At 37.5% G+C, this 288358-nt stretch overlaps 4 protein-coding genes across 6 annotated transcripts; 3 read left to right on the plus strand and 1 right to left on the minus strand.

The window, feature by feature from the left end:
* The first annotated feature begins 1384 nt into the window (after positions 1-1384).
* On the plus strand, positions 1385-37518 carry LOC139144426 (interphotoreceptor matrix proteoglycan 2-like). The gene is made up of 10 exons (XM_070715128.1): positions 1385-1735; positions 1818-1914; positions 3553-3665; positions 5229-5287; positions 29525-29700; positions 30716-30878; positions 31680-31871; positions 33938-34340; positions 34750-34803; positions 35694-37518. Exons 1-10 carry the CDS (start codon positions 1385-1387, stop codon positions 35715-35717), a joined length of 1632 nt encoding a protein of 543 aa, XP_070571229.1. The 3' UTR covers positions 35718-37518.
* A 1654-nt stretch (positions 37519-39172) lies between these two features.
* LOC139143863 (interphotoreceptor matrix proteoglycan 2-like) lies at positions 39173-61669 on the plus strand. 2 transcript variants are annotated; one of them, XM_070714444.1, is made up of 11 exons: positions 39181-39479; positions 50153-50617; positions 50970-51052; positions 51994-52058; positions 52919-53088; positions 54242-54416; positions 55923-56162; positions 57475-57874; positions 58540-58584; positions 59890-59937; positions 60794-61669. In XM_070714444.1, the coding sequence occupies exons 1-11, from the start codon at positions 39401-39403 to the stop codon at positions 60815-60817; spliced, it is 1794 nt and encodes a 597-aa protein (XP_070570545.1). In that variant the 5' UTR covers positions 39181-39400; the 3' UTR covers positions 60818-61669. The 2 variants fall into 2 exon arrangements, with proteins under 2 accessions (XP_070570546.1, XP_070570545.1); XM_070714445.1 differs by lacking the exon at positions 58540-58584 and having other exon boundaries at positions 39173-39479.
* An 11698-nt stretch (positions 61670-73367) lies between these two features.
* On the minus strand, positions 73368-232344 carry LOC139143864 (uncharacterized). 2 transcript variants are annotated; one of them, XM_070714447.1, is made up of 13 exons: positions 232224-232344; positions 169917-170470; positions 144942-145156; positions 130377-130520; positions 122125-122251; positions 115687-115771; positions 96579-96786; positions 95021-95152; positions 93893-94045; positions 89944-90099; positions 84602-84694; positions 74921-77938; positions 73368-74866 (listed from the first exon to the last, which is right to left on the minus strand). In XM_070714447.1, the coding sequence occupies exons 2-12, from the start codon at positions 170446-170448 to the stop codon at positions 77789-77791; spliced, it is 1995 nt and encodes a 664-aa protein (XP_070570548.1). In that variant the 5' UTR covers positions 170449-170470; positions 232224-232344; the 3' UTR covers positions 73368-74866; positions 74921-77788. The 2 variants fall into 2 exon arrangements, with proteins under 2 accessions (XP_070570548.1, XP_070570547.1); XM_070714446.1 differs by lacking the exon at positions 232224-232344 and adding an exon at positions 215039-215181.
* Positions 232345-253313: 20969 nt separating this feature from the next.
* On the plus strand, positions 253314-266120 carry LOC139144427 (uncharacterized). The gene is made up of 5 exons (XM_070715129.1): positions 253314-253392; positions 254879-254970; positions 260607-260777; positions 261378-261620; positions 265885-266120. The coding sequence occupies exons 2-5, from the start codon at positions 254892-254894 to the stop codon at positions 266118-266120; spliced, it is 729 nt and encodes a 242-aa protein (XP_070571230.1). The 5' UTR covers positions 253314-253392; positions 254879-254891.
* The last annotated feature ends 22238 nt before the right edge of the window (positions 266121-288358 follow it).

Raw genomic sequence — 288358 nt, forward strand, 5'->3', positions numbered from 1 at the left:
ACGGTATTACTAATTTTCATGAACCAGGCTGGATGATGTTGTACGTATGTGCCCATTGTGACAGTTGCCAACCATTTCATACTGTGCTTTTCAATGGAATGTGCATCAAAATGTGTTCAAATGCACTTGACTGTATGATTATTACAAGGTAAGCCCATTGAAGCTTTTAAATATCGTATGTACACTCACTTGAGCCTGCCACATCTAACTAAATGTCAGCAAAGTGTTATTGACGCCATTATAAGGAATCGTTTAAAATTAAAAACAACAAGCAATTTCACTCAACCTTTTTGTCACGTCTTTCAACAAAAAAAGAGACAGAACACCCATATAGCTAGATCTTCATAGGGCAAAATACAGAGGGAATAAATTGCACTAATTCCCAGGAACTAACAGTGAAAGATTTGGATCGTAAAAAACACTTCCCAGTATTTCAAAACCTTAAGTCTGATTCTTTCCGAAGTCACAATGCTAAACAATGAAACCAGTTTAGTTTATTCCAATGTTTAGACCTCTTTAGATGGTTTGAATTGTGACAATGTGTAACTCTCTCTTAAAATTTTAGAGAAACACAGAAATTTACAAATTTAATAATTACCTATAGGTTTCAGTACAGATCTTTGATAAGCCCAGGTTATTTTGATAAGTAAACCAGCAGGTAGTGCATAAGATTGTTTTTTGTCTCCATTTTAAAAATTTGTAAACTTTTCTGTAGTGCCTTAAAATTTATATATTCATACCTTCACTTCTCCCTTGTGTTACAGGCAGTTATAAGCTTATGCTTCTGTTATGCGATTGTTGCGTTGCGTAATAAGGTGGCGATGTTGGTCTAAATCTAAATTTAAAATTGACAATGTTGTCTATCCGAAATTGTTGGCATTGACACCGACAGAAATGTTGTACTGGATCGTTGACGGTGATTTGATAAATTTGTACTATCTGTAAGGAGATATTCATAGTAAAATAGTTTCCTGTATTTTATATATGTATGGAGTTTCTGTCATTGGCATTTCATCTGTTGAATTGCTGGCTTGTACAAGCTGAAAATTCTAAAAGCAAATGTGGCCAGCATGGCTTTGTTTTTATTCGAGAAGATCTGTAGTTTTTATTTATTAATAAATTTTTTCTGATTTTATGGTTATATTTACAACACTACCACTTTTGTAGTTAGATCTTAGGCCCGAAGATCTCAGCTCTGAGGGCCCTTAACTCTTGGGAAAGGGGGGGGGGGCTCTGAAAGTCAACACTTTCGAACAGTGCCAAACAATTCACTCTTTTACAAACCTTATGACTAATCCATTCTGTGAACAAAAGCATTTTCATATTTGATGTTCTTCATTCTCCTTTTTTATTTCTATTTTTATTTGGACAGTAAAATAAAACGATGTCACCTGAAGACGTAGGTGAACAAAAAAGGAAAGACGAAGACACTCTATTAAAAGAATCCAAGATACAAGTGAACTGTAAGCACGCCAATGACGGGTCAGTGTTCCCAAATAACAGACCACGGGCTGAAGATTTAAGTTCAGCGGCAGCAGCCATGGCAGCAAGCACGCCTCATGATGCAAGTACACCTCCAGAAGCCACAACTTTACCGGACACTACTGAAGCTGATACGACTGAAGGCACAGGTACACCATCAGAAACTACAACTTTACCAGACACCACTGGAGCTGACACGACTCACGATGCAGGTACAACGCTGGCAGCCACAACGTCGCCGGACAGTACTAGAGCTAGCACGACTCAAGTTGCACATACATCGCCAGCAGCCACAACGTCACTGTCCACAGCATTTCACAACGTAACAACGACAGCAAGTATTACACTGTTATCACACCACATTGGCCGCCACAACAAGAGATCCAAACATCATCGGAGTTCTTCCTGAAGACACTCCCTTAGAATTGGAAGGTAGGGAGCTTCCTCGTGGAATCAAGTATCATTTATTTCAATCCCACTGGCAAAGCATTACTGTCTGTTTCAAGATACTATTCAAATTACTACAGAAGCGTATTCGTGACATTTTTGTAAGAAAAAAATCTCGTAATTACGCGATTTTAGTTCTTAGCTGTGACCTTGAACACCACAACATTCAGCAACACATTGTTGGCTGAAGTGAAAACTGTCGGCGATGTAGCATGTTCATGTAATTCCTTTCAATTGCAGCTCTTGTCTTTCCATTTGGTAACATTCAAACAACTGCTCAATGATGTCCTTATTCTTAAAATATATGTAATTGTTGATTGACTTTTGACATTTCGCATTGTTGGTGTGATGCAGGACTCGTCCCTTTGTGCTTACTCTTTCATCACATCTCATTACCAGATATGAACTGAAAATGCTCACGTGTTGCAGTTATGTGTAAATTTGAACCTTTGCCACATGTTTGCAACTTCATTGAAAGTGTTATGATCAACATAATGAACAATATTCACCACAGCCTAACTCTGAAGGTCATTAAGTATTCAAATATGTAATTAGCTGAAATAAAAATAATTAATTTCTTTGAGAACTGTCATTGCATCACCACTTTATACAGCAAGTGTAATTGCCTTTGGTCAAGTCCTCCAAGCTATAATTACCAAACTGTGAAGCTTAATAGAAATGCAAATTATACATTAGCTGACATGAAAATGCAAAATGACTTTCAATATTGGTATAACCTGGTATAATCATCAATGTACACAGCATGTTTTGCCAACTTTGATAAAATAAATCCAAATATATACCCCTAATTAGGGAAGTTCATTAAGTATACAAATTAGGAATTGGCTGAAGTAATAATGTTAAATGTATTTCAATAACGTCGTATCATAGTATCTTAATGTACATAGCAAAATCGTCAACTTTGGTCAAGTCAATTGAGATATATATCTCTAATTAGGGAAGTTCATTAAATATGCAAATAAAGAATTGGCTGAAGTAAAATGCTTAATGCCTATCAATAATGTATCTTCTATATACATACCAAGTTTTGTCAATTTTGATCGAGTAAATTTAGATATATATATCCCTAATTAGGAAATTTCATTCAATATGCAAATTAGCAATTATATTTCATGCCACCCCTCATTTAGAGAAAAGCAAATCCACACAAGCCAAGGGCAACTAAAGAATCCTAAGACTTTTATTTACAGATAGTCAGACTTTTATAAGCAGTTATTAACAGTCGTTCACACTCTAAGTAGAGACTAGAGTCTAAATACTTAATTGTCCCTAAAGCGCGCACTTCTGTTTGGCTGATATGACAAATACCATCATTCCTAGTCGCCGAAAGGCAAGGTTAAAACTCAGTGAAGGCAGACAGCGTTTCGCGGCGAAAACTTATAACCTAGGGCGTCGCTGGGGTCAATGTTAGACTTCATAGCCAGTGGCCTCTAGGAAAAGGATTGTGTCCGTAATCTTAAGCTTCACTCATACCAAGATTGCAGAATGATATGTAATCATATCTACCGGACCGGAAAGCGATTCAGTCAAGGCAATGTGCGCCTTGAACACCCTTCTTAATCATTTTCTCATACTGTCTTTTATGTTGTCTTTTTCTTCTAGAAATCGATCACGTTTATGATTTTGCTGTTCAAATAGATCAGGAGTATAGTGCAGACCTGGCTGACGAAAATTCCGACCTTTATAAAGAGGCGTCTTCAAATTTTACAAATACGGTAAAACTCTGATTTTAGGAATTGTCACGCACCACGCAAACAATATTTCTGTAAGCTATTAACGAAAAACGGGAGAAATCATTTTATTTATTTTTGAAGACATATCACTGGGTTGAAACTGTCGTAAAGGATCCAGCTGCTGTAACCTTTGAGGATTTATACACTATGTTTGTTTAAAACGTCAACCAGTTTCTTGTTCTCCTTCCAAAGTATATTGGCATACTTAGTGTCATGATAAAACTCAGCCTGTACATGTGTAAACTCGATTGTTATTGTTGACATGTGAATTCTGGTCCGGACTAGAGTTTATATGTGAAAATAACAATGTATTTTTCAAGCATAGATGCTGTTGTGACCACCTAAATAATATTTATTTCAACATGCCTTGGGTAGCAGAATAAGAACTTGAAATGGGTATACATGGTTGAATAAATTATGAAAAGTTACAGGTAAAGGCCCTTTAAAGGTATACAGTCACCTGTAATCTAAATATGCCCATATACGGTCAAAGGGGCGTTCCTTGGTATTCTTAATGCCCACGTGAGGGCGCTGCTGTTTTTAAAAAGCGGCCACCCGCTTAAAATCTGTGATTGGTTAGATTTCCCCTTTCCATGGTAATTGTGGCAAAATTGGAACAGGTGACAGTATACCTTTAAGAGGCACACGACTTCAGACAATTCAATCGTCGGAAGACACTTGCTCCTGTAACTATTGAACTCAATTGCGTATCATTAACATTTCCACTGGCGGTCATTCATATTCCAAAAGAAGTATCTAGTGCAACCCTTGGTCGAACATATCCAATATTGCAACTTCTCTTCCGGAAAACGTAAAAGATCATTTGACAAAATAGTAGTGTTTGTATGTTTTAGACAAACAACATCAGTCATGCTGGTGGAAGTTGCGTTAAGGTAACGTTGGTTGCTGCATTTCAGCTGCATGGATTAAGAAACTAGCACATGTTTGTGTAATCCTGTTGCGCTATTCATTAAAAATAGAGTAATTGGTGTAAATTCTGTCAAACAGTGAGTGAATGTTGACGTCATACGCTGGTAAAATATCCACATTTTTTCAGCACAAGAAGCAGAGCCGTTAAATCTATTATATCGTTAATTTTCATGTTGATTTAATTTTGCGTTTTTCAATATTCTAGAATATGTTCACTTTATATTGATAATAATGAAGTTTATTTGCACTATAGATCTCCGGCCCTATGTGCTAAAGTCACTACAGAGAAATACATTTCAGTCAAAGGAACAAGTGCAAAATAATAAATATTTCAGTTTGTACAGTATCCATTCGAAGTTCACTTCGTGCTTTGAAAGCAAAAAAAAAAGATACTTTCACTTTGATTTAAAGGTACTCATTTCCCGAAGAATCAATAGGTTTTACTGCCATTCAACATTTTCACTGCGATAAAAATTACAGGATTTAATATACCTGGAAAATGAAGAAATTACAATATTAATAGTTTATAGTGTAACAATTCAGATCGCTCGCTTCCATCAAAATAAAGATTTGTACGTAACGTTTACGGTTAATGTTGTTCTCTTGTACACACAGATGACCCCGTACTACAATGCTACTGCCGGATTCAAGGAAATTAGAAACATTGTTTTTAGGTAGGAGAAATTTAAAGTAACCAACATCAAATTTTATGCTTTAACCTCGCTTTAAATGAAATACTGTGTACGGTGCGTCTCCGACGGACGCTTCCCATTTGCTTTGTTACCATACCAACAAATGACGCTAGCAAACTACAGCCTTAGCATTGAAGTTGTCCTGGGTGACAGTTCGTCGTTTCATCGACCTCGTTTTGATTATAACTCAATGGCAAATCTTTCCTTCATAGAAATGACAGTTTTTGTTCACGAAAACAAGGACATTTCTTCGCCAACTCCAACAGAATAATAATGTTTATACAAAGTATTATTTTATTCACGGCGCACTATTACATGTTTGTTATAATTGTTGACAAACAAATTCTAGTCAGTACCAAAATCAAGTTGCTAACAACGCTTTGTTGACAAGTTAAACACAAGAACTGCGAGGTGATTTTTGGAGCCGATCAAGAAACCTTTTCACAAACAAAAACAAAACTGCAGGAAATATATTTAGTATACTATATTATATTTCTATACTATAAGGAAATACAATACAATATATTAACATATACTATACTCAAAGTTACAGCTAATGGACCTTTAAATTCGACTATCATGGCTTTATTCAAAATTCAGATCTTTGATCCCCCATCTACTCATAATGATAATGAATATATACCAAACTATAGCAGTAAACATTTCCGGTGAGTTGCACTGCCTTTACATTGATGCACGTCTACAAAACCCCAATTCCTTCATATTATGCAGTCCTTTCAATGAAGCTTCTGCGGTCAGATCGGCCGCCATCTCTGGCAGTGGAGAACCCTACCAAAGTTGACTACGAAGTGGTTTACGAATACACGGCGATGGACAACAAAGAGCTTACGTGCGAGGAACTAGCGAGTAACACTTATCCGGCGTTGACGTACGTCGGCGACTGCGGAGGTACGAGTATGCCATCTTTGTCGTGCACAAGTTGACAGCCTCACAATCAGGGTTGATGTGTCTTAGTTCAGTGATGACGACAAATTATAAACAGAACAACAGCTATGATACCTGCAATAATTATAGCCCTTTAGCCGTGTACCGGCTTCTTTTTGCGTTGGAAGAAGCAGAAGAAGAAGCAGGCACACGGCCCGGGAGGGGGAGCAAAAATTGTTGCAGCTAGAACGATGCCAACGTTAGGTGTTTGGATGTGTTCAGTTACCATTTCGTTGTATTGGCGCTGTGAAAATAATCGGGATCTGGAGAGGTTAACTACATCAATTGCTCTTTCTGTTTCATTGCATTCTTTTGTTCAAACGCACAATGAACTTGGCCCAATCGATAGAATCATCGTCAACGGGGTTTTCCTTTTCCTCGTGTTGTCTTCATTTCTTTTTAATATCACCCTGCTTGTTAGGCTGCATTCACAAACACCTCTGGAAGGGGGATTTCAGAGGGGGGACTTGAAAAAATTTACAACGTGCCAGAGGGATCTGATAAAATTGACATTACAAAGTGGGGACTTGAAAATTTATTGAATATCAAATTCCTTTTCAAATACTTTCTGGCACTTTCATTTCCTACCATTTTCGGCGCGCCCTTCGGGCGCAAGTTTTAGGGTATATTAAACAATTTATTGATGATCCAAGCAGCCACCTTGAGGCAAAAGATTAAGGTTGTCATGATTTCTACTTACCCAACCCCTCTGTTGTGCAAAACTGTCCTCTATAATGACTAAAAGTTTCAACTTAACCTTTCAATAACAATTTGGGAGATAACTTATTTGATATCATTATCCCATTGGTCAGTGTCAAACATTCATGCCGCCGTATGTACATTTTTATTTTTTGAGGACTTTGACAGAATACAAACTATTTAGAATAGTGCATAGTGTCATCAATAACAACTGGAAGCTTCAGGTCAAACAACCTTTGAATAACAATTTGGGAAATGATAACCTATGTGTTATTCGTAGTTCCTCATAGCCTACAATGTTTAGTGAATCAACATTTCAGTGAAATGCAAAAATCAAATTTGTTGCACACACATATACCTACAGCCACCTTAGTCTGATAAAGCACATTACTATCAATTATCAAACGTTTATAAAATAACAGATTTAGCTACTTTTGTATTGTAAAAAAATATTCATAGTTTCCTTACAGACTACAATTATATAATAGTGGATCAACATTTCGATGAAATTCCAAAATTAATTTTCATGCACACACACGGACTTGAAACCACCCTAGGCTAATCAAATAAATTAATATCAATAATCAAGCGTACATAATAAATAAATAAACAGATTTACCGAGTTTTGTATTGTCAAAAAAAATATTCATAGTTTCCTCATAGACTACAATGTATGGTGAATCAACATTTTCGGCGAAATTCCAAATCAAATTTCTTGTACACATTTGCACATGTAACCACCTTCTTCTAATCAAGTACATTATGCGAGTTTTAAATTGGGAAAAATATTCACAGTTTTGTCATAGACATTTTCGGCGAAATTCCAAAATTCCAATTCCGATCTAATGTTTGCATGTCTAGAGCTTTAACTCAAACATTCCTGCACTAATTTCTTTCAATCTTTACACAAAGATATCTAAATAATTTCATGTGCATGTGTGAGTGTTTGTAGTTGACAAAAATGTCAAATGTAAAAGTTAACAAATCTGTGGGACCAGATATGATTCGTAATTGGATTTTGAGGGATACCGAGTTTGTTAATGTCCTTGGCAAGCCCATATGCGTTATTTTCAAATGTTCAATTCGTGAAGGTTGTGTACCTACTGTGTGGAAATCTGCAAATGTTTGTTCCATTCCTAAGGTCAACCCACCACGTATTTTGTCTAAAGATCGTCGGCCAATAGCCTTAACACCTGTATCATGTAAAATGCGTGAGTCGTTGGTACATGGCTTCTCGAAGAGGTCACAGATAAAATTGATCCAAAGCAAGTCGGTGCAATTTAAAGCACCTCTGCAACACAATACTTGATTGATATGTTCCACAGTGGTATCTCCCTACAGAACAAGGCAAAACAACACAAATTGTCTTGCTAGATTACTCTAAGGTTTTTTTAACCTTATTGATCACAATATTCTTCAGATTCTTATCAAGAAATGGAAGATATGAAAGTCTGGGCAGTGTCGGCAGTGTTGGTCCAGCACATAGCTGCTTTCCTCAGTGACAGGCAACAACGTGTCATACTTAGACAGGTGTCAGACTATATTAAAGTCCATGGAGTTGTACAAGAGGGTTCATGGCTTGGTCCCTTATTATTTACAAGGCTCGAAATTGGAGTATTCCCGCGTCCACGGACTACCAACGTTACCCCGGGCTACCAAATTCCATGAAATGGTAGCCCATATGGACTACCAAAGCCTGAAACATGAAATTACTTAGTGGCGACATGATGCTGATCACTGCTAGATGACCGACGCTCATACAGTCGACCAAGCTGGACACAGAAAGGCCAGACTATGACTTTGTTATGCAAATTAAAGGGCGACAGTGCAGTCGAATTTGTTGGAATAAACTTTCAATAAAATATCTGAACTGATGTACTTGGATGACAGGCCGAAAATTCATTTTCATAGTTATTTAATCACAATCTATCAGTCCTTGTTGGAAACCGAACATTCAATTTTTCTTCTTTAGAAAGAAGCATAAAACGAGAAATTTCTCGACTATCGTTTCACTCGGCCGCGGACATCTTGTTCACATTCCACTTCGCGCATGCGCAAATGTCGCTTTTGAAGTCGGCTTGCATCATGTTTTGCTCACGTGTTCACACATGTGAGCATATGTGGCAGCGATGTCTGTCTGTCTGTGTGTTTGTCTGTCTGTGTGTCTGTCTGTCTGTCTGTCTGTGTGCTCGGTATCTCAAAAACGCTCATCAGATCAGAATCCAATCTGGTAGGCCTACATAGATACAGTTGCAAATGGCAAGAACTGATTAGTATTTGGTGGTGTGTGACTTGCTTACGTTTTGCTCATTTGCATAATTAATGATTTAGAAAAGACGGATATAAATTGAGAATGACTGAACACAATCTGATGAGATTTGCTACAAATGTTGATCACACCAAAATATATCAGCCGTGAAAGATATTAAGGGTTTACAAGAAAGATAATGACTAATTTGCATAGTTAATGAACTTTAGCCAATTGCTTTTCTGCATATCTAATGAACTTTCTTAAATAGGGGTATTAATCTGTTTTGACTTGACCAAAGTTGACGCAACTTGCTTTGTAAATTAAAGATACTCTGATACGACATTATTGAAAGGAATTAAACATTTCCACTCCAGCCAATTCCTAATTTGCATATTTAATGAGAACTTTTCAGTCAATTCCTAATATTTAATGAACTTTCCTAAACAGAGATATATACTTGGATTTATTTGATCAAAGTTGGCAAAACATGCTATGTACATTGATGACCAGGTTATACCAATATTGAAAGTCAATTCGTATTTTCATGTCAGCTAATTTATAATTTGCATATCCAATGAGTTTTCACAGTTTGGCATATATAGCTTGGAAGGACTTGACCAAAGGCAATTACACTTGCTATATAAAGTGGTGATACAATGACAGCAGTCAAAGAAATTAACCATTTTTATTTCAGCTAATTACATATTTGAATACTTAATGACTTTAGAGTTAATTTGTGGTGAATATTGTTCATTATGTTGATACTAACACATTCAACGAAGGTGCAAACATGTGGCAAAGGTTCAAATTTGCACATAACTGCAATATTTAATGAAACACGTGAGCAGTTTCGGTTCACATCTAGTTTCGGAACTAATGCCTGACAGGCAACAGTTTCGACAAATGATGCCTGATGACATCGTTTATGTAGATTAGCACAAAAGAAGGCATGCCACGTGACTATCAATTGACGAATTAGATCGCAGGTTGCGGATGAGGCATGATCGTGTAGTTTACAGCTTTACAAAAGCATGCATATTCCTTCTTTGGGTGTTACTCCTGACCCAGGTTTTATATGTTTGTAAATCCCATCAAAAATTGCTAATGTGAGTGACCCTATACCATGATATTCAGTGTGGATGAAGAGTTTTCAAGCATCTGAGAAGGGAAAGTCTTCATATTTTGAGCTCGGTCACTAGCAGCATACTGGTAAGAGAACCTATGGGTATGAACAGTGTGTGGAAGTTTTGCAATCGAACATTTATCATGTTCATTTTGCAAAATACGGAAAGCTGAGAACATTTGTCAAGTATTTTACACCTCATTGTGTTCATAGCTATATTTGGCATTTGTTACAGATTATTTTTATAAAATAATTCACAGAAACAGTTGAAAGGGAAGTAAATCAAATTGCTCAAACTATGTTGTTTACAAATAATGGTAAATATAAAGAAACTTGATTGGTCTTGACAATCCAAATGCATGATGATGTAATTTTGACATTGATTTTTGTCTTGGTTCCCTCCACATCAAATATTTTCGTATATCTCAATTGTGGCCCCTTTATTAGAATTTGAAGTCCACCGTCGTCTTACTTCCAACCCCTCCTGTCAAAGCATAGACAGTAGAGGGTTCCCCCTGACTGTCTATGGTCAAAGTAATCCTGCAAAATTGTTTGTTAAGCGCCCTCTATAGCCACTTTTCTTCCCATGTTCCAATATCATCTACTCAAATGAGCACAAGGCAGTTTCATATTTCAACGCTTGTATTTTGACAAACTGTGTACATACACTTGTGACTATTACCCACTACTTTACTAGTGGCTTAAAAGTGCATTTACAATCATGTTCCCACACTTTCACCATATTACATTGACAAAATTTATATTTGGCGGGGACTTTGTCATTGAAAATGACTTGTTTTGAGAGTTTTACCTGTCAGTGTTGCCCGCATAAGATCCGTACCATTAAATGATGACTGAAGGCGACGGTGTATTTGTTCCTTGTTTCTTCGCTCACAGATCCTGAAGCGGTCAACGTTTGCGACTACGCAGTCTCGCCGTGTGGAAGCCGTTTTCAGCAAGTTGAAGTCGACTATCAGTGTTTGTGTCGATCAAAATGCAAACAAGGCTACTGCGAAAACGGCGGGATATGCGAACACAGAGATGAAATAATATGCTGGTGAGTGCGTGCGCCCATACCTTCCCTTTATTTGAATTGATATATCGAGTTTTTTTTTCTGAATGCAAACGTTGGTTATTAGTGACAAGTATAATTACATACGAAGAGACTGCTGTAAGCATGTTTCTATGGTGAAAACCGGATGACGAACTTTGGTAGTTTGCCGGGTGTCTCCTTCTCAAGAGGAAGTCGAAATACTGGGTGTTGGATGTAAGTTGACGGTCCATAGATTCTTTTGCATGTGAGCATGATGCACCAATCTGCTGAGGTATCTTCATGTTTTCATAGTTTGTTTTCGTATCGGAACTTCTCAGTATTTCTCGGAAATGACGCCTATAATCCAGGATTGCTCTTTATTATATTCACGCTGGTGGAAAAAAGAGAGCCGCGAACCCAACCAGACGCAGGCGTACAACCAAATCCATTAAAATTAAGATGATTGTCCTTGTAATACAAAGATATCATTTTTTCACCAGTTAAACCTGATATTCAGTGATATGTAATCAATTGTTTCAGGAAAGTCGCAGGACCTAAAGACGAAGTTTAAAATGAGGTCTCAAACTAACGATAATGAAAGGTGTATCTTTGCAAAATTGCCACAATAAACAGTCCATTTCCGTTTTTATCAAAATATGAGAAGCTAAAAGAAAGTCATATAAAACAATATCACCTTGAACAATCCGTGACACTTTTTGTCAGGGATAAAAGAACATGTGATTTAAATTCTGAGATATGCCTATTTTCGAGTCGACCATTTATAACGCATTTTATCGGCATATTAGTGGGAATGTTTTTTCTTAATATTAAAAAAATAGGATGTAGTAGCGAAAAGTGTAGTTTGGTGCTGACGATCTTGTAAAAAGAAAACTACAACAACATAAAATTGTATCAAGTATAGCTTCATTTGAGTATACCAAAAATATTGGGCTCGTATACAGAGTGCGTTCAATGTCGCAGTTACGATCAGAAATTTACGCGTCTCTGATGTATACAACAAGCAAACAGAAACAGTTGCATTATTTTAAGATTTTCAATCTATTTTCACTCAGGTGTCCGTCTGACAGCAACTATAGCTATGTTGGAGACAAATGTCAGAAGAGACTTAGCAAGAGTATTTTCATTCTCGTCATTTCGCTATCAGCAGCGCTGTACTCAATCATTATCATAATTCTCGTTGTGTGCTTTGTGAAATCGAGGCGACGGAAGGACACCGCGAAATACTCTGACCAGCCGACCAACAGGTGAGTCAATAAGTTCATTTAATAGTCTGGTGTCAGAGAGGAACATAATATTTTGTTTGTTTGTTTGTTTGTTTGTTTGTTTGTTTGTTTGTTTGTTTGTTTGTTTGTTTGTTTGTTTGTTTGTTTGTTTGTTTGATTGTTTGTTGGATGGGCAACGGGGTACGCTACATGAAGGAAGACTGGAACGATCGCTGGAAACTCGCGTACGATTCTGCGTGGAAATCCGAGGGTTTCCGAATGCTACCGACAAAGAAGCGTTCCAAACCACGAACACGAAGGCCAAAAAGTGAGCGCGAAAACTTCAAGGGGAAACAAAAAAATTCACAACGGGTGGCCTCTGACGGAAACACAAGGTCGAGGTCGAGGAAGAAAGAAAATCAGCAAAAGAGAGCCGCAGAAGCCGATGACTGGAGGCAATATTACCCTTTCGGAACAACGGAAAGGCGGAAACGAGACTTTGGGTCTGATCACGACAATGCTGGGTACAACGGTCATGGTGAAATGGAGTTTGTTGTTGGTGATCATGATGAACCAGAGTTTACTGAGTTTATTGAAACGTGTACACTATTTGTATGCGATGGGAACGTTGTAGTCTGCTGGCTCGAACTGAAGATCAAAATGAAATAGAAGCAATCCCTGCCTAACTTTAAACATTGAACATTGTACATATTTTATTCGAAAATCCCCTACGTATTTCATCTCAAAGTCATTTGTGGTTTGCCCGGTGGGTTATTTTGAAGCTGTCATTAACTTCTCAACAGTTTCACTGTTATCTACAACAGCCTAAATTATGAAAACCTCGCGTGGGGTGATATTTAGTGACGAGTTACTGACGGACTGCGAACTGCATTTATTGTAACTTTTTCAAGTAGTTTGCATTTTTGACAGCAACTTGAAAAGTCTTGACTACAAAACCAAATTTAACAACAAGACTTATTCAAATTCCAGTTGGCCGTAATGATAATTTGGGCGCCAGACATCCTCTGCATGGGCTGTATTCTGTATTCAAGGCTATCGATCCATTACACTGTACATGCATGAAGAGTTACAAATACGAAAATTGAGATGTGGCAGATATCTGCATTTGATGGCGTCCTTTAGAGTTATTGAAAATATTCACGTTGTTTTCGTTTGTTCAGTATTTTGATAGCGTCTATCCTCGGTATGCCTGACTTGTCATCTTACTGATGTTCCTAAAATTGATCACATTCTTATTGTTTTTTTCTCTCAAATAAGTGAATTTTGTCATTGTTCTTACTACAAACAGAATAATCACGCCTGAAAAATACATCCTAAGTTACACGCAGCGGAGTTTTCATTATTGTTTTCCGTTTGCCTTTCCACAGCTTCGAAGGATACGACCACTGGCATGCATGTACGGCTATCCATCTGTCACTCCAGGAGGTGAGTCTCACGCCACAATCATAATATAATAATGATAACGTATATAACAGAAAATGTAATATTGGCATAGCATTAAGTATATATAATATTTTCCCCGTTTCTAAAGTTTTGTTTCTGTATTTATTTCAGCTGAGTTTGCGGGAAGACCACTTTGAAAAAACTCTCAGTATCCTGATTATCCGTCAAGCGCAGTCTGAGATGAAAAAAAACTTTATTACGGTCAGGGTTTTGGGGGAAACTTACTCATCAGATGAGGAATTAGCCTGTCACTGTATTTGGCGACCTAAGGTGCTGCTGTGAGAAAATACAAGATTCAAAGCAGACATGTTTAAGCTCTCTGGATTCCGTCGAACTGAGTTCGTGTAAGAGATATCTCGCCTCGGGGTTAATCTCGTATGTTATGTGGATACCGTAATGTTTAGGACAGACTGTACTTTTAGGTATCAGAGGTATACCCTATCGCAAATGTCTGCGACGCAGTAACGAAGTTGCTCCTAACTGCAATTGTGATATACGTGTTTGACAACGGCTGATGCATGACTGCCAAGTAAGCCAACGCTCATACGGATAATAAACTGTGTACAAAGAAAAAATATATTTGTATATATTTTGAAAACTAAATATACCTCTATCACTCATGATCAATCAACATATTTCGATATATATGAACTGACAAGATACACACATATTTAATGTGTCAACATTTAATATATACATCTTACGATTGCAGGATCATCCTTTTAAGTTAAAACGCGCCTCGGGGACAGATATTAGGGCTTTCAAACTTTATCAATTTTACTCTGATCTACCACTTGTGAGGTTTCATTTTAAAGCTCTTGGCGAAAAAAAAATTTTCACCGTCTTATTTTTTCGAAAATCGAAAAATTTATTTTTCTCCATAGAGTTAACACAGGGATGGCGGTGATTTTGAATTTCAAATATCTTTAACTCTTGGTAATTTGTTTCCCTGGTATCAAAATTTGTACGATGACCCCCCCCCCCCTATTTTTTCTTGATTTTGACAGAGAATGGTTTAAAAAATTCATGAGGAAAGTTTGAGCAAAGGTTTAAGTTCACTTTCGAAGCGCATACTACCTTAATATCATTTACTGCTGAACTTCAAATCAATTCAACTTTCCTGCCTAAGGAATAATAAAATAAGTCACGTCAACAATCTCAATCCAAAAACACAAAGAAAGATATATTAAACCCTTGTGGTCGAATGTTTCCCCGTCAAACTTCACAAGAAAAGTTATTTCGAATTGAGACTGAAAAACTTTACAGTCACTCTTCCTGACAAAGGAAATTTCAACATCTCAACTGATATGATATGATATGATATACGTGTTGTTTGTTTCCTTTGTTGTTCTTTTTTTCACGACATATGGAAATTATATATTTAGCATCACATCGAGACCCAGTGCCGCTGCGTCTACGCACAACATCATTCAAATTCAAGTGTCAGGCTCACGTGACATGTTTTATCATCGGTAAATTACTCCACTTCCTTATTGTTCAGAAACAAGGCTACAAAATCTATGTATGCTGAGATGAATGCAGCTGGAGTTTGAAAAGACAATTGTCGACGCCAAGAGTGACAGAAGAGTGTGTCGTCAATTGAAATTAAATCTTTTATTAGTACGGTATTAAAGTACAAGTTTTACAGTAGAAAATGTATCGTTTTTGAGAGAAAAGAGAGAGAGAGACAGAGACAGAGACATACATACAGAGACAGAGAGACAGAGAGACAGACAGACAGACAGACAGAGAGACAGACAGAGACAGGTAGACTGGCAGAGGCCTGAGAGGCACAGTCAGGCAGACAGAGACACCATGACAGAGTGACAGATTATATCATGTTTAGGTGCAATTGATAAAATCGACAGGTAGGAACGTTAAAAATGAGTTGCTGAGTTGCAGATGGCAGTTGAGTTTGAGTTTATTTAGAAGTCTCAAGAAAGACATTGGCCCCAAAGACAACAAGATTTTTTTAAATATATGACTACTTAACCATAGACCTCTGAGAAAAACTTTTCTCGAGGGTCTTTGCTTTAACGTTCAAACTTGCTGTCGACATTGTTCAATAAACTTTGGATAAATTTACTCTTTTTAAGGCGAAAGCACGATCTCAGAGGGCTAGGGAAGTTAAGTTAATTTTGAAAGTTGGTTTTGTGGGGGTGCCATGGTTTGCGGGCGAAGAGTTGGGAAGACATGTCGTCTTCATTAGCTCAATTGATAGTGCCGTCCGACAGGTCATTATTGGCAGGGCGGTTGAACCGACAGCGTGAACAGAGTGTGGTTAGTTTCGGTAAAATTTGCTGGCTGCGTTACAGGCTAGTTACTTCGTGAGCACATGTTGAAATGCTGGGGCAGACAGAGAGAAACAGTGACAATGACAGTTAAGATAATGGACATTTCGATGGAAAATACGATTTAAAAAGCATGATCATTGTGATGGTGTATCGTCTTACTACTTTGAATGATGGGATTGCCGACGCAATATGTTTTATTTTTTATTCTGATTTAAACTTTCTTTCAAATTGTTATTTCTACCGTCGCGCCCTGAGACGGGAAACTCGATTAAATGGTGACACAAACCCACATTGCGTCAATCTCCAATTGGAAAAGCTATTATGTTCTGCATCAGGGACCGAGGTCTGCCTTATTAAAAATGACGGCGTTGCTATCCTTTACTGTCATCTAGTAGAACAAATAAGGAAACAGAAAAAATGAAAAAACACGTTTGTGTACGCCTTCTTCCGCTGACTGGTGGGCCATTTCTGCGACGTCTGGCGTTCAATACCTCAAAGGTGCGTTAAAGATTTGTATAGTGTCAAATATAGGTATTTTGAACCGTACAGCGGGACCCGGAATTCTTTAGATAGAACGTACCTCGAAAACAGATATTCGGACTCTACAGTTTATAAAATACTTGTTTGGCCGACCACTTGAGCGAACTTATTTTGAAGCTCACCGGGGCAATAAAGTTTTCGCCGGTTTATCTTTTTAAAAGTCGAAAATATTTCCCGATAGGATGGCAGCCATTTTGATTTTCAAATATCGCTAAATTAAGTCATTTGTTTCTATGGAAATTGGTATAGCAACCCTTGGTGACTATTGCTTTCGAAAGGGAATGGATAAAGTTCCCTTACGGAAAGTTTGAGCAAAAGTTTATGTCTTTCAATGTTGAGGTGGGTACTACCTTAAACCACTAACACACATCAGCGACTGTGTGCACAACAACTGCCTAAAATCCTGCTTGATCTGTTCCGTGTAGGGGCCCGATCACAACCACTAGCGTTTTTTTGTGTATTCATGCAAGTTGCGCGTAACAATATTTATTAATTTAAAGATACACAAACTTCCCAGAAACGTCACGCACACACCTCGTTTCGGCATATCATTCGTAACGTGTAAATCTTTAATCCTCGTAAACATTTTTGAATACCATATTTAATGCTTTTATGTGTATACGTTCCAAATGTAAGTAAATTCCCCTGAAGAATGTGGCAAATGATCAGTTGTGAGATGTTCGTGGTGTTTGGGTAGACATGAACCGAAGTAAGGGAATCTTAATCTTTCGACATCTGAAAAATAGGGGATTTTCACTTGAATGTCTTTCAGAAGGTCACTTTCTTTTGGTTTAATAAACTTCTGAAGGGCAAGTGGTAAACACCCTGACAAGAGCGGGTGATACCAAGGGACCCTGCACATGGCAGTGCGGAAGAGAAGATAGGTTAAAATTATGAATAATTCATACCTGTAACTACTTTTGTTGGAGAGGAAGTTTGAAGAAACTTTATGTTTACTGCATACTTTGAAATATTTACCCTTATGGATAGCTTCAAGCTGTGGTGATATTTCTTTCAGTAATATTTACGATAAAAAGTAACCTGATAATCACTCAAAGTTAGACAAAAAAACTATCCGGTTTTTCACTATATGCGTTCATTAATATGCATTTTACAGGGAAACTCTCCTCCAAAATTGATTATTTTTTCATTTTTCACGCAAACGAGTTCCATTGACTGACCACTCAAAGGGCTTTTAGGTATGATCAGTATAATTTAGGGCCGGGGTATAGTTTAGTTCAGGAGCGCAACCAACAAAGACGTCCGTGAAACAAGTCTTCGTAAGCGATGTCGTTGAGGGTAGGCTCGGTGTCGGCACCGATGTCGGGGAATGTCATTCTTACGCTCAGCGGGTAATTCGAAAAAGTCCAGCTGACTGGCAGAAAGTATGAGTCCTTTTTCCCCGGTAAGTTGTGCTGAGAGGGAAAGGGGAACAATTATGGGAGGCATGGGAATTTTGCAAATATCTTTTATTTCCCCTCCAAGTGTAATTGTGTTCAAAATGCGTTTTACTTATAATAACGCCCCTAACGACAATTTCCCTTATTCGGCTGGTTGACTGCCAGCGTCAGAAGTTACAAGTAACGGACTGAAGAAAGTTCTCTCTGTCTTGTTTGACCATATTTTTGTGTGCATTTTGGTCACGCATCTCCTGCATCTCGCTCTACAGATACGCTGAACCACTTGACTTGACCATTCTGATGGTCAACTACTGAGCAAGACCACAATCTCTAGTGATTGAAATCCACGACATATCAAAAAAGTCGTGATAGACCGTAAGTTCTGTATGTGTGACCTAGCTAGCTGTCACCCTTGTCTTAATCTCAATGCAAATAAAACAGGTGTGGCAGGTCAGAGTCCTCGCGACCCCTCCCGTGAATAATCGAGACATATTGGCCATATCATAAACAACGAAATCGAGTGCTGTATGTGCGACCTGCGTTGATTGCAATCAGGCGCTATCCATCGTGACGCAATAGCTTTGCACATTATCGGGCTTCAACAATCACAGAAAATGCCAGACACCTGACAGTGTGTGTTTTGCAGAACCGAGTGCGTGTACTACATTCCTCAACCAGTGTTTTCTTTAACTTTTAAGACTTTTTCAAGTCTTTGAGTCAAGTTAGGAATATATTCGTTTATTATGCACACTTTTTTTGTAAAATTTGTTGGAGCCCAAGACACTCCTGAGACTGAGTTGGCGGCGCGTGTCGACTTAGCTTTTAGGAGTTCAGTTGGACCTCTGCCAATACAACAGAGCGGTCTTTGAAAGGAAGTACAGAGTATCCCACTTTTTGACATTCGTGTCAAACTCAAATACAATAAATCATGGCCGAAGTCACGCGCTCTAGATATAAAAAGCCGCTAATGTCGCAATTCTGTCGCATTCTCGATAAGAAAGAAGAAAAAACCCAAATGAAATACAGGTATGAGGGCAATCCATGTTGTGTAGGCTTTGACGACGCCGAAATTCAACAGTCATACTAAATTATTAATAAGAAATGTCCGACTCTGTGTTTGTATATAATTTATCATAACTATTCCAATCATGTCACTTCAGCGACATGGGCGTAAACTGTTTTGAGTTTCAAACTTCACATATTTGCACTAGACATCAAGTATGCTGATTTGAATGAGATACTTTGAAGAACCTGAAACGAGACGAAACCTTCGTTTTTCATTTATTTTCCTTATTTTGGAGCATCTCGTTCCTCTTTTTTCTGCATTTCCGTAACTTCTTTCTCGTCAATACATGCAATAGGCACTTGATTGCCAATTTATTGTCGCCAGTTAGTTATTGCATTCAACGAACGTGCGGTTAATGATTAATGCGGACCGGGTGAAACCATGACCAGTGGTCGCGTACCACACCCTGTCGGTGAGTTATGTTCAAGCGACGGCGCCGTTGGGTGACGTAGATTATGTAATGACGTGTGGAAATTGAGGGAGGATCGGGTCACTTTTCAAGCATCCCTTTACTTGTGACTATCCTTGATACGGACGGACTCGTTTGGGTGCCTAAATTATGGAGAAAGGAAGACACAAACTCGTCCATCGCCGGCTGGCATCGCTGAAACTATGGATCGTAACAATCGCTTTTGCCGCCCTCATAGTTATGGTGGCCGTTGCGTATTTCACACCCGGTAAGTTCAGTATGGTTTCTAGGGTTGTCTGTCTGATCTCATCGCTCCTGAGTGTTTGTCGCTGGCGATATTTTAGACCGATTTCTGGAAAAGAAATAACATAAACGAATGTTCGACCTTGCCGCGTTGTCCTGTTCCAACGCATGTGTAAAAATAATTGAAGGTATGGGAAGCCATTGCAGTTTAACCTTTGACCCCAAAAGTGGCCACTTCAAGCTACGCATGTACCTGATTCCTGTATTAGGTCAGGATAGTGTCATTATACGATAATGCTGTAAGGATAATAGAGAGTTGCTCTTCTTCGCTAGCCGTCTGGCAAGAAAATCATCTCCGACGCGTTTCGTATGTGTCCTGTTTGAGCTCCATGGTGTAAGTTAGGCGCTGACGGTTGGCGACAGTTGGTCTGTGAAATATGCGCAAAAAAACGTCTAACCTCTGTCATTACATTTTGGACTGATGCCTTTGCACATCTGTGATCGCGATTTCCAAAGACTTTGATGTGCTAGAATGAGAACAATTAAACAAGACAAATAATACATGAACAAGAGATCACGTGACAATCGCTGCACATACATATTACTATCACGTGATAAAAGACTCACGACGCAGGGCAATCTTGATCAAATCTATGATAAAAAAGCCATTTATAATTTGACGTATTGGATACAAAGTGCATTGGTCCGTTTCTTTTTCCGATATATATTTGTTACTGGAAACACGTAAGAGCTCGAGTGTAGTACATGTTGGACTACATTTTAATTGCTATGAAAGGGGGAAGAGAAGCCAAATATTCCACTGCATTCCGTTAGATGGCGGAAGTTGAACTGTGAATGAAGCTTCAGACTCGAGATTGAATGGATGACGAGCATAAATTCCAAAAATATTTCGGTTTTTGAACGATTTTCAGCTTTATTGGTTGTAAAGACAGAGTCAGCAATTAGTTCAACATCAAACCGTATGGCGTTTAAATGGTTGAAGGGCCTGGGTGCATTGAAAATGGTCAACCAGCACTCCATCCCCCCCACACACACACACATTTGCGTAGGAAATAGTGAACTTTCCCAAAATTATGCATGAAAACTCATGACCCTAACCCGTCTGTTTTAATTCCAGCACATATATAAAAGTTATAAATGATTATGTTTAAACAAATATTCATCATAAATATCATTATCATTTAACAACTAAAATTGTACGGCTAAATGAAAGTTTACAACAGAATATAAAATTACAATATCAACTTTTCCGCAATGCAGAAAAACAATGATAGCTTGCGACACAAAGTGCAGCAATGCAACAACGCAGTTGTCATGTTTTTGAAAATTATGCTATTTTAAATGGTGTCATTTGATGACATTTTGTAGTGACTGTTCAGACATGTATGGGCCAAGTGTTCAATAACTGTGACAAAATGATTAGCCCTTGTAGCATGTAATACATAAGACATCATCAAATGACAAGATACATGATTTGAATTGATTTTGTGAATAGGGCCTTTTTATAGTTCAAATTTGTCAAAGTGTTAGGTGCCCTTTACCTGAAAGTTTCAACATTACAATAACCCTTTAAAACAAGTGAATTGCAAAAAATAATGTAGTTGAGCTGAAATTTGCTGATTATGCCAACATTACCATAATACCCCATTCTCCCAAATTCGTCTCAATCGTGATAACAGCATTTTCAGGAACGATTCACTAAATAAGAAGGCGTAGCGGGTTACACATTTTGTGTACAGCCCTTTTAATATTCACCTCCACAGCTATGAACGCCCATTTTACATCATTTAGGATTAATTGGAAGGGAGAGACTGTGGAGACTTACGAAACGATATGAATCGAACAAGCGTCTGCTATTTTGGTAAATTTACTCTGTGATATTGTGAGGTTGGCACTGTGCCAGCTACTAATTTGAAAGCACTGTCTATGTATCGGACTTTGCCAAATCGGTAACTTGCCTTTCGTTTATTCAGCTTTGAAATAAAGCATTCACTTTTACACAATTAGCTGTTAATAGCAAAGTGTGGCATGAATACCTTTTCGGAAAGTCGCTGTAACTTCGACAATGTACCATAATTTTTTGTTTACATCGGATAAATAAGCAGTTCAAAGGTCGAACATATCAAGCTCGTTGCCCGTAAAGGTACTTCATGTAGCATACAAATATCGAAAGTTATTGAACACTAGAACACCATAGGTTACAGCAACAGGGGTACAATATTGTATCATGTCGTCGAACCAGTTTGAGTTGACAACCGGCATTGCAGAAAACACAATGAAAGTGACACTTGGCATAGTATCAATGTTTATTGCACTATTATATCACTTGACGAAGCTTTCTAAACTATAGAGAAAGCGATCGACCAAGTCGACACACAAGAGATCATCTTTTGCATTGAATAACAGAAAACCCACATCATTGTCTACAGGACAACAGGTGCAGCCAATGAACTAAAGGGGTCCTTATTATGATAAGATATATCGTGTCGGACAAGTAATGTGAACTGACTAATTTTAAGTCCTGACGGAAGTAAGTCCAGAATTAGCTGTTCATAATTTGCCCTCAAATTGAAAATTTTCTGACTTACCCTCCCGCTCTCAAACTTCATTTTTACACACTCCCCACTTATTTTTGCCTGTTTCCCTTCCCAATTGTGAATTTTTAATTCCCCTGCCCTGTGGCGGAAAAAAAACTTGTCGATTTCCCCTGCCGTGGGAAAAATCTACTACACTCGTAATAGGCATAAGTACTTGCCCTGTGCCCCCCCCCGCTCCCCGGAAGCACCATACCCAATTAACTTCCCCTGTCCCCGATTTAAAAGTAACTTCCCCTCTACTCGTTTTTCACAATCCATATCCCGGTCCTCAGGCCAATCAACCGATATCTGCCCTGCCTGATAAAAAACCTAAATTCTGCTCCCTGCCGGCTAAAAATATATCCCCTGCCAAAGCAAATTTAAAATTTCCCCCTGACCTCAAAAAATGCTTCCGGAATAGCTTTTTCGATAATTAGCTCCGTTGGTTGCACCTTAGACAATATGATTATGTCAGCCTAAATCAGCCTTTGTTAAGGTGATTGACACATGTATGCAGAATGACGAGTTTTAACCATGAGAAAGAAAATTATTTCAAAACACTCTCATGAAAAGTGAAATAATACACAGGGAAGAAACAAAAGCTCACTTGTCAACAATGAGGACAAATCAACTCACTTCATGAATAGACTGGATTAAAACATTTCAACTTAATGAGAGGTAGTCTTTTCAGTAACGTATCTTTAGTCCGTACATTGGAACTAAAGTATTGAAAACAATCGACAAAACGTTGGACTGTTCTTGTAAAAGAACTGAAAACCGTATTTCTGAACCGAGAGATTACAGCTAATAGATAGGATAGACTTTTCAAAGACATATATAAATCAAATCGAACTATCTTTGGAGTTTCTTTCATTGGCATTTCACCTTATTCTTTCACAAGCTGAAAATTGTACAGTCAAATTTGAGCAGAATGGCTTTTTTATGCAAGAAGATTTGTAATTTTTATTTACTAATACTGATTTTTTGCTCACGTGTTGACACACGTGAGCATATGTCGCAGCGATGTCTGTCTGTCTGTCTGTCTGTCTGTCTGTCTGTCTGTCTGTCTGTCTGTCTGTGGGTCTGTCTGTCTGTGGGCTCAATATCTCAAAAACGGCTCATCAGATCAGAATCAAATCTGGTACATAGATTCAGTTGGCAAATGGCAAGAACTGATTAGTTTTTGGTGGGTGTAGCTTGCTTACTTTTTGCTCATTTGCATAATTAATGATTTTAGAAAAAACGGATATACATTGACAACGACTGCAGACAATTTGATGAGATTTGCTACAAATGTTGATCACATCAAGATACATCAGCTGTGAAAGTTATTAAGGGGTGACGTGAAAGATAATTACTAATTTGCATATTTAATGAAATTTCCTAATTAGGCATATATATCTGAATTTACTTGATCAAAATTGACGAAACTTGGTATGCATATTGAGGATACTATGATTTAACATTATTGAAAGTCATTAAGAATTTTTACTTCATCCAAATCCTAATTTGCATATTTAATGACCTTTTGAAAGTAAGGATATATATTTGAATTTACAAGACCAAAATTGATGAAACTTGCTATGTACATTATAGATACTATGATAGAACATTATTAAATGTCATTAAGCATTTTTACTTCAGCCAATGCCTAATTTGCATATTTTATGAACTTTCCTAATTAGGGGTATTTATCTGAATTGACGAGACCAAAGTTGACGAAACTGGCTATGTACATTAAAGATACTATGATAGAACATTATTGAAAGTCATTAAGAATTTGAACTTTAGCCAATTCCTTATTTGCATATTTAATGAACTTTCATAATCAGAGATATTTATCTGTATTGACTAGACCAAAGTTGACGAAACTTGCTATGTACATTAAAGATACTATGATACGACGTTACTGAAAGTCATTGAGCATTTTACTTCATCCAGCTCCTAATTTGAATATTTAATGAAATAATAATTTTTGATAATTTTGAAATTAGGGATATATATTTGAATTTACATGACCAAAATTGATGAAACTTTCTATGTACATTAAAGATACTATTATGTAGGCTAACATTATTGAAAGGCGTTAAGCATTTTTGCTTCAGCCAATTCCTAATTTGTGTATTTAATGAACTTTCCTAATTAGGGATATATACTTGGATTTATTGGATCAAAGTTGGCATAACATGCTATGTATATTGATGATTATACCAGGTTATACCAATAATGAAAGTCATTTCGCACTTAAGTTTTCATGTCAGCTAATTAATAGTTTGCATATGTAATGAGCTTTCAAAGTTTGGAATATATAGTTTGAAGGACTTGACCAAAGGCAATTACACTTGCTATATAAAGTGGTGATACAATGACAGCAGTCAAAGAAATTAATTATTTCTATTTCAGCTAATTGCGTATTTGAATACTTAATGACCTATAGAGTTTAATCTGTGGTGAATATTGTTCATTATGTTGATCATAATACTTTCAATGAAGTTGCAAACATGTGTCAAAGGTTCAAATTTACACATAACTTTAACATACAATGAAACACGTGAGCATTTACAGTTCATATCTGGTATTGTATATTTTAACGCATACTACCAGTCTTGTAGTTATACATTAGGTCTGAGGGTCTCGGCTCTGAAGTGAGGGCCTTTAGCTCTTCAGAGGGGACTCTGAGGCTCTGGAAAATAAATACTTCTTAACAGTGCTTAACTATTCATTATTTTAAAAACCTTCTTCATACCTGATCAATCCTGTGAACTAAAACCTTTCAACCCTTGATATTCTTCATATTCGCCTTTTAATTTTGACAGTAAATAAAACGATGTCACCTAAAGACATAGGTGAACAAATAAGGAAAGAGGAAGAGAGTCTATTGAAAGAAGACAATATGCAAATTAACAACAAGTACGCCAATGATGGGCCAATATTCCCAAATAACAGACAATCGAGTCGAGAAGAAAGTAATGCAGCGGCAGTCTCAGCAGCAGGTACGACTGAAGGTGGAGATACAACACCAGCAGCCACGACTTTACCAGACACCACTGAAGCTGACACGACTGAAGGTACGAGTACACTACCAGAACCAACAACTTTACCAGACACCACTGAAGCTAACTCGACTGAAGATACAGGTACACCATCAGAAGCAACAACTTTACCGGACACCACTGAAGCTAACACGACTGAAGATACGGGCACACCACCACAAGCCACGACTTTACCAGACACCACTGCAGCTAACACGACTGAAGATACGGGCACACCACCACAAGCCACGACTTTACCAGACACCACTGAAGCTAACTCGACTGAAGATACGGGTACACCACCAGAAGCCACGACATTACCAGACACCACTGAAGCTAACTCGACTGAAGATACGGGTACACCACCAGAAGCAACAACTTTACCAGACACCACTGAAGCTAACTCGACTGAAGATACGGGTACACCACCAGAAGCCACGACTTTACCAGACACCACTGAAGCTAACTCGACTGAAGATACAGGTACACCATCAGAAGCAACAACTGTACCAGACACCACTGAAGCTAACTCGACTGACGATACAGGTACACTACCAGAACCAACAACATTACCAGACACCACTGAAGCTAACTCGACTGAAGATACGGGTACACCACCAGAAGCCACGACATTACCAGACACCACTGAAGCTAACTCGACTGAAGATATGGGTACACCATCAGAAGCAACCACTTTATCAGACACCACTGAAGCTAACTCGACTGACGATACAGGTACACCATCAGAAGCAACAACTGTACCAGACACCACTGAAGCTAACTCGACTGACGATACAGGTACACCATCCGAAGCAACAACTTTACCAGACACCACTGAAGCTAACTCGACTGAAGACACAGTTACACCACCCGAAACCGCAACTTTACCAGACACCACTGGAGCTGACACGACTCACGATGCAGGTACAACGCTAGCAGCCACAACTTTGCCGGGTAGTACTAGAGCTAGCACGACTGAAGTTGCACATACATCGCCAGCAGCCACAACGTCTCTGTCTCATAACGTAACAACGACAGCAAGTATTACAACTGTTATCACAACCACATTGGCCGCCACAACAAGAGATCCAAACATCATCGGAGATCTTCCTGAAGACACTGTCTTAGAATTGGAAGGTAGGAGGCTTCCTTGTAGAATTTGAGTATCATTTATTTCAATCTCACTGGCAAAGTATTACTTCCCCAGGCTGTTCCAAGATATTATTTAAGCTCCCTCTAACTTGTTAACCTGTAAATTGTAGATTACGCCTTCATTAGCATATATTGGACATATCGGTGATGATCAGCCACTATGTCCTTGCCTATCGATGGAGAAATATTATGCGGATTCAAATTCTAATTGCTATGTAAACAAGGCCTATATACCCTCATTCCTAGTCGCCCAAAGGCAAGGTTAAAAATCAGTGAAGGCAGACAGCATTTCGCGCCGAAAGCCAGTAATCTAGGGCTTCGCAGCGTCACTTTCGGGATATAGTTCATAGCCAGTAGCCTCTGGGAAAAGGCTTGTCTAGATTGCTGAATGATATTTAACTATAACTACCGCACTGGAAAGCAAATCATTCAAAGAAATGCGCGGGAACATCCTTCTTTATAATTTTCTCAATCTGTCTTTTATGTTTTCTTTTTTCTAGAAATCGATCACGTTTATGAATTTGCTGTTCAAATAGATCAGGAGTATAGTGACGAACTGGCTGACAAAGATTCCAACCTTTATAAAGAGGCGTCTTCAAATTTCACGGAAGAGGTAAAAAACTTATATTAAGGATTGCAATGCACTTCTCTATCAAGATTTCAGTAATTTGTAAAAAAACCCCAGAGAAATCAGGAGTCATTTTATTCATTCTGTAGGATAGCATTGAGTCACTGTTGTGAAACAACGTCCAAGGGCAAGTTGCTGTAACTTTTGAAGATATTTGCACTATTTTTGTTTAAATTAATGTTAACCAGCGCTTCTTGTTCTACTCCAAAGCATGTTGGAATCTACAGTATTAAGCTTGTCAACTCCGTCTGCACATGTGCAGACGGCATTTTTATTATTGGCAAGTGAGTTCTGGTCCGGACTAGAATTCAAATGTAAAACAATGCCAAATTATTTTACAAACATAGATGCTGTGTTGACAAGCTGAACAATATTCATTTCATCATGCTTTGGGGAGCAAAACAAGAACTTGAAATTGGTACACAAAACAATTATGGTGGGGAAAAAAATCATGTAAAGTTGCAGAGAAAAGTCCTTTAATCGGTACACTATTTCCTTAAAAAGACAGTTGATCCTATAATTACATGAACTTAATTGCGCAAGTGTCATTAACATTGTTACTGGCGTTCATCCACATTCCCAAAGACGTATCTAGGGCAACCCTTGGTAAAAAATCTTTCAATATTACATCATCTCTTCCAGAAGATTATTGCACAAAATATTAGTGTCTGTTTGAGACAAAAGAAATCATCGGTGTAATGCGAAAGAGCAACGTTTCGTTGCTGTACTTCACCATCATGGATTTAGAAACAAGCACATGCTACATGGCGACGTCCTGGTTCGACGTTCAAATCTTGTCACACTTCACAGGAAATTTTTGATGTATAAATTAGTGTTAATTGTATTAAAAGTGACCGAGAGTGAGAGAAGTTTGACGTCATACTTTAGTAAAATATCGACACAAAAAGCAGATCTTATACTACAATATCGTTAATTTTGCGTTGATTCAAGCTTGCGTGTGTGTTTTTTTGAATTCGAGATATGTTCACTTTGATTTACAGTTACTAATTTCCCGAATGATCAATAGGTTTTATCGTCATTCAACTTTCTCACGGTGATAAAAATCACAGGATTTCATTTCCCTGGAAAATGAAGAAATTACTTATAGTAAATAGTATATCAATTGAGATCGATGGTTTCTATCAAGAGAAGTAGAAAGTAACGTTTACGATTAATGTTGTTTTCTTGTACACACAGATGACCCCGTACTACAAGTGCTACCGCCGGATTCAAGGAAATTAGAAACATTGTTTTTAGGTAGGAGAAAAGTAACATCAGCCACGATTACACCGCTTTAAATGTCAGTTGTGTATCTTGGACGGACACTTCTCAATTGCTTTGTTAATACTGTATCCATGGATTTCGCGTGCAAAGTTAGCCTATGCCGTTGCGTTTGAAGCGGTCCTGGTTGACCGTTGGTCGTCTCATCGACTTCATCATAATAATTTTTATTCATAAAATCTCAATTTTTGTTCCAGAAAGCAAGGACATTTCTGTCTTCTTGTGTACATGAATGTTATCGTTGACAAATTCTAGTCCTTACCAAGGTCAAGTTACCAACAATACCATCGGACATGACTATATATGCTGTGTTGATAATTAAAATGAGGCCCTACCACGTGACGTTTTCAACCCGATCAAGAAGCTGCATTTACCGAAGCTGCATTTACCAACAGAACAAAACTGCCAGAAATATGTCATTTACTATACTATACTATAGCATATTTCTACACTGCAAGAAATACTATACTCTACTCTACTCTACTCTACTCTACTATACTACACTATGCTTTACTATACTATACTATACTATACTATACTATACTATACTATACTATACTATACTATACTATACTATACTATACTATACTATACTATACTATGCTATACTATGCTATGCTATGCTATGCTATACTATACTAAAGGTTACAGCTCATGGACTTTTAAATTCGGCCATCATGACTTTATTTAAAATTCGGGTCTCTGATGACCCCTCCCCTTCTATTCATAATGCTAATATTTTCCAAACAATAGCACTCAACTTTTCTGATACGAGTCGCCATACCTCCTTTACGTTTGATGTATGTCTGTAACAATTCCAATTCCTTCATATTCTGCAGTCCTTTAAATGAAGCTTCTGCGGTCAGATCGGCCGCCATCTTGGCAGTGGAGAACCCTACCAAAGTTGACTACGAAGTGGTTTACGAATACACGGCGATGGACAACAAAGAGCTTACGTGCGAGGAACTGAAGACGGACAGCGATCCGCCGTTGACGTACGTCGGCGACTGCGGAGGTACGAGCATGCCATCTTTGTCGTGCACAAGTTGACGATAAGGCGCAATCCAGGTTGATGTGTCCTAGTCAGTGATGACGACACATTCGTGAGGAGAGCCACAGAGCCCTCGAGCTGTGCACCGGCTTCATCTGCGTTGGAAGAAGGTGAAGCAGGCACACGGCCCGAGGGCTACAGTTGTTGCAGCTACAGCGATGCCAATTAATGTCATGTTCAGTTACCATTTCGCTGTATTAGCGTCGTTAAAACAATCGCGGGTGGGGGGGGGGTGGGAGGGGTTCACTGCAACAGTTTCACCTTCTGTTTCATTTCACTATTTTATTGAATCACATTGTGAAGTTGGCCTATTGATTGAATCAGCGTCTCTTCAATATCTATTTACGGCGGGGTTTTTCTTTTCTTCGTTTTGTCTTTAATCCTTTTAAAATATCGTTCTGCTTGTTTTGAGAGTTGTACCTGTCAGTGGCGCCCGCGTAAGATCGGTTTTATCAAATTAAGCAATAAAGCACACCCAGCGACGGTATACCACGAGATTTTGACCAGTTCACGACATATATGCACGAGCGATAGCGAGTGCATATGTGTCGTGATCCGGTCAAAATCTCGTGGTATAACCGTCGGTGGCTGTGATTTATTGCTATTATATCATAACAGTATATTGAAATTCTGGTTTGGAACGTCAAAAGTGGACTTTTGCTCAACCTGAGAGCTCGCGCGTATGTCAGCCGTGGTATATCGCCAATATACCACGGTTCTTTTCGCGTCTCGACCAATCAGATCGCTGTATTTGCGCCATCAATACACTGTTATGATATAATAGCAATAAATCACGCCCACCGATGGTATCCCACTCGAGTTTGACCAGTTCACTTCATATATGCACTCACTATCGCTCGTGCATATATGTCGTGAACTGGTCAAAATCTCGTGGTATACCGTCGCTGGGTGTGCTTTATTGCTTAAATATCACACCTGAAGATGACGGTGTGTTTGTTCTTTGTTTCTTTACTTGCAGATCCTGAAGTGGTCAACGTTTGCGACTACGCAGTCGATTCGTCGTGTGAAAGCGGTTTTCAGCAAGTTGAAGTCGACTATCAGTGTGTGTGTCAATCAAAATGCAAACAAGGCTACTGCGAAAACGACGGGAAATGCGAACACACAGATGAAATTAAATGCTGGTGAGTGCGTGCGCCCATACCTTCCCGTTGTTTGAAATCATGATACATCCTCGAGCTTTTCCATTTTTGTAATTTATTGACAAGCAGACGAAGAGACTGCTGTAAGCCTGTTGCTATGGTGAAAACCATGTTTACACAAACCCTAAAATGAGATGACAAACTTCAGTAGTTTTGCCGAGCGGCTCCCGTCTCAAAAGGAAGTCGAAAACATGGGTTTGAATATAAGTTGACGGTCCATAGATTCTTTTACATGTAAGCATGATGCGTCAGTCTGAAATGAGATGTGAAAATAAAGATAATGAAAAACAGTACCTTTGCAAAATGTCCAAAATAAACAGGCCGTTTCTGTTTTTCGACAAAATTTATCAAAACAAAAAAAATAAAGGAACCGTCATATTAAACAATATTACCTCGGACTCCGAGTGACAATTACATGTACTGCTTGTACGGATACCAATATACGTGATACTATGAGAAGAACCGATTTTCGTGGCGACCATTTAACTCATTGGTGACACTTTTATTTTATTGGCATATTGATGGGAATTTCAAAACAAACTGGATGTTGTAGAGATAAGTGTAGTTTGGTGCTGACGATCGGGTAAAGAGTAAAGTACAACAACAAAACTGTAACACGTATGCTCCGCTTGAACATAGTAGAAATATTAATTATTGGTCTTGTAAACAGAGTGATCCCAATGGCACAGGTACGATCACAAATTTACAAGAAATTGTTGCCTTCAAAATACCAAACTGAAACCTTTGCATTATTTTAAGATTTCCAGTCGATTTTTCACTCAGGTGTTCGTCTGATAGCAACTACTTCTACGTTGGCGACAGATGTCAAAGCAAACTGAACAAGACTGCTATGATTGCCGTCATTTCGGTGTCAGCGGCGCTGTTCTTAATCATTATCATTATTCTTGTGGTGTGCCTTGCGAAATCGAGGCGACGGAAAGACACCACGAAATACACTGACCAGCCAAACAACAGGTGAGTCAATTAAGTTCGTTTTATAGTCTGTTGGCAGAGAGGTATATACTATTTTGTTTGTTTGTTTGTTTGTTTGTTTGTCGTTTGAATCGCATTTGTCTCGCACTGCCCTCAAACGACAAGGTTAGATGGATACGTTTGCCTACGAACTTTGCAACATTGTCTGTGGTAGTGGCAGTTGCCAAGACAAAGACAATAAAACATAAAACCTTCATCCTTCTGTAGATGTATAAAGATTGTACTCCTCGGCCCTTGACCAGAAAAATCAAGAAGCAGGGCTTTTAATTAAGATCAATCCAATGTATGAAGTTGTCATGGTGAAAATGTACGAGAGGTTGATCATGGCGTCCGTTGTCTTCCGTCAACTTTACTCTTCTTCCCAGAAGTCATTAGTCATGTTGCTTTCAAATTGTAAAAGATGTAAAATATGCCCCTATCACGGTTACTCTATCCCATCGTGCCCTTTTAAAATGCCGTGAAAATTAGTGAAAAATTGGCATATTGAAATTGATTTTTTGAGAAGTTTCTGTAAGTTTTTGCCTAGATTTTTATCGAAAATCTTCTTCTCTGAAACTCCTCACCCAAAAACCGCCAAATATACTTTGTAGCTCCCAGGGATGACCTCATTCTGTTTTGTTCCAATTCCTCAATATCAATCACGTGATCTAGACATGTGACCCGCGACATTGGCGTTACCAAGTGACGGGCAATGCAATGTCGTCGTCTACACGTTTACGTCGTCTGCTCGGATTGCTTTCAATTTTCTTGTAGCTTTCTAACGATCCCCTCATCAAGTTATATGATAATTAGCGTAATTTATCCATCCATATTATATTTTTTAGAATTTCTTTTGCACAATTTCACGTCCATTTTCCATTCTTTTTCCAGGAAATAGTAGTCTTATAGAAATCCAATATGGTTTACAAGTTCACAGGGATGACCTCAATCAGTTTTACAGAAATGAAATATACTTCAATGTTTCGGACTAATTCTCTCGTATGCCGTTAAAACATTATTTCCTCTCACACTACTGTTCTCACATCTTTTAAATGAAATATGTAGCTTATTATCTATGCCCATATTAATATTTATAAAAATGAGCCTGAAATTCGCATAGTTCAATTTTTCAGAATTTTTCTCAGTTTTTGCTCTTATTCTTTTTTTTATTTTGTCTCTCTGAAACAGTGCTTCCCATAACAATTAACTTTGCTTTGTAAGCTCCAGAAGATGACTTCATTCATTTTAACTTAAATGATGGTTAAATTTGCATGGGCACATTTTTTGGCCAAGTTTCTCATTTATTTGTCAAGAGAGTGTTCCCCTTGATACCACTTTTGTCATACTTTCAAAATACATCATGTAGCTAGGAAGAAATGGCATTATACCCTTATTCTTAATAACTGCCTTAGAATTTTTCAACGGGAATTTGTGCATTTTCGGAGTGCAAACTTCATTACCTCGTATATTCCAACCTAGACAGAATTCTACTTTAATTCCGTTACGGAATGCATATCTGGATGTCCTCAACCCGTCAATGGTTCTGCTATTGTAGATTGTATTCAGCAACAAAACAATAGAGCTACAATGTATGTCGGCTGCTTGTTCAAAGGGACAAAGTCGGCCATTTTTCATGATTTTTTTTTTATGAAAGATACTACTTAAATTGTTTGACATGTTGAAAGATACTGAATGAATGGGTGACCATACATACATTCGACCCTGGTTCTAGATGAATTAAATGAAACCATCGAAATGAATTAACGGTCATGACCATTCATTCACTTTCGCGATGGTTGCATGTATCGTGTCTAAAACCGGGGTCGAATATATGAATAGTCACCCATTCATTTAATATCTTCCAACATGCTAAACAATGTAAGTAGTATTTCGTATCAAACAAAAGTCATGAAAAATGGCCGACTTTGTCCCTTTAATATTCGTTTTATTCTTGATTGACGTTGAACTAGGAGACAAAGACACCTATGTCAGTATTTTATCAATAACCCTGCCTCAGTGAAGTCGACATACTACACCGCTATATTTTGTTTATTATTTTTGTCTTTCAGACAGTCCAGATCGTATCCCGATGGCAGCCATTACTACAACCCACAGATTCCGTCCTACGACAACCAAGGATTTCTGCAGACTCTTGATCATGAGATCGACTCGAGCAACCCCGACGAAATGAATGACACAATTGCCATGGAAACATTCCAGGGTCACAACGGCCACATGTCGGGGGTTCCGGAACACACGGCAAACCCGAGGGGTAACAATTATGAACGTTATGAACCCATGTCGGACGATATGGACGTCTACCCTCATCCCTGGACGTCGGCCACCAACAACGACACCCACGAACCGATGGCGCAGCCAACGAACGTGAACAGGTGGTCGTCGTACGCTGCCAACCCGGCCGCCGGGAACAGGCTGAGTTTCAATTTGGACAACATCGATCCATACAAAGATGTAAGTGCATATACGTAGCTGGTATGCACGTTTCATGTATCTTTTTGGTAACTTGTTGATGGTGATGACGTAGCTTGTCAGCACTGAATTTGTGAAATCATGTATGCACATACATATAGAATGCATATTTTTGACTTAGATTTTACGTTTTAGGGCCGTCCTGTGAGCAACATTCGCAAAAGAAGTAATTGGTCTGAAATCTGTCTCATTATTGATTCTTCTGCTAGATCGAATGATCCATTCCTGATAGAGCGACTACACAACAGACATTGCAAACTTCACCATATTTACTTCCTGATAGAAAGCTGATAAGAATGTCCACCTTGGCCATTTAGCGCATGCAAAATGATTAAATCATGGTCACATAATGTTGATTTAAGAGAATTGAAACTTTTCTCGTTTCTTCCAGGTGAAGATCAGGAGAGCAAAGTTCAACCCAGATCGTTTATCGAAGAATCTCACGGCAAGTATTTATGCATTTTGATGGTCGGTTGGTTGGTTGGTTGGTTGGTTAGTTGGTTAGTTAGTTAGTTAGTTAGTTAGTTAGTTAGTTAGTTAGTTAGTTAGTTAGTTAGTTAGTTAGTTAGTTAGTTAGTTAGTTAGTTAGTTAACTATTTAGTCAACTAGTTGGTTAACTAGCTTGGTTGGTTGTTTCCTTAGTTTGTTAATTAGTCAGTTGGTTAGCTAGTTAGTTAGTTTGTTAGTTACTAGTGGTCAGTTAGTTACTGAGATAGCTAGTTAGTTAGTTAGTTTGTTAGTTTGTTAGTTAGTTAGTTTGTTTGTTTGTTTGTTTGCCATATTTGATTTGCTGGCCGTGAACCGACAACAGGCAGGTGCGGGTGATTTGAGTGCAATGGATTAAAATACTCCAAACGTTGAAGGATAATTGAGAAGTGTACTGTTACACCTCTGACAAGCACTACTACTTCTTTACTGTTTCCATTAAAATATCTTCAAGTAAAAAAAACCAAAACAAAACAAAAAAGAAAATACTGTTCAACGGTTCATATAACTATACGTGTTGCAGAAGCGCAATTTTAACCCTTTGAGCGCCAAAGTCAATTTTGTCGCCTTTATAAAACATAGCCCAGTCATTTTTTATCTTTTTTGCCAAAATTTTGTTAAAAAACTGTAGCTAATAAAATGTGATATCCATTTTGTCCAAAATTATCAAAAATCTAGATGAAAAGTTCATAGAAATTGGTAAAATTTCAATAAAAATTTTGTGGGAAAATTACAGCACTCAAATGAAAATAAGTTGACAAATTTAATATTCGTTCGATCCAAAGCAATGTTCGGCGTTTGCAGTTGAATTGTGCAGAGCAAAGATAACTTTCTCTTTTCCTGTTGCAGGTGGACGTGGAAGCAAATATTTAAAGTTGGATTGTCAGACCAACACTTAGATCTAGCGGACGACAGCCAAGACGGAGTCTTCTCGTTTTGGTCCATGGTTATACCACCAGTACACATTATGATTCATGACGTCACAAACTTGTTGAACGTACAAAATGTACGTTTTATTTTTGCATTGTATGCACCTAATTATCGTACCTTCTATTTTGCCAAGATTTTTAACGACTTTACTCGAGAGGCTGGGATGAGTGTGAGCACCTTGTAGGGTTCGGAGTCGGTGAAATTGATGACGAACGCCAAGTCCGCATTTCCAAGTACGTAAACCGGACACACATATAGTCATGAACTTTTCTACCAATGAAACTAGCTTAAGTAGCCGTGGACTGTGTGATGAGAGTTATCATTACAAATACCATCGCTGAAGTATTCCACGTCAAACGACTTACACATGATTGATCGGATAATGACGTTAATTATCGTCATTTTCTGAAATTAACGCTGATCAAAGGATCTGACTCCATAAATTAAATGTATGTGTGTGCCTTCTTCTGATGAGCAATTTAACAGGTAACGCTTGTCACTACACCGAAAAAATCTCTAAAGCGGTCTGTACAGTATACACCCGTTGTTTGCTAATGAAAGCACAGTGTTTTGCCATGCTTGGATTTATGAACTGAAAACTGTCGCGGCAACAACCCATCATTCGACTGTTCAGCATGGAGACAGTTCATCGATAGAGAAAATATTTCTAAAAAGTTCACAAAACCGTCATATAGTTCTACACGAAGACGATGGTCGCCAGACTACTTGACGTTTTCAATCATTTCCCAATGATCATATTTGTGGCCATCAAAGTTAACCAAGACTCCCAGGTGCCATTCAATGCAATGGTTGACGTTTTAAAATTCATGTACAGCAAGGGACCGTCTCAAATCGTCGCAGCAATTCGAAAAAACGAAATTCATCAAGAGGTGTTTAAGTTCGATTGCATATGCAAACTTCACTTTCGTGCGTGCGTATAGAGGTGATGTGACTGACATTAGTACTTTGAATTTTTGTTTTGAAGATGGTTTTGATCAAAATGAATAAATTTCGTTCGCTGGACTTGTGTTACAAATCTGAGACATTCCCTAACTGTTACACATTTTCCCACATCTTAATTTTGGAAGCCAGTAAATGTCATAACAGCTATATTTATTCGAGAACATGAATTGATACAAAAATATGTCTCTATTTTCAAAAACAAATAATGTGTTATTTTTCTCTCTGTACTTCAGAATCAAATTGCGATTTTGTTCACAGTACAAACACACTAATTTTATCACTTTGAGAAATTGAGTACCGTACTTTCCTCTTAAGATCAATTTGTTGTTAAATAGATTGTTGGCATACGCCGCTTTTGATTTTATGTTTTTGTAAAAAAAACAATATTTTGATGACCATGTAAATATGAATGCCAATTCAAGAATCAAAGCAGAACCTTCTTTTTCAGATCCATAATTTTTGTGACATTCTGCAAGAGTGCAGCCGTTTTAAGTACATTTTACAAAATTTATAAACAAAAATTTGTAAACAGAAAAGCTAGCGGTAAAGTCCAATTCAAATTTACTTGTTTTTAATGAAAATCTTCAAAAACCTACGTGCGAGAGGACATAAAGATTTTTAATTAATTTAGCCTATATGAAAATCAGACAAACACACCGCTAATATGCTAATTATTGGCTTTTACAGCTATTTTCTTCTGTACATAACAATTTGTTTGAATGAGTGTTGATTGAGACTTGCCGATTTGTGTGAAAATAAATACACGCGTGTTGTCTTTTAAGCAGTTTCATGTGTTCATTCTGTCTGACAGACCCATAAGGCGGTTTAAATGATCGCGTATTTCACTCTCTCAAACCATGTGAACACAGAAACGTAGTAGGTTATGGGTACCTCATCCTGTAATTGGGCGTCCGCCTGTTGGATGATTGATTTAAGGTTTCTGATCTAAAGCATTGTAGCCTACCTTGCCGTTGGTGGCGCACCAGCGAGATGCGAAATTTCATTTTGCAGAGCATCCTGAGACCAAAACCAACCGAGTTGTTCTATGGTTGAGCCATAGTTCCTCCACCAGACGGTTAGGTTAAGCCTTGGCCTCCATTGTCCAGCATTGGGTGAGGGGCTTTTGGTTGGATCTGTATCTTGGGTAGGGGATGATTAAGCATGCTTCACTTGTCATTATCTCTTACGTTATTGAAACTACAATAAAAACACTCGAGAGCAGGAAGGGGTTACCATTTATCACCAGAAAATATAGCACTGCCTTCGCACCGAAACAACGTTGAACACTATGGATACAACTTATGCAACACGTACAGCGGAAAGAGCAATGATGTAACAACAGTGTCGCGTTCGAATTCAGCGATATAATATATCACATTTACCTAATACAAGAATTCTATTTGTATAAGACAAGCCGCAATGATGCTAATCGTTATTTGCCATTAATCTACACTTGGGTGGTTAGACACCAGTTGCAGAGGCCATTGTAGCGCAGCACGTATGGAATTCTTCCAGGAAACTGGGTAAAAAGCAGTCATTTCATACCCCAAATACAACAAACATGGTGCAGTTTTGAAATCCGGCGTCATTTCAAATAAAGGGTGACTGTCGGTAGGACAGGAAAAGAGGTCAACGACCGAAGAGCGTACATTCAATCTACTTCTCAGATTAATCAGAGCTTAAATTTTGTGCACATAGCCAGGGTTAAACATTAGCTTTGCGCATGTCAAATATGCACAATAAAACAATTATCATGCAAAATTGTCGTACACCTGATATTCTGGGTACGATGTCAGCTGGATCATATTTCTGACTCCCGAGAAACCCTGAACAAAAAAACCATGGCCTGCCCTGCCACATCAACGGTCTCGTTTTCTTGCACAGAATGCCCATGGCAAGACATAATATTCTCAACAGTCATTAGAATATGTACGTTCGGCCTACATTTTTTGAAAAGAAGTCAAGTATTGCCTTGAGCCAACGAGGAGTCAGTGTAACCTTTGGTGTTTGTTTCCTTTCACTACGTTTATCAGTTTTTCGAAACTACTTCCGAAATCCTGCTGAACTGCATTGTATTCACCTTGTAAACACGGCCTGTGTGGGTCACGTGTCTGCTTGTACTGTTTGCAGGTGAAAAATTCACGCTGAATTTCAATTATCACGATAACATAGCATATTGGACACAGTTTTGTTGCATTTGTATGGTTAATACTTGTACCCATGTCAACAAAAGAAAATGATGTTTGAACGGGCAAAAATAATATTTTCAAATTTTACCGCAATTGTTCCTTAAAGCTACAATAACACAAGAATAACAAGACGGACAATTGTATCGTCTGACATCACGTGAGACAGGCAATTATTATGTCTCACTCGCACCAATCGACCACACCTGAAATTCAACTGAAAACGCTTACATGACACCGGTGTCAAAATGCACTGATGGATTTCAGTGGTTAGACCTTTACCCTGCACAGTTTGTGTGAGAAGGGAGCTTAGTCATTTAACGGTAACTTATTAACCTGTCGGTGTTTCGCTGTACACAGCCGCTACACGGACCTTATCTTAATTGTGCGCCGACCCGGCAAGTCACAGCCTCTGCCGTTCTCTCCTTCAGCGTCTGGATTTTTTAATTGTTTAAACCAAAACAACATATCGTCGAAATGAAGGTACAAAACACCATTTTGCCACTCGCCATGGCAGTCCTGACCCTGATTCTGGTCGATGACGTCACAACACAAAGTGAGTATTCTATGTTTGCTAGATATGTCTCGCTGCCATTCAAAGGCCATCCGTCCCGCTACCGTCTATTTATACGGTGACTGTTTTGATTTCAATTGTTGACTGTTTGCTCACGTATTTCGCGTTAACCTTCTAACCTATTTATGATGTCTTATTTATACTTAGTGTTAGTCTTTTTTTACTCCTTTATCAATTACACATTATGGAAACTGACAAGTAGGCGAGACACGTGACCAACTATAAGCTGTATAGGAAAATACAATGATTATTATGCACAGTAATTGTTTTTCTCAACACGCTAAAGTATTTTCCCCTCTAAAAAGGATAAAACAGGCCAAATTCTGTGAACTGCGACGGTTACGTCAAAACGTGTTCTGTACCAGTCCGTGTTACATTAGCGCATCACGGAAGTACACAGAATGTGGAACCGAGCCTATTTAAGAGCCGGAAGAATTCAAGTTTTACACTGTCACACAAACACGGCGCTCCATATTTAGGGCGAGAGCGACAACGTTTGGCTTACCATTGTGGCTGTTCATACCGCCCTTGCACAAATACGCCTGTTTTCTCCGTCGCTTTTGCTCGAATGCGTCTTCTCCTGGCCATCGTTCTACCATGCATAAAACCTACCCTCATGGATGAGTATGGTATTTCTAAACTTTAATGGTTTTCGCTATGGCTTTGGGGGAAATGGTTTTTGCTTCGTTCCAGTATAAGCCTACACTGTCCATACAGTGCGTAGATAAGAGTCTATAGAGAGTCTCAATTTGGCGTAAGTTACCGCTCAGTATCTCTGCGGTTATTCATTGAGATTAAGTATTTTTACATGTGGGGCACTAAACTTGTGATAGGAAGAAATCTTAACAGTTGAATGGACATTTATGGCGAGTATACAGGTATACATTAACCACCGTTTGATTTAATCTTTGGTCAAAACAGTCCGACATGAACTAATAGCTTCTAGGCTACTTCGTTGATGGCAACTGGACTACTTGGCTTTTGTAAAATCCTGTAAAATTCTACTTTTTTATACCTAAGTCTGCTACTGTAGGGACATGTTTGCATAGCCTCACACGTAACAGCTGTACAAAAACGCCGCTGCCGCCTCTGATGATGATCGGATGACGATAATGTTGACGACAGCGGCGACGACGATGCGTTCCACATTGTTCAAAACGTTGCTGCGAGGAAAAAAATGCGAAAGAAAATAGGTTATTCAGTACAGTATTTCGTGAATACATTTGTGTTACAGTATAAACTGTCAAACTGATAGATTCATACCAACGAATCGTACGAAGATTTACGCCCAGGCAAGGGTCGATTCATGAAAGTTGGTTTCGGAACCTTTAGAGGTGACCTATATTTTGCCTCTGTCGAACAACAAGGACGGACTCATAAATTGAGGTTTATACTTCGTTGTGTACACCCGATTTAGGGAGCGTTCAGTTATTATGGCCGGGGTGGGCCGGCAACTTCTTCCTGCGCATCAGTCAAAATAAGTGAATCCCCTACCCATTGCACCAAAAAATTGATGACCCCCCTTTTAAGATGACAAAAATTTCATGACCCCCCCAATTGCTTTAGTAAACCTTCACACACAAACACCTCGGGGGGGGGACGATAAACCCCCAAAAAGATTCTCAGATATTTGCAAATGATCTCCCTTACAAACTCACAAGGTGTTAATGATCAATTTTCCCCTTCTGACTTGCTATAATTTTGAAATCACCCATCAAAGGGATTGGACAGAAATTACAGGTGGATCGCAATATTTTTACGCAAGCATGTGTGTACAAAATTTTAATATTTTGATTTAATTGATAATCAGCTGTTGATAATGTTGATTCACTATACATGGTAGTCTATGAGAAAACTATGAATAATTTTTTTCCAATACAAAACTAGCTAAATCTGTGTATTTATAGATGTTTGATAATCATTTTAAAGTACTTAGTTAGATTAGGATGGTTAAAAGTTGATATATGTGCAAGAAATTGGATTTTGGAATTTCAACGAAATGTTGATTCACTACATTGGAGTCTATGAGAAAACTATGAATAATTTTTTTTCAATGCTAAACTAACTTAATCTTTGCTTTTATAGGTGTTTGACAATTGATACAAATGTACTTGATTCAAATAGGGTATTTGAAAGTTCAGATGTGGACAACAATTATGATATTGGAATTTCACCTAAAAGTATAATTTCACTTTTCATGGTACTAGTAGTCTACAAATAACTGTTAAATATTTTCTCTGACAAAACTTGCTACATCTCTAATATGTAAGTGATAGGAATTGTTCATTGCCCTCACAGTGAGCTCGATTTAAAATAAGACAAGCCTCAGAGTTGCCAAGGCAAGATGTTCATGTGACAGATAATTATATTTTTGTTTAGGTTAACAGTTAAATGACTTCAGAGAATGAAATCATGCAGCGAATCATTTTTGTCTCCCAGAATATTTCTGAACACTGAAACTGTTTTGACGGGACGGATACTTATGAAAATTAGGTGACCCTGAGCTGTTTGAAAAATACATGCCCCCCTTTGCAGTTTTCATATTTAAGGTGACCCCCCCCCCCTGGATTTTGCTGGCTCACCCCCGGCCATAATAACTGAACGCTCCCTTATTTGAGAGAAGTGCGCGAATGCAAAGCTTGGTATGCCAAATATTGAAGTAATCACGTAAAGCTCTGTATACTGACTTATCAGGAAAATGTAATCCTGATGTAACTTCTACGAGATTCCGACTCATCTATGTATCGTCTTGCAAGGTACATTTGTTGTATTCTGAACGCACACTGTGTATCGTTTGAAAATTACTGGCGGCAAATACAAATATGGAACTCTGCGACTATATCTTGACCGTGCCGTTGACTTTAGGGTCAAAGGTGAAGGTAGGAACCTGAATAATAGTCGTAAATCAGATGAAAGATGAACGTCTATGGTCGATCTCTGTCACCATTGCTGTAGCGTGTCTTTGAGAGCTGCTGTAAACAAAGTCTCCTAGCTTATTTAGACATGTTGAAAATGTTATTCAAAAGTAAACAATAATACACTCTAGTCGACTAAACCTAGCCTTGTTGTCAGGCTTATGTGTCAACTTAGTCGTAGGACTGAGAGCTGTTCACTGTCGGCGGCATGGAGGTACTAGAATCTGATTAAAATCAGATGTAGAGTACGGCGACGTCTACTTACGCGTACGGTACGGGGTATGCTCTTGCTGTCGCCTCTCCTAGTATATGAGTCGCCTCTACATCTGATTTTAATCAGATTGGGAAGTACTACGGAATATTTATTTGTATTCAATAATTTGTTCCACTTGCTGACAGTCCTTAAGTCACATATATTTTGCCACTAAATCTTACAAGTTAGCCTTGGTCACAGTAAGCCTTCGGCAAACCTTGTACGCTGTTTTCGACGGTAGCGATTTTAGGAGTGTGGAGATGGGAGTGCGGTCGAGTATAGGTCTGATCACTGACAAAAGAGACTTCCTTGGGGTTGTGAATTCGAATCCGATAGCAAAGCATCTAAATTTATTTCCATTTTCCTGTATATAAGCACAGTCACTTTTTTTCTAAAATTTTGCTCTGCGCCTAAGCGCCCCATAGACGTGTTTACATATGCACGTCTATGGGGCGCGTAGGAGCAGAGCGGAATTTTAGAAAACAGGTGACTGTGATATAAGGTGCAACTACCTATCAAAGTAAACACAAAGTCTTTGGCCGAGACAGGGTTTAAACTGTTATTCAAGCTGGTACTCTCTATCTTCCTGGCTATAGATTTGTGGGCCCCTTTTACAGATCTTGCGAAAATTATGTCGGTCCGTCCGGATTAATTTCAATCAAGAATTCTTATTCAACGACACACAGAAGACAAACAGGGTGTGCCAGTTTCAAAGTGCGCCTTTCACGAACGTCCACGGGCCAGTGCTCACGTGACAAGTACCTGATAACGTAGATATGTATTGAAATATTTCAGCAAGCGCAAATATATTGTCTCTGCATTTTGGAGAAGAACTTGAGAAGGGTAGGAAAAGTGCCACAATCCTTTGCCCCGCCATTTTTAATTAGGGTGAACCGATCTGTGCAAATGACTACTTCTACAATTAAATTGCTTAAACGATTTTTTGTATCTATATTTGGATGATAACGAAAATAAACAAAATCATTCAGTTGCAGTGCATTATCGAGCTGGCATGAAAGGGTACGACGATAACGGGGAAGAATGGCACCGTTGACTTATAGAAAGCTATGTAAAATGACGCACTGAATGTAAACATTCCAACCTAAACCATTCACTTATCATTCATTTTACTGCTCACTCACTCGCTCACTCACTCACTCACCTACAGTCTCACTCACAATCTCACTCACTGCATCCTTTACTGAATCATTGACCAACAGACGTGTCAATCCATTCATTTATTCATTCGTTCAACAATATCGCCCCGATGAGCACCGGCTACAGAACCGGAGATGCCTTTTCCGTTGAGCCTAGATTGCTTTACCGTCCGCTTGCCTCCGTACTTCCGACGACACACAGAAGTGTGGGGACGGAGGTACGGAGGCAAGCGGACGGTAAAGCAATCTAGGCTACCTTTTCCGTTGAACCCGTATTATTTATTATATATTATTTGTTCATTGCGATCGCTGAATTGATAGCTATCTTGAGTACAAACGTTTCAAGCCAGAAGTTGCTCGACTTCAGCCGACCCTGATGCTAATGTTCCGATCAGGGCCCCTTATCTATCAGGTGGTGTTATCTTGCAGCAGGCTTTCAACGTAAAAAGGTATTCATCATTGATAACAGCAAATTACGAGGGGGGGGGGGGCTTTATTTGATTTGAAAATTCAGTCAGAAGATACTAGAACCAACGCTTCAGGTGTCATATGAGAGAGACGGTATATAAAATCACTTTTCGTGCGGAGATCCATCAGATTTCTCGGCTTGAACTATAGTTGTGTTTGATCGTTCGATGACGCCAGCCAGTGTACTTCCGCAGAATACATTTGCACAGCGGATGTAATCTTGGTCATCTGGTTGGTCATTAATCGGTGAAACCGCGCCTGACAGATTTGCGAGTTAATGGGCTGGTGAAGAGTAAAAATAAAATCGCTGAAAAGGTTGTTTTCACTCGTTAAATAATGCTTGGAAAGGCAAAAGCAAAAAATTTCCAGCAGGAAAATGGTTTAAGAGCGTATTTACTGGAAAAAAAGTGCATTTTCCGAAGCTAAGTCAAATTTTGCCGCGAAAAATCAAACCCGATGTGTGACGTCAATAGGGGGGACAGCCTCTGCATGATCTGTGGTTGCGTGTAATACGATGGCGACTAGAGTAGTCGATTACCACGACCAAAACAGTGTATATTCGTCCTCTGAGGACGAACAAATGTTAGCTAGATTTTGGACTGTACGCGGTAGCTGTAAGTCTCTAGCAAATTGTGTCAGTCGTACAGACAATACGCTCGCTCGTAGTCGTACTGTCCGTATTACGCTCTATGGTATTATTTATGGTAGTCCTTCACTGGCTTCAGAGAGAACGCTCGCTCGCACTGCCCGTATTATCGTACTGTCGTCTCATGTCAGTCCTGACAAGACGATATAGACTATAGGCTACGCTGATAAAGGTTGAAACGGCTAGACTGTCAGGGCCAAATAAATCGGGGTTGTGAAAATTTCCAGCCGAAACCTACTACGTGCCAAAACATCGAGAAACCGGTGGAAAGTGTGTATGATCTGTTGCTAGTGTTCTAGTGTGGCGTTTTCCGAATCCAATCATGTTTACAGCCGAAAACTTTAAATCATTGACATAGCTTTGACATGAGATTCAAAACCCTCAAATTTATGCCCGTATAAAACTTGGAAAATTGTTCTCCATAATCCTATCTCAGTATTTCACTGTACATTTATATTCCCAGCAATCTGTAGATTGACCGACTGTACAGTGTGTCCAAGGTCACGCCCTGCCACGCACAGTTAAACATTCTACCGTTCACGTTTTTAAATATGAATTTCTGATATTTTTCACAGATGAATTTCTTCGATAATTTGAGCTCAGGTGTGTTGTAGTTGTAACTTGTACACTGAATTCGTCGTCGAGTGTGAATGGCATGATCCCGGGCGTATGAGATCATTTAGTGTGCAGTAAATATACGATGTTGCACAACACATGGTTTGGCCACATAGAAATGCTTGGAAAGCAAGCACAGCAGTCATCGTTGTCTTTGGTTACTGAGAACTCGCGAGGTAGAACTACACCACCAAAATGACCTAGCCAATCACTAGTTTTCTTAATATCTTATAAATCAGGGCTTGCCTTCTGGAAAATCCGTGATCGTATCCGTGCGATTGGCAAAACAATCGGCAAGTGTTTGTAATAAACTACGCTCGAGGCTACAGGGGTAAAATTAATCCGCTTTGCTTCCACAAACTTGGTCCATTTTCTGGCCAGATTTTCATCCTTCGGCCATTGAAACAATTTTGATTCTGAATGAGAACGATGCATAGAGACACAACGCTTAGCAGTTCTCTGTCCCTAGCCCTGCCTTACAACTTTTCACAATGGATTTGGAGAATGCGTGCCAAAGCACCATGGCGTGAATAGCTGGCGTCAGCGATCGATGTCCTCGGATGACGTCATACCCGACATTTGCCGAAGATTACCGAAGATTTGTATCTTCGTATCCAAGGGCGTCGCTAGGGCCTTTATTCGGAATTGGGAGGGCAGTTTTGAAAAATTCCAATGCTGATGTTTCTTTGACCATTTAAGTCGTCAAAATGAACAAGCAATAAAATTTTCAGTTTTACTCTTCACCAGCCCTTTAATGGGACGTTTTACGGCAACGCTGAATGATCGTAGATATTCCAGAGAGCAGGAGAACAGTGTTTCTGATATCAATCGTCACTAGGTGCAAATTCCACCAATTAACCAAAAACAACCAATTAGCCCGTCAATGGACCTTATACGTATTACTATTTATCATTTGAAATATATACAGGATTTTCCGCACCATTGCATGTGCCTTGCTTGCTTAATGGGTATTATGAATGCGATGTTGATTAATAATTGCAAAATGACGCCCAAATACTAACACAAAACACGATACGTATATGATGGGTCTCGAATCCCCGAATTCATAGATACCGGCACAATCAACTTAAAAAACGTGACCTCAGCAATTGAATATTTAATTAAGTACAATCGAACCTCAGGCAGTGTTACAAAGTTTGCCATCCCCCACCTTGTAGAATACTTAGTCAGATAAAAAAGGTTTGTGTTTCGATAACCTGACCTACCCTATATTTGAAACCCTCCGACCCTAAACTTTTTTGGCATTTTTAGAAATCACGCATAATTTTGCAAAATGTCGCTGCTTTTGATAGTTCGTACCCGTTAAAATGTAAAATTAAAAAGTCCCCAGCTCTTATGTGATTGATAAGATCGTAGGTCGATCAATTTATACGTCGCTGATTGCTATCCAACATTAAATAAGACTTTAATAAAATGTCTATATGAATGCATGAAAAGGTTTGTGTTTTAAGCCCCCATGCTTACTCACGGGACCTCGGTGATGTCGTGCGGCTATCAGTCCATCCGTCTGTCTGTAAACACGAGTTCTCAACTGACTGCTTGCCAGATGAAACTGGAATGAGATGTTCAGGTGTAGCACGGAAAACTGGATAGAGCCTTTAAGTTAGTTGGCGAGGATTGCATAAGTTTTAGACATCCTGAAAAAAAGTGTTCAGAGCTTAAAATAAGTTTGGGCCGTAGCTTATTAGTACTCAGCTAATGCTAAAATAGATCTAATATACACATTATTTCAGGTTCGAAAAAAGTGTTCAGTGCGGAAGGTATTCTAACACATGCTCATGGTAAAACAAACGAAAAATCAAAGACACAAAATAAAAAATTTACCTACCAATCACATGTTGTAAAGGGCGTGTCATGCCATTTAGGGAGTCGTCATTATTTACAGCTTTGGGGATCGGAGGAATATGAGGGCGGGGGGGGGTGGTTAAAAATATTGCAAACTTCAAGTGGGTTGCTCAAAATGTGGAGAGGAAGAAGTGGGGGTTACTCAATTTTTTTTGTGCTTATTAAATTGAAACACCTCTCAGATTGCACCATTGCACACATAAATTTCTCAAAATTTTCGATGCGAGAGGGGGACACCCCCTCTCGTACTCTCCCGTTCGGCTGTTCTAACAGTTTTTCTTAGTAAAAAAAACAAACAAACTAAAAACACCTCTTATAATGCACCAGAATGCACCATTGCACACATCAATTTCTCAACATTTCCCATGCAAGATAAGGGACAGCCCCCTGATGCTTTCCCCTTCAGCCTCTGGCGTGTTCTCCCCCCCCCCCCGTACTATCAAATTCTGCCTAGTCAGATATCCTAGTGAAAAACCTGTCATGATAACCATCCAAATTAATATGGTTGGATACTGGTTACAGCGTGAGCTTTGATATCTGTAGTTTGTCGTCACTTTGAATTTTCCTTTTGTTGGTTTCACCTTTTTCAACCGTCATGAGATAACCGATGATACTCAAGCAGGGTATACCAGGATTTGAAAGGTCTTTGCTATTGCTGTATTTGTGTCAAATTTACAAATACATGTATTGGTATTTAACTTTTCTAAAAAGGGGTTCAGTAGGGGGGTTACTGAGAGTTTCCGATGAAATTCCTCCGACCACCCCAGGCAGTAAATAATGGCGACTCCGTTAGTCACAGGGTCGTATCCGAGCCGCGGGAAGTGCCCTGAAAATCCACTGACCTGATTTTCGGGGTCACTAAGTCACTTTTTTACAAATTTAAAAATAGAGAGACGGAAGAGTTGGTGCTAAGTCGACAGGTCATCCTCACCGACAGAAGAGGTCAACAGGTCTTTTGTTAAGAATGTCGAAGTGCTACTTTTTTTGTTTTTATACAGGTCTCAATCAGCAATGCCCGACATTTAGTGCAGGGTGTAGTTTTAAATTATGACACTTGTTGCATTTTTAGGTGGGTGGGGTTTTTATTTATGGCACTTGTTGTAATTTTGGTCAAGTCTCTCTGACCCGTTTGATATTCTGATATTGCTGTACCGCGTTCGCGAAGATAAATAACAAATTTCATTGCACTGTTCGCTCTGTAACATTTTCAGCTCCTGTGTACAGTACTGTTATCCGTCTGTCTGTCTGTCTGTCTGTCTGTAAACACGATTTCTCAAAAGTAGATAATCAGTTTCAATTGAAATTCAGTGTACAGGTGTACATACTGTACATACCAAGAATAAAGAACCGGAAAGAGTGTGGTCGGCATATCTATTGATGTGACATATTTGTGCCTACACCCGTGGCCACTTACGGCATAGGCCCTCGAGTTTATTTTTCTCGAGGGTCTATGCTTACAGTAACTGTTGATTAAGCCTACTTGATGCAGTCAGAAATTCTGCTTGTATAAAGACAAAACAGACCCTGCCAAGGGTTATAAATGACAGCTAATGATTGGCACACTGTGTTAAACATTGAGACACAAGATACCACTTCTATTCACTTCTAGTTTATTGAGGCAACATGTTTTTTATGAGATCACTGCTATTAGCGTCACACAAACTTGTGTGTCCCATGCAGACAGTGTGTCTGTGATGATAAAGGAGAAAAATATGCACCAGAAAATTCATATTAGATCTACAGAGAAAATCTGTAAGTTACAACGACACCAGTTTTTTCCTTTGGTTGTGGCGTAGATAGGACAAAGAAGTTGCCTGAACAAGACTTGTACATGGACCAGTGCATGGTAATGTCACAGGCGAACTGGACATTGATAGTCTAAAAATATGATATTATTTTCGTAATTATTAAAAATAATAAATCGTAATTATGAAATATTAATATCACTAAAACCGAATTAGTATTCTATCCGGGTTGAGCTTCCTTTTTGCGGAGCAGCACTCGATAAAATCGCTGTACGTGTATAAGTTGTGTATTACAAAGGCGGCCGGTCAGCCTATCGGGGCGTCCAATATACTGGGAGCATAGAAAAGGGAAAGGAATTTTGTCAGCTTACACAGCCAGTCCTCTCTACATGACTTTGAAAACTGCCTATTTTACTCGCCAGTTTATCAACTATCAGTTATGCAGCGGAGATATAGCGATTTAAATGGTAGGGGCCTGACATACAATACACATGCCTTTACAGTAATGAACACTCTGAATTTATTGCATAAAATTCCAGTAGAAATTAACTGTGATAACAACGGTATTCAAACGTTGTGCCTATCACTCAATTAAAAAAACTGAATGTCAGGATCAAGGTATGCGTTTTTCTTAAACTTCCCGGTTTCATGTGATACCCAGTATTTTGTCTAGATGACAGCCAAATCGTACCAGGTAAACACTTAAGTCAACAAAGTAAAAGGCGCTACTGGTATTGACTTAGGGGGAGAGAGACAGAGAGACAGACATTTCGCCTGAATGACACCCATATCGGTGCACTTGAACTTTGCAAGGACATAAATTGATTGATTGGACGGGTAGACGGTCAACCAGATAAGAAGGCAGACGCATACAGACAAACGACAGACCTATAAAGACAGATTTCGAGAGTAAAAACAACTGCTTTTAACTGAGATATTGTGACCTCTCTATGTCCCTAATAATCACTGCTCCTGTTGTAACAACATCAGGTCCTACTGCTACAACGAGCCAAGCAACAACTACAATGCAAGCAACGTCCATCGATAACACAGAAAATACCAACGGCGCAACAACATCTGACGATCCAGGAACGACAGAAGCGCAACCGTCGTCCAGTGATGCCAACGGTGCAACAACATCTGACAGTACGGCAACGACAGAAGCGCAACCGTCCTCCAGTGATGCCAACGTTGTAACAACAACATCAGACAGTACGGCAACGACAGAAGCGCAACCGTCCTCCAGTGATCCTCAGACTGGTACAGAGGAGAGTACAGATCTAACCTCGGAGAGAACCGACAGCTCCAGTAGCCCCACAACAGCATCGACTACAGGCGCTCAAACCACAGCAGCCCCTCCAGCGCCCACGACCCCTCCCAGCGAACAGGACCCGACAGATGAGCCCCCACCGGGTAACTATCCCAGGGATAAAGATGTGACGGATGAAATAAAAGGTAAGAAAACAGTGGCTGATACCAACATAATGGCATTTGTATTCTACATCCGGGAACTATTAGTCAATTGCGCCGAGGAAAATAATAACACAAATTGAACACATTGTGTATATGATAAAGGTTACGTGAAAAATACGGAAAATTCAGGTCACACTGCATGTAGCTATCTGTATGTATATTCTTTTTGATATTTGATATTTATATAAATAGTAAATGTTCTTTTCTGGATGTTTTGTCAAATGATTCATAAGCTTTATTCTTCCATTATCATTTCTTCTCTTTAAATTATTATGACCCCTGGCCCAGTTTCCATATGTCTCTATTACTGGTCTGCCCTCGCTTCTCTCCGCAGACTATGAAAGAAGTTATGGATTCGAAATCCTAATAGTCAGTGAAACGCTGATAACCTTCAATGAAACCGAGTTCATGATAGAGGTAAGTAAAATATTCAAAGCGTGCCTTCCGTGCGGTCTGGCTCATGCAGACAATAAGCTTATTTTTTCAATGTTTTGTAAAGCATTTGACGGAAACCTGTCACGATTTGTCGACGAATTCACAAACCTGACGACCTCCCTCCGGGGCTTTACAACAAAAAGTATTTTCGCCTCTGAGAAGAGCCAGTTTCTCCGATATGTGTCCGACCATGTTGACAGCAAAACGATTTGAACGTTCACCCAGTGATACTTTTCAAGATACGTCCGTGATATTTACTGCTTGTTCAATTTGGAAATTCTTTCTTGAAAGTTAAATGTCGTCAACAGACTCTCTCTAGAACCTTACAATACCGCTATCATCGGCAACGAGCAATTTAAAACTTCCTTAGTTGTCGAAATTATCGTATTTACCATGATAAGGCCAAAGAAAAAAATGTGCTGTTCCGATAACCCGACCTACCCTATTTTTTGCCTGCCAACCCTAAAATTTTCAGAGCTACGTAAACACGGAAGTAAAAAAAAGAAAGGAAAAAAACCCGTAAAATCACGCGTTCGTTACCAGGCATTTGATTTTTGCTTGAACGAGGATCTCTTTTATATTTTTATTCCATTTATAAGTATGATACATTTTTCTGGAAATGTTACGGCTATTGTTTGATCGCCCTGAACCCCTGAAAAATGCATATTTAAAAATAAAAATATTTTGGAAAAAAAATCCCTGCCGACCTACCGACGCTATTTTTGAAAACAATGTTATCGGAACAGCATAATTGATTTTTTTTGTCCTAAGCATCCTGGCTGTCGGTTTTTCTCTGTCTGTCTGTCTGTCTGTCTGTCTGTCTGTCTGTCTGTCTCTGTCTGTCTGTCTGTTTGTCTTTGTCTCGCTCTCCGCACTCCGCACTCTTAACTCATCCTGCATCAAATTACCTTTTTAACATGTAGATGGAGCCTTTTTACGACAATGAAGATCTACCAGGATTCAAGGAATTCAACATTGTGGATATACGGTAAAATGACAATCCTCTTTTTACATAGTTTACGTCACATAGTACATTCTCTGCGGACTTACTCCAACCTAAGTAGACGTCTAAGCTCTAGCATTATCATTGCCATTGTGGCAGACTGTCCGCGGGCAGTGCAGAACTAATTGACTTGCATGTAGAAATGCACGAAATACATATTTACATCATTGTCATTTTGCTGTAGACTTCACACAAAAGACTTAATAATATCAGTAATATTCATTAGATTAACGTATTGAAATCAGTGGTGTCACAAATTGTTCTCACCAAGATAAAATGAACGAGTATTCCCCTTAAAGATTTTGCTAGAAAATGGCTGACTCGGCAGGTTTTTAATATTTTTGCTTGATAAAGGTCTGATTCCATATCTTTTATCACGTAGCCAGAAACCTGTTTGTATCTTCAATAATTTGAAAGGCACTACTCGTAAAAGGACGTTTCGGAAATCCTTGCCGAAAGAGATTACAGTATTGCAATCTTGCTCAGCTTCCTATTTCTTTTAAGCTGTCCTTTGTCATAAAGTAGTGTGAGCGGCACAGAGAATAAGATGTATTTCCCTAGATTGTATTGAGAAAGTTAGACGGCAACATTTCTTTCTGTTTACGTGACAGAGTCGAAAATAAGATACAAAAAATATTCCAAATCGGGTAAGGATTGCCACAATCTATAAATAACGTACACACAAGAAAAGTAAACATAATTATGGGAAATTTGAATTCAAGGATACTTCAAGGATATCATTTTATACGCCAGGTATACCATAATTTTCAAGCTATCAAAGCTATTTATAGCCAATGTCGGTATTGGTTATAACTGGGTTGACCTTTTCTCTCCGTTCCTTTCAGCACCGGTTCAGTCATAGTAAATTACACGGTAGTTTACACGCAAGTACTTTTGGAGGACTATGCTGGTAGCGACGTCAGCGTTGAATATGTTTACGAGAAAAGTCTACAACGGTATTATGATGATCCCAACGCCAAGTACTCATTGAATGAGACCTTTACTCAGTACGAAGGTAGATCAGACCTTAGTTTCTTAAAAGAAGTGCTGGGTACACTGGAGTTTGAAAGTCCGAATATCTGTCCCCGTGGCGCATCACTGCCTTAAAACTTATCAAAAAGGTAGATTTTGCCCCGGGGACAGTTATTCGAACTCTCAAATTTTTACAGTACTTTTCTGTCCCATCGCTTGTAGGGTATCATTTCGAAGCTCCTGGAAAAAGAAAAAAATTCTCCATCATATTTTTTGAAAAAAAATTTTATTTTCCCCGTTGAATTAACACAAGGATGTTGGCCATTTTGAATTTAAAATATCGGTAAATGCTTGGTAATTTGTTTCTCTAGTACCAAAATTTGCACTGCTATCATTGATTTATATTCTTGATTTGGTAAGACAGCGGTTGAACGTTTCATTGTGGAAAGTTTGAGCAAAAGTTGAAGCCTTTCACTTTCGCGGCGCATACTACCTTAACGAGGATACTGTTGGTGTTGATAGTCTAGGCATTGCTCCCAAGTTGTTTCTCTAGTTTCCCAAAATTTGCACTGCTATCATTGATTTATATTCTTGATTTGGTAAGACAGCGGTTGAACGTTTCATTGTGGAAAGTTTGAGCAAAAGTTGAAGCCTTTCACTTTCGCGGCGCATACTACCTTAACGAGGACACTGTTGGTGTTGATAGTCTAGGCATTGCTCCCAAGATTTAATTCCATCTTCAAATTTAAGTGGCGACAACGACTTGATATCATCGATCCGACAATTCTTCATTTTTCACCGTGACAAAGGGTCTCTCCTCCCTCCGCAACTCTCTCAGATTAAATATCGACCATTTGGTATTTGGACGGGGCGGCCAACAGTGGATAACAATTGACACCCCCCCCCTTCCGACACAAAATAGTCACACGAATGGAAAATAGAAAACGTGTGAAGTCTTGAAAAGAAGTATGCAATCCATGCTCATTCAGCCCTGACAACAAAATGGCAAATTGAGAAACACGAAAAACCTTCATGTCCTCGATCCGCTCACGAGCGATTTCAAGATTTCACGGCCGGTCCCTTTGGAGCACTGTGAATAGTTTAAAGAGTGAAAAATGTACATGAAAATCAATTTTGATGTAGGCAGCAATCGCCATGTTTACCTTTTTTGTGTCTTTATCGTCGTTTTGCTGTAGAATTGGAGTCAGGGAATTTGTGTGAAGTGGAGGCGTATTGTGACGACAACTACGAGTGCACCGTCAGCGATAACCCGTTGAAAGTCCTCTGTGAATCCAGCTCTCAGTGTCTAGAAGGGTACTGTAAAAATGATGGTTATTGCACCCACGATGAAGACAACAATCCCGTTTGTTGGTGAGTACATGGAGGCACGCTACCTCCCTGGTAACTAACAGAACAGCTTGGTCGCCGAATAAATGCAGAATAACAGAAATGTTCCCTTCAACACGTATATTCAAGAGTTACAGACTACAAAATCGCTGTCGAAAATTTCTCAGACAACTCATGTTTCGCTTGAACTTGAAACAGTCGGCGATTATACCATGCGCACTAGGTTAGAAACTGTCTGTTGTTGCTACAGTGGATGGTACATGTACATGTTTTGGCAGAAGGATGGACAAGTAACACCGCCACCTAGCGACTAACAGAAAGTTGATTTTTCGTGTTGAGGACGCTGTGTTACCCCTCTCTCTCTCTCTCTCTCTCTCTCTCTCTCTCTCTCTCTCTCTCTCTCTCTCTCTCTCTCTCTCTCTCGTTTCCTATCCCACTCCTCAAATCATGCCAAAATGTCTAGTGTTCAAATTGTCGAAACAGCTTGGATAATGTGTTATTTCCGATGTTCTTGTTGAACAATTGAATTTCCGTCTGGCATGGCATGTGTTAGCCTAACATTTGTATTTCAAAATACTTTTGGAGGACTGTAAAGAAAATGCATTCGTTCGTCTGAAAAAAGATAATAATTTCATAATCAAAGACTTCAAGATATTGTTCCTTTGAAGTTCTCTATTATCAAAAGGGTTACTCATGTTGTGTCTACTTGTGTGTGTCAACACCCCGTCTGTTCTAAAATGTGTAAGGCTTTCTGTTTGGCAAAGTCTCCACTCCCCCTCCCGTGTCCAGATTGTTTTTCGGTCCTTTAACCCTTTCACCACCATGGTTTTTCCCAAATCCATTGTTTTCTATGGTAAAGTTGGACCTGTACACAGGGAACTGGGGTGAAAGGGTTAAGGTAGAATGCGCTTCTGGGACAGATATTCGGACTCCCAAAAGTTCGCAATTCTTCTGTGGTCTTCCACTTGTGGGAGAGCTCATTTTGAAGGTCTTGGAGCAAACACAATTTTCACCGGCTGAATTTTGTGAAAAGTGAAAATATCATTTTTCCAAAAGTTTTGACACGGGGATGGTGGCCATTTTCAGTGTTTGGAAATATTGGTAACTTATTGCTCTAGTACCAAACTTTGCACGGTGGCCCTAATTTTTTATCGCTGATTTCGAAATGGAGTTTTTAAAAGTTTCCCTAGGGAAAGTTTGAGCAAAAGTTTAAGGCTTTTAATTTTGAGGCGCGTGCTATACCTTAAAGGTATACAGTCACCTGTAATCTAATTATGCCCATATATGGTCAAAGGGTCGTTCCTTGGTATTCAAAATGCCCATGTGAGGGCGCTGTTTTTAAAAAGCGGCCACCCTCTTAAAATCTCTGATTGGTTATATTTTCTCTTTCCATGGTAACTGTGGCAAAATTGGAACTGGTGACGGTATACCTTAATCAGTTATACCAAGTGTGCGTCTGACAGCCACACCCGCTGTCACGCGAGCGTTTATATACATCTGATCACTATCCTTGCCCCCTTCTTTTACCAGGTGTCCGAGTGATTCGCAGTATTGGTACCGAGGAGAAACCTGTGAACACAGAGTGAACAGGGTCTATCTCATATTGGCTATTTCTGGAGGACTACTCCTGCTCGTGATAATATTTTCTTCCGTCGTATGCTGTGTCGCGACGTGTTGCAGAGGCAGCGACGCGGAAGAGGAAACGCAGAAACACGAAGAAGTCACGGCAGCTAGCGACGCTCAACCCGAAGAAAATGAGCATTTCCACAGGTGATATTGGTTTCCCATGAATATACTGATAAAGTCCAACGAAAAAGTCGCTACGATAATTCCCTGCCCCACGTTTAAGCATAGACCAGATGCTACGCAATGTACCGTCAAAGATGTTCTCGTGTTCACCCTTGCAGGATACATCCACTTTTAGCCAATCAAACGAGGTTTTACATATTTAAGCTCGCTACAGTCCATCCATACCTCTCAGGTTGATCAGTGTCCCTATATATGCTCTAACTTTAATGGCCACATTTCTCATCACTGTAATACCGAAGGAATACAGCTTACAGTGACTTGTGTTATGTCCCTACGCAAATGTCGTTTCAGAAATGAGGCGATATTTAGCAACATTGTAATATTGAAATTTTTCAAGGCATCGTATTATCGCAGTTTACATAATTTATGGAACCGTTTTACCGAAAAATCAGAGGGACCACGCCCATCCCTCTACATACACTGAGATGATCACTTGTTCTTGCTCTCCCACAGAGTGACTTGGCCCTACATGCACAAGTATGGCTGACTTTCTGCACGGTAACTTCACTGTAAACCAGTAACATAACACCATAAAGTCTTGGCATCGTACATCCAGGGCCGCAGCTTGCGGGCATGAGGGTGGGGGGGGGGGGTTTCTACAATCAATATGTAGATTTATGTAAATTAAACAAACCCTACCTAAGCTTGGTTCTGCCCCCTTCGGCAATTTGGTCAGCCTGACGATTGCGTTCTCCCGAACTTCTGCAGAAACAAACAATAGCAGCGGATGAAGAGTTCGATAAATTGCGAAGGATGCATACAAGTGGTAGCTGCATGGTCTTGCCTTGTTACCGGTACCTTTGTTCAGAAACTAGTTCATCTTTCTTATATGGGCGGATATTACGTGAAAGTAAAAAGGCTGCAAGAAGAACACTGAATATAAAAAGCGATAATTAGGGTCGAAGTCGCAAGCTGTAGTGTCAGTTTATTTGACTTGGCCCAGTTTGTGTAAAGGGAAACCGTCGTCGGAACTGCACCTGTGCGAGTTTCTTGTTTATAAACAGTGTATTTCGTGCACGATAGATGCACCTCATCATCATAGCTGAAACATTCAAATTATACGATGTAGACTATGGCAGACATGTTTTAACTCTTCATCAATCACCATCTTACCTTGGATACGGTATTTACATTGGTCGTATAGGTCCCATATCACCTTTGAGCTCAGTTCCGACTACTGTATCCCTTTAAGACTGGGATGAAAGTCGCTATATAGATCAAGTATCATATAAGTTTGAGAACAAATTACAACATTTTTCGGTTATCTTTTCAGATTTCTTGAAACATTCCAAATGCCAGAGATGTACCAGCCGAAAACGTCCGATTCGTCAGGGAAAGACGTCGAGGAAACTAAACTCGGGGAGCCGTCGGCAGTTATAGTCGGCGACAAAACGGAAATCCCGAGCACCGAATACGACAAACGTCTCTCCGGCATCAGTGATTCTGCAGCCGTTTATGCCGACGCGTCGAGCTACGCACCAAACAGTAATTACCAGGGGTACATCAAGCCCGTCGCCGACAACAGAAACCCCGGCTTTACCAACCCAGACTTCACGGCAGAGGAGGAGGGGGCGTACTCAACGAATATACCACACAACCCCCGGGAACAGGTGGCACTAGCCTATGAAGCTAAAAATCTCGTGAAACAGAAGAGGATAAGCCGCGAGATAGAGGTAGGCGCGGCCGAGAAATTGGTCTGTCCCATGTTAGAAGTTAACTTCTGAACTCAGGGCGTGGCTAGGCATTTAACAACCTGCCACTCATCCCGCTTGAAAGACAGAACTCTGGGATTTAAGTCGTCATTTTCGGCGACAGATGAAAGCGCTGAATCTAAATGAAAAAATGAAATAATTACAGTTTTGTATCGCTCAACTGGCAAACCATTGAATTTAAATAACAATGGAATACGTCCAAGACAAAATTCAATGCGTTAAATTCCTCTCAATGGAAACTTGATATTTTGCAGTATTTCACTCAGCAAAAGATTCACGAGAATTTTGTAGGAAATACTAATTTTAGAGAGCGTCAAAGTAGTTCTTTTAACGAAGTTTAAGTAACCTCCTCTAAGATCCATGTGGAAACCTTGTACATGTAGTTGTATGAACACACTGCCCCCTCCAAACAGAACAACACTAACGAAAACATACGACAACATAGGCGTCCGTGAGAAAAGTTATGAAACCTTGATGTAGGTGTGCAGGGTACACAGCACACCGTTATTTTGTGTATGAACTCAGCCTCCCTGTTTTGTCAACACAATGAGCATGTTGAAGAGGTCATCATGCTCGTTTTGCATCGCTGTTGTTATATTTGGTTTCCCTCTGGCTTGTACTTTTAGGACTTCCAGAGATACATCCCACCTGCCGATCAAAATACCACAGCGGTAAGATTTGTGCTTAACCCTTTCGGTAGAATGTGCCTCGGGGAACAAAGACGTCCGGACGCTCAAATTTTTACGTATACTTTGCCGGGTTCATGCTTTTGGGACTTTTCGCCCTCATGTTTTCGAGAAAATTGAAAACATAATTTCCCTAGGGACTATTACCACACATAAACGGGCACTTTGAATTTCAATGTCGGTGACTTTTAGGAAATTTGTGTCTCAAGGAGCAAATTTGCAAGGTGACCCCTGATTTTTCCCCTGAACTTTGAAAAGGAATGGTTTAAAGTTTGAGCATAATAACAAAAACGTTGAAAACTTTCAGTCTCGAGGTGCGTACTACCTTAACATTGTTGTGTTTCAAACAGAACGGCGTCCCTGTTAGTCAGAACTAATCTGTAATGCGTCAGTGAGAATCATCACTGATTGAATAAACAAAGTCAAGGCTGCAAGAGAGAACAAATAGCAGTAGATATCGTCTCTCTCGGCCAGTTATCTATTTTTGTTTGGCATTCTTGAATCTAAATGTCTACTTACAAACATACATAAGTATGTGCAGCAAGCATATACACATACACACATACATACATACATACATACATACATACATACATACATACATACATACATACATACATACATACATACATACAGCAGTGTTCGAAATTCGTGGAAAATATCAACCAGTCACCACGACTGGTAACTTCAAAAAGTTGCCTGTCCTGCCAAAAACTTACCAGTCCTGATACTGCGATTAATTTTATGTGCCTAAGTATTTTTGTTATGCGCTGTTGAGTAGGATGAATTTACGGGGAAGAAAACTGTCTTGCCATAAAATTTGTATGGGAGCCCGGAGAAAAAATAGCAGACATAGTTTTAAAGAAGACTCCCCACGCTAAAGTCAACCTGTCCGCCGGACTGGTAACATTTTTATTTTACCAGTCCGGCAGAAAAACAACCAGTCTCGGACTGCCGGACAGGTGTTATTTCGAACACTGCATACAGACATACAGACATACATACATACATACATACATACATACATACATACATACATACATACGTACATACATACATACATACATACATACATACATACATACATACATACATACATACATAATATATTGCTACCTACCCACCTTCCTACCTACCTACCTACCTACCTACCTACGTAATACATACATAGATACATACATACAAGATGTACTTATCCCTTCTTTTCTGCGACCTCAGCTTTTCAGTATTTTTCCTCCGTGTCTTGCTTTGTTGCTCAGTACTTAACACATAATCACTGTATGTTTTCAGGATACCACTGCAAAGTACGCACCCTACGGCTACCCCACAAGTGGAACGGTAAGCAAGTTCCTGTCCTTGAATCTTACCAAATACCTATTGCACAGCCAGTATGTGTAATCAAATGCTACCGCTGGCGACTTAATTTTAGTCCGGACCAGAATTCATTGGTCAACAATAACATTGAATTTTGTATGCAATGCTGTGTGTTAAGATGGCCAATTCTTTGAATATCAACATACTGTATAGAGAATAATAATAAGATAAATGTGTCGGTTTCCTTGAACAAAATTGATTACATAATATTATTAAAATTTACATCTAACATCCGTTTAATGTCGACGAGATCATTATTATTTGTATGATAGTACTAGCACGTCACGTGAGCCTATATAATTCTAAAGACCTAAAGCTATGCTTATTATACACCAAATTTCAAATCGACTAGACTAGGTCATCAGAAGAAGCTTTTTAAATATTTTGGGAAAATCCAATATGGCTGCTAGGTCACATTACCAATCGAAATTTGTATACCTAGGGACATATAGGCTTCTGTCAAAGATAAGTATACTGAAGATTGGAAGAATCGGCTTGCATGGCGCCTGCAGCTGTGTGCCGACGACACTCTCCAATTGGGGTTGGAGGTCACGGAATTCTTCACGTTTCAACTATGGTGGCGCTCTGAGGTTTCGGACATACCTATCGGCAAAACAACACCGCATGAATATTTCCGTCACTCGCTCACAGGTCAAAAAGAGATGCTTTCATTTCAATGTCGTGAAAACTTACTAGCTATTGTCCTTTTTATTTTGCCTCAAACTCTAATTGTGTTTTCGTTGTCTTTCCTTAAAACGGGGTTCCATTAAGATTGCAACTTGCCAATCGTTTTGTTCAACTTATTTCCATACATTCACAGATTCCAGAGGCTGACTACATGTAGGAAGAATCCGAAAATGGTCCTTCGTTAACCAAGAAGGAGAGTTGAAGAATAACAAGGACGTCGGGCCCAGCGAGAAGCAATGCGTTGATAGCTAACAATTTGACTAACAACTGTTTATAATTTACGCCCTAACGTATCCGAGCAGTTTCCAGACACACTCACAGGAAAGTGTAAGCAATTCGAAGGCAGATTGTATGGCGAAATGTCTTTCATTGGAATTAAACTTTTAAGAGAACACAGATGGTATTGCTCAATGAATACACACCGACAAAATAGAACACTAAGTACAAATGTAACAAATTTACTAAAACTGACCTTTCAAATTTCAAATCATTGTCAACAGCTTTTTAGCGGGAACGATTTTTACAAGGCCCACTGATTTTTTTTCCTAATCAAGATAATTATTATAATCTGAAAGTGCTCATATTTGTTTATAATAACCACTTTGTTGTATTTTTTTAGCTCTGAAAATTTCTCGTGACATCTTAGTCTAAAGTGAAGAGAACATTGGCAAAATGCGGTCGCAATCTTCAGTGATCATTCAGCGAAATGCGATTCTAACTTCAGGTTAGGAAGACTGAAGCGGTGACTTAAAATGTCGTTACATCGGCATTTTGAGCTCCGCCGGTAAAGAATTGACGGGTGTTCAGTCGACATTATCTACAACTATATTACCGCTCCTAACGAGCCGCACTGACAACAAATCTTAGATTTTCTTCGAATCATGTACAGAGTTTTGAACATCTGCCGCTATCTTTCTAGGTTTCTTTCGTATTTCGTGTAAGTACCGTCGTTTTCAACAGTTACGTGAGTGAATAAACGAACTTTACAATGGTTGTAATTTACACAAGAGATCTTGCGTGTCGGCAGACAAAAATACCAGAGAGAGAGAGAGAGAGAGAGAGAGAGAGAGAGAGAGAGAGAGAGAGAGAGAGAGAGAGAGAGAGAGAGAGAGAGAGAGAGAGAGAGAGAGAGAGAGAGAGAGAGATTTTTCAATAATGAAGTAAGGTACGGGATCCTTTCGCTGAAAGGAGCGACATATCCGCACCCGTAGCCACTACAAACCAGGTTTATTTTGTAGTGTTGAAAGTAAACATTTCTGATACGGGAATTGTTTGCAGTCGACAGGTCTACGATTGCTTCACAACGCACTCCTGTTGTTGAAATTAGGACAATAGTTGGCCGCCCTCTACTGGCCATCAACGTTGTAGCTATTTACCCTGTCTATCTAACTCGCATATATGTAATCATTAATCTGGTTTGCACGAGTTTGGTCATGTGAATAGTTCTCAAAAAAAACAACAACCCCTACACAAATCAAAACTTCATCCCAGATGTTACTTTTCAGCAGCTGTTACTTGGCGCATATTTGTTCCATTTGTGACTCGGGAATCATCAAGATTACGGAATTGTATGTCTTGCCCATTATACTATACTTTTTTATTTCGGACTACATTCGTCCATGTAAATTACACAAAGGAAATATAGATACTGTGATACAAAAATACAACTGGTGTTGGATATACTATCCATATGTAAATTCATTCACTAACCATGAAAGATCGATTTTCTCCATAGATAACGCAAGTCAGAACTGTAAAACAGTACATCATTAACCATTCTTACAATTGTATTTTCACTGTAAGATATTCTTTTCATCAGACTATACATTTGCTTTCGTAAACGAGCATCAAAACTATCAATCCTATTAGAAACAAACATAGAGCTTGCACTACTGCGTCTCTCATAGCCCAGAAAAATGCGAGATGCATTATTGTAACCAACTTTCACTTTTTTCAAGACACCAGCAGTATAATTAACCCACAGATTACCACCATATAACTGATAACAATATGCTTTGAAAAAATTACACTTTACATTCACAGAACATAAAGAAAATTTCCTCAAGAGCATATTTGCAGCTACATATAATGCTCTCTTTTGACTCTCAATATCTTCATTATCACTAAACTGATCCGTCAACAAATACCCAAGATGCTTTTTCTTTACTACAAATGTAGTTCTGTACCAGATAAGGAGAAACCTTTCTAAAAGAATTGGTACATTTCTAGAGATCAGCTTTTTAAACAGTGTCCAGTGATTAACTCGATTGAATGCTTTAGAAGCATCAAAAACGTAATAATAACATTGCTACCTCGTTTCCTATAATAACTAATGATTTCTTTCAAAACAAATACACACATGTCAGTAGAATGAGAGGGCTTAAAACCAAATGGTAGTGTGATGAATCAATTCAATTCAATTCAATTCAATTCAATTACTTTATTATCCACAATAAATGTAGAAATTTGCCTTCAGGCTCATCATATACAAATTAAAATAGTACAACTAGCAAAAGCATTCTATAAAAAGGGACGCTATTATACATTGAAATGCTTAAAAACACACACAAGGGCGACATAGATACAAAAATTGAAACTCAGACGGATACAACAAAGGACCAACTGGAGGTTTAAAACAACTACATCGAGTTTGAGTTTAAAATTGAAACTGCTGATGGAAGAAATGACTTTTTGAAGAGGTTTTTATTTGCACGAGGAACCCGAAAACGTCTCCTGACGGGAGTTTCTGGAAGTAACCATGGAGAGGGTGATCAGAATCATTGACAATATTCTGCGCTTTCCTTTCACTGCCAGCTGGTAAAGGCTTACAAGGGAATTTTGACGACAGCCAATAATTTTTTCTGCCATCCTCACAATACTTCTGTTTCTGACAGTCAAATTTCCATACCACAAAATGATATTATAGGTTAAAACACTCAAGATAGCAATCAAGATAGCAATCAATATTGCCCAAAATAACAAATTCCATGACTTTCGAAGCAATTGTTGACAATGCAATTGGCCGATAATTGTTTTTGTCAGTAATGTTGCTATTTCTGTCTTTAATGATTGGGACTAAAATAGTAGCAGAGAATCTATGAGGATACAAACCATGCAAAAGCATGGCAGTAAAACACATACTCAAAAGTATATATACATTTTTGCTGGCAAAAATAAAATGCTCAGGCGAGAAGAAATCAGGCCCTGCCGATTTCCCCAATTGTAATTTACTATATAGCATTTTGACATCAGGGGGAGAATCATCCATTTTGCAACCATCAATACTATCAAGAACAAATGATTTTTCTCTTGTTGAATGGACCACATTAAACAGATCACTGAAGTGTTTACTCCACATTTCAGCAATATTGGCATCGCCACTACAACCATGAATTGTACAAGGCAATGAAAGCTGCTGTAAATACTTTTATTTTTACGCTGGCTTTGCTGTCCGAATATGCCTTTAAAATATTTATGCGAAGTCGTAAATGCATTTAATAGGCTTTCGGTTGAAAGACAGATGGCACTCTATATATAATGGTATGATCATTTATAACATGATTTCAACTACTCTGCTCTCGTATATGAAGAGGCCTTACCTTAGGGACCATTAACTCTTTACGGGAAGGGGAGGTCGATGGAATTTAAGCAACAAATGAAATGCAAAAAGCGACCCCCAAAATTAAATTTAAAAAAACTGACCCCAAAATTCATCAATAGTAAAATATGATCCCCCAAAAAAAAGTAATATGATTAATTGCACTTTAAACCCCGGGTGAAAAATAGTGACCCTTCAAAAGTTTTTCCCAGAAAACAGTGACCCTCCCCAATTTTCATGCACAAAACACGATGACCCTCCTTTAGATGTCACAGTCCGTATCAATAATAACACGATTGGAACTAATTTGGGATAATTGGATTCGGCATATTTTTCAAATTTCTCAAAAGTGTTAGGTGCCGTACAGCTGAATGTTGCAATATCGCAAATTACTCATAAAAACAAGTGTGTAATATACAAAGAAAAGCAGATGAGATTACATTTGTAGATTTAATCGACATTACTTCACCATCCAATTATCCCAAATTAGTTCCAATCGTGTTTAATATTTTAAGTGACATACGCAATTTCTCATTTGACCTTTGAACCTTCAAAGAATCCTTTTTGAATTTTACAAATAATCACTTGGGTGCAAATCCAATATCAGTTTGTTGTTCACATCTGCTCTTTCAAACACATTATTCTAATCATGTACATTCATATCAATTGTCAAACATTAAAAAAAAACACAGATTTAGCTAGTTTTGTATCGTAAAAAATGTATTCATAGTTTCCTCGTGGACAACAACGTATAGTGAATCAACAGTTTGCGAAATTCCAAAATCAAATTTCTTCTTTAAATTTATGTAATTCAAAAGTCTAAAAATCTTTGCAAACACTTCATATAACACCATATTTTCAAAAATTTGAGCTATTTTCCCAAGTATTCAAAGTGCTGTAAAAATTATATCGTGAACATGGCATGACACATATTTCTCTTTGTCACCTTGAAAATTTTTAATTTTTATGAACAAAAGTTATCTCGATTTCATACACTTTTTCGGTCAATTCTGTAGTTTTTTTGCCATAACTTCATACAAACCTTAGTAAAATTTGACCCCTCCTCCAGTCATTGATTGTCAAATTTGGGCTCCCCCCTGAAAAACAGTTTTGTAAAAATCAACCTCCCCCTGAATTCCACCGACCTCCTCCCCTCCCCGTAAAAATCGAATGCTCCCTTACTGGTAACAGATGACATGACATGATTTTTACAAAAACTGCTTCAGTAGAGCTTTTAATCCTTTTCGAAACTGTAACAGTTGTCACAGAATTGGAGCAGTGGGGGTGGTTTGAATCATTTAGCATGGTTCTAGATTTAAAACGAAATCTAAAATGTTTCCTCTACTCTATTCCATATGGCCTTTAAAGGTATACTGTCACCTGTTCCAATTTGCCACAGTTACCATGGAAAGAGAAAATCTAACCAATCACAGATTTTAAGCGGGTGGCCGCTTTTTACAAACAGCTCCCTCACATGGGCATTTTGAATACCAAGGAACGCCACTTTGACCATATATGGGTATACTTAGATTGCAAGTGACTGTATACCTTTCATCTTTGCAGGATACAATGACAGCGAAATGACAACTTAAACTTTTTCCGTGTTTCAAGTATCCTGACCCATCCATATAATGCTTTCAACTCCTATTTTTTACCGACAACAATTCAATGTTTTTAAGGTAGTATGCACCTCGAAAGTGCAAGACTTAAACTTTTGCTAAAACTTTCCTCAACGAATATTTCAACCATTCTCTTTCAAAATCAAAAATAAAAATCGGAGGTTTCCGTGCAAATTTTGGAACTAGAGAAACAAATAACTCAAGATTAACGGATATTTTAAATTCAAAATGGCCGCCATCCCTGTGTTAACTCTATGGAGAAAAAAATGAAATTTTCGCTTCTTGGAAAACTAAGCCGGTGAAAAAGTTTTCTTACAATAAGAGCTTGAAAATGAACCCCCGCAAGTGGTAGATCAGAAAAGAATTAAAAAAGTTTGAGAGTCCGCGCTGAAAAGAAAGTCATCAACGCTGTATGTCATTTCCTGAGAACTTCTATCAGGCCGTAATTAGTAAAAATCCTAAGTACCGGAGCAGACGGTACAAAGCACAGTTACGTGTGGTTCGATACATAGCGGCCGCCGCGTGGCCTCTTTTTCTCATGCATACCTCACGTAACTGTGGTACAAAGCTGATTTTCCTTCATATGACAATCAAATTATGCTAACAGTACCTGCCAAGTAAAATCTGCGTTATTTAAAATCCTTTGTCACTCTCCTTGCAACCAATTAACTGTTTCTGCAGTGTTAGCTGCATCGTGCCTCCATATTCGTATGTTTACGGTCTTTCATTCTTTTCTTTTATCATCGATCTTGTGAAATGCTGTTACGACCGTAGAACCAGTTGAAATTGGAATTTTTTCCGGGTATAATACAATTTTTTTCGATTTCATTCAAATATTGTCGGTTACCGACCTAAAACTTGAGTCCCAGCATGATATACAAATAATAGTTGCAGTACATATTTTATTAACATGTGCTTCATCCGGCCAAAAGTGCTTTTAACACTCCATGGCCTTCTTTTTTGTATTTAAGTTGTTTTATTGGTATCATTTTCTGGCTTATGATGAACAACGAAATAGATGCTTTGCGAAATCGCGAAATAACGAAATGACAACATTTCCACAACCCCCAAATTTTTTCTTCAATAAAATCTAATATTTAAATAATGTCCGTGACCGCAGCAGTTGGTTTACTGGGTTTAATGAACGGATTAGGTATGTAATGGAATATTTTGAAGTGACTTCAATCACGGTCGAACTACAAAGTGATACATGGCGAAATCATGGGCCGCCATGAAAATATCAGTATGAACACGTACTCCCACAGTCACTACAGTACCTGTTTAGTCAGGGCAGTTGTGAAGCTTCACAAATCTCTCTCGAAATAAAGCCATAACATTTTGGAATTGAGGTTTTTAATCTTCAAACACTAGTTGTCGAAACGCAGCTATCTGTTGGCGGGTAGCGTGCGTAGCTTTGCGGTGGCAGGGTTGACCTTTGATCCGCAAAGCTCTGCATGCATGGCAGGGCACAGGCAACCCAATAAGTATTACTGAGTTTTTCACACTGTTTTCTCTATCATTTTCTCTTCTTTCTTCATGCTCTGAATGATCGGAATAAATAAAATAAATGGTTTATATAACCTAACCTAGCCTCTGTGACTCTTTATTTATTTTACACTCCATTACAAGGACGTATATCTCTCATACACACATGCTGTAATTAATTAGTCAACACAACTAATTATGCTAATCCGTGGACTTATCAGGGATTTTGAGTTGATCAACATCGCGAAAGATAGGAATGGAATACTAAAACCTATCTTTCCGATGTTGACCAACGTCTGATAAGTCCACGGATTAGCATAATTAGTTGTGTTGACTAATTAATTACAGCATGTGTATATGAGAGATATACGTCCTTGTAATGGAGTGTAAAGTAAATAGTCACAGAGGCTAGGTTAGGTTATGTAAACCATTTATTTTATTTATTCCGATCATTCAGAGCATGAAGAAAGAAGAGAAAATGATAGAGAAACAGTGTGGAAAAACTCAGTAATACTTATTGGGTTGCCTGTGCCCTGCCATGCATGCAGAGCTTTGAGGATCAAAGGTCAACCCTGCCACCGCAAATACGCACGCTACCCGCCAACAGATAGCTGCGTTTCGACAGCTAGTGTTTGAAGATTAAAAACCTCAATTCCAGAATGTTATGGCTTTATTTCGAGAGAGATTTGTGAAGCTTCACAACTGCCCTGACTAAACAGGTACTGTAGTGACTGTGGGAGTACGTGTTCATACTGATATTTTCATGGCGGCCATGATTTCGCCATGTATCACTTGTAGTTCGACCGTGATTGAAGTCACTTCAAAATATTCCATTACATACCTAATCCGTTCATTAAACCCAGTAAACCAACTGCTGCAGTCACGGACATTATTTAAATATTAGATTTTATTGAAGAAAAAATTTGGGGGTTGTGGAAATGTTGTCATTTCGTTATTTCGCGATTTCGCAAAGCATCTATTTCGTTGTTCATCATAAGCACATTTTCTTTAGTAACAGGAACTTAAGTTAAAATGAAGTACAGTGCTTAGTTATCTACAATTGTGTGTAAAACTGAAATCCATTTGCTGCAGTGTCTCTCTAATTTGTCTTTTTCCAGAGCTATTTCGTACTCTAGATGGTAGTTGAATTTCACTTGCAACATAAAAGCTGCAAAGTGTGGTTTATTCTGTTTCATTTTCATGGCATAGATGTGTCTTTTGGCACACAGTAGCAAGTGATTATGAATGTCAGAGTAACTGTCAACACCAAAGAGCATTTCATTTAAGTTGTGTCTCGTGAACAAACTGAGAGGTCCCTAAAAAAAGGCGTGAAACTCATTCCAGAAGGTCTCAGTGAATTTACAGGTGTAGAAAAGATGATCTAGTGTCTCGTTGCTGTTTTGGCAGAATGAACAGAGCGGTGGTTGGTCCATGCCTCTTCTGGAAAGATCCATAGTTTGTGTACAGAATATCAAAAAGAAGTTTGAATTGCAATTCACGTGTTTTTGTGTCTATGGCTACGTTAAATGGTAGGCTATATGTGGGAGACCATGGTCTTCTTTGGTCGACTATTTCTCTATGTACAAACCTGAGAAATGATTGAGAAAGGTCACATTTCTCTCTGTGATTGACATCTTAGGTCTTTCTAAATAAAAAAAATCAGGATTTATGAAACGCCATACACGGTATAAAGTTATGATCAATGGAGAAATCACAACCATTAAAATGAATCTGAATTACCAGATATGAAAACTTCGAGATACACGGTCTTACAACAAATTTGGAGTAACATAATGTTATACATCATAGCGAATTTCGCCATGTCAGTTTCATGTCAGGTACTTGTCGTGACCCGGCATAGTTAAGTTTTTAACTTTTATAATACTCTTAGAGTCTATGATACCGTAATAAGCTTGCAAGCTAATAAATCAGGGTTACTAAAGAAAACGGCTTGTCACTACATTCACATGCTTTTTGGCAGGTGTCATGAAATGATAGATAAGTATGATGTATCACTTAAACAAAATGATTACTTATGGTATCGGTGATATTTGTCTGTAGGTTAATAAGAGCACTTTCTACACGTTCTGCTCCACACGTGGCACCCGCCATATATCAACCTGTAATACATGTATTTTGACTGACAGGTTGATATACGGCGAGTGCTAGGTATGGGGCAGAACGTGCTTAACATTATTCGAAACACCAGACATAATTTCTGTTTTCTTCTATAATTTTGACTTTGTTGTGTATACTGGTAAGCTTACTTATTTGTTGTCTATCTATGCTGTGCCGTTTGTATTTGTTATATCGAGTTTGTCACTATGGAACTTATGATCATAAAATGATGTAGATTATGGCTTGGTTCTATTTTTTTGATACCCTCATCCATTACACTTTCAATATCCAATATTTTTTTTGCAGAATCCCCATGGGAAATTTCAAATGTCACCTAATCCCGAAATAGATATTTTTAAAAAACTAAATTTGATAAACATTTTAAAAATTACATTGTTCATTTCATCGTGTCATCAGCAGTCTGGCAAACTATTTCCATGAAAAAATTCTCTTAACCAAATTTATTGAGCGTAAACAAGAGCACAATTAAAAATACTGCTATGCAATCAAAAAAATACAAAAATACAGCCAATGGCGCTTGGACATATAATGACCGCCTAGTATTATCGGCATTTATCAACAACCCCACTCACTGTGAATTAGACAGACCACGAAGTCAATGAGCAACATATAGCTGAAAGACTATTTTTCACATTGCATTTTAAGCCCATTTTTATGAGAAAAGAGACATGTATATGTATATGGAGAAAAAAGCAGAACACACAGACATATTTGTAAATTGTTTGTTAAGTGACAATCATGTATGCATCTCTTGAAATTTTGTGGTTATAAGGTATAACAGTAGTGTAAGAATAATGAGGTTAGAATAAGTGTAGTAAAGCTAAGTTGACAGTAATTAAGATTACAAAATTACACACTAAGCTAAGGAAATCTGAATGAAATAAATGTTGAAAGTAGTAATTGAAGCTAAGATAGGAATGAACTGAGTTACTGCAAGGGGGCAAGATGATCTAGTAGGGCAGCAAAGTCATGGTCATCTTTTTGTCTATTAAATACCTTGTGTAAGTTCATGAACTTTACATAAATCTTGCTATAGATTTGTTGCTAATAGGCAATAACTGTGTTTCAGATCATTTGAGAGCAATCCATCCATGACAGGTTCTCAAATAATTTTTTCCCTGTAATTCCTGTGAGAACACACGGACAGATGCTCAGGACTCTATGCTGGTGCTAGCTTGATAACTAACCTAAAACTTGTAACATCATTGTCTAACCTGTTCACCCCAATTTCCTGTAGACAGGTCCACACTAACCATTGATAACAATGGGTTTGGGCCATACCATGGTGGTGAAAGACTGTAACATGTGAGGTCGTGGATACTTAATCTCTGGAATGTCAAAGTCTGTATATTGACTCATGGATGTTTACTTAACAAATGCCTAGGGTCATCTCTAAGTGAGAATCTAAACTATGAAATATGTTTTTTTTATTGCTTTTGATGCCCAAAAGAGCATAGAAATCTCTTAGGCCGCATTAAAAAAAAATGGTGAAGGGGGGGGGGGGGGGCTGGAGGAATCGCGATTGAAATCTTACTTTTTTTCAGATCCCCCCCTCAATACCCTAAAAAATTTTCAAGTCCCCCCCTCAATACCCTCAAAAATTTTCAAGTCCCCCCCCCAAATTACCATATAGCCGCATATTTATTAGGAATGCATGCAGAGTAAAAAAAACATGTAATGTGTCGTTCTGCACGCAAATGTTCAACACTACCTCTTATCAGCAGGTTGTAGAGCCATATACCTAGGGCAAGTTCTTAAATTGATTCATTTTTAAATGCATCAGTGAACTTTTTGGATTTCTCAGTCTAAGCCGACTTGAGTTTATCCAACTGTGGCCAGTTCAATGGCACCAGCTGAAAAGCACACAAAATGACAATCATGAGAGAGTATGAAATTGTGTATTCCTAGCTACGTTTAACCAATTTGTGAAAAAATGAGCACAGTGACATACCGAGAATTTTTTTTTCAAAAGTACAAGACATATGTACAACTTAGATGCCACTTATAAAATGTTTTACAAAATTGACAATACTGGAAGGTTAAAATATTCCATGAAATTAATGTTTAATCTCAGAAATTTTGGGTGTAATAATGGCAAATTTGATAAAAAATAAAAGATTCCATTTAGTCACACATTTTTCCATTTAAATTAGAGTCTTTACTGTTCAAAGTTTTACTTTTGTGTTATTGGTACAATGAGATGTGAAAATTTCATTCACTGCATGAACTTGAAATGAATGGTTTTATATATTGATTTTAAGTGATTTTAGAAAAACTGACTTTTCATCGTACATTTGTATAAGATCAAGTATGGTGACCCCATCTTTTTCTCTAATATTTGATTCTTCTCATATGCCAGAATTCAAAATCCATGGTAACTGTTAGTCCCCTAGTCTTCTATGCGTTGCTCTCTGGCTGGATCTTGTGTACTAGTAGATGTATGTTTCACTGTCAATTGAGTGTCCTATGACCGAAACTCTTCTTAAACTACATCAGAGTCAGAGCTACATGTATCACTGTCACTGCCAGTATGTAGTAGCAGTAGTTGTATTACTTTTTATTTTGACAATATTTTTGTTCAGTTTATACAATTGTGTTCTTGTTCTACTCCCTACAGAATGTTGAGCTATCCAGTATTCAGCTTGCCAACACAGCCTACGTGTACCGTGCATTTGCATCATTCAATTATCACCAATATTTAGACAAACGGGCTTTGTTGACAAACTGAATATTGTGTTTTTCAGCAGCATGCTGTAGAGAGACACCAAGAAACTGTGTTTGATACATTGCATAGAAATATTGAAAAATTATCAACAGTTGTAGCTCCTGCCCCATTACAAGGCCAACTTGTTCTACGAAAATTTAATGGCATTCATACATTTTTAGACTTTTTTGAGATTAAAGACATAAAATATGACAAAACGGTTCTAGATTTTGTTTAATTATTACTAACATTAGAACCATTGGACGACATCAAAATGTTGGGAGTCAAAATATTTTCAGGTCCCCCTATAGGCAGAGCAAAACTTTCAAGTCCCCCCTCGACTACCCCAAAAAATTTCGAATCCCCCCCCTGAATTCCTCCAGCCCCCCCTCACCACTTTTTTGAACGCAGCCTTATACTTCGAATCAGCCATCCTGCATATTTCTAACATTCATCAAAACCTCATTTCTGTTCCACAACTCATAAAACAGTCCACAGTGCAGGATTGGTGTACATTCCAAAACTACATATATGAAAGACCCCTAAGAAATTTCCCAAAACTATCTAACCTGCTCAGTTTGGCTCCATTTTTCGGAATCGGAACCAGTCTGAATATCTGTACCAAATATCAATGCAGTCTGTTCAGCGGTTTTTGACTTTTTGTCGTTTACGGAAAATGGACACTGTCCGACATCCCACTCAACCCCATCTTAATAACATAATGACCTACGGTCATTATGTTAAAAATTCTAAGGTAACTACTTATTAAATAGCAGAGCAATGTGGCCAGTTCTTTCAAAGTTCTATAGAGTTTTCACCACATTCAATCTCATTTGCATATTTTAGACACTTGCATTTTTATTTGAACAAGTTCGAACTACAACCCATGATGCATCTGCACACCAAATATTGAATTGTTACACACCCAGTACCTCCAGAGTATTTCAGGTCGGCGGACAGACATACATTCAGACAACAGACACCGAATCAGGCTGATCAAATAAGCTCTCACTGATACGGAGAGCTAAAATTAAGGGTGTTTGCAGATATTTGACAATGTAACACCTAGTAACTCATCCATTTAATACTTCCATGCATTTCGCTGACACATCCACTGCAACATGCATGGCACCAAATCAAAATAGAGACTCGGAGCTTGGTGTCATGTCTAACAATGATTTTATTTTCGAAAAAAAAGAAAGACCTGAATTAACAAATCTCTGAAATAGACCATTGATACAAAATATACAGATAGAATCTCCATTGCTCCCTGATTGCAGCTCTGATAGAAATACATGGTACAGTATAACACCCATTCAAATTTCATTCAAAATACACAGTGAACTGATTAAAGTTCGATCAGCTGTAACTTATGAAGAATTTTTCAGTAATGTTCTGTATGTTGGGGTTGAACACATTCCCGGGGACAGATTTTCGGACTCTGAATCTGTCGCAATACATTTGTCAACAATAGCATGGGATATTGTGCACAATATTGTGTTTACAACGTTATTGCATTCTTCCTACTCTTAAGGTAATATGCGTCTTGAAAGTGAAAGATTTAATCTTTTGCTCAAACTTTCCTTAACCAATCTCTCAACTATTCCTCTCAAAATCAAGGATAAAAATTGGGGATCACCGTGTAAACTTTGGTACTTGAGAAACAAATAACCCAAGATTTACTGATACTCAAACTTCATGATTTTGAAAGAGAGTGGTTGAAAGATTCCTTAAGGAAAGTTTGAGCAAAAGTTTGTCTTTTTACTTTCGAGGCACACACTACCTTAATGAGGTGTGATTAATTTAATAATAATATATTCCTAACATCAGCCATAGTCCACCAACCCCTCTTCTATAACAGACATGGTTGTGATACTTAGTGGGCTTGGAGACAAAAGAATCTGTTCAATTACTGAACATCCCTAATTCATCCTCAAATGCTGATTTGAAGTATGCTCCGTCAAAACCGTCATTGTCTGCTGTGTGTCAGACCGTGTTGACATTTTGGCGAAGTGATGTGAACTAAAACTGAAACCAAAAAGTTGACGTGATGTGGGCCTTGCATTTCACAGTATCCAAATCCAACCAATGGAACGGCAGTAAAGACCAGGCTCATTCTATTGCCACTTGAAAAAAAACCCAAAACTAATAAATCACAATTTCTTGTTCAACATCAACTGCATGATACAAATCTGATACATACAATGAAGGAAGAGAGGAAAGAAACTTTTGGTTAAACATTGCTGAACCTTCTTATCAACAAAAGCGTTGTCTAAATTCTTGTCCTTAAAGGGCCAGTAATGTTGACTTTTGAGGAGTTTTTTCACTATTTTCATTTTGTATGTCAGTGGCAAGTTCTTATTCTGCTCCGCAAAATGCCCACTGTTTAGCTTGTCAACATAAGCATCTATATGTGTAAAATGCACTGTTATTGTTTACATTTGAATTCTAGTCCGGAAGAGAATTCACTTTTCAAAATAACAATGCAGTTTACATATGTACAGGCCGAGTTGACAAGATGAATACATTGTGTATAAACATACTTTGGGGAGTAGAAAAAGAAATTATGATTGACATTAATAACAATTTTGTGAAAAAATCAAAAGTTAGAATTACTGGCCCTTTAATGGTTCATACAAAATTTGGGTGTCCGGATGAAACCTGATGCTGATACAGTATAATGGTTCATACAAAATTTGGGTGTCCGGATGAAACCTGATGCTGATACAGTATATATATATATATATATATATATATATATATATATATATATATATAAGCTTATATTCACACTTGGTCAGGCTCTTAGATTTTCTCATTTAATTAATAAATATGAACGAACAAAATCACAGGTGTATGGAAAATGGAATCCAAACTTGCTGACACGTGTTACCCAGGGTTTAGTGATGCTCTGCTGTTGTAGGCGATTGTTTAGATGTCGCGACCTGTTTGTTGCTTTTCATCACAGTCCCTGTGTGTGGAGGGATTGTGTTTTCATGAAAGTCTACATAGCTCTCACACTGGACACTGTGGACATTCAGTTGCAGTGTCCTGGTTACCAAAAAACAATAACATCAAATGGTCATCCAAGAATGATGGCAAATGTAATGTAAAGACAAAAATTGTCATTAACAGCTTTGCTTTCTCAGGGGTGGGGGTGGGGTTTGAATGAAAGAATGTAACATTGTACATCAGCAGTGCATAAGAGCTCCACTAACCGTCTGAGTGTGTACATGCGTAGGTTTATGTGCATCATTTTTTTTGGCAATATAAAGAGGTGTGGATATTCATGTAAACAGAAACAACATGTCACATTGCTTCTGACTACAGAAGAAAGAAAAACAATTTACTTGAAGACAATCCTTGCATTAATTTAAAATGGGGCTAACGCTATTGATTTCCATTGTTCAACAGAATTATCAATGTGTGACCTTGGTGAAGCCCCATTTTATGGATTTTAAAAGAAAAAATTTGAAATAATTTTGAAAATAGGAAGGTCACGTACACCTGTAATCAGAACATTAAATTGTATTGCATTTGAAAGGAAAACAACAGACTTTCACGCTCTCTCTTCAGCAACATAACTTACACTGATGATCTACTCATGCTAATCGAGTCGAAAACTTGTTTGACGGCCGGTAACACTACTGATGTGCCAAATAAATCATTGCACAACCCAAAGACTGACAAAACCCTAATCTTCAATGTGTATGACAGATATTGGTCATGGAAGGAACATTGGACAAAGTACAGAGTCTGAGAAAGCAGTTTTGCGTCGACATGTTGTGACCTATGTGATTTAATTTTTTTCTGACTGGAGCATAAACAGGAGAGGTGCTTTCAAAGTGATATATCAGTGAATAGACTTTGATGGAAAATAGTTTTAAATGGCCGGTATATATCTGGTCGTTTTAATTTTTACTGGTTATTTGTTTACATGTATTAACTTTATACTCTCAGTTTCTGCCCTGAGTGAGTTGAAATATATGCTATTCAGCCTGTCAGTAAAGCTTGAATATGTGCACGGGATGTGGACAATTATTCTCGACAAATTCATGTTCTGTTCTGACAGTGCATTCAAAACACTCACAAGCATCACTGTCGAGCTGGAAAAGTTTGTATTTATTTCAACAAAGTCAGAGAGTAAGTAAGGAATCTGTTACCAAAGAAAACTGGGCCTAATTTTGATTATTTTGATTATTTTGATTTGTTAAACTACCTTTAACAAATCAACATAATCCTAGGGGGTCCAGCTGCTTGACAAAACCTGCGGGAGGACCCCTGAGAAATCTGATTGTTTTCACTACAGGCATAGGCCCCCCTGAGTTCTTCAGTTGATTCCTGTATTCAATTGAAGGCAAAATAAATTGCCAAAGATAATAACTTCAGGATAACAGAATGGAGCGATCTGTAAACAGTGCGTTTTGTTGTGTCTGACGTTAAAGGTACACGGTTGCTATCTTTTCAAAATTGTTTCATTCATTTTTTGTTTCCTCTGAGAAATTATTTATGTTGTTCTGCTCACGGAAACCTGTTGAACTGTCAATTATCAGAGCTCCCCTCACACCTTGCATGTGCACATAACATGCAAATATGCTGGTGATGTAATTTCTGGTATGTACCATAAATTAACCCTTTCACCACTGAAGTCAATTTTTGCCGCCTTGTAATATATACCCAGGTTTATTTTTCCAGATTTTTGCAAAAATAATTACAAGAAACTGAAGTCGACGAAATGTGATGTCTATTTGGTCCAAAACTATCACAAAAATTACAGAAAAATTCATAAAAATTGGTAAAATGTTGCAATAAAGGTACAGCACTCAAAGGGTTAAGTCATTGAATCAGAAGCATTTATTGTGGTATCTACAAGCAGGGACTACAGATGTGACGACTGACAATTCAGCATGTGTCAGTGAGCACAACAACCAGACAAGCCACTCACGAGAATCGTATTAAGTAACTAAAATAATGTCAAAAGATGACGACTTTCTCCCTTTGTAATAACTGTTTCAATATGTAGAACATACAAAAAAACCAGAGTTGTACTGAAGATACAAAATGAAGAAAAGATACTAAAACCAAGAGCTATTGCCTCTTATGAGTCTAAGAATATTTATAGACTGCACAAGACTATGTACCAGGATTATTCTAGAAAACCCTTATCCCAAATATAATTATATAAATTATAATTCTGACAATGCTTCATTGCTGAAATCAATGAAATATTTCTTTCCAGAGCTCAAAAAATATTATTATGAAACTGTAGGAATGGAATGCAATTTTTGCCTTTCAATAATAAAAATCCTTATTTTTCTTTGATATGGTACATGTGAATTCAAAATTTTACATTGCCATAACACTGCCTAGTACTGGCACGCTATTTAGAGGCTTTTTACAGTTCCAATGGTAGACTATTTGGCATTGGTCAGATGAAATAGGGAGAAAGAGAAAGAAAAAATATAATAGAAGGAATGACGTGTTTTGTCTTTTTGTTTTTGTTTTATTTTTATGCAGCCCCAGTGTTCATGACTGTTGTAGCTAACTATTGGCATTGGACCCTGATGTCTCAATGACAGCCCTCTATGTGACCGGGCAGACACCGTTCTTGGCTCCTTCATGTCCCGCTTTTGCGAGATGGTCGATGAAGACGCCGTTCAGAGCCATGGACATCTGGTAGATGTCCTCGTACTTTGGTAGATCACAGGTTCCAGTCTCGAGCATCTGTTTAACCTGGCAGTGTGGGAAAACAGAACAAGTCAATGACTCGCATGAGTGGCTTTTTGGAAAAAATTGTATGTCAAATCCTGACCACCATAGAATTGCACATACCATGAGAGGCACCTGTCTGTATACAAGTTCACTTTTTAATTTTTGTGTAACATCACTTGAGGTTTGTACTTTACTTCCACAGACAAAATCTTCTACATATTTTCAGATTTTCATCTTTCATGGAATGATATACCCATGTTAATTCTAAAATATATTGTGCATTATGAGTCTACACTCCATACGTACACACAATTGTTTTGCATGCGAATACCTGATTTTATTACATCAGTGTGCCGGTCTCACCAATGTGTCATTTCCATTGGACAACAAGCTCACACTGACCATGGTAAAAAAACTGTTATAGTGCTAAAAGAGGCCCCTCAACAAGCATAGAAGTTTAATGTGAACACCAAAAGCATTTAGATTACAGGAAAACCCAATACTACAACCAGTTCAATGATTAAATACTTCAAGATAATTAAGAGTAGTGATGTTTAGAATCTTGCTTATACTATAGAAAATTTTGGCTTGTGTTTTTGCCAGATCAGTATTGTCACTTTTTGTAGTCTGCATTGCTTCCACTGCCAAAGCCAAGTAATACTAAGCCTGTTATAAATCCTTTGTGTCAACAATGCTTAGTTCAAGGCATTGACTTTCTCTTTGATGACAATTTCTAAATATTTGATTCTGCTTTTCTCCAGTTTTTTCTTGCTAAAACTACAGGCTTAACAGTTCTTAAGGTAGAGCGCACCTCAGGGACAGACATTCGGACTCTCAAACTTTTACAATTCTCTTCTGATATACCACATGTGGGGGTTCATTTTAAAGCTCTTGGTGAAAGAAAACTTTTCCATGGCTTAGTTTTTCGAAATTCGAAAATTTTTATTTTTCTCCATAGAGTTAACACAGGGATGGCGGCCATTTTGAATTTCAAATATCGGTAAATCTTGGGAAATTTGTTTCTCTAGTACCAAAATTTGCACTGTGACCCTCTATTTTATTCTGATTTTGAAAGAGAATGATTGAAAGATTCCTTGAGGAAAGTTAGGGACGATTCAGAATTTACTTCCAGGGGGGGGGGGGGGGGGGGGGTGGAGGATTTTCAGGGGGGGCCCCCATTTTTCCCAAGAAAATTTAGGGGCCAGACAAAAATACCACAATCTTTTAGGGGGGCCAAGGAAAAAAATCATCAATTCAATATTTGCCCAGAATTTCTGATCTCTACAAAAGAGAACCATAGATGCTACCTGGGTGACAGATAAACTCAACGTGTTTAGTTAAACTCCTTTAGCTGCCAAATTCGGTAATATTCACAGTGGTTTGTTTTATGCATCTACTGCAGTATCTTGTTCTCCTCCCTGAAGCGTCATGAAATGTCCAGTATTTAGCATGTCAACAAAACCATACAGTAAACAGTCGGGGTGTTTTGTTGAAAAGAGATCTCGAATCAAGTCCAGGCTAGAATTCATTTATCAACAATAACAATGGTCATTATGTTCACACTGGTATGTTGCTAAATACAGCATTGGGTGTTCTATGTAGTGATAGAATAACAAACAAATGCTGATACACAGAGATGAACATTGAACAAATGCTAAAAATTACAGCAAATATTCAGCATCATCAGGTTGGGTTTACCTTGTAGCTTGTAAAGCAGTGTAAAGTTGCATGATAAAGAAGTGTTAATTTGTGCAAATGTATGCAAATCACCCGATTTCTTGGCTTCTTTTGCCTCCCAATTTCAAAATTTCCGAAGAATATAACTCCACTCCGACTGGGTCAAATTTTCTGAAATTTCACATTATGTTTTTTAAATGCTATATAACAAAACGACTATCAATTGGTTTTGTTTGGCAATAAAGCTCTTACATTTTTAAAAAGAGGCATTTTGAATAAGAGGCATTTTAATTTTGTGATCATGATTTTAATCAATTATTAGAGTGTCAGTCTTTAAACCCCTACAATTTTAAAATGAGGATGGATAATGCCAAATAAAATAGTCGTTTTATTCTACATATACTCTCCTTTCAAGTGAAATATTACATTTCAGAAAATACTGTCTAGTTTTTGACTTAAATTAATTTTTATCATTAATACCAAAATTGAGGTTTTTTACCCCAAATATACACCCACTTCATCCTTTGAGTAACTACTGCTACCATACTAAACTTTAGAGTCTCTGCTTTTGAAAATATATGGTATGAGGGGGTTTCCTTGTCATCTTTGATGAGAAATATTGCTTTGAAAAAAACTGTGTTGGCAACATGCAGCTCCACCTTAATTCAAAACAAAACGACTTGCTACTCTGCCACTTCTAAAGTAACATGGTCACGTTGGTTCTCTGGGATTTCGTCAGTTCAGTGTCTGTGTCACTATTATATTCAGAACCAACACCATCATCATCACTCTCAATGACTCCATTGACAGAGATTTCCAATTCAGAGTCACTGCTATCTGACTCTGACTCATCTGTGACATAAGTTGTTACATCTTTCCCTGACAGTTTTCTTAAATTGAATGAAGGTTGTGCATGTATATGTGCAGTTATAATTTGAACTTTTTCAGCTTTCAATTTTTTTTGTTTTGGTAATTTATGTTTATCAAGGTATTATCTAATTCTTTTACGTTTAAATTTGAAGGTTCCCACTCAAGAGCAACTTTAACCAGTCATAGTCCTGGTATTTTTATCCTCTCTTCTTTTCTGTTCCTTTTTCTATGTTTCTTCTCATCAATTTTACCCTTTCTAAATTTTTTAAATGTTCTACATAACTTTTACAGTGCTTACATCTACTATAAACTTTTTTGAAAATAAATTTATGGCCGTCTCATCTTCAAGTTGCTTTTCAGCGAATAGTTTTTAATGTTGAAAATAAAAATATATGTATTACTGTCAAAAATATATGGTGAAATTTACAAAAAAATTTATAAAAGGGTTGATTTTCCAATAATCCTGTCTCTGCATCAATGCTATGGTGTTGGATTGTTGAAATATTGTGTACACAAGAAATTTGCTGTAGTCCAAGAAGTGATCTCAGTGTGTATGAGGCTAGGAGAAATATGGATAGGCTTACACATTGTGTATTGATGCTAATACTTTTGTGTCCCATTCATTCTGATATGTATAATCAAAGATTTCTCAGTGGCGGCTGGCAGAAAAGGTTTCTGAAAACATGCGCATCATGACTATTTTAAGATTAAAGTTTGTTAAAAAAATTTGAAATATGAATGCTCTGTCAATTTGAAAAATACTGCTGACAAAATGTGAACTTTGACTGACACAGGGTTATCTGCATTTTAAGGATGTACGATCGGAAAAATATTAGCGTACTGCGCCGATTTCCGCGCAGAAATGTATCCATAGTAAGCACGCGCGCATAGTGACGTTTCGAACGTTTACGCGTTGTACCATAGACCCTCGAGTGTTTTTCTCGAGGGTCTATGGTTGTACAAAATGTCGTCTGCAGGTAAAGGAAAATTTCTATCTCGCGGAGAAAAATCGCGACGAGAAAAAAATGTTCAGCGTGCCCTCAAACACGCTGGAAGTACGAGAATTCAGCAAAGAGATAAAAGAATGCAACATGACCGTAGCCTGTACAGCGTATAGTCAGAAGTGTGAGGTCTGATTGTAACAAGAGGAGTCGTGTTATAATCCAATGAAAGTGTCGCTAGTAGACCTACCGGAGAATGGAAGAATGGCCGCTGCATTGTCAATTTGAATGTACTAGCCGAAAAACTTGACACTTGTGTCAGTTGTGGGCTTGGCTTACGATTGATCGTGTATTGGGGAACGATCCACGGCCTCGAGCCTCGGCCTGGCTCCACGTAGTGTGTGACAACTAAGCCTGCAGCGAAGTCAACCTAATCCCCACCGATAAGCGTCATGGCAATAAGTTTATATATAGACTCTAAAAAGTAGAAGAACCTGAAAGTCTTGCTTTGTTCTGTCATTTCCCTCTCATTAAAGTTTACTGGTAGGCTTGAATCATGACCAGGCCTGGAAAAGGCCACTGCAGGTCATTTGAAGAGCGCCCGCGCGCGACGAATTCGGGAGAGCATGGTTTATCGTCAGAACTATAAATCCTGGATACATTTTGCAAAATTGTGAAAAATCGAGCTCGGTGACCTACTGAACAAAATGTGGTTTTGAAAAAAATCACAAAAAGAGCTATTATTTAGCGAAGTTTGAGAAATTTGACATTAGTAGAAACTATCAATAATTAATAAATTACCCTCTCCCATTCCTAAAATTTTGGGCATATTTGTTGCAATTTTGGTTAAAAAATAAATATCGTGACTTTTTAGCTAAATTTTAATGCAAGTAAAATCTTCAAAGTAGCTTAAGTTTATAATTTTTTTTTCTTTTATAGCGTAAACGTGAAAAATGCAATCATGATATAAATATGAAAATGATAACCTGTTTTAGTGATTTTTAGTGATTTTGTGAAAAACCGTGAATTTTTAATGTCATTTTAAGAAAAATAAAGCGCGGTGACCCCGTCTTTTTTTCACAGTTTTGGACTACTGTCATATGTAGGTATTCAAAAAACCCCATTTCAAAAAATTGACATTACTTTTACTTTTTCCGATCGACATCCTTAATATGAACATTGGATTGTTAATGGAATGAGCAGAATAACATGTGAATTCATGTTTTGATAAGGTGTTTTGTTCAAGAAATGATCTAAAATATTCCTCAGCATTGTTGCTTTCCGTGGCAGCTACTTGGTTTTATGACAACCAAATTAGAAAAAAAGAGAAAATTAAAAACAAGTTGGCTTTCACCAATTTTCATTCCTAATGTTTAAAACTTTCACCGTGAGTCTGCATTCAGCATCATCAAATGAAAATGTATGCTGAACTTGTGCATGTACATGTACATCTTACTTTCCAGAAATATCTGGATATCTGCAAATGATGTACAATTAAACTTCTAGATATATATCACTTTGCCAATTATCTGCTCCTCTGATTTCCTCTTCACCATTTCTAACTGACATCTTTGCTTGTCTTTGTGTGCATCATATGTATCAGTGAGACATAACGAAAAACGTATCATATTTAGTAATTAACTTTTCTTCAGAAATTTACAACCAGATATGTTTATTGCTACCCTTTCCAAAAGTGTGCCACTTGCAGTCCCTGCAAATCATTCTTTTTATAGTCACATAACCCTGAAATGATTTGTTATATCATCGATTAAATGTCCACTACAGTTCCTGCAACTTGTTAGACTGGATATGTCTATAGTGGATAAGCATGCATGTATATATTAGGGGGGGGCCATGGAAAAAAAAACACGAAAGATGAGGGGGGGGCATAGATTTTTTCTATAATTTACTAGGGGGGGGGGCCGTGGAAAAAAATCACCCAGAAAATAGAAAATCCTCCACCCCCCCCCCCCCCCCTGGAAGTAAATTCTGAATCGTCCCTTAGAGCAAACGTTTAAGTCTTCACTTTCGAGGTACATACTTAAATACGGCTCGGGCATCATCAATATTTCGATCATGACCACCATCCCTTGGGCAGGCAATAAATCGCGATCTTGCCCTCGCTCTCATGTGTTATATTTTTATTACACCGAACAAACTTCTTCGAGTACAGTTCGCCTTTCTGCATGAGTCCGGACCTCAGCATAAAATGTTGTCAGTGCCAAGTCTAGGGTTGCCGCTGAAAGTTTGCCGATCTCCTCGGTCGCGTATCCAAATTTGTTGCTTGCATAGTCGCTGAACACAGAAATTGCATTCCTTAATTGTTGCCATTTCGTTTGTTTACTGTTTACTTGCATCAAAATATCATCTAACTGTGCCGGTGACAGCTCTGCATGACGTTTCGCAGCGCTAGTAGCAAGTACAAGCGAACGACAATTTTTTGTGCGCAGAAAGGACGCGCAGTAAGTAAAATGACGTCATCCATGTAATATCAAATGCAGAGGGCATCATCAAGTTCGCAGAGGGCATCATCACGTTCTTCACGTTCTTTTACATGTCATGTGAGTCATGTTTAACCAATGGCAGTGCACGCTGAACGAGTGAGGTGTAATAATACCTTAATGCCATACACAGAAGTGTTGATATAACAGCAATAACCCCCTTCACAGATGGGTATCACTTGATTCATTCCATATACCACTCTCTTAACAGCTCATGTATACCTTGCATATTGCAACTCTCGACAATACCCAAGCTGTGACAGGAATTATGGCTTCATTTTATGATGAAAAACAAAGAAACATATTATACTAAACATAATTTTTAACACTTGGCAGATGTTACTTAAAATACTGTATTCTGCTTTTTCTCACACAGATGCAGCTTAAATGAAAACTCTGAAATAATTCTTGTCATGGACGAGTTAAAGGAACAATACCTGTAGCTTTTGATAATTTATTCTCTGTTTTCTTTTGAAAAATGAGTAAATTGGTGGCAAAATAGGCAGCATTGCAGCAAAGACAAAAGAAACGACAGAAAATATATTGAAAGCTAAAATTGATGGAACTTCATACTAAATCTGTCAAAAGGCTTTGACACGAGGGGGCCATATATTTGGATACGGGTTGCTATTGGTGAGTATGACAGGGCAGAAAGGATGCAACTCCATACTTTTTGCTTGAATGAATGTACTTACCATGAGGTGAGTCCACCTGCTGACCATCGGTGAGGGGAAGTCTTTTCTCTCCCATTCCCAATTGTTTGCCGCAAAGCTCCCGAACAGTGTTCCCTGTGGTCAATAGACAGAACAATGGCAAATCAGTGACATATTGGAAGTGCATTCATTTGTTGAACAAAATAGAACTTCGATGGCAACAAGTTATTCTCACTGTTTTGTAAACTCGAGTGCAGCTTTTTCTGTTCAATAGTGATTTTAAATACAATTCGCCATTAGATTTGCAAGTGAAAATTCAAAGAATAAACTAAACTGAAAATTTGATTTCTTTCACAAGGCAATGTATGCCTTGAAAACAAAACCGTAAATGTTTGCCTTAAGAAAACTTTCAACCATTCTCTTTTATGATCAAGAATAAAAGTCATGTGTTACCCTGCGAGGTTTGGAATAGAGGAACAAATAGCCCAAAATTTATCCATATTTGAAATTTAAAAAGACCACTATACACTCTGTTTATAGCTTTCACAGAAGCTCTGCATGGAAAGCATTGTAAAAATTTTAGAGTCCAACATTTGTTTCAGAGGCACATTCTATTGTTATGTAGCTTTATGATGATACATATTTCTTGTGTCATCTTGTGAAAATGGTTGAAGAAATCAAAAATGCTAACAGACTTACCGTAACTCAAATAAAAATAGTGCCAAAGTCCCTGAAGCTACTATAAAAGTGGATACAAAATTAACTATTTCCTGACTGTATGAAATTATCTCACTAAGGTCATCCTAGGGACCTGTAAACCAAATATTAAAGCTGTCTGACCAGCGGTTTTGAAAAAAAAAGTGACCCAACAGTTGACAGAGCTCTGCTGTGTTATGTAGAGAATAACTTTTTGTGACACATGTATTGATGAAGAAGGTGAATATCTTTGATAGCTCATTTCAGGATGGCTAGAACCAAAAATGGCAAAATTGCTGAAAATCACAATTGAAGATTTCATCATAATTTCAATATATTACATTAAGATAAAGCCTAGGAACCTGTATTCAAAGGCATCAGACAGGTAGTTTTTGAGAAACACATTTTTTGACCAAAAATAGCAAAAATTGCACCAAAAATACAAAATTGCAGATTTCATCATATATTCAATATATCATATTAGGTTTATCTGTAGGAACCTGTATACCAAATATCAAAGCTGTCAGATGAGCGATTTGATGAAATATTGACCAAAAATGACCAAAAAATTCCTTAAAAATGTAGATTTGCCTATTTCATCACAATTTGAACAAATCTAAGTTGGGTTGTCCCTAGGGACCTGTATACCAAATAACAAAGCTGTCTGACCAGCGGTTATGAAGAAGATTCTGAAGATTTTACCAAAAACGCATTTTTGGCACTAATTTGCATATTTCAACAATATCAAAACATAGGGCCAAAGTCCCTGAAGCTACTATAGACATGGATACAAAATTAAGTATTTCCTGACGGTATGAAATTATCTCACTAAGGTCATCCTAGGGACATGTAAACCAATATTAAAGCTGTCTGACCAGCGGTTTTGAAAAAACAAGCGACTCAACAGTTGACAGAGCTCTGCTGTGTTATGTAGAGAATAACCTTTTGTGACACATGTATTGATGAAGAAGGTGGATATCTTTGATAGCTCATTTCAGGATGGCCTGACCAAAAATGGAAAAAAATTCCGTAAAAATACAGATTTGCATATTTCATCAGACTATATTAGTCTATAATAGCAATAAACGAGAGTTAATTACATTCTAATTAAAGTAAACAAGACTTGCTTAAATCAAGATTTACGTCATAAAAAAAACAGCATACATGTATCTGTCAGGTTATAAAGAATCTTGAGCTGGTTATCGTTTATTATCAGTATTTTCATCCTATTAACCAAGCACATTTTAACTTTCAAATTAACCCTTAAAGTGCCGCGTCGGTTTATAAACCGACACGGCATTCTCGCTCTCAGCGCCACGTTGGTATATAAACCGACAGTGATTGTGTTCTATGCTTATGCCTAACTTAGCTATGCTTTGCCGAACTCAGCCAGAAGGAGGGTATTCCTGACCCTTTGAACCCAGTTTAGTACCATATAAGGACTAAAATAATGACATCATGCAGCCTAACAATTGAAAATTCCAGTAATTTATGCGAACTTTCTTGAAAAGAGGTCAGCGGTTTTCATGAATATTTAATCAGGTCTGCAGTTTCACCCGTACGCGGATACGGCCACAGTGCATTGAACGAAACACGTACGTACGTTTTGAAAGCTTTACCATGCCGTAGACACGGAAGACGACTATATTATGCCAAGCTAATGCCCTCTGGGTGATAGAAATGATAGATTTACAGTTTTTTTGAGAATATTTTACGGAAAAATGACGCAATTTGGTGACCAAATCGATCGCGATAGTGAACTTCGAACGTATCGGCGGCCAAGATGGCGGCACTGTGTGATGCCTAACTCTTGACATGGAACCCGAGGTTAAGGTTTTTGAAGTCCAAAACATGCAAGATTGAGAAATTTGTAAGGATTTGGTTAAATTGAAGTGTATTTTGTGAATTTTCAAGCGTTTGACTGCCAAAAAGCCCCTTTAAACTGTTGATATTTGACCTCCCGCCGTCCTGAAGCGAGACGGCCATGACAGTCAACCAAGTTTGTAAATGAAATATAGTTGTTCCGAACTGTTGACATTGCGAGACATTTCCTACGTGTTACGCATTTTTTAACTGAAATAAACGGACATGAAACTTTTTTCTCGATACTTAGTGGTTTCTTTCCATTTCGTGGCGGATTTTGTGGCGTGCTTGTCAAAAAATGTGATCAAACTTTGCGAACGGATTGACTAGTATGTATGGTAGTACGAGTCCGTGACTCGATAAGCCACAGATAGTTACACACGCGTACGTGAATTAAACTAATGTAAGTTGGGTCAAACACCAAAATTAATCGATAAAAAGGTTAGTGAAATATGTTTTTTGTCTTCAACTCTTCATTATAATTATACAGGCGGTTCAAACTATACAGAGTCAGTTGAATATGCCCTATAGTTGTGTGCATGTGTTGCACAATAGGTACCCCCTCCATGTACAATATGGAACCTTGTTGTCTCTGTGTATGCAAATTAATTGTTTGTGTTTACAGGCAAACAAGACTATAATTGATTTCTTCTAACTTTGAAGACAAATTTTAAATAACACTAACAAGAAATCATATGATAGATAGTAAACTGATTACAAATTGGATATGTACACTGAATTTTTCTCTGGAAAATCATTTCCACTAGAAGAAATAAAAATATATTAACAAGCAAACAATACAAACAAACAAACAAACAAATACAATAGACAAGTAAACGACAATGCTTGGGCAATGCAATCATGCCGATGCTCCATACACAGTAGTTGTCAATCTACATTTAGTGTACTGCATGTAAAATATTATTTGTATTTTTGTAGAGATGCATTTGCACTGGAAGCATTTGTATTATTTTGAAAGACACTAATTGTTTGTTTGTTTTTGTTTATTATTTACGTATGATGTTACATGATGCTGAAATCGTGTACCTGAATTTGTGTCTTTCCATAACATGAAAATTTTATTCAAGTTTGAAGGCCGATGATGAATTTTTTACATTTTTAGAAACTTTTTATCATTTTCAGTGAATTTTGAACAAAAAACGAGCATTTTAGCCCAATTTTACCCTTCAATGTGTAATTGAAACTTTTCATTGTCATAGAGAGCTTCTTCATATCCTGAGCTTTGGAAATAATAATGGGTTGTTAGGGTTTCTTGTCACAGAAAATGAACTGCACCTGTCTGAAAAAAGGTGTAACATGTTGAGAAGTTGGATTCAAAAAGTCCTTGGCCTGGCAGTTGCATTGCATAGAAAGTCTATGGCACTTTAAGGGTTAACATTGTAAGTAAGTTCTGTTGAATAAGTTGAGACTGTACGTACTCAGAGAAAGCACACTGAAGAGACAAATGTTTGAAACTTAAGAAGTTCAAGGTCATCAAAAGCATTATAAGGAATCATGTTACACTTTCATTGCACTGTTTACACAGATTGCATAATTGCTATAAATAGCACATGAGGAATCTTACAGCCCAGCTTTACCATAAAAACCCTATCACTTTGACCACTCTTTTAATTGACCACTCTATTTTTTCCTCAAAAAGTAATCTTATTTTATCCTTACCAAGTCAACCATAAATGGAAATTAGAACTTTCTCTATCTCTATTTACGGTATTTGACCACCCTATCATGACAAACTATTATGAGCAATTTCTTTTAGATAACATAAATGGTGGTTCAGAATATATCAAAGTTGGGATTCAGGAAAGTTGCCTTTACATGTTTTAATCCTCAATTCACTATGAACTGTCAAAAAAGTTGAACTTTCTGATAATTCCACACTAAAATTATTTTTGCTTTGATGATTTCCTAATTAATTCAATTATTTAAAATCATATTAATTATTTTTTTCTGGGTGAATTGATAGGGTTTATACAGTACAAGAATTACATACAATGTAAGTCAAACTTTGACCAAAAATGACAAAAAAATTCCTTGAAAATACACATTTGCATATTTCATCACAATTTGAACAAATCTAAGTTGGGTTATCCCTAGGGACCTGTGTACCAGCGGTTATGAAGAAGAAGATTTTTTACCAAAAACACCTTTTTTGGCATTAATTTGCCTATTTTCAACAATATCAAAAAATTAAAAAAAAAAGTTTCTCAAAATCATATTTTTCATCTACACAACAAATATCAAATCAGTAAGTACTGCGGTTCTCAAGATATTTGAGTAGACGGACGCCTCACAAACGGACATACATACATACATACATACATACATACATACAGACTGACGACGGACGCCGGACGGATACCCATCCCAATAGCTTCTATAGACTATAGTCTATAGTAGCTAAAAATTGAAAAAAATTGGTTTCTCATAATCATATTTTTCATCTACACAGCAAATATCAAATCAGTAAGTACTGCTGTTCTCAAGATATTTGAGTGGACGGACGCTTCACAAACGGACATACATACATACATGCACACATACTACATACATACAGACTGACAACAGATGCCGGATGGATACCCATCCCAATAGCTTCTATAGACTATAGTCTATAGTAGCTAAAAATGAAAGTAAAAATTTTATGTCTTAATTAAAATACCGGATGTTTAAATCCCCTCCCCGCACAAGATTCAAACCACACATGAGAATTTGAAAAGCAACAAAATTTATATCGTAACCTTCAACAAAATCTGATCATCCTCAGTTTAAAAGAGGAATTCTTTCACTTGTGAAAATTTACTTACAGTCTGTTCATTCCAAAACACGTTGGCGTGTTCATTTGATATCTGCATAATTCTACCTTCTGTCATTGGACCACGAGTGCATACAATTGAGAGATCGGCTGTCCCTCTGTTGGACTTTATCTGGCCTTTCAAGGTTCCGAACACCTCAACAAAACCCTATGAGACAAAAATAATTATGAACAGAATATATTGTTATCATGGACTACTTACTACATGCATAGACTGTAGCAAATTGCGGATGCCATTTTTTGATGGAGTTTTGGTAATTTTCATTATTATAAGGTCTTCTTTCATTTCTTCCCAGTAGATAATGTTTTCTCAGTCAGCACTATGGTATATTACATGCCTCGGTCCTTGGGTCAACTACGTTCACATTTTGACGCTGCCATCTATGGTGTACTACCAAACACGAAGTTTGCAACACACATACAATTAACTTTAAGCACTTTTGGAATAATTTACTGTGACGTCAGCAAATCTTCTGTAATTTGTTGAAAACCAAGTTTTCAATACAATAACTTTCAGACTTTGTTTGTCAGCCAAGTGACTTCATCACAGTCACACATATTTTCATCATGTGACAAAAGATGGCCGCTTCAACTTTGCCCTGTCAAAGGGCCAGTAGCTGTAACTTTAGATCCTTGTTTTGCATGTCAATCACAAGTTTTTTCTACTCCCTAAGGCATGTCTAAACAACCAACTATACAGCTTGTCTATGATATCTTACTTTGAAAAATTACTTTAAATTAGATGAAGCAGACTTTTGGTCTAACAAGTCATTGACAATGACATAGTCCCCACTTGTAATAGGAGTATTAGTCTTGAGGTGGCAGGGAAATGAGGTCATTAAGAAGTATCACTAAAGTGTATATGTTCAGATCTATGGACACATAGGTCTATGTCATTGTTCCCAATTTGAAACAAGAGGCATGTCTAAGTTATGGTTCTAAATCGGGAAAAAAGATCAAACCTCTAGCTGTATTGGCCAGCCAAGAAATACATATGTGCATAGTAAATGAGGTACAAGATGTGACATCTTAAGGTCTATTATCCTATCAAAATTGAAGCGTAAAGAACTTGTGGTTACTGAGTTATGCATATATATGCATATTCAAGGTCATAGGTCATCAAGGTCACGTGACATTTTGAAAAAAAACATTGTATTGTAATTAATCCATATATGCCAAAATTCAGACCTCTAGCTCTATTGGCTTGCCCACAATTATATATGGGCATAATTAACGAGGTAAAGCATGTGTTGTCATAAGGTCTCCCATCCTACTAAATATAAAGGACATAGCACTTGTGGTTACTTATTTATTGACATAATCGTGTATTTTAGGTAAAAGGTTATCGAGGTCACATGACATTTTGTCAAAAAATTTCTATCCTATAGTCTATCCCTATATACTAAAATCATACATTTACCTCTATTGGCTTGCTCAAAATTAGATATGCACATAATTAATGAGGTACAATATGTGGCGTCATAAGGTGTCCCATCATGCCAATATATGAAGGGTGTAGCACTTGTGGTTACTGAGTTATGGACAAATATGTATATTTGAGGTCAAAGGTCACCAAGGTCACGTGACATTTTGTCAAAAAATTGTATTGCTAAGTTATCCCTATATACCAAAAATCAGACCTCTAGCTCTATTCGCTCACTCAAAATTAGATATGTGCATAATTAATGAGGTACAATATGTGGCGTCATAAGGTGTCCCATCATACCAAATATGAAGGGTGTAGCATTAGTGATTACTGAGTTATGGACAAATGTGTATATTTGAGGTTAAAGGTCACCAAGGTCACGTGACATTTTGTCAAAAAAATTGTATTGCTAAGTTATTCCTATATACCAAAAATCAGACCTCCAGCTCTATTGGCTCGCTCAAAATTAGATATGCACATAATTAATGAGGTACAATATGTGGCGTCATAGGGTGTCCCATCATACCATATATGAAAGGTTTACCACTTGTGGTTACTGAGTTATGGACAAATATGTATATTTGAGGTCAAAGGTCACCGAGGTCACATGACATTTTTTCAAAGTGTCTGAGATATCTGCGTGAACGGATGGACTCACATGGATGGACTCACGGACTGACATGACCCAATCTATGAGCCCCTGGACTTTATCTGTGGGGACTAAAAACTGAGTCACTGCATCCTTTTTGCAATATGAATACGATGAGAAACTAAATTTTTATTTTTCTTGGCCTTATACATGGGAGTCTATGGACTGCCTTATACATGGGAGTCTATGGACTGCCTTATACATGGGAGTCTATGGACTGCCTTATACATGGGAGTCTATGGACTGCCTTATACATAGGAGTCTATGGACTGCCTTATACATGGGAGTCTATGGACTGCCTTATACATGGGAGTCTATGGTCTGCCTTATACATGGGAGTCTATGGTCTGCCTTATACATGGGAGTCTATGGTCTGCCTTATACCGGGGTACATGGGAGTCTATGGAGGTGAAAACTAAAAAGTCCTCTACCACGGCCAAATTTGATCGCATTGTGAAACAAATCGACGTGCATCTGTATGAGGTAGTGTACTATCCTTGTACCAAGTTTGAACGAAATCGCTCCAGGCGTCTCTGAGATATCTGCGTGAACGGACGGACGCACAGACGGACGGACGGACGGACGGACGGACGCACGGACATGACCAAACCTATAAGTCCCCCCGGACGGTGTCCGTGGGGACTAAAATAACTCAGCCGTGTGCAATTTCAGTCAAATTTACAAAACCTTTCTCGAGACTGAGTGCTTTCTAGGACCACACTCGAATCATGGTAGTTGATACGGAACGTTTGGTATGTAGCATCCCATTTCTTTCTAGTACACCAAAGGTGATAAACGGTTGGTATAAATTTGTGCAGACAGTGATAAAGCAAATGTTACACTGAAACTGACCGGTGTTTGATTAGGCGGAGTAGTTACTAATCCGAAAACCAGCGATTCTGGACTACCGGTACTGCTTTAAAATGAGCCTATGCACGCAGCAGAGCAACAAAGATTGTAGAAAGTTATACGTCTCCTACACTGAAAGATCCGTCACTTGAGGGCGCTCTCTACACGCCCTCTAGTGACGGATCTTCCAGTCTATTCGTCTCCAAGGTGCATTTACTGATGTTGAATGAACTCTGCCTGGAGACATTCCACATATTGAGAACATACCTTCAAACTTTTCGCATGAAAAACAATGTGCCCCATTCCGTGAAAATCATATTAGCCTCAGTGAGAGCAATATACACTCTCTCTAAAGAGGACCACAAGGCACTATTTATTACATTAACTGTATCTCAGTTTTGCTGATTAAACGCTGTGCAAAGGATGCAACTTTTTAATTTCTACTTTCACACCAGCTGTAACTCTTGAAATCTGTTCACCTCAAAATACCTTCCTATCTCTCCTGGTTTTCTCTGAATTCTACCCTCTATAGGGATATGGGCATTTACTGCATAAGGAAACCATTCTTTTGTGAAACATTTGACATGTAAATCCAAATTTGAAAGGTCATTTTGATTTCCCACCATTTCAAAAATTGGTAACATTACAAAGGAAACCTACAATGTCACAGTAGCAAATATTTACACCCATGCATTACATTGGACTACTCTGTGCGGTTATGTAGAAATTTCAGTGCAGATATGCGAAGTTTTCCGCATGTGGCTGCGATTTAATGTTTGAGCAAGCATTTAACACCAGTGTAATTTTTATCTTGTTCTAAATTTGCATAAACAGTCCCAGAGGGTAGCTTATAATACCGGTAAGTGTATACACATACCTATATTAGTACATTCTCACAAAATTATTTTAGTTTGAAAGTCAAATCATAAAAATAATGCTAAAAGATACAGCTTAATAGTGGGGCTTTAACTGAGGGACAATAACTGACATTAGGGGTTGGATATTTCACAGACTTACCTGTCTTTTGGAGCTCTCAAAACCAGGCTGCAATTGACTGCCATCGAATATGATAGTTTTGCTGTCATTGAGGAAATTAGCCAGGGTTACCATGTGAAGGCCATTGCAGCACATCCCCCAGCCTTGACCATGGACATGAAAATTGACAGGCCCCTGGAAAAAGAATCCAGAAGATTGTTGGAATGTCACTATTGCATGTAGTGTATCCAAGATACAGGTGGGCATGGTTTTTCATGACATAGTTACTGCATAATAACTGAGAGGATGGACCTGATACTGGTGGCAGAGCTACAACTGTCTGTAAAAGATTTGGGCTTACTGGACTAACTTTAACCCTTTCACCACCGTGGTTTGGACCAATCCCATTGTTTTCTATGGTAAAGTTGGACCTCAAGAGAGGGAAATGGAAAAACGCCATTCAATCTTTGGAGAGATATATTGTATTCCCATTATCAAGCAATGCTGTTTTTGAAAATATCACTATTTCAATCCTTATGATGGTTTTGGTCGATTTAATTCAGGCGCTTATGCATATATTTGCAGCGGCTATACTTTAGTTGCAATGCGAAAATTATTTACTTGCTATAAAATCTAAGTTGAGAAAAACATGAATTTTTAACAGAATAAACAAAGAAAATTTAACTTGTCACTTCAATTTAAATATCATATTGAAAAATTTGCAAAAAGATACAACAATGGGCTTTAAAACTGGCATGGATGAGAATTATCATGGATACAGTTTCTGAACACATTCAACAAAAATATCACTGACGCGGTTTTCTGATTAAATGTTTGTAAAGATTAATTTCTTCCCCACTCAAAGATTATATTTACTGCTATATTGCTCTACAGTAGTGCCAGGTCTAAATGTCTTTCATCATTGTCATATGTTCGTATCTTCAATTTTAAGTTCACTTACAGGCTGTCATTAGCAATATCTGAAGAAAGTTTCGTCAAATCTAGTGAGGTTTTATGCTGTGTACATTTGGACTCTGAACTTACAACAACAAGCAGGCATAGAGTATAAATCACGATTAATGCAAAACACAGAACGACAATCGTAAGACAAATTTATGGGATGTAAAGTTGATGTACAATTCAGTCACAAGATTGCGAGATATAACCTACCTGCGGTAGCTTTTCTTTCAAATATTTCCCAAGAGGAAACGTTATCCACTGGCTATTGACGTAACCTTTGACCCCGGCATCGGACAGCAAAGATAGCACCTTCTCATGGTCTTCAGAGGTTTGGAATAGCACCTGTCACAAAATACATAGGATTCATGAGTGTGCATATGGGAGGCTGAACTTCAGTTTTTATCCAGGGTTTACACTGTGCTGCACGTGTTACAAATCTTTTATTATACAGATCAGAATTGACTGTATTTAAAAATCTCGTAATTTCCTCTCTGCAGAACTAGAAAAGACAACTTTCACAAAGTAGGGTTGCTAGATCATTTAAGAAGTTCTATGGTAGATATGGAGCTCTTACATCAAAATATGACAAATCTGTTATTTGGAAGATGAGAGACAGTATTCCTGGCTTTGACTCACAACAAAGTGGCAACTAGCTGAATTACCAAACAACTACTTTGTCACTTTAGTTCAATCTTGACGGGTACAGCAAGCTGCAATAAGGTATGCCTATCCATTCCTGACACCTGGTACCACCACTTAATCAGTGGTTCGAAATTGCACTATTGATTTTGTCAGTGTATTTTTTATCGTTTTGTTGTTTTGATTGTTGTTTCCTGGACCTGGTAATTTACTTGCCTTGAATGACAATGGTCAAGGGATCTGAATTGATTTGATGCCATATTAAAAAGAATGTGACATTTGTATATTTGAATTTGTTCACTATGTGCAAATGTAGATTCGTATGTGTGTATGTATGTATGTACCGGTATGTATTATGTATGTATGTATGTATGTATGTATAAATGTATATGCTTCACTTTTACTTTATTTATTCATTAGTGCAGGGCCTCAGCCCCTCGCACAGAATTTTACAGAGATAAACACAAAAGTGAACTGCTCTGAAACTGTAAGTTTGATGGAAAGTACAAAACTTCAAAGTAAAACGCATGTAACAATATGAAGTCATAAGATAAAATTGTATACAAAATCTAAATTCTCAGTAAATCTGGTAAAATTTATTGGCTTTTTATAGCATTTAATAAATACAATGACAGTTGAGAGATTGTGTATTCATTTTATGAGGACAAAAGTTAAATAAGCTTATTTCTGTTTACATTTAATCTACATTTCAATGGTAAACATGTCTCTCTAATGTCCTGTATGTGTGTATGTATGTATGTATGTATGATTGTCTGTCTGTCGGTCTGTAAATATATATGGCTACTGGAAGCTACGCAAAATTTGGAATAAGAGATACAAATTCTGTAAAATTTACTGTTCTTCACAAATTCCTCTTTTCTCTGTGTTAGCTCTGTTGGATAAAATTAATTTTTTTGATTCTCACAAAACCCAGATAGTGAAAACTTCGCCTTCTACACAGACTTCAAAATGAGATGACACTGAGATGACAGCTGGCCAAAAAAATTGTAAAATATTTGAGTGTCCAAGAACTAACCCAAAGTAAACTTACTTTGAGATATTTTGTCCAGGAGATGTATACACACATATACACAAACAAACACTATGACACACTCTCACACATACCTACCTTCTCAAGAATCATGAATGTCACCTTGCAGTGATCCAGTACACTGGTGACAACTTGGCGTCTGACTGATGATGTAGTGGCAATGATAGCCACATTGAAGAGCCTTCCAGTGTTGACTTCATCCAACGACTCGAGGTAGACCACCTTTGTCCGAGTATTGGCCTTGGCTTCGCCATCATAAATTGCTTTTGCCCGAGCACGGCACGCTCTGAAATTACAGGTTATCATGGACCGCATTAGAAAGTTATCAGAATATGGGCTGGTATGGCAAAATTTGATGCTCAGGAGAGCTTGAAAAGAAAGGTACACGTATGACAAGAAAGAAAAACAAAAAGACTAACTTCAAGAAAATTGACGATGTGGAGCTGCAAGTAGGGCCATTCCTCCCTAATTTGCATAATTCACACTGGTACCCAATTTGCATAAGAAAATAGTAAATTCATTGTTAACTACTCTAAACATATTTTTAACCCTTTCACCACCATGGTTTGGCCCAAACCAATCGTTATCAATGGTGATTGTGGACCTGTATATACAGGGAATTGGGGGTGAACAGGTTAAACTATCGAGTGATATATCAAATGAAAGGTATTTGCATTTACAATGGATAGAGATATTTAAATTAATTTTACTGCAATATTTTCATACCGGTATTTATATTGAAAAAAATATTTTTCCCTTTTGAGTAACAATATTTAAAAATGTTAACACATAGGGCCAAAGTCCCTGAAGCTACTATAGACATGGATACAAAATTAAGTATTTCCTGACTGTATGAAATTATCTCACAAGGTCATCCTAGGGACATGTAAACCAAATATTAAAGCTGTCTGACCAGCGGTTTTGAAAAAACAAGCGACTCAACAGTTGACAGAGCTCTGCTGTGTTATGTAGAAAATAACCTTTTGTGACACATGTATTGATGAAGAAGGTGGATATCTTTGATAGCTCATTTCAGGATGGCCTGACCAAAAATGGAAAAAAATTCCGTAAAAATACAGATTTGCATATTTCATCAGACTATATTAGTCTATAATAGCAAATAAACAAGAGTTAATTACATTCTAATTAAAGTAAACTGGACTTGCTTAAATCAAGATTTACGTCATAATAAAACAGCATATCTGTCAGGTTATAAAGAATCTTGAGCTGGTTATCTTTTAATATCAGCATTTTCATCCTATTAACCAAGCACATTTTAACTTTCAAATTAACATTGTAAGTAAGTTCTGTTGAATAAGTTGAGACTGTACGTACTCAGAGAAAGCACACTGAAGAGATAAATGTTTGTAACTTAAGAAGTTCAAGGTCATCAAAAGCATTATAAGGAATCATGTTACACTTTCATTGCACTGTTTACACAGATTGCATAATTGCTATAAATAGCACGAGGAATCTTACAGCCCAGCTTTACCATAAAAACCCTATCACTTTGACCACTCTTTTAATTGACCACTCTATTATTTTCCCCCAAAAAGTAATTTTATTTTATCCTTACCAAGTCAACCATAAATGGAAATTAGAACTTTCTCTATCTCTATTTATTTGACCACCCTATCATGACAAACTATTATGAGCAATTTCTTTTAGATAACATAAATGGTAGTTCAGAATATATCAAAGTTGGGATTCAGGAAAGTTGCCTTTACATGTTTTAATCCTCCAAGATGGTAAGCATTTCACTATGAACTGTCAAAAAAAATTGAACTTTCTGATAATTCCACACTAAAATTATTTGGCTTTGATGATTTCCTAATTAATTCAATTATTTAAAATCATATTAATTATTTTTTTCTGGGTGAATTGATAGGGTGGTTTATACAGTACAAGAATTACATACAATGTAAGTCAAATTTTGACCAAAAATGACAAAAAAATTCCTTAAAAATACACATTTGCATATTTCATCACAATTTGAACAAATCTAAATTGGGTTATCCCTAGGGACCTGTATACCAAATAACAAAGCTGTCTGACTAGCGGTTATGAGAGAAGAAGAAGATTTTTTACCAAAAACACCTTTTTTGGCATTAATTTGCCTATTTTCAACAATATCAAAAAATTAAAAAAAACAGTTTCTCAAAATCATATTTTTCATCTACGCAACAAATATCAAATCAGTAAGTACTGCGGTTCTCAAGATATTTGAGTGGACGGACGCCTCACAAACGGACATACATACATACATACATACATACATACATACATACATACATACAGACTGACGCCGGACGCCGGACGGATACCCATCCCAATAGCTTCTATAGACTATAGTCTATAGTAGCTAAAAATGTTAACACATACAGCCACATCATACAGCCACATACATCATTTGGAAGCTTATTACCTCTGCTTAACGAAAATATATGATATGCAGCTGCCAAATAGGACCGTAATTCTCTAATTTGCATAATTCATACAGCTACCTAATTTGCATGAATCTGGTATAAAATTATAAAAATCCATTGTTAAGTACTCTAAACTTACTTTAAAACTATCGAGTGATATATAAAATAAAAAACATTTGCATGTAGGATAGAACTATGAAATCCAAACATGTATTCAAATTATTCTAATTGAATATTTTCAATTAAATCATGAATATCTTGACTTATTTTTAATATTCATAATATTGTGTAGTAAATAAGAATAACGCCCATATTATGGAGAATGAATATCTGAACTTTGTTTTACAATTGATTTTTGTTTGTTGAGGACACAAACAATGGAACCTTTCCTTCTAATTCCTACATAGCTGGACAACAAGAACATATAAAACACGAATTCAGGATAAATGGATCTTCATATTTTTTAAATTTCTCAAACGTGTTTGGTGCCCTACCGGTATACAGCTGAGTATTGCAATATCACGAATTACTCTTAAAAACAGGTGAAAAGAAAAGCAGATTAGCTTCTATTTGTGAATAAAACCGACAGTACTTCATCATCCAATTATCCCAAATTAGTTCCAATCGTGCTATAAGTAGCTGTGTGTTGAATAGCCCTTTTGCATTATTGATGTCATTTTAGTTTGAATTTCTCTAGAAATCTTCTTTTGATGGATAATTACTTGTTACCACATCTGTGTTACATTGATCATTTCAGTTCAGTTATGTGGAACATGTTGACGGAAGACACCATATTTCATTTTATCATATTTATTGGTATGTAATAAAGGGAAAGTGACTCAACACATTGTTTATATCTTCATTGTATGCATTTTGTGTATGATATTGTATATATTGTCAGTGTACATTATGTTTGGCTGTTTTATATAAAGTGTTAATTAGCCATGGTGAGTTTTCCAATTAATAGTAAAATACTAATGCCACTTTAAAGTTGGTACCTTCTGCCAAAAATACACAAAATGATGCCCACCAGGAAATAACTTCGTAGGACACCCGAACATAAGTGGATGATGCAGTCCAACCTTTCACATATCAGAATTCATTGACTACTTTCTCAAACAAACCATGAAGAAACAACCAACATACGTCAAAGATACAAAAGACTTTTTACAATGAAAATGTGACAATTAAAGTTCCGGCCAATGCGACATTGGTAACGCTAGACAATGTACACTAATACCAGTACACTGCACAATGAAGCAATGGAATCAGTCGGCAGGAAAGATCATCAAACGATCATCAAACGATTACATAATCAAACAGCCAACAACAAGATACATGATAGCTATGCTGAAAATAATCTTGAAAAATAACACGTTTCAATTCAACAGTTAATTTAAAAAGACAAAGTCGGCCATTTTTCATGAATTTTGTTTGATACGAGGTACTACTTACGTGTATTCGACCTCAATTTTAGACACAATTAAATGAAACCATCGCATAAATGATTAATGATAATGACCATTAATTCATTATTGCGATGGTTTCATTTAATTGTGTATAAAACCGGGGTCGAATACGGTACACGCAGAGTCACCCATTCATTCAGTATCAACATGTCAAACAATATAAGTAGTATCTTGCATCAAACAAAATTCATGTAAAATGGCCGAATTTGTCCCTTTAACCGTCAGATATTTGGGTGCAGTATGGGCTCTCCAGCTTTGCCAGAAATTCCCGACATTACATTTCACGAGACAAAATGGGAATAATTCAGTTACACACAGAAAAAATATTGCTCTGACTGAGATTCAGAGATGATGTATGATTTTCATTGGATCTCAACACTAGCTTAATGAATTCATATCAAACATAAAAAATTGCATCCTACTCTTAACTCTTCTCAAGAAATCATATCTTTAGACCTCATTATCTATAATGTCATCGATGCAACAAATAGAACATTCTTGACTTCAGAACACACACAAAAGCAACAGATACATTCCAGTTCATGCAACCAAACGACAACTTTCAATGGCCTTGTTAAAGGTGAAACATTACCATACATGAGAACAATCATGCAACAACAAGATCATGCAAAATACAAACTTTTTTCGAGATAAAAGTAATAAAAGTAATGAAATGTGACAAAAGGATTCTAGACCTTGTTTAATTATAACTAACTTTATAAAAATCGGTTGACATTTAAATGTTATTCAATTTTCATTGAATTACCTTTGAAACCTTGGAATTGTAAAAAGTAAAAGGGAACCAAACATTTTCAGGTACCCTATAGGCAGATCAAAACTTTCAAGCGCCCCACTATTATCCCCCAACATTTTCGAATCCACCCAGAATTCCTCCATCCCTCACCGTTACATAGCCTAATCACATACATAAGGAACAGAAATATAAGCATTACACCTATGCCAATCTTCACAAAACTTACAACAGCTCGATCTCCGATTCACATGAGCCTACACAAACACAACCAGACAGAACGGTAGACATTCTAGCTTCCCTACTTGAACAAACTGAACTTCAGTGCAACAACACGATAACACATTCAATCAGTCAATCAGTGCATGTTTCACCAACCGAAAATGAATTTTGAGCGACTGATGAAGACAACTCTGTTCTCAAAATGTAGCATCAAAGGATTGCAGTTGTCACTTTAGTCTTTCCACCCCATTGTGGTTCAGGGCAGGACACGTAAATAAGGGGTACGTCTCACCATGGCAAATCAACACTTTACATAAAACAGCCAAACATAACATGCACTTACAATATACACAATATCATACACAAAATTCAAACAAGGAGTCATCACTGATGACACAGTCCCCACTCACACCATTAATTGACATGAACATGCACACTACAATATAATGTCTGTGTGCCAAGGTGGAACAAAATCTGTTAAGGGACAGTTGAGTTATGGTTCAAAAACATTAAAAAGTACCGCAATTATACGGTGTCGCTCAAATTTGATCAGAATTGGTATATACCAGTATGGGTTACCAATGATCAACAATAAATGTTGTTTCTATCTGTTCAGTGGAGGAAAATTCTATGTTGATGTTATGACAATGATTTCTGCACAGTACAACCAGAAAAACAACAAGAAGTATTTAAACCAGAAAAACAGGAATGACAAAAGAAATTAAGGTCTGAAACTTTAGGTACTGGAGGTCAACTTTAGCAACATGCACAGCAAAAACAAGCCCCTCTTAGTTTGAGTATAGATGGTCTTCGCCCCCTCTACTGTCTATGGTTTCATCAGGTCTGTTAATATGTAACAGTTCATAAACAATGACAGAAAATGATTCAAGATCAGTGGAGTTGGCCTGTTTCTTACTGGCCTGCACATTTGCAGGATTTCACTTTTTCTTACCTCATTTGCACATTTTTGACACTTGTTATGTAGGTCATTTACCCCACACTCATCATGACCTAAGTTCAATTAGTCTAGAACATTCTCAAGGTCACTGCCCTTAGTGACCTCACAACCTTGAATTCAATTAGTCATGTTTGGAATGTTCTAGAAAGTTTAATTAGTTGTGTAAGAGAGATAATTTTAGAACAGTAATTAGCATGTCAATAAAAGTTCTAGATTGTTCTTATATGCCTTTATAAAAGGGACGTGCACAGCTTCCAGTCAGACTTTTGGGATCGTGTCTCTTGTGTGTTACTAAACTCCAGCAGTAGTCATTCTCAAGACTTTTCAAGACCTTCACTGCCAACGCTGGATTTATACTGTGGACTTTGTGCAACTACAAGCCTGCAAGCCGAAGGACTGTTCATTCATCCGACTGACTGTTACAACTCTGAGACTGGAGCTTTGCCGTCCCAGCTGAGATAAGTAGTCTGTACACTTTTAAAGCTTGTATTTTATCCCTGACTTAGCAATTAGTTTTATTTTGTAATAAATTTTGTTTAAACGTAAACTGCTGAGTTCACCCTTTTGTTCGTTTTTCTCTGCACGTAACAAAATTGGGGGCTCGTCCGGGAGACGAATATTTTGAGCCGTTTGACAACATTTTGACAGCTTTTCAAAACTACTATATACTGTGAACTCAGCGAAATTTAATCATGGCGGAATTTAAACCAGAGGAAATGGATGACCTTGATCAGGACACATTTGATTCCCTCAGAAAAGACGACCTCATAACACTGGCCAATTTCCTTAAGGTAGAAGTTAAACGATCTATGCGCAAGCGAGAAATACAGTTCAAGATTGCAAAACATTTAGTTAAATCAGGCCATTTTGAGGAGTCTGCCTTAAAAGATTATGAGCCCGAGTCTACCTCTGAACTCAGAAAATTAGAATTAGAAATGCAGACAAATTTGGAGATCAAGAAACTAGAATTACAAATGAGAGAGAAAGAATTACAAATGGAGAAAGACAGAGAGAGAAAGATAGGCAGGAAAGATTAGAAATGGAAGAAAGACAGAAAGAGAGGGAATTGGAAATGAAAGAAAAAGAATTGCAAATGGAAGAAAGACAAAGGGAGAAAGAAAGAGAGGAAAAAGAAAAGGAAAGAGAATTAGCAGAACACCGACTGCAGTTAGAAATGAGACGTTTAGAGCTTGGACAGTCAGGAAAATTCTTCCCTTCAGACAAGTTTGACATCACTAAGCATTTCAGGTTAGTTCCCCCTTTCCAAGAAAAGGATGTGATAAATATTTCTTCATTTTGAGAAAATTGCTCAGAGTCTGAATTGGCCTAAGGAGTCCTGGTCTATGCTTTTGCAGAGTGCTTTGGTGGGTAAAGCCAGAGAAATTTACATTCAGTTGTCAGTAGAGCAGGCTTCAGATTATGATTCTGTGAAGGAATTAATTCTCAAGGGCTATGAGTTGGTGCCTGAAGCGTACCGTCAGAAATTTAGGGATTGTGAGAAGGTGAAAGATCAAACTTATGTTGAATTTGCTCAAACAAAAGAACAACTGTTTGATCGTTGGTGTTCTTCTGAAAAGGTCAGTCAGAATTATGACAAATTACGACAGCTTGTTTTGATTGAGGAATTTAAAAGGTGCATTCGGAGTGACATCAAGACGTTTATCAATGAACAAAAGGCAGATACATTGGAGGTTGCTGCACGTTTGGCCGATGATTACTCATTGACTCACAAATCTTCATTTCTCAGCAAACCACCCCAGTCCTTTTCATACAGAAACAATGCAGGTAAATTTAACTCCTCCTTTTCATCCAAGAATTTTTCAAAGGAGAGTAGGAAATCAAATGACAACAGTTCACAAAGTTCAAGTAACACTCCCACGTCATCAGATCCCAAGTCTCAATCTCCTTCTGACAAACAGTTTGGTACACTTTCTTGTAATATTGTAAAAAAGACAGCCATTTAGTGTCAGATTGTTTCAAATTGAAAAGAAAACGTGAAGGTCAAGTGGTCAAAGTGGATCTAAGCCAACGGCTTTATTTCTTCATCAACTCATTTAGAGTCTAATAATGTGTACAACACATTTTCTGAGGTTAAACCCTCTTATCCCCAATTAATGAGGTCAAGGTCAATTCTTCTCAAGATAGCATTATGGGTATTTTCGAGCCATTTATTCATAATGGTTTTATATCACTTTCTAGTGATTTTTCTTCCGCTACCCCTGTCAAAATTTTAAGAGATACCGGGGCTTCCCAGTTCTTTTGTTGGCAGATACCCTGCCGTTTTCTGAAAAGTCATTTTCAGGTTCTAAAGTTCTTATTAAGGGGTAGATTGCAATGACTTTATTCCTGTTCCTCTCCATAATGTCTATTTGTCTTCGGACTTTGTTTCTGGACCTGTGACTTTAGGTATTAGGCCTTTTTTGCCTTTTGAAGGGATTCACCTTCTTCTTGGAAACGACCTTGCTGGGGACAAGGTCATTACTAATCCACTTGTGACTGATAATCCTAGTTTAGATCAAAATCCAGAGCCAATAGAGGAAGACATTCCCGGCCTTTTCCATCATGTGCCATTACTCGAGCCATGTCAAAGAAAACTTCTGAGAATCAAAATACTCTCAAAAATAATGTCACAGATGTTGACTTAAATGACACCTTTCTCAGTCAGGTGTTTGACACGGAGCATTCCGTTATCCCTCGTGGATTTGAAACTTCCAGTAAAACTTCTGCTGACCAAAGTCAGACATTTTCTAGATCAAATCTCATTGCAGAACAACACAAAGACCCAGATATTTTGTCTTTGTTTGACAGGGTAGATGATGAAGGTAAAACTTCAGATAGCTCTGTTTCCTATTATACAAAATCTGGTATTCTCATGCGTAAATGGAGACCTCCAGATGTTTTGGTTGATGACGATTGGGCTATAAAACATCAAATTGTGGTTCCAAAGCCCTATCGTGCTGAAATATTGCGCCTGGCCCATGAAACGCCCTGGGCTGGTCATTTGGGAGTAAGGAAAACTTATCATAAAATTCTCAGTCACTTTTATTGGCCTAATCTCAGGCAGGATGTAGCACATTTCTGTAAAACTTGTCACACATGTCAAATGGTAGGAAAGCCAAATCAGACCATTCCAAAGGCCCCTTTACAGCCAATTCCTGCATTTCAAGAACCATTTAGTAGGATACTAATAGACTGTGTTGGGCCCCTACCAAAAACAAGATCAGGAAATGAGTACATGTGACAATAATGTGTACATCAACTCGGTTCCCAGAAGCCATACCACTGAGAAATATAAAGACAAAGACTATAGTGAGAGCTTTAGTCAAATTTTCACTTTATTTCCTTTCACTTATTTGGCCTCCCTAAATGTGTCCAGTCCGATCAAGGCTCCAACTTTATGTCTGGAATTTTTCAACAAGTAATGGATCAGCTAGGCATTAAACAGTATAGGTCATCCGCCTATCATCCAGAAAGTCAGGGTGCTCTTGAGCGATTTCATCAAACTTTGAAAAACATGATTAGGACCTACTGTTTTGACACAGAGAAGCAGTGGGATGAAGGAATTCATTTTCTGCTCTTTGCTGTTAGAGAGTCAATTCAAGAGTCTCTTGGTTTTAGCCCATTTGAGCTTGTATTTGGACATACAGTCCGTGGCCCACTTAAGCTCGTTAAAGAGAAATTCCTGTCTGACGACGATGATTGTCTGAATATTTTGCAATATGTGTCAGATTTTCGTACAAAACTCTCTAAAGCATGTGAATTAGCCAGAGAAAATCTTGAGTCATCTCAGCAGTCAATGAAAACCAAATATGATAAAAGCACCTCAAAACGGAAGTTTGAACCAGGTCAAAAAGTTCTTGTTCTACTTCCAATTCCTGGCAAACCACTCCATGCTCGTTACTTTGGGCCATACCTAATTGATAAGAAATTGAGTGATTTAAATTACATCATAATAACACCTGACAGGCGAAAACAAAAACAGCTATGTCACATAAATATGCTTAAGCCATATTTGGATAGGGATAATCCTACTATAACTCAGCCTGTCAGTGCAGTCAGTTCAAACCATTATGAAGATAGTGATACTGAAACTGACTTGAGTGAAAATACTCTAAACTCAAAGCTGGGCTCGGTCAAGCTTCAGAACTCAGAAATCCTGGAGAAGCTGGAGTCTACAAAGTTGGCACACCTCCAGCCAGAACAACAACAACAGGTGAAAGAACTGCTCCATGAATATAAACACCTGTTTCAAGATGTTCCAACGAGGACAAACATCATCCACCACAACGAAGATGTCTGCGACAGTAATCCAGTGGAACAACATCCAGACGGACTGAATCCTGCGAAAGCGGAATATCTCCAGGAGGAAGCCAAGTATTTGCCGAACAATGACTTTATCGAACTCAGTAAAATAACCGGACTTTGCCGTGCATACTTTATGCCAAATTCAGTGCCATTTCAAGTTTTCCAACAACAAATTGCAAGAAGATAGTCATGGGACATCCTGTTTGCTACTTTTCACACAAATTTAACAAATCCCAGAGAAACTACTCTACAATTGAAAAAGAGTGTTTATCTTCGATATTAGCTTTACAGCATTTTGAAGTTTATGTTACTTCTTCAAATCAGCCAATAGTGGTTTATATTGATCACAACCCTCTTGTTTTTCTGCAGAAATTTAAAGGCAAAAATCAGAGATTGCTAAGATGGAGTTTAATGTTACAGGAGTTTAATCTTGATATTAGACATATCAAAGGCAGAGACAATTTAATTGCAGACTGTCTCTCTCGTATTTAGAGTTTATTGTTGTTCACTTTCAAGAAATTTTATTGTTGTTCACTTTCAAGAAATTTTACTTTAGAGTAAAACAAAATTTGAGTACTTAAATCCTTTCAAGATTACATTTGTAAAAGAAAGATTTTTCTTTGAAAAATTTTCTTTTTTTGAAGAGGGGGTGTGTTATGTAGGTCATTTACCCCACACTCATCATGACCTAAGTTCAATTAGTCTAGAACATTCTCAAGGTCACTGCCCTTAGTGACCTCACAACCTTGAATTCAATTAGTCATGTTTGGAATGTTCTAGGAAAGTTGATTAGTTGTGTAAGAGAGATAATTTTAGAACAGTAATTAGCATGTCAATAAAAGTTCTAGATTGTTCTTATATGCCTTTATAAAAGGGACGTGCACAGCTTCCAGTCAGACTTTTGGGATCGTGTCTCTTGTGTGTTACTAAACTCCAGCAGTAGTCATTCTCAAGACTTTTCAAGACCTTCACCTGCCAACGCTGGATTTATACTGTGGACTTTGTGCAGCTTCAAGCCTGCAAGCCAAAGGACTGTTCATTCATCCGACTGACTGTTACAACTCTGAGACTGGAGCTTTGCCGTCCCAGCTGAGATAAGTAGTCTGTACACTTTTAAAGCTTGTACTCTATCCCTGACTTAGCAATTAGTTTTATTTTTGTAATAAATTTTGTTTAAACGTAAACTGCTGAGTTCACCCTTTTGTTCGTTTTTCTCTGCACGTAACACCATGATTTGTTCATTTGAACAAATTCACATCTCAACCCCTACATCTACCTGTACACCAAATATTGAGACAGTAGCTTTGGCGGTATGGGAGCCTTTGTGTGTGACGGACATACATCCGCACATACCCACAAATATACAGACATGCAAATCAGATGCACATGAACTGATTCAGCTTATATGATAACCTCACATTGGTATTCCAAATGTGAGCTAAAAATTGCAACAAAATGACCACCTGGTCGCCATATTGAATTGTATCACAAAATAAATTGACATGCATATATAAGCCAGAGTACCATATCTGTGTACCAACATTGAATGAAATCGGTTCTGGAGTAGTTAAGTTATGGTACAAAAATATGAAAAAATCGCAACAAAATGGCCACCCTGCGGACATTTTTGAATCGTATCACGAAATAAATTGACTGGCATATGTATGCCACAGTACTTTATCCTTGTACACACTTTGAAAAAAAATTGGCTCAGGGGTGACAGAGAAATGGCTGCTGACGTATGGACAGACGGGACCCAATCTTTAAGTTCCCGCCGGACTGCGTCAGCGGGGACTAACAAAGATATGAACGATGTGTGAAGTTACTTTCTCTTATTACATGTCACCAATTGTGTTTGCTGTCAAATTAATCTTCCCTGAAAAGGCCTTTGTTCCTGCCACGCGATAACTATGGCAACCCCTTACTTGTGACAATGCTTGCGAAGAAAAGGATGATGATGAATTTCTAGAATTCTTAGATTAACTCGAAATGAATGGTACTGTATTGCCATGAATGATTTGGATCATTAATCATGCAATTACTCTGACTACAGCTCACTCTTACACATTGTTTCCGCTATAGAGTTCCCTTTCAACAATTGTGTTGTTCATGCAGATCTTTCTTTATGTTTGTACTTAACAGTAATTGGTGATATTTTCCCAACACATATTTACAAAAATACCGCAATGATACGATGTTGCTCACATTTGATCAGAATTGGTACATGCCAGTATGGGCACCAATATCAACAATAAATGTTGTTTCTATCTGTTCAGTGCAGGAAAATTCTATGTTGATGTTATAACAATGATTTCTGCACAGTACAACCAGAAAAACAACAAGAAATATTTAAACCAGAAAAACAAGAATGACAAACGTTTGACATGCTGATACAGAGAAATAGATGTTTTGATCAAAAAAGGGCAAAAACTGTCCTAAAAACACAAATATTGAAATTTCACCACATTTTTTTCAAACAGCTTCTCAGCTTGTCAAAAGATGGTCTGCAACATTTCGTGAAATCTATCAGCAATATAAATCACTAGGCCATATGTATGTTGTAGTTACAGCACACAATCTTATTTGCGCTAGTGATATGGATGTACATTGTATCCTCAGACAGCGTCGAAGTAAAAAAAAATTATAAATCTGAAAATTTACTCAGATAAAAAAAAATTAGCACAGCTTTTCTCATTTGGAAAAAAATTTGTTTAGAAATTTACAATTAAAAAAAAAAAATGTTCACAATTTCATTGTGACCACCCCCCTTCCAAGATCTAATGGTCCGTCCCTTAGTTTGAGCAGGTCTGTTAATATGTAACAGTTCATAAACAATGACAGGAAATGACTCAAGGTCAGCTGAGTATCCTGTTTCAGTCATTGGTAATGGTATACTACCGCTCCTGAACATTTGCAGAATTTCCCTTTTTCTTACCTCATTTACACATTTTTGACACTGACGTGTTCATTTGAACAACGTCACATCTCAACCCCTGCATCTACCTGTACACCAAATACAGAGATGGTAGTTTAGGCGGTATGGGAGCTTTTGCGTATGACGGGCATATATCCGCACATAAGTACCTACATACATACATACAGACGCCACCGACTCACCATATAAGCTCTTTTTGGTATTTATATAAATACAAAAATGAGCTAAAAAAATGTTGGTGTTCAAATCATTTACCATATATGTTAAAAATAGTGCCAATGTCACTGTTTGCTCCCATATAGTTATCAAAACTCTTCCTTTCAAATCCTTACCTAACTTGACGTCTTAAACTAATATACACTGCATGGTTAATTGTGCGCAAAAATATATCAGGGGTGGACCATTTGATAAAGGGGGGTGTCTGGAAGATTGATGAGGTATATTATCTTTTTCATCCGATCCACTGTACATTCTCTTTTCCCCACTCTCCCACCTTTTCTTTTTGTCAAACTTTCTCTGGAGGATTTTTTTATTAAGATTTGTTTGGAATATTTTTCAAATTCTGCCAGGAATCCCCCCAACCCCAGGATATCAAATGGTCCACCCCTTTGTATTGACCATCTTTGCATGAGATACCGGTATACGATTACCAGGTGGCAGGAAGTGTGTCAATTATTTACAACCTTGATACTCTTAAACACTGAAAAAACGTTTGAAGATATTTGTTGGAAACCAAACCTGCTAAAATCACCTAAGCTATGTTTTCTAATGATTTATTACCGCATTTCAACACCAAATAGTTTACCATATCAAATGCTTTCTAAATCACAATAACATATACCCTTAGTTGAAGTGGGTATAAAATTACCGAAAAAAATCTTAAAAATACAAAATGAAAGATTTCCCTGTAAAATTGAAAGTTGCCCACAAAATTCAAAATTCCAGATTTCAACCTAATCTCAATATATCATATTAACATAAACCCTAACAACCTGTTACTAAATATCTAAGTAATCAGACTGGTAAATTTTGAGAAACTAATTTTTGACCAAAAATGAAAAAAATTGCCCCCAAAAATACAAAAATTGCAGATTTTATCCTAATTTCAATATATTTTATTAACATAAACCCTAGGAACCTGTACACTAAATATCAAAGCTACCAGATCAGTAGTTGTACTTTAGGAGGAAAAATTTTTTGACCAAAAAAGGCAAAAATTGCCTTAAAAATTAAAAAATTGCCAGTTTTAACCTAATTTCAATACATTGAATTGAGATAAATCTTAGATATCTGTATACCAAATATCAAAGCTATCAGATCAGTAGTTTTTGGATAAAAAAATTTTTGACCAAAAATTGGAAAAATTGCTCCAAATATGATAATATCAATACTATTTGTACAAACTTGACTGAGGTCATCCTGAGGAACATGAATATTAACTTTCAGAGCGATCAGACGAGCGATTTCAGAGAACAAGATTTTTTGACTAAAAAGGGAAAAAATACCCTAAAAATACAAACATGCAAATTTCACCCAAATTTGTGCACACATAATTTAGAATACCTTAAGAAATCTGCATACTAAGTTTCAACCCAATCTGACCAATGCTTACTGAGTTTTAGCAATTTGCAGGATTTTCCTTTTTTCCCCTCATTTGCATATTTTTGGCACTGACATGTTCATTTGCATCACATCTCCACCCCTAGGTGCACCTGTACACCAAATACTAAGACGACAGCTGTTGGGGTTTAGGAGTTTTTGATCTGGACAGACTAACAGACAGACATACATACGGACATACATACATACACACAGGCGCTATTTTACCACCTTATAATAATACCTCCTATTTGCATACATACATATGCAGTGTGCGAAATTAACGTCGGTCCGACGGTCCGAGACCAACAGATTTCTCGTCGGGCCGCAAGTTTTTAGCAACATGTCGGTCCTTATGACCGACTGGAATTTGGAATAGATGATGAAATTTCTCCGTCAAGACCTGTAATTCTGTAACAGATGCAGATGATGACTGACTTTGAATCATGTGATTCAGACTTGAATGTCATGCAACTATCAATGTTTTCCACTCTGGGAGTGCGGGGCAACAGGGGATACTGATCGCACTTCGTGTCCTGTTTGTGGGGAATTCAATCTCTGGTACGCCAGACCGGGGGCGGGGAGTTGGCAATGTCGTAACATAGTAATTTTTTGTCTTGCGACGTTTTACATTTATGAAGAGTCTAATCCCTCCGATCGACGCGCATAGCACGGTGCAGCTGATTACATTCAGATCAGTATGAATTACGGCCGTGCATGCAGATTCTAGCAATGGAATGGATTGATTTTGGTGCAACAATGCGATACAATATTATAATAATACTCGTCTAGTGAGTGTAACCCTGGTAATGTTAGCATATCTGTGTCATATGACAACAACACCCAGTATCACTTCACTAGTTCCACACTTTAAGTGTTCGGAATTTACATCTACACAAATGTACATAATACAGCCCTTCCTGATTCCGTTTTCTTTGCTTTGATTTCCAATTGAAGCTTTCAAACATAAAGGGTTCATAGAAGAGCTAGTGTAAGAAAAACCTAAGCTTACTACGAGTACAGTGCTGTTGACTAAACATATTTGGTTTTGAACATCGATGTATTTTTTACGTCCATGGTTTTGAACTACGCCCGATGTTACACGACAGCCCAATTGTGCTACCTGCAGTCGACAGTCAAGTTCACGTTTCGCTACGTTTGTGGACCGCTAGAACATCTTGCTTGCTCGTTGGTCTTTAACCAAAGTTCACAAGGCCGACTGTTACCACGATATATCGACGTGATAACAAGTGTACATTTTATAAAACAGAGCGGCCTTATCATAACAGTTTTGTCGAGTTGCACGATCCGTCGTGTATACTCTCAGAGGCCGAGAGTAGGGCTTCAAATTGTTTCGAAGTATACCGTTTTACGACAGGCATGCAAAACTCACCGTCATCCTGGGCTGTAGGCCTAAATGTCGCAAAAAATTACGTCTTTTACAATTTACGGTATCATTAACTGATCGTGTCGCGATCATTTTCAGCAGCATAGTGTCTGTCAAACTTTTCAGAGTCATTTTAAAAACTTTAAGCTTTCAAAGGGCTTTGTAACACACCTCATCCGCAGTCTGTGTTCTAATTCGCCAATTGATAGTCACGTGGGATGCGTTCTTTTTGTGCTGATCCACGTAAACGACGTCATCAGGCATCATTTGTCGGAACTGTTGCCTGCCAGGCATCAGTTCCGAAAAATGATGCCCGCTGACGTCAAAAAACATTTGCGCATGCGCGAACTGGAATGTAAACAAAGATGTCGTCTGCGGCCGAGCGAAACGATAGTCGAGAAATTTCTCGGTTTATCCTACTTTCTGAAGAAGAACTGAATGCTCTGGTTTCAAACAAGGACTCGAAACGAACAAAGACGATAATCAAAGGTGCATTGAACGTTTTGCAGAAGTATTGCGACTCTGTCGGAAAAACTTTTTCTTGCTGAACCACTCCAACATACTTACATGCGACAACTTTTGTGTATGGTACGTTCTTATGTATGACTACGGATGAGGTGTGTTACAAAACACATATTGACTGGCCATGAGGGCAACAGCATACGTCTTTAACCCCTCGGGCCTGTGAGTCACCCCCAAAAACAGACTGTTTCCCTCGCCTACGGCCTCGGGAAACAGTCTGTTTTTGGGGGTGACTCACAGTCCCTCGGGTACAGACGTTATGCTGTTGCCCTCATGGCCAGTCAATATGTGTATAATGAGACCCAGCAATCGCTCGGGCAAAACTTTTCGATCAGAAAATATGCATTCATTTCCGCGAGTGGCGACGTGTGCAATTCATGTTGTCTGCAATTTCTATAATCGAGAAAAAGTTACGATACTTGTCCTTTTAATTAAAAGTATAACTTCATCTGTTTCTTCATGAATGCAACAGAGGCCACATTTAAGCATATTTATTTTTTGAAAAATTTTGAAAGTAATCCATACGTCATATCAAAATACATACCAAGTATTTTCTCCCTTCTGTTTTACAATACAATAAAAAAGACGTAGTGATCAATGTTTACATAAAAAATTATTCATGCACTCCCCTTACTCATGACTGTTTTCAGGGTACTAAGCTATTCACTCACTTTCTACCACTCGCGTTGGCTAATTTCAGAAGTGATTTTCAGCTGCAAAGCATTTTCAAATCACAATATCACATGCCCTGGTGTAGTGTACAATTGTACACAGCCATGTAGAGAACATCATCCCCCATAGAAAGTCATGAGAGACAAACTGTCTCGTTTTCATCATCCACATGTAGTCAGTGCATGAGCCTGTATTCGCCGCCCCCTGGTCCGAGAGTGGGGGATTAGACATGGCTAGAAAAAATGTCAAATTCTACTGTTAGTCCCATAGTCCCCCCCCCCCCCCCCACCATGGTGGAAAACATTGATAAATGTGTGCGCATGACAGTGAGGAAGATGAGGGCTGCGATCTTTTTCAGATTCCAGATCATGTAGATGAATGATTCACGATCATTCACTTACACTATTCTGCAATCTATGTGAACAACAGTCCTTTTGAGTGAATACTTACTGACTCTATTGATAAAATGACATGAAAAATTAAATATTACAACATTCAAAGGCATATTATTAGACTAGTGGAGAGAGTGTTGACTTTAATGGTCGTTAACAACTGCCTTTATTAAGGACCGGCAGTTTTCTGTAAGGACCTGAAGCTTTGGCTAGTTGCAGGCCCTTATGACCTGAAGCTATATTCTCTTAATTCGCTCACACTGATACATATGCATATATACAATTACATATATACGGTATTTTACTCCAAACACAAGGCAAGTTTGGAGAAAAGGCCTCTGACTGATAAAAATTAGACATTGGCATCAGATAATATTGCAAACAAGAAAAAATGTTCATGTTTTGAAACATACATTAAACAAAAAAAATATTCATTTTCAGAACTCATTTCAGCTGTTTGAACTCCATATTCTATGCACTTTTTGATCATCATAATGCTTATTAAAGTGGTTGCATTGATACTTCTGTTAAAATTTTTATAATACAATTATTCAAAAGGGGATAATAATTTTTATCAATATAAATATGAAAATATTTCAGTAAAATCACTTTTAATATCTCTTTGGATATCAATTTTGCGTTGTGCATGCAAATACCTTTCACTTGATATATCACTCAATGGTTTAAATGTATGCCCAGAGTAGTTTTTACAATGAATTTTCTAATTTTATATCACATTTATGCAAATTGGGTACCCATGTGAATTATGCAAATTAGGGGTTATGGCCCTACTTGGCAGCTTCACGTTGACAATTTTCTTGAAGTAGAGATTATATGCTTTCAAATAACATATTATGAGGCCGTTTGTAAGGTGGGTACATTAAGTTCCTAAAATAAGGTCCCTTTTGTGGATTCGCCGCTTGCCTATAAGCGGTTTTAGAATACTAGGTCGACAAAAAAGTTACGAAAGGAGAAGAGGAAGAAGAAGAATATTGAACTCTGGTAAAACCAACAGGGGCCCAGCCTTAAGGCTTGGGCCCCTAACAAGTTTTGTCCTATTTTCACAAGGGCATCTCAGCATTAAATCAATGTTTATGGCTTCCATCATGATACCAGCGCAAATTTAATTAAAATACAATTTTTAATGGTTTTGTTTACATAATTTTTGATCACCATCATTTACTTTTAGCCTCTTTGCAGAAACTGCCTGAATAGCTACTGTTTAAATTTTTGTATAGCATCGTGGGAATAAATTATGAAACTCAAGTTTGCAAGGATGTTTCCCAAAGCCTTTTTAAGATCCAGACAGTACGTAGTTTTGCATATGAGGGTAGTTTGTGCCACACAGATTAAAGACTTATACTTTTGGCTCAAACTTTTAACAAGCAAGCAAATTTATCTTACTTTAAGAGCTTTAAGCTGAGCCCTCACAAGTGGTAGACCAGAAAAGTATTCGAAAAATTTCAGAATCTGAATATCTGTCCCCGAGGCACATTCTATCTTCAATGAGATATACTGTAAAATGCTGTAAATGTTTTGAACACTCACTCAACAGGTTCCACGACCACAATATCAACAGCAATGTCCAGTCCAGCGAGGGACTGCAAATGTCTTGAACCGATATTACCAGCTCCTGTGAAATTAAAAGTGGACAAAAATTTACAATTATTGATTTGAAAGTTTGCTCAAGCCATCAATCCTCCCATCATGATTTCCCCTCACAACTGTACATGGTAGGCCAAAATACCCCTGTGAATAGCAATGTGATGAACAGTCTGATAGGAATTCAGTTAAATTCCCTCTGTCATAACCTACAATTTTTCTGACTGCCTGGAACCTCTTTGCAGTTTTGGTATACTTCCCCAAAACTTACATCTGGCTTTGTACTCTTGATTTTTGGTTAAAGCCATAAAATTATTAACATTTGAGTGTGAAAGACCTCCCAAGTCTGGAAACTTACATAACTCACATCCCCGCATAATTCATTAAGGTGAATCAACATGGTGTACAAAATTTACATGAACATGATAACCCATGACTGCAATAATGAACTTTAGATTCAATAATGAGTACTGGTATATATTATGCAAATTTGGTAGCAGCTGGACAAGGCAACTGTTATGTCTCACTGCAAAGTTATTATGTCTCATCAAGAGTCCAGCTTGGCCTTAGGTCAACTAAAACAACCAATGCACATAATGGTATATATGTTCGCTCTGAGGCAGCCTTGTTTTGTCAGAGGGGATAGTTTAGAATCAGCATAAAATTTAAGATCAGGTAAAACTTATGTATATAAGGCCTGTACGCATTAGAAAGATAGGTCAATGTATCTTTTTGTAGTGTATTTTGACGGCATTTGCCGTGTATCGAACAGCAAGCGACTGCGTTTTCAATGCTACGGGCCAGGCTACGGGCGGTCATTTTGCACTGTCATGTGATCTCAATACGTGCACTTAAAGGGAAACCTAAGTCCAGCGACATTGACCGTTTATCCCTTCCAAAATCACCCTTTAGTAAAATGCAGCTCAAATTTGCAACATAATTGCACGCGCCGACGACTACGGAGCGACGAAAAGAGACATTGAAGTAGACGACATTTATGGAAATGAGCTCGGAATCCCATGGGCGCGAAAGGGCTCATGGGAGGAGCGTGCGTGACGTCATCGGCGATACACGAACGTGTGTGACAGCCTACCAAAGCATTGGAGTCTATGACTGCAGGAGTGCAGTTCTGCACGTTACGACTCTTTAATGCTCAATAGCATAAAAAATAGTTAACTGTTGTTCAGTTGAGTGCAAAAATCACCCAGGGAAGAACAAACGGAGTCAGCTTTTACCGTCTTCCCACAGAACAGCTTTTTCGAAGACAGTGGCTAAAGAAAGTCGGGCGAGTTTAAAAATCTGTAAAAGATACAACGTTATGTTCTAATTCTTTCAGGATGATTGTTTTATAAGGGATTTCGGGATTCTGATACCGATACAAGACGATACTACACAATGCGGTTCGTATCTTGACATGCTGAGTCAGCCTACTACCGCCGGTTTTAACCAGATAAATATTAATATTGGCGATTTCGGGACTCTAAATCCGAAGACGAAACTACACAAAGCGTCTCTTATCTTGACATCCCGGGTCTGCCAAATCTCCGATATATAACCAATAAATATAGGCAATTTCGGGACTATACCTTGTAATATTGATATTACAAGATATTGGAATGACTTTTTGCCTACTGTGTATCGGCATGCCGGGTGTGAGAAACCGCCGATATTATATTTACCCGATAAATATCAATTGCGCCGGAACTCCTAGGCTAATATCGATACCAGACGATCCTAGATTTACTTGCACTGTATGGTGTTGGCATGCTGGGTCTACGAAATCACGGATATTTATCCGATAAATATCGGCGACTTAGGACTTTAACTCTGATACTAGACGATACTTTGTCAAATCGTGGGTAAATATCCGATGTATATCAGAGATTTCACCACCTAACAGATCTGACCACCCGAATACCTCTGTCCGACTCTTAGTTCAAAAATAGCATCCATGGCCGGAAGTCAAGAATACTGTATGTTTTACATTATTAGATTTATTAATGCACGAAATACATTTTTACATGTAAAGCATTTTTTTCATTAAATGTCCCTCGGGACTTCGTCGAGAGGGCCGATCGGATATCATCGGGACTCGGGAGGCCCTTGCACAAATTACATTCTTTACATGTAAACATTTTTACTTGGCGATCGGGACTTGAACAGAGGACATATCGGAAATCATCGGGAGTTTGGGCTGGTCTTGTATGAAACACATTCCTTACAACAAGCTTTAAGACGATACTATTTTTTTAAATAGCGGGCAAATATTCATTATATCGGCGATTTCATCACTTTGTAGATCTGAGTAAGTCCGACTTCCTAAGTTCGACACCAGCTTCGAAAAACAGACGACACTATAATAGATTTGTCAAATCGCGAATAAATATTTTCTGATACATAGTATCGGAGATTTCGCAACCTTAAAGATCTGGCCAAGCTCGACTTACACGGTAACACATACAATCAGTCAATCATTCCGTATCATTCACGAACCAAAGATTAATTTAAGCGACTGATACAGAAAACTCTGTTTTAGAAACGTAGCGTTGAAGGATCGCAGGGTCACTCAGTCTCTCCAATCCAGTTCGGGGTCTCAGTTTACAACAAGCACAGTGACTCCCTCCGCTGAATCATACACAAAACGCAAGCAACCAAGATATGAACGATGTTTTGAGATGCTTTCTAATTATTACATATCTTGGACAGGTTCAAATTAGTATGGTTTGATTTCAGTCAGGGAAAAGTAATACTCGATGTCAGAAATATCGCTGTCCGAACTCTCCATAGTCGTCTTACGAACACGCTGAACTGTACACAGTACTCCTCCAGCTGCAAGCTGCAATCGTCCGTATCGCCGATGACGTCACGCACGCTTCTCCCATGAGCCCTTTCGCGCCCATGGTATTCCGGGCTCATTTCCATAAATGTCGTCTACTTCAATGTCTCTTTTCGTCGCGCCGTAGTCGTCAGCGCATGCAATTATGTTGCAAATTTGAGCTGCATTTTACTCAAGGGTGATTTTGGAAGGGATAAACGGTCAAAGTCGCTGGACTTAGGTTTCCCTTTAAGTCAAAAAGATGTGAGGAAAATGACTTTCGCCGGCGCACACGGTGAGGAATTTGCCTCGCGAGGCAAAAAATATCAAACAGGTTGGATATTTTGCTCAACGCCTCGCGAGGACAAAAACTCACGAAAAATCGACCGCACATGAGGGTAAACTAGCTGAGCAAATAGCCTTGAATGAAATTTTGCTCAGCTAATTTCTCTCGTGTGCAGCAGGCTTAAGGGCTGACTGGCGCTGTCTATGCACTTGATACCTTTACAGTTGATTTAGGAGATTGCCATTGTTCCAGTGTTCCAGACTGTTGTAATATGTGTTAACAATGCATTTGAACTTGATGCAGTACAATCCTACATCCTAATGCCTTCATACAAACTGATATGCAATAGTCTAAGTACTAGTCTAAGTATAGACAGATACATAGGATGCTTTCAGTTCATCGTTAAGCAGTCACTCCTTGCAGCTTTTTAGGATATTTTATCATACAAAACACATACATGCTGCCTACAAGACATTAGAATTATCAGTACAGTACAAGTATCCCATGATTCATTATGATTTGTACTATTGAAGATTCCTCAAGAAAGTCTCCCATGTGTACATAAATTCACAGACTTGTCTAATTTAAAAATTCTGAAAACATACTCTTAAGCAGACTACTCTTCTCAATTCCCATTTATAATGATTTGGAAAATTATGCTTGATTGAGAGTTGGCTGGTCCCCACCTCAGTGACAAGCACAAAGAGGCAGGTAATGGGAAAACCCCAAATATTGAATTACGAAATCTGATTGGTTGAACCATGGGCACTGTCATTGGCTATTCAATTTTACTTGGAAGTAAAGCTAAAATTATCACAGTGTCATGATGCAAACGTGGCTAGAATTTAACCAAGGATTTAACAACCATACTTACAAGTTTTGAAATATTGGCAGTCATAAGACTAGACTAATTAGCAGGCAACAAATACAGGATGCACTATGTGTGGACATTTTAACAACTTCCAGGAGACCAAAAACTAGCACCTTTCAAAATGGCGTGCCTGTATCTGCGTCTTATTACGTGCTGCTTGTCTTGTCACGTGAGACACAGTGATCAGTGAAGATTGAGAGAGAAGATAAATTTTAGAAATATTTTCTACTGATTGTGCCCTCAGCCATATGGAATAATGTGGTGGAAAGTAGGGAGACTACCGGTATAGTTGCACCTGTCTTATGAAACAAAGAGGATGGGATATTGATTTTTTCCCCAAAGGAAATTACAACAGAAATTCGCATGCCAACTTTTACTAAAGAATGACCCCTTCAGTTTGTAACAACACGATTTCCAGAAGTATGGAATTTGTGGTACCACCAGTGACTTAAATGAAACAGCAATTTGAAATTTTTACTGAAACATCTAAAGATACTTTTACTAGATATACCTAAACAATCTGCGGCTCATCATACTTAACATAGCATTCAAATGAAATAAATGACAGGAAAATGAAATATTGCACACTATAACATTTTTACATATCATTCAACTCCTTTCTCAGTCGCACTGAATGAAATACATATGCAGCTAAACATTGCAGAGTGGCTGTATCATCAGTCATTATCAATTGGTTAAATTTTCTTTTGGAAAGTGGATTAAAATATCTTACAAAATGTATTTACTTCTCTGATTTTCAAAAAAAAGGACAAATCAAAAGGAAGTGGTATTTGTTCTCAATTTCTGTTCTATCACATAGTAAATAAAGTCTTAGATTTTGATCTATTCCAAATTTACAATCCACCTCAACCCGTAAATAATGGGAAGAGGTGCGAAACCTTGCAAGCATACACGCATGTGCAATGATTTCTTCTGTAAGAGACTGTAAGTAACCTTTAAAGTATGAAAATTGTAATTTGTCTTTTCTTAGATTTTAGTGATTTGATTGTGATTGATTTGATTGATCTGTATTTCATACCAATTTCCGTCACGTTTTCTTTCAAACATTTGTTACCAAGAGCCACTGATATTTACTCTAATATGTGAAGCTTGCATCAACCATTTCAAAAAATGAAAAATCCATTAGGTTTTGGAGAGATCGGTCATTTGGTTTTGTTGTTTTGATTTCCGTAAAACAAAATGGCGGTTACGGCTAAGCTCGCCTGCATTCTAATGCAGTAAACAGTGTTTTCTCACTTTACCAGTCGCGATGTGCCTACCATTGACTTTGGGTAGTTGTCTTATTATAATCTTTACGTAACTAGACATGAATTGGGACTTAAGATTGTTGTTAGGAAAAATGATGAAACTGTCTGCCCATTTCATGATCGATTTCCAATATGGCGGGGCGATTGGCTATGTCATTATGCTGGCGATGTGTCGATTTTATACCCTTTGAAAATACATTTCTTGCGCTCGATCGCCATTGTCATTCTTCTTATTTAGAAGTATGGAATCTGTTCTGCATGATCCAAGTCTAAATTGTGATTGATAATAAACTTTATGACAGGTATCACATGAAATATGGTCTTTATTTTGGTGTGGGGGTGGATTCAAACTGAAAAGAAGCCCTACAATTACAAACATGGACATTTTAGCAACCATAAGGCGCATCATAACATTAGGGACCCAGGCGTTTCCCAACCGGTGTGTGGAGGGACTGTGCCTGTACATTTATGTTGAACACAATTTGTTGAACAAACACTGGTTTTGCATCAACATGCACCAGCTTCCCTGTATGCACACTGTGACTGATTTCATAAACAACATATATTAAGTCATTCTCCCCATTATCCAACTCCAGCTCTTCCTTTGGCATTATTTATCATAATAGTAACATTACAAAGACAACATATTTCTGTGAAGGAAAACTGCACGCCATGTAACCATTGGACGGACTTCCCAGTATTCAGCAGCCATTGGTTACACCACACCTTGAGAGTCGGGACAAGTCCAAAATCTGTGACTTTTCCTTCAACAGAGTAATAGTCTGAACTCTGTATGTGTGCATTCTCCTTTCTCTTCAAATTAAATGATCTGTACACCGAATCAAATAATTCTGTTGTTGTCAAGTGTAAAAGCAATGCAGGTAATGCGGTAGTTTGAAAAACATGGAGACGATACAAATGAGTCTTCTCTGGGATGACAATGATTAAAAGTACATGCATACTGAGAAAGACTAAGTCAGATTATGCCAGAGGATACGACAACATCAGCAAAGTTTGAGTTCCACGGCTGTGATGAAGCATAGAAAAATGCAGAAATACAACTACATATACAGTGAAATTTGCTGGTTCCCCGTATTTTTAACATGATCGGGGTACCTTTCCTTGAGAGTGTTTTTTTACTTACCAACAATCAGAATTGAGGGTAGTTTGGTCATTTCTGTGCCACGCATCGGTTCATAAAACTTCTGCACATGATGAAGTTGACCACTCAAGGGCAGGAGGTCTCCATCGTCAGGGTTACTGAGGAAGGTCTATGCCAACAAAGGAAAATAAGATGATATGATGATGTTACAGTATCCACTGTGAAAAATGACACCTATGTATAGGTTACATGTATGTTTGAAATTTCTCATTTAAAACCTGCTGGTAATGTAGTCAGTCCTGCTAACATGACATGATGACATGTACAATCCATATATTGAAAACAGAGTTTTCCACTGTTAAAAACTTTCACCACGGTAGAATGCATGCCTCAGGGTCAGACAGGTTAACTCTAAAGCTTTCATTATACTTTTTTCATTCTTTCACTTGTGGGGGCTCATTTTGAAGCTCATAGAGCTAATAAAGTTTTCATCAGCCTATTTTTGTGAAAATCGAAAATTTCAATTTTTCCATCGATTTAACACAGGGATGGTGGCCATTTTGAATTTCAAACATTGTTAAATTTGTGGTGATTTGTTTCTCTGGTACTAAAATTTGCACTGTGATCCCTGATTTTGTTCTTGATTCGATTAGAGAATGGATGATAGATTCATTTAGGAAAGTTTAGCGAACTTTTAAGTCTTTCATTTTTGAGCTATCGTACATACTATTAACTGACACATTCACACCACGGATCTTACTGAGACAGCCATCATCAAACACCTACCGACTTTTTCCTATACTTGGAAAGTCACAGGAGAAGCACAATGAATCCAAGGCACGGAGTAGCAAAAATGCTGGAAAGCTGCTTCAAACATCAATAATACTCTGCGCTTTGTTTAAAGACACATATGTACACGTATACTTCCTAAACTACATGGATAGCTCTAGGTGTACATGTGGCAGTGAATACGTGTCAGAAACACTCTACTTAGGATAGTTAGTGTATGCATTTATTTTATAACAGTTTAAATCATACAGCTAGCTTATATAAACAAAGGAAACAAGCTTTGAGTGGTAGGGAAAAAATTATCTCCGAAGTATAACATGTCTGGATCTGAGTATGCTGCCACGAGAGTACCCTGCGGATTGTACCATTATATTAGGGGTGGCTGAAAGGTGTTTAACGGGATACTACTGGTATGTCAGAGGGTCAGAGGAAGGGACAAAGGGGTAACTTTCATGCAATTACACTGGGTGAATAAAGAAAGGCTACCGTAGTGATAACTTTTTTCTGTGGAAGACCACGAAACCGGAGAGAGACTATCGACAACAGCTCAATTTCCCTGTAAACCCATTATTTATAGCCAATGGGTTTGCCTATGTTCAACTAAGCATTAGTTCAATAAATGATGTGTTCTGTCTTCTCAGCTTTCTTAACCAAGTTCAACTATATACTGTTTCAATAAATCATACTGATACAAACATTCTGCCTTCTAAACTTTCTATACTAAGTTAACTAACAAGATGGCGTTGTAATAGAATGTGTGAAGAGAGGTACCAAAAAGAACTTATATTCCTGGCAAAAGGGTTTCTGTTCGACTAATAAGGTTGTTGTGGAATGTGTGAAGTGGGATATATATATATATATATATATATATATATATATATATATATATATATATATATATATATATATATATATATATATATATATATATATATATATATATATATATATATCTATATATATATATATATATATAATCCCTGGTATATATTATATATATATAATCCCATGGTATATATATATATATACATTATATATAATCCATGGTATTTTTCTCTGTTTGACGTCATCGTAAACGAGTGTTTTTTGCGGAGCCGTACAACTTCGAGCCGAAGGCGAGAAATTTTGCGGCTCCGCAAAAAACACGAGTATACGATGAATTCAAACAGAGAAAAATTCCATGGGATTATATATTTATCACATGAACAGTCTTCTTATTTTTCTTTGATGTGGATGGATCAAAATTAATGTAACAAAGTGCATGATTTTTATCGCGATTTTGTGTTTTATTTACGTGGATTAGTTTTATTTAATGAGTAAACCGGCCCGTCACCCAGGAGATGTGCAAATGTTTACAGTATACTTTCATTCACAAATCTGATTAAGCCTAAATTTTGTTACACTGAATGGTATCTCCACCAATCAGACATACGGATTCGGTCACGTGCGCGTGTCAATCATTGTCTCGCGCTGGACCGATGCCAAGGCAAGTCTGCCATCGGCGGACATAGCTTTCACTGTGCTAGCGATGGATAACATTAGTATTTTGAGTTATTTAGAATATTTACAATTATATTTTTGAAGTTCATGCAATGACACAATCGAAACAGTAGTTATCATTCTTAGAGATGCCGTGGCTTTTAAAATATCACAAGTTTACGACCTTTGCGAGCCCGAAAGATTCAGATCAATGACACACAGAGTGTAAGCTTATACGCTTGTAGTGGGTACTGCCATCACCAGTATTTGTTACTTGATGGGAACTCTGTTCTGTTGTGAGTGTTGTCCGAGTCAACTTTCGAATACATCGGATTCTACAGCTCTGCACTGCAGATTTAGGTTACAGGTCGACAGCTTATGTCTTCACTACAGCCTTACGCTGCAGGTTTGATTCCGATCGAGAAACAACGGAATAATTTGTGTGATGAAGGAAATTTATCATTGTTCGTCGAATGACTTTATGCTTGTGCCTTCTATGTCGCTTTCCCGAAGATTATACGGTACTCATTTATTAAGTTGAACTTTCGTTGAGGTGTATCTTTCGGGTTTATCGCCAACCGGGATTGCTAGGTACATCATCACTTGTGGAGTGGCAATCGCCAGGTACGACAACATCCACATTGAGCCTTACAACTGGAGCCATGATGTTACTGAGCCTTTAAAACGATCGACGGTATCCTCATTCGATTCTTGTTAATAGCCAAAGCTTTAGCGACTCAAAATTTCGTTGGACATGCCTTCTATATTTCCATACCTTGATTTATCAGGTCACCTTTTTTGTCAAAATGCCATGAGAGCACGGCATCGGTCATGACAAATCGGTCTGTGTCGCGACGTGCACGTACGAACGGTACCATTGCAGGAAAAAGTTCCGGTTGATGACATACAACATGACGTACATATGGATTTCTTATGTGCTGGTGTACATCACACAGGTGAAGATACGGGCCAGTTCATGTGATAAATATATATATGTGTGTGAGTGTGTGTGTGTATGTCTGTACATGTGTGTGTGCCAAAATGGCATACTTGTCCGAGTATCTGTAATATGCCAGCAGTTTTTTATGTATTCGTGACAAAGACATTACCAGTGGATAAACACTGCATGGAGTGAACATGTCTTTCACACAGAGCAGTACGAACAGATGAAGAGGCAGTTCGCAATATTTTGAAGCATATTGCAGAGCAGTATTCACTACAGTAATTGAAAGGTGATATACCAAACATATATTACCAAATTAATACAGAACTTATCATTTTTGGTTTGGAATATCAATGCTTTGTTTTATAAGATAGGTAGCAGTGACTAAATGACTTTCTTCAACCACCAGTCTATGTGTTTTCGTTGCGCCATAAAGAGAATTAAATCACCACCTGTTCCTTTTGTTTGAGAGATACTTGTTTCCATTTGATTTTATTGTACCAGCAAGCTTTACTGATTTCATTCATTTTTAAGCCCAAGTTTATCAAGATATCACTAATACTGAAATCTAACTCATCGTCCATGCAATCATAGTAGAACAGATATGATCTTTGTTCATGAGGGAGGTTTAGTTTCCTGCCTTTCCAATACGTAAATCATGTGACGATACCCTAAGGACAATTTAAAAAACGGCATCACTGATAAACTGGTATTTTAAACTTTTCTCACATGGAAGGTTTTGTTTAAATTTCTTAATTTTTGACACACTTCTGACATCTGATTGCCACTCCTGTACAGATATATCTTAATTGACATCCCTGTCCTGAACTGGGTTAAAATAAGTCCCCAGCTGTCATAATGTTTTTCTGCTGTCATGTTGGTACCTAAGCATGTAACACTGTTTTTCATTTTCTGGCAATTCAGAATCAAAATATCTTTCAACCATAAAACTTGAGCAGATCAATATATATATTCAGAAAGGATGTCTTACCAGCTCTCCTCAGGCAGAAATAATTGTAACAGTACCGGTATGTACCGGTACGCCAAATAAAAAGTTACAAAAGCTATAGTGAACAATTTTTGAATCTTTAGAATTATTGGTTCCCCAAATTGCACTGCCATATTACAATCCCATGAAATGAATACTTAATAACATTGTCTTTTGATGTACCAATAAAATCTTTTTCTGCAGAATTGGAACTGTCAAGTCAGGTAGTCTATAAACACATGCAATAATTCAAAATGGATGACAATTCTTTGTATTCATGGACCAACATGAATTTTGTGACTGACTGTTGGGTAGAAACTTTACATCAAAGTTACAACTATTATTTCCTCTGAGAAGTACTGAGATGCCCCTAGGTGCTCTTTCATCTTTCCGTTCTCTCACGCTAGTAAGGTGGACCGCTCTGAAACTCTCCAAGCAAGTGTAAAACTGTTTTAATATGCGGTCACATTTCAGTAAGACAGATTAAATGACTGGAAGTGTCATTAGATGCATATTGCTAAGCCAGCGGTACAGTCAGAGGAAGAATAGCATATGGTTTTGATTCCGCGTTTGAAATAGTCAATTGCAGCACAATAGCTAATCCCCATATGCTGGGGGCTTAAAAATGAATGAAATTGGTAAAGCTTGCTGGGACAATAAAACCAAATGAGAACAAGTTATCTCTCAAAACAAAAGCAACAGGTGGTTATTTAATTTTTTTTATGGTGCAACCCGTTTCACGAAAACACATAGACTGGTGGTTGAAGAAAGTCATTTAGTCACTGCTACCTATCTTATCAAACAAAGCATTGACATTCCAAACCAAAAATGATAAGCTCTGTATTAATTTGGTAATATATGTTGGCGTTCTCATATTTTGTCGTCTTTCAATTTGTCTGACCACGGCCACTTTCCTATTCTGTTGTGTTGACCTATTCTTTATTTCATTTCATTGTCTTTGCAATGAGCACGTCTTACAGTAACTGAGGTTACCCACAATTCCTCTTGATTTGTGTACTCAGACATTGTTTGCTAAGGCTAATCCATTTAAATTTATCAATTTCCAAATAATTATAAACTTAAAATTAAATTTCAATATTATTTGTTTAAAATACGCTCCAAAATTATTGTGATGCTCTGTAAAAGTTAGTGCCATTTTTCCCTAGTACCAAACATGATACTGTGACCCCTGAAATTAATCTCGATTTGGTAAGAGAATGGTTGAAACTTTCATTTGAGAAAAAGTAAGTCTCTCCCTTTTGAGACGAATTATTATCATGTCCTTTAAGCACTGAATTAATTGCTACAACTTCCTTTACAACCGACTTTCAGATGTATCAGGAAACACTTTTAACAGGTTGGTTACTGACCAAATAATGAAGCTTAAAGAAGCATTCATCAAAAGCATGGGGGAAAAACTACCGAGTCAGCATTTTTTTCAATGCATATCCCAACAAATCAATAATTTTGTTATTCTACCTTTTGAAGTCTAGCATGGCAATACCACTTTTTTAAATAGTTTTAAAATAACTTACATTATCAAGTCTTTCGTGCAACTTCCAGAAAATGATAATATAATAGTTTGCTGACGGGTAAAGACCTGACTATCACTGGACTATCCATCGGCAGTCGTCTACTTAAAATAACGGTATATCCATTGGCTTCATCAAAAGCTCACTTGTTACAATGTACATAGATATTTCACTCGAAAGTTCCTTTCTTTAGGAGCTGTACCTGATTCACTGGAAAAAAGCCTAGATTTTTCAATCCTGTCATTTACCAAAGATTGGTACAATCCAGAAAAGTTTCTGTTTTCTGTGGCAAAGTTTGACCTCAATTACAGAGAAATGGTAATGAACATGAGTTGAGTATTTCTCCTGAAAAGGGCAGCATGTTTATCAGCTTTTTTACATCTCTGAGCAAATTTACTAACTGTGCCCTACTTTCAAATGAGAATAAAGGACTAAAATTACACAAACAGTCAATGTCAACAACCACTGATGCAAGAACAAGGAATTGAGAACTGCCCCTTTACGGAAGATTGTTCCTCAGGGACAGATACCAGTATTCAGACTCAAACTTAAAATTAGAATTCTTTCAAGTCAATCACTTGCTTGTGCTCATTTTGAATCTCATGGAGCAAAAACAACATTTTTACAGGCATACTTTTTGTGAAAATGAAAAATTATTTTTTCGATAGAGATAACACATGGCAGCCATTTTGAATTTTAAGTCAGGAAATATTGGGGGATTTGTTTCTCTCCAAATATTACACTGTAAAAAAACATTTTTAATATTGATTTTGAGAGAGGATAGTTGAAAGTTTCCTTGAGGAAGTTTGAACAAACATTTTTGAAGTGCCACTGTATACAATCAAATTCACAATATTTAAATTTAAGTAACATAAAATTCCGCAAAAATTTGAACTCAACATTCAAGAAAATTTTGTTTATCTAATCTCTTTGTTTTCCCAGGTGTTTTAGTTCACAATGACCAGCTAAATTTAGTTGAAATATAACAAATGTTTGAGCATCATGTAGATCTAACTATCTCTCACCAGTTTCATCTGAACTGATAAGTCCTCTCCAATTTATGTCAATTAATACTCCAAACATGGATGTTTAGTTTTGAATTATCAGCCACTTCTTATCAATGAGAAGATTTCTTGTGTCCTAAAGATAATCCTATCTGAGCAAAAATGTATAGTTTGTAGTTACATTTTAGATTAATCTGGTGCAGGTACATGTATATACTTATCAAACTATTCTTTTTATAAGGACAGTTATAAACCTGGTTGAAAAAGATTTAATATTCACTTAAGAACTGAAATGAAATGCCCAGGTGTACATGTATTATCAATTTGCCTAACACGTCATCACATTTGCAATAGCAGGAAGACCAGGCCCACAATGGATGATATCATGATGATGTCACCAGCAACGTTTCATATCATGAGTGGGTGCCACGCAAATCTGAAGCACATTGGAAACTTTGCAAAAAAATTTATTGTTTCATTTCTGTTTATTTTCACATTGCGGTCATTGCTAGGTTGGGCAAGTCATGATTCTTTCTATTTTGGTCCTTTTGTCAGACGCAGCACCCTGACAAGGTTAACCGGCTTTGCCAAGTCATGTGGACAACCTAGGTTTCTCTTGGTATATCAATGCAATCCTGTTGGGATACCAAAATGGTACAAAGGCTTCTGAAACCACATACAACTAGCCAAACCTTAGCACAGAACACTGCATATTATGAAATGAATAGAGTCAAGCAATATGCGCAGATGTAGAACTTGAAAAGTACAGATCAGGAAAGTGACCCGACAGTTAATTTTCAACGCAGCAACAATGGCAGGCTCTGAAAGCTACATGTACCGGTAGATGATATAGTCGACAGATACAAATTTGTGATTGTTCAGTAGGGAAGCTGATTAAACTTTAACCAATGTACACTTTGCAAGGGCCACAAACTGCGATAAAAACAAATAGAACCTGACCTCAACAACAGTAAATTATTTGAATATTCAATGTGCATGTGTTGTTGGTACTTCTGACGACACAACATTTTGGGAAGAAAGCAGGTGTTCAGAGATTGTCTAGCCCTATAAAACTATCATGTCTACCGTTCTAAAAACATCTATTTACAGTTCAGGCCACAATTTTGATACTAATAGCGTATGGGAAGAACAAGTCCTCCTTGCCAACCTAGGTATGCATGATATCACCGACATGAATTCACACCAGACACATTTGTAGTTTGTCTATCTATCATCAAATTTTTTCACTGCAAAATCTGAATGTTAAGTTTCTTCACATATTTCTGAGTTTTGGAAGTTGTCTCCATTACTTTTGAGTGTAAAATGATGAATTGATCATAGTGATGACATGTGAGCTGAAATGTGATTGCTAATATTATATTTCTAAGATGTGATACTGGATAAAGGTGGTAAGGCATAATTGACACACTATGTTAACCATAAGCTTTAGGTCGATAGTGATCGTTTTCTTGAGATCACATAGTGTAGACAATTACACTCATATGTTGGTATCAATATTGTATTACATAATATTCTATAAAATGATAAAATATTCATACCTTTGTTTGGAGCCATAATCCGGGTTTGAACTTCTTGTCCAGACTGTCATCTATTTCGATTTCTTCCACTTTCACCGAGCCTAGCCTTGTGACATGTAGTTTCTCCAGTGGCCGGAAAATGTAGCGGTTCTTGCGTGTCAGAATCTGTAAATTCATACAAACAGAAGGACCGATTGTAAACTGTGTCAGTCCTGGTACAACGTTCGAGGGCAGTGAGATAAGCTCAAGTACCAGGGAGTGCTCTGCTTGCCAAATAACATGTTCACAAAAATAGCTCTGTTGACATTTGGTGACAATTGTTATGGTGTGTCACAAAATGATTTGACAAATCAGATTCCTGCATAAAGATTCTGTGAATGATTCCTTTGTTTTTCTTAATGTACAGTTGCCTCAAAAAGATAACAATTTCTGATGGCAGCCATACTGCAATTCAGCACTATCCTGGGGAGTGCAATTGTTTCTCTGTTCACAAATTATGAAAGGCCCTCCAAGACATGAACATCGTACATTGGAAGCAGGGTAGGGCCCACTGTTATTCAGATGTGCTATCACAGAATGGTTTTTTCACATTCCTTTTTGGAACCGTGGGCCAGAGGTCCAAACGGTGTCCTACCTGTTGCCTACAATGTCAGTTCATGTGTCTCTGTATGCATCCATGCATCTATCCATCCGTCTGTCCACCCGTAAACAGCTTTTGTTGCAGTTATAACTTAAAGTTAAAGATCATTGATCAGAATTGTCATGTCATTTGGTTCATAACATTATCATAAAAAGATCTAGATCTGATAAGATTTTGTTGAATGTGGTATGCATAATGAACAGTCATTTGCATAATTAATAAATTTACACCTTAGGTTATATGGTATAACTACGCTTGAAGTTTGGTGGGCATGGCTAACAGATTTTAAGCTCACTAGTACATTTAATGAATTTCTGTCACATGATTTGGTGGCAATATTGGATTTTCGAAAAATATCAATTTAATCTTTAAAAATCTTCTCCAGAATCAAAGCACCAATCGAAATGAAATTTATCTGGTATCATCCTTAGCGTAGGTAGTTTCAAATTTGCTAAAATCATTTGGATCGGTCACATGGTTTGGCGGCCATATTGGATTTTCGAAAAATACCAATTTAATCTTTAGAAATCTTCTCCTCCAGAATAAATTCACTGGAAGAACTGAATATTTACTCTTATCATCCTTAGTGTAGGTGGGTACTTTCAAGTTTGCTTAAATCATTTGGATCGGTCACCTGGTTTGGGAGCCATATCAGCTTTTGCAAAAAAGTCCACTTTAATCTTTATAAATTGAAACTTTGAAATCCATTTCATTTATATAAAAATTCATTAATCAAAGTTTTGTTTACAACATTTGTAGACTATATATGGCAAGGCTCTTTCATGCCACATTTCAAGGCCAGAGGCATGTTAATTTTAGAAGAAGATTTTTAAAGCATTATTTTTCACATTTGTCAATAACCTTTGACTTGCCCTACACCTATGCAGCAGAACTACGGCCATATGAATCTGGCGTATACAAGAGTCCGAGAGAGGTGGTGACGATTGAACAATGTCAGGTATGCAACCAAGGGATAATTATGGTTGGAAATTTTTCTGACAAAATGTCATGTGACCTCGGTGACCTCTGACCTCATATATGTATATATGCCTATAAATAAGTAACCACAAGTTCTACACCCTTCATAATCAGTAGTGAGGGACCTTATTGCACCACAACCTGTACCTCATTAATTATGTGCATTTCTCATTTTGGGCTAGCCAATAAAGCTTAAGGTCTGATTTTTTCTATACATGGGTAAAGTTTGGAACGAGTTTTTTGCCAAAATCCTCAAGATACCCACATAACCTTTGACCTTAATTCATAAATGTTCCTATAAATCAGTAACCAAAAGTGCGACACCCTTTTAATTTAATTGTTTGTCCAACAATCAGCATTGGAGTGTTGTCATTGCATGTTATCATTATCATTCTGGTACCTTTTGCCAGTGTCTGCAAGTGCTTGGGCGCCGCCAACGCTGCTTGCAGCTTTAATTAGGGGCCCAAGCCGACCGGCTGGGACCCTATTGTTATTGCTCAAGTTCTACTACTTCCTCTTCTTCCTCTTTTTCTTCTTCTTCTTCTGCCGATTCTTTGTCGACCTAGATCTCTAAAACGGCTGAACGAAAACTTCTAAAATTTGCAGGGCTAGTAGGTATCAATTAGTACTCGTGCACCTGACCCTTGAAATTTTGATTGGTCACGTGACCTGGTGGCCATATTGGATTTTCCAAAAACCTAAAAATGGCTTCTCCAGAAGACCTAGGGGTCTAGTCGATTTGAAATTTTTTGTATAGTAAGCATGACCTAAGGTCTTTAGAATTTGCAAATAAAATCGCATGCGGTCACGTGACCTTTGCCACCATATTGGATTTTCTAAAATAGTCATTTAATCTTTAAAAATCTTCTTCTCCAGAACCGAAACATCGATTAAGCTAAAATTTTACTCATGTCATCCTTACAGTGATCTCTATTAAGTTTGCAAAAGACATTTGATCGGTCACGTGGTTTGGCCGCCATATTGGATTTTTTGAAATCACAATTTAATCTTTAAAAATCTTCTTCTCCAGAACAAATTCACCAATTGAACTAAAATTTAATAAATGTCATCTACAGTGTGATCTCTTTCAAGTTTGCGAAAAGCGTTTCGATTGGTCACGTGGTTTGGCCGCCATATTGGATTGTGCAAAAAATCGTAATTTAATCTTTAAAAATCTTCTTCTCCAGAACCAAAACACTGATTAAGCTGGAATTTTACTCATGTCATGCTTACAGTGATCACTTTCAAGTTTGTGAAAGGCGTTTTGATCGGTCACGAAGTTTGGCCGCCATATTGGATTTTGCGAAAATCGTAATTTCATCTTTAAAATCTTCTCTCTAGAACCAACACACCGAGTAGACTGCAATTTTACATGTATCATCTATTGTAATATCTCTTTCAGGTTTGTGAAAGGCATTCGGATAGGTCACATGGTTTTGCCGCCATATTTGATTTTGCAAAACTCGTAATTTAATCTTTTAAAATATTTTCCTCCAGAACCAATACACAGATTGAACTAAAATTTTACACTCATAATCCCTAGTGGTAGTTCTTTCTAATTTCCGAAAGGCGTTTGGGTCAGTCAGGAGGTTTGTTCGCTGTAGTGGATATAGCGAAAATCGCAATTATCCTTAAAAATTTTCTTCTCAAAACCAACACACAGATTTAACTGAAATGTTACTTCATATCTTTCTTAGTGCGAGCACTTTCAAGTTTGCGAAAGGTATTTGGATCGGTTAAGTCGCCCCAATGTTCATAAGGCAGCAGTTTAAAACCTCGTCAGTCAGAAGATCGATCAGTGATGTATGTTTATTGTACACTTGAGAGTCAAAGACGGAACAACAGACTGCAATGCCCGCTGTCAAATTCAACTAGCAGTCGCACGAACCCTAATCTCGGCCCATTGTGTATAGTAACTTCAGCGCCCAGGTTTTGTACGCCAGGATGACGTTGTCAAGTATACTGCCACGGAAGTACTTAGAAGAGCGTGCCACTAACTTTAGGGGTGGCCGACTGCTGTGATTTGACTGAAATAGAGCGGGACAAGGTCCTGCCACAATTACTGGGGTCTACACACAGCTGTTTTGTGAGTGTCAAGGATCATAAATGAAGCTATTCGGGTAATTTTGTATGTAGGTGTCTGAATGCACGCTCACTTGTTCATCACGAATAAAAAGTAAGATATATGACATTGCAAGGTGTGGTGATTTTTTATGTTTCTCTATCTGACATGCATGGAGTGGCCCTGGTGTGTTGTGTAACTGAGAGCATGTAGCTGATTAAAAATGTAAACAAGACCACATCAAAATTGCTGATACACATCGATTAAAACAACACCTTGTGTAATGAAGTTCGTGGTGACGTTGAGATCTAATTGAAACTAAAATGTCAATATTATGAAGTAAGGGTATGATAAACATTATAGGCTGTTTGTCATAAACATTTTGAAATCGGAAAGTGAGAAGTAAAATACTTGTAGAAAATGTATTGCGTCACTGTTGCTGAAATAACAGGCTATCGACTCAATGCCGGCGAACTGCAAAATCGTCACTCACAGCCTGCAGGTAAAATGGTTAATCAGAGGTGGACGCTCTTGCCATTGTTCTAGGTCTAATTAGGTGCGACCATATCAGTTGTTAGTGTAGCTGTTCAGAATGTTTGTTTGCGCAGCTTATTACAGTGGAAACACTCAGTAAATATGCACTTCCTCAATTCCAAGGTTTGAATATTTAAGCATGTGGACTTGAGTGACACCAACGTTCAGAAACAACAATGCTAGAAACTTTTGCTCCAAGTACCACTACTGTCACTATTCAGTTTCAACGATCAACTCCATGAGTAATTTAGAACGTTCTTGTGTATGTTATCCAAACACTCTACATTAGGTGCCATACAATAAATTCTTTGTTTGCCGTTCGCGTGCTGGTAGGATTTTCAATGGATGAAATCTGAAAACAAACATAAATCGCCTGCTTGTTCGCAATGACGCAGGCAGTGTTTCCGCTGCCTGCTCGCAAAATCGCAAATGCGAGAAAAAAGTAGCCTTTGCCGAGAAGATTTAGGCAAATATTATCCAAACTTGCGGATCGAAAATTGCAGATGACGTCATCACTTTGTCTGTCCACGCGCTGTCCTGCATTCAACTTGAGAAGTAATACTTTATCTCTGTGCATCCCCGACCTTATGCGTCAGAAGATCGTATTTGTAACACATACAGTAATGAATAAAATTGTTACGAAATAGCCAACAAACCAAAAGTACCCATGTTTACCATGACTATTTGACTAAGATGTTACTAAGTTTTGGGTTGGACAACTTCGCACAATGTACCTACAGATTGCTCCATGCACTGTGCAGTACAACGTCGTCACAGGCGTGCTGTTTACTTGGTAGTTTGTATAAGTATAGTTTATGCTACGTTCCGACGTTCTCTTCCGTAGAACGTCAGAACATAGCATAAACTACACTTATACAAATACCTAGCTCTGCATGACAGGGCTGTGTGTTACCGGCGTTATACGATGTGGTGGGAAGCCGTATAACGCCGGTAACACACAGCCCTGCCATGCAAACAGCACGCCTGTGAGTGTCATCATCAACACTGAAGGATCGTAGTGACGGTGAAACTAAGCAAAAACGGCAAACTTTCGTTTTTGACTTTAGGCAGCTCCACCAATATTGGGGAGAAACCACCCCTAACACAGGTTGTAAGCGCAAGTAAAGCTATGAAATGGAAAGAAAGATTATGATCAGAGTAGGAAAGTCGACTGGAATTAGCAAAGTTAGGAACGGCATGGTTAAAAGCATACGGCTTTTTCAACGTAGAGCGAGTAAGGCACTCCTGAACGGCGAAAATGTTGGTGGTGTATTGCTGCCAACAAGAAAATATCTGTACTGACGTTAGGAACTTGTGTGAATTGGCTTCCTTAAAGATGAATTCGCAAGAATTTTCAGTGTATTGTGACGTGATATTGTAAACAGATTTTCAGAGAAGGCGCTCGCTCGTCCGCAGAGTACAGTCGACGTACTTCCGCATTCATATTGTGCAAATGTGCAAGTCTTGTCGCGATATTTGAGCATTTAACTTGACCGTCAGTGAAACAAAATGATGTTTCTCCATATCAAATCATTATGTGTTTTATATTTTCGGGTTCTCTTTACGTATTAGACATGAACATTTGGATATATGATCCGTGATTTTCGCGATCCGTGGCATGATTCATATCAAGCTGGCCGTGAATAGGCACTGACGTTTTGATGATGACCCCTGACCCAAGTGTCATCGATGCGCTGTGCGCTGCCAGTGTCCGAGCATCGCTTGTTAAATTCATAAAGCTACAAAGCTCTATGCTAAATTCAAGCGTAAAGCAAATTTATCGAAAGTCTATAATGCACACATTTCTCAAGTCTAAGAGTATTTTACTTTTGAACTGCTATAAGAATGGATATCTAATTCGTTTGAAAAACTGGTATGCAGAAGCAGGTTTCGTGCCGTTGTCTATAGCTATATGTGCAGTACAGCATTGATAGCGATTACAGGTTTGTAACTATTAAATATAGCTGCATTGCATACGCCTAACTTTTGCCTCAGGACTAGTATTATTTGACACTTAAAAAGGAGGATTCGTACTCAAGGCTGTTATGATTTGTTCAGCTACCCACTCTTCTTACTGCAAAACTTGTAATCTTATAAAAGAGACTGTAGTTTCAACTTTTACCACGATGTTTAGCATTTGTTTCCTGAGTAACAACTCCATACTTTGTTATTGCCAGTAACTTTTGCATTTTAATATTTGGAATTTTCAGGTTTTGAAGAACACCCTTTTGTTCTACCCAACATTTTGAAATTCATAGTGGACAGGTCATTAAAACAACTAGTACTACGCCAAGAAAAATAAACGTTTCTTTCTTATTCTAGACATATTTCAAAATTATGTGGTGACGCGGGTTTCTTTTTTCATTCTTCAATCAACAACGCAGGAAAAAATGACAACATCATGATGCACGCAGAGACAAATGTACAGCAGCGTTGCTTTATTATTTTTGTACAGCAACAGTTCAGCGGTTTGACTTTAAGTGCAGCATTTGCAAATTTTCACAGAGTAATATAAGAGTGAAATATGTATACAGTTCTGATCTGAATGTTAGTGTCAATTATTTGTACGGTTCTGTTTTATACATGCACTATCGTGATGTATTTTTTGCAGGTTTTTTCATGTATTTCCTCATTAGCAGAAAATAGGACGCAGAGGAAGAAAAAAAACTTTATTTTCTTGTCATCACATCAGTCTGTATGGCTTACAAGTGACCACACAATTAATGGACTTTTATTGTAATACTATTTCCCATTTGTCTCTGACACACACTTTTTAAAGTCATGTAAATGGGAAATGGGGAAAATGATCTTTGACACGAAATTTTCATGTATAACAACTAGTTCAAGGATATATCAACACATAGGACACATATTAAATTTACAGAATGAGCTATGATGCTCTACATCAATTGTACTTAAAATGCTTGTTCGCTCTCTCTGTCAAGCATACTTTTCACAATCATTTCACATGGGAATTGAGATGTGTGAGCTTATAAATGGTTATTTTCACATGTCATAACAACCAGTCCAAAGATTCCTGTACACATGAAACACAGGGAGGCTTAACATTTGCACATAGTATCATCATCAGTGCAAGTACTTTCAACCATGGCAAGTGCTTGGGCGCCGCCAACGCTGCTTGCAGCTTTAATTATACCTGGTGTTAGTTGGAGTAAAAGTTTGATAAGCATGGCATTCTAATTATGTGTTCATTTGAATTTAATTAACTGAAATTCTGTGATGAGATCTTTTATCAGAACTGAATGTACATGTACTGCATTTGATTGAACTTAGTTATACTTTCTTTTTTACAAAAGTTTGATGACCATAAAAGTACTGATTAAAAGCTTATCTGCATATTTTAATGAAATTAATGAGGCTGTATAACAACAGTAAATTTGATATTTACAATCGAATTTGATATAACTGTTAAGCTGCAACAGCTATACTTGCTTAAAGGTATACTGTCACCTGTTCGAATTTCCCCCAGTTACCATGGAAAGAGAAAATCTGACCAATCACAGATTTTAAGCGGGTGGCCGCTTTTTAAAAACAGCGCCCACACATGGGCATTTTAAATACCAAGGAACTCCCCTTTGACCATATATGGGCATATTTAGATTACAAGTGACTGTATACCTTTAAGTTATACTGCAAGTTGATGGGTATGTTGGACATATCAAAATAAGCTTATTTACATATTTAAACACTTTCTGAAATTTGGCAATGAATAAAACTGAATGAAATTTGTTTGTGTACTGTGTAGTTCCAAACTTTGCTTGGTGACCCCTGATTTTTATTCTTGATTAGATAAGAGAATGGTTAAAAGTTTCATTGAGGAATTTGAGCAAAAGTTTAAGTCTTTCACTTTTGAGGTGCATATAATCTGAAAGGGGAAAGACTGGTTTTCAACTAAAACAAAGGAATAGGGCTATTTGTAAATGATGTCAGTATAATCTAATTAATATGCAAAAAGTAAATATTTGTCTGCAAATTTAGATTACATGTCTATAAATTACGCATGGAAGAACAACTAAAATACAACTTTACAGGCTTCTGCGAAATTACAATGAAAACTAAAATACATATTACAGTTACTGTTGTAACTGCTAAGACTACGAGGTGCAACAATACAAATGTAGCTGCACCTGTAACAATCACAAAATTTCTCCCTATTTCAAGCGGCAGTATCCGATGTTGCATATTTCTACTATATATCTGATATTTAGTAAAACCCTGCAACTGCAAACAGCACTTTTATATTGGTTGTGTATTACCGTTAAATTGGTGAATATTTGTGGTTTCAAGATAAATTAGTATACATTGACAACTTGACAGAAGTTAGGCTAGTTTGTTTAAAATGATAAAATCTTTCACCAGTTAGAAGGCACCAAACAAAACATTGTAACACAAGTGAGATACAGAATACATTTAATCACACTTATTATGGCATGAAATATTAAAGTTGCTTTGCAGCAGGACGGAAGGAATTGACATTTCATTGAACAGATGCTTGGAATCCTACCGTATTGTTAGCAAAACTCAATAATCAAATATTTCATCATTTTACAGTTGGATACAGAATATATTTCATCAAATTTACGGCACGAAATAAATTATATTTCTGCAAGACTTAAGGATAAGACATGTCATTAGACATATGCTTGGAACCCTATTGTTAGGAAAACTGAATTATGATGGTATTTCATCAATTAACAGTAGGAAACACAACATATAGCATCAAGATGGTATCATTAAATGTTACATGGCATGGCACCAGATGGCATGAAACAAAACAATACCAAATTCTGACATGTCTTGATAATAAAATCTGATTTTTGTTTCATGTCATGAAATAACACATACCGGTACACATATTGTAGCCATACAAATTAATTATTAAATTTCCTATGGGATCAAAGGCATTTTAGGATCATTGTAGAGAGATAGCTTTATTGGATATAAAAATTTGCCTGAATGTGGCAGACAACAGCTGGCCTATTATTACACTCTCAGGGGTAGCGCTAGGATTTCAAAGTTATTAGCCACAGATTCCTTGCGTGGCGAATTGGTCATACATCTTGTTAGCCACACACAACTTTCTTTAGCCACACAAAACTTTTGTACAAACATAGGGCCAAAGTCCCTGAAGCTACTATAGACATGGATACAAAATTAAGTATTTCCTGACTGTATGAAATTATCTCACTTAGGCAACCTAGGGACTTGTAAACCAAATATTAAAGTTGTCTGACCAGCGGTTTAGAAAGAACAAGCAACTCAACAGTTGACAGAGCTCTGCTGTGTTATGTAGAGAATAACCTTTTGTGACACATGTATTGATGAAGAAGGTGGGTATCTTTGATTAACATTGTAAGTGAGTTCTGTTGAATAAGTTGAGACTGTACATACTCAGAGAAAGCACACTGAAGAGACAAATGTTTGAAACTTAAGAAGTTCAAGGTCATCAAAAGCATTATAAGGAATCATGTAACTTTCATTGCACTGTTTACACAGATTGCATAATTGCTATAAATAGCACGAGGAATCTTACAGCCCAGCTTTACCATAAAAACCCTATCACTTTGACCACTCTTTTAATTGACCACTCTATTTTTTTCCTCAAAAAGTAATTTTATTTTATCCTTACCAAGTCAACCATAAATGGAAATTAGAACTTTCTCTATCTCTATCTGTATTGACTATTTTGAGCAATTTCTTTTAAATAACATACAGGGCACACTAAATGACGGTTCAGAATATGTCAAAGTTGGGATTCAGGAAAGTTGCCTTTACATGTTTTAATCCTCCAAGATGGTAAGCATTTCACTATGAACTGTCAAAAAAGTTGAACTTTCTGATAATTCCACACTAAAATTATTTTGGCTTTGATGATTTCCTAATTAATTCAATTATTTAAAATCATATTAATTATTTTTTTCTGGGTGAATTGATAGGGTTTATACAGTACAAGAATTACATACAATGTAAGTCAAATTTTGACCAAAATCACAAAAATTCCTTAAAAATACACATTTGCATATTTCATCACAATTTGAACAAATCTAAGTTGGGTTACCCCTAGGGACCTGTATACCAAATAACAAAGCTGTCTGACCAGCGGTTATGAAAGAAGATTTTTTACCAAAAACACCTTTTTTGGCATTAATTTGCCTATTTTCAACAATATCAAAAAATTAAAAAAAAAAGTTTCTCAAAATCGTATTTTTCATCTACACAACAAATATCAAATCAGTAAGTACTGCGGTTCTCAAGATATTTGAGTGGACGGACGCCTCACAAACGGACATACATACATACATACATACATACATACATACAGACTGACGACGGACGCCGGACGGATACCCATCCCAATAGCTTCTATAGACTAAATAGTCTATAGTAGCTAATAAAATCAAAAGTTGAAGCAAAAATATTTTAAGGTCTCATCTTGTTTGAAGTGCCATAGACTTCACATGCAATCCACCCCTACCCCCCTCCTTCTCAGACAAGGACTTTTGAACTCAACTGCTTGTTACACTTCTTGAAAAGACTGGTACAGTTCATTTTCTGTGATGTGATAAGAAATCCTAGCAACCCATATGATTCAATTAGTACAACCATAGAGGTAAACCATTGTGCAACACATACACACAATTACAGGGCTTCCTTTCCCCATCGTTTGAACTGCAAGTATAATAGAATGAAGAGCTGAAGACAAAAACAGTTAACTAATTTTTTTATTGATTAAATTTGGTGTTTGGACCAACTGACATTAGTTTTATTCACGTACGTACCTCCATGGTACAACATATGCTTTCGATAACTTGCCTTGATTTAATCGTGTCTTTAGTCATACTGTGTAAGTCAATATGTTGGATCACGTATTTTGACAAGCATACCAAAAGCGGTCTTTAGATAGAAAGAAACCACAAAGTATTGAGATAAAAGTTTCATGCCCGGTTTATTTCAGTTAAAAATACAGTGTTTTCAATTGGCTTCGAACTCACAGTTTCCAGTCACCTTGTGGAGATGCAACAGACACATGTCAGACGCGACGCGACGTAGGAAATATGTCATGATGTTAACAGTAACAACACATGAATTTGTAAACAAACTAGGTCGACCGTCATGGCTCTCTCTCTACAAGCTGGATAAGGCCATGATATCAACAGTTTGCATGGGCTTATCGATCGTAAGTTGCTTGAAAATCAACAAAATACACTTCAGTTATAACTAAAATCTTACAAATTTCTTCATCATGCACATTGAAAGAAAACCTCAACCACGGGTACCATCTGGAGCGTTCAGCGTCGCGCAATGATGGTCATGCTGCCATCCAACGCTACGTTCAATCGCAATCAACTTGGCTGGGAAATAGCTCCATTTTTCCATAGAATATGATCAAAAAAGTGGTAAAATCTACCGTTTCTATCACTCAGAGAGCAATAGCTGTACATGATATAATCGTCTTCTGTGTCTGAGTTGCGGAAAAGCTATCATAAGGTCTCTCGACTCTCGTTGAGTGCACGGCAGCGAGACAGCCGACCTGATTAATATTCATGTAAACCACTGACCCCTTCTCGGAAAGTTCGCATAAATTACTGGAACTCTCTATTGTTAGGGTGGATGATGTCATTATTTTAGTCCTTATATGGTACTAAACTGGGTTAAAAGGGCAAAGAAAAAGCTTTATGACTTGCCGAGTTCGGCAATGCGTACCTAAGCTGGACAGAACGCATAGTACGCAACCACTGTCGGGTATCGTAAACTGACGTGGCGCTGAGAGCGAGAGTATAGTCACATTGATTTCATCATCTGATAGTATCGCATCGTCCACCGTGAATTTGACCAGGGTCTTTGAGTTTGAGGCCAGTTCACCACACTTTCATGAGCTCGGCGAACCAAGAAGACATTTTATTCGCCACTCAGCACTTTCTGTCGCATTTTGCGAATGTTGCGAGCGCTAGTGCGACTCCTGACTCTTGGGCACACAGTCCATGTAGCCGACAATGAGATGCAAATGATATGTGGTAAAGGTCTCCTCAACTAACTTTCAGCTGGTTGCTCACTTTCTACTATTTTTATAGTATTTTATACAAAGGCACAGACTTATTCTACCTTCAACTTAAAACTGATAGTGATTTTGTAGCTCATTCTTTACCATTTTTCATAGTTTTTGGTAGCCGGTAACAGACACTTCGTGTTTGTGTCGGCTACATGGACGATCTGCCCACTCTTGGCTAAAAACATTAATAGTTATGTTTTGAAACCAATCGCTTTTTATTTCTGAAGTAGAGCATAGAAACAGGGAAAATGTCAACTTTACAATGCCTTGTTCGGACACTCTCACTGACACCCCTCAGAAAAGGATTGAGCAAAAGTCACCCTATCACTGTTTCTGAGCTTAAGAAGGTTTTGCATTTGGGTTTTAAACAGCTGCTTTTTCAATCTACATTTTTTCTGGAGCCAAAGCTCATAGTGAAAGCTAAATACTGCCAAAAACTGGGTGAAATATGTCTTTTTTGGAAGAACAATGCATCTAACATGTTACAAACTGGTGACAATTTCAATATTATCCAGTTTATATAAGGCAGGGTTATGGGCAGACTTTAATCCTGAAATTTCTTTTGTGATGACCACCAACCACCTTTTGGATATGTACCGGTAACACCAATATCTACCGGCATTATAGCCCAAACATGGGACTATGTGCCCGAGGCACAGTACCAGAGATTTCCCACAATGCATCATTATTTGTACCAACATAATTCCCCTGTGAAGTCTACCATGTCTCCCATGTGTAGACAAATTCCTGGACTAGTTGTAAAAATTCTGAAAATGTACTTTTAAGGACACCTTTCTTCTCAATTCCCATTTTAAAGGATTAAGAAAATTGTGCTTGATTGAGAGAGGAGATGGCATTTTTGTAAATTTTCCACTGATTGTGTCCCTCAGCCATACAGAATAAAGTGATGGAAAGTAGGGAGACTAGTTGTACCTGTTTAATGAAACAAAAGGATATTGATTTTTTCCAAACAGAAAAGACAAAAGAAATATACATGCCAACTTTTTTCAGAGAATGACCCCTTCAGTTGGTCATCACTTGCTTCCCAAAACTGTGACATTTGTAGTACCTGCAGAATGTGACTTTTATGGTTAATTGACGGTTTCTTTGAAAGTTATACTACAATATGTAAACGTATTTTTAATAAATATAATTTAATCAATTATCTTGCGACTTCACATTATTGCTTTTATGCACAACTGAAAAAGTTATAAGGAAACTAATGTCGTTGGTACAAATCAAACAGCATTGTGGGTAATTTATTGTACTGTGCGAGAGTAGGTGACCATTTGCCTGACGTAAGGAGGGCAAATGGTATTCTGCCTCAAGGATACGTAGTCCCTTGTTTTGGGATATAATGGTTTTATTAAATCCCTTTTCCTGCCAAGTCCATATTTCACCATCAGGTCAAGATGGTTAACATTAATAAAACGCAACATATTCCATATGGTGTATTTTAACATAATACTGTACATTTGAAGGCTGTTGAAAACATAAATACTGTAAACTTGATTTTTTTAGACTAAAGATGCTGTAACATACCAAGCCAAGCGTGTGAAAATACGTCATGTTTGGGCTCAATACCGCTTTTTACTGACTTGGCTGATGGGAAGTAATAGTCTTAATACTGTCTGGCAGGAAAAGGGTTAAATGCCTCTCTCACACAGTTTTCACTCCAAGCAAATGATAATTTAGCATGACCCAGTTTCATCTGAACTGTTTCAGTTCCATCTTAGACGAAAATCCGTTAAAAATTGGAACGACTTTCATCGTCGGAATGGCGCTTTAAAATATATTTAAACCGATGTTATGCGGTTTATCAATTTTTTTTATGTAAAATTTTCTAAAAACCGGATTTTCTAAGTAAAACATGTAATTTCAACACTTTTACATCCCAAAGTTGTCAGGTTGAAAATAGTTCACTTTCAGTTCAATGATGACTATGCAGTTCACGACGTCATCAACGAGTTACCATTGAATCCTATGTAGTGCGCGACATTCCATATACGAGGCATGTAATAAAGTATATTCTGGCAGTTTACATGAACTATCATAATCATACTACTATTTTAATTTTGACCCCAGAGATATGCTTCAAGAAATTACCGTCTACCATCTACACTTTATAAACCACTATTTTGGAACTTTCTCCACACTTTATAAACCACTATTTTGGAACTTTCTCCTCCAGACATTTTGATCACATGAGATCATCACATCAAGGGATTGTTGAAAATTGAAAATATACAGGAGACAATTTTTTTTAGGATTTAAAATGATTTCCGCATGTTTCATGCTTACCTCCAGCCACCATCTTCCCGGAGCTGCCCAGTTGGCATGGTATGAAAACAAGGCGTTGGTTTCAGTGATGCCGGAACCGACCCACAGTGAAGCTTGTGGATGCCAGAAAACCTCTCCCTGTCCGGCATGATGACAGTGCAGGTCCTTGGGCCGACCTCCCAGGAAAAACGCCAAATCAAGCACGTGACTGTTGCCGAGGAACCAGCTTTGTTTCACTGATGAGAAAATCATAAAATATCAATCTTACACGTAATATATTTTTCAATGCTTGGAAATTTAGAAATGGTGCATCTCATGAGAGGAGCTCATTCATAAAAGAAAATGTGATCAATTTTGACATTATTAATTGATTATTCCAAAGTGATTTCAAACAAACTTAATTATTTGATGATTTTAAATTCTACCATTATTTGTTATTATATAAAACAGATTGCACTGCCATGATTTCATATTTTGTAATGCAGTGAAAATACCAGTGGTATGTGCTCCGTCTGGTGTAAGTTAATCATGGTACACATGTAATAGTGCATTTTTACTGACTTTGCAGATCAGGAAGAAACTGGCCTGGCCAGATAAGGATTAAAGCTGCCATTCTCTTGCAAAGGTTTACTGGCAATATGGTATCACTTTTCAAGGAATTCTTGTTATCAGATGTGTAAGCTACATGTATCTCAGCTCATCTGATTTGCACCCAAGAATAACTTGAATGATAATATTTAGAATTCGTTACACTTTCTTAAAAGTGATGTACTCATGATAGTTCATCAGTTTATCAGGGTATAAATTGGGTGCCTTAACCTGAATCTCATACGGAGTATAGAGACATTCACAGACACAGAAAACTCACTATTATTGATGAGAAAATATGCCCAAAAGGGTTGTGTACCTATCATGAACTTATACAGTTGCAATGGCATTCACAGATTCACAAGCTTTTCAGCATGGAAAATCTACTGGGGTGCACAACTGACATTTATCCATTGCCTGACATTGCCCACTACTTGGAATGATATGTACTTTAATTCCTGAATATCACCTTGGGGACAGATTTTTCCAAAACCTTTCTGATCTTCTGCTTGTAGAGCTCATTTTGAAGCTGTTGGTGTGAGTAAACTTTTCACCATCTTAGGGACCGTCTCAGAGTGTCGCATAAGTTCAAACAGCAAAATTAATTTGTTTACGGGGGAGGATGTTTGACTTCCATTCAATTTGTGAACTGTACTTTCGCACTTTTATTTTGTGATCACCAATGCTTTGTGTGTAAAAATACACAAATTTCACACTCGTGCCAACAAATTTTACAATAACGGTTTCCAGCGTGTTCGTGTCCCAAATATAATTTACTGACAGCAACATTAAATCCTAAACCTTTCATTCATCAAATTATAAAGATAAAAAGTATCATTTTTTAAATGTGCTTTAAGTGTCTGCCACACCTGGTCATTGCATTCTCATTGTGTTGACGAAACAGCACTGAATACTGCGGTCTTCACGAGACACATTCCGGTAATCCTACGTACAATGTTGTCTCAGGCAAATATCAACATTTCACACTTTTGAACTTTCGTTTAGGGGGGGGGGAGGGGATTTTGATCTAAACTAAGGAATATCACTTCTTATGCTTATGTGACAATCTGAGACGATCTTCTAATTTTGCAAAAATTTAAAATTTAATTTCCCCCACAGAGTTAACACAGGGATGGCTGTCATTTAATATCAGTAAAATTTTTGTAGTTTTTTCTTCAGTACCAAAATTTTCACAGTCACCTCTTATTCTTATTCTTGATTTGGTAAAATAATCATTGACAGTTTCCTTGAGCAAACATTTAATGGGACAAAGTCGGCCATTTTTCATGAATTTTGTTTGATGCAAGATACTTCTTATATTGTTTGACATGTTGAAAGCTACTGAATAAATGGGTGACCATGCATATATTCGACCCCGGTTTTAGACAAATTAAATGACACCATAGCGAAAATGAATTAATGGTCACGACCATAATCCATTTTGGCGATGGTTCCATGTATTGTGTATAACCTGGGGTCCAATACATGCACTGTCACCCATTCATTCAGTATCTTTCAACATGTCAAACAATATAAGCAGTTCCTCCTATCGAACAAAATTCACGAATGGCCGACTTTGTCCCTTTAAGTATTTCAGTTATGAGGCTCATTTGACTTACAGGGGCACTGCAGCTTGATTATGAAAATCAACAATGAATAAACATTGAGAATATTCAATGGTTTAAAATCTTGCACTATCTCTGATACTTGTTGAAATGACAAGAGTAAATTAACTGTATAGTAGAAGCTCATAGTAGTGATTAATTAATTTTAAATACCGTAAGTGCATTTTTATGCTCCACCTCTCATTGTATATTTAGAACATACTGAAACAGGATAATGGTTTCTCAGGGAAATCATCAATTTGACTTTTTTAATTAGGTTGATTTGAAGTCGGAGCGTGCAGGTTAAACGGACAAAGTTGGCCATTTTTCATGAATTTTGTTTAATACTCTGTACCTGTTTCACTCTAACCATAGCAATCTTACATCGTTTTAGTCTTATCATAGAACTATTGGGTCTATGGTTTTCTTTCTGTTTCACAGTCCATGTCATTAGATAGTTGAACTCACAAGCAAATGCCCTTTTAAGTTTCATTATTTCACAGTAGTTTGTTTATGCGTGTGCTCCATTGTGCTTAAGTTTTTAAGTAACAGTCCGCTGAGACTCAGTATTCCAAACAACGACATGAAGTAGTGTGTGTAGTAATTCGCTATGTGATGGGGTTCAATCATGTCAGTTAATTCAAATGACATGGACACTCAGACAAACATTGAACATTACCGTAAAGAGACAGAAAGCAGTCTTATATACCCTGGAAGCCATCTATGGTCACTACTTGGGTCGCCTATTGGGTTGACTTGGGATTTTTTGCTACAGAAAATTTGTAGAAAATGGCCGACTTTGTCCCTTTAAGCATTTTACGCTTGTTTTGATAATACAGATATACAGATCTAGAGAAAATGTATAGAAAACTTATGGAAAGCTAACTTTTCCATGGATGTAACAGACGCAAATTCAACTCCTTGCAAATGACCATACACATACCCACAGAGATAATTATTATTATCATTCTGGGTTCTCAAAAGGGGATTTGAGGGATGGGCCACCCCTATGTTTTTCAGCGATCTATTCATATGTTAATAACCAAACAAAAGAATATATTTTGATAAATGGAATATTGAAATTATTTATTGTTATGTAAATGACTGCCCCTCTGATTTAGAAGGCTATGGAGAACATTGCATCCATGACCACTTATACTGTTGAAGCCTACTTGATGCAGTCAGAACTTCTGCTTGTATAAAGACAAAACAGACCCTGCCAAGGGTTGTAAATGAGAGCTAATGATTGGCACAATGAGTTAAAATATTGAAACACAAGATACCACTTCTATTCATTAAAGCCCCAATAGCTGCACGTTTTATGCATTATTAATTTATTTTCATGATTTTATTTTCAAACCAAAGTTGGTTCATGTAAATGTGCTAACTGAGGGACATGTATAAAAGTATCACTGCTCTTTGATTTGGACCATGCCTACACTTTTTGACAGGTTAAACCAGTCATCGCTGATGGATATGGTGTTTGAATAACGGTGCTTGAAATAAATGCTTGGTAACATCATTCATTACAGGGGAGAGGGGCGAATTGTTAAATGTTGGGAAATCACATGATGATAGTGGGTTGTGGGGGAGGAGGTATTGTTTGTGTATCCGGGACAGTAAAGTTATGGCTGTTGGTGTTTTCCATGGCCGGCCATATTGGATTGCATCACACCATATACTGCAGCAGTCATATTGGATCGCATAGCACCACTAATCGACATACACATGCACACTACAACACAATGTCTGTGTGCCAAGTTTGAACAAAATCTGTTCAGGGATAGTTGAGTCATGGTTCAAATACATTTAAAAATCGCATCAAAATGGCCGCCTGGTGGCTATATTGAATCGTATTGCAAAACAAGTGACCTGGCGACCGACATAGCTCCGTTGTGTCTATGTAGAGAATAACTATTTTTGACAAATGTTGATGAAGGAGGTGGAAATCTTTGATAGCTCAAATGCAGTGGCCAGAAAAAAGTGGCTAAAATAAGCTGAAAAAGTACACAATTGAAGATTTCATCATACTTTGAATATATCACAGCGGATCATCCCTAAGAACATGTCAACCAAAGCTATCTGATGAGTAGTTTTTTGAGAACAAAATTTTCTGACCAAAAATGGCAATAATTGCCCCCCAAAAATAAATATTGCAGATTTCATCAGAAATTCAATATATATTACTAAGCTCATCTGTAGAAACCTGTATACCAAATTTCAAAGCTATCAGACCAGTACTTTTTGAGAAACACATTTTTTGACCAAAAATGGCAAAAATTGCCCCAAAATTACAAAATTGCAGATTTCTTCATAATTTCAATAAATATCATTGAGGTGATCTGTAGGAACCTATATACCAAATTGTTAAGCTATCAGATGAGTAGTTTTGGAAATACACATTTTTTTACCAAAAATGGCAAAAATTGCCCCAAAAATACAAAATTACAGATTTCATCAGAAATTCAATACATATTACTTAGTTCATCTATAAAAACCTGTATACTAAATTTTAAAACTATCAGACCCGTACTTTTTGAGAAATACATTTTTTGACCAAAAATGGCAAAAATTGCCCCAAAATGCAAATTTGCATATTTCTGCACAATTTGAACAAATCTGAAATAGATCATCCCTAGGGACTTATGTACCAGATATCAAAGCTATCTGACTGGTAGTTTTGAAGAAGATTTTTAAAGATTTTTTTACCAAAAATGACAAAAATTGCCTTAAAAATACAAATATGCAAATTTCACAACGATTTGAAGAAATCTGACTGAAGTCCCCCTAAGTAAACTGCATATCAAATTTCAAAGCAATCGGACAAGCGGTTTCAGAGAAGAAGATTTTTTTACCAAAAACACAAAAAAATGCCCAAAAATACAAATATTCAAATTTCACCACTATTTGAAGAAACTTAAGTGAGGTCACCCAAAGTGAACTGCATATAAAATTTCAAAGCAATTGGACTTGCGGTTTCAGAGGAGAAGGTGATTGTTGACGGATGACGACGACGGAAAATCAACCTATTTGATAAGCTCCGCGTCGCTGAGTGGAGCTAAAAAATTGACGTGCATATATATACCACAGTACTTTATCTGTGTACCAACATTGAATGAAATCGGTTCAGGGATAGTTGAGTTATGGTTCAAAAACATGAAAAATTTGCAACAAAATGGCCGCCCGGCGACCATTTTGGATCTTATTGCAAAAAAAATTGACGTGCATATTTATGATACAATACTTTATCCTTGCACACAGTTTGAAAAAATTGGCTGAGGGGTGACAGAGAAACGGCTGCTGAAGGACAGACGCAGAGAGGCACGGACAGATGGGACCTAATCTATAAGTCCCCGCCAGACTGCGTTCGTGGGGACTAATAATAAACTGGTGATTCACTACTAAATGGTACCCCAGTGAAAATAACAAAAAATACCGTCAAGGACAGTGTGCTCACATTCGGTTTGAATTGGTCCATTTCAGAAATATTTAAACCAGGAAAAACAAGAATGACAAAAGCAAATAAGGTCTCGTACTTAGGTACCGGACATCATCTTTAGGAACATGCATATCAACCTCTGTAGCAATGGGACAAGTAGATCCTAAATACATAAGCAAATGTCAACAACAAAAAATAGACAGAGAAGGCTTGATAAAAAGAAAAGGTTGGAGTGAGTAAAAAAATGTACAAGGGATCTGGTAAAAAAGTAATGCTACCTCATCAATCTTCTAGACCCTACTCCCTCCTGAATATCAAATGTTCCATCCCTTGGTATTACATAAAGCCAGATGACAGGAAACTATTTACAACCTTGGAGATTTTTTAATTAATGCGGATGAGAGTTATCATTCTAATGTAAACAGCACTTAAGTTAGTTACAGATAGTGAAATGCCTTCCACTGTGGGGGTGATTACAACATCTGGAATTATCTTGGATCCAAATTTCTCATCAGTTCTTGTATGTCTTACATAGAAAAGTTGCAAAAATTGGTCCGCAATGAAAAAATTCACCTCAGCTTCGTTTTCTGGATCAAATTTTCCTACAAATTGATACCAAATAGGACAAAATTATGTTCACAGCCTTCGAAACTGTCTCACAACATATCCTGGGTTGGTGTAGGCCATTTGAGGTCACAAACTGAGAAAATTACCGAAAATATACAAATTTGGTGGTTTCCCAACACTTTGAGCAGAAAATTTATCTAATAACATCCCTCGGGACTTTATACCAAATTACAACGCTATCAAACAAGTAATTTTGAGATCATGTTTTATTGACCAAAAATGACAATATTGTCTTAAAATACAAATTTGTATATTTCAGGACAATTTCCACATATCTGACTATTGTCATCTCTGTACGTCTGTGTACCAAATATAAAAGCTGTCTGTCCAGGGTTTTTAAAAAGAAAAAACTGTACAAGATTTTTTGACCAAAAATGACAAAATTGCTCCAAAATAGTAATTTTCCCAATTTTGTCATAATTTCAACAAATCAGAAGAGTAACACCCTTGCAAAGAGACAACCCAAATTTGAGAGTGATTGGGCTGGCGGTTTCAGAGAAGAAGAATTTTTACTGAAAATGAGAAAAATCGCCAAAAAATTCAGCAAAAATACAAAACTAAGGATATTTTCACAATATTCATAAAACTGTATAAGGTTCACCTAAGGTACTTGCACACAAATTTTCAAAGCACAAAACAGCGGTTCTTGAGTTATTAATTCTTGATCATTTTCACATTTTGTAAGCTCATTTGCATAATTTTGGCAATGCAGACTTCATTTGAACAAAATCCCATCTCTGCCCAGGATGCATCCACACACCAAATACCAAGCTGAAACGTGCAGGGGTTTGCGTGTTTTTGATGTTGACAGACATACTGTACATACATACATACATACATACATACACACATACACACATACATATATACAGACGCCATCGACTTCAGCTTACACGATAAACTCACATTAGTATAACCAAATGTGAGCCAAAAATAAAGTATTTACTGCGCATGCACACCATGATCATAAAGCAAAGAAGCATGATGCCATTTACTTGAATGCACATAACATGATGGCCAACATTTTATTTTTAACATTTATTTTCTGTCACATGATTAGTTTCTGAAAATGGCAGGAAATCTAAAATGTTAAAATGTTTGAATTTACATGCCACTTTCCACACTTTTGACAGTGTTATACTCTTTTTCAGTCTTTCATGGGTCTTATTCAAAGAAAACTCTTGGAAAATTGAGGATATTTTAAGATCGATTTATTACACATTTGCAGCAATTGGGACTTTGAAGCCTCTACAGGATAATAGGTTAACTGACGCGACACACTACAGAGCAGGGTCTAAAAACTTGCAAGGCGTTTTAACAACACGCACAGATATATTGATGATCTGATTAGTCTAGACAATCCAGACATATCAAATTACTTACATCATATTTACCCTGATGATCTGGAAATCAAAGAAACAACAGAGGTTAGGAACTCTGCTTCATATCTTGATCAGCTTACAACTGGGTACTAATGGGCTACACACTAAACTGTATGACAAAAGGAATGATTTCAATTATGAAATCATAAATTATCCCCACTTGTCAAGTAATATTCCGTCTGCACCTGCTTATGGTGTGTACAACTTGTGATTCCTACGCTGATTTTCAACTGAGACACAGCTTATTGGCATCAAAATTAGTGAGACAGGGATACACAACAAAAAGACTCATTAGGACTTTCAAAAAGTCCTACGGTCGATATGACGACATTGTGGCCAAATATGACACCTCGGTCACTCAAATGATTAACGACAGCATTCCCGGCTTTGAATTATTACAGTGATATATCCTGTATCATTTCCTGTAATCATATCCTGTATCATATCCTGTATCAAATTTGGGACCAATCCTGATGGGTGTAGCATGCTAGCAGGGTACACCTCAGTGGTTCAGGATGGTCCTACTTAAATTTGTAAATTACAAGTGTCCCATGGACCTGGTAATGTATTACCTTGAATGGAAATGATTATTGGACCAGTTTAATATCATATTTTATCAGATCATTGCTATAGCATCATGCAAACTTGTGTGTCCCATGCAGACAGTGTGTCTGGGGAAATTGAAATCAACTGCACTGATTTTCATAAAACTAACAAGACACTGGGATAAGGTAAAAATATATACAAAGTCCCTGAAGCTACTATAGACATGGATACAAAATTAAGTATTTCCTTACTGTATGAAATTATCTCACTAAGGTCATCCTACGGACAAGTAAACTAAATATTAAAGCTGTCTGACCAGCGGTTTTGAAAGAACAAGCAACTCAACAGTTGACAGAGCTCTGTTGAGTTATGTAGAGAATAACCTTTTGTGACACATGTATTGATGAAGAAGGTGGATATCTTTGATTAACATTGTGAGTTCTGTTTAATAGGTTGAGACTGTACATACTCAGAGAAAGCACACTGAAGAGACAAAGGTTTGAAACTTAAGAAGTTCAAGGTCATCAAAAGCATTATAAGGAATCATGTTACACTTTCATTGCACTGTTTACACAGATTGCATAATTGCTATAAATAGCACATGAGGAATCTTTATACAGCCCAGCTTTACCATAAAAACCCTATCACTTTGACCACTCTTTTAATTGACCACTCTATTTTTTTCCTCAAAAAGTAATTTTATTTTATCCTTACCAAGTCAACCATAAATGGAAATTAGAACTTTCTCTATCTCTATCTCTATCTCTATCTCTATTGACTATTTTGAGCAATTTCTTTTAGATAACATACAGGGCACAATAAATGACGGTTCAGAATATGTCAAAGTTGGGATTCAGGAAAGTTGCCTTTACATGTTTTAATCCTCCAAGATGGTAAGCATTTCACTATGAACTGTCAAAAAAAGTTGAACTTTCTGATAATTCCACACTAAAATTATTTTGGCTTTGATGATTTCCTAATTAATTCAATTATTTAAAATCATATTAATTATTTTTTTCTGGGTGAATTGATAGGGTTTATACAGTACAAGAATTACATACAATGTAAGTCAAATTTTGACCAAAAATGACAAAAAAATTCCTTAAAAATACAGATTTGCATATTTCATCACAATTTGAACAAGTCTAAGTTGGGTTACCCCTAGGGACCTGTATACCAAATAACAAAGCTGTCTGACCAGCGGTTATGAAGAAGAAGATTTTTTACCAAAAACACCTTTTTTGGCATTAATTTGCCTATTTTCAACAATATCAAAAAATTAAAAAAAATAGTTTCTCAAAATCATATTTTTCATCTACACAACAAATATCAAATCAGTAAGTACTGCGGTTCTCAAGATATTTGAGTGGACGGACGCCTCACAAACGGACATACATACATACATACATACATACATACATACATACATACAGACTGACGACGGACGCCGGACGGATACCCATCCAATAGCTTCTATAGACTATAGTCTGGGATATTAGGTAAAAATATATACAAGAAAATTATTATTTGGGCTACAGGCTGTAAGTTACAATGACACCAGTTTTTTTTCTTCTTTTGATTATGGTAAAGGTAGGACAAATGAGTTGTCTTAACAAGACTTGTACATAGACCAGTGGATGGTAATGTTACATTATACCTCAATCTTGAACACAGGATGCAAATCGTAAACTCTCATTTACCACCCCAGATAGAGCTGGTTTTGTCTTTGTACAAACAGAATTTTGGACTGCATCAAGTGAGCTAAAATATACAGTAAAGTAGCCATGGGTGTATTTTATTTAGGCTTCAAAAGAAGAAAAGCAAATACAATGCTAGAAGAGTGAAAAAATACCGCAATTATACAGTGTTGCTCACATTTGATCAGAATTGGTACATACCAGTACCAAAGATCAACAATAAATGTTGTTTCTATCTGTTCAGTGCAGGAAAATTCTACGATGATGTTATGACAATGATTTCTGCACAGTACAACCAGAAAAACAACAAGAAGTATTTAAACCAGAAAAACAAGAATGACAGAAGTTGGACATACTGCTACAGAGAAATAGATGTTTTGATCAAAAAAGGGCAAAACTTGTCCTAAAAACACAAATATTGAAATTTCACCACATTTTTTGCAAACAGCTTCTCAGCTTGTCAAAAGATAATCTGCAACATTTCGCGAAATCTATCAGCAATATAAATCACTGGGCCATATGTACATGTACATGTATGTTGTAGTTACAGCACGCAATCTTATTAATAATAATAATAATATTTTTATTGCTTGCTTGTAAATATAGGATTTACATCACATTTGTGGCAATAAAAGTGTGATACAAACATAAGTTAAAATTTTCTTCAATAAAGATAAAGTATTACAGTATAATAATAGTCGCTAATAATAAATATAACTAGGTATTTCTTTGTATATATAAAGTAAAAATATAATCTGCAAGTTGTTCATCAAAAGATAACTCTTGTTTTGTTAGTAGAGAAATAAGCTGATTTTCAGTATCGTCTTTGGGAAATTGATTTTACTGAAAAAGTACTTTCTTTGGACTTTGTATTTCTGACAGACTAATACCAGATATGAACTGAAAATGCTCACGTGTTTCATTATTATTGCAGTTATGTGTAAATTTGAACATTTGGCACATGTTTACAACTTCATTGAAAGTATTATGATCAACATAATGAACAATATTCACCGCCGATTAACTCTAAAAGATCATGAAGTAAACAAATACGTAATGAGCTAGAACAAAAATACCTTCTTTGACTGCTGTCATTGTACCATCACTTTATATAGCAAGTGTAATTACCTTTAGCCAAGTCCTTCAAGCCATATATGCCAAACTGTGAAAGCTCATTAGATATGCAAATTATAAATTAGCTGACATGAAAATGTGAAATGACTTTCAATATTGTTTTAACCTGGTATAATCATCAATGTACACAGCATATTTTGCCAACTTTGATCAAGTAAATCCCAGTATATACATGTATCCCTAATTAGAAAAGATCATTGAAAATGAAAAATTAGGATAGGCTCAAGGAAAAATGCTTAATGACTTTCAATAATGTTGTATCATGGTATCTTTAATGTATATAGCAAGTTTCATCAACTTTTGTCCAGTCAATTCAGATATATATCCCTAATGAGCAAAGTTCATTGAACATGTAAATTAGGAATTGGCTGAAGTAAAAATGCTTAATGATTTTCAACAATGTTGTATCATAGTATCTCCAATACATGTAGCAAGTTTTGTCAACTTTGGTTTAGTAAATTCAGATATATATCCCTAATTAGGAAAGTTCATTAGATATGCAAATTCGGCATTGGCTGAAGTAAAATTGCTAAATGACTTTCAAAAATGTTGTATCATAGTATCTTTAATGTATATAGCAAGTTTCATCAATTTTGGTCCAGTCACTTCAGATATATATCCCTAATTAGCAAAGTTCATTAAATATGTAAATTAGGAATTGGCTGAAGTAAAATGCTTAATGATTTTCAATAATGTTGTATCATAATATCTCAAATACATGTAGAAAGTTTTGTCAACTTTGGTCAAGTCAATTCAGATATATATCCCTAATTAGGAAAGTTCATTAAATATGCGAATTAGGAATTGGCTGAAGAGAAAATGCTAAATGACTTTGAATAATATTGTATCATAGTATCTTCAATACATGTAGCAAGTTTGGTCAATTTCGATCTTGTCAAATCAGATATATATTCCTAATTAGGAAAGTTCATTAAATATGCAAATTAGCAACTATCTTTCATGTCACCCCTTAATGGTTCCCACTGCTGATATATCTTGGTGTGATCAACATTTGCAGCAAATCTCATCAAATTGTGTGCAGTTGTTTTTAATTTATATCCCTTTTTTCTAAAATCATTAACTATTCAAATGAGCAAAAAGTATGCAAGCCACACCCACCAAAAACTAATCACTTCTTGCCATTTGCTAACTGAATCTATGTACCAGATTTGATTATGATCTGATCAGCTGTTTTTGAGAAATCGGACCAACAGACAGACAGACAGACAGACAGACATCGCTGCGACATATGCTCACGTGTGTGAACACGTGAGCAAAAAATGTGTGTTTCATCTTCAATACTGTTGGTGTTACACTGATTGCAGTATCTTTCAGTTATTGGGGTTTTTTGAACAGTGTGTCTCCCTTTTTCAATTGCTAGATCATGATTGCTAATGCGAAGTTTGGTGAGCAATTTTCTTTTCTCACCTTGTAACTGTGTTAAGTAGGGTTCTAATTTAAAATTACATTTTATTTTGGCATACATTCTTAGTTAACTATTTTCATCAGTGATCAAATTTTTCCAAAAGACTTCATAATTGTTTGTTAAATTTGTTTTCATTAAACCAGTTATAACTTTGTGGTGTTTAAGTGATGGAGCTTTATCAAAAAGAAAGTCCATTCGATGGAGCTTTATCAAAAAGAAAGTCCATTCCATTGTCTTTAATTAAAGCACTTAAACAGTTAAACCAGGATCTATTGTTAGTGTTGTTTACCATTTGCTCCAGAAAAGCTTCTTTAGCAAGATTACAATGTGGCAGTCGTAAGATATGAAGCCAGTGTTTAACAATATTAAGTTTGATCTCAAGTAGAAGTGGGAATTGTCCTAGTTCACCCCTCACAGCGTCATTACAAGCTTGTCTATTACACTGTAAAATGTTCTTACAAAATTTGAGGTGAGTTTTTTCAATTGTCCCACTTCTTCTGCTAGTGATATGGATGTACATTGTATCCTCAGACAGCATCGAACTAAAAAAATTATAAATCTGAAAATTTACTCAGTAAAAAAAATTAGCACAGCTTTTCTCATTTGGAAAAAAATTTTTTTTAGAAATTGTAAGAAAAATGTTCACAATTTCATTGTGGCCACCCCCTCCCAAGATCTAATGGTCCGTCCCTTAGTTTGAGCAGGTCTGTTAATATGTAACAGTTAATAAACAATGACAGGAAATGACTGCAGGAGAGTGGAGTATCCTGTTTCATGCATTGGCATGCCACCACTCCTGAACATTTGTAGAATTTCCTTTTTCTTACCTCATTTGCACATTTTTGATACTGACGTGTTCATTTGAACCACAGGCGTATGGAATGTTTCCTAGATCGTCGTTGGATGGGAAGTGACTGACACTGTACTGTGAGGCCGAAGGCCGAACGTCGGTACTGTATAAGAATACAAGGTATGTCACGGAAAAATCGACCGGTGGCCCGAAACAAACGAAATAAAGCATCTACCTCAAACAAATTACATCGACCGGTCGGAAACACCTTCAAACTTTCAAATCTTTACTCTGGTTACAGAATTCTTTCAAATCTGCCAGTTATCGGCGATAATTGACTGTCCAGCGAATACTCGCACTTGCATAGCCACTCCGCCATTTTGAAAAGCTGTTTTACTCCCAAAAGCCTTTGGGAGTGGACGAGTGACCCGGTGACCCCACAACCGCTAAATTCAACCGTTAACCGTTAGGTAAATTTCATACTGTCAGTGAATACAACTTCAGCTATCAGGCAACAAGGCAATCAACGCAAACCATGGGAAAGTTTATGCTTGTGAATCCCGCCATCTGACATTTGTAAACAAACTCTTCACAGGGTCACTCGTCCACTCGCAAAGGCTTTTGGGAGTAAAACAGCTATTCAAAATGGCGGAGTGGCAATGCAAGTGCGAGTATTCGCCGGACAGTCAATTATCGCCCATAACTGGCAGATTTGAAAGAATTCTGTAACCAGAGTAAAGATTTGAAAGTTTGTATTTCCGACCGGTCGATGTAATTTTTTTGAGGTAGATGCTTTATTTCGTTTGTTTCGGGCCACCGGTCGATTTTTCCATGACATACCTTGTATTCTTATACAGTACCGAGGTTCGGCCTTCGGCCTCACAGTACAGTGTCAGTCACTTCCCATCCGACGACGATCTAGGAAACATTCCGTACGCCTGTGATTTGAACAATGTCATATCTCAACCCCTGCATCTACCTGTACACCAAATACTGAGATGGTAGCTTAGGCGGTATGGGAGCTTTTGCGTGTGACGGAAATACTGTGTACCAGCTATAAATACCGGAAGCTACGCGAGACCAAGCAGTACAAGCGACTGGCGAGAGTCTAATTCCATAGATGAATGTAAAGTGAACAAGCTCGGTTGTCATAATATACAGTAAAGTGCACTCTAAAAGGGATTATTTCTATATATTTATGAGTGCCGAAACAAGCTTTTAGTAACTTCGCCTGAATGTTTTCAGCTTTTATGAATTACTGATGATTTGGTAACATATAAATGTATTCAGTTAATACTTATGTTAAATCTGGCCTTATACCATAGAAGTACTCCATTTAAGAGCAAGCATGTTATAACCACTGCGATAATTTGTGAATCCAGCACCTAGAATACCGTAAAAAGCCTGTCTGTATTAATTCCTATTCTGTTCATAATGTGTTCGTTGGTATTGGGAGATGATAATGTAAACCCAACATAATTTACGCCCTCACGTTCAACAAAGACTAAAGATGAATGTGGATGTGGAGTTAGACAACCGTACACATGTACAAGATCAAAAATAACGCAATCTGTTTTCTTTAAATTTTACAAGAAAACAGCAAGGGCTGAGTATTCTTCTGTCATGCCTTAATCTAAGTTAACCTGCTCAGTACACCCAATTCCCTGTAAATAGGTGCAGCCTCACCATTGATAACAATGGTTTTGGGCCAAACCATAGTGGTGAAGGGGTTCGAGTATGTTTCCATGATCTTGATATTTCAGGAATTTCACAATCACATTTAGACCACTGACAGGCACTGGTCAGATCACACGTCAAAGGTGGAAGCAGTTCCAATCGCAGTTTAATCAATTGCAGCAATGCAAACAAACTTTAAATAAACTATGTGCACACAGCCAGGGGAATACAGTATTTCTGCAGTGCTGAAAACTGATCAACTGAAAACTTCAGAGGTTCAGTACCTGTATTTCGAAATATTTTCCTTACCCTACAGTACCATATAAAGCACAGTGTTTTCTCTGCATGTTCACTGAAGGGGAAATTTCTGCCCCATTCACCAACATTAGGGGGCAGACTCGACATTGTAGGGGCAGAAACAAAAGCAAATTACAGGTCACTACACTATGCGCTTGGGTCACCATCATATGGGGGTGTTTGCTTGCTGTGGTTTGTGCGAGATTTTTGCGCTGTCAGTATAACTTTTAAAGGGCGGAAAATGGCTCGAAATGCGCAATTGCGCAGTCGAGAGAAAACCCTGAAAGCATGATTCAAGGAACAGTAATATTCAGTATTGATACAATGAGTCATCACCGTTGAACTTGGGCAGATCGTCCATGTAGCCAACACGAACACGAACTGTCTGTTACCGGCTACCAAAAACTATGAAAAATAGTCAAGAATGAGCTACAAAATCACTATCAGTTTTAAGTTGCAGGTAGAATAAGTCTGTGCCTTTGTATAAAATACTATAAAAATAGTAGAACGTCAATGACACTGTAGCTCCCATCCCGGACTATTTAGTGTTTGTTCTCTGGTCAGATATTTGAACATGTGTGAAGGGGATAAAGTGCATGAAGTGAAAATACTTAAATGTAATGTACCGGAGACAGTGAAATATGTTTAATGTATTTATTCAGAATATAAAATGGAAAAAATACAGAATTAGATATATCGAATACTGTGATACAACCATTAACTCAACAAGTCATTTACAATGACATAGTCCCCACTTGTAATAGGAGTATTAGTCTTGATGGGGCAGGAAAATGTGGTCATTAAGAAGTATCACTGGAGTGTATATGTTGAGATCTATAGGCACATAGGTCTATGTCGTTGTTCCCAATTTGAAACACATGAGGCATGTCTAAGTTATGGTTCTAAATCGGGAAAAAAGATCAGACCTCTAGCAGTATTGGCCAGCCAAGAAATACATATGCGCATTATAAATAAGGACAAGATGTGACATCTTAAGGTCTAATACCCTATCAAAATTGGAGGGTATAGAACTTGTGGTTACTGAGATATGCATATATATGTATAATCAAGGTCAAAGGTCATCGAGGTCACATGACATTTTGGAAAAAAAAAATTATATTGCTAATTAATCCCTATATGCCAAAAAATCAGATCTCTAGCTCTATTCGCTTGCCCAGAATTAGATGTGTACATAATTAATGACGTAAAGCATGTGTTGTCATAAGGTCTCCCATCCTACTAAATACAAAGGACATAGCACTTGTGGTTACTTATTTATTGACATAAACATATATTTAAGTAAACGGTCATCGAGGTCACATGACATTTGGTCAAAAAATTTCTCTCCTATAGTTATCCCTATATACCAAAAATCAGACATCCAGCTCTATTGGCTTGCTCAGAATGAGATATGTGCATAATTATTGAGGTACAGTATGTGGTGTCATAAGGTGTCCAATCATACCAAATATGAAGGGTGTAGCACTTGTGGTTACTGAGTTATGGACAAATATGTATATTTGAGGTCAAAGGTCACCGAGGTCACCTGACATTTTGTCAAAAAAATTGTACTGCTAAGTTATCCCTATATACCAAAAATCAGACCTCTAGCTCTATTGGCTCGCTCAAAATTAGATATGTGCATAATTAATGAGGTACAATATGTGGCGTCATAAGGTGTCCCATCATACCATACATGAAGGGTGTAGCACTTGTGGTTACTGAGTTATGGACAAATATGTATATTTGAGGTCAAAGGTCACCGAGGTCACGTGACATTTTGTCAAAAAAATTGTATTGCTAAGTTATCCCTATATTCCAAAAATCAGACCTCTAGCTCTATTGGCTCGCTCAAAATTAGATATGTGCATAATTAATGAGGTACAATATGTGGCGTCATAAGGTGTCCCATCATACCATACATGAAGGGTGTAGCACTTGTGGTTACTGAGTTATGGACAAATATGTATATTTGAGGTCAAAGGTCACCGAGGTCACGTGACATTTTGTCAAAAAAATTGTATTGCTAAGTTATCCCTATATTCCAAAAATCAGACCTCTAGCTCTATTGGCTCGCTCAAAATTAGATATGCACATAATTAATGAGGTACAATATGTGGCGTCATAAGGTGTCCCATCATACCATACATGAAGGGTGTAGCACTTGTGGTTACTGAGTACTTATGGACAAATATGTATATTTGAGGGCAAAGGTCACCGAGGTCACGTGACATTTTGTCAAAAAAATTGTTTTGCTAAGTTATCCCTATATACCAAAAATCAGACCTCTAGCTCTATTGGCTCGCTCAAAATTAGATATGTGCATAATTAATGAGGTACAATATGTGGCGTCATAAGGTGTCCCATCATACCATATATGAAGGGTGTACCACTTGTGGTTACTGAGTAATGGACAAATATGTATATTTCAGGTCAAAGGTCACTAAGGTCACGTGACATTTTGTCAAAATATCCGAGATATCTGCATGAACGGATGGACTCACGGATGGACGAACAGACGGACATGACCCAATCTATAAGCCCACTGGACTTCATCCACGGGGACTAAAAATTGTGTCACTACATCCTTTTTGCAATATGAGAACTAAATTTTTTTTTTCGTGGCCTTATACATGGGAGTCTATGGAGATCCGCCTTATACATGGGAGTCTATGGACGTGTAAACTAAAAATACGCAAATTTCAACACGATTTGCCCAAATTTGGGAAAGGTCACTCCTATGCACTTCCATACCAAGTTTCAAATCAATCGGACTTGTGGTTTCAGAGAAGAAGATTTTTTGACCAAAAATGGGAGAAAATTACAAAAAAATTCATGAAAAATAGCAAGTCCAAGATACTGACCCAAGATTTGCACAATCATTTCATGTCAGCCCAAAGTACTTACATGCTAATTTTTCATGTAATCTGCTCAGTGGTTATTGAGTTTTTTCAATTTTGACTGTTTTTACATTTTTTCACTTAATTTGCATATTTTTGGCAATGACAACTTCATTTGAACAAAATCTCATCTACAGCCCATCATCCATGTACACACCAAATATCAAGATGAAATGTACAGCGGTTTTGGAGTTTTTGATGTTGACGCACAGACATACAGACATACAGACATACAGACATACAGACATACAGACACACAGACATACAGACATACATACATACAGACATTTCCCTAGCCTATAAGAATAGCTTCCATTGCCATATATACATATGGCTATGGGAGCTAAAAATAGTAGAAAGTGAACAACCAGCTGAAAGTTAGTTGAGGAGACCTTAACCGCATATCATTTGCATCTCATTGTCGGCTACATGGACTGTGTGTCGGAACTTGCATACACACAAAATACTCAATACTTTTTAATACACACAATGCTAATACTTCCTGCTTTGAACGTTAGCTGCACAACACAAGTACATTACATACATTAGTAAAAGCATGTGAAGACTGGACTGATTGACGGACTTTGTTCCCATACATGCTGATACAGAGAACCAACAGCAACAGACCAAGAAGTAACAAATGACAAATGACCTCCTTTGAATTACAAGCACCAATGGCAGACAATACACAAACTTGTAACAAGTTCTTTAACCTGTTCACCCCCAATTCCCTATAAACGGATCAACCACCACCATTGGTAAAGACGAATTTCCACCAAACCACATCCTATATCCTGGTGTATAAGAATGCGCCTTGAAAGTGAAAACTTACTTTTGCTGAAACTTTCGTAAAACTATTACAGCCCTTTGCTTCTAAATACCTTCCCGTTTCGATGTCTGGTATGCACACTTTGTGTGCACAGCACGCATGGTGTTTTTATCTTACACAAACAACAGGGTCTCTTGAAAGTGATGAGTTTTTTTTCTTACATGTAATTACAGTCAGCGGGTGTGTTTGTTTATCGAGTTACCTGTTGACGTAATCGGTAGTGACTAAAATTTAAAGACAAGTGAATACACCATCTCTTTAGCTCATATTTGGTTTTGTATAAATACCAAAAAGAGCTTATATGATGAGTCGGTGGCGTCTGTATATTTGTGGGTATGTATGTGCGGATGTATGTCCGTCACACACAAAGGCTCCCATACCGCCATAGCTACCATCTCAGTATTTGGTGTACAGGTAGATGTAGGGATTGAGATGTGAATTTGTTCAAATGAACATATCAGTGTCAAAAATGTGCAAATGAGGTAAGAAAAAGGGAAATCCTGCAAATTTGCAGGAGTGATGGCATGCCAGTAAGGAACAGGCCAACTCCACTGATCTTGAGTCATTTCCTGTTATTGTTTATGAACTGTTACATATTAACAGACCTGCTGAAACCATTGACAGTAGGGGGGGGGGGGGGGGGGGGGGGGGGGGGGGGGGGGAGGGGGGGGGGGGGTTCTGCTATGCATGTTGCTAAAGTTGACCTCCATTACCTAAGTTTCACACCTTAATTACTTTTGTCATTCTTGTTTTTCTGGTTTAAATATTTCTTGTTGTTTTTCTGGTTGTATTGTGCAGAAATCATTGTCATAACATTATCGTAGAATTTTCCTCCACTGAACAGATAGAAACAATATTTATTGTTGATCTTTGGTAACCATACTGGTATATACCAATTCTGATCAAATTTGAGCGACACCGTATAATTGCGGTATTTTTTACGGTACCCTGTGGTTTGTGTAAGATAAAAAACACCATGCAATCTGTACACACAATGTGTGCATGCTTATTGACAGAGAAAATGGGAAGGTAAGCAGTAACAGGCTGTATCAAACTGTACCACACAATGACAAGACTACCGTACACATAAAATGGAACGGAAAGACTGCATATTAACCTGTCCACCCCCAATTCCCTATAAAGAGGTCAAAGATCACCATCGATAACAATGAGTTAGGGCAAAAGCATGGTCACGTGGTGAAAAGGTTAAGGTACATCGTGTACCGGTAGTATGAGGCTAAAAAATGAAAGACTTAAACTTTTGCTAAAACTGTCTTTGATGAAACTTTTAAGGTTCCAAGACTAGAAACTGACCTCTTTAATGTAACAATTCTCGGGTGGTTGATAAGCTCAGAACCCCCGTAAATTATACATTTTCTGAAAGCCTAGACATAGGAAAAGATTTTGGTAACCACAGTATCACCATTGTTGACATAACTATCACGTGACAGGTAATTTGCATAACCTTTCAAAAATCTGTTTTCCCTCTGTTTTGTCTCAATACTTCAAAATATCTGAATCAAATTTGCTGGAATGCAAGCTGTCACAATGCTCTTTAAAAGTATGTCTAAGATTTTTTATATATTGCTTACTTTTTACTTGAGCACAATTTTAAAGAAGTCAACTAGGCTAGGGTTAAAGGGACATTATTCGTATCTTTTGACTTTTTTTTTCATTTTTTCGATGACTGAAATCCCCGGTCAAATCAATGGGAGACCTAAATTGTGACTATGGACGGCTTCAAAGATATGTAAAACCACCTCCTTGCTCTTTACGGCAAGGTTCAATGTTGGTAAGGGCGTCCGCGCGATTTGAACCAACCGCCATGATTGAACCCCTGCACATGACCAATATTACTACGCATACGTCAACCATCAAAGTACAGCTGAAGCGTGAAAGGCCTGTGACCTACACACTAACTTCAGCACAACGAATATCGAGGAGTACACGGCGCATAAACAAATGCACGTATCACAAACTACTGCCAAATAGTGAAACTGAGCAGGGCATTTGCTTGTAAGTTTGATTTTAGTATCGATGACACGGACTGTGAAACAAATAAAACCATAGACGCAATTGTGTCAATGGTAAAACCATGGTAAAACTAAAACGATGTCAGATTGCTGTGGTGATAGTGAAACAGGTACAGAGTAATGCATTTCCTGTGCAATCGATCGTTAGCAAATCTTCGTCAACTTTTAAGATTTTTAGGGCATTTTCTTGCCATTACGTTGGTTCGTATTACAAACACGACATGATCACTTGTTGAACCTGGAAACATCGCACTCGGACTGAACACTGCACGGTGTGTATAGCATCGGTGACATTGTGACACCGCGCCGGGCGAGTACTGTCATTGATACTGCTCGCGATTGGAGTCACCTCGCGACACACGAGATCTGTTTGAATGTTGTTATTCTATGTGCATCGTGTAATTATTTGTATCAGTTGAATCGCATTTCGAACCAAAAGTGAGTACATCGCAATGACAGTTGCCTAGACCCGTTCGCTTACGGCCCGACGGTCTCTGTGCCTCCGACCCACTCCCAAAAGTGGGCTTTACGTAAGAAGCGCAGCTGAGCACATCGTGTACCTAAAGCCCTGCGTACGGCCTCCACGCCGTATAACGCCGGGAACACACAGACCTGTATGCAGAGCTAATCGTGTACCCAGGCGAGGTGGGTGTGCTTGAAAACGAAACTCAATGCAAGTTTGGGATTAAAAATGGGTTGTTTTTGGTGGAGAAACTGCACGCCGCAACGGAGGTACTGCCAGTGGTTTGGCACAGCCCTGCCACGCAGAGTTAGCTTTCACCCAACAATGTACAGAATGTACGTGTCAGTCGCCAAAGTACATTGCTCAATTTCGCGATCACCTCGACAATAACGTGACTGTCTACTGAAGTTAAATATCCCTTCATTTTGCTCTGTTTTCACATTTCTATGCCCAAAGACTTTGGGCAAGTCTACATATGCATATGGAGGAACAAACGAGATGAAAAAGATCCGCAATTATAGGCCTTGTCGTCGTCAGCTGGTATTGGTAGGCATTTGAAATGGCCATTCTAAAATGTGCTCTGTAGCAGCAAAGAATGGTGTATCTAAGAGCAGGATTGGCCGTCAAGATCTCCATGAAAAACTGACCGTCAAAATGTAACTGAGCAAACGGGATCGGTAATAGGGAATCCCGAAACTGCAATACTGCGCTTTCGACTGTCACTTCGTGTGGTTTATTTTTTACACGCGGATGCTTACAGCGGCCTAGGTAGCAGTTAGCAGTGTGGTCTGATCGCAGGTCAACCTGCCAACTCTGAGGTTAACAGTACCCTCCATTAACCTCAGACCCAAGGTTTTTCTATACTTGTACGCAAACGGGATGGAAGTTGTCTATGGTCGACCGTTTTTTAGACATATTTCAGTAAGTCGAATAACATTATCAACTGCTTGTTTGCAATAATATGAGGTCAAAAGATACAAATAATGTCCCTTTAAATTCACTGCTCTGGAAGATTCTCTGGCATAAAAATTGTTTCAGAAGGTTTCAAAAAATACTGAGACACTTTGAAAGATCCTAAGGAAAGCTTGCACTCACACAAATTTCAGTCACATATCTCAAAGCATTGAAACAAAACATAGGGAAAACCGATTTTTGAAAGGTTATGCAAATTACCTGTCACGTGATAGCTATGAAAACAATGGTGACAATATGGTAACCAAAATGTTCCCCTATATCTAGGCTTTCTGAAAATATATAATTTACAGGGGTTCTGAGCATATTAACCACTAGAGAATTGTTAGCTTCAAAAGCTCAATTTCTTGCCTTGGAACCTTAAAGCTATTCTCTTTCAAAATCATGGATAAAAATTGGGGGGTCATTATACAAATTTAGGTACTAGAGAAACAAATTACCCATGATATACAAATACTTAAAATTCAACGTAGCGGCCATCCCTGTCATCTTCCCACCCCCAGTGAATTCAAGAAATTTCTGACCAATGAAATGGTTAACACAGAGAACAAATAACAATCACTAAATTAAGTATATCAATATATGCAACATCAATAGCTGCCTTACCTTCATATCCATGAAATGCTACACAGATGGAAACTGAAAAGACTCCTGGCAGTGTTTCCGTATATACATGTATTTGGTATGCAACATTGTCTGTAAATTTACACAGTCACTTTCTTTCTGACAATATTTTCATAGGGGGATTGCTAAAATTAACATCACTAGCAAAGTTGATTAAATTTGTTCAAGCCTATGATGCATGGAAAAATTTTAGATAATTAATTAGGTAATTCTACAGACCCTTAGCTTTGACAAGAAACTGCTGAATATCTTTTGCAGTTAGGTTTTCATCTGTTGTGTGAGCAATTATCTGTTGAAATTTCTCACTTTTACTATAAAATCTGACACGGAATGACTAACAGTCTATTTTAGCAAGTTTCACTATCTTTGGTAAAGTCTTTCTAGGTATCCGGCACCAAATTATGAAAGTTTGTGCTTATGAAGATATGCAATTTACCAATTACTTGATATGGAATTGGAAAGTCTTTTAGTTCAGTCAAATGTTGTCATGACCAATATCTGCACCACGTTTCATAAAATTTGGCATACGGTGGTTGCCATAGATGTATAGTTTTAGTTAGAATCTCAAGATTTCCCATCAGAAGCCATGGGTTCAACTAAGAATTTCATGTAAGCTGATATGTAACTTCAAGGTAGCATACCGGTAATGCACCTTGGAAGTAAAAGACTTACACTTTTGCTCAAATTTTTCTCAATGAAACTTTTAACTATTCTCTGGCCAAATCAAGAATAAATATCAGGGGTCATCGTGCAAAGCTTGACACCAGGGAAACAAATTACCTAAAATTTAGCGATATTTGAAATCCAAAGTGGCTGCCATCCCTACATGTATGTTAACTAATTGAGAAAAATTAAATGTAAGTTTTCGAAAAACTAAGAGGTTGAAATCTTTCTGACTCTATGACCTTTAAAATGAGCCCCAACAAGTGGTAGATCAAAAATTTGAGAGTCCGAATATCTGTCCCCGAGGCACATTCCACCTAAAGTCTTCCATTTGTGTCAACCTTTGTATTATCAATATATGTAGAAAGTTGCATCAACTTTGGCAGAGTCTTTCCAGATTAATACCACCTAATTGAGAATAATCTGTGTTTCCTCTGGCTTCTGAAATTTTTTTGTAAATTTACGAATAAGGTATTGAAAATTTTCGTAAAGTTTGAAATTCATAAGTAAACTTAACCGTTCCAATACGGAATATCATTCAATCAAATTCAAATTAAGTACAACATGTGCTTAGAAAGATCTATTTTGAGGTTTGGGGGCCTTCAGCTCTAAACCAACTAGCTGCTTCCTTGCATTCGTATATTTACGAATCAACAATGAAAAAATTAGTAAATCATCTAAAAAATTAGTAATTTTACGAATTTGAGAGTGGCAGAGGAAACACAGATAATCATCCAATATGTGAATTAGCAATGTTTTATTTACATGAAACTGCTATATGACTTTGAAATCAGTCCAATGTTCTCATAAGCCATTCTTGACTGTAAAGCTAATGGCATCCAACATACATGTACATGATGTAGTGGCCACAAAAAGTACAAAGAAAATTGTACTATATTCACCATTATTCCTTAATGGCAATGACAAAAATGCAGTAACTCGGTTTCAACGACTGCTTGAGGAAAAATCTCTTCAGAATATGCCAAAAAATGCCGAAAACATAAATAAACAGTGCTTGTACAATGTACCTGGAATTGAATCTGGTTCTACAGCATCAGCACTAAGCAATGTAAAAATAGGCAAGACCTGAAGGCCATTGCCGTCCCTAACAAGGTTGGTTCCATAAGTATGATGGTGATCACTTTTTGCCCATGCCCACTGTACACCACCCAGATTCAACAAACATACAGACACAGAAAACACCTACATGTACACAACATAGAATAAGTTGGCTTTTGACTTAACTCAGGGACAAGTAAATTTCTACCAAATTGAATAACAGCGGGGAACAGGCAAGACACTCACCTGAATCTGGGTGAGAGAGACCGGCAATAATGTGAGACCATTCAGTAAATTCAAAGACAAAGGAAGTAATGCCACCATCTTCATTTGCCAACTCCCGTGCCTTGCGAACGGATGCATAAAATCGTCGATTGTAGGCCATTCTTATCTTCAGATCTCTCCCCTGAGCTATAACAGCCTCAGCTTCTTTTTGAACTTCTGAGATCTCTTCACTGTTCCTACCACCAGGTTTTTCCAGAAGAATACGATTCACGCCATGTTTGATCAGCTTAATGGTGCAGCTGGCGAGACTCGGTATGCTCACGGTCACGATAGCATTGATGGACGTGTTCTTCTTACTGCGAATCGGGTTGGCTGCAAGGAACGGCTCCACTCCCCCAACGTGCACTGGGTGACCAGTCTTCTCTTGAAACTTGGCAGCACTTTCAGCTCCCCTTCCAATCACCTCGAACTTGACACCCATGTCGCTTAGAACTTTCGCATACTCCACTGCGTGAGCTCCAGCCCCAACCAACCAAACAACTGTTTCAGACATCTTCTCTTCTCAATCTGAAATACTTCAAAATGAAAACAAAATTGTTGAACTAAAATAGACAAGCAAAGCTCAAATAATGTTACAGCACACATTTATAGAAAACATTTTCAAGACACAACGTTAGTCTGGTTTTAAATTAAGTTTCATAATGGTTTACAAAATGTGAAACTCTTGAACAAATCCACATTGAAAGTACATATGAAAGGGATGTGCGAATTCATAAGATTTCATACAATGAGGTCCAAAAATATTCTTTAACTCTCTTGTGCTTTCAGATTTTGTATCTCTTCTAACAAATTTTAGCTCACATCCAGAGATATATCTTCTCACTACTGATTCTCCTCTCCAAATTGTCTACGTTGTTTTGCAAAGTACAATGGATTAAAATGCCGTTCGATGTGGTTACCTAAACAGCAACTGATTTGCAAAAATACAAGGAAAACACTCAGCAGGTCTCGGACTGAGCACCAGACTGCTAATGTTGCACTGATCTGGTTACTGAGGATGTGGTCTTTGCAATGTGTCACTGTTGGGAATGCTCAACCAATGGCTGCTGCCAAATTGTGTCATGTGATATAATAATTGACCATCTATCATTTACAAGTGAGAATTTCCTACCACTGCAAGTGAAGATAACCCAGGGTTCTGCTCATTTTACCTTATAAAGAAGGGGATCATGCAAAAATTGAGTGTCAAAGTTAAGTAGGAGGTGGTTACACTATATTATAGATGTTATGATTGGATAGTTTGATGTTTACAGCTTCAAATATTTTGAACAGACGTGTCACTCAACAATTTATTGCCTTGCATTGTGACCTACATGTAATAACATTCTAAACTATCATTGGGACCCCAGATATTGTAAGTACTTTGAAAGAACATATTCTTTAGCATAACCCTTTTGAAATTGAAACTGAAGGGCATCGCATGCATGTCTTTGTGTTAAAGTGGGTACTGGGTTGGTTAAAAATTATAGTTTTTTACAATTTTACTTTCGACAACGCATTATACATGAAATTTTAGTAATCATGCACCAGACAGTGTTTTGATATCTTTATGAAACCATGATGACAAAATTGACCGCATTTAACTTTCGGACAAAAAAGCACAACAATCTTGTGAGAATATGCTTGACCCAACCTTTGCTGAATATTGTGTTTCACAGGTTCTGCTGTCAATACGCCAGTAAACTGATGCAGGTGTGACCACAGACTGCTTTGTTTTTACTGGAGTATGTTACTGTACATGATCTTACTTTCAGATTACATGTAGATGTTAAATAATCAATCTGATCAATAGATTGTGTAAAAAAATCCTTTAAAATTTTTTTATTATGAAAGTGGAACGAGACAATGGTGTGAATAACCGAGCTACCCCTGAAACTGATAGTCGGAAGGCCATCGACATAATCAAAGACTTTGTATCATGGCATTTCTTCTCTTGGAAAAAAGTACATCTTTTTTGTCTACAAAATGTGTTTTTCAGTAACACAGATTACAAGAGTGATCCTGCCTATAAAATCTACAATTTTGTCTGTACTGACTTCAGACTTTCATGAATAACAAAATTTAAAGCAACATTTTACCAATTTTTATGAATTTTTCTGTAATTTTTTTGATGATTTTGGACCAAATGGGCATCACATTTCATTGACTACAGTTTTTTATCAAAATTTTGTCTAAAATCTGAAAAATATTGACTATGGTATATTTCATAAAGGCAACAAAAGGGTTTGTGTATAACATGGATCACTCACTTCAAGCAATGTAAGTTAGTGTTGACATGCTGGGTTGAGCGGGTTGTTTATTACTGTTCCATATGTTCACTCTTGTCGATTGGAAAATGCCATACCATGATACCGGTATTTGGGACAGTACACTAACTCATGGTACTGGAAATAAATATGGGTCTCTGAGGTAGATTACAACAGAAAATCCATCTACAGGTGTTGCAAATTATGAGTAAATAGTTTGGAATTGTCCTAAAAATGTAAGTACATTTAGTAACAGTTGTGACCGATTTATCCCTTTTCCTGCGAGACAGTATTAAATAACTATCACTTCACCATTAGCCAAGTCAGTAAAAAGCGGTATTGAGCCAAAACATGACGTATTTTTACCCACTTGGCTTGGTATGTTATAGCATCTTTTGTCCAACAAAAATCAACTACCTTCAAATGTACAGTATTATGTTAAAATACATCATATGGAATACTTTGTGTTTCATTAATTTTAACCATCTTGACCTGATGTTGAAATATGGACTTGGCAGGAAAAGGTTATTGGACATTCACCATGAACGCCAACAAAAACTTTGTTCACTATCTCAGTATCTGGGCATCTAAATTTATTACATATACCGGTATGTGTTTGGGTTTCTACTGCCCCAATACTGGACAGCATTGTCAACTGCATTCAGAGTTCTGTCTCCCATCTTCGGTCAAGGTTAATATTAATCTCTTTGGCGTTTTCCTTAACTAAATGATAAGTGTAACAGTTGAACTGATTTATTTGACCAGTACATGTACGGTGTGAGACAGAAGTCTCAATGCGATCAACAAATTTGTCCGGTATCCAAGCAACATAATCCTAACACTCTGATTATCATTTTGTATATATATAAATATGAAAAGAAATATTATTTTTTCGATTGTCATTATCAAAAACATCTGACTCCAGTGCTTATAGGGGGAAGTAGAGAATCTGCTTAACAGTGCATGACCATAGTTGCCCTGGTCCTTTACTTTTAGGCATGTACAGTGTACCGGTATGTATCCCATGTATATACATGTATGCCAGCATGCATGCACACCAAACTGATTAAAATCGAATCAAGAGATAGCACAGTTTCATTCTTTGCTGTTCTCGTTAGTCGCCCCACTACATCCGACCACATGTCACGGAAGACTGTGCTCAACTCTCACACTCTGATTAGTTTTTTAATCAGGTTGGCATGCACACGTATCCTGACAGCAGATCTTCCACAGATTAAGCATTGCATGGCAGTTCTGTGGGAAACTAAATGGCGGGGTTTACCCTTTTTCAAGAACTGCATGAGATAAAATCCCACATGAAAAAAAACTGTGGGAGAATTTCTCAGTCTGTGGAAACCGGACCTAACTTTCCCTGATTTTCTGCATATTGGTTAATTTGCATAACAATACACTAAGTGAGACAGTTTTCCGATAACCTCAGTTTTCAGACATTTAATGACATGCTGTTTGTTATACTTGCTTCGCTCCATTTGATAGCATTTTACAAGTCATGCTACAGCATATTAAGTCAGTTGACGCTGCCGTCCCATTTTGGATAGTTTTTTTTGGTAGAAGCTATTTCGGGCTACAAACTTGGTAGAGTTAGCCACACCCACAGTTACGAGTGTTTAGATACATAGCGGCCGAGGCGTAATATGCATAGAATAATTCTATTATTCTATGCATATTACGCAGCAGCCGCTATATATCTAAACACTCATAACTGTGGCCACACCGTACGATACGAGGTGTCGAACAAAACACACAGACACAGCCCGTGTCCGATATCTAAGCGCTATACACATCAAAATATAGTTGCGTTGTCCATGGATTAAACATAACTAATTATCACGAAATATTTCCATATAGTTTTCTAAACACAGTGAAATTGAAAATCGGGGTTCGAAGTTTCAAAATATCAGTATTTAGCCCCTATAATCATATTCCAAATACAATGTCTGATTACTGCGATAGCAGTCTGATTACACGCACTCAACATGGGTCAAAAATTTGGTGACTTTGACCCCCTAAATGCCACTTTTGTCAGTGTTAACAGCTTGAGGATAAACACAATAAATTTTCGAAAGGTATGATAATAAGATTTCGTAGTGCTCGATTTGGGTGAAATTCACTACCCTGTCCAAAAACTGTCACACTGAGTGTTGTTGTAATCAGAGGCGATCTAATCCATACTTTCTAGTGCAGGAGTAACAGAAGTACAGTAGCCCAGAATAGCGTATTTTTGTATTTTCTTCGCACTACCACTCGTACTGGACACGAATCCCTTCAAAAGCGTCATTTAGAGCAACGACAACACACTGTACATCAGCAATGAACACTTGCTGTATCGACTCCAATGATTTGTCAATGAACGCAAAACTTCCTGTTGGCAACCAATCATAAACGCTGTTTGAAATGGGGAACTCTGCAACAGCTTTTTCTGGCGTAATTATAGCACTCTCTATGGCAACACAATGAGTGGTTCTGTACTGAAAACCTGCCAAATATTACCGATGTATTTAGATCGCGTAAATATATCACATACGTGCCATCTGCATTATCCGCACAACTTTTTTGCCCAATTGATTTTTCTGAATGCGATTTTTCTGATTTTTGAGCGTAAATACCGCGTTATCGCGCCCCAAAGTGATCCCTGTAATGGGATAACGCCCCAATCTTGCTGGGTCAAATTTTCTGAAATTTTCACATTATGTTCTTTGGATGCAATATAACAAAACCGGCATTTTGTTTGGCAAAAAAGTTCTTATATTTTGAATAAGAGGCATTTCAATTTTAATAATCATGATTTTAATCACTTTTTTGAATGTCAGTCTTTCAACACTCGCTATTTTATGATGAGGATAGATAATGCAAAATAAAATAGTCGTTATTTTTCTATGTATACTCTTCTTTCAAGTGAAATATTAAATTTCAGAAAATAGTGTCAAGTTTTTTACTTAAATTAATTTTTCTCATTGATACCAAAATTGAGGTTTTTTACCCCAAATATACACTCATTTCATCCTTCAAGTGAACTATTGGTACCATACTAAACTTTAAATTCTCTGCTTTTTGAAAATATATAGTATGAGGTTTCCTTGTCACCTAAGATGAGAACTTATCCTTCACAAAATGTGTTGGCAACATGCAGCTCCACCTTAATTGTTTTAGTTTATGTTCATCTAAAAATTGCTCAGTGTTGCACATCAATTACATGTAATACTCATAATTACACAGTCACAGAAAGACCACTATGCTGGAGGGGCATGCCAGCAACTGTTTAAATCACTGCTGATGCTAAAATTTTTGTTGTGACTTGTTTGGCTGAAGTACACACTTATATGTACTACATTTTAGGTGGGCTCCGAGATAAATAAAATTGTTAAGGACCATAATGCAAAGTTTGGTGGTAACATCATAGTCTGGCCACTTCAGATAATATATATTAGACGCGTGTGCACCTGTATTACGTATATGTCATCCATCATACCAAAACAGTGTACATAAGAATTGAGATTTGAAGTGGTTCCCAAAGAGTACAAGTACCAGTATATTGGAAAGCCCTGCATGTGCAAGAATGCAGCTATCTCCTTGTCAGGTATAAAAAAAGGTATGGAATATTGCAGAAATGATACTGATAAGTAAATTAAGTGAGGTTCATACATCAAAAGAACTCAAACCTTCAACCATGGACCCTGGCTGCAGGCACTATGGTTGACAAGGGTCCAGTTGCTTGACACAGGAAGATATTAGACAAACCACTGATCCATATCCTCATTACCATGAAAGTTACAGTTACAGCCTCCCTGATAGACATCACACACAAAATATGTACATATGGTTTCCAAAATCATACATACCGGTAGAGATACTCTAGACTGCAACCCCTGTATGGGTCTTCGTCAGTACGGTATGTGTTGGCCAGCTGTCAATGAAAGTTCTAAAAATAATATTTTCAACACCTACTACCAGTATTCTGCTCTTCTTTCTACTATTATCCTGATATTATCCTTATATTGGTGTCATTCATTCAAATCATTCAATTAATTTCAAATATTAGAGACTTGCCATAACATTTGTCAACAACAGATTTCTGGTGATTGATATTATCACAGGGCAAAGAAAACAGTCCCCTTGGGTGGGGAGGGAGAGGTTTTTTGTGCAACGGTTTACCTTATTTGATTTATCCCCTGGGGTGGGGAGGGAGTGTTTTTTGTGCAACGGTTTACCTTATTTGATTTATCTGTCGCTCAATGGCACGGTCTACTCTCCCCTCTGCTTATGTGGGTGTGTAGAGTGCTCCCTCGAATGATGAATCTTCAGTCTTAGTAACTTAGATGTTCATTGTCTTGCCTTGTGAAAAATCAAAACTTGACTGTTTCCCTAAGAGTTCAAAGTCCGGAAACCATTCAGAATGTCGAATATTAGTAAATTTAAGGCAGTATACGGTACTTCTAACAATACCAAATGCTGTGAAGTGAGCATCAATTTGTAGTCTTGATTGCGAAAGAAGATGGTTTGAAGTGTGCATGACGATTTTCAAACACTACAATGTACGTGCAATAAAAGTACTTGACTATTCCTTGATCGAACTGCTGACCATTCCCCGTTCTCTGTGAGTGCAATTCAGTAAAAATCTGTGACCCACCCCATCCATACCCTAAAATCAAATGTTTCAAACAATCGCAGACTGACAATAGATACATGTATTACAAAGCTGCTACTCTCAAATTACCAGCTTCTGTTTTAGGACTTAGGTGCTCGTTTCACATTGAAAGTAATGGCACCCAAAAATGCACAGAAGATTGTCTTTGATACAAAGAGGATAGGAGGTATGAATTCGGAGATAATATTCTAAGTCATCAATGCTGGTTTATAGAATAAATTGTGGCTTTTTGTGTGGGAAATCCGTCTCCGAAATCAGCGATATGTGTGTAAAGTGGCCATTCCATTTCCGAATTTCTACCTTTCTAATGCATACCATACTATAGCTGCAATTGCCATGTGTCGACAAGTGATTGTGTACCAGGTGCATACATCAGCCCCAAATATTGATGTGCGTACATGCTTTCCAGCAGCTTTCCTCATCCCATTGTTCTTATCAAACTCTGCACTATCGCATCATAAAATGCTGTGTGTTTCCAATAACACAATAAAATATATTTAGGGAACTGAATTCCATAAGGTTAAAGTGGAAATAGCATTTCATTTTGTGATTGCATTTTGCATTGTAAAGGCAAATACCATATGAGATGTAAAAAATAGTCATAAGGCGACCGAGGAAAGAAATTCTGTTCAATTGGCGAGATCGTTTCAATCTTCAGTAGGTAGGTTAGTGTCAATATATTTTCTTGTTCCTTGTAATGTTTGTTCAGGTTTCTTTTGAAATATGCCTTTTGTACTGAATTTTTTCCTCAGATAAGTAGTAACATGTAATTACATGTTGACTGTGATATTTCAAATAAAGAGTTCAATCTGGCTTTATTATGATAACCTACCGGTACAGTAGCACTGGTAGTAAGATTTAATCTTAAGGCTGCGTTCACAAAAAACGTTAGGGGGGGGGGGGGGCTGGAGGAATTCAGGGGGGGATTCGAAAATTTTGGGGGTAGTGGAGGGGGGGGGGCTTGAAAATTTGCTCTACCTGCAGGGGGGGGGACTTGAAAATTTTTGGGTCCCTTTTGAGTTTTACATTTTCAATTCCAAGTTTTTGTAGGTAATTCAATGAAAAATGAATACCATTTTTAATGTCATCAAAATGTTGTAATCATGTTAGTAATAATTTAACGAAATCTAGAACCATTTTGTCACATTTCATGACTTGTATCTCGAAAAAATCTAAATGTGTGATTTGTCGTTAAAACAAACTTGAGCCTCATAACAGGGCAGAAGCTGCAACTGTTAATGATTACTGCAGCAATATTTCTATGCAATATAACAACTACAGTTTCTTGCTATCTCCCTACAGCATGCTCAAACACACAATATTTAGTTTGTCGACAAAGCCTGTATATATGAATATAAATATGTATTTGGTGATAATTTAATTGGAGTCCAGACTGACAGTCAGTTGTCAGTGATACAAATGCATGGTACACATACATAGGCTGTGATAGCAAGCTGAATACTGGACAATTCAACATGCTCTAGGGAGTAGAACAAGAACGCAGTTGTAAAACTGAACAAAAATATTGCCAACATTATCAAAGTTAATACAGCTACTGCCTACGGGTAGTGTCACTATCAGATACTACCCTGCTACTGCAGTGTCACTGTCACTGCATACCTGAACAGTGACAGAGACAGCTCTGACTCTGATGTACATGGTAGTTGAAGAAGAGTTTTGGTCAAATGACACTCATGACAGTGAAACTCACTTGTACACAAGATCAGGCCAGAGAGCAACACATGGAAGAAAACATAGAAATGTTTGAATTCTGGCATATGAGAATAATCAAATATTAAAGAAAAAGATGGGGTCACCATGCTTGATTTTCTAAATTTTCACACTCTTATTATAAAATGATACAGAAGTAAAACTTTGAATAGTAAAGACTAAAAGAAAAATATGTGACCAAATGGAATTATTTATTTTTTAACCAAATTTGCAATTATTACACCCAAAATTTCAGAGATTAAAATATTTATTTGATGGAATATTTTAATCTTCCGGTATTGTCAATTTTGAGTAACATCTAATTCATATAGGTCTTGTAGTTTTGAAACAATTTTTTGGTAGGTCACTGTGCAATACGGCAATTAGCCAGAATTCACAATTTTCTTACTCTCTCATGATTGCATTTTGTGTGCTCTTCAACAGGAGCAATTGACCTGGCCAGAGTTTGATTAACTCAAGTTGGCTTTTAGACCAATAAATCTAAAAAAATCACTGATGCATTTAAAGAACTTGCCTTGGGAATATGACTATACAAAGTGCTAATACAGGTAGTGTTGAACACCTGTGAGCAGAACGGCGCAATACATGTTATTTTTTCTGCGCTCACATCCTTTACAAATATGCGGGCCTGTGATAGTTGGGGGGGGGGACTTGAAAATTTTGACCATATAGAGGGGGGCATTTGAAAATTTTTTAGGGTACTTAGGGGGGGATCTGAAAAAAAATAAGATTTCAATCGAGATTCCTCCAGGCCCCCCCCCCTAATCGTTATTTGTGAACGCAGCCTAACATTATTATATGCTATTACTTTTTACGTATTAAGAAACTACAAAGCATTTTGAAATACCAACAATTTGAGCTGATGTTTTATAACTATTACAAATGTGTTAACTATTATTACGAAAACGTTTTATTACAAAACACTGATACCTTTATTACATTTTGCATAAGTTGTTACAGAATGCGCCATGCTACAAAATGCTGCAGTACACATATGATATGCTCTACAACTTTAACAGCTGCATCCAAAAAAGCTAATGTTCTTTTTCAGAATAATTATGAATGTAAATTCACACTGTGCAGATGGCACTTCTAAATTTGTCTTCGATATGTCTGGTATTCAAATAATTTTTATAAAAACACATGGTTGAATTGAACTTCAGAAACTAAAACACTGCAAATGTCTGAGCTACAGCTCATCAATGACATGGTTCCTACTGGATCAACTGGTTGTTTTCTTGTTTTTTGTTTTCTTTTTTGGGGAGGGAGTTTTGGGCTTTTGATCCCTTCATGTCACTAGCCTAGAATCCTATTCGTCTGCTTGCCTCCGTACCTCCGACCCACTCCCGAGATACAGAGGCAAGCGGACGAATAGGATTCTAGGCTATCATGTCACTGGCGACTTGGTTGCGATTTTGTATTGTAGTCTGTTCCTCGAAAATGAAAGACTTACACTACTGTCCAAAGCAAACTATCTGACGTTTTCTTTCAAAATGAAGAATAAAAACTCAGGGGTCACAAATTACCAAACATGTACCAATATTTAATATTCAAAATTGTTGCCATTCCTGTGTTATCTGTATCGGGGAAAACAAAATTCCCTATTTCCATAAAACTTTGCAGTGAAAACTTTATTTACTCCATAAGGTTCAAAACAAGTCCCTGCAAGTGGTAGGCCAAAAGAATATTTATAAAAGTGAGAGAGTCAGAATAACTGTAAACGACAAGTGTTCTACCTTAGCATTTTGAGCACCAAAGTCAATTTTTGGCACCTTTATAAAACATGCCCCAGTCAATTTTTTTCAGACGTTTGACATAATTTTGATAAAAAATGTTAGCCTGTAAAATTTAATATCCATTCAGTCCAAAATTATCAAAAGAATTACAGAAAAATTTTGAAAATTGGTAAAATGTTGTACTAAAATTTTAGAGGGAAAAATAACAGCCCTCAAAGGGTCAATCTGCCTTGGGAAAATGTATCTGGTATATTACTGATAAGGAGACCTGTATGACCTGTGTGAAGCTGCATCAGGATAGCCTAACTGATCGCATCACAACACAACAACTGACATGCATATGTTATCATAAGTTGCCAACTGTTCTGACACGTTTCACAGTACAATAAATTACCCACAATTCTCTTTGATTTGTATCCATGAAGGTTACTTTTCTAAAAACTTTTTCAGTTCTGCATGTAAGCACTAGTATGCAGCATCAGAATAATTTGTAAATAATGTCTAGTAAAAGTACGTGTAGATATTTCAGTGAAAGTTTCAAAATAACCACTAAACAACCATGAAAGTCACATTCTTTAGGTACTACAAATGCCATGCTTTTCGGGCAGCAAGTTATGATGAACTGAAGGGGTCATTCTCTGAGAAACCTAGCATGCAAATTTCTTTTGTCACTTCCATTGCGAAAAATCAATATCCTTTTGTTTCATAAAACAGGTGTAACTAGTCTCCCTACTTTCCATCACATTATTCTGTATGGCTGAGGACACAATCAGTGGACAATTTTACAAAAATGCTATCTCCTCCCTCAATTACGCATACTTTTCCAAATCATTTAAAATGAGAATTGAGAAGAAAGGTGTGCATAATAGTACATTTTCCAAATTTTGACAACTACTCTGTGAACTTGTCTACACATGGGAGACATGGCAGATTTCACTGACGAATCTCAGAGGATACAAATCAGAATGAATTATGGGAAATCTACTTACTGTGCGTTTTTCTGCCATTGTTTATAAAAACAACGTTGTCGACACTGTTGTACAGGCCTGTGTCAGAACGCGGCTTATGGTGTAACACCACACAATAGACATAATCCACTATCTTTAGACACAGTAATGCAAAATTGTTCTCAAATACACCTAAAACTGACGTCTGCATAATTCAATATACACTGAAAAAAAGCCTTCCGCAAGTATGACAATGCAATGACGCACTCCGCAACAGAGCATGCGCATTAACAACCCCTTACGTCCTACAGAAAAGGCTGTCCAACTCATTTCTGATCTTTTGACTCTGCAGAACTTTATGGAAAGATGTGCATTTTTGATACATTTTATGCAAAAAAAAAACACCGCCTGAATGCAATCACACACAAGTTGTAAACATAGGGCCAATGTCCCTGAAGCTACTATGGACATGGATACAAAATCAAGTATTTCCTGAATTTATGAAATTATCTCATTGAAATCATCCTAGGGACCCTGTATATCAAATATTAAAGCTGTCTGACCAGCGGGTTTGAATTAATTTGCATAACTTAAATTTGCATAAAGAAAGAAGTCCATTCACTAAGCACAAACTATACAAGAAAGTTATTCTTAGTCAACACAAACCATGCACAGTTTCACATTATAATGTTTATCCAAATATCCTCACCACTGTTCTAAAAAAGGCAAAGCAGAATTATTATGCAAATTTATTCACTGTTATCAGGGCAACAAAATGTGGAATGTTGTGAATGATCTCCTGGGTAAGAAAGGTGCCCCTGATAAACTGCCAGATGACTTGAAGGTATTTGCAAATCGTCATGTAAAACGTGTCACAGCCAGCTGATGTGGTTCAGAATTTTAATGATTTCTTTGTTAGCATTGGTGAAGATTTAGCATGCAATATCCCACAAACTTCAAAGTGTTTTCATGATTATCTTGGCAAATCCCTCTCGCATTCTTTTTTCCTTAAACTTATCATAGCTGCTGATATTTATAAGATTTTAGTTACAATGGACAGTAGTAAAGCTTGTGGGTGGGATAATTTACCCCCGCGGCTACTTATCGATACAGCTACTTTTATTTCGCGACCTTTGACCCATACTATCAACCTTTCTTTTTCAACTATACAATGCAAGATCCAAGGTACATGAATATTTCACATTGATTAAGGGTCATTAGCATAGCATTTTAATACCGAAACAATGCTCATTAATGTAATCTGCATATTTGAATATCATTATACCTCGCATCTTGCACTAATCGTTTTCAATGGGTGTTTTCCCAAGTCGGTTAAAGATATCAAAAGTTACACCCATTTTTAAGAAACGAGATTGTGATGTTGTTGGCAATTATAGACCTGTATCAATCTTGCCCATTTTTAGCAAGGTAATTGAAAAGGTTATCAATTGGCCAATTATATCATATCTTGTTGAGTTTAATATGTTGTACAACCATCAATATGGGTTCAGGAAAAGACACAGTACCAAGCTTACAATGATTAATTTAGTCTACTATATAGTAAAAAGAATTCAGGTTGACCTATTTACGACCGGGTCATTTTTTCACCCCGTTCTCCAAGCACAGATCGTAAAGAGACCCTGTTTCGTGGCCATACGTTCTCTTCTCATTCAGGAACACGGTGGTACAATAATATGTTGATAAAAATTCATAAATATGATAAAAAATGCGATTTTTCAAAATCTCTTGTAAAATCCCTGTACTCTCGCTTACCCTAACAATTGACGGTGCCCCCACGCGAGAAATTATAATAAAGGTAAATATAAACAAACACAATCGCATTTAATGAGGTACATTTTGGTAAGTTTCTTGCGGATTATTCTTACATTCACCTGGTTAAATTTGTTTGCTTAAATTATCTCCGTGTTTGCGATTAATAATTATAATATCCCGTCTTCGTTGGGGGGCTCGCGACAGACTTTTTGTTTGTAAGTGCGCCCGACCGCTATACGTGACCCCCGTCGCTTACCCTATGTTCTAACGCAACAAATTCGGCAAAAACGAAAACCGCTAATTTCAAATATCTCTACGCATATAATGTCCCGAAACATGTTAATTTACTCCAGCCATACCTTTGTTTACTCGTCCCGTTTTTAAAATTGTGAATGGGTTTGATTTAATGTGAATTAGCGACATCAAACGAACACTCCGGACAAGCCGCGGAGTCGCACCCCCGACCATGTTTTGCCTGTGCAGACAAACATGAACCTGTGACCGAAACGGTATACGCTCGTAAAATAGGCGTAGATTTAGATCAATAGACAGGAATATGATAGGAGCCATGAGCTTTTAAAAATTATAACCTTCAAACAACATGAACTATTCAAAACTTCAAATTTTCAAAAGATATTTCGATTTCGCACACGTCATCCAGTCGGTCCACAGTTGCGAGTGGAGTGATACGTACCGGCCGCCACATACTATGCATAGTACGCGGCGGCCGGTACGTATCACTCCACTCGCAACTGTGAGTCGGTCACCCAGACGTACAATGAGGTCAACGAACTCGTGTGTGTGTTACAAGCCGATGAAAGGCGCTATAGGCGCGCCGTATCTCCTGCCCTGGGAAACGTATATTATGGGCATATTGCGCAAAGTGAGGAGTTGTGAAAGGATGATAGGATAATAATGTCAGAAAGATAAAGTTTTACAATGAGTAGGGATGTAGTGTATTTCTTTTCAAGTATTGCTGTGAAATTGCCGTGATTAAACACATTCAGTCCAGCCGGGGCTGACACCGGGATTGAGTGGCGGAGGTCGATCATCACACGAAAGACGTGGAAATGTTCTGATGCGACGTAGTCCGTCCCTTGGTTTATTCTCAGTGCATGGAGCCTAAGCTTATTACTTACGCGATTGGAAATGTGTGATTTACAAAATATCCGCAAAAAAGTAATGCGAGATAGTAGTAAGAAAACTTTACATGGTATGATCTATCAACGCCAATGCCGGTCTCTGGGTAAATATTGTCGAGGCGTAAACATACGTACTCAAACATCCCCGGGCTCTCGATTTGTTCAAAGTTGCGACTTGGCATCAATGAATGACTTTCCTTCAGGATGTCTATAAATAAATCCAAACTATCATTGGATGATATTTTAAAAATTAAGCCCTACCATATCCCTCGCGGGTTGATTGTCTTCTCTAAAACTTGCGCAATGATTGGTCCTTTCCGAATATTGTCTCAATTTTATACCACGTTGGGGGAAGTTCATCAACAACAAGGTCTGTAAGTGGTTCACATATTGCAACTTTCGTCTCACAAGATTGTCAATCAAACAGTGTGGCGTCCCACATGCATAACGTTTTGTCTCCGCACTCGACCCAGGGTGAAAAAGAATCACTTTGCGAGCAGACACCGAACATTTTAATGAATTGATCATATTTCAACATTAAAAGTTATATAAATGACAACTTTAACTCACAAAAAATAGCGTCAATGACACTGTAGCTCCAATCCTGGACTATTTAGTGTTTGTTCTCTGGTCAGATATTTGAACATGTGTGAAAGGGATAAAGTGCATGAAGTGAAAATACTTAAATGAAATGTACTGGAGACAGTGAAATATGTTTAATGTAATTATTCAGAATATAAAATGGAAAAAATACAGAATTAGATATATCGAATACTGTGATACAACCATTAACTCAACAAGTCATTTACAATGACATAGTCCCCACTTGTAATAGAGTATTAGTCTTGATGGGGCAGGAAAATGTGGTCATTAAGAAGTATCACTGGAGTGTATATATATATGTTGAGATCTATGGGCACATAGGTCTATGTCGTTGTTCCCAATTTGAAACACATGAGGCATGTCTAAGTTATGGTTCTAAATCGGGAAAAAAGATCAGACCTCTAGCAGTATTGGCCAGCCAAGAAATACATATGCGCATTATAAATGAGGTACAAGATGTGACATCTTAAGGTCTAATATACTATCAAAATTGGAGGGTATAGAACTTGTGGTTACTGAAATATGCATATATATGTATAATCAAGGTCAAAGGTCATCGAGGTCACATGACATTTTGAAAAAAAAAATTATATTGCTAATTAATCCCTATATGCCAAAAAATCAGATCTCTAGCTCTATTCGCTTGCCCAGAATTAGATGTGTACATAATTAATGAGGTAAAGCGTGTGTTGTCATAAGGTCTCCCATCCTACTAAATACAAAGGACATAGCACTTGTGGTTACTTATTTATTGACATAAACATATATTTTAGGTAAAAGGTCATCGAGGACACATGACATTTGGTCAAAAAATTTCTCTCCTATAGTTATCCCTATATACGAAAAATCAGACATCCAGCTCTATTGGCTCGCTCAGAATGAGATATGCGCATAATTATTGAGGTACAATATGTGGCGTCATAAGGTGTCCAATCATACCAAACATGAAGGGTGTAGCACTTGTGGTTACCGAGTTATGGAAAAATATGTATATTTGAGGTCAAAGGTCACCGAGGTCACGTGACATTTTGTCAAAAAAATTGTTTTGCTAAGTTATCCCTATATACCAAAAATCAGACCTCTAGCTCTATTGGCTCGCTCAAAATTAGATATGTGCATAATTAATGAGGTACAATATGTGGCGTCATAAGGTGTCCCATCATACCATACATGAAGGCTGTAGCACTTGTGGTTACTGAGTTATGGACAAATATGTAAATTTGAGGTCAAAGGTCACCGAGGTCACGTGACATTTTGTCAAAAAATTGTATTGCTAAGTTATCCCTATATACCAAAAATCAGACCTCTAGCTCTATTGGCTCGCTCAAAATTAGATATGTGCATAATTAATGAGGTACAATATGTGGCGTCATAAGGTGTCCCATCATACCATACATGAAGGCTGTAGCACATGTGGTTACTGAGTTATGGACAAATATGTATATTGTAGGTCTAAGGTCACTGAGGTCACGTGACATTTTGTCAAAACAATTGTATTGCTAAGTTATCCCTATATACCAAAAATCAGACCTCTAGCTCTATTGGCTCGCTCAAAATTAGATATGTGCATAATTAATGAGGTACAATATGTGGCGTCATAAGGTGTCCCATCATACCATACATGAAGGCTGTAGCACAAATTGAGTATTTGGTGTTAGATTACAGCGCACGCGGCGAACGTTTCCCAGACACTGTCTCGTCTACAATAATGACAGTCGTTTCAGCATGCCACTCATGCACAACAAGCTTGACACCGCACTATAGCTATAGCACATCATCAAAGTTTTCTTTCAGCTACAGCTTTGTGTACTTTGATTTGGGAAATATAACTCAGACAAAATTCACTGGCATATTTTTCGAGTGTCGGATCTATATCTCGAGGAAAGTCCTCAACATCAACCGGACTGACTCTCGGCGTTTTATTACAGTGAAACATTGTATTTTTTCAGCAAGGTAAAGAATATTTGAAGGCAGAGATATATCATCGTCCCCTCCATGCTAACCCGTTGCCGTGTATGATGCCGTCCGGGAAATTAAGTGCCAAATACGGTGAATTATTTCAGAAACACTTGGTGTGTTATTTCAATGGCACAAATGTACCGTGTTGATTGAATTGCACTTGCCTGTGCAAAATCAACACTTTTCTTCAAGTCTATTTTGTAGCTCAGAGAAGTGTCAATTCAGAGAGAAGTGTCAATTGAGAAAGTTTCATTTAGCTGAGACAAAAGAGAAAGCGGGATTAAAGTTTCATTTAGGAGTGTTTAGCATTTTCTGGTTGACAATATTCAGTGTTGTATCGTGTCAAACTTGTTGATAGAGTAGACTGCACTCGCAATGCTACAGACTGCATGCTGAAGGAACTGTTGTCGTGATTGCTGACATCGAGAGGAGAAGAAAGTTTTTTTTTTAAAGAATTTACTTGTTTCTTCATAAAGTTCCCAATTTAAAGTAAACACCTAAAAGAAAACTGATGATGTGCATGTAGTGCAGTGTTATGCTTGTTGTCAGTGACATGCTGAAACGACTGCAGTGATCGTGACGAGACAGTGTATGGGAAAAGTTTGCCGCGCGCTGTAATCTAACACCAACCAAAGACGAAGACTCAATTTGTTGCAAATGTTTACTTTTCTAATGATAAGCAACATGTAGACTCGTCGAGCTCTGCAAGGCAAACCGGACACTCAATCAAATTCCACTGTATAATATGGAAGGGATTGAGAGATATCAATCCCCAACTATTTCATATATTACAAAATCACTAATAACTGAAAAAAACATGGAGAGGCTTAATCACGTCATGGTCTCCAAACCGATTCTGTAAATAGTTTACTCTAATTGCCTTTTTGGGAATGTGCAACTTTGTAACCAACTTGCTGTGTGTATTTCGGGCGAGATAAACACTTGCGAGTGTAAAATTAGCGTCATCCTCACACTCACTTCAGCTTCCACAGGGCAGGTATGGATTTTGAGTGTGAGATGCTGCGGTGTCATTTCTTCACTAGACTGACGACGATCAGATCTGACTATTCCCGACAGTACAAGCATGCATTTCCAGTTATCTCTTTCACAAACATTCATTCAGTAGGGTTTTGCGAAGCATCTGATTAATTTAGTCAATTATGTTTTGTAAGAAATTGACAAAGGAAATCCGACTTTAGGCGTGTTCATAATACTTTAGTAAAGCTTTCGATACTGTAAGTCATTCTATTTGTTATCGAAATTTAAACATTATGGATTTAGGGGTCCCTGCCTGCAGTGGATAAAAAGTTATCTTACCGAGCATTATCAATTTGTTCATTCAAATGGTCAGTCATAGGAAAGGTCCCCCATCTGCCATGCTATCCCTCAGGGGTCCGTTTTTGGGACTGACTTTTTTCTTCCTATGAGGTACAATATGTGGCGTCATAAGCTCTCCCATCATACCATATATGAAGGGTGGTAGCACTTGTGGTTACTGAGTTATGGACAAATATGTATATTTGAGATCAAAGGTCATCAAGGTCACATGACATTTTGTCAAAATATCCGAGATATCTGCGTGAACGGATGGACTCACGGATGGACAAACAGACGGACATGACCCAATCTATAAGCTCACTGGACTTCATCCGTGGGGACTAAAAATTGTGTCACTGCATCCTTTTTGCAATATGAATACGATGAGAAACTAAATTTTATTTTTCGTGGCCTTATACATGGGAGTCTATGGAGATCTGCCTTATACATGGGAGTCTATGGACGTGTAAACTAAAAATATGCAAATTTCACCACGATTTGCCCAAATTTGGGAAAGGTCACTCCTATGCACTTCCATACCAAGTTTCAAATCAATCGGACTTGTGGTTTCAGAGCAGGAGATTTTTTGACCAAAAATGGGAGAAAATTACCAAAAAATTCATGAAAAATAGCAAGTCCAAGATACTGACCCAAGATGTGCACAATCATTTCATGTCAGCCCAAAGTACTTACATGCTAATTTTTCATGTAATCTGCTCAGTGGTTATTGAGTTTTTTTCAATTTTGACTGTTTTTTACATTTTTTCACTTAATTTGCATATTTTTGGCAATGACAACTTCATTTGAACAAAATCTCATCTACAGCCCATCATCCATGTACACACCAAATATCAAGATGAAATGTACAGCGATTTTGGAGTTTTTGATGTTGACGGACAGACATACAGACATACAGACATACAGACATACAGACATACAGACATACAGACATACATACATACAGACATTTCCCTAGCCTATAAGAATAGCTTCCATTGCCATATATACATATGGCTATGGGAGCTAAAAATAACATGATGATGAAACAAAGATTGAATGAGGGAAAGTCTGACACATTTCCATGAAATCCAGGATATAATGCTTTTCACAAAACTGATGCAGAATGAATGAATGAAAGTCAAGGTGACATATTAGTATGATTACGCGTAGCTGTGAATACCATGTTGTGGGCTACAGTTTGAAATAGATAACCAAGGTGAAAATCAGCAAGCCGTAGATCTATTATTGTCCCTATTTGAAACTGTCCCTCAGCTACAACATCATGTATTCACCTGGAGATTCAAGAATCTCACCCACCTAAATCTAACGGTACCCTTCTCACCACAATTGTCTGCAAGCTCCACCAATGACTGAAGAGACACAATGAACACAAGATGCCGGAGAATCAGAATTTGATTTATTTGATCATTTCTTCCCGACCTTCCTTACATTCATTTTCGGACAAATGATAGTACAGTGGAATTTGATTGAGTGTCCGGTTTGCCTTGCAGAGCTCGACGAGTCTACATGTTGCTTATCATTAGAAAAGTAAACATTTGCAACAAATTGAGTCTTCGTCTTTGGTTGGTGTTAGATTACAGCGCGCGGCAAACGTTTCCCATACACTGTCTCGTCACGATCACTGCAGTCGTTTCAGCATGTCACTGACAACAAGCATAACACTGCACTACATGCAATCATCAGTTTTCTTTTAGGTGTTTACTTTAAATTGGGAACTTTGAAGAAACAAGTAAATTCTTTAAAAAAAAACCTTTCTTCTCCTCTCGATGTCAGCAATCACGACAACAGTTCCTTCAGCATGCAGTCTGTAGCATTGCGAGTGCAGTCTACTCTATCAACAAGTTTGACACGATACAACACTGAATATTGTCAACCAGAAAATGCTAAACACTCCTAAATGAAACTTTAATCCCGCTTTCTCTTTTGTCTCAGCTAAATGAAACTTTCTCAATTGACACTTCTCTCTGAATTGACACTTCTCTGAGCTACAAAATAGACTTGAAGAAAAGTGTTGATTTTGCACAGGCAAGTGCAATTCAATCACACGGTACATTTTGTGCCATTGAAATAACACACCAAGTGTTTCTGAAATAATTCACCGTATTTTGGCACTTAATTTCCCGGACGGCATCATACACGGCAACGGGTTAGCATGGAGGGGACGATGATATATCTCTGCCTTCAAAATATTCTTTACCTTGCTGAAAAATACAATGTTTCACTGTAATAAAACGCCGAGAGTCAGTCCGGTTGATGTTGAGGACTTTCCTCGAGATATAGATCCGACACTCGAAAAATATGCCAGTGAATTTTGTCTGAGTTATATTTCCAAATCAAAGTACACAAAGCTGTAGCTGAAAGAAAACTTTGATGATGTGCTATAGCTATAGTGCGGTGTCAAGCTTGTTGTGCATGAGTGGCATGCTGAAACGACTGTCACTATTGTAGATGAGACAGTGTCTGGGAAACGTTCGCCGCGTGCGCTGTAATCTAACACCAAATACTCAATTTGTTGCAAATGTTTACTTTTCTAATGATAAGCAACATGTAGACTTGTGAGCTCTGCAAGGCAAAACGGACACTCCATCAAATTCTACTGTATAATATGGAAGGGATTGAGAGATATCAATCCCCAACTATTTCATATATTACAAAATCACTAATAACTGAAAAAAACATGGAGAGGCTTAATCACGTCATGGTCTCCAAACCGATTCTGTAAAATAGTTTACTCTAATTGCCTTTTTGGGAATGTGCAACTTTGTAACCAACTTGCTGTGTGTATTTCGGGCGAGATAAACACTTGCGAGTGTAAAATTAGCGTCATCCTCACACTCACTTCAGCTTCCACAGGGCAGGTATGGATTTTGAGTGTGAGATGCTGCGGTGTCATTTCTTCACTAGACTGACGACGATCAGATCTGACTATTCCCGACAGTACAAGCATGCATTTCCAGTTATCTCTTTCACAAACATTCATTCAGTAGGGTTTTGCGAAGCATCTTGTTAATTTAGTCAGTTATGTTTTGTAAGAAATTGACAAAGGAAATCCGACTTTAGGCGTGTTCATAATACTTTAGTAAAGCTTTCGATACTGTAAGTCATTCTATTTGTTATCGAAATTTAAACATTATGGATTTAGGGGTCCCTGCCTGCAGTGGATAAAAAGTTATCTTACCGAGCATTATCAATTTGTTCATTCAAATGGTCAGTCATAGGAAAGGTCCCCCATCTGCCATGCTATCCCTCAGGGGTCCGTTTTTGGGACTGACTTTTTTCTTCCTATACATCAATGATCTTAGAAATTCTTCCACTTCTTTTTATTTTCATCTGTTTGCAGATGATTCAACTTGTTCCACACCTATTCCGCTTCTGACTTCATTGACCTTGCCAATGTTTCACATCATTTAAACGATGTTCAGTTATGGTGTCTGCATGCAAACAAGTTACTGTAACCAGGGGAAAGACCAATTCTACCGGTATTATATTCAGAGGACGTCATTTGAAATTAAATGTGTCTGATCTGTTTCAATCAGTGGCGAGCAGATTATGGAGGCTGACATAGTTTCATTTGTCGGTATTTTGATAAATAAACATCTTTCTTGGTCAGACCATATAAAGTAACCAAGATTACTGCGAAGAAATGTGGCATTTTGTTTAGGTTGAGACACATCCTACCATTACACATTCTGTTGTTATTTTATAATGCTTTTATACTTCCTCACATCAGTTTTGGTATGAGATTTGGGGTAATACCTATCTAACGCACTTAAAGTGTATTTTAACAGCTCAGAAAATGATTGTTCGGACAATTCTTTTTAAAAAACCAACGGACCACTCTGCGCCATTGCCCTTTCACCCAGCTCAACATCTAAGACATTTTCAAGCTTCATAAATTGTCACTTGGCACTTTTATTTATAGTCTTATTCATGAAAAGACAGCACACTCTGTACATGTAGTAGACTATTTCAGTGATCATAAGCATGAACATAATACTAGAATGAGCCTTCGAATGTATCCTCGTCCATGTCATGCTACGTCAAATTCAGGTCAATTTGCCATTTCATTTTCAGGTGCAAACATATGGAATAGTATTCCAGTTCATATTCGACACATGGACTCACACATTACCAATTTAGACGATATTTCAAATGCCGTATTTTAGATGGGATGTGATTAGTTTTGTGACAACTTTGCAGAATCTTTGGTGTGTTTGATAGACACGCCGATGCTATCATGTTGGAATCACACTCTGCATAAAAGTTAAAAAAGCAAGAATTAAACAAGAAATGTGATATATTTTGCTGTTCACTGTGCTTGTTATGGCCACTAATCATTCAAAACAGCACATCAGGAAATTCATTCTAAATCAATATATACCATTATGATTATCAAATTGAATTATTGAAATGAATCACACCATTATGTATATTTTCTTTACTTTTTGTTCATTAATCACCAAGTAGAAACTTCCTTCGTAAGTAACACTTTTCATACATACTCTCACTTCTCTGTTTCAGCATCATGATCTTTTCACTGTACATGTACCAGGTTTATGTATATGTACACGTATGTATGTATGTATGTATGTACGTACGTATGAATGTGTGTGCGTACGTACTTACGTATGTATGTATGTATGTATGTACATGTATGTATCCATGTACTGGTATGTACATGTCTTTATCTATTTCATAAATATATCTTATCTTTCTACATGTACTTGTCTGCCTGTCTGTTTGTCTGGCTGTCTGTAGGCATACCCTGGTATATACCGGTACATGCATGTTGTACGTCTATTTGCCACCAAGAAATGTTCAAAGTATGTTGATTTTGTAACTGACAGTGAAGTTTGAATACATTCCTGTATATAAGTTAGCATTTTGAAAAGAATGGCTTTACTATGTGACCGTTTAAGCGATAACTTCCTAAAAAACTTCCTTTGTTGTATCCTGCGAATTTTAAAACAGAAATTGTCTTTTATGGGGACTTTAACCTTATTATTGATTTCTTACATCAACATATCAAGTTTCTTAACACCAGTCCAATAGCTGCATATGTTTAATAAACCGATCTCAAAATATCCTTAGTTTTCCGAGAGGTTTCTTTGAATAAGACCCATTAGAGACTGAAAAAGTGTATAACGCTGCCATGAGTGTCGAGGGTGGCATGTAAATTCAAAGGTTTTAACGTCATTTTAGATTTCCCGCCATTATCAAAAACTAATCATGTGACAGAGAAAATAAAGATTACAAGAACAAAATGTTAGCCATCGTGTGCTGTGCATTTAAGTACATGGCATCATGCTTGTTTCTGGTATGATCACGATGTATATGTGCAGGAAATACTGTTTTTTGTATTTTCCCGTGGGGCGCCATTTTATGGGTGCGGCACCCATTTATTATTAAACCTGTTAAAACGTGTAGGCATGGTCAAAATCAGCGAGCAGTGACACTTCAATACACGTCCTTCAGTAAGTACATTTAAACGAACCAACTCTGGTTTGAAAATAAAATCATGAAAATATTGCATAAATTAGCAGCTATTGGGCCTTTAACACCAGTCAGAAATATTACAACAATAAGCAATATGGAAACATGCTGCATGTTTTTTGTAAGAAAAAAAAAATAAAAAATACCGTCAAGGACACTATGTGCTCACATTCGGTTTGAATTGGTCCATTCGAGAAATATTTAAACCAGGAAAAACAAGAATGACAAAAGCAATAAGTCTCCCACTTAGGTACTGGAGGTCATCTTTAGGAACATGCATATCAACTTCTATAGCAATATGGGAGCAAATGTCAACAACAAAAAACAGAGAAGGCTTGATAAAAAGAAAGGTGGGAGTGGGCAAAAAATGCATAAGGGATCTGGTAAAAAAGTAATGCTACATCATCAATCTTCTAGACCCTACCCCCTCCCTGAATATCAAATGTTCCACCCCTTGGATTACATAAGACCAAATGACAGGAAGTACATTTACAACCTTGGAGATTTTTTAATTAATGCCATGAGTGTTATCATTCTAATGTAAACAGCACTTAAGGTAGTTAAAGATAGTGAAATGCCTTCCACTGTTGGCGGTGATTACAACATCTGGAATTATCCTGGATCCAAATTTCTCATCAGTTCTTGTATGTCTTACATAGAAAAGTTGCAAAAATTGGTCCAAAATGAAAAAAATCACCTCAGCTTTATTTTCTGGATCAAATTTTCCTACAAATTGATACCAAATATGACAAAATTATGTTCACAGCCTTCAAAATTGTCTCACAACATATCCTGGGTTGGTGTAGGTCATTTAAGGTCACAAACAGAGAAAATTACCTAAAATAAATGAATTTTGGGGTTTCCCAACACTTTGAGCAGAAAATTTATCTAATAACATCTTTCGGGACTTTATACCAAATTACAAAGTTATCAAACAAGTAATTTTGAGATAAAGTTTTCTTGACCAAAAATGACAATATTGTCTTAAAAATACAAATTTTTATATTTCAGGACAATTTCCACATATCTAACTATTGTCATCTCTGTACGTCTGCGTACCAAATATGAAAGCTGTCTGTCCAGGGGTTTTAAAAAGGAAATACTGTTTAAGATTTTTTGACCAAAAATGACAAAATTGCTTAAAAATAGTAATTTTCCCAATTTTGTCATAATTTCAACAAATAAGAAGAGTAACACCCTTGTAAAGAGACAACCCAAATTTCAGAGCGATTGGGTTGGCGGTTTCAGAGAAGAAGAATTTTTACTGAAAATGAGAAAAATCACAAAAAATTCAGCAAAAATACAAAATTAAGGATATCTTCACAATATTCATAAAACTGTATAAGGTTCACCTAAGGTACTTGCACACAAATTTTCAAAGCAATCAAAAAAGCAGTTCTTGAGTTATTTATTCTTAACCATTTTCACATTTTGTAAGCTCATTTGCATAATTTTGGCAATGCAGACTTCATTTGAACAAAATCCCATCTATAGCCCAGGATGCATCCACACACCAAATACCAAGCTGAAACGTGCAGCGGTTTGCGTGTTTTTGATGTTGACGGACATACTGTACATACATACATACATACATACATACATACATACACACATACATACAGACGCCATCGACTTCAGCCTATACGATAAACTCACATTGGTATAACCAAATGTGAGCTAAAAAGGGCTACATGTAATTACATGTTACTACTTATCTGAGGAAAAAATTCAGTACAAAAGGCATATTTCAAAAGAAACCTGAACAAACATTACAAGGAACAAGAAAATATATTGACACTAACCTACCTACAGCAAAAAACAGGATGGTTGAACAGTCTCATATACATTACGTTTACTTTTTTGTACGTGGCACACAAGTTTTGTAGATAACATTGAAGATAAAAAGAACCGACTCATTTGAATGTCTGGATAGAATACACAAGGGAATTGCTAAATTAGTAAAGCTACTGCAGTGAACTGCAATAAAACTGCTTACACTAATTAGTTTCAGCTGTAGCCAGCTGGCAGATTGGCGTGTAGTGTGTTATAACTGGCAGTTTTCTGTTTCACCGGTGGCCACTTTAGTGTTGACCAAGGTTACTTGATACAGACAAAAAAATTCTGCTCGTCCAAAGGCAAAACTAGCTCTGTCTGGGGTTGTATATAGAAGTTTACGATTGGCACCCTGTGTTCAAGATTAAGATACAATGTAACATTTTACCGTGCACTGGTCCATGTACAAATCTTGTTTATTTCAACTTCTCCAGACAAACTGTCTGCATGGGACATGCAATGTTGTCGACTTTGCAAGCTAGGTACAGCTGAAAACTAATTAGTGTGAGCAGTTTTATTGCAGTTCACTGCAGTAGCTTAGTAATTTAGCAATTCCCTTGTGTGCTCTATCCAGACACACAAATGAGTCGGTTCTTTTTATCTTCAATGTTATCTACAAAACTTGTGTGCCACGTACAAAAAAGTAAACGTAATGTATATGAGACTGTTCAACCATCCTGTTTTTTGCTGTACTGAAGATTGAACGATCTCGCCAATTGAACAGAATTTCTTTCCTCGGTCGCCTTATGACTATTTTTTACATCTCATATGGTATTTGCCTTTACAATGCAAAATGCAATCACAAAATGAAATGCTATTTCCACTTTAACCTTATGGAATTCAGTTCCCTAAATATATTTTATTGTGTTATTGGAAACACACAGCATTTTATGATGCGATAGTGCAGAGTTTGATAAGAACAATGGGATGAGGAAAGCTGCTGGAAAGCATGTACGCACATCAATATTTGGGGCTGATGTATGCACCTGGTACACAATCACTTGTCGACACATGGCAATTGCAGCTATAGTATGGTATGCATTAGAAAGGAAGAAAATTCGGAAATGGAATGGCCACTTTACACACATATCGCTGATTTCGGAGACGGATTTCCCTCACAAAAAGCCACAACTTATAAACTAGCATCGATGGCTTTGAATATATCTCTGAATTCATACCTCCTATCCTCTTTGTATGAAAGAAAATCTTCTGTGCATTTTTGGGTGCCATTACCCATGGGACCCGCATCTTCCACATGAAACAAGCACCTAAGTCCTAAAACAGAAGCTGGTAATTTGAGAGTAGCAGCTTTGAATATCTATTGTCAGTCTGCGATTGTTTGAAATATTTGATTTTAGGGTATGGATGGGGTGGGCCACTGGTTTTTACTGAATCGCACTCACAGAGAACGAGGAATGTCAGTTCGATCAAGGAATAGTCAAGTACTTTTATTGCACGTAGTGTTTGAAAATCGTCATGCACACTTCAAACCATCTTCTTTCGCAATCAAAACTACAAATTGATGGTCACTTCACAGCATTTGGTATTATTAGAAATATACTGCCTTAAATTTACTAATATTCAACATTCTAAATGTTTGTCAGACTTTGAACTCTTAGGGAAACAGTCAAGTTTTAATTTTTCACAAGGCAAGACAATGAACATCTAAGTTACTAAGAATATTCATCACTCGAGGGAGCACTCTACACACCCACTTAAGAGGGGAAGTGTAGACAGTGCCATTGAACGACGGATTTTTTAGTCTAATCATTCACTCTGCAGGCTTCAAAGTGAGTCCAAACAAGGCTTACAAGACAAGCAATACAAAAGTTTGAGGGTCAAAAACACTTGTCCCCTAAGGAGAGGGGTCATGTCATGTGCTTACAGGCAGGAAATCTTAGATGGGTATTTCATTGTTTCCTTTAGTAACGTGGTATAATCAGTTGCATAGCAATGATACAATGGATACTGTCAGATATCAATGATACCAGTTCTCTCATTTGATCACTGGCATTGCATCAGTCATCTATATAGTCTCATACAGATTAATCAAAGCCCAACGCACAAGTTTGAAGCTCATGAAACTAGTATGATAAACAACAAGTCATCGTTGATGACACAGTCCCCACTTGTTAATGGGTACTTTGATTACAGGTCCTCAGAGAGGATAGAGTCCTCTTCATTAGGTCTGTGACATGTCTGAGCTGTAGTTCAGGACATGAAAAAATTGTAATTAAATGGCCACATGGCGGCCTTATTGGATCATATCACAGAACAAATCTATGTGCATATGTATGACAGACATCCAGCTCTATGGCTTTGCTCAGAATTAGATATACACATAATTAATGAGGTACACTATGAAGCATCATAAGGTCTCCCATCATACCATATATGAAGGGTGTACCACTTGTGGTTACTGAGTTATGGACAAATATGTATATTTGAGGTCAAAGGTCATGTGACATTTTGTCAAAATAATTGTAGTGCTAAGTTATCCCTATATACCAAAAATCAGACCTCTAGCTCTATTGGCTCGCTCAAAATTAGATATGTGCATAATTAATTAGGTACAATATGTGGCATCATAAAGTGTCCCATCATACCATACATGAAGGTAGTAGCACTTGTGGTTACTGAGTTATGGACAAATATGTATATTTGAGGTCAAAGGTCACCGAGGTCACGTGAGATTTTGTCAAAAAAAATTGTATTGCTAAGTTATCCCTATATACCAAAAATCAGACCTCTAGCTCTATTGGCTTGCTCAAAATTAGATATGCACATAATTAATGAGGTACAATATGTGGCGTCATAAGCTGTGCCATCATACCATACATGAAGGGTGTAGCACTTGTGGTTACTGAGTTATGGACAAATATGTATATTTGAGGTCAAAGGTCACCCAGGTCACGTGACATTTTGTCAAAAAAATTGTATTGCTAAGTTATCCCTATATACCAAAAATCAGACCTCTAGCTCTATTGACTTGCTCAAAATTAGATATGCACATAATTAATGAGGTACAATATGTGGCGTCATAGAGTGTCCCATCATACCATACATGAAGGGTGTAGCACTTGTGGTTACTGAGTTATGGACAAATATGTATATTTGAGGTCAAAGGTCACCAAGGTCATGTGACATTTTGTCAAAATATCTGAGATATCTGCGTGAACGGATGGACTCATGGATGGACTCATGGACGGACATGACGCAATCTATAAGCCCCCTGGACTTCATCCGTGGGGACTAAAAACTGTGTCACTGCATCCTTTTTGCAATATGAATACGATGAGAAACTAAATTTTTATTTTTCTTGGCCTTATACATGGGAGTCTATGGACTGTCTTATACATGGGAGTCTATGGAGACTGCCTTATACATGGGAGTCTATGGAGGTGAAAACTAAAAAGTCCTCTAACACGGCCAAATTTGATCGCATTGTGAAACAAATCGACGTGCATCTGTATGGGGTAGGGTACTATCCTTGTGCAAAGTTTGAAAGAAATTGACCAGGGCATCTCTGAGATATCTGCGTGAATGGACCGACCGACGGACGCACGCACGGGCGCACGTACGGACGCACGCACGCACACACGCACGCACGGACATGACCAAACCTATAAGTCCCCCTGGACGGTGTCCGTGGGGACTAATAAGACACACTATTGGCTCTTTTGTCATAATTCTGACAAACTTTCAAGAAATTACGTATTACTGTTAGGCTCTTCTTGGGAAAAGCTCTTGACATACTGATACCAGATATGAACTGAAAATGCTCATGTGTTTCATAATTATTGCAGTTATGTGTAAATTTGAACCTTGCCACATGTTTGCAACTTCATTGAAAGTATTATGATCAACATAATGAACAATATTCACCGCCGATTAACTCTAAAAGATCATGAAGTATACAAATACGTAATTAGCTAGAATAAAAATACCTTCTTTGTCTGCTGTCATTGTACCACCACTTTATATAGCAAGTGTAATTACCTTGCGCCAAGTCCTTCAAGCCATATATGCCAAACTGTGAAAGCTCATTAGATATGCAAATTATAAATTAGCTGACATGAAAATATGAAATGACTTTCAATATTGTTTCAACCTGGTATAATCATCAATGTACACAGCATGTTTTACCAACTTTGATCAAGTAAATCCCAGTATATATCCCTAATTAGAAAAGATCATTGAAAATGCAAATTAGGAATTGGCTGAAGGAAAAATGCTTAATGACTTTCAATAATGTTGTATCATAGCATCTTTAATGTATATAGCAAGTTTCATCAACTTTGGTCTGGTGAATTCAGATATATATATCCCTAATTAGCAAAATTCATTAAATATGTAAATTAGGAATTGGCTGAAGTAAAAATGCTTAATGACTTTCAATAATATGGTATCATAGTATCTTCAATATATGTAGCAAGTTTTGTAAACTTTGGTCAAGTCAATTCAGATATATATCCCTAATTATGAAAATTCATTTAATATGCAAATTAGGAATTGGCTGAAGTAAAAATGTCTTTTGACTTTCAATAATGTTATATGAAAGTATCTTTGATGTACATAGCAAGTTTCAACAACTAAAATCAAGTTAATTCCGATATATATCCCTAATTACGAAAGTTCATTAAATATGCAAATTTGGAATTGGCTGCAGTAAAAATGCTTAATGACTTTCAAGGATGTTTTATCATAGTAGCTTCAATACATTACTAGCAAGTTTCATCAACTTTAGTCCAGTCAATTCAAATATATATCCCATATTAGCAAAGTTCATTAAATATGCAAATTAGGTATTGGGTGAAGTTAAAATGCTTGATGACTTTCAAGAATGTTAAATTATAGTATCTTCAATAATCATACAAGTTAGGTCAATTTTGATCAAGTCAAATCAGATATATCTCCCTAATTAGGAAAGTTCATTAAATATGCAAACTAGCAACTATCTTTTATGTTACCCCTTAATGGTTCCCATTGCTGATATATCTTGGTGTGATCAACATTTGTAGCAAATCTCGTCAAATTGTGTGCAGTCGTTTTTAATGTATATCCGTTTTATCTAAATTCATTAATTATGCAAATGAGCAAAAAAGTATGCAAGCCACACCCACCAAAAACTAATCAGTTCTTGCCATTTGCTAACTGAATCTATTTACCAGATTTGATTCTGATCTGATCAGCCGTTTTTGAGATATCGGACATCAGACAGACAGACAGACAGACAGACAGACATCGCTGCGACATATGCTCACGTGTGTAAGCACTTGACCAAACGATGCTGCGGAATCGCATCATAGCGCGAAAAACTAAAACTATTAGCCGATAATATACACATTTGTATATTTGTGTAAACCCGTATTTTATTTGCAAACAATAACAGATTTGCATAGAGTATTGTTTTATGTTTAATTACCATGATTTTGTTTAATCCCTATATGATATTATGAGTATAATATAGTTGTGTTTGTTTTCAAACATTAATATATGTGCATAAAGCATTATTTTATGTTCAGACACTGATTCTATATGCATACATGTACACCATCATTTTAAGAGGAAAACTCTGATTATTCACATATGGTATGATTCAGTTTGAAAACACTATGTGTTTTACTGTTTCAATGATGCAATATCGTTTAACTGAGCATGCCCACTGAACTTTCTTTTACTGATACAACCAGCCTGGGAATCATTTGAATCACCAATTGTCACAATACTTTTTCAAGAGCTTATGTACCGGTGCGATTATGCAAAACCCTTCCAGTGGGTATACATGTACAAGGGGACCAGCCTCAGAGTCCCTGCTAGTCCTCGAAAATGGTACACAGGTTCACATGAGATGACATAGCTCTAGTGCATTGAACTCATTCTGGAACCAATACCCTTTTCCTTGATTACCATAGGGGGATTATTGGGAACAACAGGTTCTGCAGAAATATTCCTTGGAATTGGCCTGACATATATTTTTGACTGTGGTCCCACGGCTGCTTTTAATTCAACTACAGTCCAAGATCACTTGATTACCCGTAAACCCCTGGCACTTGTTCCTGCAACCTACAGCATTTCGAAGCCTTCACAACCATGGAACTGGGAGAAACCAATTACTTCATCAATTCTTCTCTTTTTCATCAGACTCTTTTCATCAGACATCAATTTGTCAATCGTTTGGTTGAACATTGCAGTCAACATAAAATTGAATAACCTACATGAGTCGCAAACTGGAAAATTTTGTCAATTTTACAAAATCATCACAAAACATGTTTAGTCTCATGCTGATATGCTGATTTTACGTATTTTTGACCTTGACAGAAAATTTTGAGGGGAAAGTAGAGCTGTTCGTAACTACCCTCCCACTAACAAATGTGGAAATTATGCCCTCCCAGTGAATCATGATGCCCACTGCCCTCCAGTATCTATCATCTGCAAGCTCCCCACCACTGAAATTCCCAATGTTGCAAAATTGTGCAAGGAAAAACTTATCATTTCATTCTTTGGATATTGCTACCCTCTAAATTAGGTGACTGGTGGTTAATCTTCCTTGAAGACAGTGGAATTCTATCAACCACTGCATTCCCCTCTATCTACCTATTTTCCAATACCCACTGCCACAAATTTTCTCCCCACCCACTGTAAAAACTGAAATTTCTTCCCCGCTCACTATAAATGTTGACTTTTCTCCACGCCCACTATGTAGTTTTTAAATTTGCCTGCCTGCTGAGAAACTGGGCATGAACATCTTTTTGCACGAACAGCTTCCTTGGCGGCACCTGTACCTAGTTCTGTCGTATATTCATATATCTGTTTCTGTACACTTGACGTAGGGAGGCCAGCAGGTAGCCCAGGACGTGCTGAATTGACACTCAATCACCAGTGACTTAGTCATGTTCAAAATTGAAAAACACCGATAACGGGAAAGAAAATTGTGGAAAAAAATATATGAGGCTAAAAATTAAAAATGCAGCAATTCTCTCATATGTTTCTAATTTCTTTATATGAACTACTTACTTTTTGAATAAACTGCAAAATTGAGCTAGAAATGGTACCGGGAACGGCGATCTGAAACATGGCAGCACCTAATATTTACATCGCCGATTTTGAAACGCATGTTTGAAGGTGAGCCAATCAAAACATCCCTTACATCGAATACTCATTTGAAAGCCCAGATCTCGCTCTTTCTCGTGATATAAGGTTCTTCACCAACATAGGGCAGTGTATATGACCAAATCCGAGACAAAAAATTGAGAGCGATTTTTCCGAGACCTAACCCGACCAACTCTCAGTGAAACGTCCTCTAGTACGCAGTTTATCATTATTTCTTTTGAATTTTTGCTAGAAAAATGAGAAATTTTGAACAGCTCGCATATTTATTGACGGAGATATTGACCACGCTTCACAGTAAGTGAGGCTACCCACAATTCTCCATGATCCGTACACACTGAGATCACTCATTGAACTGGAGCAAATTTCTTCTGTACACAAACTAACAGAACAGCTCGGTCCATATATCAAAATTCTGGGACCATAGTTTGATAATCATAATTCTCTAATTTCTCACGGTGAATAATGAGAAGATCATCCCTTTTGCGCAGAGGAGATAGCAATTTTGTGATTTTGTCGACATAGATTTTTGACAGCCATACACAATATTTTCAAGGAAACTAAGGGAATAAGTTGCATCTGTGTTGGCAAAAGAAAGGGTATTGATTTTTTTAAATGTTTGTAACAAAGGAAATTTGCATGTCTGACAGGTGGTATGATGAGACCATCTTAGTTGCTGATATTTTTACCATGACAAGTATGCAATTTTTAGCACCTCCAAACATCGACTTCTCATTCAATTTACTCCTGAATTTTAAAGATGATCAATAATTTTGGAACATAGTTTTAACCAATAATCCTTAAATTAAATTCTAAGTTTCAAATTGTTCAGAAACTGATAAAATTGAAGAAGCCTTTACCAAATAATGTCAAAACTCCACATGGCCCCAGTGGTGATGTTTTGAAAGCCTTTATTTGGATAAAATACTTTTTGTAGGTAGTTTTAATGCAGTAGAGCTATTCAAAAGTGTCATCAGCTCAAAAAGACCTTCAATTTGATATATCACTTATGCCATTTGAGCTTAATATTTTCATTTTGTCATTTCTCGTTAAGTGTCGTTCATCCGTTGCCATGGATAAATCCAATATGGCCACCATCGTAATCGCGTGATTTTAGGATACATTTGTGTGTGCCATTGAAATCTATCTCCATGCCAAATTTGGTACAAAAAGATGTTTTATTAACAAAGTTACAGCAAATTTACTGTAAATTTCAGCTAAAACTCCTTCATTTTTGTCCCATTGTTATTATATGTATTGTCTTTCTACAGAAAGAGTAAAAGTGAATGTTTTAAAAAGCTATAAAATTGTAACCGTTCATCCAATTTCGAAAGTTTAGCTTCTCTCATTGAAATCTAAAAAACTACATTAATTAAAATGCAGATTGAACATTTCAAATTTCAGTTGGCCTCTATACTTGACGGTACCTTAGTGGGTCACATTCAACTGAACATCCCTGGCAAAGTTACAAACTGACCTGATTGTGCCATAAAGCGTGCCCTCCAGTGGTGGAAAAGTACTACAAGCTTAACCCTTTTCCTGCCAAGTCCATATTTCACCACCAGGTCAAGATGGTTAAAATTAAAGAAACACAACATATTCCATATGATGTATTTTAACATAATGCCATAGGGGGTTTTAGAAATGTCCGTCCCCAGGGTTAGGGGCAGGGGTAGGGGTGTCTTGGTCTCAGCACAGATTTCTTCTTGATATAGTTTATTTTATTTTAATACATTTGACTATGATATGTATTGCCAATAAACATTTAAACTGCCAACCTTTGTGCCTTGGTCTTATGTTTGCACTGGTTTTGTAACGTTTTTTTCTCCGTCCGCGTTCGCTGTGTCATGTATTTCTCCTTTGACAATCTTACACGAAGTTTTGTCACTGTGCTGCGTCTATTATCTGATGCATTTGATTGCCTACATGTATGTGTTATTTGGATATACAAGTAAAACCTTTCCCTTCCCAACCCACGTTTTAAATAGTATCGAGCGCTTAGGTTTTATTGGGTGCCTTAAACAACTTTGTGTACACATTGTGGTTGATTTGTTGCATAATGAAAAAAGTCAATCCTGTATTTAATCAGTGAAATTTTCTTTTGAAGGGTTCCTGGTAAGTTTTTATCCTAAATGATTGGGGTAGCTACATGTATAGATAGGTTTGAAGGAATCATGACTTCTTTTAATGTGTTATCGCACCAAACAACCTACAGCAAACACAATTATCCCTCTCAATATTTGAAAAGCCAGTGCCATGACATAACAGATGTATAACCCCTGAATCAGAACTATTTAAAGCAGCAAGAAAAACAAAAAAACACCTTTCAGCAGACAGAGATGATTATGGTTTTAAACTGTACAATATCTATGTTTGAGTTACAATAAAGAAATACATAAATAGAAAGATGCTACAATAACCCACGGTCCCTCCACAAATGTTGTGAATAACCGGACTGCAGGGCTTTGCCTACTGAGGACTACAGGTTTAACCCTTTCATCACAATGGTTTGGCCCACATCCATTGCTATCAATGGTGAGTGTACACCAGTTTACATGGAGTTAGGGTGAACAGGTAAAATAATGCAAATTCTGCGAAGCTTCTTTCGAGGATTGCTTTGCCAGTGAAAACTTTCTTTGCTCCATAAGCTTCAAAATGAGCCCCCCACGAGTGTTAGGCTAAAGGAATATTGTATAAGTTTGAGTCTGAATATCTGTCTGTGTGGCCCATTTTACTTTTAAACAGACTAAAATTTCTTTCAAAAGAGAACAAACACCACATACAATGTAATTATTCCATATCAACAAACACCAGTGTTCTTCCCAGGAATTTCTGAAAGCATAATGGCTAATTTGCATAATAATCGTGTAAATAAACTTCTGTTGTTTTACCAAAATTAAGAGGGTAGTGGCACTACATGTTTAATTGCTCTAGGAAAAACACTGAGATCATAACTGCAAAAACCAAGGATTAAGGACTATTGTTTTAAAGGTATACAGTCACCTGTACCTAAATATGTCCATATATGGTCAAAGGGGCGTTCTTTGGTATTCAAAATGCCCATGTGAGGGCGATGTTTTTAAAATGCAGCCACCCACTTAAAATATGTGATGGGTTAGATTTTCTCTTTCCATGATAACTGTGGCAAAATTGGAATACGTCACAGTATACCTTTAAGTATGCACACAACATGGCGCAACCTGTGGCCCTCTCCCTCCTAAATCTCAAAAGAAGGAAAAATATTTTGCAAAGAGTTATATTTTGTAGGGGGCCAAATCATGCTGATGGGAAATACCATAAAAGGTGCAAGCTGATGCAAAACAAGCAATCAAAAACGCCCTACAACATGTACTGTCAATAAAACCGCACTGTAAAAATGCTACAGAACCTCTATCCTCAGATGTTTTGCCAATTTCATAATATGTGCATACAGGTATTGTCACAGCCAGACAGAAGTCTAAAGTCTGCTCTCACTAAGATAAACAGATTGCCTAATCCTAAGTTTGAATTGGTGCACTGTACATGTTATCTTGCACACTGAAATAACACCCTTTGAAATGGCCAGCTTGATGATACAGCTTGATGTATATACAAATTACTAAAACCCCTTTGCTAAGGAGTGATAATTTTACATAATTATTACACAAAAAAGCGACCTAGCGGCCGATATAGCTCCGCTGTATTTATGTAGAGAATAACTATGATATATACTTTATTCAGTACTTTAGGCCACCAGCCTTTATGTACAACAAAATTTTAACAGAAAGAAGCAGTATCAGTCGCCTTATTTGACAATGAAAGCACATTTTGTTCTCTGTCAACATTCTATTTTGTTACAAGACTTTCACGTTTTTGAAATGAGTAAAAGAGATATTTTCCAAGATTCTCCAGTACACTTTGATTTTTTGATTGCATAAGTAGCAAAAATTTCCATTCACTTACAGGTGTATAATAAAATCTATTAATAAATCTTCTCCTAATAGCTTCATATTTTGGACATACCATTGCAAAATGATATTCGTCCTCTATGAAATTACAACCAAAAGGACATAATCTTTTTTCTCGAGGGATTCCACTCTCTCTACCCTTTTCAATAAGAAGACAATGTGATGATACTCTAAAACGAGAAAGGGCATTTCTATATATTCTATTTGAAATACAAGAAAGATACAATTCACTGGTAAAGTTATTTTTGAACTTACTGTATGTCATTAATTTCGAGCTATTACTCATATCTGAACACCATTCTTGTATGGAAATGTCGTGACATCTCTGTTTAAATTGGTGAAGAAAAATATTACAGTTAACACTATGAGGACTTAACCAAACTTCTGCAAAACCATTTCTACATAGCAAATTTTTAATATACAATGCTAAGCAGTTGAAACCCTTTTCAGCGCGGTCATATTGATATTCATAGCAATCTCTGACAATGGGTGGGCAATCAACGCTGATACAACGAAACCAAAATCTCAATATTTGCATGTCGATACATATTCTAATAGAGTGTCTCCCTAGCTCCCCCCTCCACGGCAGTGTTTGTGGTGTTCATACCAACTCCCAAAATAAATTTACAAAATTTATGATGAATTTTTCAACATCAGTACAATTATGAGTTCCCCAAATAGCACTTCCATACAGGAGAATCGGAAGAATCTTACAGTCAAAGATCCTAAATGCAATGTCTGGTTTTAATCCATCTAATTTATAAAGAATATTTTGCAAACTGTACAATGCTTTCCTTGCCTGATCGGCTATGTATTTTTGTGCTTGGAACCAAGTACCAGAACTAGAGAAAATTATACCTAAATAATTATACTTTGAAACAACTTCAATTCTCAGGTTTCCCCAAAACCATTTCTCACTTTTCTTCAGCCCCCCTGCTTTACGAAAAACAATAATCTTTGTTTTGCTTAAATTAACTTTAAGTCTCCATTTTTTACAATAATCAGCAAGTCGGTTAAGCAAACGTTGTAAACCAATTGGAGTAGAACTGAATAACAGGAGATCATCGGCATATAACAAATAAAACAGTTTTAACAAATTACAATATACCACAGTTTCAGTACCCTGCGCAAGTGCTTCCCCAAGATCATTTATGTAGAAACAAAATAGTATAGGTGAAATAACTGAACCCTGCTGTACACCAACATTAATATGAAAAAAGTCTGTTATACCATGTGGTGTTTTAACAGCTGCTTTAACGTGGGAATACATAGAATACAGTGAAGACAGAAAATTGCCTCTCATACCTGTCTTAATCAATTTATAAAATAACGAGTAATGGTGTATTCTGTCGAACGCTTTCTCAAAATCTATGAAAGCGCAATATAAACGACTTTTTAGATGAAATACATATTTTTCTATAAGCGTGCGTAATATGAAAACATTATCTAAAGTGCTTCTGTTTTTTCTAAAACCACTTTGAGGTTCAACCATCTCACTATAAGTGCTGAACCAACCAGATAGTCTATCAGTCAGGATATTTGTGTAAATTTTGCCAATAACATTTAAAAGCATAATACTGCGATAATTTTCCGGTGAATCCTTACTTCCCTTTTTGTATACAGGGCTAATTAGTCCCACTGCCCATTGTTTGGGGAAGATACCACGAGACAAAATTTCATTGTACAGTACATGTAACATATCCAATATCTCCTGGGGAGCACATTTCCAAAATTCTGATACAATACCATCCAATCCGGGTGCTTTATTATTTTTTAATTTAGCAATACTGTTTTTTATTTCAAGCATGGAGATAGCACAGTTTAATTCTGTACAGTCAACGTCTATATTTTCATCATCATCAAGCTCCAAATTACGTAACAAATCCTGAATAGATGAATAAATATTTTAGAGAATAACTATTTTTGACACATGTTGATGAAGAAGTGGAAATCTTTGATAGCTCAATGCTGTGGCCAGAGAAAAGTGGCTAAAATAGCTGCAAAATACACAATTGAAGATTTCATCATACTTTGAATATATCACATCGGATCATCCCTAAGAACATGTCAACCAAAGCTATCTGATGAGTAGTTTTTTGAGAATAAAATTTTCTGACCAAAAATGGCAACAATTGCCCCCAAAAATAAAAATTGCAGATTTCATCATCATTTCAATAAATATCATTTAGTTAATCTATAGAAACCTGTATACCAAATTTCAAAGCTATCTGATGAGTAGTTTTGGAAATACACATTTTTTGACCAAAAATGGTAAAAATTGCCCCAAAACTACAAAATTGCAGATTTCATCATAATTTCAATAAATATCATTAAAGTGATCTGTAGGAACTTGTATACCAAATTGCAAAGCTATCAGATGAGTAGTTTTGGAAATACACATTTTTTGACCAAAAACGAAAAAAATTGCCCCAAAAGTGCAAAATTGCAGATTCATCATAATTTCAATAAAGAACATGTCAACCAAAGCTATCTGATGAGTAGTTTTTTGAGAATAAAATTTTCTGACCAAAAATGGCAACAATTGCCCCAAAAAATAAAAATTGCAGATTTCATCATCATTTCAATAAATATCATTAAGTTAATCTATAGAAACCTGTATACCAAATTTCAAAGCTATCTGATGAGTAGTTTTGGAAATACACATTTTTTTGACCAAAATGGCAAAAATTGCCCCAAAACTACAAAATTGCAGATTTCATCATAATTTCAATAAATATCATTAAAGTGATCTGTAGGAACTTGTATACCAAATTGCAAAGCTATCAAATGAGTAGTTTTGGAAATACACATTTTTTAACCAAAAATGGCAAAAATTGCCCATAACTTCAATATATATAACTTAGCTCATCTGTAGAAACCTGTATACCAAATTTCAAAACTATCAGACCAGCACCTTTTGAGAAATACATTTTGTGACCAAAAATGGCAAAAATTGCCTTAAAAATGCAAATTTGCATATTTCTGCACAATTTGAACAAATCTGAAATAGATCATCCAAACTATCAGACCAGCACCTTTTGAGAAATACATTTTGTGACCAAAAATGGCAAAAATTGCCTTAAAAATGCAAATTTGCATATTTCTGCACAATTTGAACAAATCTGAAATAGATCATCCTAGGAGATATGTACCAAATATCAAAGCTATCTGACCGGTAGTTTTGAAGAAGAAGATTTTTAAAGATTTTTTTACCAAAAATGACAAAAATTGCCTTAAAAATACAAATATGCAAATTTCACCAAGATTTGAACAAATCTAAATGAGGTTACCCTAAGTAAACTGCATATCAAATTTCAAAGAAATCGGACAAGCGGTTTCAGAGAAGAAGATTTTTTTACCAAAAACAGCAAAAAATGCCCCAAAAATACAAATATGCAAATTTCACCACGATTTGAACAAACTTAAGTGAGGTCACCCCAAGTGAACTGCATATAAAATTTCAAAGCAATTGGACTTGCGGTTTCAGAGGAGAAGGCAATTGTTGACGGACGACGACGACGGACGACAGACGACGACGGACGATGACGGAAAATCAACCTATTTGATAAGCTCCGCGTCGCTGACAGCGGAGCTAAAAATCGTTTATGTCCATGTTCAAATTATTGATTGTATTTTGACCCAACAAATTTTACACAGCGGGCAGACTTTTCCATTGAAAACGTTTAGGCTGTGCCAAAAGTTTGTTGATGAACAGGTAAGTCCGTTCAACTTTGACCCCATGAATGACCTAAGATGTCATGCAGAGATGTAAGTGATCCAGTACCTGTAACCATGGTTACTCAACCCAACTTGCGGTAGAGTAACGATGCTGTAACATTCAACATTTTTTGTCTGTAACTTTTTTAGGTATGAAGTATCAGGCATGACTGCTCAATCTATTCTAAGAGTATGACAAATAAACCAATTTCCAAAGTGAAGTCTCCACCTTGCAGCTCATCTCCAGCTGATTGGGCCTAGGTCAAAGGTAGGTTATGGTTGTGTGATTGGTCCAATTATGATTTCAAAATGCTGGGTCATGAACAGACCATTTCAGTTTTGAAGCTGTGTGGCATGGCACTGTGTGAATTATACACCCCTCATCGTATTTAGTTATTGTGATTGGCTGAGACTTGCTCTTGAGATACAGAAGAAAGAAGGATATACTAGTAGATCACATGGTTTTGGAGATACAGCCATATGACAGTGGCTGTGGAAACGCAGCTATCTGTGGGTAGCATGCGTCTATGGTTGACCTTTTGATGACCCATATAGACCCACGCTACCCAACCAAAGATAGCTGCATTTCCACAGCTACCATATAACATGCCTTGATATAGAGGCTGCGACTGTAGTTACCATACAGCAGACATACATGTACGTGTAGTTTCTGTGCAAATCATCGTGCACTGATTGCATATTTTCTTAGCTGTGATATCGCAGCGGTACTTGTGGCGTATATCGAACGTGATCGGGTCATTGGGGTCATCGCCACAGTCCTGCTGCGAGCCAACGCATAGGCTTCATTGGCAGTTTACTACGCAACCGACCGGTATCGTAGATTTAGCTCGCAAAATAATAACATGGATAAAGCATGCAATAAATAAAATTATACCTACTGTGTCACTGACTATCTGAGACTCATCTTCTACTCCTGCTAACAAACCCGACTGTGACAACATGTTTTTTCGACCGTTTTTCGGTGAGTTGTCGATGGTTCCTGCTTGAATTTGAACTTTTGACCTCCAACGTATTCAGTGCGTTGTACGCGCGATTGAGCAAACATCGTAGAAACCATCAACGGCTCACGGGAGAATGGTCGAAAATACGTGTTCTTATCTTCAAGAAAGTTAGCAGGCATACAGAATGAGTCTCAGATAGTCAATGATAAAGATGATACAAGTTTATTTATTCAAAGGATAATATAGTTCATTATTTTGCAAGCTAAATCTACGATACCGGTCGGTCTCGTAGTAAACTGCTAAAGAAGCCTACGCGTTGGCTCGCAGCAGGACTGTGGCGATGACCCCAATGACCCGATCGCCTTCGATATATGCCACAAGTACCGCTGCGATATCACAGCTAATATTTTCTGTGTACATGTAGACTTGCCTCCAAGAGTTAATTACTACTGAATGAGACAAAAATATACTGATAATTAACAGGGCAATTAAGTGCCCAAGATTACATGTACAAACAACAGTGTCTCAGTTTTCTGATCTTATTTGGCCATTACAGCGCTGTAATTTCAGATAAACCTTTATACGGTGATCATGAAATGGTCACAAGTGCAAGGTTCAAAGCAGACTCTTCACTGCACTGTCTACAACGGTTCGACACAAATGTGTTCATACACTGCAAATTCAATTAAACAGCGCATTGACGACAATAAGGGCAACAGTTTGTTACCTGCCCTCTGACCGTTGCTCATGGAGGTGTATTCTTGATGCTGAGGCCAAGAGCATTATTAAACAAGAACTACTCTATAAAAGCCTTATTATCAATCATAAATCTATGCAAATGTAAAAATACCATGCTACTGATCAGACGTGCCGTGTTTGGTCTCCAAATCCCAAAATTTTGCCATGTTTCAGACTTTCATTGTCATTGAATCTTGCATATGATGTCTGTGGATATATAGCAACTTAACTTGAGTCGAAAATAAACTGAAAAAAATGTTCTCTTTGTCGGAGAATGCATAGGTTTCAAAATGTGTTCCCTGTACGACCATTTGACTATTTGCATATGTCACGAAAGTGCCCATTATGATTATTATGATTATTCAAATTTCTCATACCGTCAGAGCAATATGCTATTATTTCAAAAATTCCCACCCAGTGTATGCAAATGGCTGCATCATCAGTATATCCCTCTATTGGCCCCAACGATCCTGTAACTTCTTGATCAACATTACACTATTAGAGTAAATCTATGTTCCACTCTGAGCTTGTATATCCCAGATATTATGCAAGCTAAGAGTGGAACATGGATTTACTCTAATACATTATTATCGATTGTGAACATTACACTATAATAATAAACAACATTATCGTTCCTTGAGCAGGCAACAAATTGTGATTTTTCCCTTGCTATCATGTGTTATTAATGTCTTGGTATACATGAACTTCAACCGGTATAAATGATTAACATAGAGTGTAACATAGAGATACAACACATGTACAGCAAAGAGAGTACAATTATGTTTTTAGAAGTTGAAGTTCATACAAAAGTTCATGAAAGCAGTACTTGTTTTCGTCTGACTTTTTTGTCATTTTCATGTATTTAAACTAGTACCATCTCAATGATGTTTTTTTCTGGCCATGATAATCATAGAAATATTTACATTTCTGGTCTCTTACAGGTTATACCCACGGTATGCACAAGCGATCATCTCCAACACACTGAGACACCAAAACCTGAATTACTTTCATATACGAGTCAAAGTCACAGGGATGATTCTGCCGAAACTAAAAATAAAATTAAGAAAAACATTTAGATCAGGAAACCATAATAGGGTTCCACAGTCTGCTAAACTTGTGCATGAAATAGTGGTTGGTATTCTCAATACAGTGGGGTAAACAACAAAAAGTTTTCCTGAAACCAGTTTCACATGGAATGTCCTTACTACAGCACTCTGGGTGACATTCTTTCCTTGTTTATTCATATCTTAAAGCAGATAAACCATAGGGTATTCAGTAGTCATTAATGACAATAAAGAAATATAAAAAATATTATTATTGTTGTTGTTATTGTAAAGAAATATGGAAAATATGAAAATTATTAAAGAAATGTAAAAACATGAAAATTATTGTTGTTGTTGTTGTTGTTGTTGTTGTTGTTGTTATTGTCATCATTATCATCATCATCATTATGAAGCACAATTGGCAATGTTGAATTTATACCAAAGTTCGCCAGCCTAGTGAAAAGTCCTCATCTACGGAAACGCAGCTACCTGTTGGCGGGGTATCGTGCGTCGCTATGCGGGTCATCAACTGGTCAACCCCGCATATCTGTTTCCACAGCTAGTACATACACTGAGTGTATGTGAGAAGAGTACTTTTCGCTAGGTAGGCGAACTTTGGTAGGAATAACGTTGCCAATGGTGATCCACATGATGATGATGATGATAATGATGATAATAATAAAACAACAACAACAATAATTTTCATATTTTTCATATTTCTTAAATAATTTCACATTTTTCATATTTCTTAATAATAATAATAATAATAATAACAATTTTCATATTTCTTTATTATCATTAATCCTTATGGATAAACTACATGTACTCCCTCCCCAAACACAGCAGCACATGCAACTCTATCAGGGCAATTTTCAGCTTTGTAATATTTGTCTTACCACACTCCCTGAGAGTGTTGTAATACGATGAAGTGTATGGGTCGCGTTTTGAGGGGAGGATATTGGCACCAAAACTACAGCAGTACTGTCGAGTCCGCTCGCTTGATCGACGACCCCATTACTTACAGTATCACCATGCTGGGAAACGATTTGTAGGCCCAAACACCACCCACTCTCTACCCCACAAGTCACACCCCAAGAGTCTAAAATATAACCTTCTCTTTGAATGTTTAAGTTTCTCTTATTTAGCAGCTCGTTTTCAATAAAGTGACCAGTTAGTTCCCATGAAAAACGTGAAACAGTCCCACATTTTGATTTGCAAATCGGAAGCACTATTTTCATGCAAATAAGTTGATTTCAGTGAGTGAACATGCCCACTGACAAAGTGTACCGTTATGTTTTCGCAACGGTACATGTATATACTGCGCACCTGTACCATTGAGAGTTCGGTATAGAGTAGTACAGTTACTGAGTAGCAGATGTTATTAAATCGATTCTCGCCGTCTCGGATACAATATGTACCTCCATGCCCGCCCTTACAGTTACGTACGCCAATAAATTAGCGCCGCACCTTTACCTCCATGCATTAACTAAGTGCAATATATTGCATTGCATTCAACTCAATGAAACACTTCAAAAAGTTGAAAATTAACCAGACATCGATAGACTTCTTTGAACAACTTCCATTATACGGTGAGCTTTGTGGACGTCGTTAGAGAAGATACACTGCAGTTGCTAGTGACTAGCCTAGAATCTTATTCGTCCGCTTGCCTCCGTACCTCCGACCCACTCCTGGGTCGGAGGTACAGAGGCAAGCGGACGTGTTGACCTACTCGACGGTAATATGCGACGAGTTTCGTATTCTTTATAGTTCACGTTTGAACTCCTTGTTTGCCCTTGCCATCCACGTCAGCGTCAGTCACAACGACGATGGTAGTCGTTAGGTCACGCACAGATTTAACGACGTTTTTGAGAGTGACCGATAGGTATGAGTTTACAATTTTAGCCGTGAGCTTGTGTCAACCACACGTCTGAACTTGCGCACAGACCTGTTACGTAATCTTCAATACAACATAATGTACGAGTGTCCACGTCACGTCGGCGTTCATTTGTGACTGAAAGTGAAAGACGTTGCATGTACTCGATTTTTTTGTGAGGTCCGTATTCGAAATTTGGCTGTAGTTTAAAAAATATAGGCCTTACCTCTTCAGTATAAGTTTTCAACTCTACTGCATGTACAGGTCTACGTCGGAGCCCTGCCTAACCGAATGGCAATGCGACAACGATGTGTAGTAGCACTGAATAACCACACAAGCAGGCAGGCAGGGACAGAGGTAGATATGACATGCGATAGCGAGGCAATGTGTAGTGCGCCCCCTAGAGCGTCTCGTCAGTTTATGTATGCAAGCACACGCATAAAGTAAAGTTCAGTGATTCCGGGAACGCCGTTGTACTGCCAGCCTTATGGAGTTTCTTTGCTATTTGTGGTGAGATGACTCCTTTTTATTATACATAAGACGATGTCTATATATTCTGACGTTACACCATTACATAGTTGGGAATCGCATTTATTTTATCTGGTAATGTCAACATAAATTTAGAAACATGTTTTACGTAAGTTGGGCACTGTCATTATACGATGAGGTAACATTTTTATATTATACAGTAATGTAACTATGTGATTAGATAGTGTCAATATATGATTAGGTAATGTGTTTATATTGTAAGGTAATGTCAATAATAGGGAGCCTTCAAAGTTTATATAGTTAGGTAGCATTAACATTATTTGGTACTATTAATGACATCAATGTATTATTAGAAAGCTCCTTCATAAGCTTATTATAAGACAAGGGCAATATACAATACAATATAGGTCGATACAAAAAAATAATAGAAAAGAATGAACAACACTATATATTTAAAAAATTGTACAATTATATGAAAATATAGTAAAATTGATATTTATGTCTACAAAGTGTTGTGACCAGAGGTGGAGGGAGAGCTGGTTCATTGAGAAATGCTCTCAGCAGATACCGTTATTAGTGCACAGGATCTAGGACGAAATTGAACTTTATTATCACTTCAGATCAATAACCATTTTGGCATTTAACCGTATACCCATCCAAATTAAGCAATACTGCATGGGTGGACACTGGGTATAGGGTGAGCTTTTATATCTATATTTTGTTGTGACTTTGAATTTCATTGTGTTGGTTTCACCTTTGTCAACCGTCATGAGGTAACTGATGATAATCAAGCAGATCGAAACAGGATTTGAAAGGTCCTTTAAATCCGTAAATAATACGAACACATATATTGATATTTAACTTTTCTCAGTTGAGGATAGGGGGGGTCAAGTAAAAATTTCTATAGGGAGGGAGTTACTCAATTCATTATGGTTGGAAGGGGCGTACTTTACTGAGTCTCTACAGTAATTCAGCCGACCTCTAACCCGTAAATAGCGACGTCTCCCTTTGTTTGTGTGCAGTGCATGACTTCGCTGATCACTGCGTCTCACGTGACAAGACAAGCAACACTTTGTGCTTGTCATGGTGGCGGGGACCAGCCAAAGTGCATGACAAGACACCAGAGAATCGATTTGGTCATGTGACCTGGGTCCCCGAAAAACGGTTTTATGTTTGTGATTCGTCCTAATGGTGTTTCGAGACCGAAGAAGGGTCCCTTCATCAGTCTCCCTACTGTTAGGGAGCCATCAGTTATTACGGCCGGGGGTTGGCCAACAAAGTCCAGGGACAGGGGGTTCATCTTAAATTTATAATCTACGGGGGGGTTGGGGGGTTGGGTTCATGTATTTTTTACACAGCCCAGCACCGGGGGGGTCACTTGATTTTCATAAGTGTTCATCCCGTCAAAAAGCAATTTCAATGTTCACAAATATTCTGGGAAATGAAAATGATTCTCTGCATGATTTTATCCTCTGAAGTCATTTCACTGTAAATCTGAATAAAAGTGTAAATATCTATCTCCCTAACACATGACCATCTTGCCTTGGCAACTCGATACAGGCTTGCGTTCTTGTAAATTGGACTTGCTGAGGGCAATGAACAATTTCCATCGGCCTTTGGCTGAGGTAAGGCAATGATTAGGTGAAAGCTATATGTTAAACTGAAACCTTTCATACATTGAAAGGTTTCCCTTGTGCCGTACATACGTTGCATGGCACACTATTGATATCTGACCAGTTTTCAGGAAAGAGATGTATCAAAATTATATGAATAAATAAATGCAAAGGCTTGAATATAAATGAAAAAATGTAACAACTTTGTTTTTTATGTCAATTAGCAATGAGGAAGAAAAATATAAATATAAATTTTTGTGTTATAACTCTTAAAATAAATATTATAAATGCATATTCTATTAAGTATAGTATCTTCAGTCTCCAGGTAGCGTTATGGCATAGTGGTCAGAGTATTCCACTAAGGAGCATGTCCTTGATCAAGCACTTTTGGATCACTTTGCTTCTCCTTACCTCTGGAGTGGTGGGTACCTATAAGCCTGTAAATTGGCTATTTGAAACCGTCATGACCTTACTGGCATATTTTATTGTGATACGAGGGGATTCTAAATGCAGCTTATTCCAGGAGGAGTGGTCAAAGAAGGGATCACGGAAGTGGTCATACTGGTTTCAATACGTGTTGAAAAGTACACGATACGTACGTTATCTGTACAAGAACTGAACAATACTAGACTATAGTCCTGCGTACCGTGCTGTGTGCTCCCGGCGTTACATACGGCGTTATATGGTTATACGGTGAGAGGCCATATACATTCTCGCGAGCCAGAGCCATTCTCGCGAGCCAGAGCAATAATTTCCGCTCCGCTGACCAACGCAAAAATCAAGCTGTTGCCGTAAAGAGGCGCGTCGTTTAAGACGATGGGCCAAATAACGCCGGAACACAAACACGGTACGCAGGGCTAATACTAGACTTGTTCCAAGTTTTTTTGGCACATATATACTAAAACAGAACAGCAGACGTCGACCGCCACGTTAAAAGTAGGTTAACGCAAAGAAACGACACGGAGACAGGCTTGGCCGAAACCCAGGGGCGATGGAACATCCGGGCGACGTGGCGGCCTTTTCCGTGAAGCCAGTCGCAGATTTGAATGACCTCAAGGGAGGGCAACGTGTTACCAGGATGCACCTACTGCCACGGCGGGGATGCACGGCGTCGTGGCGGCCTGGAAGATGACACGGACCCCTTGCGGGATCATGCCATGCATCGGGCAACATGGTACCATGGTCCCCCCGGATCCGCGACAGCAGCCCCATGGAACTTTATTGAAATTTAATCGTCCAAATAACAGCCAGATAGAAAAGTGACAAACTGTAATATGTCTGTACTGTATGTGGGTTGCTAATGCCGCAGCTTGCTTTCATTTTTTTTTATTTTTTTTTTTTTGTGGTGGGTGGAGGGGATTTGTGATGTGTACGTTATTGTCGCAGGAGCTGAAGTGGCGGCAAATGGCTTTGGCCAAGGGGGTATGCATGGATAGCTGATGGTCAGTGATGCGAGCAGATAACGGGTTGGACGTCATGCAAGGCATGCATGGCATTCATATTTGATAGTGAGGGTGGACAAGAAGCAGCTGTGATTCGAGAGGCAAGGGTTCATTGTGTGTTAAGCCAAAGTGCGAGGCGTGGTTGTGAGGCAAAGGTAGAATGGCCTGCGTCTCCGTGCCCTTCCCCGCGTTAACCATGATTATAGCAAGCCATAATCATCCACTGTCGCATAGATCGATGTGTGATTGCGATGGCCCACACCAGCCAGTAACTGCTACCGAGAAAAACGAAGCGACTGGGGACCAGTCTTAACAAATACTTAATTCATCATAATCTGTCAACCAAAGGGAACAAAGGAGACAAAATCAGAGCAGTTACATGTGATGTCATCAGGAGATAACAGAAAAACATGGAAACTCAGAGAAAGATCAGCAATCATTTGGAAACTGTTCAAAATACAGATAGTGACAGTGGCAGTGACATGTCAGACTCAGAGCTTTTCGCCGAGGAAGTGGATGATATTGTTGTAATCCATGAAATTGACAGCAGCACAAGTGATGAAGAACTTTTTGAACTGTCTGAGACACAGTATATAGTGTATACAAGATCTGGATGAAGAGCAGGGTCTTGGAAAAAATCTCCTTTCTTCTGATGTTATATTGTATTTATGCACTGGTAAATGGCCAGTGTTGTTATTCAATATTGGATCAATACTAACTCAAGCAAATGGGGGGGGGGGGGTGTCATGAAAGCTTGTCATCTTGAAAGGGGACATCAATTTTTAGGGCAATGGGTAGGGAGGTTCACTTATTTTGACTGATGCACAGGAAGAATTTGCCGGCTTAAACCCCGGCCAAAAGAACCTACGTTCCCTTACGTGTCCCCCTCCTTTTGGTTTGATGACAGTTATCTTCCCTCTGATATGGCAGGAGAAGCCAGATTCGTTATCGAGAGAGTCAATCATTGTGTACAGACTCGATATGTGCGGTGTGTGGTGACATAATTGACCCATCATCGGCCAGGTTTCTGGACGATTTCTGTTTTCGTATTCGGGAACTTTCCATATTTACCAAAATAGTCTCTGATTATTCACTTAACGGTTCTATGCTACAACAGGTGTCCTCAGTCAAAGATCTAGGTATAACCCTGACGTACGATTTAAATTTCAAAACCCACATCAATTCCATCAGCAGATCCCACAAAATGAGAGGCGCACCTGTAAATGTTTTACCAGTATACAGGCTCTGCGGACTTTACATTTCCTCAGTTCGTTCAAATTTTGAATACGCATCTCCGGTCTCCGAACCAAAGAGTCTCCTTGACAAACTTGCAGCTGTTCCGATGAAGTTTACCAAATTTCTCTATTTCAAATAGACTGCCTCCACCCCAGTCTCCTGGCTTTTCTCGGCAGCTGAGCTACTAGCTGGCAAAGCAAGGTGTTCAGCCCACGATCTACGCAACAGCGTAAGTTGATATTTGGCCTGTTGGTTCTGAATAATAAAATAAAATAAAATGAAATGAAATAAAATGAAATGAAATGAAATAAATAAATAAAATAAATAAAATAAAATAAAAATAAAAACAGCGACAGTGGGGTGCTGTAACAAAAAATGGGGGAGAGCGAGTAATGTGCCAAACGTCATTAGGGACTGGTTAGTTTCTTCAGCAGGAGGGTGGTGAATTCGACATGGGGGTCACCCTGTTTTTGACTTTGACGATGCAGGGTCACCATGTTTTTGAAATGCTCGATAGGGAGGATAAGTGTGTTTTTGAATCAATACACCAGCTAATGCTTGCATAAAATTCATGTACCAGCCATGAATTGCATCATTCATGTGCAGTTCCCTTTGGGCACGTAACTTTAATATATCGGATATATATCAGATATATCTGCATGTTTGCAAAATTAAAAGTCTGTTTTGCAAAGCATCGTACTAGCCGTAAATTGCATCATTCAGTTACAGTTTTCGGCGCGCCCTTCGAGCGCATAACTTCGATAAAGCAGGAATATATGCATGTAACGTATCTGGATGTTTGCAAATTGAAAGTCTGTTTTGTAATCATTATGAAATCTGCATGACAAAAACCTTATCTTTTGCAGTTTTCTCTGTGAGAACTCATTCAACATTCGCTAATATTTCACAATAAATTGATACAGTGACATATTTTAATAAGAGAAAAATGACTAGATATTTGTCATTCTCATTCATGCCACTATTTTCCTTCTTGTCAGTTTCAAAATAAAAGCTATTTTTTTATGAGTAAAATGATAGCTAACAAAAGGCAGTTTTTTGTCATCATTAGCTTGCTTTTGTGTGGTTTCAACAGTAAAAGTAAAGGTCCTCTCAGACACTGTGCACATAAGACTTTGCTAAGACTTATAAATATTAGCTCCTCAGGAGGTTTAATTGTAAAAAAACAAATAAAAAACAATTTTCTTTAAATTTGCTCCTTATCATTTTTTTTTTTTGTAAAGGTGTGATGGTACTTTGTTAATATTACTGGTTGTGAAAGTTTCCTTGATAAAGTTGCTGAAGCTCTCATTGAAAAGGAAACAGAGAAAACCAAAATTCGTGATCAATACTTAGGAAGCTCGTTCAAGCAAAACTATTAAGGGATAGTACGCTACCATTCTATATAGGAGAGCGCCCTCTTTTGTCCAGAAGATGTACATGTTCCTTTTAGACTACCTAACCTGGTGAGCGTGAATAACAGGACAAAATGGCAAAAAAATCATGCTAGTGACCTTATAATATTTCTTTCAGAAGTTTTTATGAATCAAAAGAACCGAAATTATGTTTTTGCACTGAAAAATCGACAGTTATTTTTATTATGAAAGATCAGTAGAGAATAATTAACAATTGTAGCTCTGACATAATATCAGTAAGCTAGAGGGTCAAATCTCAGGTCTAACAAAATTCACCTTTTTTCGTCACTTTTTGCTGTTTAGTAAGAAAATTTGCGTGGTGACCCCAACTTTTTTTGCTTCTAAATCAAAGAACACTGTCTGTTCGATAGATATTGCTGTACTTTTTAACATTTTGAAAATTATTTTGTGCATTTATATGAAGTTTATATTTTTGAAAAACACTAATTTTACAGTTAAATGATACATTTAGGGTCTAATATTTTATTTTTAAGACAAAACATCACAAATTTTAGTTGATTGTCCTAATTCAGCTGTCCTGCCGATGCAAAAATGTGGGATGCACACTTGGATCTGTTACTCGTTTGCGATAAAATAAAGATTCTGCTAGTAAGTGCAAATTTCGCAAAATGGGAGATTTAGTGGTTTTCTGTCAATTTTGGCATGTGTTTTTTCAAAAAGTTTGCATGGGTACCCCATATTTTTTTCATATCTTTGCAATGTACACATAAAGATTATTTCAGAAAAGTCAACTTCAAGAATGTCCCTACATTTTTGGAATGGTAGCGTACCTCCTTAAGGGATAGTTTCAGAGAACTGAAAAAATGCATTGTCACTGAAAATAAATTTTTATATACCTAAATTATCATGAAAACATAGAGTTACACTTAGTTCTCTTTTTAAGAAGAGTAGCTATGATTTATGACAATACAACTTCTTCGTTATTTTTTGTTCTGCAATACAAACTACAGTGTCATGTACTCTCTGAACCTTTTTACTCCCATTTTCCCCTGTACAAGTCAACGATGATGGTAAAAAGGTTAAGGTACATTGCAATACCCAGTGTTAGGTTTGTTGAAATAGCCTGCATATGTAGAGAATTTTCAGTCTAAACCAAAGTTCATGTATTTGCAATTTATTTACTTTGAATGATACTGACTATTGGACCTATATTTCTATTTTATCGATGCATACTATGTTGACAAAATATAGTCTGGGCATCTCTGTCGTTGATATACAGAATAAAAATCATGAAAAATTGTCAAAAGATATAACTAAATGTTCCTTCTATATGTTAAGTTTTACCAACAATTGAGGAAAAAAAGACTTTCAGTGAGTCAAGCATGGGTTCATTAACACTTAATATGATGGCTGACAACAGTATAATTACCTACTGAAGTTTTTGATTTACTGCTGTTCTCTCTTTGATATTAGTGATTGACATCAATTTATGTACAACAGTTCTGGACATCTGTGTTTGCATAGAAAGTGTGAAATACAGCCACAGCTCAATCAAAATACTGTATTCACAGTTTAAAATTCAAAATTTGAAATTTCTATACTGCAAATGACATGTCAACAGTTTCTTTAAAACACCGAATGACTGAATGTTCAAAATATAATTTAACATACATACATACATACATACATACTTACATACACACTTAAATATATATATATATATATATATATATATATATATATATATATATATATATATATATGTATATATATATGTGTGTGTGTGTGTGTGTGTGTGTGTGTGTATGAATATGTATATATAAATGTTCAAAATATAACTTTAAATACATACATACACACATCTACATACATACACACATATGCATATATATATATATATATATATATATATATATAATTATATATATGCATATATATATATATATATATATATATATATATATATATATATATTTATCTTTGTCTAGTGGGGTCACTCTGATTTCGAAAGTTGAAATAGGGGGGTCAGCCACTTTTTGATTATCCACCCCCATCGCCACCCCCCACCCCGGGCCGAAGAAATTGACAAGTCCCTCACATGATGAAGGTTATCCTAGCAATAGGATAGAGAGTATTTTACGAGATTTGGGACTTTTGAATTTCTTGCAGATATTCATAGAGGAGCGTGTAGATCCTACTATCGTGATCGATCTCGTCACCAGATGGACAGTTTGATTGTCTTGACGTACCTAAGATGGGAGACCGTTCAAGACGACGGAGTATGTGCAAGAGTGCAGTAGAACCCGAAGAGAGTGTGATGGAAGAGATGAGTGTACCCTAGCTTGGCTGCTTACAGTGCTGGGTCAAATGTGCGACGAGATATATCCCGCGGACGAGGGTGAAAGCGGAAAGACGATAAAGCATTTACAAGTATATCGCTCATATATCTCTTTATGTTTCTTTTGTATGTAATTATTGGTTGCTTTTGAAACAGATCTTTTAAAATAGATCTTTCATTTTTGTTTCAAGTTCACATCGGTTTTCTGTCAAGGCTTGTTTGATTCTCTTAATTTTGATGTATGGACTGTATGTTGTGGTGAAAACTAGAGTACTCTCCATGATGTTTTTGTTTTGTTTTTGTCAAAGTTGCTCTCTTCTCGTTTTATGTTATGTTTCTCCGACGATGCGTTCTATTTCATTCTTTTTGTGTTGACGGCCTTTGTAGTATAAAATGATATATTGCTGTCGCGTAATTAGGCTGAACAAAAAACATTTTGCTGTTCCGATAACCCGACCTACCCTATTTTTTACCTGCCGACCCTAAACGTTTGCGAGCTACGTAAACACGGAAGTTAAAAAAAAGAAAGAAAAAAACCGTAAAATCACGCGTTCGTTACTTGGCATTTGATTTTTGCTTGGAAGAGGATGTCTGTTATGTGTCTTTTTTCCTTTTATACATATGATACATTTTTCTGGAAAGTTATGGCTAGTGTTTGACCACCCTGAACCCCTGAAAACTGCACATTTAAATTAAAAATATTTTGGAAAAAAATTCCTGCCGACCTACCTACCCTATTTTTGAAAACCATGTTGTCGGAACAGCACAATCTTTTTTGCCTTATATATTTTCATTACCTCATAATACTGTGATAAAGACATTTTTACCTCATTATATTATTTTAACGCTACCTAACGGTTTAGTCGTTTCCTATCATATTGACACTACCTCATAATATAAACACATTCTTCTCCATAAATTGACACTATGTAAATATGTGAAGGCGTTTCCTAATGATGTATTTACATTACTGTATAATACAAAGATGTCATATATTGGCAGTATGTAAAACGAATCCTAGTTATATGTTGACATTACCTTACAAAATAAATGCGATACCTAAATATATATTGATATAACGTAAGAATATATTGATATTGCCTTATAATAAAGAAAATTCATCTCGTCACACACTGTAAAGAAACCCTATAAGGCAGTAACGGCATTCCATAGATCTCGTCTCCTCGGCTGATTTAAAATCACGCTTCTGAGGAATGGTATCGATGCAAACACAGTTTATACGCCGAGATCACCAAACCAAGAAAGCGTCCAGTTTCCCTGGTATCACGCGAAACTTTAAGTCATGATTCTGAGTACTTACTTCTTGGGTAAGGTGAAGTTCAAGTAATCTTGGGCGGGCAGTTTTTGTTTTTTACACTCCGGCACTTACATGCCCTTTCTACAGATCGAGCCATGGTGGAGGGTATGAAACGTCCACCTATGAGGTCAGAGACACTTTTGAGGTGTTTACAAATGTCCGAGTGCTAAAAACAACCCGCCGCACGTTTCGCCAATCCGTCAATGGATCCAACCAGGGCATAAGTGTACTTTGTTCTGTAGGTATTCATCACAGTCGCTTACACGAAAACCCCTGTAGCCTAGAAAAGGGACAGTCGCCGTATATTATACCTAACCCGAGAAGGACTGTACGATGCGTGCTGGTATCCAGGTCATCAGGTTGTGTACCTCCTACCACTGGGTCCTACCACAAGATCTACCACTCTGTGTGCAACCTCGTGGAATAACAAATTTGTGTTCCATGTACCAAACAAAATGAGGGACAAACGAACTCTCTATATATATATATATATATATATATATAATATATATATATATATATATATATATATATATATATATATATATATATAATATATATATATAGACAAACGAACTATATATATATATATATATATATATCTCTATATATATATATATATATATATATAACACAAATAATTACTTCATCTACAGAGCAATAATATCTGTTACCTAAGTTTCATGCATCCAGCAATCTTCTGACAGAAGTGTATGGATTCTTAGCCTTACACTCTCATTTATATGTTTGGGACGTACCATTCTATTTGTAGGTGGTGTTAAAATTTGATAAATAACATTTGTTTTGGTGGCGACATTTTGAAACTAAACCCAGAGCGTTTGTTTAACAGCGTAGATTTGTCAGCATTAACAATGTGCAGCTTTTCCGATATATACAGAGAATGCATCGCTTGCTTATATTAGAGTAGATCGACGCTTTGTGGATAATTGACCACGAAATGTCTAAAGACTTGGTCCTTGCTTTTTAGGTTCCAAACAAAATTTGACAATTCTATATTATTTCGTATTTCTCGTTACAGAACGATTGGTTGAGTTAGTGAAACACGTGTTGAAGGTGTTATGAGGTACTAGTTGTATATTGACAACGCTCTTTTTTCCGCATCGAGCACTGTAATTTCATACGGGGATATATATATATATATATATATATATATATATATATATATATATATATATATATATATATATATATATATATATGAGAAAGAGAACACAACACAACAGTCAATCCTGACAAAATATAGACCGAAGGGTCTGAACAACAAACGAAGAGACAAATTTAACAGACTCAGATCAATTGGAAAAAGCAATACAACAAAATTGTATGTAGGAGAGTAGTCTGGCTTCTAATTATTTCACACAAAAGCAATACACCAGTCGGATTACACAGGTGGCATAGGCCTCCGTATAAATGAGGTGATCATCACCTTAACAAGAGCAGCAAATAACAAATTGGAAAAAATTACCATCTTTTCATATGATTTGGTGAAACACAAGGGACAGACCAAGGGACAGAACCTCGTTTAGCTAGGATTTGAGTACACAAATGTACATATTTACATTGTGGAAAATTCCAGGAGACAGCTCCCCACAGCTGCAGGCTACGGCCCAGATGATACGTTCTGGACAGTTAGGGCTGCTTTCACAAACACCCATGGAGGGGAAGGCCGGGAGAGTTCTCAGATTTTTCAAATGCCCCTAACAAACTCACAATGCGCTAAAATCGCCCTCCATCCAAAGGGATAGGAAAGAAATTACAAGTGGGTCCCAATTTTTTGCGCAAACATTTTTGAAGGGTCATGGAATTTCACACATGCCTTTTGGGGAGTGTCACCATCTTTTGCGTAACTATTACAAAGCAACATGAGGCCGATATATCCGCTGTACATGGCAGTCTATGACAAAACTGAGAAGAATTTTCCAAATATAAAAATTGCAATATCCGTGTACATATAGACCTTGGATAATTGACATAAATGTACTTGATTAGAATAGGGTAACAAGTGCATATGTGTACGAGAAGTTTGACTTTGAAATTTCGAATGTTGATTCACTATACAATGGAGTCAATAAGAAAACTATGAACAATTGTTTTCCGATACTAAACAAACTTTGTGTTTTCATAAGTGTTTGACACTTGATACAAATGTAATTGATTCAAAAAGGGTGGTTTAAAGTTCAGATGTAGACAACAAAGATGATATTCGAATTCACCTTAAATTATTATATCACCTCTCATGGTAGTCTACAGGTAAACTATGAAATATTATCCGTGACAAAACTTGCTATATCTGTAATATGTAAGTACATATGTAACTGTTGTTACATATTTACTTTTAGGCTGTAGTAAGTTTCTTGATAAACAATAATGGTGCCTTCTGTACAATTAGAAACCAAACTATAAATAAAGGTAAACATTACAGCTATTTCTCCTTGTGTGATCACATAAGAAAGGTTTGGAAATGATGATTTCGATCACTTGTCAGAAAAACTGGACACAATTAACATATTTGTATAAAAGGGACATTAAGTGCACCTTTTGGCCAATCAAGTATGTTTTGTTCTGTGTATCGACTGCAGTTTCTTGTTTTACTCCCCACAGCATGCTAGAATAACAAAATTCTGTCTAGCAAATACTCTATGCATGTGTGAATATGACATTAAAAGGGTCCAATAATCATTTCCATTCATGGTAATACATTTACTTTACCAGGTCCATGGGACATTTGTGATTTACAAATTTAAGTAGGACCATCCTGAACCACTGACAGTTGGTGGTGGTACCAGGCGTCCGGAATGGGTAAGCGTACCCTGCTAGCATGCTACACCCCTCAGGATTGGTCCCAAAATTGTCTAAATATTATATATTATATGAAGTATACAGTATATGAATCATTGTCATATTAAAGTCAAAGCCGGGAATGCTGTCGCTAATCGTTTGAGTGACCGAGGTGTCATATTTGGCCACAATGTCGTCATATCGACCGTAGAACTTTTTGAAAGTCCTCACGAGTCTTTTGGATATGTATCCCTGTCTCACTAGTTTTGATACCAATAAGCTGTGTCTCATTGGAAAATCAGCGTAGGAATCACAAGCCCTACAATATCTGAGAAGTTGAGACACATACACACCATAAGCAGGTGCAAATGGAATATTACTTGACAAGTGGGGATAATTTATGATTTGAAAATCGAAATCATCCCTTTTGTCATACAGCTTAGTGTGTAGCCCATTAGTACCCACTTGTAGGAACAGTTCAAGATATGAAGCTGAGTTCTTACCCTCGGCTGTTTCTTTGATTTCCAACTCATCAGGATAAATATGATGTAAGTAATTTGATATGTCTGGATTGTCTAGACTAATCAGATCATCAATATATCTGTGCGTGTTGCTAAAACGCCTTGCAAGTTTTTTAGACCCTGCTTTGTAGAGAGATTGTAGAAACTCTGCTTCATATGAATACAGAAGTAAGTCAGCAAGAAGGGGTGCACAATTTGTACCCATTGGTATGTTCTATTTGGTTATATAAAATCACATATTATTAGGCACAAGACCACAAATTAATTTCCCATAAGCCACCACAGTAGCGTTGAGCTCAATTTTCCTATTTTAAAACATTCAGCGGCACGAATCCTCTTAACAGGTGTTAGGTCAATGTCAGCTTGACTACTGATGAATTTTTCGTGTGGGCAAGTCCAAGGAAATTTTGAGAGAGCGATGAAAATAGCGCCCTCAGTGGTGCTTTTGACAAAATTCAGGCTTATTGTTATGATTTCTATGGGCCCTAGAACTCCTCATATTACCATCTATTGCTTCAGCCATTATTCACAACAGTCTGCATTTAGATTCAGGCAGAAATATATCTTTACAAAAATACTTGACATTTAAGTTCAAACTAAACAAGCATCTATACAGGCATCAAAACTTCAAGGTCTGCGCTATTTTTCTTCCGAACTATCTTCGTTACCCGGAAGTGAATTAGTGGTCCTGTGCCATCAGTTCTAATACATGAGCACCTCAGTACTAGCTCCATTTCCTTTTTACTAAATACACGGCAGATTGTCGTAGTCGCACTGAGACCTGTCCATTTGTCAAGTTTACAGACGACACGAGGCATGGTAGACAAAATATACCAGGACAATTATTCTCATTATTTTGGTGACAGTATTCGTTTTATATATCACTGTAAGGAAAATTACGTGCATCCTAATCTGGGAAAGACCAAGGAAATGCTTATTGATTTTAGGAGAACTGCGAAAAAACCCAGACCCTTTTGTATTAGATGGTTTCGAGGTTGAGAACATGTACATACACATACTCGAGTACAAGATTAGTTAACAAACTGAGGTTTTGTGACAACGTGGATTTTATCATTACATGTAAGAAAGCTAGTAGTCGTGTGTATTGTTTACCTAAATTAAGATCATTTGATGTTAACCCCAAGCTTCTTTCTGTGTTTTACAATGCTTCGGATTTGGGTATTCTCTATTTTTGGTATTGTCTGTTGAGGAGATGAGATTTCAGGTCATGATAAGGGCAGGTTCGAGAAAATCGTCAAGAAAGCCAGTAGAGTAATAGGTCAAAACTAGTTATCCATTCAAGATCTGTATGGCAGAAGCCTTACTGACAAAGTGAGGCAGATTTTATCCGACACGATTTACACCTCTTGTGCCATGACTTTGACAATGAACATATGGACATGGGAGGACGACAGGACAATACTACGAACAAATACAAAGCTAAATAAAAAAATATTAACACTAATCGTTTTACCTCGTGAAATCTCGGTCTATAATTCAGAATTTGATCATAGAAACTGTTGTAATAACCATCTGTATTTTTGAGGTTATGTTTTTGTCTGCAGATGACTTGCTATTTTTTTGTTTTGTTTGCCAGCAATCCCATTTCACCACGGGGCTTATCTTATCATACATCTTATCAAACCTTCGGCTCTAAATGTAATAAGATAAGGAATGTTCTCTCTTCCATTCCAAAGCATATGAATACTACCGATATATTCGTTTTTCCCCGAAGTCTAACTGCAATATACAGTCTTTGTTTCCGCTAGACCCTCACATCTTCAGAGCATAAATCGTCAGTAAGTTCTCTGCGCTTCTTTGAAAAGGAATGTTGGTTCCCCGGAGTGGTTCATTTTGCGCTGGTCATGAGGGTAACAGCATACGTCTGTACCATGAGGGGCTGTGCTTCACCCTAAAACAGACTATTCAGCCGAGGAAACCAGGTGATTATTTCACTTAAACATGCTCATTTTCACCCCAGAGGTCTTGGGGAGCATTGTTCGTTTTATTTTTACGGGGAACAGGTGGTCGGTTGAACTGAAGCTACAAATGAAATGCAAAAAGCGACCCCCCTCCAAATTAAATTTCTATAATTTGACCCCAGCTCATCAATTGTAAAATGTGACCCCCAAACAATCATAAACCCTTTGCAGCGTAAGGCCCTGGGGGGAACAATAGTGACCCTTCAAAAGTGTTTACAAGAAAAACAGTTACCTTCCCCCAGATGTCACAGTCCGTATCAATAATATCTTTATTGACATATAATTTCGCATTTGACCTTTGAACTTTCAAAGAATCCTTTTTGAACTGTACAAAACTTGAACTGTACAACTTTGGTGAAATTCCTAAATCAAATTTCTTCCACACACATGCACTTGTAACCACCCAAGGCTAATCAAATACATTAATATCAATAATCAAGCGTCTCTAATACACAGATTTGGCTAGTTTTTTTTGGAAAAAAGTATAGGCCTACATAGTTTCCTCCTTGAATGCGATGTGAAGTGAATTAACATTTCGGTGAAAATTCAACATCAAATTCCTTGCACACACAACCACTCGTAACCATCCTAGTCTAATCAAGTATATTAATATCAATAATCAAGTATCTATATAACTACACAGATTTAACAGTGTTTTATTGGAAAAAATATTCATCGTTCCTAAGAGACTAGACGACAAGGTATTCTGAATTTCTGTGAAATTCAAAAATAAAATTTCTTGCACACACGTGCACTTGTAAGTACCCAAGTCTAATTAAGTACATTTATATCAATAATCAAGCATCTATAAATACACAGATTTAGCTATTGTTGGTTTAGAAATATATTGTTCATAATTTCATTGTAGAGTGCATTATGTACAGTGAATCAACGTTTCAGTTAAATTCCAAAATCAAATTTCTTGTTTAAATATATGTAATTGCGAAGTCCAAAAATTTTGGAAACACTCAATATAACACCATATTTTCAAAACTTTTAGCTACTTTTACCAGTATTCAAAGTGTTATGAAAGATATATCCTGAACAATGCATGACACTTAAGCTTGGTCAACTTGAAAATTTTATTTTTGTGAACAAAAGAGGGCTTTTCTGCTTGATATCACCTGTTCAGACAGAATAAAGCAATGTTCGTATTTTGTTTTATATACTGTTAGGTCGATTCTGTTTTTTTCCATAACTCCATGTAAACTTTCTTAATATTTGAACCCTCCCCAATCATTGATTTTCAAATTTGACCCCTCCCCCACAAAACCGTTTTGTAAAGTCAGCCCCGTTGATTTCCACCGACCCCCGCCCATGCAAAAGAATGCTCCCCTATATCCCAAACAAAATATTTGAGCGCACCCTTCATAACCTCATTATAATATGATGACGTTAAATAAAAGTGGACAATGTCGTTATTTAGGACGCGAAGTTGGGATTGGGGCTCAGGAGCCTAGCATCAACACAAACTCTAAAAAGGACATGTCAGAACGAGCGCACGCGTACCGTTGATTCAATAGAATATGGTAACGTAACGCATCGATAACACATCAAACTTGAAGAATTTTACTTGAAAACTACCCAAAAAGAAATTTGAAAATTTATGCTGTTGTTTCATTGCCGTCGCTGCTTGTACAAACTCTTCATTAGCGAGGTAATCGAGATGTAATGGACCGAAATTTAACAATCAAATGTAACCTCAGGTCCTAATGGCTGTCCTATACATAATGGCGCGTTGAGCTCTGAAGCTGTCCCTCGAAATATAGGCGAGCTCCCAAGTGTTACGCGGGTCTTCTTGTTGAGAATTCAAACCCTGGCTCCCGCCAAGCAGATGGCCAGATTCCAGCAGACCACATTGTAATAGAAATTGTTACCATGGCGGAAAAGTGCACGATTATGCGACTTTAATTCAAACCGCTACAGACTGTTTGTGTCTTGGGCGTGGGAGGGGCAGATGCTGAAACATCTACATTGGCAATCTAGCGAAGCAACGACCCACCTCAGTAATGCAAATTTCTGGCACACCCTTTCTTCTTCGGCCAACTTAGGTGAAACCTCAGTGACTGAAGAGACCGATCACCGTCTTTGTCATTTTTGACAATTTTTGTCATTAGGTAAATCTTCTCCTGTCTAATAGCGTGCATCAGCTCATACACTATTATTTTGTCTCAGACGGAAATAAATATAACCTCCACCTTCTGCATGCCTTGTTTTACAAGGAGTTTTCATACAACATTGAGCCAACATATTTTACTATATTAACCTTTCTCTTCAATTTTTGAAAGATGTATACTCACATGACTCAGTATTTTTCCTCAACGTCTGTTGATTCGGGAATTTTTGCTGATAACTTCTACTAGCCAACGTAGCTTGTGGAGGCCAGAGTGAATACTATGCACCACCTTTATTTCGCACACTAAAGAATCGGTGCATGGGTTGGGTCTGACTTGCTTTCCGGGGTCGTGACCTGACCTCATTGTACTGATACCTGTAATACGACTTCTCATAAAACGTTTGTCACTGTAAGGATTTCTTCAACATTACGGGGATTTTCTTTCCAACCAAAGGTGTAATCTAGAAGGGATTGCAAGTACTTGTATCACATTGACTGAGAAACATTTGAAAAGAGTGCATAAACGATCCGAACAATAAACGAACAGGGAGAAGTCAAGGGGCAAGGGGCGAGTATATTTTACCCGCTGATTTCTATGATAGGCTCGACAGTAGCTGCTGTGATCTTGCTTCTAGCTTCTTTTGTGTTTACTATTGTTCGAGACCAGTGCTTTTTTAAGAGCCGGTACAACTGCAGTTGATGCTTCAACAACAGTACTTGTTAAGTCGGGTCATTGTATAGCTACCTCACTCATTCCCCTAAATGGTATGTTAAACAGTTTCTCGATGACGTCGATAGGGACTTATTTCATTGATATTGGTTTCATTCAATTTTTATCAAAACGTTGTAGTTTTTTTTACATTAAGCAATGTATTAACTTTGCCCTACGTTTAAATATATAGGACAGGCGGGCGTGTCCGAGCGTCTTTGTGAAGGCGCCATATTGAGGCAAGTTGGTGCAAGATTGTAAAATATGTATATAGGCTAAATGCGGAAATTGAAGAGTTCTCAACATAGTGTATGTGTGTCTTGTGGTTGAAGGAAGGATTCTTTGCCTCCAGGGTGTGTGCTCGCTGTTACGTGAAACGGCGAAACCCTTGAGCTTGGAAACTGATTCTCTCAAAAGCCTGCTAATTTCCATATTATTTGCACGAAGAGACTGGACGAAATACTATATACACGTCTCGCTTCCACTTTCATTTTACTGCCCACAGTTGAAAGGTGAGGTAAGTACAAGGAACTTCGAGGTTAATACACATTTAAAGGGATCTCAGGTGTTTGTTATCGCAATTACCATGCAACGAAAGAAAAAAAAAAAGAAGTGAAGGTAAAGCCGAAGACGACAATCCAGGTAATGTAAAAATTACAATGAGGCAGTTACTTGAAAATAACTGAACTTACGGCAGATATGATCCGATACTTGAATTCATACAGTGGCAGTCTCTCCCTACATGGATTAGATGGGATGGGGGACCGTGCCCTGCCCCTCTTCCCAGTTTGTCAACCTGTAGACAACCACAGACATCGAGAAAAAAATAGATCGAAGTACGAAAAACAGTTCTATACATGATCATGTATAAAATAATTTCTCTAATAAAATGAAATCAGAGAGTTTGCATGTCTATCTGACGACGAGTTGCGACAAACAGTACAGCGAGATATATCCAATGTAAATTCAACACCTACAAAAATGAAGATGCCAAACCGGTACCGTGGTCGACCTGAAGAAGTCCACCCGCATTAATCGCCCGATTTGACTCTTCTGTCGTTGTTTGCCCCTACATTTTTCTAGTGAAATAAAAGTCGTTCGACTTTAGTCAGATATGACCTGTGTAGGACAACCCTGTATCCATACAATACAACTGATATATATGAAAAGGAGTGTCTGATTTTGACGACATCGGTATTGAAACTCTTAATTATAGTCCAGTCAATCTACGACATTTTGCCAATCAACCCACCACAAATTGCAACAGAATTTTTTTCTCCAGATGCATTTGAGAGAGGTACTGTGATCAACATAGTAAAAGTTTACCCGAATCAACCTTTGAGAAATGTCTAATTTGCAGAAATCAAATATGGCTGTCAGCTGTCTGACAAAACAACATTATTGGCCATATATCACACAGTAAACAAGCTGCTATTTCAGTGATTTAAAGTCTAACATTACTTATTTGGCACAGAAAAATCATTTCGGAAATATCATGTTTAACATAGGAACTTTAATAATTTGCATAAATCCAATATGGTTACCAACTTTCCTGCAAATAACATTTTCGCCCGTACGTCACCTAATAAACAAGCTATTTCTCTGATTTTTAAACCACAAAGCATTTTTTTTGGCACGGGCAAACAATTTTGAGGTGCAATGTTTTACATTTTAAAAATTTGCATAAATCCAATATGGCTGCCAAAATTCCTACAGATGACATTGTGAGTCATACACAACATATCAAAACAAGTTAATTCAGTAATCTTTAAGTTTAAATATTTCTTGGGCATAAAGTAACATTTTGGAGGTTCAATGTTTTACAAAAACACTATGATAATTTGCATAAATCCAACATGGCTGCCAAATTAATGCCCATTGCTTAATAGTTTCTAATATGAATAAGGTTCTGGTATATTTTAGCACTAGGAATCTATCAAAAAGGAACTGAAGTCCTTGGACATTTATTTTTAAAACTACTGAAAATATCCTATAAGGATATTTATAATAACGACCATTTAACGCTTGAAGTCTATTTTAATAGGTTTGTTGGGCACCTGAATGTGTCAAAATATGTCTTCATAAATGTACTGTATTTTGTAATGAACATTAAGATAGATTTTAAAATATACTTCCAGTGTTAAATGGTCGTTATAATAAATGTTTGCGGGAGAAAGTGCTTGGTAACAGGTGGGCTACATTTTAATATGAATTGTGCAATTCATCTTGGATGATTCTTGCCAGTAAAACTGGTTCGACTGATTCTGCACCAGCAACTGTGCGCTGTTTGTAGATATTTTGCCAAAACACCGATCCACATGACCCCTTCAGGATGTGAGAGAGCACTTTTTCACAAAAAAGCTCTATGTAGGTCACTTGTCCGAGAAACTGATACCTCTAGAAGGCAGTTTTTCGAGTCAGTGCCGTAAGAATGGATGTCAAGGTCATTGCTATTATATTTTTTCTACGTGACTTGGTAAAATGTTTCAGGGCACAAAATGAACATACAATAGGGTTATTATACGAATTAACAAACTGAAGCTGTACCTCTGGGCACGGCTTTGGTGAGCTTGGCTCTTAAATGCTCGTCACAGAAGAATAACTCGTAAAAAGCCAACGTCAAAGGACACTAAGTTGACGAGTTGTAGTAGTTCCCAAAGTAATCAAAGGTCACATTACCATTGGTGAAGAGAAAGTCGTCTGCATCTTTGAAATTATGGGGTATGTTCAATGGTCTGTAAGTGAAAACTTCTTCTCAAAAGAAGCCAGAGTATTCCTTCAGTCAGTGCAGGAACTTTTAGAGCTCATCAGTTAATAAAATAACTTGCAACCGAGTGGACTTTTATTCACTTCATTATATAAAGAAATTGGAAGCTCTAAATCTGCCGAGGAGAACTCGTCTGGTAAATTGTTCATTGTATTCCATTTCAGTAATTACATCAAAGCACATCGAAAACAATAAAAGCAGGAGTATGCGGCATGTTGTAAAACATACTGTCCGTCCCTTTTGAAGCATTGGGGCCTATATATTAACCTCGTTGTGGTTAGTTAAGACATGGCTATTTCCGAAGGTTGCAGGTCGAGGGAAACAGCCATTTCGGTAAGGCCAAAATAAAAAATATGTGCTGTTCCGATTACCGACCTACCCCAATTTTATCCCCCCGACCCTAGACTTTTTAGAGCTTCGTAAACCCCGGAAGTAAAAATAATGATATGAAAAAAATGTGAAACGCATGAAATTAATTTAGTTCGATTTTGATACTTTTTGATCTACTTCGAATTCAATAAAATGCTGTTGAAACAATACCACGCGTAAATTTCCGTACGCTGATTTTGCATATGAAAGCGTATCAGCCAGTTGAGAGTTACGTTCACAAAAGTTCATTGCCCTAGCCCGATAAGGTTTCTGTGTCACATCATCTCTGCACGATCGAGAAAAGGAGACAAACTGAAGGTTTTGTGCATCATATGAATGTCCATAACACTGAAAATAATTCTGATAGCAAAATTGACACGAAAATTGGACTTAATATTGGACTTTACTGTCACAGAAACGTGTTCAGTGCAGACTGCACAAGCATTGAATTTTTTTGAAGCACGGATGCATCCATGATTGAAGCAAGCTGCCTGTGGTGTCAATGGGCACATGGGCCCGGTTTTTGAATTCAGTGAACAGACACTGACTCATTTTTCGGAGCAAATAAACCCTAAAATTAACTGTCGGTGACAACCAACCTTTCTGTTTGTTATTTTCCCCATTCTAAAATGACTGAAAAAAAGCAACTGGAGCAAATCTGACATCGAGAAAAACTCGACTCCGCATTCAATTCAAAACAAGGGATCTAACCCTCTAAGTTGTTCGTTTTAGCTCTTCTGAGTCTGCGCACAAAACTACAAGACCAGCTAGGTCACTACAAAAATACAGCTCACTGGTTTGCAAAGGGCAATGTTGATCCAAACTTACAGTAGTGAGGGATGATATACGCACAGTAAAAACGTGACAAACAAGCACATTATATTTTTCAGAAGCTACAAAACATTCTTTAATACTACTTTCTTGGTTTGTGTAGTGCAGACAGTTCTTAGTAAAAAATGAAAAAATCCCTTGAAGGTACAGTGGAATGGCTGGCTGTTGTTAGTTTTGATGTTTGAATGAACATTAAGCCCTATGAAAGCAAACTTACAGAATATGTGCAAACAAACATACAGAATATTTAAGCGTGAGGGAATATGCTACAATTTTTAGGGATATTAAGCTTATGAATATTAATGAGCTGTCCGCCAATCTTGGACTCGGAAGCCCTATACATTCACAACAGTGACACCCAAATTTATTGACTTTTGAAAAAATCTTATAGAGGATGGTGTTTGGAGCCAGCAGCTTGGATTTGTAAGCAAGTGATTTATGGCTTGTAGTATGTATATCACAAGTGACTTCACTGCAACATTAAACTTACATAAGATGTCCTTAAATGTTTCAGTTAAATCCCCCCAAAATTTTAAAATCCCCCTCAAAAATTCCAGTAGAGGGGGACCAATCCCCCTGGTATAGTATCCTAGATGAAACACTGCATTGATGACAGTAAATATTGTGTTGTGTCAGTTCTTACAAGTCAGACTTACCTGTGGATAAACAGTTCACTTTCCTGTCAAAGAATTGTAATTCAGCCATATCAATTTCCGTGGCAGTCTAATAAACCACACACTTCAATTCTACTGATGAATATTTTATTTTAATAAATTGGTATTCAATTTGAGTGCATTTCATGAGGAAATTGTTCACTGGTAGTTTGTTTGAAAGCGTACAAAATGCACATTGAGAAATAAAAAAAAATGAAAAAAAATTTCCCTACCTACCTACCCTATTTTTGAAAACCATGTAATCGGAACAGCACAATTTTTTTTTGGCCTAATACAGAATATCTCGAAGTCTTAAACGGCTTAAACTAGGTCCAGTTAAAGTGATCACATGATGAGCATCGTGCCTGAGAGCAGAGCCCGCGTAGGCATTTGAAAAACCGACGGATCTCACTTCATAAATTTCAAAAAATGGTTCAGATGTAACAAATAATTTCACTGCCTTTTACTCTTGCGATCAAAAGTCAGACGGCAGGTATAATTTGTTACGGATGGTGCTTCTTTTTCAGATTGAGACAATGTCTTGAAAAGAAATATGTACGTAATGGAAAGCACCTTGAAATAGAACCAACAACGACAACAACAACAACAACAACAGCAACAAACGACCAATTCACTTTCCTCCACTGCCACTGTAGCTTACGGTGGACCAAATCATCTTTAGGTTACAAAAATTGTCATGACTTTGATGTACGATCAGATACACAGAAACTTGAGTTTTTATTTAATGACATATGTAAAAGTACAGCCAAATATATTTCTAGAGCTTATAAGAAACGACAATCAGTCACTTATGAATCTCGTTAAAGTCCTCATGCTTTAATAGGTATCGCTTTAGAGGTTATTGAACGTACTTATTTATTTATTCATATGTTTTGTATCTGAAAGCTTACAACTACTGGATGTTTTAGTTCCCTTAAATGTATGCAACCTTTGACCTCATTTCCATAAGTACACACCTCTTTGACGTCATCATTTTGTGGCTATACCACTTGTAAAATGGTGTCTTGAGGCATCGTGTAATTGTATTTAGAGTCCGGTACCATATCATAATTTCATCTTACAGAGCAAAGCCTGCACATAACAACTGTTGAGGGGAAGCAGATCACGTCAAAGGTCGTCTAGAGAATCAAACGGAAAGTCTCTTTCTTTCTCTTTATTGTCCTTTTCAAACTCGTCATTTCATGACCTTCTGTTCGTACCCGGAAAAATAGAATTAGTCCAGTAAACCCTTCATAGAATTTTGTCGCCTTATTTACCTTCAGCGTAAATATGGGGTCATCTGCAGTGACTGCCATTGTTATGTTCTTGAGGTGACATTGACAGAATTACAATACATTGCTTGTTGCTTGGATGTCATTGTCAACACTGTCAATGCGAATAGTAATCGTCAACCGGTACCGTGTCGAGAGCTGTTTATTTGAAAGCGGGCGAATCTGTCCAGGAAGAGGTCAGACGCACAGGCCTGAAAATCATAAAGGAATGGAACGTTATCGAGACTTAAGCGGGAAAGCTGACTTGTTAAAAAATCTATCACCTCTGCATTTTTGACACCCTCTGGTGTGGTGATAAATGGGTGATACGGGAACGATTTGTCATCTTACGTTCCATGTAGACCCGTGTCTGGGTATTTTCGTAACTGAGCAGGCCTTCTCTTCCTTTCTAAAAATATCAATTAAATCGAAAGGTTGTGACAATTTGTTGTCAGAATATATTAAACCTTGCGTTCACTGAGGGACCATCGATAATTTAAAACGTGCGGATGGCAACCAATTGCGTTTAGTGGAAGTGGGTTTTGAGTTATTTTGATTACAGTCCACGCTCTCGAGCATTCACTGATTTGCAATTTTGACATAAGATCAACGAACGTATGGTATAGATATCTGTCAACTAAAGCCATAGCATTTTTCATCAAAATGATGTTTAAGTTCAGTCAAAATAGGATAAGACCCACATAAAATTGCAACACAAGTTTTTTTTCGTCAGACTGAAATTTGGAGAGGTACCCAGAACAAAATATCAAAAGTTTACAGATATTCACCCTGGGAAAATATGTGTAATTTGCATAAAAGTTCAAAGTTCATACCCAACAAGTACTGTTAAACTTTAAAAGGACTGAATTATTTTGCTTCATACAAGAGATGTTTTCTTCGAGAAAAAATTGGAATAGACACCTTTACCGATCGAAATCCCACAAATGTTTGCAGTATACGGGTACCCATGTTTATAGAACTGTTAAATATCCAGGAGATGTTGTGTTCCACATTATCTACGAAGCAGCCTTAACATTCAGCAAACGAAACCAAAATAGCAGCCTGAATGAGATAAGGATTTTTTTTCTCTTTGAAATGAATCAGGAAAATATTCAAATTTGCGTCTCATCACCATCCTGCATCGTTCATTCTCATCAGCACCTTGCATATTAATTCTCATCACCTCCCTACATATTCACACCACCAAAATATATGTGAGGGAGAGAAAAGACGACCTCGTTGATGCAGATCGTCTAAGTTCCTTGTTTTTTGTTGCAAATGAAAGTGATATCGTTTTTTTCGCATTAAGTTTCCTCAATCTAACGGCGTAGTAGTACTCAATACTCAAAATCTATCATTTAGGCTGCATTCAAAATGGTGGGGGGACTTGGAGGAATTCAGGGGATTCAAAAATTCTGGGGTTAGTCGAGGGACTTGAAACTTTTGCTCTGTCTATATGGGGGACCTGAAAATATTTTGGGTCCCGACATTTTGATGTCGTCCAACGGTTCTAATGTTAGTAATAATTGAACATAATCTAGAACCGTTTTGCCGCATTTTATGACTTAAATCTCAAAATATCTAAAAATGTATGAATGCCATTAAAGTTTCGTGAAAACAACAAGTGAGCCTTGTTATGGGGAGGAAGCTGCAACTGCTGATAATTGTTTCTCAGTATTTCTGTGCAATGTATCAAATACAGGTTCTCGCTCTTTCCCTGCAGCATTCGGGAAAAGGCAATATTCCGTCTGTCAACAAAGCCTGTATGTGTAAATATTGTTGGTGATAATTGAATTAGAGTCCGCACTGAAAGTCATTTGTTGATGATACAAATGCATGGTGCACGTCAATCTGATTAAAATCAGATGTAGAGTACGGCGACGTCTACTTATGCGGTATTCTCTTGCTGAGAGGCGACAGCAAGAGAATACCGCATAAGTAGACGTCGCCGTACTCTACATCTGATTTTAATCACATTGGGTACACGTAGGCGGTGTTGACAAGGTGAATACTGGACCTCTCATCATGCTGTTGGGAGTAGAATAAGAATGCAGCTGTATAAACTGAACAAAAATATTGTCAAAATACAAAGTTAATACAACTACTGCCCTGCTACTGCCTACGGGCAGTGTCACTGTCACTGCATACCGGCAGTGACAGTGATAGCTCTGACTATGATGTAGTTTAAGAAGAGTTTGGGTCATAGGACACTCAATTTACAGTGAAACATACATGTACGTGTACACAAGATCAGGACAGAGAGCAACACATAGAAGACTAGGAGACTTAACAGTTACCATGGATTTTTGAATTCTGGCATATGAGAATAATCAAATATTAGAGAAAAAAGATGGGGTCACCATGCTTGATCTTATACAAATGTACGATGAAAAGTCACAGTTTTTCTCAAATCACTTAAAATCAATATATAAAACCATTCATTTCAAGTTCATGCAGTGAACGAATTTTCACATCTCATCGTACAATATCACAAATGTAAACTTTGAACGGTAAAGACCCTAATTTAAATGAAAAAGCATGTGATTAAATGGAATCATTAGTTTGTTAACAAATTTGCAATTATTACACCCAAAATTTCTGAGATTAAAACATTTCTTTGATGAAATATTTCAACCTTCCAGTATTGTCAAATTTGTAAAATTTGTAAAACATTTATAAGTAGCATCTAAGTTTTATATGTCTTGTACTTTTGAAAAAAAATGTTTGGTAGGTCACTAGTACTGTGCTCATTTTGTCACAATTTGGTAAACTGTAGTCAGGAATTCACAATTTGCATACTCTCTCATGATTGTCATTTTGTGAGCTTTTAAGCTAGTGCCATTGACCTGGCCAGAGGTGGATTAACTCAAGTCTGCTTAGACTGATAAATCCAACAAGTTCACTGATGCATTTAAAAATGAATCTAGGTATATGGCTCTACAACCTGCTGATAAGGAGTCGAACATCTGCGTGCAGAACTACGCAATACATGTTTATTTTTACTCTACGTGCATTCGTTATAAATACGCGGCTACATGATAATTTGGGGGGACTTGAAAACTTTTATGTGGACGAGCGATAGTGAATATATTGAGTGACTAGTCAAAGTCTTGTGGTATACCCGTTGCTGAGGTGGTTTACCGTCTCTTGGTGTGTTGTATTGCTTAATTATAGCACAGTGACGCCACTTTTTTATATATAAAATGACTTCTTCCATGGAAGTTTCAAGAGTATGACAAGATTGCATTGGTGTTTTCGTGCATATCTTCATTCAAACCAAAATAAATGTCTGATATGTATTCACTACATTGAAATTGGTATTTAATTATGCATGTTTATCACACGGAGACAAAAAGCTAGGTGCAAAGTCATATCCTCGGATTTGTCAGTACAACTAGTGTAACACTTGTCATTATATTTTTATAGATATTTTGCAAAAGAAATAGAGCAGGTATAATTCCATCTCATAGCCGGATTTCTTATGACAGGACCGTGAGAATTTCTGCGATTTCATGGCTGTAGACGCTTTTTGATCACATTTTAGCAGTTGCTTCAAGATCAGGCCGCTATACTCAGAAGCCAGTAATAAAATGACGTGGTTTTACTAATATCACGAGAAACATTGTGTACGTGTCATTTTTGTTGCATACACGCATTACGTTATCAATATTGTACAGTAAAGAAGTCATGTGCATCTCCAATGCAGTTACGGACTGAACATTATTTTACATACTGTAATAGACCAAAGACCATAGTTAAGATTGTGTGCCCCTCGAAGGTAAAATACTTAAACTTTCGCTCGAATTTTTTCTCGTGGAATCTTTTAACCATTCACTTTCAAAATCAAAATTGTAAATCAGGGGTCACCGTATAAAGTTTGGTACTTGAGAAATAAATTACCCAATATTTACGGACATTTGAAGTTCAAAATGGCCGCCATGCCAGTCTGAACTCAATGAAAAAAATAAAATTCTCTAACGATTGAGAGTTTGAATATCTGTCCCCGATGCGTATTCTACCTTAACTTAGTCTGACCTCCATGTACTGTCATTCACACAGAATCCACAAGGACAGAGATTTTCTATTGGCTGTTAACCTCCACATTGGCATTCAACATGCATGAAACTCGACAACCGACGGTTTCAGGTCCAACAAAGCCTTACGTCAACAGTGGCAGGATTCTTTGAATTTTATATCTGAATCGAAGATCCATCTTGAGTCTGCCCTGGCACTTCGTATAAATCTTCTACCCAATGCATGATATGCATACTTGCACCATGGATAGCCCAATGTAAAAGAAATGAAGGCTACTTCACACATAGCCCTGCGTACAGGTCTGTGTGTTCCCGGCGTTATACGGCCTCCACCACAGCCCTGCAATGGTCCATAGAGATAACTGGCGAGATTCAAAATGGCGATCTCCATGGGTAAACAACTTGACGAGTACGTTATGTTTCAGAAAACGAGCGGTTTTGGACGTTAGGAGAAGTTAATCGCATCTTTTCTGGGGTCGGTTAGGGACCGTTCAGTTTTTACGGCCGGGGGGGGGGGGCCGGCAAAATCTTGTCGCCGGTGTTCAAAAAAATGATGACCCCCCCCTGCATTTTTCGCGAAAAAATGATGACCCCCCCCCTTTGTCAGACGAAAAAATTTGATGACCCCCCCCCCCCCCACTGAAAAATAACCAAAACCCATATGTCAAATTTACCCGCACGGTTTGGATTTGAACTCCGGTACGCGGCGCACTTTATTCGTGTAGCAGAGATGCCAGTGTACAAACTTCTCAGCCACATCCATGCAAACGTCTGTTAATTAGGACGACTGTAAGGCAATTTTTAACTTCATTTCCATAGACAACTTATGTCCATGGACATTGTATAAAGTAAACTTTATTGGAGTGGTTCGCCAAAGGCAGCCCTCCGGTTAAGAGGGTCATGGGCCATTACGTAAAGTCAACTTTATTCTAGTGGGCAACCAAAGGTGGCCCACTGGTAAAAAGAGGGTCGATCATGGCCATTGCATGAAGTAAACTTTACTGAACAGGGCCGCTGAAGGCGTCCGGCCGTTAAGATGATCATGGGGTATTACAATAAAGTCAATTTATTGTAGTGGGCCGCCGCAGGCGGCCCGCCTGTAAAGACGGTCGATCATGGCCATTGCATGAAGTAAACCTAATTGGAGTGGGCCGCCAAAGGCGTCTGCCGCTAAGAGGGTCGTGGGTAATACATAAAGTATTTATTGTATTGGGCCGCCGAAGGCGGCCCGCCGGTAAAGAGGGTCAATCATGGCCATGGCATAAAGTGGACTTTATTGTAGGTATTATGTTTTTGAAAATGTGGTGACCCCCCCTTTCCTACCAGTGAAAAAGTGATGACCCCCCCTTCTTGGATTCCAAAATTATGATGACCCCCCCCCCCCTGGATTTTGCCGGCCCCCCCCGGCCGTAAAAACTGAACGGTCCCTTAGGAGGTAAAGGTAGGCAGGGAAAGGATTTTGCCCCGATAGAGTAGAATTTCGGCCAAAAAGACCGTTTTTTCATTGCGGTCCGGATGCGGACCGCAGATCGCCAGTTATCTCCATAGACCGTTGAGTTGAGAGTCGATCAACGAGGTTTCATCATAGACCCTCGAGATTTCTCGAGGGTCTATGGTTTCATGATAACGGGAAACATGGCGAGACACCGGTAAAAATATAGTGCTTTGACCCTGGTCATATTATCTTGGTCCCCGGTAAAAACCGGTTTTATGATTAAGTGATTCGTCTTAACATTTGTAACAATAAGCAAGATTTTGTGGTATTCAACAAGAGTTAGTAAACAACGTAGAAGTACAGTGCTGACGAATATCTTGTCAGATACATATCACATCTTGAAGACTTTTTATACCAACACTTCAGAAAATATTTTAATTATATATTTTCGAGGGAGTTCAACAACAGTAATTTCCATGCAGGTGCTGATCAAATCTTGCCAGCTTTGAGTCAGTCTTCAAAGGTGCCATGTGCAAACATTCACCATACGTTACAGATTTGTCTTTGCAGTAGTTTTGTTATTTAATTATCAGAATATATAACTCAGAGATAATCATAAGCGATTTATCACATGTTTTCACAAAGTACTACAATGCACGATCAGTAAACCAAATTAAATCTAACTTCTGCGCTACAAATATCAAAACATTCTCAATTTTCTGAAATCTGTAATTACACAAATAAGCGAAACACAATATTCCTCTTTCGTATATGGTTAATGGCCGAATGAAATAGATGCTTTCAAAAAGCTATGTAATTTTATTGGAGAAATATATGGATGAATACCTGAAGCCTATGAGGTGTCTACACAAAGAGGAATTGCTTTTTGGTAAACTAGAGTTTAACATGTATTTTCTCTGCCTTTTGCCATTACAAGAGATTGTAGCTTGCGTAATTTTCAATTCAGAATTCTCTCTAGAATCCTTAAAACCAATTGGTTTTTGAAAATTAGACAGAATATCGACTCTGACAGGTGCAGTTTTGTGGAATGTATACGGAGAGTCTTATTCATCTGTTTTTTTTTGAATGTGAACATATTCTCGAGTTCTGGCATCAAATAGAGTTGAAACTTCAAAATTCTTGTGGTATCACCATTGAATTCTCACCGTTAGAAGTTCTCTTGGGCATCTTCTCAGCCCGATTCTCCGTACACAAAGTCACAATTGTATGCGTTGAATTATTTTCTCCTGTTAATTAAAAAAAATATTTTTAAATGTAGATAAAGTCACGCCTAATTTGGCTTGTTTAGGTTCCTACTTAATGACTGTGCAAAAATCAGATATTGCACAAAAGAATGTGATGGAAAATGATCTTCATAATCAATATTGGGATATGTTCATTGGATTCTTGTAATCTGTAATAAATGTAATGTACACGTTTTTCTGGTAAGTGACAATAAAAAATCAAAAAAAAATCGATGCTTTCAAATAATGGTCAGTATGTATGGCGTTGAAAGACCTGTGTTAAAAAACATGCTCTGACTGATAGCAAGGTCTGAGTATATTTGACCATTTTGTATCTGCATCACAGGTGTATCTGTACGCGAATGCATGGATCATTATTTCAAGAGATTTACGGCATTGTATTTATCATTCCTGTTATCACTCCTCAGCGAACCGATTCACTGCGAAGTAATGATAAACCCATTCTCTAAAGAAAGTCAACTTCAATAAGTAGTCGCTTTTCTTGATCCCGTGATTGACCTTGCACACAGGTTTGATTGTTTACTGAAATAAAATGTATCAGCCTTGAAAGTATGCCACACTGTGTATTATATGCAAGGTATTTTTGACAAATGGATAGTATCCTGGACTCAAATTAAGTCATCCACACTAAAATAGGTAATTACATACACACTGGACTGTTTTGAAATGAACACGTCTAGTGTGGCGAACATGATCTTGACAGTGAAATAAGATCATGTATCAAACAAATACAGCAAACTGATGGAAAATGCACCAAAAGCTACATCTCTTGGAGATATCATATAACAACAAGGTTATTTAATGGCACACGACTCACATACATATCTTAGCGATGTTAGAAAAGTTTTGTTGCTCCAGCAATTTGTATCCCACTCCCGGGGTACTCATTGATATTTTCATATGGGCTTTGCCACGCTTATTAAAACATCTACCTCCCCTATTCTCATGCGCAAAAACAGTGACCCTTCCCTCTGCTTGGCACACTCCATATCATATCTCGATTGACGTATTTCTTATTTGGCCGTTTAACTTTCAACGAATAACGTTTAAGCTTTACAAATAATCGGCTCTTGTGTATGCGAGGTTTCAAGTAATTCAATGAAAAAGACATCACAAATCACAACAGATAATTTTGTCAACTACGCAATAGAGAACAACCGACACCGAGGTGGTTCTTGGTTTCGAATCGCCAAGGCCTAGGGGAGGTTGTTCTCTTACTTAAACCACGATCCCAAACGAACTCTGAGTGGAAAGTCTTATTGGCCAATTAGACAGCAATATTAGATTACTATTTGACAAAGTAACTCAAGATATTTCGATACAACAACTAGTATTGCTCATTCTGACAGCAAAATTTGTATGACAATCCCTGTCAGTGAAATGACCTAATTCATTATACAACAGGTGTTCGCATCCCTACTATGAAAATTATGCAACAGGTCACTTATACTCATACTGTGTCGTTGTGCAGGTGTTAATTCATTTATTTATTCAAATGTTCGCCACGTGTGTGATTTTGAAATCATGCCACGCAATTTACGAGTCAGAGTAGTTGCCGAGAATTGAGTGGGCAGGTAAGATGTCTGACCAAGACGAGGATATTTTCTGACGCAAAACACGTTCAGAGAAGTGCAGTCCAGTAGTGAGTCTAGTGATAATATGGGATTTCTCCCGGGAGCTTTCTTAAAGAGGAGAATTTGATAATTTGCAGTCTGTTGAGAAAAAAGCTACCACACACTCACAGTACTGTAGATTTCCCATAATTCATTGCGATTTGTATCCTCGGAGATACCTGAGTGAAGTCTGCTATGTCTCCCATGTGTAGACAAATTCACAGACTATTTATCAAAATTTTGAAAACGTACTTTTATGCAAACCATTCTTCTCAATTCTCATTTTAAATAATTTGGAAAATTATGCATAATTGAGAGAGGAGATAGTATTTTTGTGAATTTGCAAGAGATTATGTCCTCAGCCATACAGAATAATGTGATGGAAAGTAGGGAGACTAGTTGCACCTGTTTATGAAACAAAAGGATATTGATTTTTTGCAATGGAAGTGACAAAAGAAATTTGCATGCTAAGTTTTCCAAAAAATGACCCTTCAGTTCGTCATAACTTGCCGCCTAAAAAGTATGGCATTTGTAGTACCTGCAGAATGGGACTTTTATGGTTATTTAGTGGTTATTTTCAAACTTTCACTGAAATATCTAAACGTACTTTTACTAGATATTATTTAAAATTATTATGATGCTGCACACTAGTGCTTACATGCAGAAACTGTAAAGGTTTTAGAAAAGTAACCTACAAGGATACAAATCAAAGAGTATTGTGGGTAATTTATTGTACTGTGACACTGTAGTGATTACAAAGAGTTTCCATATCCGAATGATAGAAAGACACCAGTAACAGAACATAAACCAGGTTCTAGTAAGGTTGCCGGCGATAAAGGTTTACGCGTTGGTACGTTGCTTAGCGATAGTGATTTGGAAAAAAAATTATCGGGAAAATATTCCAAAAAACACAATGAAAAAATTACAATGGTCAGTGCAGTTGTTTGAGACTTGGCGTAAAGAAAGGAACAGGAGAATTGTGGATGGCAAGGCTGCACACAGAGTACTGTAAATTTCCCATAATTCATTGCGATTTGTATCCTCAGAGATTCCCAGAGAAGCCTACCAGGTCTCCCATGTGTAGACAAATTCATAGACTAGTGTAAAAATTCTGAAAACGTACTTTTGAGGACACCATTCTTCTCAATTCTCATTTTAAATGATTTGGAAAATAATGCGAGATTGAAAAAGGAGATAGCATTTTTGTAAAATTTTCCACTGATTGTGTTTTCAGCCATACAGAATAATGTGATGGAAAGTAGGGAGACCAGTTGCACCTGTTTTTTGAAACAAAAGATATTGATTTTTTCCAATGGAAATGACAAAAGAAATTTGCATTCTAAGTTTTCTCAGAAGAATGACCCCTTCAGTTCGTCATAAGTTGCTGCCTAAAAAGTATGGCATTTGTAGTACCTACAGAACACGACTTCCATGGTTAAGTTGTTTAATGGTTATTTTGAAACTTTTGCTGAAATTTCTTAACGTACTTTTACTGGATATTATTTAACAATTATTCCGATGCTGAACATCAGTGCTTACATGCAGAACTGAAAAAGTTTTTAGAAAAGTAACCTTCATGGATACAAATCAAAGAGAATTGTGGGTAATTTATTGTACTGTGGCACGTCTGAGTCTTGTAGAACCATCAATTAATGAAATGACTTATGATGAAATGAATTTCTGTTTGGCAAGATTTGTGCAAGAAGTGAAAAACGCGACGGCTCGGACTTTCCGGTAAATACTTTGTATGACATTGTGATGTCCATTCAGAAATACGTCTGTGAAACAGTTAGAGACGTCAGGTTCATGAATGGCCCGATTTTAAAGATTTGCAAAGAAGTTTAAGAAGGTAATTAGCGTTAGCGAAGAAACATATTGTGGCAGAGGAAGCTTCTGGGAGGCCATAACCCTCAAACACTACTGGACACTCTTATACCTATTTGACTTGCATTTCGCTCTTCGCGGTGGAGAAGAACATCGAAACCTGCGCCACGTCAATTCACAAATTCAATTAAAGTTGATTCTCTCGGTGTTAAGCATCTTGAATATCGTGAGGACGTAGTAAATCAAATCAAGGTGGTTTGAAGGTAGAAAACTTCAGCCCAAAGTGACCAGGGCTTACGAAAACATCAACTTGACATGCCAAACAGATGTATAGTTCGCCTGTGCCAGCGGTATAGTGCACTGTGATGAGTATTTCAACTATGGACGTTTTGTGTATTTTTCACAATAACTGCCGTGCCAGCGTTACTAATGAGAACTGTTTTCATCGATACACATGTTTAATAACCGATACAGATTCAAGCATAAATACAGTCCTGACCTTACATCTATAGCGTCAGTGGTTTCTTTAAAGTAACCTATCTGCACTTTGTTTTAGCCCTCCAAATCGGCCTGCCAATGCTTACTATCTGTATCCTACGAATTCAACTGCAACCTGTTGGTATACCAATCGCCCTCTGGGACACAATGCTCTGAATTCTACTGTCGCCCGCCTGTGCAAGAAAGCTGTACTTGAAGGATATCACACAAACTCCTTGAGGGCCACAGCAGCCACACGACTGTGCGAGGTCAGTGTTGACGACCAACTGATTTGTGAAAAAACTGGTCACAGAAGCGAGGCGGTTAGAAACTATAAACGAACATCAGACAACCAGCAACACGACATCAGTAGAATTCTACAAGGTCTGTAGTATTGTAAACAACTTTAAGCTTTAGCGCATATCAATTTTTGTCGCCTTTATAAAATGTAACCCAGTCATTTTTTTCAGATTGTTGCCCAAAGTTTGATTTTAAAAGTGTAACCAATAAAATTTGATGTCCATTCGTTCAAAAATTACCTACAAGATTTCAGAACAATTCATAATAATTGGTAAAGTTGTTCTAAATTTTTAGCATGAAAAATTACAGCACTCAAAGGATTAACATGTCATCTTCGGAAATGTTCATATATTTCACATGAGACATAAATGGCTAGAACAAAATTAAATGTGAAAATGAACGAAGGCGATCAAATGTATGCAAGTCAAGTAATTTCTGAGTGATTGACTATAAGGACAAAGAACCTCTTACTGTCCCGTTCTATATTTCACATTACTAAAGGAATATTCTTGAATTCGATTGCAGGGACCGTGACTGAACAACAACCACCACCAAAGAGAGCATGCCTTGTATCCCGAGAAGCGACAGTATGCCATGCAGCATGTGATGAGCGGAGCACTGAAGAAAAAGAATTATCTGGAGAGAAAAAGCTATCTGACTGCTGTGTTGTCAAAGAATCATCTTCCATAAATATCACAATTAATCTGTCAAAATAAACATTTGTCACCAATACACCAATAGCACGAAATTAGAATAAATTATCAATCTTCAGAGTCTTCTTTGTTATTTCGTATTATTTCAGGACCAATCATGGTTCTATGTTAATTTTATCCCAAACCAGGTGTCCATAAACTCCCGGAGGTATTTCCAGAAACACCCGGAGGTGTTTCTGGAAATACCTCCGGAAGTTTATGAAAACATCAGGGTTTCTTCTGGATAATTACTGGCGTTTTGAATGGTGTGACGTCACGATTGTGGTAATTACAATTTGCTAATCAAAATCAAAAGGGACAAAGCTGTAATGTTTACCTTCATTTATAGTGTGGCTTTTAATTGCACAGACAGCATTGTTATTGTTTGTCAAGAAACTTATTACAGCCTAAACGTCAATATTATAAACATATAAATTCAAATCGCGTGTTCAGTAAGTTTGGAAGTGAGAAATTATTTAATAGTTACCCCTAGACTACCATGAGAAGTGAATTAATATTTTTGGTGAAATTCCAATAACATATTTGTTGTTCACATCTGCCTTTCAAACACCCTTTTCCCATCACGTACCTTTATATCAATTGTTAAACATTAATAAAAGCACATATTTAGCTAGTTTTATACTGCAACAAACTATTCATAGTTTCCCAATTGACTACCATATATAGTGAATCAACATAGCGGTGAAATTAAAAAACTAAATTTCTTGCACCAATAACCATCCTAGTCTAATCAAGTACATTAAAATTAATTATCAAACGTCTATAATCAAACGTCTATAATTTGATATTTTGGGGTGAAGCACTATATCGGACACATCTTACCTTTTACAGCTGCGATAGTTGTGCAAAAACAATGATGATCTTCCCCTAAATGCATGCGTGAAATTTCATGGAATCTTCAAAAAATATTTCAAAAATCGCGTAAGACGGCGACCCATCCAAAATATCACGGGCCCTACCCCCTGTGATTTCTGTCCAGCCCATATGAACATTATTTGCGTTTTCTCATTTGATTGAGTAATGGCTTACACATAACACTTTTCAGACTCACCCTCCATGAAGGACATGCTGTTTTAAACGTTAAAGGGCGCCGAATTCGGACGCGCACACGCTTTAGAACGTTTCTGCGCAGATTTAACTCAGGCCTGCCGCAAATTGGTTATTTTGTAGTGCATGTATTTAACATCACCTGTCATTGTTGAAATTGCGCTTTTACTTAATTTTTTGACCCAGTCTCACAGAAATACATGTGACCTATAACCTTGTCATATTTTGACCCCCTAGGAAGCTGGTTTTTATTCAATATGAGCGAAAATTAACATTTCTTTCCCATTTAAATGGCGCATATTACCCATTCAACTGGAGATATTGTAAAAAGTAGCGTGGGGACACTCTTTTATTAAAAGTGTCAACTAAATGGAATTATGTCAGGATTTTATTCGCCAAGTTTGGTCAAAATGACACCATTCAAAGCGACAGGAAGAAAGTTCGAAAATTATGTAGTGATATGATTTCGATATCGTCATTTTGTAATCGATACTTATGTTAAAATATCTTTACAAACATCATGAAACTATACATTCGATAGATATGGATCTTAAGTCTTGGTATTTATAAAATTAACTCATTTGCTAAGCGTTTTATAATTGCTTTCTTTAGTTTAAGTGAATTATATCATTTTTATCTATTTCTAACGACGCCATTTTAACGTCCGTTTCCATGGAAACGAGCGTGGTGACCCCCGTTTTTTATTTCATTTTTGCACTTGCACAACTTCCAAGGAAATTTGTGCAAAATTTCAAGAAAATGACACCACAACCTAATTTTGACATAATTCGTAGTACTTCACCTTAACATGCAATTTATCTTTATGTTTACGCATAGGACTCTATTAGACAGTAGGCTCTAACTATGAGCACCTGTTAAGTCAAGGTCAAGGTCATTGAATGGCTACCGCACTCATTCTTCCCCTACATGGTATATTAAATAGTTATTGATGACGTCGATAGAGACTTACTTTATCGATTTTGGTTTCATTCAAAGTTAAGAAATGTGATAACTTTGACCTAAAGCCTGCCGCACACGAGAGAAATTAGCTGAGCAAAATTTCATTCGAGGCTGTTTGCTCAGCTAGTTTACCCTCGTGTGCGGTCGATTTTTCGTGAGTTTTTGTCCTCGCGAGGCGTTGAGCAAAATATCCAACCTGTTTGATATTTTTTGCCTCGCGAGGCAAATTCCTCACCGTGTGCGCCGGAGAAAGTCATTTTCCTCACATCTTTTTTACCAAAGCGCACGTGTGGAGATCACATGACAGTGCAAAATGACCGCCCGTAGCCTGGCCCGTAGCATTGAAAACGCAGTCACTTGTGGTTCGATACACGGTGTACGCATTAGAAAGATTGGTCAATCTATCTTTTTTGTCATGTATTTTGACGGCACTCGCCGTGTATCGAACCACAAGCGACTGCATTTTCAATGCTACGGGCCAGGCTACGGGCGGTCATTTTGCACTGTCATGTGATCTCCACACGCACACTTTAGTCAAAAAGACGTGAGGAAAATGACTTTCTCCGGCGCACAAGGTGAGGAATTTGCCTTGCGAGGCAAAAACTATCAACAGGTTGGATGTTTTGCTCAACGCCTCGCCAGGAAAAAACTCACGAAAAATCGACCGCACACGAGGGTAAACTAGCAGAGCAAACAGCCTCGAATGAAATTTTGCTCAGCAAATTTCTCTCGTATGCGGCAGCTTAAGTTTACATATAAGGGACAAGCGGGCGTGTCCGAGCGTCGTTATGATGGCGCCATATACGGCGAGTTGGGGCAAGATTTATAAAATATGCACATAAATGCGGATATCGAAGGGTTATCAACATAGTGTGTGTGCGTGCCTTGTGGTTTAAGGAAGGATTCTTTGCCTCCAGGGTGTGTGCTCACTATAACGTGATACGGCGAAACCTTTGAGCTTGGAAACTGATTCTCTCAAAAGCCTGCTATTTTCCATATTGTTTGCACGAACAGACTGGACGAAATAAGATATACACGACGTCTTGCCTCTATTTTCATTTAACTGCACACAGTTCAAAGGTGAGGTGAGTACAAGGAAATTAGATGTTAAGACATATTTAAAGGGATCTCAGCTGCTTTTTATCGCAATTACCATGCAACGAAAGAAAAGTAAGTTTGAACATATTGTACAGCGAGATATAGCCAATGTAAATTCAACGCATTGTATTAAAGTGGCACTCCCACTTGGTAACATTTTTAAAACACATTTTCATGCCAACGGTCGATATTTGAGGTGGCGACTGCGCAAGGATCGCGAGATATCGATAAAAACATGTCATTTCCCCAGCGTATTTTTCACATCCCGAAGTTTTACGATCGTTTTTGATTATGACCCGAAATCCCCCGAAGGTTTGCCGAGTCAGTAAGACTCGGCGTTCTCCCATGGGACATGACCGATCACCGACGCGAGTGGTACTGTGGCGTACAGCAGCGTCAGCGTAGACTCGTATTCCATAGCTTAGTTGACAATGGCCCCAGTGCCGAACGTTCGATGTTCGGAAGCTGAATTTAGGTGGGCCACCGGAGTTCAAACTTTACTTTGTTGAGGACATGTTTTTATCGATATCTCGCGATCCGCGCGCAGTCACCACATCAAATATTGACCGTTGGCATTAAAAAATCGCCGGATTTGACTCTTCAGTCGTGCCTTACCCCTACATTCTTCTTGTGAGATAAAACTCGTTCGACTTTGTTAGATATGACCTGTGCAGGACAACCCTGCATCCAAACAATACAACTCAAATATGTGACCTAATTCTGTCCCTATTCCGGTTTAAAATAAAGCTGTAAACTTTTTATTATGAAAAGATGGAATGTCGAAAAAGATTCAAAAAACCTCAAACACAGGATTAAGAACTTAAATTGAACTAAACTGTTTACAGTTTTTACGAATATTTACGAATAAGTGCATCAATCACCTGGGAGGATAAGTATTTTCGAACTTTGTACATATTTCGTTTTGCTTTTGTGATAAGACGGTAATAATAAATATTGACGTCCAAGCAGGACATGTCGATGTTTCGTGTCGATAACGGGCTCTTACAATATGGGTGGTTCCTGGTTAAATCTTACAAAAGTCATTTATGTATCTAAATATAGACGCTATCAGTCTCCTTACAGATTGTTAGTGCCACAGACAGCTAGAGTATGCGTGTGGTGAGCGAAATTTATTGATTTTAGTCCAACTTGAAGGGGGCAGTGACTTATGTCCATTATCATGCGCAAACACAATTTTTGCAATTTATCATATTTTGTTAATATATTACATAGATTAAGTTTAGGAGAAGTTTAAATGACTATGTTCAGGAGTGTAAGGTAGAACTAATTTGATCGATGTTTTATATAAATGGCAGCATGCAAAATGTTTAACATTTGCATATAAACGTATATGTTATGATAAAATTGTCAAATGTTTTTGTTGTTGATTACAAATTCCCTTACATATTTACTCATGCGTTTTGGATGGACCGCTACAATTACTAATGATTTTTTTTCTGATTTTTGAGCAAGACTTCAAGAGTGTATGTTGTTACAAGGCCTCAATATGGATTCTCTCGAATGGAAACAAAAAGAGGCCTACAACTCCAGTTTATCTTGCATAGGTATGAACCTACCGTGGTATATTAATTTTAACGGAATACATTTGCACGCACCAGCTGCCGACACCATTTAAAGCCCCATAAGGCTGTAATTCTTTACATTTGATTTTCGCTGGTGGTTTAAATCAAATGCAACTTATGCTCAAGTAAGTATCACCACAGAATGTCGTTCAAAATTGGTAACAAACGCACCACTCAGATTTTAACAACTTAAAGATCATTTTCGAGCTGCAACTAACATGTGGCGTGGCTATGTAATATATATATATATATATATATATATATATATATATATATATATATATATATATATATATATATATATATATATATATATATATATAATCCAGCACCAAGGATTGGAACACTGACATTTCCAAAACCGATATGGTTTAATAACGTTAACAGGAATACGAAAACATCCACTGCATTGAAATATGGGGAAACACCAATTCAACTTTTCTCCAACCCATTCTCAATTTACAAAAAAAGTTGGTACGACTTATCACCTTTTCAGATTTCCGTACTCATACTGTCCCCCTTTTCCAGAAGCTCAACATTCTTAACATCAACAAGTAATGTAAATTAAAAAGTTGCTTACTAATTTTTGACTAAAAGAAAAATCGCTTTGTTCATGATGAGTATCACTACCTCGACAGATTGCCCACAATTACCCAACACGGCTTGCAAGGAACGACAAAAATTAAACCTCTCTATAAATCAGCACAGTCTCAAATACGCTGAAACCAAGCATTGGAATTCGCTACCTGACTCATTGAAAAAATTGATAATATGACCTCCTTTAACTTAAAATTGACACAATATCTCTTCCTACTTGATCTGTTTATTCATTCTGTTCTGTCACCTGTATCATCTGTATATTTACTTATTTGTCTGTCATCTGTATATTTACTTATTTATTTATTTTTTCGTATTCAAACTTCAATTGTCAGCCTGATGCAAGTGCAACGCATTTCACGCAGAGCTTCGTTTTGGGACCACAAGCTCGACTAGCTCTTAAGAACTGTTTTGTGGCTCAAGCCAGAATCAGGTTCTTTCTTGAGTTGAAAAGCAAACATTGTGAATGTTTTGTTGTTTCTGGCGAATAAAGATTATTATATTATATTATTATTATGTTATTTTTGCTGTCAGCAAATGAAAAAAAAATTAGAAGTCATAAAGGGAATACTGGAATAAATAGAATCCTCTTATTGATTTGATTCACTACTAATGTTGGAAAACCTTTATCTGTAACCACGCGTTCTTAAAAGAAACTTGGTTGTATGATTGGACTGTATGCGTTCATTTTAATATGAAGATTAACATGTTCTTAGAGGTTTGGTGATATAAGTAATTGGCAACTAATACAAATTTATTAACATCTATCAAAAGAAAACTAAACAGAATTTTAAATAGGAGTAGGGTTACACTGTAAAGTTAAGTGTTCAAGGATAGAACACCAATTAAACGCCTTTTTGTAACACTTTTTGAACGCCTCCAGACGTTCAGAAATTTAACACTACGTGTTCAACCAACGTTCAATTTTTGAACGCTACGTGTTCATCAGACATTATATTGAACACCATGGTGTTCCATATCTGAACACACGTTGCACAGGAAATGTGTTCAAAAATTGAACGCTTTTACGCGTTCAAAGGGCTGTAACACTTTTTGAACGCATGGACGCCGTTCAACGATAAGTGTGTTAAAGGCTAGAACACATGATGCGCGCTTGTTGAACACCTTTAATTTTGGGCGTTCACGGTATGTTCAAGCCTTGAAATAACATTACAGACCATTAGTTTCCTGTAAAATTATTTTATTCTAAAAATACACGAAACATTTCTAGAGTAAAATACAATAATTTACTGTAAAATGGGTAAATAAACATTGCAACTTTGTATGTAAAGTTTGTCAGAGGAAAAAACCAACAGTGTTAACACCTTCCTATCAAAAACATAAGCAATAAAAATCACCATATTGTGGATTACGTTTTATGTTCATACTTGTTTAAGGTTCCAAGACAAGAAATTGACCATTTTAAACTAACAATTCTCTAGTGTTTAATAAGCTCAGAACCCCCGTAAATTGTATATTTTCGGAAAGCCTAGATATAGGGGAACATTTTGGTTACCATAGTGTCACCATTGTTTACATAACTATCACGTGACAGGTAATTTGCATAACCTTTCAAAAATCGGTTTTCCCTATGTTTTGTTTCAATGCTTTGAGATATGTGGCTGAAATTCATGTGAGTGCAAGCTATCCTACAGGTCTTCAAAAGTGTGTCTCAGAATTTTTTTAAACCTTCTTAAACAGTTTTTATGCCAGAAAAACTTCCAGAGCAGTAAATTTTACCATAGTTGATTTCTTTAAAATTGTGCTCCAAAAAAACTAAGCAAGATATAAAAAATCTGAGACACACTTTGAAAGAGCATTGTGACAGCTTGCATTCCAGCAAGTTTGAGTTAGATATTTTGAAGTATTGAGACAAAACATAGGGAAAACCGACTTTTGAAAGGTTATGCAAATTATCTTGTCACGTGATAGTTATGTAAACAATGGTGACACTGTGGTTACCAAAATGTTCCCATATATGTTGGCTTTCAGTAAATGTATACTTTACGGGGGTTCTGAGTTTATTAACCGTTAGAGAATTGTTAGATTAAAAAGGTCACATTTTTTGTCTTGGAACCTTAAAACGTACAAAAATCATCTGAAAAAGCTCAAAATTTGGCATACTTCTTGTCTTGAAAAGACGTATATGTATGAAATGCATACTCCATTTTTGTAAGATGGTTTCTTAAAGACATTTCCTCCTATATGGACAATAGTAAATTTTGAAGAAAAAGAAGTTAGTCAAGGCTTCTCTGGTGCACATGGCATATAGTTGTCCACACTAAAGTAAACACAACATGTCAAGTTGTCAAAGTGTCACAGTAAGACACAACATGCAGAAAGTGGGGGAAGTGGGTCCTTGGCAGGGTAAAACCTATTTCCTTGTCCAAAAAAGTCCTTCATAAAAAAAAAGGTTAGTTTGTTTGTAATATCTTTAAATAAACCCTGAAATAAATGGGTGACATTTCAAAAATATACCTCTCAGAAATTTAAAACATATTCGTAAAAACCTTTCAAATTCTGGTGTACCCTGCTATTAATTTTTATACAATTTTGTTTCACTAAAAAATGGTAAAAATCACCCTTAAAATGAAAAAATGAACATTTCATCATAACTTGAATATATCACATTTTGGTAATTTCCAATGTCTTAAAAATGTCTGGAATGTCTTTAATGCCAAAAAACACAAATTTGCAAATTTCTGCATAATTTTAACAATCTGAAAAAGACTACCAGTAGAGAGATCTATGTCCTAAATATCAAAGCTGTTCGATTAGCAGTTTTGAAAAAGATTTTTTAAAGATTGTTTGACCAAAAATGACAAAAATTGCCATGAAATATAAAAATTTGAATATTTCATCACAACTAGCACAAATTTGACGATGGTCATTTTTAGGGACATGTTTACAAAATATTGAAGACGTCAGTAAAAGAGAAGAAGATTTTTTCCAAAAAATAGCAAAATTAGCCTCAAAAATATAAATTTGCATATTTCATCATAATTTGAACATATCTGATTAGGGTAATCCCTTGGGACCTGTTATCCAAATATTAAAGGATTCGCACAGGCTGTTTTGAAGAAAAACCTTTGGAAGTACAAATTTGAGGACAATGCTACACATCCACCTATTTAGCTGACAGCAAAGCTAAAAACCAGTTGCTAAGTACAAGAGACGTGTTGAGCTACAATACAAAATAATTTACGGTTTGGTAGCAGGCTATGATCAACTAAATGTTACAAGGGCATAAGCTTTCAAAGTACGTGAAGTCTCCTTCATCAGATGCAAGGGGGATGAAAAATTGAAGCAGACAGTGACAGAAAATTCAGAGTGAAAATTTCAGAAAAATCAGTAATTCAGAGTGGACATTTTTACTCTGAATGGTCTGTCACTTTCAGCTTTAATTTAAATAAGGGAGACTACACGTCTGTGAAAGCTTATTCCCCAGCAACATTTAGTTGATCATAGCATGCTACCAAAGCTTAGATTAATTCAGAACAAAAATACAGAAATTTATCAAAATTCAGTTACTGACCCTTGGAAGTTTAAATCTACATTAGAGATGAGCTGAGTTTCTCAAGCTTGTTTCCAGACAGCTACCTGTACACTCATCTTCTTCGTTATCTGTACCACCAGCTTCTATAACAACTCTTCGATTTTCAGTTAAATCCAACTTTTTACATCCTGAAAAAATGCAACAATAGGTAATATGGCGACATGAAACTTTAAATGAAAAACAAGGGGCTGATTATTATAAGGAAAAGTGGAGACTTTCATATACAGTGCCTCTCTTCAAAACTGTTACAAAATATTTGCTGCTTCTTGTGATCAACTGATTAAAATTAAAAAGCCAAACTCTCATATGCTGAAACAATACATTGTATACTCTACGATGTTTAACTGATGTTTTACATGCGATTGTGTTTACTAAAAGACATATGTTAGCTGTGATTACGCAGCGGTACTATGCAAGGCGTATCGATCGCGCTCAGGTCAAGGGTTATCACTACAGTTGTATTGTGATGACCCTTGACCCGAGTGAGATCGATCGATACGCCATGGCCAAAAGTACCACTGCGTAGTCACAGCTAGTTGTTGGTATAGCAGCCACTGAAAGAAAAAAGCTTTTTTCACGTAGTTAAGCTATTTAAAGGTACAATACAATTAATTTTCAAAGGACGATAATATAGATGCTTCAAAAATCGAATACCTTTTACTATTTTGGAGAGGAAACTTACCCTTTCTGGTCTTGCTTCCGCACGATCACGACTTCAGGGTGCGCTTACAAGAAAAATGTCGCAACTTCCGTTTTGATGCATCATGGGATAGGAAAAGACACCAAACTTGAACACTAAGTGTTAAGAAGTAGAACGCCCCTTGCACGCCGATGTTAAAATTAAAACGTTCATGGTGGTTTTCTGATTTTCTTTTCTAATTTTTAAACTTTCAACCCGTAATAAACGTGTAAAATTATTTTGTATACTTCCTTTTTTAGAAAAAACATGCTTTCAGCAATTGTAGGCCGGAAATATTTTTCACTTAGTGTGAAATTCGTTACATCAAAATACTGTACTTTTGCCGGACAGTGAAGCAATAGTAATTTTAATATAGCCATTGTAAAGAAAAAAACACAAAAGACTGTTAATTGTTTCACAATATCGTAAAATTTCTGTGATGCTGAGTTTTTGAACACTTGAAGGAGATCGTTGTTAACACATAGTGTTCAGGTTTAGAACATCATTGTTAATATTATGAACACTAGTGTTAACAATATGAACACTAGCCGTTCAAATTTGAACACCGACATGTACATTTTGAACGCGTAAAGACGCGTCTAGCGTCCGCTATTTTTACAGTGTAGGAGCACATACATTTCAAGCAAAACCCCTCATGGTGCATGGCTGTTAGTAACACTATATTGATGAAAGTCATCTTAATAGAGATTTCTGCTACAGTTGCCTAACGAGAATCATTGTTCATAATGGCAAACAAAGTGTTTTCTTATTTTTGTATGTAAACAGATGCTGATTCGAGGACTATAGAAGTGATTGGATTCAATCCTACCACGTCGATAGACACGTTGGAACTTTATTTCAGGAAATGTAGAGTAGGCATAACCAGTAATGTCTCCATAAAGGAGTGTACCTTGAAAGACGCGTCAACGCTGATAGTCATGTTTGTGAATGCCGCAGGTGAGAACAAAAGGATTGTATACGAGTCAACAATAAAGGTGATAATAATTATGACGGTGACGACAGCAATGATGTATTCATGTAAGTAAATAATCGCTGGGACCAAACTGTTAAATCACCTGACATCTTTGGCAACTGAAGAAACGGGTCCAAAATAGGCAATCTTTTACCAATTTGTCGACAATAGTAACTCTACGGTCCCTTTTGATTCATAATTACGAAGGGCCGATATTTTCGTGACACATAAAGGACAAAGATCGGTACGTCAGCTCTCATCAGTCCCCTCCGCTAATCCCTATGTGGAAGGGTTGTACCTGGCAAGAAACTTTAAAAGGGAATTTTCCGACTGGATAAACAAAGTAGCACTAAAGCTGAGATCCAGATACAATAACTCTGATCGTGTCAGCAAGTAAAGCTTATTTATGAGAGTCTAAAATTGTAAAAAAGCATTAAAGTAGTTTTTCACTCCACAAACTGAAATACTGTTTGTTAAGTGGATGTTAAGCTACTCGCTACAGGGAAATTTATTTCAAAATCTATACGGGAACGACAGAGATTTTTGACAGCTTTGAAGCTTGTCTTCGCTTCTTACAATTCCAGATCTGCATAAGGTTCTAGATATGGGTAAACACGAGGTTAAGGGTGCAAGACTTGCATTGAAGATAACACCTGATCTTCCCAGAGACGATAAGAGTTTTGTACTAGAAGGGTTGCAAGATGGCACAACACGAGATGAGCTTGCCGACTACCTTGACTTCTTGTCACAAAGTTATGGAGAGCCAAAGTTCTTCTTTGGAGAGACACATGGTATGGTTTTGGTGACCTATACAAAGGACATACAAGGTAGGAGGAAAATAAATTAGTCTTGCCAACAAGACAGCAAACCTCCCTGTTCATGCATTGAGTACCAAGTCGGCCAAAACAATTGAAGGACAATAACGACAGGTTTTGAAATATTAATTCACGAAAGACAACCAGAGGACGATTCCTTTGGACGCCATTAGATTATTATTGTACTTGGGCCTCAGCCCAAGTACATTTGTTTTCATTCCGTGGAAAAAACTCTGTAAGGTATAACCATTCCTGGCTGAGACCAGGGAGGGCAAAATGTCTTGGCTTCATCTTTCTTGGCATAATAAATGGCGTAATGATGTTAACTGAATGGAAGTGCTGCTCTCAGCCAGTCTTGAATAAGTGAGATGTGAATATTAATGCTTCTCTATCAGAGTTTTGCCACAAAATCTTCTGAATATAATCAAAATGTGCATCAAAATGCAACAATTAATGCACCCTCCGTTTCCTAGGCGATGGCACGACCCTTGCTACACCCACTGGACGAGCCAAAGTGGGAGGGGTAATTTCAGTTTGGTCGAACAAGAGGGCTCGAGACCACAATTTAACATTTAAACTTGAAACATGTTTAATCGCTGACAAGATGTGGACTACCCTAATCGAAGTAAAATTGTGAAAAGGAAAGGTTTATATCCCGGACACAATGAAAAACATTACGACTTGAAACTGTACCCCCAGTTGAGAATAGTAATGCCCACAGCGATGGAGAACACTTATCCTTGAGCTGAGAAAACCAGACCATCATTTCGAAATAGAGCTGCAGATTCGAGAAGCTCGTTCAAAATAGCTAGGTACATTCAAAGGGGTGTTTTCGAGTTTTGAGGGCAAATTTCGCCTCCTTCATATAGAAATCGTACGTTTGTTTTTCCAGGAGAACACACCATTTGACACAAAATTTGCATGTAAAGGGGTCGCCAGTAAGCACGTGGTCAAATCTGGCATAAGAAACAATATGAAATGTTGGGTAAAGCCAGTCCAAAATAAACTGATTTGAACTTTTGTGTTTTGTAATTTATACCACTGCAGTAACATTACCTTTTTTTGACAACATCACACAATGTAATACGTTTTGAAACTGAATACTCCGACGTATTCTGTGTCTCCTTTGCTAAAAAATACGGTATGCCGATTACCATGTAAGGAGATGATGACGTCAAGACAGATTTGTAGTGTGCGAGGTCCTGGATGGTGCACGAAGTTTTGTCAAGGTAGCTTGTGTATTTATTTCCTAAATGGGAGAGATTAGGGTCGATCTAAACGAAGGCCGAAGAATGTTATGATCCTCTAAGCGAGCTGAACTCTAACGTGAATGGTTGGATAATTTGGAGGATGTCTAGAATGATCTCGTCTCATTAAGATTATTTGGCGGTCAGTATTGAATTTCAACTGCGTCACAAGTTTGCGAAATGAGTATTCCGTCGAACGGTCAACGAACGATATTTTAGAAATCTGGAGACATGGCACATCGCATTTTTATTTTAATATTTTATATTTTTACAAAAGATGTAAGAAGCAATGATTTTGTCGAAAATTCTGAAAAAAATATAGGAAGATTTGATCGCGAACACATTTTCACTTGGGGTCAACTAGCTCTGCGTACGATGCTGTGTGTTCCGCTACAGCTAATCGCCCCGCTCACCACAGCCCTGCAAAGACCCGTACGCGTACGTAGGGTCGGTGACTTCAAATCCATTTTTGGACTTGACGTAAAAAGCAAATTACTGCCGAAATTCAGCGTTCTTGGCCCAAGTCGTATCCCAGCCTACCTCAGCTACTCGATCGCTTCCAAAAATGACAGTCTTTTATTCACTTCTCGTAAATAACCGTCGATGTCGGCAACTCTCTCGCTAGCCCTGCGTACGATGCTGTGTGTTAGCTGTAGCACATAGCATCGTACGCAGGGCTAGGGGTCAACATGGGGTCGCAGCCATGTTGCCTCAAAACTTATTTCTGTCTGCACTCAAAACTCAAAAATGTCGGATATGAACCTGAAAAATCGATGCAATTTTGTCAAACTTCGGCGAAATTTCAGCATATAGACAAAATTTCATCTAGGTAAGGTAAATTTACTGAAATCTGATCGACAAATAATCCTGAGCTTGAACGTGACAGCTCGCCTTCTCCGGGAAGTCAAGTATCCAGCTGCTCATACACAGTTGCCCATATGGCCAGGTTTATGAAATTGTTTTCAAGCGACGGCGGCAGACCGTACGGGGCTCTGGATATGAACCTACCGCCGGTGTAGCTGTAATAACTGTTGCGTTGTTTTTAGTGCCCACGGACGAAGTCCTGGGGGAGTTATAGGTTTGGTCATGTCGGTCCGTCCGTCCGTCCGTTCACGCAGATATCTCAGACAAGCCCTGGTCAATTTCTTTCAAACTTTGCACAAGAATAGTACCCAACCCCATACAGATGCACGTCGATTTGTTTCACAATGCGATCGAATTTGGCCGTGTTAGAGGACTTTTTAGTTTACACCTCCATAGACTCCCATGTATAAGGCAGTTCTCCATAGACTTTCATGTATAAGGCCAAGAAAAATAAAAATTTAGTTTCTCATCGTATTCATATTGCCTAAAGGATGCAGTGACACAGTTTTTTGTCCCCACGGATAAAGTCCAGGGGGCTTATAGATTGGGTCATATCCGTCCGTGAGTCCATCAGTGAGTCCATCGGTTCACGCAGATATCTCAGACATTTTGACAAAATATCATGTGACCTTGGTGACCTTTGACCTCAAATATACATTATTGTCCATAACTCAGTAACCACAAGTGCTAAACCTTTCATATTTGGTATGATGGGACACCTTATGACGCCACATATTGTACCTCATTAATTATGCGCATATCTAATTTGAGCGAGCCAATAGAGCTAGAGATCTGATTTTTGGTATATAGGGATAAGTTAACAATATAATTTGTTTGACAAAACGTCACGTGACCTCAATGACCTTTGACCTCAAATATTCATATTTGTCCACAACTCAGTAACCACAAGTGCTACACCCTTCATATTTGGTATGATAGGACACCTTATGACACCAAATATTGTACCTCAGTAATTATGCGCATATCTTATTTTGAGCGAGCCAATAGAGCTAGAGGTCTGATTTTGGTATATAGGAATAACTTAGCAATACAATTATTATATTTGTCCACAACTCAGTAACCACAAGTGCTACATCCTTCATATTTGGTATGATAAGACACCTAACGACACCACATATTGTACCTTATTAATTATGCGCATATCTAATTTTGAGCGAGCCAATAGAGCTAGAGGTCTGATTTTTGGTATATAGGAATAACTTAGCAATACAATTATTTTGACAAAATGTCATGTGACCTCAATGACCTTTGACCTCAAATATATATATTTGTCCACAACTCAGTAACCACAAGTGCTACACCCTTCATATTTGGTATGATGGGACACCTTATGACACCACATATTGTACCTCATTAATTATTCGCATATCTAATTCTGAGCAAGCCAATAGAGCTAGATGTCCGATTTTTGGTATATAGGGATAACTATAGGGTAGAAATCTAAATATGCCCATCTAAATATTAGACATCTACCATCGAGAACAAAAGAAATTTGCTGTAATTTGAATATTTAAGGAGTTTAAGCAATTTCACTATAAATAAAGAACCCCTGCCTCAAACTCCACAAAAGTTGCTAGACATATTTTGCCGTTGTCATGCGATTGCTTAATAACCAGTTAATAACCAGTTAATCAAATGCCTAATTGACAGGAGGAAATTCAAGACCATATTTGAATAGTAGTATATATTGTCCTCAACATTACTCTATCTCGGCCCAAGTACTCATTGCCTTCAGCAATACTGCCTTGTTTTCAATGTAAACGAATCTCCTGGTTGTGGACAGTCTTCGAAATCTACTTTTTGCCGGTGCACGTGGATGGCGAACTTATAAGCCCCTTCATAAGTACATTTGCCTGATTGTGACTGTTTGACAAGTGATCAGTTGAGTGATTTATCATAATTAGCTTATATGAAACGATAAAGGCAGCGCCTGTCAAGTGCTGTACGTTTATGTGCAATGTGTTGTGATGTGGTGGCGGCGATGGCGGTGCTCTTGCTGATGATGATTTAAACCTCACTCCGAATGTTACGTTTTATTCATTCATTTCAGAAGTGTTTGTGCCTTCTATTAGAGTGAAAACATCTCTGATGGTATTCAATCTACAGTTGTTTTCAAAGATTACAATTATTTGTTGATGTTGCAGAAACGGATTATTCCAAGATTGAAAGGCTTACACGAGAAAGAGAGTTTAAAGGTGGATGTGATGTGAGGGTTAGAAAAGTCTTGAAAAGCAACTGCGTGCTTATCGATAGTTTGCCTCCAGATGTGAGTGAAGAGGACATTATACAATGCTTTGAGAACGTCAGCGATAGTGATCAAGGTTGCATTGTCCATGAAGTGAAAATTATGAAGAAGAAAGATCCGCATTGGTGTTCTTAAGGGAGTGTGCACGTAAGTTAGCATTCTGTTCACAATTTTTCAGCCTATTAAAAAAGAATATTCAAAGCTATCTCACTTTTAACATTTTGTCACTGACGATGAGTTGTCATATAACTAATATTGCAATAATTACAGTGAAGATATTGATAGATTTTTGTCGAAATGAGGGCAATTTACTGTCTTCTAATAACTTAATAAAGATATTAAAGTCCCTATTCTCTGAAACGCAGCGGGAAATCTTGCGGATTTTTTGAAATACCAGTAATAAAGTGATTGTATCTATTTATTCATTTATTTATTATTTATTGCTTATTTATTTATTTACTTAATTTATTTATTTGCTCATTCATTTACTTATCCATGTATGTATGTATGTACGTATGTATGTATGTATGTATGTATGTATGTATGTATGTATGTATGTATGTATGTGTGTATGTGTGTATGTGTGTGTATGTATGTATGTATGTATGTATGTATGTATGTATGTATGTATGTATGTATGTATGTATGTATGTATGTATGTATGTATGTATGTATGTATGTATGTATGTATCTATCTATCTATCTATCTATCTATCTATCTATCTATTTATTTATTTATTTATTTATTTATTTATTCATCATGTATATGGAACAATTCTATGCTCACGGCCAATATATATTTTAAATAACTGGATGTATTTCTGTCTGCAGAATATAGTAAATACAGATAATTTGATGGGTTTAACCTAAGAAACCTATTGTCACAAGATAGAACTTATCAATATTTTGATTATGTAATTTGTGAAACTTTACTGAAATTACATAACACCGTATGCCAATTCCATGCCCCAGTTCGACAGAGGGAATGACGTAATAGGAAAAGAGTGTGATGCATATGTCCTGGTCATGAAGGCTGTAGCACCCGAAATAAAGACCAGGCTTGTCATCAAAGCTATATCATTTTGAGAAGTGCAATAACATACCACATGCTCACATTGTTTTGGTCTTCGATTAATTCTGATAATCTTAGAGCAACAGCAAATTTTCGGTAAGGATCAGCTGATTAATTATCCGTAGAGGTCGTAGAGGTGCATATTTCTTCATACAACAGTCTGAGTATGCAATTAGCCTCCATTAATGCCCTCATTTTTTTTATCGATAAACTCTTTTGGTTCTTCTGGTAAACATTTGAAAGCTACCGGACTTAAAATCACTCTAAAGTGAGGTAGCAACCCAGACGTAATTCTAGGTTGTTGATAAGAGAAAGTGCTTGGGAACACGTGGGTTGGCTACAGTTATGTGAATTCTACAATTAAATTGGAAATATTCTTGGAGGTAAAACAAGTTCGACTGATTCTGCACATCAACTGTGGGTTGTCTGCAGATGCTTTGCCTAGTCGCTGATACCGACGACCCGCTCCTGGTGATGTAAGAGAGTATTTTTTAACAAACTAGCTCTATGAGGGTCACTATTTCAAGTAGCGGCTTATACCTTATTGAGTGAGTGCCGTGAGATTGAATATTAAGATCACCACTATTATGTGTTTTCCACGTGACTTTGGATAATGTAAAATGACACAGATTGAAAATAGGGTTATAACTAAACAAAGCTGTACCTCTGGGCACGGCTTTGGTGAGTTTGGCTCTTGAATGTGGTCACAGAAGAATAGCTCGTAAGGGACTGGTCAGTTTCTTCGGCCTGGGGGGGGGGGCCGGTGGATTATTTTTTGCCGACGTCAAAAAGTGGCTGACCCCCCCTATGCCAAATTTTGAAAACAGGATGTCCCCCCCATCCCAAAATTCGAAAACAAAGTGTACCCCCCCCCCCCCGGCGCGCGACATAGGTAAAACAAAAGGTGGACAAAAATTATATATATATATATATATATATATATATATATATATATATATATATATATATATATATATATATATTATATTTTACATTTTACATATATTTATATTTTAAGTAGTCATTCTATGTTTTAATGAAATTGTTGACATGTCAGTTGTAAGATAGGAATTTCAAAGTGTCAAGCTTAAAGTTTGAATACAGTACATTTTGAATGAGCTTTATTTTGAATGAGCTTTGAATGTATTTCACACTTTCTATGCTTAACCAGATGTCCTGAACTGTTGTACAGAAATGGATGTCAATCATTAATATCAAAGAGGAAAAAGCAGTGAATCAAAAACTTTGATGGGTGTAAAGACTTGCCAACCATCCAATTAAATCTCCTGAGGAGCCATAGAGAGCTTTTTTAGCCAAATCTGATGTGTACAGTGTCTGAGAGGACCTTTTCTTGTAACATTGAAACCATAAAAGCACATGCAGCTATATAATGACAAAAACTGCCTTTTTTAACTGTTATTTTGTTCATAAAAAAACATCTTTCTACAGAAAACCTGTGACACAAAGGAAAATAATTGCATCAATGAGAAGGAAAGATATCTTGTCATTTTCTTATCTCTAAAATAAGTCACTGTATCAAAATATATTGGAAATATTTGTGCATGTTGCTTTCTCATACTGAATTCTCATAGAGAGAACAGAAAAGTATCAGAAATTTGTCATCCTTTTCATATGAAATGCAGATTTCATAATGGTACACTTTCACTTAGCAAACATCAAGATATCTCTGATTTATTAAAGTATGGCGCCCGAAGGGCGCGCCGAAAAATATGAAACATCCTGATATCTCTGATATATATGCCTTGTATATTAAAGTCATGCACCTGAACGGCATGCTGAAAAATGTCTGATATATATTAAAGTAATGAGCTTGAAGAGCATGCTGAAAAATATTGAACATACAGATATCTCTGATGTATGTATGCTTGATATGTTAAAGTTGGGTGTGCTGAAAAATATGACTGATTATTAAAGTTACGCGCCCGAAGGGCGCGCCGAAAAATACAACTGAATAATGAAATTTGTGGCTGACACTAGCATTTTAGGCAATGATGAGCCTGTGTCAAAATTCAAAAACACACTGACCCCCCCTATTGGGCATTTCAAAAACAAGGTGACCCCCCCCCCATCACCAAAGTCAAAAACAGGGTGACACCCCCCCCCCCATGAATCCACCGGCCCCCCCCCCCCAGGCTGAAGAAACTGACCAGTCCCTAAAAGCCAATGCCAGAGGACACAAGGTTGACGATTGGTGCCCTTTGGAAGTAGTTCCCAAACTAATACAGGGTTACGTGGCCATCGGTGAAGAGGAAATCATCTGCATCTCCTAAATCATTGGGCATGCTCTATGGTCAGTAAGGGACTGGTCAGTTTCTTCGGCCTGGGGGGGGGGGCGCGATGGATTCATGGGGTCACCCTGTTTTTGACTTTGGTGATCGGGGGTCACCATGTTTTTGAAATGCCAAATGGGGGGGGGTCAGTGTGTTTTTCAATTTCGACACGGGCTCACACTTGCATAAAATGCATTGTGCCAGCCACAAATTTCATCATCCAATTGCATTGTTCGGTGCGCTCTTCGGGCGCGTAACTTTAATAATAATAAGACATATTTATCAGAGTCCCGTCCTAGTGCAAGAGATATCTGTATGTTTAAAATTTTTCGGCCTGCCCTTCGGGCGCATAGCTTTAAAATATCAAACATATTTTTCAGCATGCCCTTCAGTTACATGACTTTCATATATCAGAGATATGTGGATGTTTAATATTTTCGGTGCGCCCTTCGGGCGCAGTAAATTAATAGGTTAGAGATATATGTAAAAAATATCATGATGTCTGTAACTTAAAAGTTTGTTTTGCAAAGTGTACTAATCATGAAATCTGCAGTTCGTATGAAAAGAATGACAATTGATACTTTACTGTTTTCTCTATGAGAATTCAGTATTAGAAAGCAACATGCATTAATATTTCACAATCACATTTTTCTTACAACAGTTCTAGGGGTTATGCATAAAGAGAGTTGGAATACATTCACAGCTCATTCAAAATACTGTATTCAAACTTTAGAATTGACACTTGTAAGTTTCTATCTTACAACTGACATGACAACAATTGCATTACAATACAGAATGACTGAATGTTTAAATATACTCCCTAAATTATATATATATATATATATATATATATATATATATATATATATATATATATATATATATATATATATATATATATATATATTATATATATATATATACACCGATTATTCTATTTATACCCTTTTGTTTTACCTTTGCCTCGCACAGGGGGTCACCCTGTTTTCAAAAGTTGGAATGGGGGGGGGGGGGTCAGCCACTTTTTGACGTCGGCAAAAAATAATCCACCGCCCCAAGGCCGAAGAAACTGACCAGTACCTAATACAATACTTCTTGACAAAAAGAGCTCGAGTTTGTATTCTGTCATTGCGACAACTTTGAGAGTAAGTTACAACCTAGGACGTTTATCATTGTATATAGGCTTATTTCGGTAAATAAAGAAATTTGAAGCTCTAAATCTGCAGAGGAGAACTAGTTTGGTGAACTTTTCATTGTGTTTCATGTCAGTGAATTAAAGTACATCAAAACAAATATAAAGCAGGAGTATGCAGCATGTTGTAAAACATGTTACCCGTCTGTCCCTTATCCGGGCATGACGCCTGTTTTTATTAACCTCATTTTCGTGCTTTAACACATGGCTATTTCCATAAGTTGCAGACTTATGGAAACAGCCACTTTGGTAATGCACAATCCCTTTGGGGTCTTAAACGGCCTGATGACACTCATGAAAAAACAATGTTCTTTACTATGTCCAGTTAAAGTAATCACATGATAGGCACTGTGCCTGAAAGGAGAGCCTGAGTAGACATTTAGAAACCGACGGATCTCACCTTATTTATTTACACAAGTAGTAAAGGGAAGGCTGGATCTGGAATTCGCGTGAGTGCACTCCTCCCTCAGCCTCTATTCCAAACCAGGAGAGCCCCGTTCAGGATTTTAGGAACACTCATTTAGAGAATGAGAACACATCAGTAGGAACTCATCTGTGAAGAGAAGAACCACTCGGCCTATGAAGAGATATGAGGGGACAAGCTTGGATTCCCAGAGGTAGAAGAAGATACAGGATAGGACACGCACGATACAAAAAGACCCAGCATGAAGAGAAGGCTCCCCTTTCTATCATGCCCCCTCCCATTTCCTTCCAGAGCTTCGAGCAGGACACTAGTGGCGAGATTCTCGACGATTTCCTAACTATGCTACGGTCTCACCTGGACCTATACTATCCCACGAAAAATACAAGCTCTTGATGGGCGTGAAAGATGTAAAGCAGTTCTACACTTTCGTACACCTACAAGATTTCCCTTGGCATTTTTATGAACTCTGTTATGTTCTGTACAGCACATCATTGATATGCGAGTCCACAAAAGCAGCAGGCAAGACCTAGCACATTTCAAACTGCTTCTCCTACCGGAAGGCTACAAATGGTTTCTACAAACAGGATTCTATAAGAAGCAGCCAGAGCTGCGGTCACAGGATGGCAGTACACTACATAGGTGATGGAGTGCCTTGATACTACTTGTCGCTAAGGATCTTAAAACCATGGAACCCATAGAAAAGTGTGGACACTCGAAAAGCAAGGCAAACAAGAGACCAGAGACCCACTACACCACAAGGACAAGGGACAGGCGATCCACACACATCCAAAGAGGAAGAGACCTGGAAGGCACCAACACAGGATATTGACAAACAAACAAGAGCAATAGGAACTGTTGCAGTTGCCAAAATGGATTCCATCCAGCAAAGCTGCATGGAACATCAAAAACAAAGATGAATTATGTTTGTATTTGTCTATTCGAACTGCTATCAAATTGCAAAACCTCCAGACAGCATGTTAATATGGCAAAGGAGAAGATTATATCTGGCCACAGGGATTTATTCAAGGATAATAAATACTAATATGATAAAAAACCAAATAAATATCGTTGCACACACTTACACCCACCCATCTACCCACCTACCCCCCCCCCCACACACACACACACACATACACGTGTGTCAAGCGAGCAGTGTGTAAAGGTAAGAGAAAGGCAGACAGAAAAAAAAACTTGTAGACAACGAAACTTATGGTTTTATCACATTAGTATCCATTATCCCTGAATAAATCCCTACAATCTGGCATAAGATATAGGCTATAACATCCCCTATCCGTGACCCAGGAAACTATCTAATGAATCAAAGCAGACATGAGGAAGCAGGCCGTCCATGAAGTTCCTTCAGTCATCGAAAAATGAGCAGTCTCCATGCTGTCGACCAGGAGCTGTGAGATATGTGTTCTACAGATTTTGGATGAGACCTTTGCTCCAAACAAAAGCAAAAGGACTGCACAAGGTGCTCCCCATACCAGCAGGATGCTACATCTGCCACCGCTTCACTTATACAATGTACATGGGCAGGGCATATACTATCCTCTGGTTAGTACCCACCGGCAAGAACAGAGAGCCCAAACCAAACATACTGATGCTGGCGTACTTACACTCCTTGGAGAACGCGTTTTGGCAGCAAAACCCTGTGAAAGGCAATGCCCATGTATTGTGTTACAGGTGGGGCTGCTATATATGCACAGCTATCATGCATACCTTTGCCATTTAGGGCATGATCGGGGGCAACACCATTCGAGGCCCTCGTGAGAGGATTAAGGGGGAAAAACAGACAGTGGCACCTGGAATATGATGGAGAAGATCCAGCTGGCCTGTTTGTGGCAAAGGTGGATGTCTCATAGCTGCTGATAGAAACCCTGCAGGCGGGCCTGGAGCAATACAAGTGGGAGCCACTGGCCCTTGGCTATGGGCTCTACAGCATCGACTACATACAGAATGTCTCTGATAGCCGAACAGGGACACATTGGTTGAGTACCTCTGGCCAATGGCCCCAAGCTGTCTGCCGGGAAGGCCCAAGCAAGCCTGGCCAAAACATGTACAGGCTCTGTGGGGAAGCACCCGTGCATCTAGCTCGACAGCCGCATGATCGATCCAAAATCGAGGCTTGGGAGCTACAGAGCAAGGTAAGTGGCCACCTCAACAAGTATGTGGACTGCCCCCAAAGCCACCTGTGGTGGATCTTCTAGCATTCGGCTGTGCAGGTCACAGGTCTGGTGTAAAACTCCACGGCAGGAGAGTTGGAGACTGTGGCCAAGGTCCTTGAGAGAGAGAGTCACCAGAAGGGTCCCCTTTCTTTACTGTGGAGGTAAAAGAATAGCCAACAGCTAGGGGTCGAGAAATCCGCCTTCCCCCTACAAGAGGTACCTCATCGAGAGGCAGTTATCATGATCTCCAGAACCAACTGCGGAGAATGCCTGCAGGCTTAATCCATTGTCTGCAGGAGGCGTTTCTTGCAGCTCCTAGACAACAGTGTGGAGACAGCTCTGGACTGCAGGAACTTCATGGATTTTCTACTTGCTAGTGTCCTGTGTCGATCTATAGGAGATGGTCATCTAGATCGTGGACTAGGGGTGCTATAGCCTATAACTTTTACCAGATAAAATTGTCTCCTCTGCTGCATCGAAATGCTGCCTGGGGATTTTTTATAGTTTCAAAGCAGTTCAAATAGAGTTTTACAACACAAGTCGTCTTTGTTTACGATGTTCCTCACTGCTTTGCTATGCCAATCTCTCTTGGAAGCTGCAACAGGTCCTATTTCTCTAGTGTGGTGTCGATATCCTGTGTTGGTGCCTTCCAGATCTCTTGCTCTTCAGGTATGTGTGGGTTTTCAGTCTCTTGCATGCCTTACTTTATATACTCACACTTTGTTATGGTTCTCAGGTTTTCGGATCCACAGTGGTAGTAGTATTGAGACACTCGCCCACTTGCTACCTCTCTCGTGGCCTCTTGTAGAATCCAGGTTGTAGAAAGCATTTGTAGTCTTAGTAGAAGCTAGTTACAGTACGCAAAGCCGAGCCTGCCTCTTTTTAAAGACTCGTATGTTCATGATGTCCTATACATATCCAAAGGCTAGAAAATATTGGTATTGTGGCCTGTAGAGTTCACGAAGCTGCCAAGGGAAGCCCCATGGATGTACAAAAGTGTAGAACTGCTGAACATCTCTTGCACCCACAAGAACTTGTATTTGGGGGGATAGGAATAGGTCTGGTTGAGCCTGTAGCATAATTCGGAAATCACCGATAACTTCCCCACTGGTGTCCTGCTCGAACCCCTTGAAGGCAACGGGAGAGATGGATTATTGCTTCTTCATGGCATGATTTTTCTTTCGACAGATGTGTTTTATTGATGCGTTCTCATATCTCTAAATGACTGTTCCTAAAATCCCAAAATGGTGTTTGGGGCCCTCCTTGGTGGAATGGGGGCTTTAATAGAGAGCAGTCCTCATACTAGTTCCAGACACAGCCTTCCCTATACTACTTACACATGGGTTCTGATGTAATAAATAATTTCACAATCATCTCTTCCTTTTACAATCAAAAGTCACACGGTAAATGTTTTTGTCATGGATGATTCTACTATTTCAGTTGTGAACGATGTCTTGAAAAGAAAACATGTATATAATGGAAAACAACTTGAAGTAGAACCATTGTACAATTGGATTGGCCGTGTTGTGAGCAACAAACGTCTTATTCACTTTCCTCCACCACCACTGTCACTTACAGTGGATAAAATCATCCTAGAGTACCTGAGAAACGATATGGAAGAACTTTCCATGAGAATGATGGAAGTGAACGCCAAAGTAAAATTTGTTGATGAGGATAAAGTCAACATTGAAGCATGGTTTCCAAAAAAGGTGTCTCTAAGTGTTTATGAACAAATTCCCACTTGGAAAGAGAATGCCGAGTCATCATTTCTCAGCTATGTTGAACAGTTCAAGTCAGTGTCAGTGACAGTGCCCCAGGAGGTGTGGACTTTCGTGAGATCGAGGCTGCAGCCCAACCCGAATCAAACACTGCCGCTGACCTTTGATGAAGCCTCATTTCTAATTAGGTTTACTGGAGGCAAGCAAGATGTTCATCAGACAGAGAAGCGTGTTCGCCATGTAATAGTAATAGCATTGAATTCACAGAAGAAAAGTGAGTGTCAGTCGCATACACTGCATCAGCCGGGTGCGCGAATGTTTTTCGACACAGAGTTAGGACAAAAAGAAATAGAACGCATACAGAACGATTGCAATTGCATCATCGAAGTAACAGATAATGCCGAAATAAAAGGTTAGTTAATGCCTGAGTCGTCTTTCTTTCATTCCCAAGATTAAAGATAATAACCTTGATCGTCTCTGATGTTAGTCACAGCAGTAATAGATATGTCATATTCTGTGATAGGATTAGCTAAATTACTAGAAAATTATTTCGCTTTAACATCCGGCCTTGTTCTCGTAAAATCATCGCTGATGTCCACCCTTCAATATTTGATGCATCGTTTTATTTTATTTAGAGTCAGGTACCCATCATAATGTCATTACACTTACAGAGCAAAGCCGGCAGATAACAACTGCAGAGGGGAAGCAGATCAAGTTGGTAAAAGGTCGTTTGGAGAATCAAACGGTACGTCTCTCTTTTTTGTCCTCTGCAAAATCGTCATTCCATGACTACAGTTCGTGTCCGGAAAAATACAATTTGTCAGGAAAAACACTTCACAGCATTATATCACCTTATTTACCTTCAGCATGATCACAGGGTTCATCTGCAATGACTGCTATCATTATTTTCTCGAGGTGGCATTGGCAGAATTATGTCGTTATTTTTATTTTTCCTTAAACAGGTTGATGTTATTGTGAACACTGTAAATGCGAATTGTGACTTGTCAACTGGTTCAGTGTCGAGAGCTATTCTTTCGAAAGCGGGTGATTCTATCCAGAAAGAAATCAGTAAGAAGAAGCCTAAAAAGTAAAGCAAGGGGACATCATCGAGACTTCAGCTGGAAAGCTGAATTGTAAAAGAGTCTATCACTTATGCATCTTAGGCACCCCTTGGGACGGTGGTAAAGAGGTGATACGGGTACGATTTGTCATGTTACCTTCCATATACACCCGTGTCCGGGTATTTTCGTAACTAAGCAGGCCTTCTCTTCCTTTTTAAAAGTGTCAATGAAGTTGAAAAGGTTGTGACAACTTGTTGTCGGAATATATTAAAACTTGTGTTCACTGAGGGACCGTCGATAATATAAAACTTGCACTTGGCAACGTATCACGTTTAGGGAACATGGGATTACCGTTTTTGTCTAGCGCAAAAATTGATTTGCAATTTTGACATGTTCAAAGTCAACGAACAGTATCGAATGTGTGCTACCGTGGCTAAAAACGACACCAACTATTCTCAGCTTGCCATTCCTTGTTCTGTTTTGAGATTACGTTCAGTAACTTGTAGTTATACAGGCAAACAACGTTCCCACTTTCTTGTCAATTCTCGTAATCTGATAGTTTATTTAACTTAAATCTTCGATTGATGACAATTTTACAATTGACAAGAATGGACAATGCTATTTCATATCGTCATCGAATGTTAACACTGGCTGGTACTAGAAAGCTCATTGTCACATGAGAGAGAGAGAGAGAGAGAGAGAGAGAGAGAGAGAGAGAGAGAGAGAGAGAGAGAGAGAGAGAGGCTTAATGTCATATGCAACGATCAAGATTTTTTTATTGGAGAAGCGGTAGATGTTCGTATTCCAGGCGCATTGACGTTTTCACATGTTTCAACTTGACTTCACTTTTTACTTCAAATAACAGATTCTGACGGACGCTATTCATTTCTGTCTGCAAAAGGCATCCAAATCAAGTATGACGTCAATTGCCATACCAGCAATCGGTACTGGTAATTTAAATTGTCCAGCAGATGTTGTGTTCCAGATTATCTACGAAGAAGTCTCGCAATTCAGCCAGAATAGTAGTCTGAACGAGATAAGGATTGTTGTAATTGAAATGGACCACGAAAACTTTAAGGTTAGCGAGAGAGAGCGTCTGAGTTGTTTGTTTCCCGTTGCAAATGAAAGCCATATCGTTCTTTTGCAGGATGTATTCTCAATATAACGGTGTAGTACACAATACTCACAAAATGTATTTTTATAATCCTGTACCACAGACAAATATAGAACAGACTAGCAACGCAGCATGCCTTTTGTTCCATGGTCGTCTCGGTAGACTATGGCCTTTTCATATTAAAATGAGCTTCAAAGGTGTTAAACTTTTCGGAGACTTTGTTTGAGATTGATAATTTCACGAGATTATGCGAAAATACGACGAGATGGCATCGTGCTGCCAGTCGCGTAGCAACCATAGTTACTTTGTGAGTTCTCAGGGCAGAAACACTGCTTCACGCCAATCAAAACGTAACATGCCAGCAGTTTCATAAACATATCCGTCCTTGAAGAACGTGTAAAAGACGGTATGACTGACGGTAAAGCATTGAGTAAAATCTGACAGTACCGATAAAAGACTTTCAAATTTGGTTCAAACACGCTCATTATATATTCATAAAAGGTGAGAGGAATTGTAAAACTCACCTCCCCGAAGCTCAAACTTTCCAATTTTCGCCAACATGCCAATTCTGCTCAGCAACACAAGACAACCACAACACAAACTTTGCTGAACATACTTGCGCTTAAAATTTGCGAAAATCCGGAAACTAGTGAAGGGTGCATGGTCGGCACTCTTTGGAAAAGAGAGCCGAGAGCTTCCTGAGGCGAGGCAAACATGGAGGAATTACGTAACCGCTTCACACCTTGAACAATGCCTGTTGCTAGTCTGTTCTATATTTTTATGTCCTGTACTCAAAACACATGTCAGTTAACGACAAAGCGAAAATGCTTGATCTATTACAAAATCCAGTGCAAAATTTTGCAAGGCTTGTCATGAAATCATCCTCACTAAAATATGCTACAAGTCCAACAATGTATTTACCCACCTACAGGTCAACTTTACAGAATAAAATTGATGTTTTTATTTCTCACGCACATATTTCGAATCGTAGAAAATTGAAAGAGTGGATTTCTGAATTTTTTTATGTTTTTTAAGGGGCATCATTTTTTGAACCTTACTGCGGTTAACCTCATCTGCTTTCTACTTTTTCCTCAACAGATATTTTACAAACAACTGCTCAGAGCTGCAGATGTGGCTACAGTGCCAGGTTTGAAAAATTTCTCATAATATGTTGTACGCAATCATTCACCTATACCTAAAGTATACTGCAGTACAAGGAACATTTTCGGAAGAAGTTCAAAATGTCAAGTTGTAATATACACGTAAAGTCGAAAAGTCACATACATACACACATACATACATACATACAGACAGACAGACAGACAGACAGACAGACAGACAGACATGTATGTATGCATGCATTGAATGCATGCATACATACACTTTTGCAAGAAGTTCAAAATATCAAGTAGTAATATATACGCAAAGTTGAAAAGTCCATAACATACATACATACTTACGTACGTACGTACATACGTACGTACATACATACATACATGCATGCATGCATGCATGCATGCATGCATACATACATACATACATACATACATACATACATACATACATACATACATACATACATACATACATACATGCATGCATGCATGCATGCATGCATGCATGCATGCAGGCAGGCAGGCAGGCAGGCAGGCAGGCAGGCAGGCAGGCAGGCAGGCAGACAGACAGACAGACAGACAGACAGACAGACAGACAGACATACATACATACATACATACATACCTACATACACTAGCATGCGCCAACTCACGATATAGGCCTATTTAGCCGTATACCTCATTGTTCAATCTATAATAGGTGTCAAATACGATATCATTATGTTATTTTTCAGGCAAAAATCTGACATTGAATACAACAGAGGGCAAGCAGATTAATTTAGTATTGGGTAGTTTGGAGAATCAAAAGGTACGTTCTTCTGTTTGCTGTGCTATGCAGACAAAGTGATTTTGATCTTATGTCAATATTTTGTGTATGTACAGTTGAACCGAAAAGTCGGATAAAAGGTTAAACCCTGAATTCGAATTGACCACCGTACAAATGCGCAAACACGTGGCTCGTTCATATGGGCTATTTGCACCGCCGTCACGTGATCTCTTTATCTCTTGTCATGTCGTAATATTTTTTCTCCGTTGCTCAGCATCTGATGATTTGTGTGATTTAAGGTAGAACGCACCTCGGGGACAGACATTCGGACTCAAACTTTCACAATTCTTTTCTGATATACCACATGTGGGTTCATTTTAAAGCTCGTGGTGAAATAAAACGTTTCCATGGCTAAATTTTCAAAAGTCGAAAATTTTTATTTTTCTCAATAGAGTTAACACAGGGATGGCGGCCATTTTGAATTTCTAATATCAGTAAACCTTCGGTTATTTGTTTCTCTAGTACCAAAATTTGCATGGTGACCCCCCTATTTTTATTCTTGATTTTGAAAGAGAATGATTGAAAGATTCCCCGAGGAAAGTTAGAGCAAAAGTTTAAGTCTTTCACTTTCGAGGTGCACACTACCTTAATGATAACTTTCAGTCTATTTTCACTCATTGGTTAGCAAAATTGCATGGTGAACGAGAACTATTACTGCCGATCATGGAAGAGTTTGAAGATTTTCTCTTGTAGAATGTAAACAAAAGCACAAACTCTAATTTTCTGGACGTGTACTATGTCAACGCAATAAAGACATTTGGCATTTATTTCAAATATCAGGTTCAGATTCATTTAATTTTTAGTTCAAAATTACTGAATTCTCGATAATTGCACAGTTGTGTTATTGGTGATTTTCGCTGATCTACAAAGTTTAACGTAGCCCGTGTTGCCGATCTCTATCTTGACGTACTTTGTACGAAATATATATAAAATTTGTTATTCTCCACGACTGACTGTTTCTTGTGCTTTCTGAAGAAAATAATACCTTTCTCATGATTAAGCATGCGATCACTGCAAACAGGAGCATGTCATTAGTCAAGGCTCTCAAGGTAGTTCGCGCCACGAAAGTGAAAGACTTAACTTTTGCTCAAACTTTCCTCAAGAACTCTTTCAACCATTCTTTTTCAAAATTAAGAATAAAAAATCGGAGATCACCGTGCAAATTTTACTAAGAGAGAAACAAATAATCCAAGATTTACCGATATTTGAAATTCAAATGGCCTGCATCCATGTGTTATCTCTATGGAGAACAATAACATTTTCGAATTTCGAAAAACTAAGCCAATGAAAAGTTTTCTTACACCAAGACCTTTAAAATGAACCCCAACATGGGGTATATCTGAAGAGAATTGCAAAAGTTTGAGTCCGAATATCTGTCCCTGGGGCTCATTCAACCTTCTAAGGTCGTGTTGCACATAACACAGCGTATTTTGCTCAAAACATTTGTTTGCAAAGATTCATTCAAGTATTATAAATTTGTCAAGCTAAGATTAAAATATTCGTTGACTTCAGGATGACAAGCAGGCATAGGTTTGGTGAGAAAGAAGTGCAAAATTTAAACAAAACTATGTAAATCAACCGATTTCCTGGCTTTTTTCTTCTCCCGGGGCCGTGCTCAACATTTCTTAAGGAATTTAGCTCCACTCTGGCTTGGTTAAACTTTGTGAAACACTTTGTATGGAAAGAACAATTATGTTTAGCAATAAAGTTCCTATATTTTGAATAAGAATCGTTCAGCTGTACTTATCACGATTTTAATCACTATTTTTGAATGTCAGTTCTTGAACTCCTACAATTCAAAGAGTGAGAATAGATAAATGCAAAATAATTGCAGTTTTTCTACATATAAACTCGGGTTTCAAAGAAGGTGTCTTATTTCAAAAAGTAGTATTTAGTATTTGACTTCAATTAATGTTTATCATTAATACAAAAATTGAGATTTCTTCCCAAATAGTCACCCCTCATCCTTCGAATAAACTACACAGATTTTCTGTTTTAATTGTATTCGTTTCAAGTGACGCATCGTATTCTGCAATTTTCTTGGAAGCAGGAGAAGAAGGTGCGTCCGTGATCACCACTTTTGAGTAAAGTTTAAACCTTAGCTACAAGATCAGGTGTTCTGCTTTCCAACCCGTACAAAAATGTAGTGCATTATCCAGATGCCAGTAGACTCGAGCTCGTCCTTTGATTTTCCTAAACAGGTTGATGTCATTGTGAACACTGTCAATGCAAAATGTGATTTGTCAACTGGTGCAGTGTCGAAAGCTGTTCGTTCGAAAGCGGGTAAACGTCTCCAAAAAGAAATAAATAAGGAAAAACCTAAAGCTGTGAAGCAAGGGGACATTATCGAGACTTCAGGTGGAGAGCTTGCGTGTAAAAATGTCTATCACTTGTGCATTTTGGACACTGAATGGAGTGGCGGCGAAGCGGAGAAAACAGTATGTTTGTTCTCCTTGCTTTCATGTATTTGAGTTTCTTAAAAATAATGTAGATGAGTAGCTTGAATGAACGTGCGTGTGAAGTCATGACAGTTTTACGTAAGTGTACTGACTGTCTTTCCAAGAACCAATTCACGGCACAATGCATTGCAGTGAAATTGTGTTTCAGTATTATGGTAAAATTACAATCATCTTACTTTGCCGATATGTAAAATAATATCAAATTTTCAAATATTTATTCTTGACCTTTGACCTATAAACATGTTTTTTGTTTCTCCACTTTCTCTCATTATTTTTTCACACAACAGCTCCTGCATAGAGCGGTCCTTTCGTGTCTGCAAAAGGCATCCTCATCAAAGATGACGTCAATTGCCATACCAGCCATCGGTACTGGTAATTTAAAGTATCCAGGAGATGTTGTGTCCAAGATTATCTACAAAGCGGTCTTGGAATTCAGCGAACTAAACCAGAATAGCACCCTGAACGAGATAAGGATAGTTTTGTTCAAAACAGACCACAAAAATATAAAGGTTCTTTCTTAGTCCGTGTCATAATTCGGCCAATGGTTTTCTCATTGAAAATCACAGAACGGCAGTGGAAATGAAAGTGAATTTCACAATTTTGTTCTCTTCATGGTCATTTACATTAAAATTGCATCGAATTTCAATCTTTTATAAATGTCCTTTTTGCACAGCATTTCTGAATTATGAATACCATTTTTGCGTGGTACCTTTATCGGCCTACCTTATAACCAATGAATGAAAGTGGGAATCGAGAATAAAGTAAAATGACACATGTTAAAAAGGCATGATTGGAACTAATTTTGGATAATCGGATAGTGTATTAATATTGGTTTGATTTGTAAATGTAAGAGCGCCTGCTTTCCTTTTTTGCAATACACTTGCTTTTATTGGTAATCAATAATATTGCAGCTTTCGGCTATAGGGCACCTAAGACTTTTGATAAATTGGAAGGGTTAAAAGATCCAATTCTCCCAAATTAGTTCCAATCGCGTTAAATGTATTGATATTCCTCAGTTCGCAAAACGACGTCAACAGCATTAAACAGGGATGGCGGCCATTTTGAATTTCTAATATCGGTAAATCTTGGGTAATTTGTTTCTCTAGTACCAAAATTTGCACGGTGACACCCTATTTTTAATCTTGATTTTGAAAGAGAATGATTGAACGATTCCTTGAGGAAAGTTAGAGCAAAAGTTAAAGTCTTTCACTTTCGAGGTGCATACTACCTTAAAGTCGACCCTAGCTGCACAATTGCAGTACCGTAATTTGAAATCAGAAATTGGCTCCAGGTTATTTTAAATTTAGGTCTAAAATCATATTTTTTCAGCATATACTTAAAGAGGCACTCCCACTTGGTAACATTTTTAAAACACAATTTTTTGATGCCGACGGTCGATATTTGACGTGGCGACTGCGTGCGGATCGCGAGATATCGATAAAAACATGTCATTTCCCGAGCGTATTTTTCACATCTCGAAGTTTTACGATCGTTCCTGACTATGACCCGAAATCCCCCGAAGGTTTATTGTTGTGCTGATTGACGATATTCTAGGGAGTCCATAATAAGTTCGAACGACGCGATTAAATTACCTCCCACTGCAAAGACTTACATACAGCATTATGGCCTCACCTCAGGTAAGTTTTTTTTTAAACTTCTCCTTAGTTTTCATAGTTTTCATTATTCTCAGTCAGCTCCATTATATTTTTAACCTATACTACATAGATATCAGTTTTTATGCGTAAAATATTAGCCGCCTCTTATGACTACATCTTGTCATCTGCCACAAGGTTACGCGTGGTTCGATACATAGCGGCCGCCGCGTGGTATGCATGCATACCACGCGGCGGCCGCTATGTATCAACCGCATGTAACAGTGCTATCACCTATGCAAATTCTGGTGGAATCAGCAAACTTTTTTTCGGGGTTTTTTTTTTGCCGAGTCAGTGAGACTCGGCTTTCTCCCACGGGCATGACCGATCACTTTAGCGAGTGGTACTGTGGCGTACAGCAGCGTCAGTGTAGACTTGTACTCCATAGCTTAGTTGACAATGGCCCCAGTGCCGAACGTTCGATGTTCGGAAGCTGAATTTAGGTGGGCCACTGGAATTCAAACTTTCACTCTTTTGAGAACATGTTTCTATCGATATCTCGTGATCCACGCGCAGTCGCCACGTCAAATATCGACCGTTGGCATTAAAAAAGTGTGTTTTAAAAATGTTACCAAGTGGGAGTGCCACTTTAACCCGGGGATTGCGGCAATTTTGAATTTCAAATATTGGTGAATTTAAGTCAATTTTTTCTCTAGTGACAAACTTTACATGGCAGTGACGCCTGATTTTCATCCTTAATTAGGTTAGAGTATGGTTGAAAGTTAAGTTGAGGAAAAATAAGCAAAGGCCTAAGTCTTTCACTTTCGAGGTGCAGACTACGTTAATTTCATTAAACCCAAATGAATGCTTTTCCGACAAATTGCGAATTCTTCTTTTCACGAAAATTTTCTACATTGCAATAGACGGTAAAACTATTCTTATACTGATAGTTTTGCTTTCTTTTGTAAATCGTTTATTTAATGAGAAAAGATGTTTAAATCCGTACTGAGTGTCAACAATGCCTTTCTGACTATACTAACAATAATATATATATATATATATATATATATATATATATATATATATATATATATATATATATATATATATATATATATATATATATATATATATATATATATATTTGTGTGTGTGTGTGTATATATATAATTATCACCATCGTTATCAAAAGATGATGATATCTAATAATTTTGGAGTAAATATAGAGTAACATCAATTTATTATAAATTTTATAATGCTCTTTCTCGTTCTTGTTAGATATTTCAAGACAAGCTAGAAGAATTTAAAAGTGTGCGTGCGATGCAAGGTATGTATCGGTAAACAACTGCTGCTGCGTACGGGTGTTACCTAAGACTGGAAGAATATGTTTTCGTACTTTGCTCATGAAAACGATGAAAATGTCGATACATCAAACCGTTTGCCTCGAGTCTGGCATTAACTAACTTGAACTTCACATTCTCATCAACAACGAAAGAGTCATATCTAAGGTAGTGTCTGAAGCGTTTGAATTAAAAGGCAATGATTTAAAGACGTATATCTTTGGATGTATAATTTCGAGGAATGTGGTAACTCACATTATAAAAATAACACATCCCCGCAATTTCTGTCCATCCGCATGTGACATCTGACATTGTTAGCCATTATATATATATATATATATATATATATATATATATATAATATATATATATATATATATATATATATATATATATATATATATATATATATATATATGTGTGTGTGTGTGTGTGTGTGTTTTGTGTGTGTGTGTGTGTGTGTGTGTGTGTGTGTGTGTGTGTGTGTATGTATGTGGAGGGATGGGTGTTTGTGTGTGTGTGTGTGTGTCGGAAAAATTCATAAATCGGTTCAACCAACTTCAACCTAGAGCCTGAGATCTACGATGCTGAGATATTGAGGAATGGCCTTGCTTTAAATGTATATGGGAATTCGGAAAAGGATATCAAAGATGCAATTGAGAAAATAGAAGAAAGCTTGGAACGCCACAGTACGAAACAAGTACGTTTTCTAAAACACACACACACATCACACAAGATATATATATATATATAGATATTATATATAGAGATGAGACAATCCTCACCTTCTTGGTCGTAAATTATGTCGGAGTAATCCAACTTTAAATAGGCTTAAACAACCTGGATACGGAAAAACAATAGTTGGAGTAAAAAATCTCTAATAAGGAAAGTTTGTGAAGTATAGAAAATCTTGACTTTGCTTTGACTAATCAAAGGGTTATGATTATATCAAATGAAGCAAAAGTACTATTATCAACAAATACGATATTAAAACTGTCTGTCTGTCTGTCTGTCTGTCTGTCTCTGTCTGTCTGTCTGTCTGTCTGTCTGTCTGTCTGTCTGTCTGTCTGTCTGTCTCTCTCTCTCTCTCTCTCTCTCTCTCTCTCTCTCTCTCTCTCTCTCTCTCTCTCTCTCTCTCTCTCTCTCTCTCTCTCTCTCTCTCTCTCTCTCTCTCTCTCTCTCTCTCTCTCTCTCTTCAACAATGCAGGTGATATCCGATCGACAAATTTTGGAGCAAATTTCAGATGACGACTGGAGACAAATTTTGAAAGCTGCTGAAAGACTTAAAGTAAGTTGAATGTAACAAATGTCATCTTATATTTTTGGTTGATTTATTGTGTTTATACTGAAATGCACAATGTGCTCGCCCACTTCGATTTTGCACTACTTGCATTTCTGAGCGTACTTCCCATATAAACATAACCCTCCATTCACATGAAAGAAGCCATTAGGGATGAACCATTTGATTTCTGGGGGAGCTGGAGAAATGAGTATGGCAAGAATTTTTTCTCACCCATCCTTACGACAAATATTTTTCAAAAGGTTATCTTTAAGCATTTTTGTCTAATAGCTCGATTCGAAGCATTTTTGTCGAGAAAAACAATAATATTTGTTTTGTTCAACAAAAACAAAACATTGAATCACAGTCGTTGTAAAGTACAATGTTCTAAAGTGACAGTAGTTGATGCGATTGTTGATTTTTCAGAATTAAAATGTTCAGTGTATCAACTACAACTATTTTCCGTTCTACACTCCAGAGTTAATTGATATGTCAAGTATTCAACTTGTGAACATAATAAATGTACATGTGAAAGGCATGAATGTTGTGTACAAATGGATCTCAGTCTGGACTAAAATTCAATTGTGCACGATGACAATGCAGTGTATCCATATAATGACTGGAAATCTTGGTATGTCAACATGGAGAGTAAAACGACAATCTTTAGTGACACTCAACAAAAATACTGAAAATAAATCAGTAAACGTAACAGTTACTGGTCGTTAACATTCAATTACTTAGTATTGAGAAAAATGTTTATATTTGCACATGCACATCACTTCCGTTATTTCAAAGTTACACAACCTTCAGAGATAAATTCAGAGATACATTTAGTTAAGTCAATGTCCCTGCTTGATGTATAGCACATGGCCTTAAAAAGGCTTGAGGGTTGACTTGTCTTTTACAATGCTGCAAGCTAGCCAATGCCTGCTCTAGTATTTTCCATAAGATTATGTAATGTATAGAGATTATGAAAAAAGTTAAATCCACCTATCTGTAATTTCCTATAACTCTTTGTCTTTTGTAGTCACAAAATCTTCCTACAAACAGTTTATGCAGATCTTTTGAAACTCACTTTACTGGTTCTTTATACAGAAGTTTATATTCAGATACTCAACTTGTATGTTGTATTTATTTTAGGATAGCTTCGCTTTTCAGAATATCAAATTAAATTCTTTGATTGCTTGAAGTTTGGACTTTTCGTTTTCAGCTACCAAGCATTCTAAGAAATTTGCTGTTTTTTTTAAAACGTTATAAAAATTGCTTAAGATTCAAGTTTTTTATCCGCTTTATCTCTGACCAAATTGACTAACGTACAGTGCACAATCAAAGGAGAACACAGGACTGAAATCCCATGAATAGTCAGTTTCAACAACTACTAATGCGAGAACTGGGGATTTAGGACTGCTCCTAAGAAGTTTTTAAACGGACAAAGTTCCCCTTTTTACCTTTTCCTGAAGTACAATGATATTTTTTTGGTTTGGAAAAGTTAGTTTGCATATGTGAACAACTTACAAGTAAATATAATACCAGTATACATGCATACTCATGTTTCTGCTCATTCATGCCATATATCCTATGCAGCAGATTATTAGCAGCTTAATTATTAACCGAGCTCTGAAAACTTGGTCATAATTAACCATCGTAGGCGGCAGCTCCAGTCTCAGGGCATACGGAAACAATTTTATACAGTTTTTTTTTCTCCCATGTCCGCTGGGTAGAATTTTTTTTTATAAATTGCCAGCAATAATTTTCTTTGGATAATCCTCTAGCTCCACCCCCTGGAAATCAACGGTCTACCCTTAGCCAAGGATCTCGGTCTGTCGATCTTCCTATACTTTCACGATATGCCAATCGTTTTTGCATCGTGTGGAACTTTAAAGAAGCTTAGACGTTCTCAATTTTTACGACTTTTGTGTATTAAAACGACCCTCCGAATGAACTTTATAGGTGGACGTGTCAATGGACCAGTCAACAAAACCGTACAAGCTCATTGTAGAGGGTTTAGAGAGTGACATCATCGAAATGTGTCACAAGGTTGATGAAATTCTCAACGACATTGAACGCAAGCAGCGGCGAGTCTCCGCAGCCGCCGATGTTAAGTGGAAATTTGCCCATGCCGGCGACTTCCAGGAATACAGCTCTGATGAAACGGGCTATATTGAAGTGGCCTACCGAGACGATCTTGAATCAGTTGAGTTCGAGTCCGACGGCACACGTCGCAGGATTGATTTCAAACGAATGATTGAAATAGACCTGGAAAGTGGGCTTGAAAGAGCTGTTAAAAGACAAGAGCGGTGCGGTAAGTGCGAGATTTCCCTTCGAGTCTCACTAAGAATTGAGAATGTAATGTGGAACAGCAGTCAGACCAGCACTCTGAAAACAGTATTCAATTATTAGGATTTCGTATTTTATCATTGTATTTGCCGGTATAAGTGTCTTGGATACGAAATTAACACGATTTGAACTAATTTGGGATAATTTGATCTTCATATTTGGCACATTTCTCAAATTTAGTGTTAGGTGCTCTAAAGCTGAATATTGCAATATTACAAATTACTAATAAAAAAAGAAAAGCAGATGAGGTAACATTTGCAGATTAAACCGACATTACTGCATCATCCAACTATCGCAAATTAGTTCAAATCTCGTTACTTTTATGCAAACGAAAGATATCGCATTCAACTTTAAACGCATTGCCTACCATCAAACGAAAGTTTCC

This window comes from Ptychodera flava, chromosome 11 (genome assembly GCF_041260155.1).
Source record: "Ptychodera flava strain L36383 chromosome 11, AS_Pfla_20210202, whole genome shotgun sequence".
NCBI lineage: Eukaryota > Metazoa > Hemichordata > Enteropneusta > Ptychoderidae > Ptychodera > Ptychodera flava.

Excerpts from the sequence above, each read along its gene's own strand:
- LOC139143863 (XM_070714444.1), top strand. The coding sequence starts at position 39,401 with ATGAAGGTACAAAACACCATTTTGCCACTCGCCATGGCAGTCCTGACC. Across the intron at positions 52,059-52,918 it reads TTCAACATTGTGGATATACG|CACCGGTTCAGTCATAGTAA; the intron begins GTAAAATGACAA and ends CGTTCCTTTCAG. Across the intron at positions 56,163-57,474 it reads GAAAATGAGCATTTCCACAG|ATTTCTTGAAACATTCCAAA; the intron begins GTGATATTGGTT and ends TTATCTTTTCAG.
- LOC139144426 (XM_070715128.1), top strand. The coding sequence starts at position 1,385 with ATGTCACCTGAAGACGTAGGTGAACAAAAAAGGAAAGACGAAGACACT. Across the intron at positions 3,666-5,228 it reads CTTCAAATTTTACAAATACG|ATGACCCCGTACTACAATGC; the intron begins GTAAAACTCTGA and ends TTGTACACACAG. Across the intron at positions 5,288-29,524 it reads ATTAGAAACATTGTTTTTAG|TCCTTTAAATGAAGCTTCTG; the intron begins GTAGGAGAAATT and ends CATATTCTGCAG.
- LOC139144427 (XM_070715129.1), top strand. The coding sequence starts at position 254,892 with ATGTTGTTACAAGGCCTCAATATGGATTCTCTCGAATGGAAACAAAAA. Across the intron at positions 254,971-260,606 it reads CTCCAGTTTATCTTGCATAG|ATGCTGATTCGAGGACTATA; the intron begins GTATGAACCTAC and ends GTATGTAAACAG. Across the intron at positions 260,778-261,377 it reads CATGTTTGTGAATGCCGCAG|ATCTGCATAAGGTTCTAGAT; the intron begins GTGAGAACAAAA and ends TTACAATTCCAG.
- LOC139143864 (XM_070714447.1), bottom strand. The coding sequence starts at position 170,448 with ATGTCTGAAACAGTTGTTTGGTTGGTTGGGGCTGGAGCTCACGCAGTG. Across the intron at positions 95,153-96,578 it reads CATTCATGATTCTTGAGAAG|GTGCTATTCCAAACCTCTGA; the intron begins GTAGGTATGTGT and ends ATTTTGTGACAG. Across the intron at positions 84,695-89,943 it reads TGTTTTGGAATGAACAGACT|GGAACACTGTTCGGGAGCTT; the intron begins GTAAGTAAATTT and ends TATTGACCACAG.